The 211,494-nt window shown below is 40.5% G+C and overlaps 3 protein-coding genes and 2 long non-coding RNA genes across 11 annotated transcripts; 2 read left to right on the forward strand and 3 right to left on the reverse strand.

Annotated features, from left to right (window-relative positions):
- Positions 1-2,290: 2,290 nt before the first annotated feature.
- LOC124256326 lies at positions 2,291-9,123 on the reverse strand. The gene is made up of 3 exons (XR_006892875.1): positions 9,107-9,123; positions 2,649-2,650; positions 2,291-2,410 (listed from the first exon to the last, which is right to left on the reverse strand). It is a non-coding gene; the product is annotated as an uncharacterized LOC124256326 (long non-coding RNA).
- An 11,501-nt stretch (positions 9,124-20,624) lies between these two features.
- LOC124256224 (protein MEMO1-like) lies at positions 20,625-123,396 on the forward strand. Of its 2 annotated transcripts, none has more exons than XM_046690204.1 (9): positions 20,625-20,820; positions 47,972-48,053; positions 61,823-61,891; positions 85,985-86,097; positions 92,396-92,507; positions 93,316-93,458; positions 115,532-115,608; positions 116,808-116,912; positions 122,947-123,396. In XM_046690204.1, the coding sequence occupies exons 1-9, from the start codon at positions 20,769-20,771 to the stop codon at positions 123,082-123,084; spliced, it is 891 nt and encodes a 296-aa protein (XP_046546160.1). In that variant the 5' UTR covers positions 20,625-20,768; the 3' UTR covers positions 123,085-123,396. The 2 variants fall into 2 exon arrangements, with proteins under 2 accessions (XP_046546160.1, XP_046546152.1); XM_046690196.1 differs by lacking the exon at positions 20,625-20,820 and adding an exon at positions 20,843-20,950.
- LOC124256240 lies at positions 100,282-102,116 on the forward strand. The gene is made up of 2 exons (XR_006892863.1): positions 100,282-100,317; positions 101,889-102,116. It is a non-coding gene; the product is annotated as an uncharacterized LOC124256240 (long non-coding RNA).
- Positions 123,397-131,099: 7,703 nt separating the features above from the next.
- On the reverse strand, positions 131,100-158,239 carry LOC124256198. Of its 3 annotated transcripts, none has more exons than XM_046690187.1 (7): positions 158,145-158,239; positions 152,890-153,064; positions 142,671-142,953; positions 137,799-138,192; positions 133,835-133,874; positions 133,107-133,306; positions 131,100-131,496 (listed from the first exon to the last, which is right to left on the reverse strand). In XM_046690187.1, exons 1-7 carry the CDS (start codon positions 158,235-158,237, stop codon positions 131,464-131,466), a joined length of 1,218 nt encoding a protein of 405 aa, XP_046546143.1. In that variant the 5' UTR covers positions 158,238-158,239; the 3' UTR covers positions 131,100-131,463. The 3 variants fall into 3 exon arrangements, with proteins under 3 accessions (XP_046546143.1, XP_046546137.1, XP_046546150.1); XM_046690181.1 differs by having other exon boundaries at positions 152,869-153,064; XM_046690194.1 differs by lacking the exon at positions 133,107-133,306 and having other exon boundaries at positions 152,869-153,064.
- Positions 158,240-168,430: 10,191 nt separating this feature from the next.
- LOC124256249 (exonuclease 1-like) lies at positions 168,431-208,607 on the reverse strand. 4 transcript variants are annotated; one of them, XM_046690225.1, is made up of 6 exons: positions 208,358-208,607; positions 207,907-208,081; positions 195,268-195,387; positions 193,432-193,555; positions 177,648-177,785; positions 168,434-169,001 (listed from the first exon to the last, which is right to left on the reverse strand). In XM_046690225.1, the coding sequence occupies exons 2-6, from the start codon at positions 207,981-207,983 to the stop codon at positions 168,573-168,575; spliced, it is 888 nt and encodes a 295-aa protein (XP_046546181.1). In that variant the 5' UTR covers positions 207,984-208,081; positions 208,358-208,607; the 3' UTR covers positions 168,434-168,572. The 4 variants fall into 4 exon arrangements, with proteins under 4 accessions (XP_046546189.1, XP_046546181.1, XP_046546197.1 ...); XM_046690217.1 differs by having other exon boundaries at positions 168,437-169,001; positions 207,911-208,081; XM_046690233.1 differs by lacking the exon at positions 195,268-195,387 and having other exon boundaries at positions 168,431-169,001; positions 207,911-208,081.
- Between the last annotated feature and the right edge of the window lie 2,887 nt (positions 208,608-211,494).

Consider the following 211,494-nt stretch of genomic DNA (forward strand, 5'->3'; position numbering starts at 1 on the left):
AAAGACGTACATATAGCTCTCCATCGATCATTTTCCCACAAGTCGTGGCATATCGAACTTGTTCCAGAAAGCTGAATAGGCTTTTTTTTGTCTGGCATTGCTGACCATTCTTGCCAATGCCTTGCAATTAAAACAACAGCAATTTGCTTACGTTTTATAACAAACAAATCCAAAAGTTCATGCCCATGATTACCAATGAATTCCTTCAATTTCACAATAATTTGGTCGGAGTGTATATGACATTGTGAAATAATTGCTTCTGATCTGGTCTAGAAGAGGCATCCCTTTTTCTTCCGATACCTCATATAAATTAAGCCATTTCACACGAAAAAACTGTCTGTGAAAACATCGATTTATTGACAGCTTAAGCAAATGGCTGCCGAACACCCGTTAGAATATTGTAATATTGTTCCATATCTTTATTATCAGTTAACAGTCAAGCTCTATGTTTGTTCTGCCTGTATAGGCGCCGTTTCAAATGATGTCGCTTTGAAAAATGGGAACATGCTCTTGATGGGTGATTTTAACATTCATTAACCTTTTAAGCTGTTGGAGTCACATGGTCTTACCCAGCTACTCACAGGAATGGTCACACTTGATTGGATAGATATGGTGAGAAGATATGGTGCAAAATATCCTCATTGAAGATAGACAATCATCTGATCACTTTTGGATAATTGTAGAACTCAGTTTTCTCAAACCAGCTGAGGAACCTGTTGAAGTTCAGTGGAGAAATCTTAAGCTTGTTTCCCGTGAAAACTTTGCTGGGGATCTTCGGTCTTAAAGTTACTCACAGTCACAGAGCCTTGAGAGGATGTGAATGAACTGGCTGATCTCTAAAACACTGGTTCAACTCTTGGATTCTCATGCCCCTCGTGTCACAAGATATAGGCGACTCAGGCATGAACCATAGTGGTACAATGATCAGATACTTCTCACTAAAACCAACAGGCGCAGGGCGGGAGCATAAATGGAGGAAAACGAGGCTTCATATTCATCGGCAGATGTACAACATGCCTCGTAATGAATTAAACCAACTGATTAGTGATATGAAGTCAAGGTATTACAATGATAATGTAGTCTCAGCAGAATTCCAAAACACTCTTTATTTATCTGTTTTCCTTACTTGGAAAGACGTCAAGAACTACTCTACCTAATATGGAAGATGAGTAGGCAAGTTTTCCCCTGAGTCAATTGCTGTAACTGGTGCTGTCTTTCAAAGTGAGAGTTTTGATTCCTCGATCAGCTCACAGAGGAAGAGATTCTCTGCATAACTAAATGCGTGTGAACTTGATCCAGCACCTACTAATTTTGTCGCGGAATATCTAGACATTTTACTGCCGGTGTTCACTGAAATTATCAATTTAAGTTTGAAATGTGGCATTTTTCCAGATTGTTTCAAGCACGCAGTTGCGAAACCCTTGCTAAAAACCTGGTTTAGACTCTACCTGTTTCAATAACTATAGGCCTGTTTCCAATCTTCCTTTTCTCTCCAAGGTACTTGAGAGAGCTGTGAAGGTGCAATTTGGACAGCAGTTGAATAAACATCTCTGTCACAAATTCCAGTCCGCCTATAGGTCATTTCACAGCACGGAAACAGCCCTGCTCTGTGTTGTTAATGATTTGGAGTGGAGCGTTGACAGGGGGGAACTCAGCTGCTCTTGTTCTCTTGGACTTATCGGCCGCGTTTGATACGGTGGATCACCAGATACTTCTATCAAGACTTCAGTTACGGTATGGGTTAAACGATACGGCTCTTATGAGGTTTAGGTACTACTTATGAAACAGGACTCAATCTGTTGATGTTCATAATGCTCTGTCTGAGGAATCTTTACTTCTTTGTGGTGTCCACAGGGATTGGAACTCGGTCATGTATTGGTGCACCACTTTGTGAGAAAGCTACTTATCAGCATAGCTTTCTATGCTGACGATGCGCAGTTGTTTCGATGGTATTACCAGGAGCAATGACAACAGTTCCGACTTAACCAGAATTGAAGATGCTGTTGACTATATTGGATGTTCAACAACAAAATGAAACTAAATGAACACAAGACAGAGGTCTTGGACGAATCAGATATTTCCTGACACTTGATGCTGCGTTGCTCTGGTGAGATTCTCTCACGAGTTGACTATTGCAACAGTTTGTTGGTTGCAGCTTCACAAAAGTCCATCCAAAAGCTTCAACGAATCGAGAACGCAGCTCTGTATCTGTATCTTCAAGAACACCACTCGCTTACATGCAAAACAGACCTCTGCGTTCATCATCGTCTAACCTGCTCTGTGTACCACAAATCATTTGGATACAGGTCTTACCAGAACATACGGCACCGGTCAAATGGAATTCCCTCCCTGATGAACCTAAGCTTTATCCAACACTTCAAAACTTTAAGTGTCATCTCAAAAACTTTCTCTGTAAATTTGTTTCATATCAATTGATTTCATTAATACTTTATCCATTGTTAGCTCTATGAACATACCTGGTGTGGAGTTTGGCACTATATATATCAACACATTATTATATTTTACAGATTAAAGATAGTATGCAGCAGACGGAATTCAGGTGATCCTGGCACAGTCAGGCTGGTAAGGCTCATCATCAGCTCTGGGCCCTCGCCCCCTCGACACGCAGCCCAGACAGCGAATGGGACTTCTCCCAGGAAGCACTGCCTAGTCGACCTACCAAGAACTTTCTGGAGAATATGTAGACTCCCCAACACTGCAGCCTTCTGCATTACCCAGTGTGTCAGAAGGGCTGTGCTCCCGGTGGAGAACCCGGGCACTCTCCTGATCTGCACCAAGAGATGAAGAGGTACCAAGGGCACCGAGAACAATGGGGAGCCTGATGACATTGTACTTGGGATGCAAGCGAGACATTTCAAAGGCAAGGTCCGCATACTTAGCATGCTTTTCCTGAATCTTGCCAATCACATTGATGTCAAAAGGGACAGACAATTCAATGATATAAATAAATTCATTGGCTTTATCAAAGAGGACAAGATCAGGTTTGTTGGTAGGAATTCTTCTGAGGCTGCATATGGGCCTATTCCACAGAAGTTTAAAAGCATCATTTTCCATGACGTCCTGGACATGTTCAGGGTCGTACCATGGATGGACCTCTAAGTCAAAGCCACAGGCATGGTTGAGGCGATAGTAAAAGCAATGAGCCATGCCATCATGTCTTTTCAGATATGATATTTGTGCCAAGGAAGGACATCCACTGACAAGGTGTTGGACAGTCTCTGAGAATTCATTGCAAAGTCGTCATTTCATATTGATATTTTCTTTAAGAATCACATTTTGGCGATTGCGTGTGGGAAGTGACTCGTACTGAGCAGCAAAAAGGAAGCCCTCAGTTTCACATTTGAGACCAGCCGACTTCATCCAGGTGAAGGAGTCGGTTGGATTGCTATTCTGTTCCACGCACTGCATGTACAAACAATGCATTGGCTTCTCAGAAAGCTTCTCCACAAAAGACAGACTCTGGGCAGACTTGGTGAAGGACTTTACCTGGTTTACTCCCATCGCTCCCATCGCCATCAACAAAACCAACCTCAAATTTCAGGTTTTGTCCAACAACCTTGGCAGGATTAGGATAGCTGTGGAATTCCTTGCTTTCATCGTGAGTCTTGACATGCATCACCAGAGGATCATCCGATAAATAAATATGTGCAAAAGTACACAATAAAATTCTATCATGAAGAGCATCTGTGTTGAGGTATGGTAACCCTCCTCTTTATTGAGCAGAAAACTCAAAGGATTTAAAGACAAACAAAAAGGCAAAGGACTGAATGAGTCCTCCTGGAAAATTCCCCTTCTGATTGGAATAGATTCCGAACTCTGCACCTGCCCTTGCGAGTACATCTCAAGTTGAGTCGACCAGCAACTCATTAAAGACTTGAGTTAATCAAGTAGTCACTCAGGGAGGTCAATATACTGAAGAGACTTCAGAATCCATTCGTGAGCGACAGGGTCGTATGCTTTTTTGTAGTCAATCCAGCGCTTGGAGAGGTTGCGGTGATATGTTTTAGCCTCTTCCAAAATCATTTTTTGTACAAGAAGTTGATCCTTGCACCCCCAACATACCTTTCTCGCTCCCTTCTGTTCTATATAAATTATATCATTGGAAGAACAGTAAGATGACACGAGGTTTGTCAAACACCCTGTGAATATTTTATATTGAGTATTCAAACATGTAATAGGGTGGTGGTTTCGGGGATCAGTCAAGTCTCCTTTTTTGGGAAGGAGTATTGTGCGACCTTTGCAGAACCATGGAGGAACATCACCTGTGTCCACAAGGGAACTGAAACAGTGGAGTAATGGTGTTTGGACACAGGGGAATAGTTTCCAATACCGGTTTCGAATGCCATCAGGCCCTGGAGCTGTATTAGATTTGGACTGTTTGATAACACTTTTCAGGCAATCTGGTGAGATGTAACAGACAAACGACCTGGTTAGTTTCTCATGCATTGCATGGTCATAATCACGGACCCATGGTGCACCCAGGTTACAGTCGCCGGGTACAGACCACAACTGTTTCCAGAACCTTTCATTGGCATCCATGGGAGGCCGATTATCATGCTCACCATCACCGTTTGTTTTCAGTTGCCTGTAGAAGTGTTTTTCATTATTTCAAAAAGTTTATTTTGTTCGATGAATTTATTTATATTTTCCCATTTTTTCTTTCTTTAAGTCCTAAAATATATTTTTGCCTTTAGGGAATCGACAATTTGGAGAAGTATACTAGGCACATAAAGAAACTGTGCATACAAAAATTTAAAATCTAAATTTATTAAACCTGTGTAGACACATAAGGATTTAAACTCAGAGATTAGTGACATGTATCCAACATGCATGCACGTGCCACGTTCCGTGACGTCAGTGGGTTCGTCCTTGAGCCGTGCAATACGTTGTTGCACGTGCATTCCGGGAAAGAGAAACAGAGCAAATGAATGCCACACAATACTGTCACTTTGGAAAGCTCAACCCCTGCCCATGCGATCGTTCAGAAAATTAAACGGCTATTGAAACGCATAGCATGCCAAGGCTCACGTCTGCACAACGTCATGAGGCCATTGGGATGGTCCGTGGGGGAATGTCTCAACGACAAGTGGCTGCACATTTCCACTGCCACCGGGACACCATTTCTGCACTGGTGAGACGCTACCAGAACACAAATGACGTCATCGATCGGCCACGTTCTGGACGTCCACGTGTAACAACGCCAAGACAGGACATATGGATAAGGGTGACCCATCTACGCCACAGGTTTCAGACTGCAGTGATAACTGCCCGAACCATCCCAGGACTTCGCCGTATCCATCCCAACACAGTTCGACAACGTTTACGTCATCACGGGATCAGACCACGACGTCCCGCCATACGGCCTATCCTGACACGTCATCGACAAGCTCGCTGAATGTGGGTCCGCAGACCCTTGTCTTGGTGGAGAAATGTTGTATTAACAGATGAGTCCAGGTTTAACATTTCCCATAGTGATGGACGTCAAAGTGCCTATAGACGCGTGGGAGAACGTTATGCACAAGCCATTATCTTGGAGAGGAATCGCTTTGGTGGTGGTTCCATGATGATTTGTGGTGTAATAACAGCACGCCAAAGAACTCCTTTGGTGATTGTTAAGGGCAACTTAACTGGTGTTGGCTACAGGGATCAGATTCTTCGACCTGTGGCAATTCCTTTTCTGTAACGTCATGGCCCTGGGTTAACATTCCAACAGGACAATGCCCGCCCTCATACGGCTAGGGATGCTATGGATTTCTTGCAACACCACAACGTTGACTTACTGCCTTGGCCTGCAAATTCACCGGATCTCTCCTCGATGGAGCATGTTTGGGACGAGATGGGTCGACGTCTACGCCCTCTTCCTCATCCGCCAGATAACGTCCAGATAACAGAACTTGAGAGAATCTGGCGTGACATCCCACAAGCCTTCCTTGCACGTTTGATAGGCTCTATGTGTCGTCGATACAATGCTGTTCTCAATGCCGATGGTGGACATACCCGTTATTGAGCTTGTGACATGGTCGTTTGACCTCTGTCCCGCTTGTGTGACGTCATTGTGACTGACTTTTCAATTGAAATTCTCCCGACATGTTATAGTCTCATGATCCCTCCATTAAAGTTTATATGTACCTTTGACATTGTTATCGTACTTATCAACTGGGATAATATTTTGACAATGCACAGTTTCTTTATGTGGCTAGTATATCTTTTCTTTGGTTGTCTTATACTGTAATTTTAATTTTCTCCAAATTGACTTTTGTCGTTTAGACATGGGATTCCCTGATGATCCAGGAAATGTATTTTCGAGTTTCCGTCAGTTTTACTTGAAACCAGTTTTTCTTTGGTGTATTGTTCTTAGTATTAGATGAGTTTTCTTTGGAAACCGTGTGAAGTTCCTCCGAGGTTTGAGCGGCAGCATAGACACAGCAATTAACTTCATGTAATGAACAGTCCGCAGAAAGTTTCATAGAAATAATGTCATTAAATAAATTAATTTCATTTTTGGGAAAAGATTCATTTGTTTGTTTGATTGGCCTCCGTTTTTCTAAAGGTATGTCAGATATTTCATCATAAATAGAATGAAACAAAATGTACACAGGGTTTTCGGAAAGATCTGCAACTGAGGAAGAGGAAGAGTGAGGGTCGGAAATTTCAGGGCCATTTGGCTCTATACCAGTAGAATTTCCATCAGGAAGAGGAAAAAGGTTGACGTGAACATCCATTAGAAGTTTTGGGTCTGCTGCCACTTGAGCATTCTGCTCATGCAAAGGTTCCTTTCGGGCTCCAGTTGTGGGTTGAACTGGTTCACGGGGCATGATATTTTTAAGCCACCGGAATTGATCTCGGAGCTTTTGCTCCGTCAGGAAAGCATACATGGGCATGCCATTGTCCCAATGCAGCTTAAGCGCCTTACTGTTTATTCGTGGATTATCAGTAGTGTGGAATTTAAATGGTTTGACCAAGATATTCTTGGTTGGGTTCTGTGCCTTCCCCTGGGGCAAATCCCATCTCCAGTAAGGTTGGTTAGGCTACGGAGGAAGGCTGACTGGGCTGCGGAAGTGAAAGATTGTACTCTTCTTGGCTGTTAGTAACCCAGTGAAAAAACAGCTTCGGGGGTCAGCCCTAACTGGATGATGTACGTTCAGTTCAGGGAATATAATTCCCCTATCTAGGCCCACCACGGAGAGGCACTAATTATTATTATTATGTTTTACCTGACGACAGTGTACTTGGAATGCAAGCGAGACATTTCAAAGGCGAGACCCGCATATTTAGCATACTTTTCCTGAATCTTGCCAATCACGTTGCTGTGAAAAGGGACAGAAAATTATAAACATAAATAAATGCATTGGCTTTATCAAAAAGGACAAGATCAGGTTTGTTGGCAGGAATTCTTCTGAGGTTGTGGGCCTATTCCAAAGAAATTTAAAAGCATCATTTTCCATGACTCCCTGGACGTGTTCAGGGTCGTACCATGGATGGATCTCAGAGTCAAAGCCACAGGCATGGTTGAGACGATAGAAGAAGCAACGAGCCATACCATCATGTCGTTTACGATATGCCGTTTGTGCCAAGGAAGGGCATCCACTGACAAGGTGCATGACAGTCTCTGTAAATTCATTGCAAAGTCGTCATTTCATATTGATATTTTGTTTAAGAATCATAATGGTTGAAATGAAATATAAACATGTATCTGTGGAGATATTCCGGTCGTATATTTTTTTATCCCGTCAAGATTATAAGTATTTTAATCTTAGATTTTAGGAATTTGCTCTTAGATCACTAACTCATGACACTTTTCGGAATGTTAAGACCCTTGAACCCACGTATTTTACGCTTTCCAAGAGAACACTATTGTTTCAGCACTCTTGCTGTCATGGTAGAATGGAGATGAACTTGCTAAAGCACCACTTTAGATAGAAACATTAAATACCACTTACTTTTATATTTGAAACCTCGCGTTAAAGTTATAATATGCTATATCTCATCCACAGAGGATTTACATCAAATTTCAAAACAAATTACACTCTTCAATTATTTCATGTAATTTCAATGGTAAAAAGGGTAAAAATTCACATGCCTGTAGACAGAGAGTTCGCCATCCTATATTGTTGTGTTTCTGGTTACTTGAGTCCACACGCTGGCGTCAAAGTCAGTACTTCGTATGTCCAATTAGTGCTCGGCACCGTTTCGGCACAGACTGGATAAGTCAATTTAGACGTTTTTCGAAATGTCCGAAGCAATTTCCAAAATTTAGAAGGAGAGTGTATGGAGTCAGTAAGTTTTTGCACCTTTTGTATAGAAATATCAGACTTATATTTTCTGTAATAAGCTTTATACTTGTTTCTCATTTTGCAAAAATGTTTTCTGTTATGGTCTGTTCGTCTACACCGAAAAACCCTTAAGGTTTTACGGGCGTCTCTCCTGGCAGTTTTACATTCCTTACTTAATTGTATTTTACTTGGGTGCTGAGATGACCTGAGTTGTTTCTTCATACAATCTGCTGAGTCTAATAACACACGAACAAGATCATCAATAGCTCCATTAACATCAAAATCAAGTTTTTGAGGAGATGTTCATAGCAAGGAGTTATCAGGTTTTTTAATTTACTCAAAAATGTTGCTGAAAATGAATCGTTCCAAAAAAGTTTTTCTTTGACATTGTTGACTGAATCATTGACATTAGAGTTGACATTACTGAATTGACAAGTCATTTCCAAAGGAAAATGATCAGAATCTACTCGATCTCCAACATTAAACATGTTTATAAATTGGAAAAAATCTGGTGAACAAATAAAATAATCATTCACACTAGACCCTTGTTGGCCACAATATGTAAATTCACCACTAATATCACCGTATACTCTACCATTCACTATATACAACTGGAGTGCATAACACACATCTAATAGCATTTGACCAAAGCTGTTAACAACAGTGTCATGAGATCTTAACGATCATCAATATGGATACGAATATTGGAAAATATTCATCAATAAAATGCATGTTATTGTTTGTGTTATCATCATCATCAACTGTGATAGGTACATTGTTCAACTCATCCGTACGTGCATTCATATCTCCACACAAAACGTTATATGAATAAGATAGTTCTTGTATATTGTCTAAAGAGAATTGTTCAAGCTGTTGGATGTTACATTTGGAAGTTTTGTTCTTATAATACGTTGAACCTGTTGGTGTGATATAAGTGCAAAATAGATTGACATCTTTGTTAGTGGAAAACAAATATTTTGACAGTTTTAACCAAATAAAATTATCTACGTCACATGTCATTTGTTTGTACATCTTTCTAAAACGTTCATGGATACATATACACACACCACCTGAAAGACGTCCATATTTAGACAATTTGATTGCAGGGCTATAAAATATATCATAACCATCTAACCAATTAATATTTAACATATCCTGGACAAATGTCTCCATGAGACAAATAACATGAAACTTGCGAAGATATGAAATAAAATCAGTGTCATCGATTTTATAAGATAGCCCATTGATATTCCAACACAAAAACGTGAAGTTTGAGTCGTTATCATCATCCGAACTATAGCCAGTGTTACCGGTGTTCGCGTTCTGCGAGCCCTGTGATAAATTATCCGGGCCTTGGCCGCTATCCTATTGAGTCCAGTTCATGCTAGTGCCAGTTTCTTTTTGGGGTCGACGTTGTGTCGTTCTAAGTCGGGGACGGACTGAACCCTGGTTATTATCACTTTGAACTGTCACAAGCTTTCCATTCTTAAAATAGCCGAATTGTCCTGTCTCCTTAAGGGCTTGAAGTTGTTGGCGTTGGCGAATTGTAAGGTCGCTTGATATGCCGTACCCAATCTCCCTTAGAATCGGTCTGGCTTTGAGGGCTCGAACCTTGTCCTCGGAAACTTGTAGTTTAACGATAATAGGGCGTGGCCTCGTCGCACCATGACGCTTAATCCCAAGGCGGTGGGCTCTAATGACGTCAGACGTTTGCCATGTTTTAAAGGTCAAGTACTTAGTAAATAAAGACATAATTGTGTCCTTACACGCCATCGACTTTTCACCTTCTGCTTCAGGAACACCGTGTATATTACAATGTTGTCACGACGACTAAAAGATTCGAGTTTATCAATTTCATCATCCATCTTGGATAGACGCTCCTGAAAACTCTCAACTCTTTCCGAGACAGCATCGAGATCATCGTACATAACGTCATAGTCATGTTTGGTTGTTTCAATAGTTGTTTTTAGTTCTTTCACAGAATCTTCCAACCTGTCACATCTCGATCCTATAGTTTTCACTTCACATTTCAAATCGTTCATTTGTGAGGATAGATCTGATTTAACGTCACGGAATTCTGACAAGATAGCATCCCTAACTTGTTCAAGTGAGGTAGGCCCGGGGTTCGACTCCACATCGTTTGCACACATGATAATCTGTGTTATAACACTCGCTGGTCGAGTGTCACCTCCGAGGAGACACATTCCACGTGCAATCCGAGTGTGGTGTATAGACAAAACCGGGTCAAAGGTAGAAGTGGTGACGTCACATGGCGTACACAAAAGGATATTTTCTTTGGGTTAAAAACTGCCAAAGTTCACTTTTTCAAGACAGTCAATTACAGCATATGATGTCAAAAGATGTATAGAAAACAGAAATGCACAAATGAGTATTCTGAAGTGGACATCTGTCCTCCACACGAAAGGCAAGTACTCACTCTCATGTTGTAGCATTACTTGTCGAGTTCCCCTGGGGTGGGAGAAAGATCCAATTCTGGCCCGATAGACATCAATAGACACCATTTTTGCAAAAAAATGTTCACTGTGCACCAAGAGCAACTTTGTCGTCAGTTTCAGACTTCATAAATCATATATTAGAATATATTTTTCGTAAATTGTCCTCAGCTTTGAGATCGTGTTGTCGTTACCAAGGGACATTACTCATCATGTCATGCGTGCTGCATGTGAAGTAGTGTTGTCATGCTGGAACAGCTCCCTCTGTCGGTCCATAATCGGAAGCATGTGACGCACAAGGACTGCGTTGATGTACCGATTTGCTGTCAAATTCCCCTGAACCACCACTAAATTACATCTTTGTGTGCTAGATATCACACCCCACACCATGACACTTTGCTCCACCGAATCTGTCGGCCTGTCGAATGCAATTAGGGGCAAAACATTCATTTCTCCGACGGTAAACACGCTGTCTTCCATCACGCTGGTGAAAAAGATTCGTGATTCATCAGTGAACCAGACTCACCTCCAGTTTCTAAGGTTCCCGTTCCGGACTCTACGACTCCGCCGTAAGCGATTGCGCCTATGGAAGTCTCTCAACAGGGGCGACAACTGACCTTCTTGGTCGAATCCCCCACTTCACGCAATCGATTCCTGACAGTTTGGTCGGAAATTCTTCTCAAACCAGGGATGCGTTGTGCAGTGTCCACGGCTGTGGCAAGACGACGATGCAAGTGAACAACCCGTCTGTTGGGCTTGGGTGGTAACTCTTAGACGGCCGCTTCTCGTGCGATCTTGGGTGGAACTTGTCGGCAGAAACGATCCCAAAGGCAGATATGATGCTCTGATAAACGTTGAAATGTCAGGCAACTGCAGACTGCGACTCCCAAGCTTCAAGTGAATGAGTGAGTTGGGTTTTACGCCGCTTTTAGCAATAGTCCAGCAATATCACGGCGGGGGGACACCAGAAATGGGCTTCACACAATGTGCCCATGTGGGGAATCGAACCCGGGCCTTCGGCGTGACGAGCGAACGCTTTAACCACTGGGCTACCCCACCGCCCCCAGCTTCAAGGCGGCCTATGGCTATGTTTCGATCCGCGGCACTCAGTCGTGGCATAATGATTTCCTCTTTTCCAGGCAAAAACGAATGACAAAATTAAACACAACGTCACACAAAGATGACATTTTGGAAAGAAATAGTATATTTGTATTGTTTTTGCCGCAGCTACATGTGTCCAGTGTTCTCAAAATTCAAAATCACCTTTGAGTTTCCTTTTTTGAAGAGTGTAGATTTATTACCTAATTGATTTATTTCCTAATTATGGCTACATATGGTCGTGAGTCGTGCTGAAATTCCATTGTCGAAATTTTGCAAAAACGTTAAAACGGCCATTTCCAAAATCTCAGCTCAGTATCTCGAAGAATTCAATTCCCCTCAAACTCGAACGTTATTCCCGCCCGAATCTCAAGGCCACCATCTTTGTTCGGATCGCCTTCGAAATCACATGGCGTGACCTTAAGTTCACGTCAAAAAGGTCTGTCGACACACGGTATGGGTCAGATCGATGAAGAAGAAAACGTGACTCTTTAGTGAAGAGGTCCCTTCTCCACTGATAGTGTCGTTTGTGCGGCTGGAAACGTCAACCTCGATATTTTGCCGTCAGGATTATCCATCAAGGCGACTCATCGCTGACGTTGTCGGAGTTGTTTTGCAGAAGTAAAATTAAACGTCTGTAGCTATGAGAATTGGTTTATGCAGTCTGTGTTGAAGAGGGGTCTCTGTTGTCTTTATGAAGGGTTATCAAGGCGTGGCGGCGACAACGGCTATCGTCTCGGACGTGGTTGTTCTGTTGAAACGTCGCTGTAAGTGCGATCGATATGGTATACCTGTGGATGTTGTACCGACGTGCATCGAAGTACCTGATTAAAGAAACTATGGTGTGGCATAGTGAAATGAAAACGACTGAAAGTTTGTTTCCGAGCTGGATACAATGTTATGAGATTGGATATATCTCCTGTCTTATGAAACATTTGAGTATGTAATATTTGTTGAAAAAAGGCAATACCAATGACAATTTGTTTGTTGTAGATTTTCGAGCTTTTTCATGAAAATGTGCTTGAAAACCACAAATGTTTAAGTGTCTTTTGCCTCTGAGTATATTGTACTTTTCCAAGATTGCCATGCATAAAGAAATATATAGGTCGTATTGCGTTTCATCCCACTTTGAAGATTTTGACGGTTACACGGTAATTTGACGTCATACGGTAATACAATACGGTATTGTACTATTCGTTACTGTCGTCGATTTCTTTTAGGTTTATTAAAAATCTCATAAATGAGGTCGGCTACATATAAATATAAACTTTTGATATCTTTCAGTTTTCTGATTTCGTGGCACAAGTCACACAGTTTTCGAAGAGTCCACCATATCAGCATTTACAACATGATGATTCTTACCTTAGAAAGTATCTCTTTCCACAACTGTTCACAACAAACGCTGATCGAATAGAACCCTAGGCGAACAGAGCTGTATCTGTGGTCAACTCTATCTGTGGTTGTCAGCTGTTATCTTTGGGCACGTATAATAAATGCAGTCGACTGATTAATGGATTAATGCACATCGATTGTGCTTGTGTCCATGTTAGACGGGAGATGTTGTTAACCGCAGCTACGACGTCTGCGTGTTAAAGTCAATGCAGGCATGACCCTGTCAATAGGGTCTGTTATGATGTCAGTGTAGCCGTGACATTATCCTCGAGATGTGTTATGATGTCAGTGTAGCCGTGACTTTATCCTCGAGATGTGCTATGATGTCAGTGTAGCCGTGACTTTATCCTCGAGATGTGTTATGATGTCAGTGTAGCCGTGACATTATCCTCGAGATGTGCTATGATGTCAGTGTAGCCGTGACATTATCCACGAGATGTGTTATGATGTCAGTGTAGCCGTGACTTTATCCTCGAGATGTGTTATGATGTCAGTGTAGCCGTGACTTTATCCTCGAGATGTGTTATGATGTCAGTGTAGCCGTGACATTATCCACGAGATCTGTTAGGATGTCAGTGTAGCCGTGACATTATCCTCGAGATGTGTTATGATGTCAGTGTAGCCGTGACATTATCCACGAGATCTGTTAGGATGTCGGTGTAGCCGTGACATTATCCACGAGATGTGTTATGATGTCGGTGTTAGCATATCAACGATGCATCGGGTGGTTATGCTCGGTTGGTCATGTTGGTGGCGTTTTACAGAACCACGATATAGAACGTTGGTTACGTTGGTCACTTACAGTTACAGTTATTACACACTGCTGCAGGGCTGAGGTGTTAAATCAGACGCCTTTCAAACTCTCAAACATTCAGCCTAGATAGGGGCTTATGATGGTGTTTATGAAGGCGTCATTTTGCCACGATTGGGTTGGGTTGGGCTGGGGATGGTTATAAACTATTTCTCAACAAATCTGTCTTTGAAACGGTCCCTATCACGCTTATGGATGATAAGTAGCAGTCACTGATATCGGTCACGTACTTCGATTGTTTAACGACTCCTTCTATTGTGGACATTTAGTCTTATCAACACAGTCATATGATTAAATGATAAATATATAGATTGATTTACCATAAAACTAGAATATTGGTCATAATTGATATTGACTGCTTCTCATTGATTGGATGTGGGGAAAGGCCAATACGCATCCGTGCGGTTTAAACCAATGCAGCTTCAGTATCTTTCAAGAACAAGATTAATATGATCTTACCCTGGTGTATTAGGATCTGAGATGACACTCCACGATCAAATCACAGCACTTCCCCTTTGCAGATGAACACCCTTCCCACGATATAAGCACTCCCCTTACTTCCTGCATAAAGTATTGGGTAGAGATATATATCTATGTAAAACGTTAGTTCTTGCTACAGGATGCCTATTTCCCCAATTTACTCACTTCCAATAGTGAACTACCTACTGTATGTTGACTTGTAACATTGTCTTGTAATTGTATTACATTGTTTTATCTAGGGCTGGGACGGCTCCAAATTTTCTCCCCGGGTACCCCAACCCCTATTACCCTACCTTACCCGGATACCCGTTATGTTAATTCCTGACATAAAATGTGTAAGAAATGGCAATATATTCTACTGCTCGGGGGCTAAAATTTGGAGCTTTTCAATATCTTACCATGTATTATTTTCAAAAGAAGTGACTGTAATTATGTCTAAATCTTCAAAGACAATACAACCTTTTAATCATAAAAGAATAACATATTAAATTGTTTAATCTATTAGTCACATGATGATAACGTGTCCGGGTATTGAGACGGGTACCCGTCCCAGCCTTAGTTTTATCTGTATAGCAGTTCAGCAAAGGAATAGGTATGTTTGTTGCTATATTTCGACTTGGAATCAAGTTAATCCGAAAGCTTGTAGAGCAGCACGGACCTGTCCAGCACAGTAAGGAACTTCTGGGCCTCTGTCACTTCATATTACAAGACAAGCAGTCGGTGAAGACCGTCATTTAGACCCCGAACATTCAGCCAAGACCTATGTTGGAACTGTGACCTCGTATAATTACTGTATTATCACTGTATTATCACTGCACTAGTATTCGGTAATGCCACTGCCATTGTAACTACTTTGCAATAATTTCAACTGATTTTGTAGAAGATAATCTCATAATCCAACTGTTAATTATTTAACATTTCTTTGGTGATTGTAGGGGCAGATTGAATATATCACAAAACAACTTGTTAAAAATGCTAGATATATATTTCTCGTTTAATATTGTGTAAAAACTCACAATATAAGATGCTTAGAGTAGATAGGTTTGTTAGCCAACCTTCTATGGAACAAGATTCTCTGCTCAAAATTCAGGTTAAACTTGAATGTCGAATGAGGTATGTTTAAGACCGATGGGTTTGATTGAAGAAAAATATGGGAGTTTGGGTTTTCAAGAATGTTAGAATTTGAATATATCAAAAGGAAATAAGGCTATGGAAAAATATCCTGATAGGAAAGTCAATTGTTCCTAGGATATATTTAACTCTGGAGTGTATCAGTGATAGGATCGGGTCACCCGAGTGTCAATCTGTAACATAGAATTACTGGAGTGGGGTTTAGTGGGAGTAATTTAGTCCCGTCACATCGGCACTGCACTCTTGTCATGATGCTATCTACGTCTTACCTCGTAAACAGAGTGCCTTACAAGACCCTGGCTGCCACGCCCAGATAGCTTACTGACGACACATGGCACACTATATCTAGAAGAAAATGTTGGCCAACAAAACGTTCAACAATGACTGGGAATTTGGCAACCTGTTGCCATTTTGTGTTGGAAGAAGACTGCAGGAGAGGACATAGCAGCTGGATCTGACTCTTTCCTCAGACAGGCGGGGAATGAGGTCGACAATATGAATAGATACCACGCATTGAGTATATATTGCTCTGAGACATTCTTGTCCACTCCATTTAGGCAAGAAAGAAACTTATCTAGCTTTGAATGTCAAGAGGGGTTTACTTTACAATGGGAAACTTACCAATGTGGATATGACCCATAAAACCCCATATTTTTCAAAGTATCAGTATTTTACCATTATTATCCGCAGCAGAGGAACTTTAAACTTCAAATTAAACTTTAATTTAGAGAACTATCTGATAAACCGACCCCAAAGAACTAAAACCTGTAATTTTTTTAAGAGAAGAATAAAATGGCAATATACTCCATTTCTATTGCTGATATCCACCATCATATGACGTTAACAAGAGCGGTAATTTCAGGATTCTGGCATGCAATCTACATATGTAATAACATCCCCGAGCCTCCTACTCACTGTATCAAACCTTGAATTTGACATTGAGCTAATGCGTCCCATTCTTGATGGAGGGCAATACATCAAGATTTTGAACTGGAGGATCTCTCTGGCGTGTTTTGCGACCCCTAATGTCACAAACATGCTCTATGTGCTCTATGGGATTGAGATCTTGATTCTTGGCGGGCTATGGTAGAGTTACTGCCGCCTCTTGGCGTATGAGCTCACAAATGGCACGTGAGCCATGTGGCCTAGCATTGTCGCCAATGAAGACTTACCTTATGTTCCGAGGATGGTCGCTGAAATGTGGTACAACAACCCTGTCTATGATGTCAGTAATGTTCCATTGTCCATTCAGATTTTGTCACGGGGTCACAGAGATTCACCCCCACAACATCAATGAACTCTCGCCAAACAGTACTTGAATATGCAATATTTCAGTGACGTCAAGCTTGTTACCAAGTTATTCATGCTGGTTTGTGCTCTGTGGATAACAACGGATGTCTGACAGGTCGTCTAGCTCTATACCGAAACCTATTTTAGGCGATTTAGAACCGTTCTGTTGGACAAACGACGATGTAGAACCCACTCTGTGTTTAAAACGGCACTTCACATGGAAGGAAGACAGATTCTGAGAAGAGTTGTATCCTCTCATGGCGTTGTCGCTCGTGGTGCAACTGAATGCTGACGGCTGAAATCGACGGATGACATTTCTTGCAATAACCTTCAATGACATGCCAGCACTCCTCATACCAAAAACATGTAATCTTTGAGTTGTTATCATTAGAGGAGGCCACAAATTTGTCAACATGGAAATCAAACCTCAGATGTAACCATACCAAGGAATATATACTGAGTCAAAAAAGAAACTTCACATTCTTTCTTCAGGGCACTATAAAAGAACAAGAGATTGTAAGATGTTTAAATTGTTATTATTTCATTGCTGAGATCTGTGTGATGTACTCGATACACTGACAGTGCCATAATCAGTTCCATTAGGCTACACAGCCGTTCCAAAACATTGGTATACAGAATGTCAAGTCACAAGAATAAAAATGCGAAATTTCTCAGTTCAATATCGTGTATGGCCGCCCCGCGCATTCACCACTGCCAAACACCGTCTCCTCATCGACTGCCTGATGCTTGTGAACACGTGGTTGGGGATTCTGCGCCATTGCTCTTGCAAGGCAGCGCCAAGTTTCTGCAAATTCTGAGGTTGGTTCCTAAGACCACGAAGCCTTCTCCCAAGTGCATCCCAAACGTGCTCTATTGGATTAAGGTCAGGGGACCTCGATGGCCAGTCCATGACGTTGATTCCAGCGTTTTGAAGGCAATTTCGTGTCAACATCGCGGTATGCGGCCGAGCATTATCATGCTGGAACTGTAGACCTGGGCCATGAGCCGCCATGAAAGGAATGAGTTCAGGGGTGAGCATCTGGTCGCGGTAAGCAGCAGCTGTGAGGTTTCCACGGATGACCAGAAGTCGGGAACGGTTGTTCCCACAGAAAGCACCCCACACCATGCAACTTCCGCCCCCGAATCTGTCGACTTCCTGTACACAACATTGGCCATACCGTTCACGACGTCGTCTCCAGACTCTATGCTCTTGCGACGTCAATAACTGATCTTCCCGCTTGCAACATGCCAACGGCACGTTCACGTTGCACATTTGACAATCGTGGCATTTCAAGTACCGTTAGAACTGTGGTTTAAAAGTGTTTTATCAATTCTTGAGGCCAATGCAAACATGTGCATATGAAGAAAACTTCGATGCGAAGATCACGTGATCGACTGCACGTGCAAAACCTGATTTGGCACTAACGTCATTTGCACGACGAATGGATGGGTTTGAGTGGGTTTTGCTAACGTTTTTCTAGAGTCGAAAGATAGGGATCCCATTTCGGATACATAGATGTATCATCAGAGAAAAATTATTCATTATTTTTCAAATTACATTTTGTGAAGTTTCTTTTTTGACTCAGTATAGTTGTGCGTTCGAGTATCAGACAAGACTTGGCAAGCTCTCTGCACTTTCAGACAGGAGAGCCAGATGTCTTTTTATACTGTTACAAATCCAAACGTATAATAATTCAGATTAATTTGAAGGTACAGGATAGTTTTCAAATGCATTATGTAAGCGGCTGACTTTGTGTGCTGGCGATTAGGTGCCTGACTCTGAGGGGTTATCTCCCATTTGACAGACACCCATTTGACAGACACCCAATTGACAGACACTGAACTAGAAGGTTAATTAGGGTAACACCTACGGGTATATTTGAACAGTCCACTGTCTAGTGAGTAGAGCAGGGTGAGCCTGAAACAGGTTCGTTACTGAGAAGTTTGTGGGTAAATAGAACTTTGTTGTCATTAAATGATAAATGATTTCTCTTCTCAAAATTGATTTTACTATCAATTACTATCGAATGTAAAAACAGGTTTGTCACTGAGAGTTTTGATTGTGTTTATTGATAGAAAAGACCCATCCCAATAATAGCATATGTACAACAGAAGTTAACTGAGAAAACGTTTTGTTGGAGAGATACAGATATGTACATATTTGAAAACATTCTGATTTGCAGTAAATGAGACACCTGCATTGCCATGTAAGATACGATTAATACCAATCAGTGTTCTAATTTCAACAATCCTTTCTAAAGATTGTAACAGTTTATGTCTTTGAGTAGTATACAACGGACATTCAAGGAAGTAATGAAAAACATTCTCACATCCATGGCCACATTGACATGATGCGTCATATTTTAAATATTTATTCTAAATAAATCGTAATTAAGTGCACTCGTCATATATCTTAATATTGTGTGCAAAACATATAACTTCTATATTCCATATGAATAATATTTAGGTTCACATTTGTCTTTATTTGATTTATATGATACAACAGTGTCGCAATTTCTAATAGCTAAGCTAATGTTTTCAATATGATGATGCCGACTCCCGTTAGACTAGAAGGTTAAACCGAAATGTTTATGAAAATAAACTGTTTTTATATTGCCGCAATAAAAATTCAAATTACTGTCTTTTCGTCCATCTTTCAAAATAAATAATATAGCTTCAGTTTGTTCCTGTGTTTTTATTTGGACTATTCTATTATAATGTGTAGGTAACAGGTAGTAGATAATCTGTTCACTGAACCGTAAATGTTGTTGTTTTAAGGTGTCTGCGAACTGGCTGTCTGCGTAATGGGAGGACACCCAAATATACATGTGTAAGCATTTTGGTACACAACCCTGAGTGTTATTTCACATTTTGTTTGTACAGTAGCATCTATTTGAATGATCCAATGTTCAACATTGAAAGTAAAATATATACATATATACTTGATTAAAGATTGGTTTTTCACATGATTTATATATATGTACACCGGTGCCTATCCTATTCTTCGTAATTAATCTTGACAGCTCGGGCCAACTCTGACAGGACACTTGCGATCAAGGTTATATCGGCATTATGGAAAACTGCTTCACTTTGAACAACGTGTTTACTTAAAAAATACCAGGATCTGAGACAGTATAAGGTGGTAACTGTGTCTATATCTCTAATAACTTTCCACCCTATACATGGGGTGTGTGGTTTTTTTACAAATAAAAGTTAAAAAAAAACCACAAAGCAAAAACAAGGTATTTTAAACACAAATATGTGTGTTTAGATAACGACTAAAGATCATGTGGAGAGTGGGGCCAGACGTCTCTCCACATGGACCTCTTCCATTCCATAGATAGAAACACCATGTCCGACTGACGTCAATTAATGTCACTATTGTTGGAGGCATTTGATACGTTTCAAATCCATTTTCGTTTAACGATTCCTTAAGTGTAAACTTTTGCTCAACCAAGTTCAGACTGCTCGCCTTCCTATTTCAAGCGACTTACTCGCAATAACTTAATTGAGCTGACCGTGTGTAGTCTGTGATTATTTAACCCATGTGTCGTTGTTGCACGAATAACAAGCCGACAATGGAGTAATTAGCCAATAATAACTTTGGTGCGTCTTTAACCAGGCCCAGTCCGACTTTTAGGCAATCCCGAAATAAACAGGTATTACTGCGCATGTGTGGCCACCTTACTTCCGTGTTAGTCCGTTGCATTCGAAGTATATATCTAGGTGTTCGTCAAGAAAGGCTCTCAGAAAGGCTCTCAGCATCACTTGCTCCTGTTTCAGTATAAATATTGTGGTGCCGTCAAGATTGGGTCAAACATGTCCAAAGTTCGTCGTGCCGCTCATGCTGGGAGCTGGTATTCTGATAAAGGTACAGTGAATGTGAAGGACTTACCATGAGGGAAGTTTGGTATTCACACAAAAAAACTTTGTTAAGATGGTAACAACACATTTCAACGGGCTCACGCTTCCCAGATTCTCGTGCTTCTTCGATCCTTATGGTAAGGGTAGGTTACCCCCAAATAATATACCCTATCATATTTTCGATCAAACAAACCATTTATTATTGACCAATAAGCATGATAAGGTTGTGAACTAATTAGCAAGTCTAAACTCCCCTTATTTATCCTTTGGGTTGGACACTCCTCTGCCGTACTTAGGGTTTGTTCTGACCAGCCATGGGTAGCTATCTCTTTTATTCTTATATCAAGTTTGTGTTTTGAGGAAATTGTTGGGTAAGAGTTCCGCCCGTACCCCCCCGCTTGAAATGTATTCTATTTATTAGGATTGTTTCGAGAGTTTAGGGTTAGGGTTAGGTATAGGCTGTTCATAAAAAAAACATAGGTGTCTATTCTTAGGCATATAATGATTTAAAAGAATATGTGGGTTACGGGCGGAAATCTTTCCAATTGGTATTGTACAGAACCGTAACCTAAGTTCGCGGATAACCTTGATTCATGGATTGCGGTATTTATCATGCTATCTCATAAATTAAGTTTCGTATGAAGTCACGAAGCGGTACTTTTGATTTACATACAGTGCCACGCCTCGCTGACAAAAATGTTCCCGAATCTCTGCATTACACGTAAATACACTAAAGCTAATTGTTCAGCACTGAGATAAATAGCCCAAGATCACCAATGGCACCAATGCCAAATTTTATTTTTACAAAATGTCAAGTAGATAAGATACCGTTAGCACCAACCTTCTCATATCTCGTCATATGCTTTCCTAGATGTCAGTACTTACTGCAATGGGCCGTTAAACATGTAACAACTCGACGCATGGCTGGCTGGGACACGTGTGTATCTATTTCCGGTCACTTCCATCAACATCAATACATGCCGCTTATGACATGGCTAAGAGCATTACGTTACATCTCCCAAGATTAAAGTCCAACATTGAGGGGAAATGAACATTTGTGAAGATTACTGTCCTTGAGTCGGGACAAGACTTTTGGTCTAGACACTAGGTGTTCTACACAGAAATCAAACCAATTTATATATATAAATAAGTGTAAGACAAAATAAATTTGGCACGTCTGTTACCTTAGCACTTCAAAACTGAAATTAAAAATCAAATATAAGTCTTTTACGCATATGACTACTGTCACTAGCTGCTTAAGCTCTAAGTTGAAAGCTTAATGCTTTAAGAGTCATTCACAGATCAAGTCTATCAGGTGGTGTTACACGTCTGCCTGATCTGGTGGTGACTGCAGGGTTGGCAGTCGTGGTGTTGGTGAGCAGGCTGCTGCTGGTGTTGCTGCCATGTAGTGTGTCATGCTGCATGTAGTGTGATTGAGTGGACCGTGGTAGTGTAGCGTCACTCGTAGATGGCATCTCTCCAGGCGGGCTGCTGGGCTGACTGCTGATGTTTGCTGGAAGTGTAACCTTTCTCAGGAACTTTCGGTTATGCCTGTAAGTACCAGCATCGGTGGCGACATGATACGACCTGGGTTTGGAGTGGTGACCTTGTACAACACCTGATCTCCATGACTTGTCAGTGCCTACTGGAGCAAGTCTCACTTGGTCTCCTGGCTTTAGCTCTGGGAGTGGTTTAGCACACTTCTTTGTATCATAGTAAAACTTCTGTTTCACATGCTCTCTGCTTGCTCTTCACCATTCCAAGATGAGACTCATGGATGACGCTAATCATGTGTTTGCTAAGAGTCGGTGGCACAACTAGGCGCAGACCCTTATAGATGATGCTGTCTGAAACAGAGCTGGTCACGTGAGTCCCTGTATGGACGGGCTTCTATCTGAACATTCCCTCTGTCATCTGGCCATCCATTTAGAGCGACTTCGGTGACACATTTGAGCTCTTGCTGAGTCATCTCCTTTATCTCCTCATATCGATCAGGAGTGATGTCCAACATGTGGACTCTGTCAGAATCCATGACTTCTGGCTGAGTCTAGGTCTTGTCCAGGTACGCTCTTGATAATGCATCGGCTGCTTGCATGTCAGGGCCTTTCCTGTACACGACAGTCTCCTTTCCAAAAATGTAACAGTGGAACTTGTTGACTGCATGAACGATGGACAACATCTCCTTGTCTATGTGCGCATACCGCTTCTCTGTTTTTGTGAGGGATCTTGAGGTAAACGCAACTGGTCTGTTCTCTGGATCAGTACAGCTCCCAAGCCCGACTGGGATGCATCACACTGAATTTCGACAGGCTTGCTGACATCGAACAAGGCGAGGACAGGTGGTGAGCTGCACATTGTCTTCAGTTTGTCGAAGCTACTTTGCTGTTTGTGGTCCCAGTGAAACATACATATATACAAACATTTGTAAAGAGTTAGTATCCAGCGTTAGCTGCTCAAAAGCGCTAGTGTCTGAGATGATTGAAAAGGGTCACTGAAATGCCATATTGAAGAAGAACGTGTTGAGTTTAGATTTGAACATGGACAATGTTTGCTCGGTTCTTATGTCAAGTGGGAGACTTGTTTCAGAGAAGGGGTCCTGCACGTTCAAAGGAGCGGTCACCAAACGTTTTTGTACGGGAGGAGGGTACAACTAGGAGAGACTTGTCACATGAGCGCAGTGTCCTAGGTGGGTGGTATCTGGTCAGCAGACTGTTGAGGTAATCTGGTGCTTTGTTATGCAGGGACAGGAACACCAGTACAAGTATCTTGTACTGTATCCGGTAGTGCACTGGCAGCCAGTGAAGGTCCTGCAGGACTGGTTGTATGTGGTCGAATTTCCTCTTCCTGCGGACAACTCGGCTGCGGTGTCCTGCACTTGTTGCAGTTTCTTGATCAGGTTGTTGGGAAGCCCGAAGAGGAGGGAGTTGCAATAGTCCAGACCGGATGTTACGTGAGATGGCTGAATGCTGGTCGAGGTACCGCCTTATTAGCCCAATATTTCTGTATGGAAATAGGCTCGCCTGCAGATGGTATTAACATGAGATTCAAGACTGAGACTGCTGTCAAATGTCACGCCCAGGTTGTGAGCTTTTTTGCTGATTGGAATTTCACAGTCTCCAATGTGAAAAGATGAAAGATGGTACCGTAGATGTAGATGCTTTGGGCTGATGATCATCAGTTCTGTCTTATCATCATTTAGTTTGAGGAAATGCGATGTCATCCATGCCTTGATGTGTTCAAGACAGTCTTTGAGTTGTTGAAAAGCATTGATTGCTGAAGGCTGTTCCATAGGCTTGAAGGTAAGATAGAGTTGCGTGTCATCCGCATATAGGTGGAAGCTAAGCTTGTACTGTCTCGCTATGTCACCGAGTGGGGAGGTGTGTATTGTGAACAATACAGGGCCCAGGACTGATCCTTGTGGGACGCCATAAACTAGCTCCTTCTTGTCCAACATGTACCCATCAATGCAGACTGATTGGTATCTTTCTGACATGTAAGATGCAATCCATTCCAAAGCCTTGCCAGTTACTCCTTGCCTGTCCTGAAGTGTCTTCAACAGAATGTCGTGGTCTATTGTATCGAAGGCAGCGGAGAGATCCAACAACACAATAATTGCTGCTCCCTCCATGTCCAGCGCTCTCGGTAGATCGTTCTGGACCTTGAGGAGTGCAGTCTGTGACCTGTGCGGTATGCTGATGTAGGGTTTCGTATAACTTGTTAGATTTCATGTGTTGTTTCAAACGTGAAACGCTGGCAGAGAGACATCACAGCTCAGGGTTTCATCAGCATAAACATAATCGCAATGTGCGAGTCCAGATCTTATTTTGGTGATCTTCTCTGAGAAGAACTCTGAGAAGCGATCTCAAAGTTCTTTTGGAGCCTGACAAGTGGGAAGAGATACTTGCTTCTGTTTGTGTAAGAGTCTGTTTCTTCCTGTAGTGCCTGATTGAAGAACTTGGATTTCGTAGCTTCCATCAACGAGTTGACACAGTTCCTCTGAGCATCATGAAGCTCCCGGTGCACGACGAGCTGGGTTGTTCTGAACTGCTTTTCCAGTTTGCGACGTTTCCTCTTTTCTTGCCTGATGACCATATCATACCAGGGAGCATTTGTATGAGTTGTTGCAGTGCATGTTTTCATAGGTGCATGCTTGTCAATGGCTGATCTTGAAGCCGTGTTGTACAACTTCAGACACTGAGATACACACAGATCCTGGTAGCCTGACAGTTTGTAGAAAGATCTTGCTTGAAGTTATCAATGTCAATTTCTTTCCATTTCCTGAAGGATACTTCTTTCCTCTCCCATACAGGTACTTTGATGCTTGTTTTGAATAGGATTTCAGCATGGTCGGACTTTATGGATAAATCAAGTGAAATGTCCTTAACAGCTATGTCATCTTGGCGAGTGATAATCAGGTCTAAAAGGTGTCCCTTGATGTGAGTTGATTCACATACATGCTGGACTAGTACGTGAGTATCAAGTAAGCTCATGAATTTCTGTGCATCCTTATTCTGCCTGTCGTCAATGTGATAGTTAAAATCACCTAGTATCAGCAGACGTCCCGGGGTTGTAGTTAGGGAGTCCAATAGTGCGCCAAACTAGTCAAAGAAATCACTTGATGTCTTTGGAGGTCTGTATATGAGCAATATGTTCATATGCTGTCCTTGTGCAGAGATATTTACAAGAAAGTGTTCCGAATGTCGTTTGTAAAGACATAGTGTTCAGATGAGAGCACTGAAGTCTGTCATTGTATATAACAGCCAAACCCCCGCCTTTTTTCTTTCCCCCTCTTGCGACTTGAATAAGTTTGTAGCCAGGCGGAGTCATTTTAGCCATTAATATGTGGTCGGATTCGCAGATCTAGCATTGATTAGGCCAATCTTGATGTCATGAACCATTGTAAGTTAAAATCTTAGAGGATTTATAAGTCTCAGGTGTACTTTTAGTGTTTGCAGATTCCACCGACATCCCCGTCGAGTCCTTTTCACTCCACATATGCCAAGACGGCGAAGGTCATACCATGTAGATAATGGAATTCTGTTTGACTGCCCATGGTTATTAGCTTTCAGAAAATCTGGAGATAGGGTGAGCAAGTTGATAATCAAATACCACAATAGGAACATGCCCTTCATAGCTAAAGTCACTCAAGCGTACACAAACTGAGTCCAGGGTGCCGTTCCACTAACCGATTTTAGCCCTACGCCAATCGTAAACCCCTAAAATCCCAATCTTAGCGTGACGTTAAGATCGGCATACTGTTCCACTAACCAATCTTACCCAAGTCAATCGTAAAGTTAAGATCCAGAGTCTAAGTTGCTCATGACCAACTAAGGATCGCTAAAATCAATCGTAAAAAAAACAAAATGGTGGCTTTCATGTTCTGTGTGAAGAAGTAGAGCGAGCATTTCACAGTGAGCGTCCTATGAAATGAATTTGTTTATTTCTGTGATGTAAACAAACACTGCACTGAAGCCTTACAAATGTGAGGGCAGTCTGACAACTGTTGTCATGGGTACACAGCCGAGGGAGTTGGTGTAATACATTTGTAAAACAAGATTGCAACGTCATGGTTAAGAATAGGGACGGGTCGAGAAGTGAACAATGTTCTGAAACAAAAAGATACAAATATATTTGTTTCATGTGCGCTTATTTGGTGGGGGATTCTAAAGGCACGCCACATGTTTTTCAAGACCGCTGACAGATTCTAGATGCCTCATCACGCCTTGTTTATTCTGATTGACAAGGTTCATCCACATATTATGTCTGATACCCAGCGTTCACACGCACAGGTGCTCACTACCCTAATATTTTGCTCGAGGTTTTTCTCTCTACGTTTACACTTGTTTCCAAATACCCGTGAAGGTCTGGGTTAGAATATTGAGCTTCAATAACCCATGCTTGTCGTAAGAGGCGACTGACGGGGTGGTCAGGCTCGCTGACTTGGTTGACACATGTCATCGGTTCCCATGCAGCTGCGCAGATCGATGTTCATGCTGTTGATCACTGGGTTGTCTGGTCCAGACTCGATTATTTATAGCTAAGATAAGTGTTCACTAACATAGTGAACGATATGTATCTTAGCTAGATTTTTTACAGACTGCTGCCATATAGCTGGACTATTGCTGAGTGCGGCGTGAAACTAAACTCACTCACTCACTCAATTGGTTCCAAAACTACTTCCATCATCTGCTAGACTATGCAAAAGGAGATAATTCCTGCCTCGCATTTCTCTTTCTCTCGCACAAAAGAGGCTCGATCTAAGCTTGGATCTGATCGTAAGATCGGGACCGGCTACGATCAGCCTAAGATTGGTTAGTGGAACAGGTGTAACTTTTAGCTAAGATGATTGTAAAATTGGCGTAACTTGCTAAGATTGATCTTAGTTAAGATCGGTTAGTGGAACGGCACCTAGGTCTGATTGAAGAACAATAGCCTCCCTGGCCTTGGTAGACTAGCTGATTTGTGAGCTTCTGGTTTGCTGAATGGAGGCAGATTTGACTACGCCTTGAATTTGAAAATGTTAGACAAAAATATGAAATTATCACATAGTTCAGCAGATTCCTTCATTCAGATTTCACAAAACTGTCCTTGAGTATCCAATTATGGTGGTGTCCAAATTTTATGACTGGCAAATGACTTGGTTTAGAGATATAACTCTTTTCAATCAGAGCTCAGGCGAGGTGCAACCTACCAGGCGCGACACTCTCACTCAAGAGAAACATGACATCTGATTTTAAAAGTGAACGTAGTGGAGCATCAGCTTTGCTGAGGTCTGGAAGGAACTTTGCAAGGTACTGGACAAGTCCTAGTAGTCTCCGGACTCCTTCTTTGTCTTTGGGTGCAGGCATTTCGGTGATTGCCTCGATTTTATCTGGATCAGGCTTCAAGCCATCTTCTGACACAATGTGTCCGACATAGTGGACCTCTGACTTCCGGAAAGAACACTTGTCAAAGTTTAGTTTCAAATTGTATCTGGTTGCTCGTTCGACAACTCATTTCAGAATGTCATCATGGTGAGCTGTGTCAACACCTGCGATGAGAATATCATCCATGATGGCGGCTGCGCCACTGATGCCTTCTAGCATCTGGTCCATGATCCTTTGATAGGTCTCCGGAGCGAACTCGATCCCAAAAGGTAATCGAAGCCATCGGTACCTTCCTATGGGGGTATTGAACTTGGTCAGGTATGAAGCTTTATCTGTAAAAACCCTGATTTAGCGTCAAGGGTTGAGAATACCTTAGCTCCCGGAATGTCCGCTACAACTTCTTCTATTGTTTTGAGGGGGTGGTGCTCCCTCAAGATGGCTTTGTTCAGGTCCTGAGGGTCGATACATATTCGGATCTTATCCTTCCGGACTGAGACAACCATTGAGCTGACCCACTCAGTGGGTTCTTCGACTTTAGTGATGTAGCCATTTTGTTCCATTTCACGAAGCTTCTCTACAATCTTTGGTTTCAGAGCTGCTGGTTGTCTACGAGGAGGGTGGATAATCCCCTTTGCTTCTGGGTCAATCTTTATACAATATTCACCTGGGAGGGTACCTGTTGTTTCCACAAGTTCTGGGAAGTCAGCAAATTGTGTAACTGAGTGTGATTTGTCACTGGTGAGGTTTACACGAGCTATGAGTCCTAGGTGTTCAGATGTGTCCCCACTGATGACGTTTTCTTGACTGGCAGCTGAAGTGTCCCTCTGGATAAATCTTGTGGTTTGAATAGGACCTGAGAACTTGGGGTGATTTGGCTAGCTCACACTGCAAGTTGAGATGGTCAAACTCTGACTTCACAATTATGTTGCACTTAGCACCAGTGTCAATACGTACAGCTACAGGTTTGTCACTAATGTATACAGTTTCCATCCATTTATCCTCACTGTGCTTATCTATTGCTTCCTGCTGTAATGTGTGAATGTGCAGAAGATCATCCTCTACTGTATCCTCCAAGTCACTGTCTATGTCAGCTGGAGCTTCTTGTAAAGAATGGACTTGTTTCCGTTTCCTCTTCTTGCACACCTGAATCCAGTGATTTGGCTTTTTGCAGTATTTGCATGTTGTATCTTTGGCAGGGCATTTTCCATCAACGTGACTTTTACTTACTTCTAACCCACATCTGTCACAGGTTTCTTGTTTGTTGGCTGCTCTAAAGTTTCTGGTCTGGCCTTGTTGAAATTTGGATCTATTTTTCTTTTCAGGTTTCCTTTCATTTTGTTTGAACTTGCGTCTTGTGTCTTTAATTGAAGAAACTCTCTGGTATTCCCCTCTGATCATGGTAAGGTGTTGTTGTGAAATTTCAAACTGCCTTCCAATGTCAAGTGCTTTAGCTAAAGTCAAGTCCTGTCCCTGATCTAACAAGTGTTCCTGTACTTTGGAATGGGAAACTCCTGCAATTATAGTGTCAACCAAAATGTCATTTGCATTGTCATAATCACAATCCATCAAGATCAATCTGAGATCCTTAACGAAATTGTCAAAGTTTTCACTTTCTTTCTGTTTTCTTTCTCTCAGTTTGAATCGTGCGATTCTCTTATTCTTTCTGGGTCTGACATAGTTTTCCAATTTGTCCAAAATTGCATCCAGTTTATCTTCTCCTCCTTCTGTCCATGTCAAAGTTTTGTAGACTTCTCTACCTTGCTGACCTATCCACATGCCTAACCATCCTGAACGGTCTTTGTCGTTTGTTTTGGACATTGGACCTTTGAATATGAAGTTTACATGCTGCTTGAATCTTTGAAATTCTTCAAAGAGATCTGGTGCATTCCAATACAACGATGGGTGATCAAAATGCATACTGGGGCGGTGGGGTAGCCTAGTGGTTAAAGCGTTGGCTCGTCACGCCAAAGACCCGCGTTAGATTCCCCACATGGGTACAATGTGTGAAGCCCATTTCTGGTGTTCCCTGTCGTGATGTTGCTGGAATATTGCTAAAAGCGGCGTAAAACCAAACTCAGTCAGTCAGTCAGTCAAAATGCATACTGGACGCCATATTTGTTCTAGTCGTTTGCCGACTGATATGTAGAATGTTCACAACTGACAATCTGTGTTTCACACAACAAAGCTAATTTTCCGATACGCAACGAATACCTGTTTTCTTCGTTTGACAAATTTCAGTTATCCGACAGCTTATCATTGCATATTTTTCTGACTGCTGACACCATGTAACAACTCGACGCATTGCTGGCTGGGACACGTGTGTATTTATTTCCGGTCGCTTCCATCAACATCAATACATGCCGCTTATGACATGTCTAAGAGCATTACGTTACAGGACATAGTGATTTAAAGTAACTAACTACTTAATCCACAAAACAAGGTGACGTCAAATTTTGTGGGCACACGAATGGGTGATGATTGTAAGTCATTAAATGGCTTCGGTAAACAAATGTTTCATTCACGAGTGGAATATTAGGCATTTTCAATTTGCTGAATCAATGGATAAAATAATCAGTGAGTAGACAAAATGAAATCGTGCATTTAAATATGGTTTTCGCCACACTTCCCTTATATCCACGAATCAAGGTTACATAAAACATTTGAGTGCTCATAACTTTGGTCATTGTTGTCCAGATGTGTACCCAAAGTATGTTTCTGTATATAGAAACTGACCCTAGCCAAAGTCAGAATACTGAAACGTACCCTAGGACAATTCCATTCTGCATTGTGTCAGCAGCACTTCTGTGCCTATTTTATAGTATTGCTTAAGGGGTCATTGTTGGCACAGGTACTACAGATATGTACCCCACATTTCGGTATACAGAAATATATCCTAAACAAAGTGAAAAAACAGAAATGTACCCGGTACCCTACACAGCAGACGAGTCCATATTCCATAACCCAAAACCCAAACCGTATGTAGTTGTTCCCATATAACTGATTGCGAGTGGTATTGTGCAGTGAAGTATTTGTTACTGTGTAAGGTCGTTTCTTCTATAACCCAATCAAATGCATCTAATACAACAATATTACAGTTCCTATCAAGAAAACAACACGGTGCAGAATGGAATGCTTGGGGTACATATCTGTGGTACCCATCAGGGGTTGAAAAATACCATTGCCCGATGCCCGGGTCAAGTAAATATCCACATTAAACTTACCATGGTACAGTAGTGCCAAACTACTGAAATGTTTTGATATATGTATTTTGATGATGAAATAAAAATGCAATTACTACCAATTGATAAAGATTCTTTGCAAAAGAAACCAAATTGTTAATTGTGGTCAAGTGAAATTAATATTTAGTGAAGTGAATTTTGAAAGTTTACTGGACCTGTGAACAAATTTCAACCCCTGACCTATGCTGATAACAACCCCTGCAGCTATAGATTTGGCTGATTAGATTAACTCTGTCAACACATGTCAACCAGAGGCATTTACTGCCATGACAACTAAGTTCCCAGAGACTCTGAGGTCATAGATGAAGCCTATGTTTATCAATGAAAATATCAGCTCGTAAATCATTATTACTACTACATATCATACACCATTTGAAAGGTCTAATCCTACTGTTTATAAATATGAAAGTTATTTTATATCATATTATTCAAGTAATACGACTACAACTTAAATAAGTTAATTTTTAATGAAAATGCAAGCTTACACATTTATATGTCCAGATAAACCACAAAGGAAGCAAAAAATGAGGCGATTTTTTCCATTTGTGACATGTCATAACATGCCCGTGCCTTTTTCTTTTATATTTTCATTTTTACGTAATCAGAAAATTATTATAAAACGATTTCTTAAATAATATGTATGGTTGCCTATTTCCCGATATCAGTTGCTTTCCGCTCAGTAACATGACACAACAACGGAAAATACCACCGTTTTCGAAGCTTCGTATGAATAACATGCGAGGCGAATCGTTTGATGTCGGGTATCGTTCGAAAGCTCTGAACATCAACAATATCACTGTACCCTTGCTGAGAATATTTTCACAGTTGTAAGAAGCGATTTTTTTGGATAAAGATTGGTTTCTAATGACGCTTTTTCGCCACAGTCTGCTATAAGGGTTGTAATTGGTCAAAATCAGACACTTGACATAAGGCAGCCAATCAGATAACAGCAATGGATACTGTCGTAAACGAAAACCTGCATGTTCAGACGAAAGTTTTGGGTAAAATCATGCTATTCTGAACGTGTTACACAAAAAAAATCACCACCTATGCGTATATTATGGAACTTAGTGGACGTATTGTGCTAGGTTATGACCTGTGACAAGAAAGTTTAGTGCATATATTTTAGCATTAAACATAGTGTCCGAGTGTAAAGTTCGAAGCGACGAAAGCCGAGATGTCACTTGAATTACATTACACGATCGGACAATAAAGATGGAAATTGTAAGTTGTAACGTACACTTGACTACTTATGAGTACTGTTGTTGATTTTATTCTTCCCTTTATTTAATTTGTGTAATTATTATCTCGAAACATCGTTACTTTGCTCTTTGACAACTCTGATGTGGACCCGTTGCCGAAGCATGTGTCCGAGAATCTTTTTTTTTTTTTCAATAACATCGCGAAAAATAGTTTATGATTCTAATTCTGTCGATTATATATGGCCATTTGAAATGTAATAAGTGTTTTCAGGCACTACGGTGTTGAATGGGTTAATGGCCTGTTATAATCAATAGCTTAGCTTTGTTTTAGCTGGCACTATGTTTGACCCTCCACACTAATATAAATCCGAAAATGTGTGCCTGGTAAAGTATTCCCCAGCCTTATCTTGAGCTTTATGATCTTAACTTCATGTGCCAGCAGGGCGGTGGGGTAGCCTAGTGGTTAAAGTGTTCACTCGTCACACTGAAGACTCGGGTTTGATTCCCAACATGGGCACAATGTGTGAAGCCCATTTCTGGTGTCCCCAGCCCTGATATTGCTGGAATATGGCTAAAAAGCGGCATAAAACTAAACTCAGTCATGACAGCCTTAGTGGTAATAAGGCTGTATGACATCTTCTACTGCAACTGGAGGCCTACCTTACTTATCCTGCAGGACTATAATTTATATATAAAAATATTTTGTAGTAAAACACTCTGAGGAAACAAGGCTGTTTGATGTCAAAAGACCACAACTGTTGCTTGGATTATTGAGTGTGCATAAGCTATTCTCAGTGATGTATTCATAAATGCCGCCATATAGCTGGGATATTGCTGAGTGCGGCGTAAAACTAAACTCACTCACTATTCATAAATGATATAATGCCATTGAATAAACTTGGTGAGATTTCAATGTTTGTACACTATATATACCCTTGTTGTAGCACTTTATATATGAAACATTATGAAAGCATTTATATGTTCAGACATTATGAAATAATTTATATATTCCGTATATTTTTTATTTTAATCTCAATTACACATTAAATAAACTGCTAGCGTCCCATCCAATTCAATATCTATTTTTTCTACAAAATCACTTTAGTAATCATTTCATGTGATTTACACATTATGTTGTCAAATTAGAATTAAGTATTTATCGTTTACTATAAGTGAGAAAGTAGGTGGAGTGCTTTAATATGTAAACACATTTCAAGATACATATGAAGAACTGTTTTACAGTGATGTTGGCCACATAAATCAGTGGCAATGGAGGTGTGTGGTCCTGTGCATAGAGCTCAGGTCACAAATCAGTTGAAGTTAAGCAACGTTAGGCACGGAGAGTCCTTGGATGGGTGACCGTGTTTGGCAGCTTGACTCCCGAGAGTTTCTCCGACTTCAGTCCTGCCCCACAATGAAGCACATGTGATACATGTGGTCTCCCCTAAGGCAAGTGAGTTTGTTCAAAATTGCCTCTGTTCACCCAGCAGAAAATGGGTACCCGGTGAGATAAGTCATGTGACTAAGAACCTAGCACCTCAGTGGCAGGTTGGGTTATCCAGGGTAACAGTGGACCAATTGCTATGAGCTTACACCTAGTGAATGGAGTTCAGCACATTATAAATGCACTTAATATTTATTATTATTGTTAAAAGCTGCTGCCATACATAGATTTCAAGAGAGAAAAAATACTTTCCAAAGAGACATTTCCAAAAATGGCACAGAGACACAAGCCCATGAGGAATGGTTTGATGTTGAGATAACAAGGGACCCGATCAAACCAATACTGGGGAAATTTCCAGGCCAGACCTCTCCCTGGAAACCCCCTGAAGCCACAGGCCCTTGTGTCTTTGCGAGGATTAAAGATTTAAGTATATATATAAAAATTTGAGATGATCCCCGACTCTAAATGCTTCACAGTACAATACATCATGACAAGGCCGGACACTGTGGTGCACACCACCCACCTGCTTTGCCGATCGTTACGCTACCTTAGTAAATGACCTATGTTATCAGTCTTGCCTGAACACTGCCATATAGCTTGAATATTGCTGAGTGTAGCATAAAACTAAACTCATAAAACTGGCCTGAACATGGTAATGTTTACAGACTATGGTGCAAACATTGTATAATTTGATTTTATATTGACTTCATAAGACTGACCTAATTCAAATATTATTACAGTTGTAATCTTGTCAACTGCTCCTGGTCAGCCATGAAATAACAAAACAGCCACCTGAAATGAACTACTATTTCTCTTATCTTACCATGCTAAGCTTCCTTTAAACTTTGACATAATGTGAGTATGTGATTCGTTACACAATCTTTAAGGGAAATACTGCCATATTTAAGTCATCAGTTAGTGACAGTTACTGTAATTTACTGTGTTTTAGACAGATTTCATTTAGTGATGTCTACCTTCCTCTGGTTGTCCTAGAAATCCAACTAATCCACTCAAATGCTTAACAATGCCTGTCCTGTTTTGAACACTTTAAGATTTTATTGCCTCTCCCTAGCCTTAATTTTTTTTTATGTGATCCCCTTTAAATCAAGGGATGTTTGATATGTTTACAAGGAATGTTAAAAGTATATATGGATATGTGCGCTATATAAATATCCTATGATAATAATGTTTTATTTCTTACTTTAGTCACTATTGGGCATTCACACAATATATATACAAGTAGTTGCAACAAGAGCAGTTGCTGCTTGAACTTAACATCCAATATAATAACTGATACGCATAATTGCAATCACTTTCAAACTTGACCTATCAACACATAACTAGGACACATTACATTAACAATCTTACAAATGACAGTGATATCAGTTTACTTTATGTGTGAACTGAATAATTACTTCTGCGAATGACTTCTCTTCCTTAAATCAGTTGCATGCATGTGAGTCTAACATTTGAACCAACTGTTGGATGTTAGTTGTATGGAATAGCGTATGCTCTGTTTGCAAATTTCATTGAGTACCCTGCTGGACGTGTTGAAGGACCTGTCAATCATATGTTCAGTGAAGAGTCTTACTCAAGGGAAGCGGAAGTTTACAGACAAGGCAATGTTAATCACATCTTTTATCAATGATTATTTTTCTTTAAGAAAAAAGCTGTACTCTGAGTCTATTGTTGAAGACATCATCTACTGGTATGATAATGAATTTCAATTTTGATTCACTCAGTGATGTCATCTCCACTGTTAGAAATTTAAGTATGCAATGATATCAAAATCTCATGATATCGACTTACTGCTTTGAAATAGAGGAAGAGAGGGCTGAAAACATGATTTGTTGGTTGTAGGGATGGAGTGTTAAGAAATCATGTGAGTTCCGATGATTTCAGTCACGATGATAGTGCCTCACTGATAAGCATTTGGCAGAGTGAAGGCTTTAATGACCAATCTATCTCATATTTATGAGACTAAGTGATTACTTCCTTAAATAAATTCAGAGGGTTATAGATGTTGTGGGGAAAAGTTTGATGATATTGCAGGACAACATTAAAATCAGCTATGACAGTAAATATATATATCGAAATTTCAGTCATGATGACTATTTTGGTGGTGTTACACATTCTTGGTCAACCTGTGGGGACTAAAGTACTGCCGGAAGTAGAAAAAAACTTTCTTCACATTTATATCTACAATTTATGTAGTTAATATGTGAAAGTGTGAAATATCTGTTAAACTAAGTTCCGCCTAACTACAATCTCAGTGGTAGGAAGATAGGAAACGTAAAAAAAGGATTTTACTGAGGAGAGATTAGTGCAGAAATGAGTCCAAAGTGACTTATTTAGACAGATCATGGCTTTATGCAAATTAAAGTAATGCCGGAAATGCTTGGAAAATGCTTTTTGGCTTCAATATCAATGTGATGAATTTGACACAAGATAAAAGCACATATATGATACATGTACGACTCTACCAAGTTGGATATTAAATCTCAGATGAAAAAAATGCACTTGAGGGGTGACTTCACAGGAGGAAATTTTCGTAAATATTCTGAGTACAAACTGTAGTTTTGAAATACGGACTATAATTAGTCATATAGCCTCAACTAATTAAATTACATAAATAATTGTAAAAAGTTTTGGTTTGTTTATTTAACATCTATATGTGAAAAAGATGGAACTCTTGTAGTAGTTATATTCAAAATAATTACGTAAAAAAGTCTTAATTCAAATCGCATAGATAATCTTGTTCACCCATAGAAGTTTCACTTCGTGTATGAACACTAAACTGCCAGCATGCGACTTGATATTTCTGCAGAACAATTAATTTCAAATTTATACCAGTATTTCATACTGAAGAAACAAAGAGGGAAACCTCTCGTCAGCTATGACAGGGTTTACTATAGAATGTGTAAAGCCCTTAATTTGACATAATAGTCAGGTTTACAAAGTTGTAAACAAATCAGTTACCTCAGGGGTCGTGTCAAAATTAAAACCAGTTGGGAAACACAAACTGGATAGCTTTGATAAGGGTGTCATACGCCGTGCAGTTTATAAACTGTATGAACGCAAAATCCCACCGACGTGTGCTAAATACAAGATGAGATCAAAGATACAATAAACGTCTCGAAAACAACACTATTTTTCCTTATCCTGACTCATGCTCTTTTTGCTTGTCTTCTTCTTCTTGCGAACATAGTGGAACACTTGTATCTCCCTAATTGAAGCTCCCTTCAATGTAAAATCACTAATTAGTACTCACCACGAGTTACCTCCCTTCCACAAGCGCGTGAACGAGGGCGCCACCTCCACCCATGTGCCTCACTCTCTCCTTCTTCGCCCAGTGAGCTGGACGTGAGAGCGTCTGTGTCTCCCGACACACTATATCCTTTGATTATATTTAGTTAGTTACCTCGTATAGACATCTATAGAGGTTTAGCTAGTATCCTTCAACAATTATGTATTGATATTTAGTCGTGTTTCTACTGTTTATTCACGGGACGCCGTGTTTGTTTCAGTGGATTACGTTGATGAAAATTCTGTACTGTTGCAGATTACGTTTTTTATTCTGCTGCTGATCTGCATTTAATATGTCCTAGTTGTACTGCGCCATGTTCATTTTATTCACGTTGCAGTTGCGGTACTAATTTATCCAATTCTGCCTTTTATAAATATTTACTTTGCGTTTGAGACGCGCAGCAGATAGGTCGCGTATGCAGAGTCTAGCATGACTGATACACCTGAACCCCTCGCCAGTCTACTGCTGTTGGTCGACCCCCCTCCCGTGTGGTGTTCCGCTAGAGTGGTGGAGAGGCGTGGGACGTAGTCCGCTGCCTCCAAGAAGCGTCCTGCTTCCCCAGACATCCCATCGTCGCAGCCGAAGACTAGAGGGTTTCTACTGCATCTCAACGCAGACTTCGCACCCCCAGGGCAGCATCGACCTCTGAGGGGAAATCAACAAAGTCTACTAGAACTTTCTCAGCCGAGATTGTTCCCATCGGAGATTTGAGCCTGTATGATGATCAGCCGATCATCATACCTGATGTACATCAAAAGAATGACCGATGTCGGCAACAGTGATGTCAGCGCAGATCAACATGCAGCCTGATGTACCAACGCTGATATTCGATGATCTTCCTGAAGGTCCCGTCGCTACCAACACTCAACGCAGACTTCGCACCCCCAGGGCAGCGTCGACCTCTGAGGGGAAATCAACGAAGTCTACTAGGACTTTCTCAACCGAGATTGTTCCAGCCGCTGAACTGGGCCTCTACGATGATCAGCCGATCATCATCCCCGACGTACGCCACAAGAAGCGACCGGTGACAGCTACAATGACATCAGCAGAGATCGCCATGCAGCCTGATGTCTCTACACTGATGTCAGACGACTTCCCTGAGGGCCCCACCGCTAACATCGCAGAGAGGGCACCGACTACTGGCCGCAGACCATCCCAGATGAACTGTTGCGGCAAATCATGATCATGATGGAGGGCCACTACAGACTGGAGAAGCAGCCATCCCAGGGCCTGAGCCTTCGCGAAGGTTCCAACGCAGACGACACCCCAGAGGCACCCCCCGTCAGCGTAGCAGCCACGACGAAGCCACCTTCGCTGAAGGAAGTCGCAGACCACCTCGACGGAAGGACCCAGATGACAGTACAGCCTTCGCTGGGCGGATAGATCATCACCTTCCTCGCTACATCCTTAGATGCAGACTCAGACCACCAGACCACACGGAAGCCTTCGCGAAGGTCAAGTCGCCGTTCCCCAGGACCGGCCGCAGAGGAAGCTTCGCGAAGGACACCTGACCACAGATCGTCATATTCCAGAAGGACTTCGAGGGACTACACAAGAGCTTCGCGAAGCTATCAACATTCTCCTCACAGGTCTCCGCGAAGGTCAACCCATAGACGCAGATCACCAAGACGATCGCCTCGCCGTTCACCGCACCGATCTCCTCGTACATCACCACGTCGATCGCCTCACAGGTCACCACACAAGTCTGCACACAAGTCTACAGTCAGGTCTCCCCGAGCGTCACCCGACATAGAGATAGAAACACACAGTCCACCATCAGAAGAGCATCAACCTCTCATCAGCGATGCTGGGATAGAAGATGATAGAGGCATCATTTTCTCAGACGCTGAGATACGATATTGGATGGTAAACAACCTAGATCTCTCTTCACCTTCCAAGAGTGGCAACTCGGCGCAGACATACCTGATGAAGGAAGACGATGCAGACACCATCACCTTACCTCCGATCGACCCGATTGCTGCGGTGCCACAGAATGAGGACACAGCCTACCATAAAGCCATGAAAGTTCAAACGCCAGAGGCGTATGTTCTTGGCCTTAATAGATCTAGAACGATCAATAAGATTCTTATCACCAGATTTCGCGGACACGACTTCTGAAGATGATAGGATGATCTACTCGGCTCTACTTATGCAGAACCAGCAAGAACCACACCCTGTATGAAGCTAACGCCATATATTGTTCGGACTATAGACACTTCGCTAAGGAAGTCCCAGGTCAGCCCGCGAAGGAGCTAGAGCCTCACCAGTTACAAGGGACGTCGCGGAGGAGTAGCGCTTCACCGACCCCACATCCTGTTAAACACAGAGGCCGCTCAAAGCAAGCACTCATATATATATATATATACTAATCGGGCTTTGACTCGATACCTTCGCGAAGGTCGCGAAGGCTAAGTGGCTCCAAGTCTACTTCACCCAGAAGATCTAGAAGGGATACTTCGAGAGCTTCGCGAAGTCTCCGGCGTTCACCGAGGAAGTCTCCTCCAAGGTCTCCATATACTAGCCACTCGCCATATATAGCTACTCGCCAGTCCGTTTCAAGACATCGCATAAGTTGTCTATCAACTGTATGCCAGATGCCGCCTATAAGCCTACGCTAAGACAATTGCACAGGCTATTTACAACACAGAACGTCGCTGTATTAATTAGTCAACGACGTTTCATAGATCTTCACAGAAATCAACTGTTCCGTATAGATTGATAGAATATGCAATCCCGGACGACGATACGATTATCTACATGCTTGACCATTACGCATATCTGCAGACAATTCAATATCGAAATTGAACAGCAGCCTTGTTACAGCGAAAGTATAACTCATAATCGCCAACGCTTCTGAGAAGAAATATGTACAACAAGTTCAGCTTTAATTCTACAATAATGACGATACATTCATGTATACAGTCTACAAGCTGACAACTTGCAAGTTTATTGTACCTTTATATAAGGAAGTCGGAATTATATTCAAAACTGAAGTTACTTTCATGACAGCCAGGAAAATAACCTACCCAGCATTAATATTACAGAGCGAGGTATTTTCATACCGGAGGTTTCAGCGTTTACCATTAACCCTCAAACACGTGGTCACTCGGGTAACTTCGAAGCTACGGTGAAGACCGACGATTATGCTAATATCAACGACGGCAAGATTTTATACAAGGTTTTTCCTGCTACACCGGTGACATCACAGCTGGTATTCTACAGAATCAAAATGCCTTGTTCTGATTGGACCGCGATGGACAACGACTCCACGCAGAGGTCGATCTTAGTTCACAGTTCAAGACTTACGTTACAAGTGACAACTATATATCAGTGAACGAGCAAGCCTCCTTACAGTCCAGTTAATCTGAACCTTCATGATTGGGCTGCTTTCTTCAGGTTAGAGACCTCCCCTGTCAAGTTAGGACGAGGGCACGGCAGTCAGGCGATTTTACATAAAGTTCAACGAGGACAGACACACCTGGTTGTGCACCTACATTTAAAGGACTTCGCAGCGAATTACCTAGACGACGGGATACAAGTGGATCTAAATCCACAGCGTCTCAGACTACAGCTGAATTTCATCATCAAGCTACTAACACAACTAGATGGTTAGTAAACCTACTTAAGCTTTCTGATTGGAGAATTAAAACGGAAGTTTCACGCTCCAACTTGGGGATCTGAATATAGTGCTCCAACACCTCACAAGTGAGGTTTATGAACACGCCTGGATGACATACTTAGACTCCATGATACGATGATTCTATCACGATGGCCAGCAAGAGCACTGTAAATTTATCTCCACCGAACCAAACAGGAAGGAAAAATGCAACAGATTATTTCCTCTATCATCAACTTACGCAGAATGAAGTCTCACGTACTATATCTCCGTTTGGATCAGAACTGTCATACTACGTGCATACAAGACGGATGGACCCAATCCGACCCTCCATGAGCTTTAATACTCATGATATTAGAGCGCGCTAACTTCTACAATTGATCTACACAAATGTTTTGAAATAATGGAAGGTTTATTTCTGGAGATCCGATATGGTGGTTGCCAACCATTATCTGAGAGATATCACCACCAATTCGATCCCATGGTCCTCGCACAACAGTTGACAGTTCCTCGGGAGAAGATAAGTCAATCTTACAGATTTCTACTTATCTTATAACAGTACTAAATAGCTACATGCTATATATAATTTGCTTAAGTTCCTTTTATCATCACAGTACTATGATTATTACATCATACAATATATAAGTTAACAACTCTACAGAGTTTGTTATTATATATTTACCTTAAGTTAATCATATCTTAAGAGTAATACTATGGTTACATGATAAATGCATTAGTTAAACAAACTCTACAGAGTTTTTGGCTATTATATACGTAGCTTCAGTTAATTATATCTTAAGCATAGTACTATACTCATATTGTAAAAATATATTAGCTAACAAACTCTACGGAGTTTTGCTATTATATAGGTAGCTTAAGCTTATTCATATCTTAAGCTCAGTACTATGTTTATATCATATAAGTATATTAGCTAACAAACTCTAAAGAGTTTTTTTGCTATTTGGCTTAAGTGTCATCATATCTTAAGCAATATGGTTACATTATAACATGTATTAGCTAACAAACTCTACGGAGTTTTTGCTATTATATATGTAACTTAAGCTTATTCATATCTTAAGCGCAGTACTATGTTTATATCATATAGGTATATTAGCTATCAAAAATCTAAAAGAGGTTTTTGCTATTATATATTTGGCTTAAGTTTCATCATATTTTAAGCTTTATGGTTACATTATAACATGTATTAGCTAACAAACTCTACGGAGGTTTTGCTATTATATATGTAGCTTAAGGTTTCCTTCATAAGCTCAATACTAGGTTTATATCATATAAGTATTTTAGCTAACAAACTCTAAAGGGTTTTTTTGCTATTATACAATTAGCTTAAGTTCATCATATCTTAAGCAGTATGGTTACATTATAAAATGTATTAGCTAACAAAACTCTACGGAGTTTTGCTATTATATATATAGCTTAAGTTTAATCATATCTTAAGCTCAGTACTATGTTTATAACATAAAAGTATATTAGTTAATAAACTCTAAGGAGTTTTTTTGCTATATACATTTAGCTTAAGTCTAATCTTATCTTAAGCTTAGTACTATGGTTACATTATAAATCTATTAGCTAATAAACTCTACAGAGTTTTTGGCTATTGTATATGTAGCTTAAGTTATTTATATCTTAAGCACAGTACTATACTCATATTGTAAAAATATATTAGCTAACAAACTCTACAGAGTTTTGCTATTATATATGTAGCTAAAGCTTATTCATATCTTAAGCTCAGCATTATATCTATATCATATAAGTATATTACCCAACAAACTCTAAAGAGTTTTGCTATTATATAATTAGCTCAAGTTTAATCATATCTTAAGCTTAGTACTATGTTTATATCTTAAAGTATTTTAGCTAACAAACTCTAAGGAGTTTATAATAGCATATTAACAAGCTTAAGTCTATTAGTCTTAAGCATTGTATTAATGTTATATATACTTTATCATAATAAGTACATTGTAATAACCTTTATATGGCAGCTGATAAGTTAGCAGCAGGAATTCATCAGTTCAGTGCCTTTATGAAGTTCCCATAGGGTTATTACAATCATCACAGTTCAAATCACTAATTATTAAAATCCAAAGTATTATATATTCCCACCTCCTTTTCCGTCGGATTCTACAAGCAAAAAGAGCATGAGTCAAGATAAGGAAAAATATGTAATTTTTAGAGTAAACTTGATATTTTATACTTATCCTGAGTCATGAGGTAAGCCCTCCCATCCTCCCCACATAACACTTTGGATTTCCCTGTAAATTCAAATGTTGGGCTCAGTATATGAGGAGAGAGTGAGGCACATGGGTGGAGGTGGCGCCCTCGTTCCCGCGCTTGTGGAAGGGAGGTAACTCGTGGTGAGTACTAATTAGTGATTTTACATTGAAGGGAGCTTCAATTAGGGAGATACAAGTGTTCCACTATGTTCGCAAGAAGAAGAAGACAAGCAAAAAGAGCATGAGTCAGGATGAGTATAAAATATCAATTTTACTCTAAAAATTACATTATTATAGCTCTGGTAGAAATGGGGTTCACGTACACCAAAAGGGGAGGTGACAGAGCTGTGTTTAGAGAAAAGTACTTAATCCTGTCCATGCGATCAGCTTATCTCAGAACAGTTGAAGAATACTGCAATTTGGGGTTTCAAATTATATACATTTATGAAACCTGGTGTAATAAAAATCACTCAACCGATCGGATGTGACTTCCTTTAGATTGTTCTAAGGCACCAGTGTTACCATCAGACAAAGGTAGATGCCTGATCATCTTGCATGCTGGTACCCGTAGCAAGGGACTGATTGGGGGTTGTCACTTTGTTTTTGAGGCCAAGAAATCTGATGTTGATTATCATAGCGAAATGAATGGGCAGGTATTTTTGGATTGGTTCGAACATCAGCTTTTACCGCAGCTGGACGAACCAAGCATTATCATTTTGGATAACACCAGTTACCATAACCTGCGTGTCCCTGGTACCATCACACCCACCATGAGCAATCTCAAGGCTCAGTTGCAGGATTTTCTCACTTCCTGTAACGTGCCTTACAGGCTCTCAGAAACAAAGCCCCAGCTCATGGAAAAAATCAGGCAGCACAAAAAGCCAATCCGGTACATCACCGACAAACTAGCTGCAAAAGAAGGCCACATAGTTCTGCGTACACCGTACGGCACTGTGAGCTCAATCCCATCGAGCTGATCTGGGGTAACTGTAAGAATTTTATTGCTCGCAATAATACCACATTCAAGCTTTCAGACGTTAAAGAGCTTGTGTATGTTTCTTTTGCGAGAATTACCCCAGAAGTGTGGCAAAAGGCTGAAGACGTGTTCACAAACTCGAGGACGAATACCGTCTGCGGGACGCCGTTAACGTCAGGCGAGTTGCACCTGTTATAATTCCGCTAGAGTCCTTGCCCAGCAGTGATACTGACACTTGATATTTTGAGACTGTCCCTTCCATGCACTGCCCATGCGTTACATGAACGCTGTCACCCTGTCTGCCTGCCAGGTGGGTCAGAGTATAGTTTGTTTCTTAGAAGTGTTTCTACCATGGAATTTTTTCTAAGTTTTTCGATATTTTACGAGTAATCATTATGAATAGGGAATGGTACATCGTGATTACTCATATGCCACATTAGGTCGAGGTGGTATGAATAATTATATGAGTTTTGAATCTGTTGGTAAAGCAGCACAAATGACGCTTAATAAAGCCATCTTAAACAGAAGACATATCAGTGATAACAGGAAATGGGTTACATTTCTTGTTTACTAACAATAAATTTCAAGTGATCATCATCATTGCTACAGTCATTTATTCTAAAAACATGTGGGCACACTTGATTTCTGAAAGGCATATTTAAAATATTTGCCTGGTGCCGTAACGCACACTTAGAAAAAAAAGGGCAGAAAAGGGTTTGCCTCAACTATTGATATGAAGACAACATTTGCCAAACATGAAGTTAGTGCTATAATGTAATTGCGGAAGTATGCCAAAAAACATGAATAATGGTAACTTTGTTTTATTACGCATTCAAAAACTTCTTTTTTTGTGAGGGATGTGTTGATATGCAACAAGTCTTTAGACGTTATGAAAAGGGTCAGTGTTTGCCATGACACAGAAAACCTGCATATCTGACTCCCAAAAACATGTCCATGACTCCCTCAAATGACACAAGGAGTCATGATGACTCCTAAATTTTTATGCAGAAAACCTGCATATCTGACTCCCAATAACGTCCATGACTTCCTCCCATGACACAAGGAGTCATGATGACTCCTAAATTTTTATGCAGAAAACCTGCATATCTGACTCCCAAAAACATGTCCATGACTCCTTCTCATGACACCAGGCCCCGGGATCACGAAAAAATCTTAAGTCTTAAATTTACTTAGCTAATCATGAAACTGGATCATGAAACACTCTCAGCAAAATCTTAGCTAAGACTAAGACTAAAGTTACCATGGCAATGTTAGAATGATGTAATCATGCCACTCGTAAGTAATTAAGGAGAATAGTTTAGTAGCAGGCACCTGCTGAAATGTTCCAAACAGGTCAACTGATGCCTTAATCCCTGCCGCAGTGAATTTTAGTGTCTTTACAGTTGGGATGTTTTGGAAAATACACTAACACGAACACCTAAGTGCGCTTTCTGCTGTCTTTTCTCAAATTTTAGACAGCCATTAGTCTATTTGTAGCATGCATAGGCTTAATACTTTTAGAACATACATAGAAATAGTATCGTAGCAAGAAGTAGCAAATTAAAAATAATTACAATACAGTAATGTGATATGTTTATACAAAATTGTCAGTTTCTGTGCAGCGTGATGCCACGACTGGCGGAAAATCTCGCAGAACAACAACGGTAATGATTGGCATATCTGGCGTCTTCTCTTACTTACAATAAAAACGATAAAACATATAACAATACACAGATAGTCAGAAACATTCTGATTACTTACATCACACATTTATGTACAAACGATCCCCTATTTCAAGGGAAAGGTCGTCGCAAAATCCTATGTAGGAAATCGGTCAACGGTAGTAATGTCATATACGTTACATTGTTGTTACATATCTGGCAATTTCTTTGAGGTGAAGGTCGGTTGAATAAGAGTAAACAATCGCCATGTCCCACCGATTACACTTTCAGTGTTACGATGTATATTTTGTGTATCGTTTAGATATTTTTTCATGAAACTAATTGCATTATCTACATTTAGCCTTGTTCTACATAATATCCGTGGATATATGGTATACAGTTTTTATTCTTTGAAGGTTTTTGTTTGTTTGAACAATATTTACATAAGAAATTGACATACTGAGTGTAGTACACCATGTTTTAAACCCTTAAACAAGCATTAGAAGAACAAACGTAGGCATAAATGCAACATGTAGTTTAGTTCTTATCATGTGCAATATTCGCCATTCGACCAATATTACAGTTTTATATGAACAGGTTAATGAACAGCAATTTAAATTAGAGTTTAAAGTATAACTGACAATATTAATGAAAATGATTTTGATATTTTATGAAATGTATATGCACACATTTTTAAAGAAATTGTCTTCTTCATTGAATTTGGTTATTTCGTTTTATTGACGAAACGGTGATGTATAATGATTGGCCTGGTGCGTGTTTGTCACAAACATTTTACAGTTCACTTTCATTGTTTTCGATAATATAATGAATTCATATTCTAAAAAAAATATTGTAATGGCAGGATATCAAACTGTAACTATATTTCTACGAAAATTGTAAACAAAATATAGACCATGTCATATCTTACATTGGACAAACCTTACATCATTATTCTGATAGTTCCATACAAAAAGAGCTATGTTTTTTGCATCTTTCTTTGTATACTTATGAAGAGAAATAGCCACGTAGTCATAAACAAAGAAAAGTCTTATCCTAAATAATATATTCAGGTGTTGCGAAATATTCTTTTATACGTTAAATTGATGCCAAACAGGTGTGCGTGTTGTTCATATTAAGATACACAGTCAAACCGTCTAATTATGGATATATTCAGGACATTATTGAAATGGTAAAATAAGTCATTTTAAGTTCAGTCGAAATAGTGTTAAATTCAGACATAGAAACCGAAACCTTTTATACAATTCATGGAAATTAGGTGAGATATATACTAATCAGCATACCAATGTCGTCTTTTTCCGATGTCGCAAAATACATAAAACAAGCAATGACGTCAACTAATCTTTTCAGTAATTTCATTACATTTGAAGATATGGCTAGTACTCGGTTATTAATGATGCAAAATCAGTCAAAATACATGTACACAAACAGGAGAATATGTGAATCTAAGAACTAATATACATATCGGATAGGGCCATTCAAATCGCTTTTACGTGCTTTCTCATGTAGTGCATTGTCATCTTTTCTTATAAATTGTGAAGCTATCAAAACGTATCTGCTCACATTGGGGAACTTTGTACTGGAATAGTTTGGTTCACGGTGAACAAAACATAACCAAAATATAGCGTCTGTATCCACAACAAATTCTCTCCAAGTGATCTGAGTTACCTAGTGTTAAGCATAGCGGAGTTATGCCCCCTTATCTTTATACGTGCATGACCTCTCTGTCGTCGTTTGACGTCATACAAGAAAATCTATTTTCGACATTTATTGCGAGTCATTTTTAATGTTGAGCTTATAACGTTATGCATAAGAAAATAAACCCATTTCATATATACTTATGTCGTTCAGATATCAGGCTGTACTTTCTTCGCTCACACTTTCCGTAAAGTGAGTGAGTTTAGTTTTACGCCGCACTCAGCAATATTCAAGCTTTATGGTGGCGGTCTTTCTGTAAAGATGCCAAATTTAAAAAATCATGGCACAGTGCTTTTATCGGTGCACAGTCAAAAGCGGAGAAATTTACTGTTTTTTAATGCATAACAAAATTTTGGACATCATTTAGCAGTGTCTGTTTCTCAAACCGCGGAGGTATTTGCATTTATATTTATACCAATGGATAGGAAATTCAATGTTCTACATTTCTGTGTAATTTTATAGCCGTACGCAAATCCAGGACCACACTAGCCCAAATTTTGCACAACGTTCACTTTTCAAACCTTATGAAAATGTGCACCTGGAAAAAAAACTCTGCACAAAAGAGGGGTTAAGGCTGGTAGGTAGCAGTGTCAGGATTTAAGACAAAAAAATGATCTCAGTCTTAACTTAAAGACTAAAAAATGTACGTGATCCCAGATGTAAGACAATTTCTTGTACTTAAGATCAAAATGACAGATTTAAGCAATTTTTAGACTTAAGTCACTTTCATGACCCCGGGACCAGGGTGTCATGATGACTCCTAAATTTTTATGCCCAGGGCAAACACTGAAGGGTGGTGATAGGGTTTCTTTGTAGTTTACATGTGTCAATTTACTGGTTTGTAAATTTTCATCTCATATTATGGCAATAACACATGGGTTACATGATGTTATGTTTCAGAAGACGATTTGAGGAGTCAGCTTGGAGCTTGGCTTGGGAAAGTAAAAGCAAGCCATCTTCCTGCAAGAGCAATAATTGCCCCGTAAGTTTGATCACTGTATCTCACTCCACAAGAACATCAGTAACCAGACTTTTGGTGTGAGAAGTAACACTAATTTACTGCACATCCGAACACTTGATAGGCAATGACATATTGAAATGAAAAGAAGATAACTGTGGACACATGTCCAGTATGCCTACCTTACATAGAAAATGATAAAATGACCAGTTCATGATTGTTCAGAATCCCAGGTACATGGGATGTGCAACATATGTGTTTTTATTGCCTTGTACTTTCTGCTTATGGATAACTCAACTCACTATAGAAAGTTTGTACATACATGTACTTTGCTAAGTGTGCAGCATCTATTTTAAGTTCTTTTGAAAGAGACCCTTGAAGATCCGGGTTAGAATTGACGCTTGTTGTAAGAGGTGACTAACAAGATCGGGTGGTCAGGCTCATTTGTCTTGGTTGACACATGTCATCGTATCCCAATTGTGTAGATCGATGCTCATGCTGTTGATCAGTGCAGTGTCTGGTCCAGACTCGATTATTTACAGACCATCGCCATATAGCTGGAATATTGCTGAGTAGGGCGTAAAACTCAACTCACTACTTACTACTCTTTTAAAAGAGTTTGTTTAAAACTCTTGCTTCAGAGCATGTTTACATTTTAACTTCTTAAAACTAAAGCATGCATGTATATGAAGTGGTGGAACAGTATTTTCGGTCTTTTACTACATAAGTCAATGAACCAATTCTTTTTCAGAAGAGGTGCTCCTTGGGGTACTTGTAAGCATTTAAATGGCCATTAAAATTCATACGACAGTTGTCACTATATTTTCTAATAAAACATTTACCAAACAAAAAACTTGTTTTTGTCTTGTTTGGCCCCAACAGCCAAGAGCGGGTAACTCTAACTGTCAACCTCGTAACTCATCTTTCATGCTGTCGTTCTGTGTGGGTGGTTCATTGGACACTTCAAGTTGAATTCCGCTAAGATGAGCGAAAAGAGACAAATACTGTATGTATGCTTCCTTTCTTTATTGCATGGGCGATAGGTAGGAGCGTTCTCAATTATTTTCATTCATGATATGTTGTAACTTTACTCGCCATTCCCTCATTATCATGCCATGTGGCTTGCAAGATGGCGGACGTGGTGGCCTTCTTTGCCTTATACCATTTCATGGTTAACTTGAAAGCTTACACACTTTGGTGGGATTGTTTCTAGTAATTATATCCAACAAAGGTGTATTTGGACATGCCTTTTTCTAATTTACATTTAAGTACTGGCACGTCGTGTTATGAATGGTTTGTTGTACGTGAGCTTGGGCGCTACAGCCAGCTATTATTCATTCAGCATTTGTACAAGTTTCATTGTTCTTGCCCTCGTGCTCCGCTCCTTTCTGGTGGTAGATGTGGCATGCTTTCAGTTCTTTACATGTTTTACCATGTTTAGTACCATAGTTTTGCTTTTGTTGGTTCGTGTAGCACTTCAATTTCACCCATGTGTCTCTTTTTGTGCATGTTACTTGCATATATATGTTACTGGAGACAAGTGTAATTAGTGGTTATGTATAATCACTGAAAATTTCAGTGATTATGTCTCATGCCTGTTTCACTCAGTGGTTATGTCTAATTACTGAAATTTTCAGTAATTAGACATAATCACTGAAATAAACCAGGGAAAATTATACTTGTTTACTGAAAACATATTCTTGGGTATAACTCCCTATGTTTATATTGTACAATAAACTCTTATACGAAATAATAATGTGACAAAGAAGAACCATGCTCATTAGGTTTAATCTTAATTTACAAGACAACATTAGAACGTAAATAATAGTCAATTACATTTCAGGAATCTTTGATGATCACAGACTGAGTCATTTGCGCAGAGAGACTGTTGAACAATACATAGATCATTTTGGTCACGGAAACATTTTCCATTTAACATGCCACCCTTGGCAGGGGCATCTCTGACGATTCATCGGATGATAGCGTGGACACTGGTGATGAGGCATCAGCACTGGAAGCAGGAGATTCAATGGCAGAAAGTAGATCATCTTCTGACTGCAGCCGCTGAAGGATCTCATGTGGGAGGGTTGAAGATGACAGGCCAATCCAAGCATCAGATCCGAAGAGAGCTGCAAATAGTGACCTTTTGATACCACTGTGGAGTTTCAAACTTTTCTGAAATTGGACGAACTTAAGTCCTACAGTCCAATCACTCGTGTTATTGTCTCCAAGCCAAGCAACTAGGATGTTTTTTATTTCACAGTTCGCCCTCTCTACAGAACCTTGGCTTTGGGGATGATCACTTTACAGTAGAACACGTCCAAAAGTTATAGCTTTAACACGGATATAGCATGATCCATAAAACAGAAGGATATAGCAAATGAAGTGACCTCAACAAATTTCAAAAGTCCCCAAGAATATGCCAACAGTCCTTTATAATATCATTACAAATTATTATGTTTCCTGGAATAACTGTAACATATACGTAGAGTAGCACGGATTAATTAACGGCTATAGCTTTTAACTGATTTACGTGAATAACGAACTTCCCCAAGACTGATTTACTACCCCAAGACCCAATTAATTAGCGTGATTAGCTTAACTCACTCAGTGTCAGCTCAGCCACTTAGCGGTATACATCAATCTTGTTGGCGGTGAATCAACATTGTTTGATGGTCATTAATTAATTAACAAAACAAACATATCGTGTTTAACCCATTCAACATTGCAGGCTGAATAATCGCCACAACGTTATTTCCATTGTCAGAGTATGATTGGCTGCCTTAGGTCACGGTCTAAATTTGACCAATCACGATCCTTATAGCAGACTGTGGCTAAAAAGCGCCATTAGAAACCAATCTTTATCCAATAAAATCGCTCTTTACAACTGTGAAAATACTCTCGCAAGGGTACAGTGATATTGTTGATGTTTCAGAGCTGTCTAACGATACCTCACCTCGCATGTTATTCATAATGAAGCTTCAAAACGGAGGTATTTCCCGTTGTTGTGTCATGTTAACTTAACGGAAAGCCTGAATACATAAAATGAAAATATAAAAGAAAAGGCACGGGCATGTTATGACATGTCACAAATGGAAAAAAAATCGCTACAGTTTTTGCTTCTTTCGTGGTTTATCTGGACATTATAAATGTAAGCGTGCATTTTCATTAAAAAATCAATTTATTTAAGTTGTAGTTGTATTATTTCAATTTCATCATAAAAGTAAACTTCATATTTATCAACATGATATAGGTAATGTCTGTGAATGTCTACATCTCTACAATCCAAGATGGCGGTCAAATGTGAATAACGAACAACGGATATAGCGAACTAAATTTCTTGGTCCCTTGGAGTTCGTTATATCCGTGTTCTACTGTATGTATATGTTGGTTCTGTTCGCTTTTGCAGTTGAAAAACTGCATTACGTACATTGTGGTTCTGCCCCCTCAGGATCTGTATGATGATTGTCTCCGGTGTCTGGCTGAGGAAGCCCACGATGGTCAGCGATACGCCATATGTCTGGCTTTCACGCCAAAAGCTCAGAAGAGCCGGCATGCGGACCTGATGTTTGACACCAACATGCTTCAGGCAGGGGGTGAAATTTGGGATGAACACACACACACACACACACACACGACGAGAGGTAGGGGTTAAAGCAGGCAAAGTTAGCTGATAAGGCTTCTTCCTCCCCTACATACAACCTATTGTTGCTGCACTCGCACCATTAACTATGGCTGATTTATCCACTTTATTGCAGCAATAGATGTCTTCTGTTAAATCGCTTATCTCCGATGCAGTGTCCAGTCTCTGGCTGATGATCGGTGCCCAGGTGATGTCTCCGGTTCATCCCGAGGCAGACCCAGGGCACTAGCCCTGACCCGGGCTCTGGCACCTCGGTCATGTGGCTGCTGAGTGCACAGGTGCCACTGGTCGCCTCAACGTCTACGGGACATCCTGGGCTCATCGGGAACCTTGATTTGTCAGGCTCTTCCTTGGTATCTCGGTGCCATAGTTAGGTCTCGAGCCGCAGCTTGGTCGATCTGGGCACCCTGGCTCTTCTTGACCCTTTTGTCAGCTTCCTTGTTAGCACCCTCGCAGACTAGTCTGGAAACAGAGTTCAGTCCTCAAGGCACGTGAGGCGGAAGCTATCGAGGATGATGAGGTATTGGTGGAGTCGGGGAGGTCTGATTTTCTCACTCTGATTGTCACTGAGGCAGGTGTGCGATCGTATCGCCACCATGACACCTCCAGTGGTTGTCTGGAGGGACCTGACCCATTGGGAGTTGCCAAGACCCACCTTCACATTTTACCTTCTCTGGTAAGCGAGGTAGTAAACCCCACCTCTTAGGTACTCGTTCCTGGTTCGATCTCCACTAGTTGAACCAACGGTACCTGATGGGGGAGGAGGGGTTGTTCGAACCACCTGTGGTAGATAAATGCATTTATGCTTCAGTTACCCTCAGTGAATCTACTGATCACACCCTGGCTTTGGCTACCGTTCATTGCCAATAGCCGAACGTTTAAGTCTGCGTACTGTTCCTTCGAGGAACAATATAGGTCTTCAGAGGCAGATTGCAGACCAGGGACGCAGTGGGGATGATGCGTCCTCACCATCTTTGGCAAGGCAACTCATGGAGGTACACTCTCATTTGACGTGTGATAGCATAAGAAGCTGTGCCAGCCATATGATGAGTTCTGTTATGGGCCTGCGTCAGCTCTGGTTATCAGTGGCTCCGTACTCGCCGGCCACTCAACAAGCGCTGCTGGCACTGCCTTACAGGATGGGTTCGACCCTCTTTCTTGGGGCACTGACAGTATTCCGTGAGGCCGCAGAGGCGGTTAGTACCTTTAAAGACTCAAGGCCTTTATTGGAACTATTGGCTGGCCCCCAGTTCTTGCTTCTGCATATCCTTCTGTGTTAAGGAAGGATTCTGCTAAGTGGACTGCCCCGCTGCAGACATGCAAGGGCAAGGCTGTTCAGTTGCAGCTGCCTTTTCAGAGGAAAGGGAAGTCGGACCCGACTTCCCAGTAAACATTCTGTTGGAGTCCACTGCCTTCGGCCAAACATCCCTGCCGGCAGCCAGCTTTCCATCTTTCTTCGGGAATGGGAAAAAGCCACTTCAAATCCCTGGGTCCTGTCCACGCTTAGGGATGGACATATGCCACAACGGAAGTGCCGCCCTCATGAGAGAAGGCAGAAACACTCCATGCCGAGGTCCAGTCGTTGCTGGACAAGGCAACTCTCAGATTCTGGATCTGAGGTCGATCGCTTCCGACACCTTCCAGCTTGATTGCATGGACAGCGTACTGTGGGCCTTCCCACCAATACCACTGATTCCCAGGGTCCTATGCCTGCTTGCCACTCAGCCAGCTCGACTACTTGTGCTACTTGCACCTTTTTGGTTTGGTTTTTGGTTCTCGGGTTTCTGGCTCCGCCTCCTGTACTGTTACCCTTTTGACCGGACCTTCTATCCCAGAACGGAGGACCCCACCCGAATCCGGAATCGCCTCCAAGTGAGCAGAATTTCTGCACCAGTTGCAGACACAATTCTGGCTTCGTGGAGGGATTCGATGAACGTTTGTTATGAGGATAGATGGGCCTGCTATGCACAGTGGTGTGTCGGCAGGGGGATTCTTGATCCCTTTTCTGCAGATTTAGTCTGTGTTGAGTTCTTCAGTCTTCAGCCGGTCTTGCCGCTTCAACTGTTAAGTTGGAAGGCAGTAATTTTTCTTGTGGCGGTAATGTCTGGCAGATGAGTTCGCTACATTCATGCAATGTCAGCGGATCCTGAGCTAACAGTCTTTCACAAGGACGGGGTCAGCATTCAATTGCCAGACTTATACCGTCCTAAGATACACGGCACCTTCCACATCATGGCACCTATTGAAGTTCCTGCTCTATCTCAGCCTCCATCATCCAGTACCTCTCTTCGACGTGCTCATGTCCGTAAGGCTCTCAAGGCTTATATCAAACAAACAAAGGCAATCTGAAAAGATAAGCAGTTGTTCTGCTGTTATGCAGGTGGAAAGGCTGGTCTTCCGGCGAGCAAGCAGACCATTTCTAGGTGGCCTGTGTCTGCCATATTGAGACCCTATACAGTACTCTTCCAAAACAAAGGCGTGCGGGCGTGTCAAATATTCACCTATAATGCTAATTCAAGTTGTAGTTGGGTTCGTTTGCCAGATTTATTAAGTACCCCAAGGAGGACCTCTTCTGATAATGGAGTTGAACAAACCTGCATAGGTTACTGATTCTGTGAAGGGGGGATTCTTCCTAGGGGAAGGGCCACCCACCTCGCCACATTCTGTCTGATGACGTTCACCATGAAAATTGAGTTACGAGGTTGCCTGCTCTTAGGTGTTGGGGCCCTGAGGAGCCCTGAAGGGGTGGCCGAACAAGACAAAAACGAGTTTTTGGTTTTGCAAATGTTTTATTAGAAAAAATAGTTACAACTGTCACAGAAATTTTAAATGGACATTTAAATGCTTATAAGTACCCTAGGTGGACTCTCTTCAAAGAATCAGTAACCTGTGCAGGTTTGTTCAGGTTTGTAATTACTGGTGTGATACGGTATCATATGAAATCTGTTAAAACAAATCAGAGGCATGATACCAGTTAGCTTTGAAATATAATTAAAGGCACAATGTCACTACACTTCTCTAAAAATACATAATGCATTTCTCTCAGTAATACTATCAGCACTCAGGGAAGCTACCATATATTTTGTTAAAATATTTTTTACGTATTTAGATGACAATATTAAAGGTCACATGCAACGTAAAACACAACTTTGCAGATTCTGATACATTTCGGTATGGACTTACAGTAACAAATGATCAAAAATGAGTTCGGTCTCTGTCACATTATGTATTTACACAGACAGGCAGGTGTGATACTTGTACACATGACATGTTACGGTGTCTGTTGAATGCGACATGTTATACACAAAAAATGAGTAATGGGTATTTACAAAACCCAACATCTCTATACACACATAAAGAGTGTATCGGCAAATGAACCAGCCAATGAAAGTCTTCATTACACTTAAGTGCACGCCCACCCGATCTGACTGGGTTTGGTATCCTGGGTGCTTCGTTTCGAGGGAAGTGATCCCAAGTACAAAATATTGCACTTTTGATTTGCGATTGTACGCTTATAATTTTGTTTATTTGTTTTTTTCATAATCAGCAATGTATATTATATGTCATGAATAAGTGATAATTGTGTTTTAATTATGTTTGTTTTTTTGGTTGCATGTGACCTTTAAATTAAAAAGTTCGAATGAATTAATGCAACGTTGCATTAAACTGACTCTCATGCCCTCTACTGGCCAAACATAATTTCAAGTCAACCCCATAGAGTTATGTCCCTTGGAGCACTCTTCACGAATGTCATATGCACAACTTGTGATTGAAACCAGTTTGGCATACACCGACAACACCGCGTGTGACAGTTTTCGATGTACGGAGCAATTGTTTACATTCCATATATGGCAAGTGTTATCCGTTTGGAAGCTGTTCGCCTCGAAGTCTCAATTATCGATTTCAGACAAGTCGTAAGGGATAATAAGTCCTAAAGTGAGTGCATATGCCCCCAATATATAAAATATAGGCCAAAATAGTGTCGAAAATGTGACATTGTGCCTATAACAAATACAGTTCACTCTACCCCCATACACTTTAATATTGTAAACCAAAAGTCACTGTGTTCTTTAATCTGATTGGTTGAAAAAAGTGATCAAATGGTATTTGATTCCCGGAAATTCTCTGCGTATTAATACATACAAACATCGCTCACACCATTGTATTGTTACATCGTCAGCTGTGATGACGTCATTAAAATCATATTTTGACGTAAAGTCCGAATGACGTCACAAATAAGGAGTTCCAGATGCTACCATGGGAGACAGCCGAAACGGCCGGCTGATGACATTTCACTGCTGTACCCGTACAAGATGTCAATGAGAGCAGACACAAAAAACGTGTGTGGACCTTTTGGTTTACTTTTGTGTTTACAATGTCGATAAACATCATGTGTTGGCGAATTTCGGATGTTATTGAGTATTTGAAGCACGGGAATATTTCATTTGAAACCTCCGGCTGACGCCGTCGGTTCCAAATGAATTACCATGCTTCAAATACTCAATAACACCCGGGAATTCGCCAACACATGATGTTTATCTCCTAATAGTGTATTAAAGTACACTTTTGCCCTGAACAAATATAGTTAAAGTACGAGGACGCTTGTGTCCGAGTGCTTTAACGTTATTACAGTTCAGGATAGAGGAAACTGAATTTCTTTTCTGAGATACCAAATTTTATACACAAGGGAATTAATCTTGGCAGAAAACAAGCAGCAAAGCAATGGTGTTGGTGACCTAAATTAACAATCTTCATTCAGGGCTAACTGATGGGCTCTTCCAATGACATGTCTGCCCCGCTAGATTAAGACGCATGTTCCCCTGAAAACAAATGATAAATATCATCTCTATATTATTTTGGTTACGTCTGTGATTATCATAAACAACATTGGGCAATGTGAACGTCGCACTTCTACCAATGTAAGTTTAGAACAGTAAATGAAGTTAACTAGTCTCGCGACGTTCCAAGAATGCATTCTGGGACTGTGGACTTAGGCTTATTCAGCAAACATTGCCATATTTAATTTAATTTAATTGTGATTCCAGCTGAGACGTTTCTCTGTTGAAGAAACTTAAACGTAATGTTTCCACCAGTGATATAACACATGTTATATTTGGGATTACACTTTCTTAGTAAAGTACAGATTCTAGTACTTTTGGGGTTGAGTCCCAGCGGTGGCTGAGCGGTCTAGGCGTCTGACTTTGTGTGCTGGCGATTAGGTGCCTGACTCTGAGGGTGCGGGTTCGAATCCCGGATGGGACTCAACCCAAAAAGTACTAGAATCTGTACTTTACTGAGAAAGTGTAATCCCAATTGTAAACCCAAAGGCACTGTGTTCTTTAATCTGATTGGTTGAAAAACGTGATCAAATGGTATTCGATTCCCGGAAATTTGCTGCGTATTAATACATACAAAATTGCTCACACCATTGTATTGTTAAGTCGTCAGCTGTGATGAGCGTCATTAAAATCATATTGTGACATAAAGTCCGAATGACGTCACAAATGAGCAGTTCCAGATGCTACCATGAGAGACAGCCGAAACGGCAGGTTGATGACATTTCACTGCTGTACCCGTACACAATGTTAATGAGTGCAGACACAAAAACCTTTGTGGACCTTTTGGTTTACTTTTGTATTTACAATGTCGATAAACATCATGTGTTGGCCAATTTCCGGGTGTTATTGAGTATTTGAAGCACGGGAATTCATTTGGAACCAACAGCGTCTTTCAAAAGAAAAGAATGCCGTAGTACAGTGTGACATACTACAAAATAGTAGTGGTGGGAATCATCGGTTACAATCAGATAGGCCCAACCGATTAATAATCTGTTAAATTAAATTACAAGAATACCCTCTGAATAATAAATATATTACACAAGGTCATGTGTTTGTCTCAGACTTCTAAAGGTAAGCAAGTACAGTTCTGAGACAGATGGTTGAACATGTAGAGGTACACAAAGGGCTTCTTCCATGGTTGTTTATTATTTACCATCAACAGCATCAGTTACCAACCACTCAACAAACAACAGATCTTGTGAGATGTCATAAAACACTACATGACTAAATGCCGGTGACTGACTAGAAAAGTGAATCAAAAACATTCAACCAAGGGGTATGAAACCTCCCCTCCAACTTTTACATCTGGGTACTACTGTTCTACTATTACTATTTATTTAGATACATAAATATGGATACGTAAATAAAGGCATTATTCTCTAAGGGAAAAGCACAAGAAGTGACTGTCTGCTCGCTTGACCACAAAGATCGAGTTTTATACATTTAAACTCATTGAAGTCATTTCAAAGAAAGGTAATACCGTATATTACCATAGATAAGCCGAATTTTGAAGACCCACCCCCCAAAAAAAGCCTGTAAAAGGGAGTCAGCTTATCTACGGGTAACACTTTCGTCGAACTTATTTTTCTGGACATCGTATCATTTCTCAAAAGTATAAAGAGAAAATGACTGTCAGTGAAGATGTCCAATTTGCAATTAAACATCACTAGACAAGATTATTTACCTTTTCAGTTATTAATTTGTTTTTGCTGGGCATTGTCTTATATGCAGAAAATAAGAATACTGTGTGTATTTGTCTCATATATAGAGCCGAAAATAGCTATCAGCTGTATACACATTTCCCGGGGATCTTGTTGAAACATACCCAGTACTATAACAGGATGAATTCCAACGCAGTGATCGGTGAAATATAATATCTCAAACTACTTTTTTACCAAGAGAAATATATCTTACCATTGTGTAATTTTACTTCCAGGTTTTACTATATAAATGTAAAATATGTATAATCAACACTAAGGTTATACCTCACGAACATGGTAAGCAGAAGTTGTACGCGCATGGAATGAGGTGAAATAAGCATGCCATTTCACACACGTTTTCACTGATGTTACTGTAAACTACAGAAGTTGGCCATAAGTGAATCATCATTAGTGAAATTCCCATAGACTTGCATGTTAATTAAGTCTTGCAAGAATAATTTTTTCATAAATTTAGTTTCGGTTGAATTGTATTCAATACTTATCTACCAGCTGGGAAATCATACACATAATTTCCATTCAATTTTCCAATGATTGTTAAGAAAACTGCAACTATTTAAACAACATATATTAGACATAACAATCAGGTTTAACATGGCTGTCTATTGGATAGATTAGAAGTTGTACTTATATATGGTACTTAATCAGGTGTCATTCGTTAACTAATCAACGGAAAGATGAAAGAAAATTTTGTACACTTAGCTGAAGATGATTCCAAGATATTTGCAAATATCAAAATAAAATGACTTCTATCAAATTTATGAAAATTATTTGTGCAACAGTTAATTAACATGTAAGCCTATGGAAATTTCACTAATGGTGACTCACTTATGGCCAACTACTGTAGCGGTCCATGGATGACAAGGTGGTAATCAGTTTGTGATTGTTGAGAATAATGTGGAATTGGTGCTATCGCGATTGGAGCATACCCTCATGAACATGGTAAGCGGCAGTTGTACACGCATGGAATGAGGTGAAATACACATGACAGTTTGTTGTGATCGCCAGCTCCAATAAATATGACATTTAGCAAAACAAAATATATATACGTATCCATTTTCTGTCGCGGCGTGAGTAGACACAATACGATTATGATTTCTGTGAATAATGCGGATAGAAGTTATAATTATCGGTAACTGCCAGTTGTCTTGTGGTCTGAGTTGGGTATTCATTTCTGTTTTCGTAAAAATTATTACAATCGATTATGAAATTTTGCAATGGATTGTCTCGTCGGGATAGGGTAACCAATCAATTTTGGATTATAATCGATCATTGGAACACCACTACAAAATAGTGTACTTTGTCACCTCATAAAGTACTGTCTGTGCCATTGATCTTTTAACGAAGCATCTTAGAATGTATGTTACTGTTTGTATTAATGTTTATTTGACTTGACTGTGATGTAGAGCATTCTGACATGTTCTCAACAAGGCTGAAGTTACTAACAAAGCTGCAACTTGTAAATACGTCAGTGTCAGTTTTTGCATTTTGGTGTTGTGGTAATGTAGAATTCTGAAAGGTTGTTATATCTTTATTGCTTGTGAAGGGATTTGAGGGTCAAAAGCAAACATCACATTGCATTCTAGTCTGATTTTGACCATCTCAGGCACAGAAATTGCCAAGCACTATCCATTCACTCAAAGATGTAGTTGAATTGCTTTATGTTGTGTTTACTACATGCACCACAGATATACTTCCCGGCTTACTAGGCTTCAAGGTTCAAGGGATAGGAATGTTTGAGACAGTGATCATAGGATCAACTATTTGGATGGTTGTGAGGATCAGTACAAAGATCAGTATGAGAATTGTAATGTGAATGTTGAGCAGGATCGGATCAGGATCGTTAAAAATATCGGAAAAAGTATAGTCACGAATATTGGAATCAGAATAAGTATTTGTTTCAAGACCAGGCCCTGATTTCTTGAAACAAACTTAAGTCTGAGATTTGACTTATGTTAGAGTTTTTACTCAAATTTGAGAAAATGCAGAAAAATGCATTTCCCAGAATGAACTGAAATCGATATTAAACTCAAACATAGTAAGGAATTTGAGTTTGGTGGATAGATTACTTAAGTTGCTTGGACTTTATTTTAAAAATGCTGTCGAGTTAAAAATTCAGTCATTTTAACTTGTCAAACTCAGTTTGAAATTTGAGTAAAAGTTCGTTTCGAGAAATTGGGGCCAGAATTGTGATGTTATGAGAATCAGGATGGTAAAAGCTGATGAAAGGATTGTGTTTCCGGATCAATGTCTCTCTGGTCATTTGAATGCTTTTGGACAAGATCTTACATACGATCAGAGATTGTTGAGGATTATATTATACAGACTTTGAGGATAGTAGGGATTTGTCAGTTAGAACTGGTGTATATACCTTCATACAAGCTATCTCTTCAGCATATGTTTCTGTAGAATTCGGCAGTTGGTCATTTACGATGTACTTTTGGGGAGGACTCAGCCTTGAATCCTTTTAATGCAGTGTTGGACCATACCACTTGTCAAGTTGTTGGAAAGGATAATGACATAATGATGTGGATGGATCAACTTAAAGTGTTCAAGAGTTCATCAGGGAGAGATCATAGCATACTGTTGTAATCCCAAATATAATGTATGTTCCATTTGACCACATTCTAAATGTCAGTGTGTATTCATACTGTTGTATTTATAGTACGGTACTTGCTATTTTAACTATCAAATGTGTTTGGGTGATGTGATTTGATACTGGAAACATTCATACAGTTTCAACCACGTTTCCCCTCAGGATCGACAAAGAATGGAGAGATGCGAAGTGTGAGATGTTATAAGTATACAATTTATTATAGAGTTTTCAAACATCTTTCTACACATCCATTCTCCAGACACAGAGGAGGAGGTAGCGAATAAGTATGATGTAATACAGATAGTATTCTTAGAATTCTTAATAATGATATCTATTGTTACTTTCATTCTTAGGAATCCTCTCCCTCTATTTACAACATTGCCAAGATATGGCTGAAGCAAAAGGGGTTCTGTCTCTGGACTACTCCCTGTGTAGCTGACAAATGTGTGGCATTCCTGTGGATTCCATATAAGCATCTGTAAAAATTAATGTACTAAAAACACAAACATGTAGTCTCTTCCATTGTCTATTACTTTCTTTGCCCGTTTGAGAACCTTTGTCAGACTTGAATAAATATTCAAGTAAGGTCATCATGGTCATAATGGTTAATTTGTCCACTTGTCCTCTCAACACACCACACACAGTTGAATCAGTTCTGAGCTGTTCTTCCCTAATTGCTCAGGGGTGGAAATAACCCATTGCCCGACGCCCCAGTCCAGTGTTTTTTTCCGGCAAGCAAATTTGTATATCACACTGTACTGGTGTCCAGTTGACTTTCCAATATTAATTATGTTGTTTATTTAAAAAATCAACAAGAAAACGGCCGGTATAGTGGAAAAATTATCAGGGCAAGTGATTTTACATGTGCCACTGTACCGGAGTACACTAGCAATTTAAAGTTATTTCCACCCCTGTTGCTATAGACTTCATTACAAGGTTTATTAAGGTTGCTGTAAACATGGTAAATGTAGTAAATAACCCCTTTCTTTATTTTCCAGCCATGCAGGGTATTCTTACTGTGGAGCCTGTTCAGCATATGCATATCGACAGATTGACCCAACAAATATGTAAGTGGAAAATAAGTTAGACATTTTTTATGACGATCTTCATATTTAGTACCTATTAAGTCTTTAATGTTGTGATTTCTGCATGTGGATTTTGGTTTTCGGAATGACAACATTCTTGTGAATACACTTGTGTTTTACTGTCCATACCTTGTCTGTCACATTATGAAAGGTTTAGAATGTGGAAATAGAAGCATAAGCCAATCATAAACCTTTTAACATGCTTTCAGTGTCACTTCAGCAAGCAGAAGACACCAATAGTTTGAGAGATAGGAAGGAGAAATTATGCTACATGTTATTTTTCAACTTTTATGAAATTATGACTGTCAGGATGATATGTACTTGTTTTCATTAACAATTCAAATGTTCACAGTAAGAAATGTGTTTCTCGTATCTGACATCTACATGCACATATGAAATATGACTGGATGAAGAATATGATTTGAACAATACACTTATAAAAGCAGACAAAGATTTTAACCAGACAATTAAATTATTATAATTTAATCAGACTGGCCCAAAATACATCATTTTAGGCCTGTATTTGACAAATACTTTCTCTCTAATCCCACTAAATCAGTCCAAGATATAACATGTGGTTCCAAGTGAAGTGGTTGACCATAATTAATTCAATCACTCTGACAAGCCCACTCAGTTGCAACCCCAGTGAGTGTGATTAAAGCATCCGTAAACTTCCCAAGCATGACAGTTATTGTCAGTCATAAGTTATCTGGTTTCTTAATCATGGATTGCACAATTTCATCATTCACTCAAAAAAGATGAATGACGAAGAAAGAACCTTGTAATCTGTAAGCCATAAATTCTATGTTTTAATTCTGTCTATCTTATGATAACTCAATTGGTCTTTGGTAGGGCTGTGTATTGCCTGAAATTTGATACACTCTTCTGTATTGCGATACGTATTGAGATATATTGTGAAAGAACAATTATTGAGATCTGTCCACTTTGTAATATTCTTTTACCTTCAGATTGAATCACAGTATATGCGAGTAACCATTGTGCATTGTATAGATTCTTTCAAAGCAAGAAAAAGGAAAAACCAGAACATTCTTCTGTTTATATTATTATTTTAAAACAGCAGGGAGCGACTGTCACTAAACATTTTGTATGTAACTACAGTGTACTCTGTCAATACCGGCATCAGTCGGGACCAAGTAAAAATGCCGGTTTTGACAGAGTGCCGGTTTAGCTAGGTTCGCTTATGACGCCTGCGCACACGGAAGTTCGCTGTCGTACTGTCACTTTAGCATTAACAAGATGTTTGAATAAGAAACAAGGCAGTGTCTGAATGCACATTCATGTTGTTTAAATCAAATAAAAATGTCTGAAATCTCTTATTAAATTTCAACTGATCATATATTATCGGCAGAATTAAAATTATAAACTATTTTTCGCAATGTTATTGCAAACAACGATTCTTGTTTATGCTTCGGCAGCGGGTCTACAATAGCATTGTCAAAGAGCAAAGTAACGATGTTTCAAACATCAAGGAAATCATTAAATAAATTGAAATCAACAATAACATTCATAAAAGTTGTCAAACGTACATATAAAATTACTATTTCCATTCTTTTGAGCGATCATGCAATGTAAGTCAAGTCACTGACAAGTTACATCTCGGCTTTCACACGATGCTTAATCGTGCTTAGCACGATATGTCCAATACGTTCCATGATTTACGTATAGGTAGCGATGTCTTTCTTAATATGTTCAGAATAGCATTATTTTACCCAAAAACTTTCGTCTTAATCTAAAACTTTTCGTTTACGAGGACGGTATCCATTTCCATAATATGATTGGCTGCTTAGGTCACGTGTCTGATTTTGACCAATCACGACCCTTATAAGCAGAGTGTAGTGAAAAAAGCGTCGTTAGAAACCAATCTTTATCCAATAAAATCGCTTCTTACAAATGTGAAAATACTCTCGGCAAGAGTACAGTGATATTGTTGATGTTCAGAGCTTTCGAACGATACACGCCATCAAACGATTCGCCTCTATGTAAGTGACACGTGCCACTCACTGATTAACAAGATACTGATTAACACTTCCCGTTTCTGAATAATCTCGGGAGTCACAACGAATTGTGTTGTTACATCATTTGGACCTAATTGCATCAAAGGGTTACGCCGTCTTTCATGTGCCGGTTTTTACAGATTCGTTTTCATAACAACTTGTTCGTTGGGACTGAAAAACAATGCCGATATCCTGAATAGACAGATGCCGATGTTTACAGAGGTTTCTAAATGATAATAACGTGCATTTCTGCCGGGACTGAAACTTTCTGCCGATGTAGACAGAGTGCCGGTGTTAAGAGAGGCCGGTATTGACAGAGTCCACTGTAGTCCTTTCCAAATATTACTAGCCCTACACTTTACTATAAAAAACTTTCAACAAGTCTTTCTTTTAAAGGTAACTGCTGTCCAAGGGAAAGTTAACAGATAAATGTATGATTTCTCATTTCATATATATGACAAAATCAACTGAAACTAGCTTACGCCATGTCCTCCATCAACCCACCCATACTAAACTAACGGGCAAAAGAAACGATACTAAGTTAAAATCACTGATATTACAAAACGACAAACCACCATTGTGTGAAAGGAAAGAGAATTTTGACAATAGGTGTATGAGCAACATGCATGTGCATACACATGCCCATACACCTGTTATTAAAATTCACTTTCCTTTTACACAGTGGTGGTTTGTCATTTTTGTAATATCAGTGATTACGACTTGGTATTGTTTCTTTTGCCCGTTAGTTTATTTATATATTTAACTTCTTTAAACAGCAAAGGATGTTGAACTTCAGATAGTTTAAAAAGCCTGAGCTACTGTTCACATCTGTATTACTCAAGAAAAAATTAATTGAAGTCACAATCATGTGACATGATCTTGAAGTGAACATTCTAATCAAAACAATGATTTATGCACCTATGTCTTTGAATAAAAGTATTATTAACATTGCCTAATTCATGAATGACGCTTGGTACACTTTCTCATAAAGAAATGATTTAACAAAGCACTCAAGGTGGGCAAAAGTCTCTCTGTATTAGGTAAAGTAAACTTTCTTTAAACTGAATGGAATAATGAAAAAAATGAAACATCAAAAACATAGTCTTATAGTAAGATAGAAGCCAATGTGTGTGAAGGAAAATATCAGCTTGTGAAACATTATTGCTACTACAATAATTTAGGTCTAATCCAACTGTTGATAAATACCAAAGGCATTTTTAACATATTATTCAAATAATACAACTTCAACTTAAAAAGTTTATTTCTAATAAAAATACAAGTTTACACACTTATAATGTCCAGATAAACCACGAAGGAGACGAAAACTCCCGCTATTTTATCCATTTGTAAGATTTCGTAATATCCTCTGGCCTATTTCTTATATATTTTAATTTTTACGTAATCAGAAAATTATTATAAAAATATTAATTAAATAATATGTATCGTCGCCTATTTCCTGATAGCTGTGGCTTTTCGCCCGGTAACACGACACAACATTGGGAAATGCCTCTGATTTCGAAGCCCCGTATGAATAACACTCGAGAAGATTCATGTGATGGCGGGTATCGTTCGAAAGTGACCTGTGACAAATATTCTTTATGCAATTTGTTTCACATTAAACATCGTGTCTGAGCATGAAGATCGATGCGACGAAAGCCGAGATGTCACTTGACTTGCATAACATGATCGTGCACAAAAATATGGAAATAGTAACTTAAATGTACGTTTGACAACATTTATGACAACTGCAGTAGATTTTATTTATTAGTTTATTCAATTTTAATGATTTCCTCGAAACATCGATACTTTGCTCTTTGACAATCTTTAAGTGGACCAATTGCCAATCATTTGGAAAGACTTCCACCCAATCCCCACCCACCACCACCACCCATATTACCTGAATATACGTATATATCGTTTTCCTCACCATTAACATTTAGGGGCTATACGGGCGGAAGTCTTACCTGAGGTGTTGAATGGATTAAAATTGAACAAATAAATCTTTGTCGGTTTACCGGTACATCATAAACGTATCGCGATACATAATTGTTTCAATGTCGTATTGCGGTTTACCGGTATACGGTAATACCGTGCAGCCCTAGTCTTTGGTCATGCAATGTAGAAAAACATTCCTAGCTATAGCCGAGGGATACCTTGTCTGTTTCATGGTTCTACTCTAGCCTATTTGTCTGGGATTCAGCTGTATAACTACCAAATCATAGCTGTTCACCTCACTAATTTTCACATACATGTATTTGTACCTGTGAAAATATCTTTACATTTCAATGTCAATTGTTATTTGCTAGTTACAGCATGTTACACCTTATAGATATACCCAAAGGTATACGTGCTAATTGAAGCCGAAATGAAGACATTTCTCCTTCTTGTCAATGGTCCATAGTTGACCTCTCCAGGTATTCAAATTCAAAATATAGCTTAGATTCTACAATTTATTACCCACATGGTCAACGTATGGGTAGTTGCATACTAATCTTGTACGTCACACGAGTGTCGTATCGTGTTGACCTGTGTCGTAACGACTTGACCTGAGATTCTAGCAATTTGATTGGATAACCGATGACCCCTCAATTAGGTCACGTTGTGACGGAACTACTTTTTCATTCATAACAAACACGTGAATTCATTCATTCTAAAACTTATAGGCATTGTGGGAATGTAAACATTGCGAACGTTGCCATATCGCCGTTTAATTGTTAGTCGAACTGAGGCATTATATGCGTTGAAAAAACATAAGTGCAAAGTTTCCACCAGTGAGATTAGCCGAGTGAAGCAACTGCAAACTAAGAAACGGGTGGTGCTTAATAGCTTAATTTAGGAGGCTGTACGAGGCGATGACAACTGACATGCATCGTGACTTCGGTTACCAAGGGGAAGACGAGTATGGCATAGTGACGTCATTACAGTGTGACGTCAAAAAGTGTACTACAGAACAAGATTCTTCTGCAACCTCTTTATGAAACCAGTTTCGGTTTGAAACCATAACCATAACAAAAATACGCTATTTTGTCAATTTAATGCATGTAAGACACGGATAATATATAAAATACCACACTCCGTCTCATAACATACGAATTATACAAAAGTCGTGGCCTTCCTATGGTTTCTGACCTCGCTTTTGCTCGGTCAGATACCATAGGAAGGACTCGTTTCGTATAATTCGTATGATTCGGGAATCTATGTCATCAAGTGCTTGGGTTAACCTTATATGCTATATTTTGCATAATACCCTGTATATGTGATTGTGTGATGAGCAATATGCTGCAGTCTTGTTGAGAGGGTGCTTGCAGTCATCATTTTTGGGCAGGATGTGAGTGACTGGTGGTAAGAAGAGTGGGTCAGGGGTCTCAGTAATCTGGAAAACCATGGCTCTGTTGGCCAAATTGGTGCAATCAGAATCCTGCAGGCTTGATCTTCGTCCACTATTTCATAGTCAAATACCTACGTTAGCGAACTTACTTCCGGGATGTTGTCAGCACATGTCAATTGTTAATGCTAGCAAGTTACTTACATTTGCAGCGTCTTTGGATCATCAAGTAGAAGAATAGAATAGAATAGAATAATTCTTTAATGCCTTTTCAGGAATTTCGTCCACTATTTCATAGTCAAATACCTACGTTAGCGAACTTACTTCCGGGATGTTGTCAGCACATGTCAATTGTTAACGCTAGCAAGTTACTTACATTTGCAGCGTCTTTAGATCATCAAGTAGAAGAATAGAATAGAATAGAATAATACTTTAATGCCTTTTCAGGAATTTGTGTTACATCAGCAGAGCTACTGACACATTAGAGAGATACCAAACATATTTACATAAATTCTTTGATTTAGGTATCTTCACATTTGTTTAAGAGAGATATGGTACTTGGAATAAAGGATGTACAGGCTCTCTTAGTTTTCACAATTGGAAATTTGTAGCGGCGGTCTGAAGGGAGGAGGTTGTATTCCGAATTTAAGTAGTGATTACGGTAAGATATGATTTTGACAGCTTGATTCACGATTTGCCACTCATATATTGATGATAAACATTCAAATCTGACTCCAGCGATTTTACTTGCAGTGTTAACAATTTTGTCTATTTTAGATTTGAGATGAACTGAGAGAGACCTGGGTGCCGTTCCACTAACCGATCTTATCTAAGATCAATCTTAGCAAGTTACTCCAATTTTACAATCGTCTTAGCTAAAAGTTACACTCGTTCCACTAACCGATCTTAGCCGGTCCCGACCTTACGATCCGATCTAAGCTTAGATCAAGACTCTTTGGTGAGAGATATAGAAAAATGCGAGGCACAAGTTATCTCATATTGCATAGTCTAGCAGACAAAGGAAGTACAGTTTTGGAACCAAGTGAAAACATGGAGAGAAAAACCTCGAGAAAAAATATTATGGTAGTGAGCACCTTGGTTTCAGGTGCAAGCACATCATCAAATCATCTAGAATATGTCAGTGGTCTTGAAAAGCATGTGGCCTGCCTTAAAATTCAGAATCCCCCACCAAATAAGCACAGTGAAATCAAACATATTTGTATCCTGTTATTTCAGAACATTGTTCACTTCAGGACCGGTCCCTATTATTAACCATGATGTTGCAATATGGTTGTACAAATGTATTACACCGACTCCCTCGGCTGTGTTCCCATGACAACAGTGGTCAGACTGGCCTCACATTTGTAAGGCTTCAGTGCTGTGTTTGTTTACATCACAGGAATAAACAAATTCATTTCATGGGGGGTTTTAGGGGGTGTTCATGGTTAAATGCTCGCTCTTCTTCTTCACATAGAATAACTTCAAAATTATGTTGTTGACACAAAAATTTATATAACCAGTAATGACGTCACACATTCCTTCTAATGTTTGTTCTGCATCATAGAACATGTCCCAATCTGTACACGCAAAACATCCTTGTAGGGTTTCAATAGATTCTCTGTTACATGATTCATGTTCCATGATGTATCCTATCGTCTTACGTTTCCGATCGTTATATGTTTTTGATCGGCCATTACAATTCCCATTTATAGCGTAAAAATGCGAGAAAATCCATGAGAAGCATCCCGAATGACAACAAGGCAATTCCCTCTATCGTTCTGACATCGATATGCTACGAATCAAGTTTCCATGCGTAGGCAACAGTATAAAAAAACCACAAGAGATGAATTTTAACTCAGGGATCCTTAATGCAATATCTACCGCATAATCAAATGGACAAAAATCCTAAATCTTTACTCCAAAGATGCCATTAATGTTTCGTCTGCTTAGTTGACATCCCACCTTACAAGATCACGCTACGAGTCATGTGACTTCGCTGGTAGATTTATTTTCATGGCATGCCATTTTTAAGAAAACCTTTTGTTTATGTTGAAGGGTGAACAAACACATTTCCTTAAGGTTGAAACACAATTTTTTTTCTGGGAAGTATTATAATGTACCACTGTATCGAAAGTTCAAGAGAATTCATGAAACTGAAAATAGCTCTATTTTACCCGCCTTGCGTAAGTCACGTGTTTGTATGCACATGCAGCTCAAGGAATTCCCTCTTTCAACCAATTAGAAAGTAGCTAACCTGTAATACCTGGGTCGTATTGTGACGTTTTGTTGTCTGCTTGGACGAATGAGTTTTGCACAGGTTGCTCATGAATATTAAATAATTTCTATAAACCACTATACAACTCGTAGTATTTCAATGACGAAATAGGACACCCCAATCTAAATATATCTAGTATTGCCATTAGCTGACAGGGGAGGCATGCGCACTTGTGTAGTACACAGCTTCCGTAAACAAGCAATGACAACCAGAGTGTTCAGTATAAGAAAACATGACAAGGTAGAATAAAACGTTTTAATGTATGTGCATCCAAATAATGATTATTTCCGATTATCGATCTGCAGTTTATTTGTAATCGACAATCGTTTATTTTGACTTAGATCAAACGATTAACCGATCCTACGATTAATCGCTCCCGCACTACAAATATCTCTCAAAGAATTGGGATCAGATTTCTTTCCTACCATGTTATTTAAGTATGCAATGGCAGTGGTGTCAATGAGGATTCTCGTGTGATAGTTACGCTTCAGTGAGCAAAACGTATTTAGCATATGTAACATAAGAAAAGCTGTTAAAAGCTCTTGGTAATTGACGTGTATGAGTGATTTTATCACATGACCAGGGCCCACGTGGTAGAGCATCCACTGGTGAGCATCCTTGATAGTCTGACGCCACTTTTTAGCCAGAGCATCTAAGGTGAGTGCCAAGAAAGGAGGGTTGATTTCATTGGGCTAGTTAGCTTCATGAATATTGGTGACCCGACCAAGAAAGATCTGTGGCGTGCTCTGGCCCCGGGGTCATGAAAGTGACTTAAGTCTAAAAATTGGTTAAATCTGTCATTTTGATCTTAAGTCCAAAAAATTGTCTTAAATCGGGGATCACGTACATTAGTCTTAAAAGTTAAGACTGAGATAATTTTTTGTCTTAAATCCTGAGACTGCCACCTACCAGTCTTAACCCTTTTTTGATGCCGATTTTTTTTTTCAGGCGCACATTTTCATAAGGTTTGAAAAGTGAACGTTTCATGATCCAGTCTTATCTAAAATCTTAGCTAAGCAAATTTTGTTGGACTTCAGATTTTTTTGTGCTAAGCAAATTTTAGACCTAAAGGTCACATGCAACCAAAAAATGAAACCTAATTAAGACACAATTATCACTTATTCATGACATATAATATACATTGCTGATTATGAAAAACATATAAACAAAATTATAAGCGTACAATCGCAAATCAAATGTGCAATATTTTGTACTTGGGTGTACTTCCCTTGAAACGATGCACCCAGGATACCGAGCCCAGCCAGAGCAGGTGGGTGTGCACTCAAGTGTAACGTCTGGTTCATTTGCTGATGCCCTCACGGTTCATTGTGTGTGCGTATATAAAGATGTTGGGTTTTGTAAATACATGCTCATTTTTTGTGTATAACATTTTGCAATCAACAGACATCATAACATGTCATGTGTACAAGTATCACACCTGCCTGTCTGTGTAATTACATAATGTGACAGAGACCAAACTGGGGCCATAAATCAATGCGTTTTGTTTATGGTGTATAGCCTGATAGGTGTCAAGTTCAAATTGCATGTGGTCAGTGATCGAAGTTGTGTATTGAATATTGTCATTAGCAGACTGGCAGGCAGACACATAGGTGTCAATAAAACAGACATTGAGTTTTGTCTGACAATGACATATCTAAATCACAGTTAGAAATTCTGTCACAGCTAAATAATGACATTGCTTATAAGTATCGAACTGAGAAAGTGACTCGGTAAGAAGAATGTGTGGTGAAATAGATATATGAAATTATATAAACAGTTGAATCGGTAATCTACTGTCATAACAAATAAAAAGCTCGTGCCTGAGAAATATCAACAAAACATTAGAAAAATAGCTCACATCAAGGCCTCCAAACTCCGAGTACTCACCGCCAGCGAAGGTTTTCCGTCTTGAAATGTCGAACGCCTCACTGGTTGACACATAGCTGAGTAGATCTAGATCCTTACAAGGTTCTTTTATGTAATGAGTAGATTATTTACTATTTATTTGTGTACACAATCAGGATTAGACTACACCTGCTCACGACCTTATAATCCGGGCATGCATCCTGTTTCAAGCTCCACGAACCTATTCAGTGCGCATGCGTTAGGAGCGCAGCACAGCAAAGCTGTTGAAACCACTTTTTCCCCCAAGCGCTTGGGGAAAATTAGTGAATCGTTTGAACTCTCATTTCGCGCGTTTTTTTTCAGCGTGTTATTTTTCAACTTTATAAGTTGAATTTGCGTTTTTGATGATTTGTTTCGGTAAGTCCATACCGAAAGGTATCAGAATCTGCAAAGTTGTGTTTTACGTTGCATGTGACCTTTAAGATTTTTTCATGATCCCATCAAAATTACCAGGGCTCACTTGCACAGAGCAATCTTAGTTACAATCAATCTTAGGTCTCTACAATCAACATTACAATCATCATACAATTGTCCTAATCCACTTGCACAAAGCCGATCTTTGCGTGATTGTAAGACGGCATGGATTTAAGATCGCGATCTTAGCTAAGATCAAACTCTTCAACAGTGGAGTTATGAATTTCTTAAACTTGACACCCGTCCACTGCACACAACACACACCTCCCTCAATCTCACCTTGCAGAATTTTCATGAAAAACATTCCCACAAGTCTTTGAACGAAACGTTTAGAGCGAAGCGGGAGATATAGTATTAGGCTCCGTCCGTCCGTACCAATTGGAATATCTTAAGAACCGTTGACTAGATTCTTTTCATATTTGGTACCTAGGTTCATCATAGTATAAGAAAGGTCCAAGTCAGGTTTGGTGACCTTGACCTTCATTTCAAGGTCACAGGGGACTTTAACGTTTTACCCTTGTCAGCGAGATATCTCGAGAACCGTTCCCTGGATTTTCTTCATATGCAACACCAAGCTTTACCTAGGGACGGCGCAGGGCCCAGTCGATTTTGGTGACCTTCACTAGATTTTCAAGGTCACAGCGACGCTTTGAAGATTTCAGCATGTTAAGCTGCATGTTAAGCTTGTCAGTGCGATATCTCAAGAACCATTAACTGGATTTTCTTCATATTCAACACCAAGCTTTACCTAGGGAAGGCGCAGTCAATTTTGGTCACCTTCACTTAATTTTCAAGGTCATGGCATGGTAAACTGCATGTAAAGATTGTCAGGGAGATATCTCAAGAACAGTTCCCTGAATGTTTTTCAATAATCAATAAGCAATTATTGCTATTTTTGCATATTTCATACACAAAGACATTCATGTCAAGGTCAAAGTCAATCTTGAAAATATTTGTGCGTTTGAACAACTGCAGAACAAGATATCAAGAGAGGTTGACTGGTCATGTTTTTGTTGACATTAAACTTCATCTTAAATTACAACCTTCACTTTCATTACTTTTTAAGTTTAATTTCATAATTTGCGGCGGGGGATTATGTCACCTTAGTGACAATGCTTGTTCTACATTCAAACTGTCATGATTTATGAATGTAATATTGCAACCACAGAAGTACCTACCCATGTTTTATGAAAATATTGAAATACAAAAATATACATTCATAAATTTGGGTCTAGATTTAGTGACTTGTTAATTATGTAAATTAAAGCAATACAACAAACAGTATTTCCTTATGATATAGCACCTAAATGTGTGATTTGCCAGTGGTCAATGAGACATTGATCATACGCATCTGTTCTGGGGATTTTTTGGGGGAGTATACCCCACAAGTATTGAATTTGTTACAAGAAGAAAATGTGATACGGCTACGGGAGGGTTGTGGAAAATGCATGACAGGGAAATACAAATAATAAGTAATATTTCGAGTGTGTAGTATGTGTTGTTAAATACTTATTCACGGGATGTTGATTATTTAACCCTATCTCGTTGATAATAATTTTTCTTATTGTGAAATTCCTTTCTACACAAATTTCAAATGCCTAAGCAAGTGTATTTTCCTGTTTGATCAGTACTTGTTTTATATTTTAAATGCATGGATTAAAAACCCTCGTCTCTCTTCCGACTTAATTTTTAGATTTAAGAATGAGAAAGAAACTTGATTTTGCACGTTATCTAATTGTAGATTATTTTAACCATATGGAAACATGTCATAAAAGGCTTTGTAACTTTATTATGTGAAGATAAATTAATGCTTATGGACCATATTGATCTAAAGATAATTGCAAATGTTCTAACATTTCAAAATCATACTTTGTATTTTTTTTAAAGAATTGACCAGGGTCAAAAAATGCCCCCAAAAGTTCTGTAAAAAAATTGACAAATACAATTGCATTATTTTAAAACTTTTTTCACATGTACTTACAAACAAATGATGTAGGTATAAAATGGCCAAATAAATTTTATCATGGTAGCCAGAATTAAGGTCAAAATTTTGAATTGCAGTTAAATGTTCCCATATGGGAACATTGGCAGGATCATCATTAAAATCAATATATTCACATAAACTACATTAATAGATAAGGAAACGAACGAATTATCTGTTCAATTCTTAATTTCGAATGATATATCTTCCTTCTTGATAAAACCAGTGAATTTATTTGTGTTATTGAATTTTCTGTCCCTTTTGATAGCAATGTGATTGGCAAGATTCACGAAAAGCATGCAAAATATGTGGATCTCGGCTTTGAATGTCTTGCTTGCATCCCAAGTATACTGTCATCAGCCTCCCCATTATTCTCTGTGCCCTTGGTTTGGTACCTCCTGATTTCTTGACGCAGATCAGGAGAATGCCCGGGTTCTCAACCCGGAGCGGGGAGTCTACATATTCTCCAGTAAGTTCTTGGTAGGTTCGACGGGCAGCGTTTCCTGGTAGAAGTCCCATTCGCTGTCTGGGCTGCATGTAGAATGGGCAAGGGCCCTGAGCTGATGATGAGCCTTACCAGCCTGACTGTGCCAGGATCACAAGAACCCTTTTTTTGCTACATACTATTTTTAATCTGAAAAACATAATAATAATATATTCTATAGCGTCTAACTTCCTCCATCCATACACCCATTGATGATTTGATGATTGGTTGGTTGGTATATCCTGACAAGGCTTCTGAGATAGTGACACAATGATTGATCATAGACACAGTTTTGGGCTAGAAGAAAGATCTTGTACTGAATCATAAAATTCACAGGCAGCCATAGGAGGGCCTTTGGGATAGGAGATATATGCTCAGTTTGCGGCGTGCGCATTGCAACCCTTGCTGCTGTATTCTGGATTCGCTGTAACTTTGTGATCAGGGATAAAGGAATGTGGAAGAAAAGGGAGTTACAATAATCCAGTCGTGATGTGATGAGAGTCTGCATAAGACGTTTTGTCATTTCATGGTCAAGACAATGGCGGATTTTACTGATGTTGTGAATGTGGAAGAAGCACGTTTGAAGAAGTTCTTGACTTTTTCAAGGGAAATGCTGGATTGAAATCTGATTCCAAGGTTTCTTGCAGATGGAGTGGTTCCGACATTGCTGTAGCCAATGTTAAGCAACAGACCTGCAGGCACTTTCAAAAACTTCTGTTTTACGTTCAGGTGATTTTCTCATCTTGATTCCTATGGTTGTTGATTTCTACCTCCATCTCTGTTTATGTAACAAATTCCATCACAGCACTTTAGAAGGTTATGGTTCTACAGTTCATTTTGTCCTTCAACATGTTGAGTTACTTTTTGGCAACGGTTCCCCAGATAGCATTCGGACGTTGACCCAACGTTGGCAATGTTGGGAAAACCATTGCCAACGTTGGGCCAACGTCTTAATGCTATCTGGGTCCATACTTAACATGTTGGCTTTAGCGTTCCTTCTTCATAGAGGACTTTAATGTTCCTAGACTATTCCCAAAATGGAACCTGTCCATTGATATTTTGGCTTTCCTGGGAAAATGGCGAGCAAACAGCTTTCCTGGTAACCACAGAAATTGCAGTTAGGGTATCTGAGGGGGGTCTTCTTGGTCACCCAGCAGCTTAGGGGGATTAACAGTTATGCTTGCTTGATTGTGCAAATACTGTTCATCCCTGTGAGATATGTCCGGCAAGCTGGAGGATTAGCTCACCTAATTAGCCATGTGCAGTTCACCATGACACCGACAGACATTAATTTTAATTTTACTCTAGGTGAACTATGTTAACTGAATACATGTGTATAACGTTGCACTGTGGACTAGTGCATTCATTCACCATGGCAAGCTTCATTTAATTCCACATGGTAGAGGAGGTCAGTACTTGATATTTAGGGGCAGCAGATTTAGTATCAAGACAAGGAGAGCAAGTTCTATCCACTGGATATATGCGTTCATTACCATCACTCCAGACGCACAAGTGAAGGGCTGCATGTTCCACTATACACAAACAGTTTGGAAGAAGGTGCAGAAAGTTGGTTGACTTGTGCATGCAAGGACAGTCCAGACGTCAGGCTGTTGGTCCGGAGAGCCATGGCCCTTCCCCTGGTTCCTGTTGATGACATTAGTGACGTCTGGTTCCAGGTGAGGCAGTCGACAGCTTCACCAACTACATCACTTCCTACTGGGTGGAAGGAGACCATGGGAGGACAACATGGAACCATCACAACACTGAAAGGCCACGCACGACAAACCACGTCTAGGGCTGGCATAGGAAACTCAGCGTTTTCACCGAGAGCCATCCAAACATATACAACATAATGTGTGAACTGATGTGTAAATAAGATTATGTATATAGGTTGTATTTAAGATGATGTATATAAAGAGTATTAAAGATGTACTTAATATGATGTATATAAGATGTATATAAGATGTATATAATATGTAAATTTATATGATATGGATATAAGGCAATGTAAATTATTAATATGTGTCATGTAAAAATAAAAGTGTTCGATCAATATTCTGTCACAGCCATTCCTTAAATTAAAATATTTCAAACTTTACAGGATCATACAACACTGATTAAATATCGCAGGTGACCAAATATCACAGGGAACAAAATAAAAAGCGCACCTTTTGTTGTAGGGGATTATCTCGCTCCAGTGAACTAGGACCCTAAAACCAAAGGTGCTGGGTAAGTGAGAATGACCCATCTGAGTTTCCTGCTTTAGATTATTCTCTTCTGGGACCTACAATTAATTATCCAGGCTATTGACTACTTTCAGTTTGTGCCCTGAAATTCTACCTTCATGCTTCAGATTCTCAAATGATGTTGAAGAATTGGCTTTCAGCAGTCAACAGGCTTATTAATCTCACCTCCTTTCTAGGATCCATTTACGCACTTGTAAGCAGCCAGGTCTTGAAGAGTCTGTCAAGTAGATGGTTGCAGGATGCCAGAGAGGGTCACATAACACCTTGCCCAAATTTGTTTTACATGCTTGACTTTAAGCCAAACCTCCAAGGTGTATACTTGCTAGGTCAAATCGTCACTGCCCAAATGATAGTTAGGCCTTGTGTTCCCCCTTTCTCTTGGAAAGAAATGGAGGAGGGAAGAGGAGAGTACGCCCTTTATACCTTTACATCTGAAGCATCTCATGCTGTGAGGACCTACTCATCCTGAACTAATGTCTGTCAGATGAGAAATGAGACTGAAAGTGAAGTCACATCCATATATGATGTCATATGATGAAATTGAACTATAGTGACATCATTGAACCCAAAGTAATGGTATCATTAGTGTCATGATATAGGTTGGATGTGACATAATTACTGATGTCAATCGGTGTGGAAAATTAGCCTGAAATTAAGTAGTTCAAAATAAAGAATTGTATCTATCCAATGATGATCTTAAAGAATAAAAGACAATCATAATCTAGAATACCAGTAATACAGTCATCCCTGGCAATAACGCACTTTCGATACCATCGGAAATCAGCGGCTCCCGTATGCCATGCTCATTTCATCATATTTTTAAACTTATCCTATCTCACGATTTGCACTTCTCTCTCTTGCTTCGACGCTGAGTGGAACGAATGAGAACTTTTCCTGTAGGCCTCTCTTGTCCATACGCCCGTGTTCCCCAGGCTGCTCTCCTTATAGGACAGGTCCCTAGTCCATGCTAAGCGTGCAGCACGTTCCCCTGTCTACCCACGTGACTACCTCAGAGTGATCATTCTTCTTGTCGCACCACAGTGAGGACGTATTGTGAGACTTCTCAGCTTTCCTTACAAGTTAACATGAGAAATATATCATGGGTAGCGTAATTTTGCGCACACTGTAACAATATTTACTTCCTCGGATCCCCACTCGTCATGTGTGGGTTGTAGACATGCTTGCTCCCGTTGGCTGGCAGACAGAGCTCGTTACACTTCAACAGTTGATCACCCGACAAACCCCCGCTTTCAACGACCAGTATTAACTGCTCGGCGTCCGGAGATTCCCATGTCGAACAATGATGATTTTATTGGCGCATCATCAGATGTCTACTCGTCGTTCCGCCTCATCAAACCGCTCTGTGTTGCCAGCTGACTTACACAGCCGATCTACATTGTCAAATCGCAAAAACGATTCACCACACCCAATCGGTTCGCCATACCAAATGGATTCACCAGACCGAACCGTTTCGCCACGGCGTATGTGGATTACGACATCGACTCAGTTTGCCATAATATTAAGACTGTTTCTTATCGCCGAAACGGTTCACATCATCGATTAAATTCACAGCACCGAAACGCCTCGCCTCGCCGTAATGGCTCTCTTCACCGAAACGATTCACCTCGTTGAACCAATTCACCTCGGCCGGAACATTTCACTTCGCCTCACTGGTTCATCTGATCGTTCTAGATCTCTCCATCAGCTGAGATCATTTAAACGTTTCGGATTACCGAACCGATCCAGATCACAGTCACGATCCAGATCACAACGCCGATCCAGATCACAGACTGATTCAGATCACATCAACATTCCGGGCTCACCACCCTGAACCGATTTTCCAGCCCGCCTCGTACCATTTCACCAGGCCGAACTGCTTCCTATCGCCGAACCAGTTCACCTGGCCGTTCAAGATCACTGAATTGTCAGCATTCGTCAATAATCCGTTCCTCGGCCTTGCCAGCAATTGAGCTGATTCACGAATTGGGCGATTCACCACTCATGTTATTTCCAACATGGCGCCATCTTACCAGCCTATCAGAGCCTATGCCAAATGTGTCTGGGATGCCTTCCAAGACACTTAACCCACATCGAACTTGGTCTGTGTTTTCATGGTTCGGGCTATGCCAGTCGCCTATAAGATGCAGGAGTGGTTTTGGTTGATTCGACACACATGATCGCATGGTTCGCCGACCACCTACAGCTACAGCTACATAGAGCAAGATACCAGATGCTCTATTGATTACATTCAACATGAAAGATCGGGACTTGTCAACACTGGTTTTTCCATCCTCAACGAGGTTCGTGAACTTGCATCTAGATAGGGCCAAATTTGTCAAACTCTGCTAGTTTTCAACATGATCCTAGTTTTCAGGGCAACTGTGAGGTGCTGAATTCCTCATTACGAAGTGGCAAGCTCTAAGCTCAACAATTTGCTTTGTTTATCCGGTTTACCTTACGGCTTGTGAGGCGCTTAATGTTTTTAGTCACATAACTTATCCCACCTTGTACCCCTTTTTCGGATGGTTGAACAGAGGTAGTAGCTATGTGCTTCACCACTCCGAATCGATTTACATGTGATGTCAGTAGCGCAGTCATCTAGACATATCACGCTTCGGGACTTGACGTTCTGACGATCCCAGTTCTCAGGAGTCCTCCGTGACCGGGGCTCATCTCATTCCAGATTTAATCTACCATCCGATCTTCACCTTTGATGAATGATTTGGTTCAATGAATCTACCCTTCGGTGTAGATATCAGTTTTACAACCACCCGATAGGGCATTACTATAGTTTGGCATGAAATGCATGTGGACCCGGTTTTTTGTAAATATCTCTTCATCCAATGACCCAATCAATCTCAAACTGTGCAAGTGGATGTTTTGTCAGACAACCTAATCACATTGTAAATCACCGATTTTATGCATTTGTATTAAAGAATCTGTCTATGTAACTGTCAACAAAATCAACAGCAGAACGCAGAATGCTTGCAGGGGGAGGGAGCCAATGACCTGTAACAGCGGCAGTGTTGGGTCATAAAGGTCAATGCACGTGCAGTTCATGATAGTTACCTGTGCACTGCGCAGTGATAGACCGTTTGGATCATTCACATTGACTACTTCTAGCTGTCATCATGAAAGCTTATTCAGATGATGCTAAACGTTTAATTAGAAATGTGTTGAATTTTGTTGAAAAAGAGAGCAAACGTAGCAAACCGATTTATAAGATGTCGGATTACATGAAACGTACAACTTTTGCTCTTAGCATGAAAAAGAACATCGTGCTAAAAATTGTGAAAAATAAACCAACAACCAATAAACAAAACCTTGTACAAAAAGGTAGGCATCCAAAGTTAGATTCTTTTGACATCAGGGTCATCAGAGATGTCATTCGCCGGCTATTTGCTAGAAATGAACACCTCTTCATACCTGTCACGTGCATAGCTGACCTACATTGACGAACGGTGACCTTTATGACCCAACACTGCCACTGTTACAGGTCATTGGCTCCCTCCCCCAGCAAGCATTCTGCGTTCTGCTGTTGATTTTGTTGACAGTTCCATTGACAGATTCTTTAATACAAATGCATAAAATCGGTGATTTACAATGTGATTAGGTTGTCTGACAAAACATCCACTTGCACAGTTTGAGATTGATGTGGGTCATTGGATGAAGAGATATTTACAAAAAACCGGGTCCACATGCATTTCATGCCAAACTATAGATAAGCTTGCTAGCCAGGAATACTTTACGACGCTTCACTGAGTCTTGTTACTACAGACTACTGGTAACAGCGTGTTTGTGTATCGCTGGGTGCAATTATTGCAAATGGTTCGTCATCTTCAGCTCCCTTTGTTTTACATGATAAGCAGGTTTCTGGACAGGTAACAGATGGGTCAAGTTTTTGCGCATGGTACCAGCAGTGATGTTTTGTCAAATAGTCAGCATAGCTCAGCCCGGAATTTATGGGTTGCGACTCGCCCGGTTAACTGAAGACCGTGTTGTTCGTTATTTTGTCACTCATGTGTAATGTTCGCAAATGGCGGACTACTGTTTGTTTACCGGAATTTTGATGATTAGAGTGACTATGAAGTGCCCTTGCAGACTTGTCTTGGTTCCACGAATCGGATATCAAGTCCAGCCTTTAAATGCTAGTAACAATGAACGGTGCCATTCCCGGTAAGAGTGATTGTGTCGGGATTTCGACACAAGGGTGACAGACAGAAACACCCGTGAACGGTTTGACTTTGGCTGGGGTTACTCTGTTTTCTACACTAGCTCAAGCACTGAGTTCAGAGGTCACTACAGTTATGCGTGGACTGTCACCAGGCAGCGATCTACTACCTTTCTCACTCCACCTGGCGAACCATCATTTTTTTTTGTTCGGCCAACCGAAACGTTCCTGAGGTCGCCGATCGTACGAATTTCTTCAATTCGTTTACAATGTGAACATTCCTGTAGATTGACTGACAAGCTCCATGCGCCGAACATACTACATTCAGCGTCAGAGGGCAAGAGTTGTTAGACCTCTCATTTCCCTTGACCTGCGAGACGCCTACCTTCACATCCCCATACATCCAGACTATCGGAAGTATCTTCGATTTACTTTCAAGAGGCGTCATTGATACCAGTGGAGGGTCCTGCAGTTTGGCATATGTATGGCCCCGTGGCTTTTCACTCAGATACCCAATCCGATAACAAGCTACCTGCATTGTCTAGGCGTGACATTCGAGAACTATATCGACGACTGTGTTCAAGCCCAACAGGATCTGGTCGTCCTTCCTTCTCCACAGGCAGTTCATCATCAAGTCGCTCACGCAATTAGGATGGCTGCTGAATTCGGAGAAATCGGAGGTAACACCAACCCGGTGATTTCTTTTTATTGGGACAATGTTTGTGCCCCAGGAGAGATTCAGTGCAACGCACCACTACTGCTGGTCCAACCCACAACTTTTCGCCAGTGGCAGAAGTTACTAGGGTGGTTGACGTCGGCACAAGCGCTGACTTACAGGGGCCAGCTTCAGCTTCGCCATCTTCAGATGTTTTTGTGCCCATACATCCCGCACGACAACCCCAGGGAGTTCATTCGTCTTCCCACACAGCTACATTCAGTCTTTCGTTGGTGACTCAACAAGTGGAATGTTTGTGTTGGAGTCTTTATGGTGCCCTTCATACCGACTCAACACCTGTTCGTCGACACATCTTTCAAGCTGGGGCGCTCACTTTCTCCATCAAGTGGCCTAGCAGTGGTCATCAGGAGAAAGGGACCTTCATATCAACAAATTGGAATTTAGCACTGTCATTCTCGCCGTTCTGCATTGGGCAGTTGAACTATGGTTCACTCATATACTGATTCAATCAGACATTTCGATGGTAATTTTGTACATAAACCATCAGGGGTCGACAGGATCAGCAGCTCTGCTTCAGTTAATGTTTCGAATTTATCATCTGATCGATTCACTCAACACAGTGGCCAGAGCCCGACACATTCCCAGGATGAGGAATGTCATTGCCGATGCCCTGTCACTCACGGATTGGAAACAACTGCCTCTGATATTCCAATTGAAGATCTACCTGTTATCACAACCAGATGTAGACCTGTTCGCCACTCGGGACAACCATCAGCTTCAGCGCAGATGATCACCAGTTGCGATCGTTTCTGCTTTGTGTACAATATGAATAAAATTCTGAATTTTATTTCTGATTTGTGTCTTCGATTCTTCTGGGACTTCGATTTCTCCTCTCAATTTCATTTGAGACTCTGGAGAGTCGCCACCTCACTTACTGTCCTCTGCTGTATGGATTGATTACGTCAGTGAAGTGAGACATTCCCGAAGTGTTACACTTCGTAGCGTTCATGCTCCTACGTACCTATACACATCTATGTGATCTTACTGTGGTAAGTGGTGGAAGGCATAAGATGATGTTGTGGTACTGAACGTTAAAATTGTCAGTTTTCCGATTCAATTACCCTTTCACCATCCTCGGGGCGGTGTCTGTGGGGGGTTGTTTCGAAGCAGGGGCTGGCCCGATACTAGTCATTAGACTTTTATCACGGGGGTACCTTGGAAGTCTTGGCCTACCTTGTCGTTGCTCCCTACGGATGTAGAAGTGTTCAACAATCTCGCTTGCAGACCTCTACTCCACAGAGCAATCATGTCAGTGTAGTGAGTACTTCCCGATTTCCTTATGGATTTCGTAGCGTTCTAGCTCCTAAGTACCTTAGCACACCGTTGTAACCTAACTGTGGTAAGTAGTGGAAGTCATGTGGTGTTGTTTTGGTACTGAACGTTAAACTTGTGGCGAAGCAAGGTGACTTCATTGAGTGGCATTTTAGAAGTTGGGAAGTACAATATAGAACAAACTTTATGGATAACAACTTCTTCTTTTTTCGTGAATGCGACGTTTTGATACAGATTCTTGTACCGTTGTCAAGCATAGTGCAAGGTGACTTGCCTAGTTGCGTTTTTCTTGCGTATGTGAGGGTTGCTGTCGAACACAACATTGCTCAGGAGCACCCACTCCATGGGAGCGATGGTGCCTAGTAAGACAAGGGGTTCAGGAGAACCCATCACTAGTATAGGTACCAACTACTACTAAGCTAGTCGGATCCTGCAGCCGAAAACCACATTGCTCGGGAGCACCCACTAATGGGAGCGATGATGCCTAGTACACCAAGGGGTTCACGAGAACCCATCACTAGTAGAGGTACTATGCTAGTCAGATCCGGCCTCCCTTGTTCATTGCTATCTACAGTTGTCATTAGCCTATACAGTGTATACTGTCAGTGCCTTTTGACTTAGGGTAATCTGTGACCCGCTGTCGAACCGTGGGATAAGTGCAAATCGTAAGATAGGATAAGTTTAAAAATTTGAAAATTTGAATATAAATTGTATATTTATATACTTATCCTATCTCATGAGATGGATGCCCACCCAGCCTCCCCTCTACTCAGATTACAACAGTTACGATAACTGTCATTGGCTCCAAGAAGAGAATGATCACTCTGAGGTAGTCACGTGGGTAGACAGGGGAACGTGCTGCAAGCTTAGCTGGGGACTAGGGACCTGTCCTATAAGGAGAGCAGCCTGGGGAACACGGGCGTATGGACAAGAGAGGCCTACAGGAAAAGTTCTCATTCGTTCCACTCAGCGTCGAAGCAAGAGAGAGAAGTGCAAATCGTGAGATAGGATAAGTATATAAATATGCAATTTATATTAAAATTTTCAAATTCTTTGCATACAACTTGGTCATAAGTAGGGCTGCGCAATATAACCGGTTTACCAGTATTTACTGGTTCAGACATGAAAACGATACTTATTGCGATACGCTGATCGAAAAACTATATTTTGACTTGCATTCGGAAAACTTCGTAACACTCGGAAATCTTTGGATATTTCCTTATTTCATTTGTGCCAAATATTATTTACATTTTTATTTTGTCATGATTAAAAGTTGTTATTAAAGCTTAATCAAGTATAGTGATTTTGTTACATAAAAAATACTCCCTCCCACCTCCAAGCACATCGGTCTTTACATGATGGAAACTTTTTATAGAAGTGAGTATTCCCACCTTTGTCCACAGAAGAGCTGTAGTCTGATAGTTCTGTGGTGGAATCAATCAGAATTGCGGAAATAGGACAGCACATACACTTTGTAATAATTGTAATTATAATAATAAATCATATAAGACAAGTATATGGATGACAACTTCTTCTTTATTGTATAACACGACATTTCTGGTCTACTTCTTGCCCCTTCGTCAGGTGATATAAAGACAGGAGTACAAAACATACTATATATACCAGAATTTACAGGAAGACAGAGAAGTACATGTATATACAATGAATCAGAGAGGACCGATGAAAAGCAGTTATAAAAACAATGATAATAGGGATAAAGTAAAGCCAGTTGACACAAACAATGAGGATAAGGAGATGTGAATACAGCTAATGAAGTGATAATTAGATTTACAGGAAGCCAGAGAAGTACATCTATATACAACGAATGAATGACGACAGATCAATTAGAAGTTATAAAAACAATGATGATAAGGAGATGTGTACACAACAGAGTGATATACAGCTAATTAAATGACAATAGAGGCGGCTTTTGTGATGTTCCAGGCACTAAGGAGGTATACAACTTGATCTCTATTAATCTCAGGGGTTAATCTCCTGATGTTGATGGCTTCTTGTATTTTCCGTTTGCGCCAATCGTGAACATTGGTAGCCAAGATGCTCAACAAGGTTTTTGGGATAGCCGTTAAAGAAGAAGTTGTCATCCATATACTCGTCTTATATATTCATCAACTTCTTAATGCCTCTCAAGAATCTCATAATAAATCATACCTCTCTGTATTATGTATTTTCATTTCAACCGACCAGTTTAGTGTTAAATGAAGTATCACTTTGTTCCCCATGCTATTTCTTTAGTAGTTTGTTAGCAATAACAAACTGAAAGGAAAATATGTAAAAAGACAAACCAATTTTTTTTTATGATTGATCGGTTGTCATCACTTATGAAATTTCAACAAATTCCCAAATCTGGTGATGTTTTATTTACATTTTATGAACTGTTCTTTCTCATGTGCTAGTTATTTGAACACAGTGAATTTGAGCATATTTGTTTTCTCACCATGCTTGTCAAAAGAGATTACCAACAAGACAGGGTGTTCAGAATTGCTGATTTTGTTGATGCGTGGTCATCATATCCAAGTTCTATCTATACATAGATTGACGCTGTATAGTACTGGTTGAACTGCACTGGGCATGTGTTTACTTAGAGCAGTGATGATGTTGTTAAAACCAGAATTGCTGATAACATTGTTTTTTCGGTAACTCTTGTTTTTCTGGTTTTAAGGTGTTAGTGTATATTGACATGTGTTTTCCAAAGTGGAAAAGAAGTCATTTAGCTGAAAGTATAGGTGGAAAGAATGGGACTTTTGTTTGCAATACTTGTGACTCATATTTTCTGCAATTGGAAGAAATATCATTCAACCAAAAGTGTGTACAACTTGTTTTATTAACTTTGCTGGAGGCAGTGTTCTTCCTGTTTCGAGGGTTGTCTTGCACATGTGTTTTTCCAAACCAAAAGTAGTCATTAAAATGCAATTACTTTCTTATAATTTGCCTTTCTGTGAATTTAGGATGTCTCCGCTATGGAAATGCCTTCAGGTTTTTCATGTTAGCTGGAGGCAAGGTACTTTTAATCTGTTTGGAGGTTGTAGTAGACATGCATTTGAACAGGGTTTGGGTTTACATTTGTAATGACTTGGGTGCTTCTGTAAATGGCAGTCTGTTTTCAAGCTGATAATATGTTTGAATTGTCTAGAGAAACCCAGTTTCTTCTGTTTTGGGGACACTCTTCTAATTTGTAAAGGTAAGTGATGTGACAGCTGTCCATAACCAACAATATATGTCATTTGTTTCAGCAAAAGGATATTTATTTTGGGACCTTCTCACCATGTGCGTTTATCTGGATGTGCCCTGTCAGCTGCTGAACGTTATCAAACACCACTGTATGATCTCCCAATAGACACAAAAGGTTTGTCTTTCAAGTTTCTTCGAGTGTGTGCATTCATGTGTGTGTGTGTGTGCATGCAGACAGACTGTTAACGATCAATATATTGGAATTAATAGACCTCCAGGGGTGGAAATAACTTTAAAATTGCTAGTGTACTTCGGTACAGTGGCACACGTCAAATCACTTGCCCTGATAATTCTTCCACTATACCGGCCGATTTTCAGGTTGATTTTTTAAATAGACAATATAATTAACATTGGAAAGTCAACTTGACACCGGTACAGCGTGACATACAAATTTGCTAGCCCGACAGAAAAAACACTGGACTGGGGCGTCGGGCAATGGGCTATTTCCACCCCTGACCTATTATTACACAATGTTATCCCTTTATTACCTGTTAGAAAGTTGAATGAGGTCATATCATGGCCTGATTGCCAATTTTTCTATACTACAATACCAATGAAACCTTTGGTAGCTTGTTTCAACTAATGATGCTGTGATTAGGAAGTAAGTTTTCTTCATGAATATTTCTCCAGTATTTTTTTTTTATCCCCCCGCAACGCGGTATTAAAATGCACTCCGTCTGTCCGGCCATGCACATTTGTCTTTTCCGGAGCAGAACTTTAAAACCGTTCAGTATTTCTTCACCAAACTGGTCTGGTGGTGAACTGGTGCCTTTTGGTAGTTTTGCATTTCTGTGTAAGAAATGTTTTGCATTTCCATGGCAATAAATTTGACTTCAATTGAAATTGGAGTCGCTGCCATTTTCCGAGCAGAACTATAAAACCTTTGGTAGCTTGTTTCAACTAATGATGCTGTGATTAGGAAGGAAGTTTTCTTCATGAATATTTCTCCAGTTGTTAACGCGTTTTGCGTGGGGTATTAAAATGCACACCGTCCGTGCACATTTGTCTTTTCCGGAGCAGAACTTTACAACCGTTCAGTATTTCTTCACATAGATAGGTATGGTGGTGAACTGGTGCCTTTTGGTAGTTTTGCATTTCTGAATAAGATGGGTTTTTTTCGTTTCCATAGCAATAAGTTTGACTTCGACTGAAATTGGTGGTAGTGCTGTTTTCCGGAACAGAACTTTAAAACCTTTCAATACTCTCCTACTTTGCAATATAGTCACTGACTTGGTTGACACTTATCATTGTATCCCAATTGTGTAGATTGATGCGTATGCTGTTGATCACTGGATTATCCAGTCCAGATTCTATTATTTACAGACCACTGCCATGTAGCTGAAATATTGCTGAGTGTGGCATAAAACTAAACTCACTCACTGCTATATACACGCCAAAGCATTTGATATAGCCGTAACTAACTGACATATTCATGAAGAGTATTTTGCCATTGCAGGGGATATTGATGACTTTGTCTTCTTGTATACAAATTTTGTGGGCAATTGTTGGCAAGTGTTGGTCGTAAATGTTAGTCTGTGGGTCATAAAAAGTTGTAGCCATGTCACGTGGGGTATACTGTCTGATGTACCCTCTGTGTTGCAGTGTACCCTGAGAGATAAGGCTAGAACGAAATTATCTACCGTCATGGCTGCCTCCTGTGTTTTTTACATGGGCAATAGACTGTATGTAAACACAATGCTGTACAAGAACTACAGTTAGGCAGTTCAAATGGAACATATTGTTTTAATTCTGTCACAACAATAACTCGGTGAAATGTCACCATAACTGTGAGGCATTAACAATAACGGTTTACAATATTGAACTGCAAGAGAATCACAGAAAAGAACATCTCACTAAAGTTTGTACCTTGTGACCTCTAAAACAGCTGATCGAACAGCTGATGAAGCGAAGGAATGTGCCTAACTCATGTCACATGTAACGTTTACATTCTGAATGTTGCAATTTTGAAAAAGTGATGTTTGGTTTGTCATCTTAAGGGTGGTTTGATTGTTCAGGATCGAAAAATTGCAAAATATGTCATCAAGGTCAAGCTCGCTCAGTTCTGCAAGTTTGTTGCCTTCCAGCTGGCATGGTTTGACAGCAGTCCGTCCATGCATCCGCCCGTGCACATTTGTCTTTTCCGGAGCAGAACTCTAAAACCATTCAATATTTCTTCACCAAACTTGGCACATAGATAGATCTGGTGGTGTACTGGTGCCTTTTGATGGTTTTGGAATTCTGAATAAAACATTGTTGACATTTCAATGGCAACAAGTTTGACTAAAACAGAAATTAGTGGTAGTGCACTTTTGAGGAGCAGAACTCTAAAACCGTTCAATGTTTCTTCACCAAACTTGGCACATAGATAGATCTGGTGGCGTACTGGTGCCTTTTGGTAGTTTTGGAATTCTGAATAAAATATTGTTGGCATTTCCATGGCAACAAGTTTGACTTAGCCTGAAATTGGTGGTTGTGCTCTTTTCCGGAGCTGAACTCTAAAACCCTTCACTATTTCTTCACCAAACTTGGCACATAGATTGGTCTGGTGGTGTACTGGTGCCTTTTGGTAGTTTTGGAATTCTGAATAAAATATTTTTGGCATTTCCATGGCAACAAGTTTGACATAGACTGAAATTGGTGATAGTGCTCCTTTCTGGAGCAAAACTTTAAAAACCTTTCAATACTCTCCTTCCACTTTTCTATAAGCACCTAAATATTTGACATAATCATAACTCGTAGACATAATCATGAAGAGTATTTTGCCATTGCGGGGGATATTGATGACTTTGTCTTCTTGTTTCCCTTGGAACCGCCTCTGTGGTGTAGTGGTTAGAGCGTCCGCCCGGGAGCGGAAGGTCGCAGGTTCAATCCCCGACCGCGTCATACCAAAAGACATTAAAATATGGTACTTGTTGGTCCCTGCCTGGCGTTCGGCATTAATGGGTACAACAAGGACTGGTCGCCTCGGAGTCAGTATAATGTGTCTCAGTGGGGTATTCATGCTTCACTGCAGCATGGTATCTCAGTCGGCTTGCACTATAAAACCAGCTTCAGTCTGGGCTAGTACAAGCAGCCGCACATACACATACACACACATGCACGACGCCCTATGAGCGAAATATTCTCAGGTACGACGTTAAACCCAATTTCACCTCACCTCACCTTGTTTCCCTTGGCATGGCTTATATGTATCTTTTCCATGAATGATATCTGCTGATAGACAGCAAGGGAACTGACGCCCTTGTGACCGATGACACTCATGATTTGGGCACTCACAAAGTTACCGCGAGTGAGGATCGTGGTGCCAGTGGCAACGGTTACAGTGTTTGTGTAAACCAAGGACAAACCACACCGCTTACTGAGAGTAGACATGAAGGTAGCTTGTGTGTTCCTCCCGACATGCTTGTTGTTATACCAGGTACAATGATTGTCGCAGAAACAATCTATCAGATACTGCCATAGTCGATAGCAATCGGGATGTAGCTTATCAAGGTAGGCAACGTACGATGTCACTTGGCAGAAAGGTGAATTAGGCTGCTCCATCATCAATCCCCCAAATGACTCCTTATCATCCCTGTGGTTTTGGGTCAGTTCTTCAGCATTTCTCTGTACATAGCGGAGCCAGTATCAGAATCAGTCTTCACTACGAATGTAGTTTTTGTCATTTTTTCCATGTTTTCAAAACCTTGCCCAAAAAAGTAGAGTCTGATGTCAAACTGGACCTTGCTAGCCAATTGGATTATCCATATGGTGTCTGAGCAGCCTTCAGCTCGAGCATTGCCGTTTTAAAAGATTTGTTGGCATTGTTGAATCGATCATCCTTTATTATGTCAAAGTCTCTATTATATGGCGGAGATTTCAAGTATCTGTTGAGACTGTGCCTAATATTCTCCAAAGATGATGTCTTGTATTGGTCACCTGTTTGAGTTCTGATATCCATGTAGACATGACTTAGCATCTTGGCTAAAGCCACAGCATCCTATGTTACAAAATTCATGTCTTGTTCCTTTTCTGCGAGATATTCTGTAAAAAGTTTTGGTGACGCATTATTCGCTTTCTTGGTGTTTTCTGGGATCAATTTAGAACGTTTGGCTGATATATCTTCTTCTGAATGAGAAGCGAAGTGTTTGGTGGCCATTGTTTCTACAGGTAACTACAGCAAACACTTATTTGTTTACTTCTTAACTCCTAATTGTGTAAATCTATGTTGCCATTAACTCATGTGAACCCTATAACCCTGTGAGAAGTAATTTATACCAGAGTTAGGCAAATACGCTGTTGTCAGGGCAGCAGGGTATATTTTTTCCAGTTATACTGCCCAATAGCGGGGTACACAGATTTTTGTAAAAACTGCATTGTCCAATCAGATTACAGTGTTTCACATATAAGGTAAGATAATTATAATTACCGTATGTTCATTATAACTAAGAAATTTTGCAACTGAATAAAATTTATCTTCTGTATAAATCTTGATGTTCAAACAATAACATTAACAAATATTCCTATGCCAACTTACAGTTGTCTCGTCATCAGTGCAAAATTGTCTTAAACCAAGGGCTTATCAGTGCCTCCCAGATATTGTCTTAAACCAAGGGCTTATCGTTGCCCCCCAGAAACTGTCTTAAACCAAGGGCTTATCAGTGCCCCCCATAAATTGTCTTAAACCAAGGGCTTATCAGTGCCTCCCAGAAATTGTCTTAAACCAAGGGCTTATCAGTGCCTCCCAGAAATTGTCTTAAAGGAAGGGCTTATCAGTGCCCCCCAGAAATTGTCTTAAACCAAGGGCTTATCAGTGCCCCCCATAAATTGTCTTAAAGGAAGGGCTTATCAGTGCCTCCCAGAAATTGTCTTAAACCAAGGTCTTATCAGTGCCTCCCAGATATTGTCTTAAAGGAAGGGCTTATCAGTGCCTCCCAGAAATTGTCTTAAACCAAGGGCTTATCAGTGCCTCCCAGAAATTTCATTTCCATGGTATCAGAAGTAGAGTATCATGAAATCTGCATTCCACTTCTCAATGCCCTTCAAAGATTTGATCAAATCTGTACCAAATGAAGAAAGTCAATCCTGTTGTTACAATTTCTGATACAAAAATGTGTTCATTGCACATGCATATCTGAACTAGTGTTTGTAGTGTATTTAATTCCTTCAATGACATTACCTCCGTTACTTTATACCCATTATTTCTGTCCTTACTCAATAAAATACTAAGAATTTCCTCTTCACCAATCCAGGTGCATCTCACCAAAACATACTCTGTGTATGTGCAAGGTATTAAATGTCATTCTTTGTTGTGTGTGCTAAAGTTGACAAGGCAAGTTTCCCTGTAATTTAGATTCACAAAAGTCAGTTGATAGTCCCACTAATAGTTTCTATGTAAGTTATTCCCCAAGTTATTATTTTTTATCAGTCTCATATATATTCTTCTTTGTGAAGGATTTATGTATATGTTTGAGTGTTTACAATTGTTGTTATTGCCTTGTTGTCTATTCTTTGTATGGTGGTTATACAGGTGATGCTGTTGAAGGAATTATCAAACACTAGTTATGCTTGTGAATAATTGTAAGAAACTACTTATGTTACATCCTTCCTCCCACCTCCCCAGTATATTAGGCATCTGGTGTGTACCTCCATTATGAATGCTTAAAGTAACATTACTCTCCCAAACACTTTCTCTCTCTTGATCTCTCAAGCTCAGCTGAGTTGAGCTCACGGGATATGATTTTTCATTCCAAAATACTACCTGTACTGTCTCTGAGCTGACAGGATATGTTTTTGACTGAGCATAATAGTAATGAAATTTTTGGAAATTTTTTCATTCGAATATACTACCTGTACATCCTTGATATGGTTGTTCATTATCCTTGACACTTCTGTTACAAAATATGGCATGTAGTTCTAATCCATGATTTCATCAGGGACCAGCCCCATATTGAAGAGGCATGTTTTGTAATTCCATGCTCAAGGAGCAGAAGGAAATTGTATGTTGTACAAGCATATGTTGGATGTTGTTATATTAGTAGTTTTAATTTCTTGAATTAGGACATTTTTAATGTAACATTCTGAAAGTAATGTTATTAGGCATTGTGCTATTTTTGCAAAATTGTGGATGAAAATATGTGGCATATGCAGGGATTGGGACAGAGAACTTTGACAATGAGCCATTTTCAGGATTATTAGCCATTTTCTGAATTTAGAATGGGCCATTGCCCTTGTATCAATAGTAAACTTCAACATTTTAATGGGCCATTATTTATTCTAATGTGAAAAAAGGCCCATGTCCCCTGCCTTTCCCAATACCTGCATATGTGAACATTTTTTGAAGGAAGATACCTCACGTGTATAACCCTGTCTTCCCTCAGTCAAGTGTCAGTTCATTTGTGGACAATGTCACTGTGTCATTATTATCTTTTCAGTGTACGAGGAGCTGTATTCATGTGCAACTTTTGAAACCATGTCACTTGACACTGATCAGGATGAACACAGTTTAGAGATGCAGTTACCATATATTGCAATGGTGATGGAAAGGTATTGTATGGCTTGCTATTGTAAAACTTGAAACAGTCAGTAGTGAGTGGTTTTATGTCATATCACAGTGCCAGCTTGATTTGAGAAGAGAACCTGGTGGATGCAGGTGTTGAATGTTTACCACTTTGCTAATACCAATTAGCACAGCCTTGGTACTGACTAGAAACATCATTTTGGTAAAGCAAGGTTTTAAACAACTCAATAGGTTTTTATATAGAATACAAAACAGCATCACAATAGTGTCTACCTACCCAGAATCCTTGTGCATGTACAAGGTAGGAAGCCTCACTTCTTTAGTTTTCTGTGCACAAGAGAAAACATCTAAAACATGTTTTCAAGCATCTTTTTAGTTTGTTATCCTTCTGCAAGCTTGGTAATATCTTCACTTAACATTGCATATAATCTAGTACATCTCTGTGAAAGTTGTCAGTGATATGGACATATATAGTAGAGATAAACTTGTGAGAACTAGATGGCTTCCCTGTATTATGTGTGTTCAAAAATGTGGCCAGAATGTGACACACATTGAAACTTTTGGAGATGCAGGGAACTATAATCAGTTGTAATCAATTTACTTTTCTTGACACAAATCTTGAAGATGGTTTGTGTCCAATAATAATTAAAATGAGCCTTCTGAGATGTATTGCTCTTTAAGCATGAGAATTGGGCATTAATTACCGATAATATGCCTGTTGCTAGTTTTAGAACTCAATATGTAAACCTGACACATGAATTCAATCCAACTCTACATGAAACTGCCCAGATTTTGTACTTTAATAAAATAAATCTAATTTGTTTTACTTTTCAGTCGCCGTGGAGATTTTAGTGTTGTACCTGTCCTTGTTGGTTCTCTCAGTCCAGAAAAAGAGCAATATTACGGAAATGTATTTAGCCGATACCTTACAGATCCAGACAATCTCTTCATCATATCATCTGATTTCTGCCATTGGGGTATGTAAACCGCATCATTCCTTGACTTTACAAAACTTATATCAAGCAGTGTTTTTAGCTTAGAGATAAGCTACTCTTGGAGAAACAAAATCTCAGTAAGTCATGCATGTGAAAAAGTTCTATTTGTAGTCTTGCCCCATCTCATATTATGCACTTTCCCTTATTTTTTCAACTGTATAGTGGAAACGACCTAAAACAAAGTCAAACCTCACCCAAACACATCCCTGCTCCATCCGTTGTTGTAGGCAGTCACTGGAAGCTCATGCAAAGTGTGTATCTTGCCCTGGCCGACTATGTGACCCCAACTGAAGTCATTCTCTTTCTTGTCAGCTATGGGTGCCTGTTATAGACATTTGTCTTATGATTCTCACTCATCTTGTAATGACTGCATGGGGATATGTAGCTGGGCTAAGTGCTGACACTCCTGTAGTCTACTGGATGTTGACCAATGTGTGGTTTACAGGAAGGCTTCTCTCCTTGGGCCAAAGACAGAGATTACAAGGCACAACTGGACAAATTCGTCCCGTCTTCTAGCAAGAAATCCAAGCGCACCATGAGGGGAGCACCAGACCAACACATCATCCAGTTCTCAGACATAAGTTCATTTAGAGTGGATGTTTTTTTCGGTCACCCTCCATCGGACTGACTCCATCCCACCACTAGTTTCGTTGATCCTCCCTCAAGATTCATCCATCTCTCCAAACATCTCTTGACATCAATTGATCCATAGTTGCCTCCATAAGCTTGTCTATCCCTTTTCCTTTGGCAATGCCTTCATGGGTACTTTAACCACCACTGATCCCAATGTATCTACCTTTTACTCATAATAATATTGTCTGTCCCTCCTGCGATGATAATGTCTTCATACCTTCCTCTAATGATTTATGGCGGTGGGGTAGCCAAGTGGCTAAAGCGTTCGCTCGTCATGCCGGAGACTTGGGTTCGATTCCCCACATGGGCACAATGTGTGAAGCCCATTTCTGGTGTCCCCCGCCATGATATTGCTGGAATATTGCAAAAAGTGGTGCAAAACCCATCTCACTCACTCACTTGAATGATTTCTCTCGTGACCTCATCAAGCGCTCTGTTGTCTCAGCTTCGTTGATTCCTACGTTTTAGCTTTAACGATCCAGAGGGATCATGGAACCTCCTCCACTTGTAGCACAGGCAAACTGTAGCGCAAATAGGGTTGCACAACGAAGAGAAATGATCAGTCTTCCTATATGTGAGCGAAGCGAGCAAAGTTTGGCAACATACTTCCCTTGCTTCGGTTCGAAAAATATTTTTAATATCAAAACAAAATATCACCATCATCAAAGGTAGACACCCATTTCCTCACATGGTTGTGCTCTCAGATTTCCAACCTCATATTTAATAATTACTCGCATACAATATAGTGATGTCACGATACATAAGTTTCATGAATCGATACGTATCACGATACCCATGTCACGATTCGATACGAATCAACATGCCTATTTTCGTGGCATTATTGAGTAAATTTAGTTACATTTTGAGCATTAATATTTCATATTTATAATTGTCCATGAAAAGATCAACATTTTTTATTCTCAGGGATTATAAAGTTCTAATTTCCCATCTTTGTGCATGAAAAATAATCATTTTTTGCTCTCATAACATCAAAAATATGATACAATTGCAAAATGTAAACGATACATAAACATATTTATACCGAAACTTTCAAAACTAAACTTATCATCTTAGAAAAAGTATCAATGCATTGATGTATCGGAGTGAAGGAATAAGGGGAGTTAAATCTAAATATACTTGTTGAATCACATGTCCGCCATATGGAATATGGAGTTACCTCACTTGCTTTCATGCACCTGCTTCGCCAGAAGTGTTTTTTGAACATGTTATGAAACCTATAACAATAACGTCGGCAGATAAGAGAAATAATCTCTAACAGTTTAATGGAACATTAGGCAATATGATATTTCTTTTTAATTTCTGCTTATTCTTATTCCTTCACTCTGTTGAACCGGAAGCCGGCAGGGGTAATGGAGGTGAAGAACGATTTGACATGCCATGAGTGGCGCTTAAAATGTTGAATTAAATATATTGTACGTGAGTAATTATTAAATATGAGGATGGAAATCTGAGGAACTCTGTGAGGAAATGCGTGTTGACCTTTGATGGTGGCGATATTTTATTTTGATATTAAGAATATTTTTCGAACCAAAGCAAGGGAAGTACGTTACAAATCTTTGCTCGCTACGCTCACATATAGAAAGACTGGTCATTTTTCTCTCTGTTGCGCAACCCTATTAGCGCTACAGTTTGCCTGTGCTTGAAGCTCCCCTCTGCTTACCAGCCATCGCATGGTTCATCCCTGCCTTATATGATCCTAGGCAGGACCCTGCTACCACAGAACTTCAATCTACACAACTCTTCGTCCACTCCTCCTCAACTGACCGTACCAGTTTCTAGAAATCATCGATACCAGGATCTAGAAGTTGTGAGGCCATTGTACAGACTTTGTCGATCACACTAAAGAATGCTCAACAGCCTGATCTTCAGACTATTCGTCAAAAGATTATGCATTCCTTTGTATTAACACATCACCCTGTCCTCCTCCTCAGGACTCTTTCAATATAGTAGTTGGGTCGATTACTTAAAGCTTGATGTATTTTGTCCACCCTGGTCAGGCAACTCCCTGTAGTCGCAGATGGCCTGCACAGAACACTCCATCAAACCCAGACCTTAAATGGGCTTTTCATGGCAAAGATGGCAACAGGGACATGGTAAACATGAAACCTAAGCACCTCCATCAGTGTGTCGGACCTTCAACAAGTAATAGGAGGGAAAGCCTCTGCAAGGAGTGCAAATTTCTCCAAACAGTAACAATCTGACATTGTCACAGAACTTCCACCCCCCAGTCGCGCCTCTCCACAACACTCAAGTAGTCGAGTAGTGAATAGTATAGGTGGAATACTTGGGACGTTAACTCCAAACTTGACAACCGTATATTACCGTAGATAAGCCAAAGTTTTGAGGACCAAAAAAGCAGTCTGTAGCAGGGGGTCTGATTATCTACAGGTTACACTGTCGTCACACTTTTTTTTCTGGTGGTAAGGAAACCACATCATATCGCTTCATGTGAACAATGTGGTTTTGCACAATCTAACTATTTCCACAGCGAAAACAGTTTGTCTGACATGTAATCGTCCAGATACAACAAATAGCAAATAGTTTTAGCAAAACAAAGTATATATCCATATCCATTTTCTGTCAATTACACTTCATTTCAAGGCATGAGGAGACGCAATATGATAGAATAGAATAGAATGGAAGAATAGAATAATACTTTAATGCCTTTTCAGGAATTTGTGTACGCTCTTACCATGGTACAGTACGTATTGCGGTACAAAGCCCTTGGTTTGGTCCGGTATATATGAGAACTTACTTCAAAGATAATAGCGTCCGTCTAACAAAGAAATGCATAGATTTTGACTAACTGATTCGATTTCTAGACATTTTAGAAAAGGTTTAAAAAGGTTAATAAAATGATGGTACGAAAACTGAAAATACAGAATTTTTTAATTGCATTACGTTATACCGAACATGTATATAATATATATATATAATATATATATGATAAAACCGTGATATACCGTTGCACCCCTACAATATGATGTGCTTTGCTGTGATTTTCATGATTTCACCGGAGTTAATATAGACATTCTTAAATGACATTTTGAGTAAAAGTATAAACTAGATTGCAAATGTAAGTTCTGATATGCAAAGAACATGTTTTATTATGAGATAAGATTTTAATTCCGTGTAACAGGATTTACTGATACTCTATTTCCGATGACTGACCACAACTAGAAGATGAACAATGGTTGGTACACTACTGCCTAAAAGTTCATTCCCCCTTGAACGCATTGAGAACGCGTGTAACACGCATGTGACACGGGTGTGCAACGCGTTTGAGTCCTGTGTCACATGGATGTGCAATGAGACACATACGCGTCTAACACGGGACCAAGTTTCAGTTGAATTTGACGAAAAGCGTTAGGGTTGCATACAGAGAATTGTATGATTTTTTAATTCGGACATTTGCCAGAAGAGGTCGGGGATGAACTACGGGATGGTTTAGTTGGTGTTTGTTTTGTTACGCCCCCGCCATATATGGCTGGGGGCATATAGGGTTACCCTCCGTGTCCGTCCGTATGTCTGTCCGTACAAAACAGGGAATGTACTCTATCCACTTCTCCACGAAAAACGCTCTGTGGAATTCAATGAACATTTATACATGGGCTTTCTTGGGACTCTAATGGTGTGCATCTCATATTTTGTTTTTGTATTTTATTGGGTTTTTCTGTAAGTTTAGAGACATTTGAACTCAGGTACATTTTGCTGAATTTCTCTCTGAATATAGTGTTATAGGGGAATAAGTCTATCCACTTCTCCACAAAAACTGCTCAACAGAATTGATTGAACTTGGGTCTCTAAAGGTGTGCATCTCATACCTTGTTCATCCAATTTCTTAATCATGTCACTTCTACATATGTTTGAACTTAGTTGAATTTGGTTCTATTCATCCTGTTCGTCCCACACAACAGGGGGTGTACTTCATCCACTTCTCAAAAACCACTGCACAAAACTCATTTAGCTTACATATGTCTTTTATAGAGACTCTAAAGGTGTGCATCTCATATTTTGTTTTTGTATTTTATAGTTTTTTGTATGTTTAGAGACATTTGAACTTAGATAAATTTTGTTGAATTTCTCTCTGATGATAGTGAAATAGGGGATTAAGTCTATCCACTTCTCCACAAAAACTGCTCAACAGAATTGATTAAGCTTATACATGTGTTTCATTGGGACTCGAAAGGTGTGCATCTCATAGTTGCATAGATGTTTATTGAACATGTTCATGAATTTTGTTCAATTATTAATCTTTATATGATAATAGGTAGGTTGTGTGATCTCTTCCTACAGCAGCGGGGGCATCCGTGCCCCTGGAGGACACAATTTTTTCTGGTTTATTTTTTGTGTTTTGATTTTATATTTTCTAAGTTAGCACTATCTGGTTATATGGAATTATATGCGAACTAGAAGGTCAGTGTTGATAAGAATTATACCAAAGGGTTTGAAGTTTGGGGGTTATTTAGTGGGCTAAGAAGTGTTTGTAGTGTTAGGTGTGTGCTAGTGTCAAGTGAACTCATTCCGTATTGTTGGTAGTATATGCAGTGTAATAGGACACACGCGAGTGTACCGTGCATATAACACGGGATCAAGTTTCAGTTGAATTTGACTAAAAGCGTTAAGGTTGCATACTTAAATTTGTATGAATTTTGAATTTGGAAATTTAAAAGAAGTGGTCGGGAATGAACCATGGGAAGGTTTAGTTGGTACTTGTTTTGTTTATTTTTATGTTTTCTTGTTGTATTTTTTAAATTAGTAGTCTTGTTTTATTTTTATGTTTTGTTTTTGTATTTTCTGAGTTAGCACTATCTGGTTACATGGGATTATATTCGAAGTAGAAGGCCAGTTTTGATAAGAATTATACCTATGGCATTGAAAGTTTGAGTGTTATTTAGTGAGCTTAGACGTGTTTCCAGTGTTAGGTGTGTGTTTGTGTCCAGTGAACTCTGGAGCACCATTCTGTGTTGTTTGTAGTGTATGCAGGGTAGTTGGACGTGTGCGGACGTTTCTATTTCGAGGCACCTGGGAGACCGAACCCAGTCAGAGCGGTGGGTGTGCACTCAAGTGTAACGAAGCCTTTCATTGGCTGGTTCATTTGCCGAAACGCTGAGGGCTCATCGTGTGTGTATATAGAGATATTGGGTTTTGTAAATTCATGCTCATTTTTTCTGCATTTGCGTTCGATCCAATCAACAAATACTGAGATTGTGAACTACTGCGTGGCTGGAAACTGTCGTTCGTTCAAGTACAAAGCAGGACTTGAAACTGACAATCTGAGTTTGCACCGGTTTCCGTCCGATCCAGTCATCCGAGAAAAATTGATGCTGTTTGTTTGCAGCCCACAGACATTATAACATGTCATGTGTACAAGTATCACACCTGTGTGTCTGTGTAATTACATAATGTGACAGAAATAGAACTCAGGTGCACGAGCCATAAATTAAATATATTAAATGTATTTTGTTAATGGTGTATAGCCTGATACGTTTCAAGTTCAAATTGCATGTGGTCAATGCCTGAAGTTGTGTATTGCATATTGTCATTAGCAGACAGGCAGGCAGACACATAGGTGTCAATAAAACAGACATTGAGTTTTGTCTGTGATAGAGACTGCTTATCACAATCCACATACTTTCTATGTTTCTATAGACATGTATTAAAACATTTCAGTTTTCAAGCTGAGCAATTTTTAACAAAGGAATTGGTATTTCTAATGCTACACTTTCTTGAAAACTTGGTTTGCAAATCTGCCAACCCCCAAAAGCAAGATGTGAAAACATATAAGAAAAAGTATGGGACCAGTGTATTTTTATTACTGCAGACCAAAGATGCTTGTAAACACAAGAAATATCTTTTGTTCTCCAACTTTGACCCAGCGATAATCCTTGCACGCATCACTTGCTGTGTTTTTACGAGTCGCCTTCCCGGTTCAAGCCGCACGAACCTAATCACTGCGCATGCGCTGTGGGCGCAGTGCAGCACAGCACAGCACAGCTGTTGAAACCACTTTTCGCTGGGGTGAAATTAGTGAATCGTTTGAACTCTGATTTCGCGGGGGTTTCATCACGTTATTTTTCAACTTTATAAGTTGAATTTGCATTTTCGATAATTTGTTACTGTAAGTCCATACCGAAAGGTATTAAAATCTGCAAAGTTGTGTTTTGCGTTGCATTTGACCGTTAATGTTTTAAAAGTAGACAAATCTCATTACTTAATCAACAGAGTGACCCCTGTCCACTGATCAGTGGCCTACTATTGTTTCATGTGCCAATTACCTCATTACTTATGTTATGTGGGCAAACCTTAATTAGGCTAAGTAGGTTTTATCAGGTGTGAATTTTAGGCGGGGTATGCTGAAACCACATAAGGTTAAAGAACAAACAAACTTTTGTTTTTTGCACTCTTTTAACCATTACATATGAAAAACATGTGGTTAGCCTTAAGCGGAACACCAAGTTCGTTCTTTAAAAACTTGTGGTTACTTAATACCGAGCGATTAAAAGTTGCCAAAAACCAAAAAATCGCCTGCTTCACTCTCACCCACCAACGAAACCACAGAGAGGTTACGTAACTCTGTTGCCAGAGCACTGCAGCGAACCGGAAGTGACGTTATGTGAGGAAGGATTTTCAGTTAGTTGTATATAAAGTGTGTAACAAGCTCGTCATTTTGCTGATTTCTTGACATCAATGAAGACATGCCGAATCATTGCGTTGCCGTCAATTGCTCCTAGGGGTCGGTTGATGGTGTCACCATGCACTGATTTCCACCGGACCCCGTAATTTCGTGCTAAATGGGTTATGTTTGTGAGTGCGAATCGAGCGTTGTGGAAGCCTGGAACAAAATCTTACTTGTGTTCAGATTGCTTCACCGATGTTAAAGAATCAAAACTACATGGTAATTTCATATTTTAGTTTGTGCAAAGACAACATCACTTACTCATGCATTCTTTATTGTCAATTCCAGTTCAGTCACCCAGTGTTCACGAATGGTGTTTCAAAGTAACAGGACATTGGGTCATGCAAGTTTCAGATGTCTGTCTGACCCATTGAAAATTCACAGGACCCATAGAATGTAATTAAACACACATTTCAGATTGAACATTTCTTATACTTGGCCTTTAAATTTATTAACAAACACAAGATTTATAAACGGCAAACAAGTGTCACAGGTCTCATATAGCAACTTCAGTCAAAGTCATTGTGAAATATACAGTCAGACACTGGGGCCGGTGGGTTTTAGACTTGTATCAGACCGTTGGCGAATCTGCCGGATTTGTCAGAGGGTCAGACGCTATTCGTGAGCACTGGTCACCCTGGTATCATGTTTAATCAACACGATCCCCAATCCACTAGAGTACAAACTCATGCTTCTTTCGGTCTGGATCATGTTACAACAACTCTTCCCACAATTCCACTTCCTAACGGTCTGTGCATGTCCTGCGCATGTGCAGTACGACGGACATGACGTCACATTGTTTACCTTTTAACCCATCAGTCGTGCGCAGGTTCATTTTCTCCATTGTTTCAAGCCACTGAACTGTATCATCTACCCACCAGCCACCCCTTGGCTCCGCCTGCATTGGCATGTCATGTATTCAATTATGTTAGATAGTACTGCTGGTTGGCGATCGGGTCATATATCATGTATTCGTGTATATATACACATTTTACCACTGCTGGGGCTGCTTCGGCGTCACAAGCTACTCCATACTCAGAGCATGGAAGGCTTGTGGCCCCCAAAGAGCATTACTTAAGCAGGGATCGTCCGGGTCATCGGACCCCAGGACAGGTATATCCCTCTCACGTACACAAGTCCGGGTCCCTAAGACCCCAGGACATTTCAATCTTCCGGCCCGGGTCAACACGACCCCAGGGCCTCTCTCTACCCGGGTCACCACGACCCCAGGGTACACAGTAGGCAACCGAGGCAGCCCCCATATTGTGCCAAACATTTGTATGTAAATAAAAGTTCCTTGACATGTACTACCTTGTCATGTTGTGTTTTGCACAAATTACTAGTTGTAGTAAAATATGTATATGATTGATGACCAAAAGATTTTCCATGACACAACTTGTAACATAACGAAAAGTGATATATCGTTTCAGGCTTTTCACATTGGTGTATAGTCTCATTGGTCACCAAAGATAGCACACCTGGCAACTAATTGCATAATATCCGCCATTCTTTAAAAAAAAAGTAATTTAGTTAGCCAGTAATGAGCAATCAATCAATGTATTGGCGGTTAATCCTTTGAAAGAAGGACGTTGTTTTTACACAGGCACAGACACGACAGAGAGTATTCAATATAGATGAGTCACTCTAAATGTTTTTGTAACTCGGCTGATAATTCTTCTCGCTGCATTCCATGTGCATATTACATAACATGTAATACATTTTCCACATCAGACCTTTATTTATAATGTTTAGTATGTACTCCAGACACAAGAAATGTCAAATGGGAACCTTTGTCGGGTAATCTAAGTGGTGTTACCACTAATTATACCTGTTGTAAATTCATTAACTGACCAAGTCAATGATGACAAATAACATGTGTAGGTTTATACCACCTAACACGGGTTACAAGGGAGTATTAATTGCTGTAAAATTGCATGTGAAAACTTATGGCCCGACACTGTTTTGAGAATACGAATAGAACTTCATTGTTGCATAAGAACTACATATAAGCATTTGCTGTGTGCTAAAACTGTATGTACCTATTTACCTAAGTAAATTTTCAGATTCTTCTTGCAATAGTTTATGGATTCAAATAAATCAAATGTCAATTTTTAATATCATACGTAATAGACGTCATATTTTTACATGACATGTTTAAATGGTGTCGTGGCAGGAAGGCTAAAATTTCGGATTTCCTGGGAGAGTTAATTTCCAAGGGAGTAGGGGAGTACCGCCAAAGCTAAAGATATGGTGCCGGGGAAGCATAATCCATGTCGGGAGTAGATTTGGGGGGTTTAATGTTGGCTTCTGGCTAAGTCAATATCGCGATTTATTTCTGAAATGTTAGAACTTTATATAGAGCGGTGTCGGGTATTACCGAACAAGCGGCTATTACCAAACAAAATTCCATTTTCGCATTGTTTTCTCAAGTTGCCGATTGCGACAGCAACTTTTAGACGCATGCTATGAAATGGAAATTTCCTCTTCCGGAAGAACGACCGTCTGCTCCTTAAATATACTTCAAAAGACGCAGAGAGGAAAATTGACGAAAAGATAAGCAATGGACATTACATCCTTAAACGTGGTGCATATATCGGCGATGAGATGGCTAAGCCAACAAGTCTTGGTCAAAACTGGGATACCCCATTCTAATTATAGCACCATGTCTATTTCAGTATATTACGCAATTCCAAACCATAATGTAAGGCTTTGTTAGGCATATACGGACTGTACCGTCCGATCAACACTTACCCTTCACTGTGTAACCCTGTCGTCCTTTACCGAACAAACGTCATTGGCCTCAGCAATTTTCGCTATGCCTATAGCGTCGCGTATTTGTTGATAATAAAACAAATGGTAATAATTCATCCATGTGGTTTATGAACCGTCAAAACAAACACAAAACACGATAATTATGCATGTCTTCATTCACTATTCGTAGGTGTTAGAATTTAACTTGTCCTGTGTATAAAAATAAACATTAACTTTGGAAACGTGCCCTGCTGAAAAACACGATGATTGTTACATCAAGGAATGAGTTTTATTGTCTAAGCTATCGCGTTCTCCCAAGCCAAATATTAAAAAAATGAGACAACTCCAAACATTAGTCCGGGGAACAACTTACTTTTACATCAGGAACATGTTTGTTGAGACATGTCGATAAACATTTGAAATATTCGACCGTGACCTTATAGGAATGTTAAGGGCAGCTAATTCCACGACTTAGTTGAGAGTGGTTTCCCTTAGACCGTGTTCCATTATTGACTGACGGGCACCTTGCACGTCGTCTGCTTTCATTTCTGTCAGTTCCAGTCATTATGATCGACCCATATTTCAAGTAACATCTAACATCAAACTGTGTTTAAGACTTTCAAGTGGCTTAAACGTCAGCATTGTTTAATTTTTTTTACCCTTGTCCCTGTTGAAATATGTAATTCCATTACTTTTCGTGGCCAGTTAATTCTTCCTTGGCCCTGCGCATGGGCTCCATAAACTACGTCACATATCATCAAAATAACATGCACATTAATCATGTATTTAGAGTAAGGCTTCCAGTATTTTTTTCTGCATTCTCATCTTTCGTATGCCCAATATTTTGTATTCAGACATGAAATAATAGTAAGTGTCACGGACGCTGTGGGAATTAATGCCCTGATGTGATCAAGTCTCTATGCACACAAACAGTTCAGTTGTCTCCATAATATACATGTACTGAAATACTGTTTCAATAAAAAAGCGACCAGACATATATCTAATCAATAAAAATAAAGATTATTAAATAAAGATAAGTGATCTATGTTTGAAAAACCTGATATAAAGAAACACACCGGAACACATTTGTAATGCGAATGTACAGACACTGTTCAGGAATACCTGTTTGATTCCTGGCAGTTATATGATTTACAAGTTAATATAAGACAAACAAGATAAAACATGAAGTGTTTTTTACGCATCCTGCTAGCCTAAATTGCGTAAATATTATTTCATATGATGCATGATCATGGCACTATTTGAATGGTACATATGTGACTTGTTTTACCTGCATGGTTACCAGAGAATGTTATCATGATTATCTGGATGTTGAGATAATATATCACACAATAACATATCTGACCTTGGTTGAAACGACATGTATGCTCTAATATATGTGTTATGGTTACACTATTACACAATACCGTTATAGGGCGGGGAACTGGTATAACAGTATATTGAGTGAAGACACTTTTGATTATTAAGATAAGAACACACCACTATAAACAGTACGCCGTCTTGTTGTTTTTCATTCTTTGTAAAATTTCAGTATAGTGACGTTTATTCCTTATTCGGAACAAACACTTCCTGAAATTGTAATTAATCTTCTACATGAATTCCTTTTATCCATAACGTCGAGTGAAAAAACTTGTGCACGACCTATCTGCACGTTTCAAATATTGGTTAGGTGGTTTGATTTTCAACGCCGCACTCAACAATATTCCAGCTCTTTATTGGAACGGGCTAAATTATACAACTTTCATTAAAGGGCTGGAGATCAGAGTATATAATATGTACGAACTGACCGCACTTCAGCAGAAACACGTCTTAGAGGTCGTCAACCAGCACCGTTAATCGGAATAGCCCGACACGAGTGTTCGGAAAAGCCCGACATCACTGTTCGGAATAGCCAAAATCTGAAAATTAGATCTTGGAGATCAGAGTATATAATATGTACGAACTGACCGCACTTCAGCAGAAACACGTCTTAGAGGTCGTCAACCAGCACCGTTAATCGGAATAGCCCGACACGAGTGTTCGGAAAAGCCCGACATCACTGTTCGGAATAGCCAAAATCTGAAAATTAGATCTTGTCAAATATTTGCTGAAACAGGTTTACTTGACGGGATTAACTCATCTTCAAACGTGAATATGATACACAAGGAGAGGTTCGTTGTGTATATTAATTATTGTTACGTGTGATGAAACACAGTATGAATTAGGCGGGATGTGGTGTTAGCTATTCGGTGTATAGCTATTTCAGATATATTTAATTATAAAAAGCATTAGGGGTACTCTACTTTAGATAATATTTTTGTGTTTAATGGATTAATTGATATACTAAGCTTAAATCTAAGAATATAAAGTTATATAGTGTTTTTATAGACTTTCAAAAAGCCTTTGATAATGTCGGACGGGTGAGACTTTGGCAAAACATTGTTAAACACGGAATTACTAGGTAAGTTTAAAAGGTTAATTATAATATGTATGATAATACCAAGTGTTTCAACAGGTGAAAGTAACTCTACCTATTTTGACTGTTGTAAAGGCATACACCAGGGAGAAAATTTATCACCTCTCCTTTTTTCACTGTTTATTAATGGCGTTGAATCATAGCTAGCGACTAATGCCTGTGATGATGTAGAAATTGATGATATATTTGGATTTGTTAAGATTTTTGTACTGATGTATGCTGATGACATGGTCTCATTTGAGTCCGGATGAGTTACAGCATAGTATTAATGTTGTGTAAAGTGGAAGTTAAAATTAAATATCGAAAAGACTAAAGTAGTCGTATTTGGCTCTGGAACTGCAGGAGTTAATTTTCAAAAAAATTATCTAGGTGATGTACCTTTCACCTTTTCAAAAGAATTTCTTTTCAAAACATTGCTATAATATTATGGTATATTTAAGTTGCAGTTAAGTAGATTGACAGAAATGTGTTTTTCCATGGAAAATGATAATTTAATTTCGAATTAAAGACAATGGATAATGAACAATAGACATGAAAATGGGTAAATAACTGTATTTATATTTGAATGTGTGCCCAAATGAAAGAGCGTCCACGGTAATCCTGTTTTCTTTGTAATTTGTCAGAGCCTCCGAGTGAGGGGCAACGTGTTCATTCAGCCATAACATTGCATTGCAAGTACCGCGAACCGAGACGATTTTTGCCTTCCCGGCCATGACCCGTTTAAATATCGAGGTAAAAAACCCACAGAAATGGGATCAATTTGGATCAGTCATTATACCATCCAGGCATTAAACCTGAAAAAGCCCACACTGCTTTAATACCTTATTACAATCAGACAAGAACTACCAGTGATATATTCAAATAATGGCATCTGATGGGCAAATGTCGCACTGTTTACGTTGAAGAAATTAACCGTAACCGTGATGAGTGAGGCTGATCATCGTTTTCACTATCACTAGCATCTGGCTTGAAACAAATAAGGCCTAGCGACACCAAGCGATTTTGACAGAATCGTCTATGGAAACAAGTAAGGCAAAGCAGGTGACAAAATTAAATGACAGTAGATTGTGAGAACATATAGCTTTAATTTTTTATACAAACCTGTAAACAAGATAATTTACCCCCTGAAATGTACATGAGTTCCACATCAGCCCTCATATCTATTCCTCACATTACGTCATGGAGACGCGCCCCTCTGATTGGTTGAAATTTCTTTCGCAGGTGAGAATTGTGCACTCTTGTCAAAAAGGTCGATTTTAGTTAAAGCTCGAAATGAGTAGTTTCAATGACGGGGTTTCATTTATAACGATGCCAAATATAGTTGCAGGCAACAATGAGGGCTCCTTGGCTTTAGTTCCATCTACCCTATTGTGTCTGTCACTTATTTGATGAAAGTTGTAATAGTTTTAGTTAATATGAATCATTTCACTGCTCGTCTTTGGAGATACATTACTGCAATGAGCAGTTATAATCGACATTAATAGCTCACTTGTACAGGTACATTTTGGTTGAAATCGGACAGTTGGTTTGAGAGTTACGGGTGTTTGAATTGTATTTGAGGGCTAGAAATTGTCCGAAATGGAGCCAGAACACGTTTTTGACAGGCGGGTGGATCTTCCAAATACAGCCGGGGTCGCGGGGGTCATGTACCCTTTAAGAAGTTCTGGAGAAGAAATAGTTCCCTCTTTAAAAGGCTGTATCTCACTTGTTCTTGGGTCTCTGGCAAAACAATTAGTGTTCTGGAATCACCAAGACTTTTTAGTGCAGAATTTGCACAATGGTTGCTGGACATCAGTTATGGAAAGTTTGGAATGTCTAGAGCTGATGGTTCGAGCTCAGCATATTTTGGAAGCAAACTACTCAAAAAACTGCTGAAAAACATGGCCAAAAAATGAAAACAAAAATAACTGCCAAACGGTACATCTTCACCTCGGTGGGCATCTGTGTGATTTTTTTTTTGTAAGCGATTCGGAGCATTGGTGCAGGAGGTATGTTTGGTACACAAAACGTCGGAATAATAAATAATAATAATAATAATAATCCAAACAATAACAAAAGGTCTCCTGCCTAGAGGCAAGGAGCCCTTATTAGTGATTTAGGTATTTGTACCCACCCCACCCACCCCCACCCCACCCCACACCCCCTTAGAGTATATGTGATCTTTAACATAACATGATGCTGACACACACCTCCCCCACCCCCACCCTTTGTTTTGCCGTGGAATGGAAATTGCCAATGAGCAACATCCCACCAGCAATGTCAACTGTACTACTATTCAGTATATTGCTACGGAAAACTGATTGCCAGCTTATTGGACTATGTACTATAGCTACTTTATTTGACGTGTACATTTCCTAATATTGTAGGTGAGTGGCTGTTTCGGTAATTCATGATATTTTGGATATTTTATAGATGGACAATGCTTTTAAAGAAGTTACAAACAGTATTTGGGTGGAACTAATGCCGTGATTTGGAACCATACTCTCATTTGATCGCCAGCATTCAAGTATTCCAAGTCAGACAACTGGTAGTCTTCATTTTCAGTTTGAGTAACTCAAAAATGTTTATAATTAAAAATTGCCATCTAACCTTTTATGTTCTTTTTTGTTTTCTTATATATTTCATATCAAACAAGCTAAGAAACAGACATTCACGTCATTTGGGTATATGAAATATTCACTGTGTTGTTGGAACCTGTTGATGTCACAGCGTGAATGTGAGTCTGTTTGGCATTGCACTTTGAGTGAGGGGAGGGGCTTGGAGGAGGAAGAGTGAAGGGTGTGAGTGTTTTTCTGTGTGTAGATGTTGTGTAAGCTAGGAAGTGTAAAGGGATGTTTGTTTTGGTTGAGTTTTATGAATGAGGGTTGGTAAATGTTGTTGTAATCTTAATAATAAATAATAAATTATATTATTATTGTTTCCGTCTGCTACATGCATGGTTGGTGGCAACATCAGTGCCGTCCATCACATTGTTGACCAACAGACAAGGTGTTTTTCTTTGAGTCAACATCAGACCCAGCAAGTCTCAGTCAAGTAATCGCTGCGCATATAACCGATAAGTTTTGCCAAGAGATTCTTTAGGATATCAAAAGATCTTTTTAAGAGTCATGAAAAATTCGTGTGGAGAATTGATGTATATCGGGTTATTTTATTAGTAGTCCTTTTGTTGGTCAACAGAAAGTGGGCATTAAAGGCAATAAGTCGGCTAGCTTGAAGATTCACTGGCTGCTACATTCCTAACAAAGACAAACAGTCCTGTTTCAGGCATGATGTACTAGACATAACATTGAAATACTAATAAAATCGACTTAAGACAATAAAGACATTGGGGCCAAAGTAGCATGTTCCAGAACACTCATGCTGTGTATATAGATCAAGGCTTCGTCACTCCAGTGAGAAGAGAACAAAGGTTCTTTCTTCAACATGCACGAGGCAACTTTACTATGCACAAGGACAATTGAGTCGTTGAAGAGTTGAAAAGTAATGTGAAACCAACGAATGGACCTGTTGAATGGGTCTAGGACAAATGCCACCCGGACAAAAGCCACCTAGGACAAATGCCACCCAAATAAAACTATAAACCACCAACACAATATTGCGGGGGGGTATTAAAATGGACTCTGTCCGTCCGTGCACATTTGTCTTTTCTGGAGCAGAACTCTAAAACCGTTCACTATTTCTTCACGTTACTTGGCACATAGATTGGTCTGGTGGTGTACTGGTGCCTTTTGGTAGTTTTGGAATTCTGAATAAAATATTGTTGGCGTTTCCATGGCAACAAGTTTGACTTAGCCTGAAATTGGTGGTAGTGCTCTTTTCCGGAGCTGAACACTAAAACCGTTCACTAATTTCTTCACCAAACTTGGTACATAGATTGGTCTGGTGGTGTACTGGTGCCTTTTGGTAGTTTTGGAATTTGGGGGGGGTTTGTCCTGGATTCCAACCTCCCGTAGCCGGTGAGACTATGATTGTGAGCCGTTAAGCCTCACAGCATCTCTTAAACAAATAGGGAACAGTTGTACGGTAATAAACGGGGAAACGATATTCTAGATCTATGATAATATTATAGACACAGTTCATAGATCACGTGTCATATCTAAATCAGCACAATAGTCCAGGATACATGCAAACACTTATAATGAGAAAGATATCAACCTTGATAGAGACAGATGAATACACGTACTTAGTATTAATAGGTTGGATAAGTTTGTCTTGAAAATTTCCTAAACAGATGAAAGAAACCTTGGTGCGAATACAGCCCAGCAATCAACAACATAACCATGACGCAATCATGTTACTATTAACAACCCAAAAGAACAAATATATAGACACTGTTTTACTATCTATTCCTTTATTTACCTACCGTGTAAGTCATCTTTTTTTAACATAGACACGAACTATGTATGGACATTTGATCTTAGGATATCATGAAATGTTAACTGATAAACAAAACTGATCTTTAGATATCACGAGGCATAAGACAAGGTCTGGTTAATTGCATAGAGCGAAATTTCGATTAAACTACAACCGATGAGAGGTATGTTGTAACAAGCAGTACTGCACTACATGTAACAACAAGAAGTAATAGATAACGGGTAATGCACACACATAGATAAAGTAGTGAAGCCAATACACAGAACGGGTTAAATTGTTAACATGCTGATTGGATGCTAATTGATTAGTTGATTGATAGAGTATATAGCTTGAACTCTTCCCCGGCCGATGTTACGCAATCAGCTCGATATCTTTTCCTGGCCATAAGGCAATTAAGGTCTGTGCAATAAATAATAAGTTGTCTCACAGAAAGTTGTATGCTTTGTTATTTATTTACCAGTAATAGCGATCCAACAACATCAATTAATCAATATCTTGTCCTGTAAAATCGATTTTTGCGACATTGTACATATCATCAGATTTAATGTTTCTAAATGTATATCACAAAGTTTGTCTGGTCTCGAAGCTTGTATGATGTTGATACGTGTGGAGCTCTGTAGGATGGTTACCGAAGTGTCCGAATTTTCGATGTTATGGTATATGTCCTCTCTCTCTTGGGACCGCCTCCGTGGTGTAGTGGTTAGAGCGTCCGCCCGGAGAGCGGAAGGTTGCGGGTTCGATCCCCGACCGCGTCATACCAAAAGACGTTAAAATATGGTACTTGTTGGTCCCTGCCAGGGGCTCGGCATTAATGGGTACATCAAGGACTGGTCGGCTCAGAGTCAGTATAATGTGTCTGAGTGGGGTATTCATGCTTCACTGTGGCATGGTATCTCAGTGGGCTAGCACTATAAAAACAGCTAAGTCTGGGCTAGTACAAGCAGCCGCACATACACATACCGGTACACACACATGCACGTCGTCATATGAGCGAAATACTCTCAAGCACGACGTAAAACCCAATTTCACCTCACCTCACCTCACCTCACCTCACCCTCTCTCTCTTGACGGAAATCATGACAGTCAAAACGACAATAAAATGAATTCAATTCTTCTGCAAAGATTTTGTTGTCTGTTGTAACAATGTCCTCACGATGCTTTGTATTGCCAATCATTGTCTTGATCCTCTGCCATGTTTGTTTCAGATTGCACTGTTCCACCTTTTCTTTTTTTGGTATATTGAAAGATCTTTACATTTCTAAATATCCTAACGAAGGGTTACAGACTGCCACTCCAAGGGGTCACCGCACCGTGTTTCAAATCACATTGTTAGACAAGTTAGTGATAGAGTTTTAAGTCCCTCACCCGAGACGCCAGCATTTTACTGAGACCTTCTCTGCATGATCTTCATCTAGTATGTCTACAACACTTACTACTCAGGAAGTGTATCAAACCAGGGAATATTTTATCATGATCTTCAAGACGCTTACCTACTGTTCTATCCAAGTTATCAAAAATGTCTTTGCTTCATTTTCCATGGAAGATGCTCAGGCTCTTACTCTCAGTGGACAATTGCAGCTGTGACCACTGCAAATGTTCTTACATCTGTTTCTGCAGATTGACGATCCACTCTCCAAGATTTGTCTGCCATCATCTCTTTATCGGTACGTTTAGTGGTCAAACTTTTGTGACAGTGTCTTCTTAACTCTGTTCATAGCTACACCCAATCTCTTTGATGCATCTCTGAAGGTTTGGATTGCTCAGCTTCACAATCAGTGAGAGGCAGTGCTGTGCACGTGGTCAATCGCCAATCAATCCACCACATCAGTGACTTGGAATTCAGAGAGGCGATCCTAGCAGTATCCCATTGGTTCGACATTCAACCAATCCATTGATTCAATTGGACAAAAGTAGTCGGGTAGACAATCCAATATTCTTTCAACTGATTGTCACTCTTCTATGAACGTCAGAACCAGACACATTTCAGGAGTACAGAATGTCATCACCGATGCTCTGGCGATATCCTAGGTGGGCAAGTTCTACACAAGCTGAAGTCGAAAAAGAAGATTCATCTGATGCTGGTTGGACCATTTTGGTCTTTGAGAAGTTGGTTCATACCACCAAAAGATAACTTGCTGATCCACCTACACTCCGACCAACTATATTGGTCAACAGAGACATTACTTAACGCCTATCGCATCTTCATGGATCTCTTATGGACAAAGATTTCACTTAGAGAGTTGCTAAAGTAATTGCACCTGCTTATTGTACATCCACTTGTTCCCTGTACGATAACAAGTGGAAAATATTTGGAGAATATTGCAAATTGCATGGTGTTTGTTCCTGTACTACTGCTTTAGCACAGACAGCTGGTGAGAATCTACAGCATCAAGGAAAATGAAAGGCTTCCACTACCTTTACTTATCTCGCAGCTATCAACTTTGTTGTTGCCATTGCTACAGATAACAAGATTTCAGTTTCCAAAACCTAAATCCCTCCTTTGATCCTATAAATTGTCTGATGATCAGTCACAGAAGTTTTACCGCCAGCCTGGAATCTGTTGTGGTTCTTAGGCAATGATGGTGGTTAGCTAAACCAAGTTCTTCATGGATCACCATTGGCACCTCATCGCCATGAACCAACTGCCTTGTCAACCGGACAAATGGTCCGCTATTCCATCCTTGAGCCTGACAATGTTGGGAATCTTTCACTCTGCTCTGTTAGGTCTCTAAAGACCTATATCAACACCTTGCAAGAAAGTTGAAGATTTCGGAAGCGGCTTTCTATTTTGAAGTCTCCAGATGCACTCAGTTATCCTCAGAGCCTCGAGTCCCCACAAAGCAGTAGCAGTGGCATTGACTTTGGATGCATGTGTTTGGTGATCAGAGACAAGTCTTCAATTCACTCTATCTACATGTCCTGTTTCAGCAGCTACCTACTGCCTGTCAACGCAGATAGGATGTCTATACCCAAGAAACTACCACAAGGGATTCGATTTTGTAATTAAAGAGTAAACTCTTTTAATCTTCGATTGACTTCTCACTTATTCTTTATTGTGGGCTTACTAGTGGTCAACCTCCCAAGGTGACTGGCTGATTTGTGTAAGTACAGCCATCACAAAGGCAAAATCACAAGGCTATGTTGTGGCATTAACCCACTGTATCCATATACTCACTAACCTGTGCTGACATAAGCAATGACATGAGTAGAGTTAAATTTAATGAATCCCTTGTATTGGAATTTCTAAATGTTACATTCCTTGACTATTGATGGCCATGAAGGAAAATATATAGGAGGGAAAAATTGGCCACTGATGGGAAAGGTTCAGAGCATTAAGGAGAGATTATAAAACTATTCAGCCTTTCAGCTGTTTCTGAGTTTGTGGGGGGCATATTGAAGAACTTGCTGTCCAGGACTGGGGACCGAAAGGGCTTTAGATTTTGGGGCCAGTTTGAATGGCCGAGCAGGTTCCCTGTTAGCTTTTCATTGTCTTTTGACAAGGATATGGCAAGAAATCTTGTTACTCAGGATAACCCCTTGGAGTTCATGGAAAGTATTGCTTATGGATTGCAGGATACCAGGGACCCGTGAAGATATAGCTGACATATTGCTGAGTGCGGCGTAAAACTAAACTCACTCACTCACTCAGGATACCAGGTCAGACTCCTTGTGAGCAAGTCATCTCTTTGGGGAAATCTGCAACCCACCATGCAGTCATGGGATAAGTGCATCACATGAGATAGGATAAAAACAAAAATTTGAAGGTTGCAGGCCTTGGAGGTTGCCATGATTAGAGGACAACTAGGGAAAACCTTTCCTGTTGTAACTCACTTTGAGAAAGTCATTGTGAGCATTTCATAGGTCTTTGTCAATGTGTAACAGTCCATTAACAATAAAGGAAAACCTCTCCTTCAAAAACCCTTATTTAACATATCTCCGGGAGACGGGAACAACAAAATAAACTCATTTTGAAAGCTCAAGAAGGCCACTGCAGCAATTGTGTGTTGCATCATGCAAACACTGTAAATACTCCACTGATCGTATGTCTTTATGATAAAGTTGTCTTTATAAGTTAAATTAGTACGATGTTCCAGTGTTCATGTGATTAATCAAGAAAACACTGTGATCGCAGGGAGCCACTGATTGCCCAGAGACCATGGTATTGCAAAGCGCACTATTGCAAGGGATGTTTGTATTATCCATAACCTTCCAAAGTCCTGATTCGGCTGTATTTGGAGATTTGTGTTTCCCTCATGGGATAGTGACAAGTGTCTACAATTGAACTGTTGAGTCAGATTTGTTTTTGGCTTTGTCTAACAGAAAAGAAAAGAAATAACAGAAACAGTGAACAGAAAAACTTAGCATGTAATAATCTAAATAATTTTTATATTACTAAGGTAAACAGACATTCTGTTGTGCCACTTTACCTGATGCCTGACCAAGTTGATCATGATGGCACAGATGGCACTTGTAAGGATTGACATACTGTGGCCAAAACGTTATCACGTTAAACAAATGCCACCTCTGTAACATAAGGAATACACCAAACAATCTTCTCAACTAATCTGCATCTGGATGGAATGGATGTTAGACTAAGTGAAGTTTTCCGCTCATGCATGTACAAGAGGTCTGGTTATATTGTGGATATCATGCTTGATCAAGGAAGTAATTTCAGTGTCCTAATTTGATCCTAACTTTTAACAAGTAAACCCCATCGTCTATAATTAATAAGCCAGTGTTTCTCTGATATCATTTATGCACCTATCATCCTATCAAGGTTAGCCCAGGATCCATATTCACACTTGTAATTACCACCCCAAAATCAACCGATGTTACTCTAATGGGACTTTTGTGTATCATCTGTCAGGTTTGAATTTTCAGGTATTGGGTTGTGGTAGGAATGTATTCCACGGACTAAAGTCAACCTAAGGACATTGCAAAGGAATGATAATGATTTCTGAAAGTGACAGCTAAGGATCTGTGTTATTGCAAATGCTAGCAAAGTAATAGTATAGAGAAATAAATTATAATAGATTAAGCGAATATACAAATTTCAGTTAAGTTCAACCCACATGTGTTTATTTTGTATAAACCTCTTATTCACATATGTTAAATTACTTGCAGGAAGAAGATTTCATTATACCTACTTTGACAAAAGCTGTGGAGAAATTTGTCAATCAATAGCTGCTCTTGACAGAAAGGTAAGTTCAATAATGGGCTAGTGATTCTCTGCCAGTATGTTTCTTTTCTTGTAAGTTTATAAAAACACCAAATTTGAGCATATTGACATTTTTGCTGGTTGTATGGTAAGTGGCATTATCAGAGATTACATGCTTTCACCTTCGCATCAAGCCATTGCCCAGACATTTTGTGCTCAGCTGACTGAAAGCCAAGAAAGTCGTGCCATCGTTGTTCGCCAGAAGCTGCTGGATCAGTGAAGTTAGACTTGGAATGCTTTTTCTCATTTTTAAGTTGCACTTTATGAATATATGACAAGATCTGTAAAGGCAGGTAGTCTGAGTGCTACTGTTGCCCCTGTGTGTTTATGTGATTTGACAACATCAACCCAAGATATAGTTGGATTTTCACTTCATGATTTGACATTCGTGGTAGCAGTTGGTCAGTTTCATAATGAACACATAAGGACATGTGAGAGTGTAACTTTGACAATATATCATGACCTTGTGCTCTGCCAGTTTTCTGAACAGAAGCCTCTCTCAACAGCTTGCCCAAACAGACTCCAATTGCTTATCAATTAGCAACACTCTTCTACAATATGTATTCTTTAATTGTGCTGGAGTCATATTGCATTCCAGTTTGCTTTTTAACTGATTTGTAGCTTCTAAAGCATCGGGTATTTTTAAATTGGCTTTCATTTAGTTACAGGTAAAAGTCGCTATTCAGGTAATCAAAAATAGATATACCAGTAGTAAGGTATCTGTTTCTTAATCACCCTCTTGAGCTGAGGGATTGCTGAGTGGTTAAGTTTCTCTCAGTTACTGTCATTGATGTTATGCCAAGAAATCAATGAATGCTACAGGGCCCAAAGTGCGTTGTTTGTGTTTTTAAAATTTGAAAACAAGGGTTTAGTTTTTGAGTATCATATTTTATTTTTTATGTCTCACTTAATAATTTCGGACCCGTGAAGAAGGTTAGAATTGATCTTCAGTAACCCATGCTTGTCGTAAGAGGCGACTAACAGGATCAGGTGGTCAGGCTCACTGTCTTGGTTGCCAAATGTCATCGAATCCCAGGTGCATTGATCGATGTTCATGCTGATGATCACTGGATTGTCTGGTCCAGACTCGATTAATTACAGACCACTGCCATATAGCTGGAATATTGCTGAGTGCGGCGTAAAACTCAACTCACTCACTAATAATTTCTCTTCCTTCAACAGGGAATGAACATCATTGAAAGTATGCAACCAGCTAAATTTACCCAGTACCTTGCAGAATATCAGAATACAATTTGTGGTCGTCACCCGATTGGAGTTCTTCTCAATGTAAGTATTTTTAGCAATCTTTTTTTTTAGGAAAGGATGTGTAGTACCATTATCAAAATTTGTTTTTCTTGTTGGGTAAGCTGTGTAGCTTTGTGCTCGATGGTACGTCCATTGGTTGTCTTCTCCTAACTACTCAATATTCAGTATCTCAAAAGTAGGTTTTTGAGCTCCCCTGAGAAACCGTTTGGCCAATTAATCAGAAACTTGATGCTGACCCTTGAACTTTGATATATAGCATGTATGTGTTGTGTTGTCAGCCATGCCTACTAGCGGTAGGCAAACTACAGGGACTAGGCAGCAAGGTATATACTGTCCTTGATGGGCTTCTTTGCACTATGTAAAAGAAAGGCATGAAACGTGGTCAACAAACTAAGTTCGTTTCGTTATGAATTACACAATGCTCCCAGTATATACTGCTAACAAACTGTGCATGCATTTCACGCCAATAGATTTACCTACAAAATGAGACATAGATTACAAAATTCAAATCTGTTCTTTGGGAGCTGTCATGATTTTTTCAATTATGAGCCAAATCACTGCCCAGATTATGTATCGCTAACCTACTGAATTTCTTGTTTAATGCACACCAAAACATGCTGAATGTATGGCATCTGTCAGCATTGTACTCACCGTTCTTTCCGAGACACTTATACAACACTGCCATAATGAATCGGCATACATTTATTAGTTGCAACATGCCTGTGTCATGCCCATTGTGCAGGAACTGTGATTGGGGCCTAAGTGGTGACTATGTTTTGAAAACCCCTCCGTCACTGCCACCTACTTTCAATACTGTGCTGTTTCCCTCCTGCTCAAACAATGTCATCTGTTGTGCTTAAAACAATGTATGCAATGATCCTCTCTTCTCCCAAATCCCATCGATCAATGACTTGAGTGTTGTTGTGGTAAATTTTAAAGAACTGGAGATGAATATATATATACGCTGAGTATAGGTGCCGATTTTAATAGGTCAGCCACTGGGATTCATCACATGCCGTCTAGAGGATGTGAAAGTCAAATTTTTAACTAATCCTGCAGGACTTACTTCCTGTACTTATTGCTTATGACTCGAAACGTGGCTGTGCCAGACGATTGATGTTGAAAAGCGTAGACTGATCACTTCCTGGTCTCGGATAAACATCAGTCTGTGCACGCATCACCGGAAGGTGACATCAGCCACATCAGATTATTGCTTTTCGCTCGCCTGGCAAGACATGTTTTTGTCAGTATTTTGTGAGACGTTTGTTCTCAATTGTGTTGTTATACCCCGTTACTATTATATTGTTTCACCGTGTGTTCCCCATTACTATTGTAATGTTTTTTCACTGTGTGTTTGCTTGGGGTTCTGCTGTATTGCAGTTTCTATACGGCACATGATTTATAGTTTGTAAAGCTGGGGGTGCCCTCATTCGCACTGTTTGCATTGCACTTTTCCGTATTTTTCCCCTGTCTATGAATGAATGTGCTAGTTGCGCTTACTTAATCATCTTCACACCTTTTTTTTCTGTCCAACTCTGACGTCTCCTGTAACAAGCATCCAGATGTCGACACCACTGATGTCCACTAGCTCTAGGGCATCTGGCACTCTGTCTCCATTCTCCAGGTTGCCATTTCCAGCATTTCCCTGGCAGACGTCTTACTCCTCACACCTCAGATGCATGCGCCACACGTTCAGCAGTCACTGGATGTTTCGACACCCATTACTCACTTGACCTAGTTAGCAGGGCAGTCTGGTACAACAGCGCCTCTGCTGCTCATCACTGCAGCGCCTATAGCTTCGGCGCATCTACCACATCGACTACGACTTCAGAGTTCAGTAGTTGGTGTCAGCGCCTCTGTCGCCAACACCTACCTGTTCCAGCGTCGTTCCTGACTACAGCGAATATATAGTGCATCTACCAGATCCAGCACCTATACAGCGCTTCCACCAGATCTCGGGCCTATACAGCACCACTACCAGATCTCGGGCCTATACAGCACCACTACCCGATCCCGGGCCTATACGGCACCTCAACCAGACAAAGACCCTATACCGCTCCTTTAACAGATCCAATGCCTGTACGGCACCTGTAAAACCATACTTATTCAAAGCGCCTGCACAGCGTTTCTACCAGATCCAGCGCCTATATCGCGCCTATAAAACTATACTCAACTCACTCACTCGAGCGCCTTTACCAGATCCAACGCCTATAACACCATACTCACTCACTCCAGCGCCTGTACGGCATTTCTACCAGGTCCAGCACCTGTATGACGACTCCACTATATCTAGTGCCTCCAGTGTTTAACATACTGCATCAGCGCCTCCTACATCTTCCGGGTTTCGGCAGCTGTTGGTTGCGCCACTATCTCTGATAGGCAAACGGAACAACATTGGCAAACGGACACATCTTGCCCTCGAAGACTTCGACTATTACAGCACCTCAGACCAGGCGTGGCGTTTACCCAATCCCTTGTCTTGAATTCATCAATAGGGCAGCCAAGGTGGATGAGGAAATTATGTGCGTGACAGTTTTCTTCATCCTTTGCGTCTTGCAAGGCGCGAGAATCACAAGGATGCTTCATCCTATCTCAAACTTGGCTTCGGCTGTTAACACTGTCACTCAAGACCTCACTGAGGTGAATCCATACAGAACCGATCACCTCTCTTCTGTGATGGCTTGGTAGTCGGGGATGAGAATTTCCGGGAATTTCATAAGGCCAAGGGTCATTTTTGTGAATCGTCTAAATCCGTTGACAATTGTATGAATGTGCTTCAGCAGATTTAAAGTTTTTTAATGGTTGCTGTGTTCATGCTTCGGCTAGTTTTCAGAGTTTTTCTCAAAACTTCATTCTCATCCCTGGGTAGTGGATGGTCCACACTGACCTTGGCGAACACTTACGGGCAGATCTCGTCAACGCATGTGTTATTTGAGGTCAAGAATTTCTCTCCCCTTTTCCGGTTGGGATTCAAACTTTCAGAGGAATCTATTTTGCCAACCCTAGTTCTTCACTACGATCTTTAATAACAAGTTCAAGGATGTCTATGGAACAGTGTGCGACTTAACTAAGAGGGAGATAGTGTTGATGCGCTTGTAGGCCTGGTTCCAAGGTTTACCTTCGGCAGAGAGTACCTGCGCTTTTACTTCAATTGCCCCATGGTTATTGACTCATATCATAGCACAGCAACAGTGATAATTTGGTGATTTAACGTGTGCTCTCTGCCATATTGCGTAATTTGCAATTTTTACAATTCGTCTTTATACTAGCTGGGTTGACTTGTCAACCAGGACATGTCGGACCATGTACCGTAACACTCTGACGTACATTGGAAGCCTCTTTCAAGCAGACGAGATCTTCATTCAGATTCCTCTCCACAGCTGGTAAAGGTTTTAGACCCTTATCCCACGTGCGCTGTCCGAACCGATGTTCATCTGGGATTGACAGGCAGACGTTTGTCAACGTGTCGGTGTCCCGTCTCACTTACGTCAGTGTTTTCCGTTTAGTGGACTCGCCCATAGAAATCATAGGTGGAGTCACCTTGACTGAGCGAATTCCGAACTACCTATATTTTCATCGGTGCCTCAATGCATAATAGAGGCGCCCACTTACTAGATCTGATAATCTCAGGGTTTCGGTCAAGAGATCAATAAGCAGTTTGGAGCTCAAAGCAGTGTTCCTCACCATCCGTCACTGGGTGCAATAGTTCCCGGGGCAACACGATTGTTATGTGATTTAACAAGAGTTTGACCGGGTTACTGTTTTCAGACGTTCTGTCTGTTTCCAGTAATAGCCAACACCCACATCCATCTGAGAACTCTACATCTTCGCCGATGCTATATCGGGATCTGACAGTGTCGCTTTCACAGAATGTATGCTACACAAAGAGATACTGGTTATATGTCTCCGTCTCCAGATTGTCAGCTGGGGCAGTGGTTGGCTGAAGCTTTTCCAGGGGGAGCTACACGCAAAATATGTTTCCTCCGGTCTTGCTTCCATATGTCTTAGGCACAATCAAGAAATAACAACTTGACTTCGACTAAATTTAGATGGGCCCAGATGATCAATTTTTAAGCAGTCTAGTGTCAAGAGCTCACCTACAACTAGCCAGATAGGGAAACATCCTAGTGCATCCTTATTTCACCCCAGAACGGTTCAATTAACACACTGCATCTGCTGGCAGCATTATGCGCGCCAACTGATTTTCAGCCATTGCTCCTGCACATTGGAGTCCCATTAGGCACATAAAAGGAGCAGTCGTTCGAGCAGTTGGGTTGCCAAGAAGCAGGATCCGCTGAATGTATCTTTCCCCCCAGTTCTAGCAGGAAGTGATCACAGTCTCCGTTTTCAACATCAATCGTCTGGCACAGCCATGTTTCCAGTCCTAAGCAATAAGTGTAGGAAGTAAGTAGTGCAGGATAAGTATACAAATATACTAAGCAGCAAAAGAAGCGTCAGTTTGGAATTTTCCTTCACAGAAATGGGTAACTGTAAACTCATTTAATGTTTTGATTGCTCAAGTAAAGTTGGAGATGTCAAAAATATACAAAGACATTCCTTCCCAAACTAAGAATGGAACCCAAGAAATGGTCCCAAAAACGCAACCTGATCTCCATGTTTTTCATGCTACTCTTGCTGCACATGCTGTTCGCAAGGACCAGCCCTATAAAATGCACCCTCAAACCTGGTTGAAACATTCACATTACAACGTGAGCAGGATGCCGCGAGTCAAGAGGAACCAGGCGCAAGGAAGACTTGAAGCTGGCCACACTGCACAAGCCGTTGCCAATCACTTCCAGGTCAATGTTCGGATCATCTACAGGCTGCAGCAACATTTCCGGGCCAACACCACAAATGATTGCCCCCGTACTGGCAGACCAAGGGTGACCACAAGACGACAAGACCGCCATGTTGTGCGACAGCATGTACAGAATCAGCATCCAAAACAGCACGCCAGACAGTGGGAACACACGGAAGACCAATCAGTACTGATACAGTACGCCGACGTCTTAACAGGGGGAACCTCCATTGCCGTAGACCTTACCTTGGACCTATCCTCACCCCTCGTCATCGGCGTGAATGTCTACAGTTTGCCCTACATCACCAATACTGGCGATACAGGCAATGGAGAACTGTTCTGTTCACAGATGAGAGTCGGTAATGCATATCAACTGCAGATGACAGAACAAGAATATGGCGACGACATGGCCAGCGTTACTCAGACCAATGTGTTATTGAAAGAGACTTATGGGGAGGTGCAAGCGTCATGGTATGGGGTGGAATAGGCCTGAACCAGAGAGTGGGTCCTGTGGTGCTCCAGAACCTTGGTCCAGGGAGAGGAGGTGGCATCACAGCGGTGCTCTACATCGACCAAGCTCTCAGACCCCACGTCATACCACATTTTGCATGTCACCGGAACAACATTTTCCAGCATGATAACGCTTGGGCCCATACTGCCAGAGCTACACGGGACTTCCTACAGCAGAACGGTGTCAACATTATGCCAGCCCTTAGTCCTGATTTAAACCCAATTGAACATCTTTGGGATGAAATTCAGAGGAGACTGAATAATGTCATACCAAGGCCGAACACAGCCGATTTATTGCGCCAGGCCTTTCTCAGAGTGTGGTTCCAGGTGCCAATGGCCTTCATCAATCGATTGGTGCACTCCATGCAGTTACTGCCGCTCGTGGTGGTCACACTAGATACATAAGTCAAGGGTCTGAATGGACGGCAAACATTCACGTAATGTCTTGAAATTGTGCTTAGTTATTCATTGATGTGTCAAGATAATATTATTATGTCCATTTCTGTAATGATTTCATTACAGTGCCTATCTAATTTTGAATTCGTACTGAAGGTTTTTTTTGCTGCTGAGTATATAAAAAATATTCAGATTTTACTAATAAAGTTCATACCACTGCAGCGGTGTGCCAGTTACTGTATTTCAATTCTTTTGGAGTCCTGTAATCTTGTGTGACTTAGTCTTAACTCACTCACACCATACATTTTAATCCTGCTCAGTTTATGATGACATTTGTTTTCTTCTTTTCAGGCAATAGAGACTGTGCGAAGAAATGGAAATGGATACAACTTGAACATGAAGTTTTTGAAGTATGCTCAGTCAAGTGAATGCACAAGTGCCAGTGACTCATCTGTTAGTTATGCAGCTGGAGTATTGTTTATTGAGTGATAATTGATGTGGAGTTCCACTGACACAATAGTGGAACCTGTTTGTGCTGTACTTGTGTTATAATCCACCCATGCTGCTTTATATTGACTTTAAACTTGGTCATTATGGATCTATCTTTCCTTCTGTGATTATCACTCAGACATTTCAGGCATAATCTGAGATTCAGGTTTCCTGCCGGTACCATCTATACCTGCCAGTCAGTAATTCAATTCACCGTCCATGGGTTAGCTCACTATAGCTGTTAACATTTGCTTTTCCTACACAAATGTTTAAATACTGTGAATCATGAAATAAATTCCAGCAGGAAATGCATTTAAGAATTGTATGGATTTTATACATCATACTAGTTTCATCATCTTCGCCTAGCTAGTTTATTTTGATATTCCAGAACCTTAGAGAAGACCTGAAAAAAATTATCCAACATATGCCTTGATGCCTTGTGATATGGTTTCCCTCTATCTGGTTTTGATTTGGCTTTGTTGCAGTAAGATGTAGTTCGAGTCGGGTTTATCTGGAATCGAGTCCATTTTCTAGGACTTGCTCAATATTAATCAAGCAATCATCGTATGCAATGTCATGCCAGTTATGCTATGGTTTGCTTGAAAGGTATGACTCTCGAGTACAGGGGTCAGAGTTGAGTCTGACCCCTCGAGTCCAAGAAAATTGACTCACTAAAGCCTGGGGTCTGTTCTTCACCTTGAGGACCTTGCCACCATGTATACCATGTTCAGTAGCCTACTGTTCACAATAGTTCCTTCACTGACCAAAATTATTCCAGTGGTGTGGATTGTTGTGCTTCTGGGCGTTCCTCACACTGACATGCTGAGATTAACTGGAATACTGTAAATTCTCACTCACCAGTCCAGACTCGGTTGGGGAATTATTAACTGTAAGCATCAATCACTAACTCCCACATTATGATACACATCTTGGTGTTCACGTTTCAGGGAATCAAAACATTCAAGTGTTTGCAGCTCTACTTTTGTTGTCACAGACCAAAGGATTATATGTCACATCATTTAACAGTGATGGGTCTGATTTACTTTCGCATTCATATACAAAATATTCAGTGTGGCTGTTTGTGTTTCCATTTGATGCACAAAACAAATTGCCTTCAAGCAGCTCCACATATGAATCAAGTAAACTATTCACTCATAGCTGAGACCTGGTGAGTAAAGGGGCATTGCACTATTTTTGAGCTGACCATATAATGTATGTGCATGGTGCATTGTACATTGACATGTAATCACACTTTGGATTTAATTTAAATCCACTTAAGTAAATATGTATGTACAATTTTTATCCCCCCGGCATATAATGCAGGGGGGATATAGTCGACGCCTTGTCCATCTGTCTGTGCGTAATAAGTAACTCAAAAACCGTTAAATATCTTTCTACAAGACTTGGTAGACATATCAAACAGAAGCTAAAGTGGTGCCTTTTGCTATTTGCAGGTTTTTGTAATTTTATTTTTTTTCTTGTTTTCCATGGAAAGATTTTGGACTCATTATCCTCATATTGACAACCCTTCAGTTTTTGAGGCAGCTAAAGTATGCTGAAAAACTTCACTATGAATAGAAATGTGTAGAATTTCAGAAAAAACTTCATATACTTTCATTACGCAATATACCGGTTCTTAGAAAAAAAACATTGCAATAATTCGAAAGGTATTCCGCTAATACTTTGACAAGAGCTCCCTATTTAGCATTTTTCATATCAGGTCTGATGTGGGAAAGGTATTTCATGGTTTGTAATATGCACATGGAAGCATTTTCATGAAGAGTGTAAATTTGAAAAGATGAAAACAGAAAAAATAATTGTTCGATTATGATGATTTATCCATTGATCAACTGAAGTTAATGAAATCACAAAAATAACCTTTATTAGATTTTTTAAAAATGTCCTTACTGTAACCACCATTAAAAGCAAATACAAATTCATTTTCAAATCTATATTTTTGCACAAAGATAACAAATTGAAAAAAATAAATGATTGGTTAAAAATATTTAAAATTACCTTTGAGAGTCACAATTCATATCTGGTTAAATAAATGAAAGTAAGTTTTAAAAATATTTCACATTCGTTTTTAAAATGTAAGAAACATTTTGAACAATAGTCATGGATATTGACAGTAACAGTAAGTACATTAAAGTAAATATTTTCAAATGGATCAGAAGGACAAAATATTATAAATAAATGTTTGTTGGTTACAATTTTCCAAAGTAACAGTATGGACATAAGTGATGCTCGTATTGACATCTATGACATTTAATAGGATATGTGATACTGGAAATATATTTTTACTTCTATCCCTTCACAACTTATAAAATGAATGAAAATTTGGATTAAAGTTGAAATATTTTTGCAATGAAAAAACATGAATACAGAATGACAAATATCAGTAATTTGAATATAAATATCTATGGATTTTGAATAATTTTGTCCATATTGTTACTTTTTTGTGTCCATACTGTTACCAAACATTAAGTTGGATTGAAGTTGATATTTTTTTACTAAACAAAAAGCATGAATAAAGAATATAACAAATCTGCATTTTAAATGTGAGTGAGTTTAGTTTTATGCCCCACTCAGCAATATTCCAGCTTTATGGTGGCGGTCTGTAAATAATCAAGTCTGGACCAGACAATCCAGTGATCAACAGCATGAGCATGGATCTGCGTAATTGGGACCCGATGACATGTGTCAACCAAGTCAGCGAGCCTGACCACCCGATCCCATTAGTTGCCTCTTACAACAAGCCAACCTTCTAACCCGGACCTTCACGGGTATATAATTGATTTTGAATAAATTTGTCCATACTGTTAACGACACCATATGTAATTTAATGACATATAAAAGTTTATATAAAGGATCATACACAGCTTGAAAAATAAACGATAGCAAATATTGTCAGTTTCAATCTTTTTTGGGGGGTAGAAATTTGTCCATACTGTTACCAATAAAAAATATTTCAAGTGTTTATTCTGAGTAACATAACTGAAGGATTCAGTTAAGATCCTTTTTAGAAAAAACAAATGTCCATACTGTTACTGAAGTTGTCCTTACTGTTACTTGTTTATATGGTAACAGTAAGGACAATTCTTAAAGGTCACATGCAACGTAAAACACAGTTTTGCAGATTCTGATTTGTTTCGGTATCAAATCATCAAAAATGCCAATTCAACTTATAAAGTTGAAAAATAACGCGATGAAAAAAACCGTGCGCTAAATCGTAGTTCAAACGATTCACTAATTTTCCCCCAGAGCTTGGGGGAATTGAAGTGGTTTCAACAGCTGGGCTGCGCTCATAGCACATGCGCAGTGAAATAGGTTCGCGCAACTTGGAAGCGGGTTGTCCAGTGAATACTCGGTGGTGGCTTTGGTGTGAGCTATTTTTCTAATGTTTTGTTGATATTTCACAGGCGTGAGCTTTTTATATGTTATGACAGTAGATTACCTATTTAACTGTTTATATGATTTCATTTGTCTATTTCACCACACGGTCTTCTTACCAAGTCACTTTCTCAGTTCGATACTTGAAAGCAATATTTGTACTCTTTTAATCATTACATATGAAAGATTTGTGGTTAGTCTTATGCGAAACACCAATTTCATTCATAAAAAACTTGTGGTTAATTAATACCGAGCGATTAAAAGTTGCCAAAAAGTCACCTGCTTCACTCTCGACCGCCAATGAAACCACAGACAGGTTACGTAACTCTGTCGCCAGAGCACTGCAGTCATGCCATGTGAGGAAGGATTTTCAGTTAGTTGAATATATGAAAGTCTGTAGCAAGCTCGTCATTTTGATGATCAACGAAGACATGCTGAATCGTTGCGTTGCCGTCAATTCCTCCTAGGGGTCGGGCGATGGTGTCACCATGCACAGATTTCCACAGGACCCCGCAGTTCGTGCTAAATGGGTTATGTTTGTGAGTGCGAGGCGAGCGTTGTGGAAGCCTGAAACGATATCTTGTGTTCAGATCGCTTCACGGAAGTTAAAGAATCAAAACTACTTACTAGTTGTAGTAAAATATGTATATGATTGATGACCATAAAGATTTTCCATGACACAACTTGTAACATAACGATTTCTTCCTCGGAAACGAGGTTGTGGTCGAAGTAACAATAATATTGTAAGTAGTATTATATGACGACGTGCATGCGTGTGTATGTGTATGTGCGGCTGCTTGTACTAGCCCAGACTGAAGCTGGTTTTATAGTGCTAGCCCACTGTGATACCATGCCGCAGTGAAGCATGAATACCCCACTCAGACACATTATACTGACTTCGAGCCGACCAGTCCTTGTTGTACCCATTAATGCCGAGTGCCAGGCAGGGACCAACAAGTACCATATTTTAATGTCTTTTGGTATGACACGGTCGGGGATCGAACCTGCGACCTTCCACTCTCCGGGCGGACGCTCTAACCACTACACCACGGAGGCGGTCTTCGTTTCCACTAGAGAAATTGTTATGTTATAAGCTATGTCATGCAAAATCCTATTGGCCATCAATCAAATACATAATTTACTACCAGTAGAAAGTAGTTTTGATTTTGTAACTCGGTGAAAACAAACTTAAATAGCATTTATCCTCAGACTGGCGGATGTTCGCGACAGGGCGCCGCCATTTTTGAAAATCATAAAGTCGCGGTCTGTTAGAATTAATGAGATTATGGTTTGTTTTCATCAAGTTAGAAATTCAACAGTACTTTCTACTCGTAGTTACGTATGTATTTGAATCATGACCAAAAGGATGTTGCATGACACAACTTATAACATAACGATTTCTTCCACGGAAGCGAGGTGGGGGTCGAAGTGAGAATACTGCGCGATAAATTTCTTGCTACATTCACCAGATACTAGTCAATGTATGTCTTTATATTTGGTCTTATAATCCTAATTAGTTTATTATCATACTTGTATGCATTTTGAAACTAAATAAAAAGCAGCTGATCTGCTTATACTTACAGTTAATTTATAACAGGACTGTAATATCTAGACATTTTATAGTTTGCCAATGTGAATCATAATTCGCACACACGCCCTAGTGTATGTTGTCTGTCTCATTACACTTCACAGCGAAAACAAAGATTCTGTTGAATGCTACGACAAATGAATAAAAACAAAATGCAAATTTTAAAATTAAAACAGATTAAAGTTATAGGAAAAATGTGAGGCTTGTTCGAGGATTGTATCCATCAATATCCACAAAAACGAGTGATATGTCATTCATCTGCAGCTGTTCCAAGTGATGTGTCTTTTAACAGTCTAATATACAAAAAAGTTTCAGGTATTTCACATTGGTGTATCTTGGTCACCCAAGATAGTACACCTGGCAACTAATTGCATAATGTCCGCCAACATTGAGCAATCAATGTATTGGCGGTTAATCCTTTGAAAGAAGGACATTGTTTTTACACAGACACAGACAGACACGACAGAATGTATTCAGTATAGATTAATCGGTTAATCCTTTGATCGATGTTTATAATGTACTTACTCCAGACACAAGAAATGCCAAATGGGAACCTTTGTCGGGTTACAACAAGGGAGTATTAATTGCTGTATTGCATGCAATTTTAACTGCATGTGAAAAGTTATGGGCCGACACTGTTTTGAGAATACGAACAGAACTTCATTGTTAATTGTTTGATGGGCATTCTAGAAGTTGGTGACTCAGAAATGAAACATACAACTTTATGGATGACAACTTCTTATTTATTGTTGCATAGGAAATACATATAAGCATTTGCTGTGTGCTAAAACTGTATGTACCTATTTACCTAAGTAAATTTTCAGATTCTTCTAGCAATGACAAATGGGTTGTTTAGTTTACGGATTTTTAATATCATACGTAATAGACGTCACACATGACACATGACACGATTAAATATCGAGGTAAAAAAAACACAGAAATGGATCAATTTGGATCAGTCATTATACCATGAAAATGCCCACACTGCTTTGATACTTCATTACAATCAGACATGAATTACCGGGGATATTTTCAAATAACTGCATCTGATGGGCATCCACCCTTCTTAATGTCGCAATGTTTAGGTTGAAGAAATTAACCGTAACCGTGATAAGCGAGGCTGATCATCGTTTTCACTATCACTAGCATCTGGCTCGAAACAAATAAGGCCTAGCGACACCAAGCGATTTTGACAGAATGGTCTATAAAAACAAGTTGTAACTGGGAAAAGCAGGAGACAAAATTAAATGACAGTAGATTGTGAGAACATATAGCTTTCATTTTTCACAACAGTTGTCACAATTTCAGGTTTATACAAACCTGTATTCAAGATAATTAACCCCTGAAATGTACATGAACTCTGCATCGGGCCTCATATGACATCACAGAGACGCGCCGCTCTGATTGGTTGAAATTTTGTTCGTGGGTGAGAATTGTGCACTGTTGTCAAAAAGCTCAAAGTGATTTATGTATTTGTACCCCCCTAGAGTATATGTGATCTTTAATGAATGCTTCATTCAAATCCCTAAAAGCACATGTTGATCGGGACATGGTAACAGTATGGACATATAAAATTAGAACAATCAACTTTTCACTTACTTGACATCAAAATGTGACTAAATGTTCAGAGGACCCAAAACATGCTGCATGCCATTTTAAAGGAGAGGAAATGGCTTTATTATGTGACCAAAGGAGGTATCATTTTTACATTGTTTCCTTTTGGTAACAGTTGGGACAAGCATAAATGGGGAAATATCTAAAAAATAAATTTCCAAGTTTGTTATATCAGTATATTTTTCACTTTATGGTTATTTAATCATTCAAGAAAACCTGCTTTTTGAAACAAGCAGTTTTCAGCAAAATGGCACCATAATACATCTCCAAAAAATTTTAAATATCAAACAAAATTGTTATTCTGCAATTTTAATATGTACTTTCAATGGTATTTTTAATTATCAAAACTTAATATAGTTAGAGAAATAGCAACACATGTAATTTTGTTATGATGGACAGAAAATTACACTGTTCGTGAAAATGACTGATGAATTTGTTGTGTACTAAAGTTGGGTAAATGTGTCACCACATTTACCTAAGAAGATTCTTAAATAATAGCACTGGCAAAATGTGGTTCATTTAGTGACCAGCTTAAATTGAGTCACATGTGTTTTCAATATCACAGGTCAGTGGACATGACATGATTAAATATGCACGTATAAAACAAAGAAATGGGATCCAAATCAATCTCACTCGTCACATAAACCCATGCACTGCTGAAAATCAGACTAGAACCATCAAGGATGTTTCAAAATAATGGCACCTGATGGGCATCAACATTCACCATTCTTTTTAAAAATCGGGGAAACTTTTCTTTGTTATATATGTACATATAATATATTAACATAAACACCGATGTCAAGCAAGTGATGTAAAATATTGAAGGAAAGTCTGTGTGTGTGTGTGTGTGTGTGTGTGTACATACACACACACACACACATACATACATACATTAATAATGTTTGTACAATTTGCTTCTTGTAGTTTCCTGATCTTGTTCTTTGGAACAGCATCAACGTACTCATCAGCAATCACACTCACAAGAAGATTAGGAAGCTACTAGAAGCCATTCATCAAGATACTATCACATCCCTACAACCTACCATCAACTCATCACTGAGCTACCTTCTTCCTGTTATCACACCACTGGCATTCCCCCTTAACCCCTTCCTTGTTAATTCTGCTTGTGTAACAATTATCTTTATTGTCTAAACATTTTGTACATCATCTACTGTGAAGTGCTTGAAAGGCATTTAGAAGTTAGACGAATATGAGTACTTGACACATTTTTATGGATAACTTTTTTGTTGTTCTTTTTAAAAATTGAGAGAGCAATACTCAGCTCTGAAATGTCATACAAAGTATAACAAGTTCATATCTACTGTGTAAACATCAATCAACTTTCAGGCATTATTGTACATCACTTGCTTGATAATGGGGTTAACACCTACATGGAAACATTGTGAAAATGATATGGATATACAACAACAACAAGTTTAATGGACATACAGTATACACACAGTTTGTTTCAACAAACCTTTCTTCAGATTTACATTTAGGTGAATGCATGACACAACTCGTCGCCACTTACATGAATGCATATCATACACGACTATAGTTATGTATTAAAATTCAATACAAAATCCTCCTCTATTCTTACATATGATTAGCGCAGGTAAAGTGTTTGTGAGTCACAAGTTGATAATATCTGAATACTGTTAAACTGCATGAATGTTCACCTTTGCATCACCTTGAATCCACATGTATTCTTCATATCTACTTCTTGAAAGCAAACATGCGAAACATTTCTTTGAGATTTGTCTGTTTGACATTCTTGGAGTTCTTCAACAAGCCTGATACTCGACAGTCCTTTTGAACTGCAAATATAAAATCCAGTTTTAGCTTAATAATTTGTAATAAACCTTGTAATCCAAACTCAACTACCACTATGACAGTTCAATGAAGTGAGTACGAAAACCTATATTTGAAAATAACTTTGTTAAATACAAGTTTTAAATTGTGGCAGATACATCAAACCTGTGTTCAGCAAAACCATTTCCACCTAGATGCAGGCTTATTTTTGTGATATTGAAAACCATCAGTGACAGTCTAGTATCAACAACAAATTTAAACAATTCAAATTCAGGTAATCAGTAATCACCCACTGATGTGCAGCCTGATATGTCAGCCTTGTTGCACCCCTTAATTAGTGTATGATGAGTCAGATGCTGGCTAAAACATCTGCAGAACAACAAATATTTCTTGATTCAAAAAGAGGGAGAAAAATGCTACTTATGAGAAACTAGGAGCATGTTCAAAGTGCAACATTCTTATCACCACAACTTCAAATATTGCGACAAAACAACATGCCCCACTTCTGCAAATAGGTTTTTGAACATTAATATAAAAAAAGATCAATATCATCAGTGAAAACAACTTCGTCAGTGCCAACAGATGTTTCAAAACCTAGAAGCTAAAGGGAAGTAAAAAGTGGAGCACAAATCAATATCCCATAACATAACTTTGACAATAGATTGACAATATGTAAGGACACTAAACAAACTTTGCGAAGTGAGAAACCTCCTGTTGATTCAGCAGAGGACATTTTACAGAAAGTGAATGATTTGGTCTTTAAGCACTGCAATTCTTTTACATCAGCTATAGTTGAAAATAGTGTTGTATATTCACTTTCAGTGGATTACTCCAAATAGTGTATCTAGAGTTTTTTTTATTTATGTGTAAGTGCATTTGTTCTCCTGACTGAGTTTGGTTTTACGCCGCTTTTAGCAATATTCCAGCAACATCAAGGCGGGGGACACCAGAAATGGGCTTCACACATTGTACCCATGTGGGGATTTGAACCCGGGCCTTCGGCGTAACGAACCAACGCTTTAACCATTAGGCTACCCCACCGCCCTTGTTCTCCTGAAGGGACAAGAAAGAGTCCTGAAATATTGCAACAAACTATTAAACAGTTGTTATCCCTAAATGTAAACCTTTTTAGAATACTGTAAATCACGAAATTAATGCGAGCATTTTATTAATGCGAAAAATGCATCTGTACTCTACTCGCACTATTATAAAGACGCATTTCAGTCTGACCACGTCTACTTTTGAGAACTTAATAAAAGACAGAAAACGTAAATCTCTTGTCATCTTTATTGTCTTCAGGTTAGCAATCATCATAACAATACAGAATATAACAATTCAGACATCTCTCATAAAATTAATTGACAAATGAGCACTAATGCCCGTGACACTAATTGATATCCATTGAACTTCATTCATCGGCAAATTTTGTAACAATAGCGGAGGTGTTGACACTACACATATACCACACACCAATACAGGTCACTTCCTCATTACAGGTATCTCAAGTCCAGTATCACTGGTTACAATCACTAGTCATTGTTCAAAGTCACTCAAGCACATCAGCCAGGCCGGACATTCTCCAACCACGCAGGATCATTTCGCGATCTTTGCTCACCTTTGAAATCGCGGCTTCCATCCACCTGGCATGAAGAGGCTTCATTACGCTAATGCGTAAATCAACACCTGTGTCTTTCTTTGACTCAATCAAATTCTCCGACACTTTGTCGGCGTACCAGTTGATAAATTGGTCCTTCATGGCCAACTTGAAATCACCATTGACTGACAAGTCCATAGGTTGGAGCTCTCCTGTACATCCTCCGGGCACAAATCGCACTTCGAAATGTTTTTTCTTCAAGTGATCAAGGAAAGATGCACATCTATGGGCCGCAAATACATAAAAAATCAGTGATTTTTGTCTCGCACCAAATCCAAGTTGTTTTTTTAACTTTCTTCGTGTATGGAATCAACACATTATCCACAGAGGTAAGCTTGGTATCCTCAGTACTCCAGTGATTGGCCGAGTGAGTCACGTGCCACTCGTCTGGAAAGTTGTGATTGGTCTGGCACTTGTTTGTTGTACCTTGGTAGACGACCATGATCACATTCTGTTTGTATGATTTCATACCATCTTAAGCAATCCCTATTCACAAGAGAAAGAATGATTTTTATGGGGCACTTACTTTGTACATAAATCTTGGGTGTGTGGTGTCATTCACATTGTACATGCTCCTTCATAAAAATCATTATCATCATCTCCTTTCCTACCCCTTCCCCTAAATTATGAACCGTACTGGAAATCTTTAGTTTGTGATGTTAATATCCTTATCATATTGTAATACTTACGTTTATCACTTGATGGAGTGACCTTATTTGCTGACAACCTCTGAAAACAAAACAGACATGAACTCAGAGGTGCTGTGTTTTCTGTTTCAATTTGCATAACTCAAAACTCCATGAAGTCATGTGCATGGAACACTTAAAGCTAAATGGAAACATGAAATAAATGCCTTGATACACATGATTGTAGCAGGATATGGTTTAACTAAAAACATGTTTGCACTATATGCAAACCTTAAAGAGACACATCCTCATTATTTCCCACCAGGAATCAAACAATAGTTATCATTGTCAAGTATTCTAATAAATAATTAATTATTGTCTTCACACTTTCATCAACAATTCAGATTATATAACAGTAGTCCTTCACTTTCAACTATCCATAAACAGTTTTGAAAGTATAATAGACCCTTGCTCCCTAAGTATTTTGTGCATAAGTAAGGTGGGACTAGTTGTCTCAAAATATATAGGTGGCATGACCACCCGTAGATCGACAGGACTGGATTTTATTTGTAAATTGTTATGACATGCCATTTGCTTTCCAGTTTAATTCCCCTAAATGATTATCTTATCTCATCCCAACCCCAACCACAGTCTGCGACACCCGTCCTGGATTTGCTTTTGAGACGACCCCTCCTACCGGTTTCTATTTATAGTGATAGTGAGACTCCATAGTTTCCTTCATAGTTTCAGTATTATAGTTTTTATTTTTTTACGTCAGCTATCGTTTATAATGAAGCTAAGTTTAACTTCAAAATGGACATTTAAAACTTGTCCTTTGTAATATAACATCATCATAGACTAATTTGCATAAAGCCATGGCCTGTTCCAAATAAGTCGCTTTGGACTTAGAAAAAAACGCATTTCTCATTTCTACACTAATCCCTCCTCAGTAAAGTCCTTTTTCTACGTTTCCTATCTCCCTACCACTGAGACTGTACTTAGGCCGAACTTAGTTTAACAGATATTTCACACTTTCACATATTAACTACATAAATTGTAGATATCAATGTGAAAACACAGGGTTTTTTTCTATTTCCAACAGTACTTTAACTAGTCTCAGTAGCAGGAAGATAGGAAACGTAAAATAAGGACTTTACTGAGGAGAGATTAGTGCAGAAAGGAGTCCAAAGCGTCTTATTTGGAACAGACCAGGGCTTCATGCAAATTAGTGTGCGATGATATTGTATTACAAAGGATACTTTTTAAATGCCCATTTTGAAATTAGACTTAGCTTCATTATAAACAATAACTGACGTAAAAAATAGTATTTTTAATTCTGAAACTATTAAGGATGTAGCTACCATGGAGTCTCACTATCACTATAAAAACAAACAGGTAGCAGGGGTTGTCTCAAAAGCAAAACCATGACGGGTGTCACAGACGGTGGTTTGGGGTCGGGCTGGGGGATGGAGATATCAGCTAAGATAAGATAATCCTTTAGGGGAATTAAACTGGGCAAGTAACAATTTACAAATAATATCCAGTTCTGTCAATCTTCGGGTGGTCATGCCACCTATATATTTTGAGACATTTAATACGATGGCTGATTTAAGCTTTCCTATGGGTATCATACTATTTTACATATGTCAACGTAAAGTTTATGAAACAGACCGATGAATTGCAAATTTTATCATTGTACAAAATTGCCACATAAATATAAATAGTACACGTTTATCATTTACTAATACCCAACAGCTTTCTTATATGTGAACATTTTCTGGACTACACCAAAAAGGTGTTTAAGAAACTATCATCATTGAAAACGCAAAAGTTGTTATCTGTCGCAGCGGGGTGAAACCGCACAAACGGAACAGCCACTATCTAGTCGTGCACGGGATACACATGCCTGATGAAAAATGAAGTTGAATGCTGACGTGAAACAGTTGATGATTAAAGTGTACGATTTTTTCCGTGCTGAAGCCGAAAGGGGCAAACCATTTTATGCCATTAATAAATTCCGTAAGTGGGCAGCAAAAGCTTTAGGAGTATCAACAAGGGTACTGACAAATGTTCTGGAACACAAACATTGTGAGGGTGATGCGAAGCAGGTAGGGGTCGTGTCAAAATCACACAAATTAAAACATTTGGACAACTTTCAACAGATCCTTGTAAGGCAGTCTATCAACAAGCTCTATTCTGAAAACAAATACATGTCGCTAAAAATTTTAAAAAAGCATTTGAAGCAAGAACACAACCTCAGAGTACCAAAGTACACACTCTGGCGACTCTTACACTCTTTCGGGTATCGTTATAAGAAGATTTCAGGGGAGAATAGGTCAGTACTCTGTGAACGCCCTGATATCGTTCGCTTGAGAAATAATTTTCTCAGGGTTATAAAGAAGAAGCGCGAGGAAGGGTTCGAGGCAAAGTACTTGGACGAGTCCTGGGTCAATGCCTCGCACACTGCCAGCAGTCAGTGGGTACCCGATGGGCGTGATAAGGGGTCACGTAGAAAGCTGCCTCTAGGGAAAGGAGAGAGACTAATCATTCTCCATGCTGGTTGCTCCAGCAAAGGCTTTCTCCCAGGCTGCAACTTGGTATTCAGGGCAAAAGTCCACAGATAACAGAGACTACCATTCCAAGATGAATGGTGCGGTTTTCCTCGATTGGGTGAAAAACAAGTTGGTACCAGCTCTACCAGAGAAGTCTTTTATCGTAATGGACAATGCCCCATACCACAGCGTGCAGGACCCCAACAGTAAAGCCCCGACATCGAACAGTCGAAAAGGTGATATGATATCATGGCTCGACAAATTTCAGATCGCACGGCCTTCAAAGGCAACAAATCCTCAGCTATATGAGATCATAAAAACCCACAAAGGTGAACCTTCCTACAAAGTTGACAGTTACACAAAAAGTAAGGGTCACGATATTCTGCGACTTCCACCCTATCACTGTGACCTTAACCCCATTGAAACGATATGGGGTATTGTCAAAGGAGATGTTGCCAGATCAAACACAACTCTTAGATTACGTGACGTAGAGGTTTTGGTTAAGGAATCCCTTAACAAAATCACAACAAACTTGGCAAAACTGTGTCAACAAGGTAGCTACCGTCATTGAACAAGGTTACTGGTGTCGGGATGGCTTACAACAGGCAACTGTGGCACCACTTGTCAACCCTTTAAGTCGTGACTATGACACTAGAACGGACGAGGAACCAACAGGTCTCCCGGAATAGATTTTGAGATGTTCCCCGCCATGACTGTCTGTTCCGTTTCTCTGGTTTCACCCCTCCGCGACAGATAACATTTTGCGTTTTCAATGATGATAGTTTCTTAAACAACTTTTTTGGTGGAGTCCAGAAAATTTTCAAATATAAGAAAGCTGTTGGGTATTAGTAAATGATAAACATGTGTACTATTTATATTTATGTGGCAATTTTGTACAATGATAAAATTTGCAATTCATCGGTCTGTTTCTGACTCAAACGGACTGTAGATGTTAATCAATATATGAGACATATTCAACACACAAGAAAATGCATAGAATGTCTTTGAGATGACCCCTTGTGCCTGTAGGCAGCACATGCATTTCATGCCAAACTATAGGTCGCATTTGGTTCTAAAATCAAAGTATGCCAAAAAATGAATTTATTATTCCCCAAACTACATATTCACATGATTTACTTACTGTACATATAATTTCAAAACATGTGCAGAAATGGTTGAGGAGATGGTAAAAATTACTGGATTTTGGCATCATGGAAAGTATAGATTGCAAGGGTTTCAGAAGAGATCTCGAGTAGGCAAAGTAAATGACCTAAAGTTACAAGAGGAAGGATGATGTTAGCTCAGTTCATCTGAAGGGGACATGCTGGAATATTGCTATAAGCAGCTTACCACCAAACTCACTCACTTAAAGGGACATGGAATCAAGGGGCACTTAAATTTCGTCCCATTTATGTCATGATTTACAGAATATGCCAAGTACATACTTTCCTCCATGTATACAAATTATGTATTACCTGTGCATTTCTGGGTGTAGGTGTACATGGTTCCGGTCTGTTTAGCAATGATGTCGAGGTCAGTGTTTTGGCATTCTCACAGAGATCCTCATTCGCTTTCACAATATGAAAGTCTTCTTTTTGCCATGCTCCTGATAGCAAACACTCTTCTCGTTTACCACACAGATTGGTGCCACTAATCTTTGACCAGTTAAATACAGAGACAGAAATGTTTGTAGATGAAACATGAGATTCTGCTGTGTAATGTGCGACTACATTATCCGTCTGTCCGCTGCCCGCTGGTAGACATGACTCAAAGTGTTCACCATTCAATGTCTGTGAATCAGAACATCTCTCGGGTCGATGATTTTTAATACTTCCTTGCTCTTGAATCTTTCCATTGCAAGGAAAATACCTGAAATAAATATATAAAACCTTTACATTACATTCTGCATATCACAAACAACAAATATGACTGGACCAGAAGAGAGCTAGATGTGTTTCCAAACTCATGTCAAAATAGAAATCGCCCTTTCATTACCATGTACATCCAGTTGAAAACATAAATTGGCACAAACATTAAATATATCATAGATGCACATAAAAATATGCAAGTCTGAATACAGACCTTGACATTTCACTAATTTTTACCCAAACCTGTTTAATCCCCTTGATGCCAGAGGGGCAAATATGTCCCTCCTATTCAACCCTCACTTAGAAATAAAATTAAATTAAAAATATGTCACATAAATACACAGTGTTGAATTCTACAGGAAATTGATTGGTTCTTGATACCATCTGCTATCATTTTATGCAAAGCAAAATTACTGAAACTAACCTTTCAAAATTGGGTACATTGGAAATGTGGCCATTTTTGACATTTTATGAAAGTAGGATACTTATTAGGTTGATTGAATTTCAAAAGTAGCACTTTAGTGTTCACTGATATACATTTTTCAATAAAGACCCAATGATAAATCTGAAACATAACCTCAAACAGAATTTTGGGGTAAACACAATAATCTGATCCTGCCGCTTACAGTTTCAATATTATGTGTTTTGCATACCTTTTAAGTACTTTTGTCCTCAAATTTGGAGATAACCATTCATTTATTTGTTGCATATATTGGCTCAATATATATACTCAGCAGCAAAAAAACCCATCAGTATGAATTCAAAATTGCAGTCCATTCAGACTCGACTTCAGTATTTAGTGTGACCACCACGAGCGGCAATAACTGCAGCACAGGGTCTATGCATGGAGTGCACTAATCGATTGATGAAGGCCATTGGCACCTGGAACCACACTCTGAGAAAGGCCTGGTGCAATAAATCGTCTGTGTTCGGCCTTGGTATGACATTATTCAGTCTCCTTTGAATTTCATCCCAAAGATGTTTGGGTTTAAATCAGGACTAAGGGCTGGCTACTGCATAATGTTGACACCGTTCTGCTGTAGGAAGTCCCGTGTAGCTCTGGCAGTATGGGCCCAGGCGTTGTCATGCTGGAAAATGTTGTTCAGTCTCCTTTAAATTTCATCCCAAAGATGTTTGGGTTTAAATCAGGACTAAGGGCTGGCTACTGCATAATGTTGACACCGTTCTGCTGTAGGAAGTCCTGTGTAGCTCTGGCAGTATGGGCCCAGGCCTTGTCATGCTGGAAAATGTTGTTCTGGTGACGTGCGAAATGTGGTATGACGTGGTGTCTGAGAGCTTGGACGATGTAGCGCACCGCTGTGATGCCGCCTCCTCTCCCTGAACCAAGGTTCTGGACCACCACAGGACTCACTCTCTGGTTCAGGCCTATTCCACCTCATATCAGGATGCTTGCACCTCCCCATGAGTCTCTTTCCATAACACATTGGTCTAACACAACGCTGGCCACGTCGTCGCAGTATTCTTGTTCTGCCATCTGCAGTTGATATGCAGTATCAACTCTCATCTGCGAACAGAACTGTTCTCCATTGCCTGTATCATCAGTTTTGGTGTTGTAGGGCAAACTGTAGACGTTCACGCTGATGACGAGGGGTGAGGATAGGTCCACAGTAATGTCTACGGCAATGGAGGTTCCCGCTGTTAAGACGTCGGCTTACTGTATCAGTACTGATTGGTCTTCCGTGTGTTCCCACTGTCTGGTGTGCTGTTACGGATGCCTGCATGAAGGGATTCTGAACATGCTGTCGCACAGCATGGCGGTCTTGTCTTGTGGTCACCCTTGGTCTGCCAGTACGGGGGCAATCATTTGTGGTGTTGGTGGCCCGGAAACGTTGCTGCAGCCTGTAGATGGTCAGAACGTTGTCCTGGAAGTGATTAGCAAAGACTTGTGCAGTGTGGCCAGCTTCAAGGCTTCCTAGTGCCTGGTTCCTCTGAGCTGTCGTGAGTTGCGGCATCCTGCTGACGTTGTAATGTGAATGTTTCAGCCAGGTTTGGGGGTGCATTTTATAGGGCTGGTCATTGTGAGCAGCACGTGCAGCATGAGTTGCATGAAAAGCATGGAGAACCCTGTACCATCTCCGAGATCAGGTTGCATTTTTGAGACCATTTCCTGGGTTCCATTCTGAGTTTGGGAAGGAATGTCTTTGCTCAGATAAAGTTGGAGATGTTGTCAGAAATATACTATCAAAACATTAAAAGAGTTTACAGTTATCCGTTTCTGCGAAGGAAAATTCCAAACTGACGTTTCTTTTGCTGCTTAGTATATTTAGAATATGCATTGGAAGAGTTTTGTAGCAAGAATTTGGAAATTAAAATAGATACATTACACTGATTTGGTGAAGTAACAGAATTTGTTAAAGATCCCGTTCTGCATGACACCACTAACACAAAATCATGCACAACAACAACGGTTTTATCAGCATTTCTTCCCTACTTCTTTTGGCTACAGTGCAATTGAGACTGTGGTATCGCAAAGAGCGTTACTGCAAGGGATGACTGTAACAAAACACAAATAGTCCCTGAACCAAGAGGTCCCTCGTGAAATCCTGCACTCCAATTTCCGCAAACACGCCATTTTGTTAAAAATAAGTCAGCGTTAGTGGTGTAATACATCAACATTGTTGTACATTTTTGGCAATTACTTTGAGGAGGGGGATGTTTGAAGAAGAGTATAAGATTCAGTATTGTGATTTGACAGGCTAATGAACAGCGAATTAAATTAATCTTCTACAGACAAGTATTCATCCTTCACATCCTTCATTGTGTACTTATGAAGAGAAATAGCCACATAAACAGGACCTTATTTAATGGAAAAATCAAGTATTTTTTCCGAAAAAAAATTGATATTTTATACTTATCCTGACTCATGGTGTTAATGCCCTCCCAACTGTCCCCACTATTTGGCTTATTACCTTTTGGCTTCGAAAAAGGTGAGAGTGACAAGCTACCTGCAGTGGGACGCTGGTGCACAGGCGCGGGAGAGGCCCATTTGGGGTGAGCTATTTTTAAACTGTTCTTGGGAACATAAGACAGAGGTTTCCACTGTATCTCAGGAGAAAGGGGAATAGCAATAAGTATGAGTCAGGATAAGGAAAAATAGTCATTTTTTTTTATGAAGACACATTGCATTAGTTCTTCACCTGTCCAAATCATGTCACCATAAGATGTAAACATTCAATCGCACATTTGATGGGTAAATAAGATGTAATATACACAGGTTGCTTGCTCTCTTATCATGCTGTTTATTATCTAATATTTGTTGTATTTATGTATAAATGTAATGGAACATTATTCACATAAGCTTGTTTACTAATCCATAATCGCTTTTGGTGAATGAAATATGATTCAGATATCCATGGGCCAAGAATACCCTTTATCAAACCTTCTTGTCTTTTGAATATAGAATAGTGAGTGAGTTTTACGCTGCACTCAGCAATATTCCAGCTATGTGACAGCAGTCTGTAAATAATTGAGTCTGGACCAGACAATCCAGTGATCAACAACATAAGCATCGATCTGCACAATTGGGAACAGATGAAATGTGCCAACCAAGTCAACGAGCCTTACCACCCAATCCTGTTAGTCGCCTCTTATGACAAGCACGGGTTACTGAAGATCAATATTCTAACCAGGACCTTTACGGGAATAGAATAAGGCAATATAGTGGAATGATAGATGATACAGCATTTGATATAGATATGGTGTTGGGTTGTTGTTGTCGTTGTGTTGATGTTTACGTCTGCTTCCAACTGTTAGTTGATGTCGCCGACGTGGATGCCATATTTAAAGCCATCAGTGAGGGAATGAGATAAGCCAATTTGGAGTAAGTGGGGATAAGTAAATTATTGAAATATAAAAATAAGTAAATGATAATATGAAACAACAGTAATGATGTAATATATTTACTTTTATGCTTGCTTTTCTTTTTAATCTCACCTTATATAAATATGAACCACGCATATGTTATATATGAAGATGAGATGACCTGTAAATTGTTAATGGAACTTATCAATGTGTTAACGTGAATAGCTATGTCTTGTTTCTGACTTCTTCAAGACGAACATAAACATGAAAACAAGGTTTGGGAAGAAATAGCCTAGCTTGGCCAGAATCTCTCTCTTTTGATATAAGAACAAAAGAACGGTGAAAGAAGTAGCCTTTAAAGTTGATTCAAGGGTGGGGCAAGTTTGGCCTAGGACAAACGTTCCCCGTGGAAGGTTTGGCCAGGGGGAAGGTTTGGCCTGTTACACCGGTTTGGAGAATGTATGAACCACCAACCATTTATTTCTTGTACTTGTATGCATCCTTTTGAAGAAGTCCATGGGTAAATTATCTCTAATGTCAATAATCTTTGTGTTGTAATCAATAGACAAAGTGGTGGTCAAATCCTTAATGCTGTTATATTCATATCATGAAGCACAGTTAACAGTTATACATCATGTAGTTACTATCTTATTATACCTGCTACAAACTTTATTTCTTGGTTTATTCATATCCAGTTTGGATCTGGAGGGTAATGTCTGCACAGCAAATGTGTTCCTCTTGAAAGAGGCTGACTTGTTTTCTCTGCCTCTATCCTTCAAGGGAGATTTAGGTGCAGTAATGACAATAGAAGTACTACTGTCATCTGCTTTTTGGTCCATTGGTCTCACTTCTTCAACTCGAAATTTCTTCTCATTCGGTGCATTGTCATCATACATGCACGCCAACTCCTTGTCAGACTTGAAGTCCATGTTTTCAATCACTGAAAATATAAGTAACAAGACTGATGGGACTCCAACAAATAATTGTCAATACTGTATACATCCAAGTGAATTAATGCTCTGTTCCAACAAACACTACAAAGTCCTATGCACCAAACCCTCAGATGCCAGTGGATGTGTCCCAAAAGGTTGCAATATTGAGCAATAAAAGTAGCGGAAATCTTTTTTGATGAATATGTTATAAAAAGAAGTGCCACCAATGTGAAACGTTGCCGGAGTTTACATATAAAAATGAATAAAACCACTGTAATACATAGTGGAAGATCCCAGTAGCCCATAATTCATTGATATTATCTTATATTATCTTTTTTCATTTTAATTAGAAAAGTGTTTGCAAGAACTTACAAAAACAGACCAAAATTTCAAAACATCTTCAAAAGTCTGCAGATACCACCAATCATTACTAGAGTGAAATTACTATTCCCTTCAGTTACACACTATACTTAATATAATGATTTATCAAAATACATTTTCACTGCACTCAAATTCTATTTAGTTGGGGATACAATTATAATCCAGAATTGGAAATTTTAACTATAAATTGTTTATATACTTATCCTATCTCACGCCTTATACTCTCTTGCTGTAATTTGACCAGCTGATTGGAAACGAACTGCAAACAAAATCCTAGGCCTCTCTTGTCCATATGCTCGTGCACTCCATGCTGTCTCCACTAACTGCTCACGTGACCACCCCTCTCTCATCATCCTCGTTCTTGGAGCAAAGTCGTTATCTGAGTAGTGGGGAGGCCGGGCGGGCATCCATCACGTGTGATAGGATAAGTATATGAATATACAATTTATAGTTTATAACCTTATCCTATTTCACGTTTTGTACTTATCCCACGGTTGGACAGTAACCCTGGGTCTAGACAGTGCAGACAGCCGGTGCAAAGTAACTGTACACAACCGTAGATAGCAATGCACAAGTGAGGCCTGTTACGAATCCCAAGATTACATAACTCTTATGCTTGTGATGGGTTCTCCGGCATCCCTTGGCATGCTAAGCACAAATGCTCATGCTGTTGATCACTGGACTGTCTGGTCCAGACTCGATTATTTTACAGACCGCCGCCATATAGCTGGAATATTGCCGACAGCGGCATAAAACTATATTCACTCACTCACTAAGCACAAACTCCCAGGGAGATGGGCGCTGCCGAGTAATATGGTTTTTGCAACCTTCATGCAAAGACGAAAGGATGTAACTCGACAAGTAAACCTCGCCTCGCCATGATTTACAGAAAGCCTCAGTGAATTAAGATCTTAATCTGGCCAGCCCCTGCTTCGGGACCGCCCCCCACAGACCTCATCAATTAGGGGATGAAAGGGGAAACGACTCGGAAAGCTCATTATTTTAACGTTCAGTTCTGAACGTCATTGAATGACCCTCGCTCCACAGCCTAAACTTAGTCAAGGAAAGGATGTGTCCAGCAACCTTAGGAGCAGAACACCATCAAAATCCACTTGAATTCAGTTAATTCACACTTCCCTGACGTAATCCGAGGAGTAGAGAACAGTAAGCATGAGTGGCTTTCCAGTGGTAATGAATTCCTTCAAACGGTACTTGCGATGCCCCGGATACATAGGAACATGCAGATATGTGTCCTGAAGATTGATGCTGATGAGATAATCCCTCATCTTCAGTATGGTTCGAAGCAGGCTGACTGAGACCATCTTGAAGTGGGGAGGTGGTTGTAGATACTGGGCGTTGAACAGCTTCATACTGAAGATGAGGAGGAACTTGTCCGAATCCTTCTTTGGAACAAGAAAGATTGGGGAGTAAAAGGCAGGAGTGTCGGGTGATGGGCCGAGAGATTCTACTGCATGTTTCTCTAGCCATGTACCTGTGGTAGTTCGGAGAGTTGGTAGTTGGTTTGCCGGATAAGTTCGTCGCACTGGGTCGTAGGTCAGGGGCGGCAATCAGACAAGTGGCATCATGTATCCCTGAGAGAGTCGTGAATTAAACACAAATGGGTCACAGTTGGGAGCAAAGAGTCCCAGTCTTCAGCCTTCTGCAATGTCCAGGATCGGGACGACTGGGGGCGGAAGGTCCCAGTCGTGCGAATAAATCTGACAGTCACTGTCTCCCCCGAACTGGCTTCTGGAGGACGCTTAGAAGAAGCACCACATCCCGACTTCCTTCCTCTGCCATGGCCAGTGTTGGAGCGAAAAATATCCTGCAACTCTGGGTTGGACAGCAGAAACTGAGAAACGGTAACGGTCATCCCATTGTAGCAGTATGTTTGTAAATAGTATATTGTTAGATTTTAATCATCATCATAGTAAACTTATATGAAGTAAATTAATAACCTAAACCTAGCTATTTAAAATTCACTTTTCTTAAATGCTTGTGTTAACTTCAGCACTTGCACAAATCTACTAACTCATAGGTAAGCTTGGATAGTTCAGCCTTTTCATTGTCTATAGGTTCATGGGTATTGTCACTCGGGCAGTCACAGGCTTGGCCTGTGATTAGGGTTTTATTGTTCTCTGGGGCCACATGATTGTTTTAGTCATGTGGAGTGACTGCTTCAAACTATTGCTGGTCAGTCAGCCTATTTCTCCTTTCTGCCAGTGAGCACATTCTCTGCACAAGATCACATAGGGGCTTATCACTGTACATCGATCACTCATTCCAGCCTGCGTCCCTGAGACGAGATCTGGACTTCCATTTATCCAAATAAAGCCCTCGAACCACTACAAGTGCTCCCTTGTTTCTTGAGATGACATGGGTACCGCTGTTACACCATGAAGCATGGTTGCGTGGGCCACTGCGTCTAATATGTAACCAAAGAAGTGAGACAACTGGTCCAGAATAGTATGAAACTGTTCTAAATTCAGGCATATGGATCCCTGAATATAAGCCTCATCGTCAGAAACAGTGTGGTAGACAGCTGCAGCCACTGCAGACAAGATACAGTTGATGCGCCAGTTCCCCAAAACGGGGTGCTGTTCTGCTAGGGGCAGAGGGGGAAAATGTCTTCCTCCAAAGTTGGCGTAACTATGAGTTTAGAGAACCAATGCAAGTGAGCAGTAGTAACAGAAAATATAGGAGCAGAAAAACTCTCCCTGACGCGCTTCAGGTTCTGAAATGCATCATCCGAGAAAGACGCCATCTGCGAGGAAGGAAGGCAATGGTAGACAGGTCCCGAGTCCAAATGGCGTTAAGAGGACGGGAGATCATCCGCACACCTATTCCTGGGTAGTCGCAACTTGTAAACAATCCATGCTAGGATATGGAAAGCTGCCCTCTGAGGTAGAGAGTTCAACAGAATACGCCTGTGAGGGGGTGTGAATGCGCCTAACTGGAGCTGAAGTTGCAGAATGGATGAAGCAGATGCAGGGGGTCGGGCATCCAATGAATCCGTAGGCTGAGACGTAGAATGAAAGGGTGGCTGCTGCATCTGTGTCCAAGTTGTAGAGATGGCCCCGAACCATCATGTCCAATCACAAACAGGTCTTGACGAAGTGATGGGTCCCAAAAGAATAACCGGCCTAACCATAGGCGCTTGAGGGTCTGCAAGATCCAACGAAGTATGAGGAAGCGTCAAATCAGAAGGTTTAGAAGTAGATCTAATGACAGTCGACGAAGACAGAACTGAAACAGGGCGACTGACTGTAGCACTTGGATGATTCGACGAAGCTGTTAAATTCACCGAAAGAGATCGATTCGACGAACAGGGATGGTTCATATTATGCTGCCGATCCGGCGAATGAAAAAGATTCCAGGATTGAGGTCGGTGCAGCGCACTGGAAGTAGCATGAAAGGGAGAGGGACGTTTCGCCGAACTGAGTTGTTAAGCTGGGTTTGAGGCACCAATCTATGGGGCGAACATTGAGAAGGCAAGTCGGAAACACATCACCCCGATTCGATGGATGCTCCAGAGGGGAAGAGCCGTTGGATGCATCTCAATAGCCGCCGAAAGGGCATCCTTCGAAGGTTGATCCAATGAATCCAGTGGCGACAAAGGGGGACGAGACATTGTCAAACTAGTGTGAAGATCTTGATGATTTCTTCTGATTGACCGAATGCTCCACAACCACGACTCGTGAAGCAATGAACTGGACGAAACAGGCGGCGTAGTTTCTCCGAAAGGTACAAATCTGAGTAAACGTTGAGGAACTCCTGGTCTGAAGTAGGCAAGACCAAATGGCGAGCAATCTTTGTAGGTCGCTGTTTCTTAACGGGCAAAGGTCCGTGTTCCTCAGACTGGCTTGCATTGCACACATCTCTTCTCCCAAGATCACAAGCCTTCACAATCTATTCATGATGAATGAGTGTCGGAAGTCGAAAAGATCTTCTTGCATTGACTGCAATACTTGCTTTTTTCTAGAAGAGTTGATCTTCCCCATAATGGGAAAAGAAGTGTGAAGATTATTCCTCAGCTCACAGTATGTCTGCACAGCTGTGCGACAAGAAAGAGAATGATCTGGAAGGGTTAGTCACGTGAGCAGGTATTGGAACGTGCTGCATGCTTCTCAGGAGATACAGTGGCTGTCCAGTAAGGGGAGCAGCATGAAGAGTGCACGGGCATATGGCCTAGGATTTATTTTTATTTTTTTGGCAGTTCGTTTCTAATCAGCTGGTTGAATTACAGCAAGAATGTACAAGACTTGTGATAGGATAAGTTTAAAATTGACTAATGATAAAAATGACTGCTGCTCTAAGCAGGTAAAAACAGTACTTCAGGTTAGAGCAGCAGAAATAAATAAATTCTCATCACTTCACCAGAGCGAACCACTGAGCTTTTGAGTCACCCATGATCTTGTCATGGTGACGTTCCACTGCAGGAGCAGCTGTTTCGGTCCTGTCTTTTTCTTATTTTGGACAGCACTTGTTTAATGACACTTTAAGAAAATATTCAAACAAACCTGTAGAGGTTGCTGATTCTTTGATGAGAATTCTCCTTGGGGTACGTATAAGCATTAAAATGTCCATTTTAAAACCCTACGACAGTTGTTACTATATTCGGAACAAAAGATATACAAAACAAAAAACTACGTTTTTGTCTTGTTTCACCACCCCTACTGAGCCCAGAATGGACCCGTCCACCAAGAACAGGTAACTCTAAGCGCTAACCTTATACCTCACTTTCCACGCTGAACCATGACAGACAGAATGTGGGGAGGTGGCCGTACCCCAAGGAGGACTCTCATCAAAGAATCAGCAACCTCTACAGGTTTGTTCAATCCTTTTTCATGAGAGCTCCTCCTTGGGGTACATATAAGCATAAGACAGACTCCTAAAGACGAGAGTCCTGGGAGTGGCATTCTTAAGACACCTTAAGGCAAAAGATTGGAGCTAATTAGTTAGCTCGAGTCTCAGCTCCTGTGATATTTTTGTGAGAGAGAGAGAGATTAGTCCATCATATTTTGTTGACATATAGTAGACCTATCAAAATGATATATATTTAGAGACTAAGTGTTAGTCTATATATGATCAGTGCCTGAGGGTCATGTAACTAGAAGTGCACATACCTTTCTCAGTAAGGAAGCAAGAGAAATGAGATTCTTTTTCATGAGAGATCCTTTTTGGGGTACATATAAGCATAAGACAGACTCCTAAAGATGAGAGTCCTGAGAGTGGCATTCTGTCGGTAAATATAAGCCCTATACTAGTGGAATTCCACAAACTATAAATAGAATAAGAAGCTCTAACTTACCTGGCCACATGATCTCTTCAGCCAATCGAGCGAGGGTGTGGCCCAGGCTCAAAGGTTACATATCTAGGTGATATGCAAACATTGCACACCTCGAAATACACCCATCCCCATCCCTGCCTTTGTAAACTGACTATGGAAGGAACGACAAAAAAATTCCCATGAAATTCCGACAAAGCGTAGATTAGCAATGGAGAAAATGAGTGCATACGAGCAATATTGCAGGCTGGGAGAACAAGCAAATACCAAAAACCCGACACCAAACAAGGGCAGGGAAGGAGAGTTGTATAACTATCCACCACCAGTAAAAACGCAGATAACAGTAAATCTAAAGCTCAATCGGCTAGAGAATTACAACTCTGCCAACTGGAGAGAACTGACTGACCGAACCGAGCACTCTCAGAGATCGCTGGAGTGTCTGTCAAGTTGATAATGACAAATGAACTTACTCAGCTGGCTCCAAATAGCCGCAGAGCTGATCTCCTCAATAGGCAGAGACGCAGCATAAGCCTTTGATGTGGCTACTGATCTAACCGAATGGGCTTCTAAACCAACAGGAGGTGTTAAACCTTTGCGTGCATAGCTGTATATCCAGAATACAAGAGCAGAACACTGGTATCTGGTTCGTCGCCCCAGAGGCAAACAGATTCACCTGGAACGACCCGTACAACTGGGAGATAATCCCGAATATCCCCCGGTTGAGCATACACTCATGTCGAGCTAGTATACGACGGGAGAGCATGTCTGCCCAAACGTTCTCTACTCCTGGCAGATAGACTGGCATCACCCGTATTTTGTACTGATCGCACCATAGCAGAAACTGCCACGCCTCCTGTAGCAGGGACGCCGATACCGTGGCACCTTGCTTCAGGATATGCCGTTTGGTTGTTCATCGCTAGACGAACCACTTGGCCTTGAACCTGTTCCACAAAGGTCTCAAACACCCGTCAGACTGCTCTTAATTCTAGCACGTGAACTTCCTCGGAATGGTACCACAGCTGAGCCAGTGCCTGCTGTATAGGTCTCATCCTCAGACGCACACTCCCTCTGACCTGGCTAACTTTGCTGGGATCAATATTAGTTTGGTGAACACCCTTGGCACTGTGGAGATGCCGAAGGGGAGCACATGAAACTGGTAGCACTTCCCGTCAAAGTAGAACCGAAGGTACTTCTTGAATTCAGGTTGCATTGGAACATGTAGGTAAGTGTCTTTGAGATCGATTGACGTGAGCCAATCCCGTTTCAACCGAGGAGATCATTGAGCACAATGTCTCCATCCTGAACGACGGCACTTCTGTCATTTTGTTCAGCCCTTTGAGGTTTAGAATGGGTCTGAACCCTCAGTCTTTCTTGGTCACAATGAAATATGTGGAGTACAATCCCGCGCTCTCATGACTTTCCGGAATCACCACCTGCCTTGTCCAGCAACGACTGAATGCACGGAGAATGTCATCCTTCTCCCGGGAGGCTGGCACTGGTGTGTGTCACACTCCGGTGAAGGGCGGTGGACCTCACCTTCGCTGTGGCATATGGCTATCCCTGAGTGTGGACAGGACCCAGGGATTTAAAGTGGCTTTCACCCATTCCGAGAGGAAGAGCGTGAGCCGGGCCTCCGATAGGGACATTTGGCATCAGACAGGGCACTCCCACAGCCGGCAAGTCTCCACTTGCTTGTGCGGGAGGCGGTAATGGCGCCCGGGGGACAGTTAGAGGGTAGCCGGGGCAGGCTTCCCCTTCCCCCAAAAAGGCTGCTGTGAAGGAGCTACCTTACCCTTGCCTCGTGCCCTTCTTAACCTGCAGTAGAGCAGTCCACTTTGCATTTACGTGGAATAAAGAGACTACCAATATCTATATATTCCGTATAAAACACCTACAAGGAAACCTACAAGCTAGCCTGACAGCACGCACATACACGCCTCCCATCCGCCTTCTTGACAAGCACATGGCAAGCCTACAGGGACAGAGACGAAAGTTATAACTAAAAGATGAATGAAAAACTACAAGAAGCTTTATCAATTATCGCCCATGAGGAAAAGAGATAACCATGTACATACAGTAGACACCTCCATAGTACTCATTTCTCAGGGAAAATCAACTGGATAGCTGATGGACAACACACGTCAGTTCATGAGAATGACAGCATGGAAAGTGAGGTACGAGGTTAGCGCTTAGAGTTACCTGTTCTTGGCGGACGGGTCCATTCTGGGCTCAGTAAGGGGTGGTCGAACAAGACAAAAACGTAGTATTTTTGTTTGGTAAATATTTTTTTTCAAAATATATACTAGGCACATAAAGAAACTGTGCATACAAAAATTTAAAATCTTAATTTATCAAACCTGTGTAGACACATAAGAATTTAAACTCAGAGATAAGTGACATGTATCCAACATGCATGCACTTGCCACGTTCTGTGATGTCAGTGGGTTCATCCTTGAGACGTGCAATACGTTGTTGCACGTGCATTCCGGGAGAGAGAAACAGAGCAAATGAATGACACACAATACTGTCACTTTGGAAAGCTTAACCCCTGCCTTTGCGATCGTTAAATAAATTAAACGGCTATTGAAATGCATAGCATGCCAAGGCTCACATCTGCACAACGTCATGATGCCATTGGGATGGCCCGTGGGGGGAACGTCTCAACGACAAGTGGCTGCACATTTCCACTGCCACCGGAACACCATTTCTGCACTGGTGAGACACTACCAGAACACAAATGACGTCATCGATCGGCCACGTTCTGGACATCCACATGTAACAACGCCAAGACAGGACAGTTGGATAAGGGTGACCCATCTTCGCCACAGGTTTCAGACTGCAGTGATAACTGCCCGAACCATCCCAGGACTTCGCCGTATCCACCCCAACACAGTTCGACAACGTTTACGTCATCACGGGATCAGACCACAACGTCCCGCCATACGGCCTATCCTGACACAACGTCATCGACAAGCTCGCCGAATGTGGTGCCGAAATCATGTCCGCAGACTCTCGTTTTGGTGGAGAAATGTTGTTTTTACAGATGAGTCCAGGTTTAACATTTCCCAAAGTGATGGACGTCAACGTGCCTACAGATGCGTGGGAGAACGTTATGCACAGGCCTGTGTCTTGGAGAGGAATCGCTTTAGTGGTGGTTCCGTGATGATTTGGGTCCATTGGTGATTGTTCAGGGCAACTTAACTGGTGTGGGCTACAGGGATCAGATTCTTCGACCTGTGGCAATTCCTTTTCTGCAACGTCATGGCCCTGGGTTAACATTCCAACACGACAATACCCGCCCTCTTATACGGCAAGGGTTGCTATGGATTTCTTGCAACACCACAACGTTGACTTACTGCATTGGCCTGCAAATTCACCGGATCTCTCCCCGATAGAGCATGTTTGGGACGAAATGGATCAACGTCTACACCGTCTTCCTCATCCGCCAGATAACGTCCTTGACCTTGCAACAGAACTTGAGAGAATCTGGCGTGACATCCCACAAGCCTTCCTTGCACGTTTGATATGCTCTATGCGTCGTTGATGCACTGCTGTTCTCAATGCCGATGGTGGACATACCCGTTATTGAGCTTGTGACATGGTTGTTTGACCCCTGTCCCGCTTGTTGACTCATGACGTCATTGTGATTGACTTTTCAATTGAAATTCTCCCAACTTGTTATGGTCTCATGATCCCTCCATTAAAGTTTATATGTACCTTTGACATTGTTATCGTACTTATCAACTGGGATAATATTTTGACAATGCACAGTTTCTTTATGTGGCTAGTTTAGTTACAACTGCCGTAGGGTTTTAAAAGGGACATTTAAATGCTTATATGTACCCCAAGGAGGTTCTCTCATGAAAAAGAATCTCATTTCTGCAGGTATGTTTACTTCTAGTTAAATGACCCTCAGGCACTGATCATATATAGACTAACAATAGTCTCTAAATATATATCATTTTGATAGGTCTACTATATGTCAACAAAATATGATGGACTAATCTCTCTCTCTCTCTCTCAAAAATATCACAGGAGCTGAGACTCGAGCTAACTAATTAGCTCCGATCTTTTGCCTTAAGGTGTCTGTGAAAGTTGAGAGATAATAACAAATAGTCTGTGGATGGAAGAAAAATAGGCCTGGCAAGCTAAATATTTTGCTTTGTGCAACCATAAAACCCCAGATAGATTGCTTTATAATAATTTAATGAATACTAGAATCATGGCAAGGTCGGCACAAACACCCATACAGTACCCTTTCTTTCCATGCTGGTACCTTCTCTCTTCCTCTTGCAGTTTGCTTTCTTTATGACCAATTCATCTTTCCATGCATGGCCCTTTTTCTGATCAGTGGTTGCCTGGTTAACACCAGATGCAGTAGTATCTAATTGAACATCGTAACTCTTGTTCCAGATGTGGGTTGTTTGGATTTTAATCTGGCACTTGCTTTGCTACAACAAAAATACAGACCAACCTTCAATGTGATGTAGCATGAGAAATATATGCAAATAGTAATACACAAGTTAGCTCATTTAAAGTGCTTGAAATCTGAAATTGTCACAATATTGCTCAACTTACCTCTATATTTTCACACATTCACCTGGGTTGGTTGAGTGGACAAAGAAAAGTTCTGTTTGCTCAAGGTGTTCACTATACATACACACAAGTTTTGTCTTACTTGGGTATCTTGTGTCTTAGACACATACAGTGAGTGAGTGAGTTTGGTATATCAGAGTTTGGTTCGTTTCTAATTTTTCAGTCACATCTTTATTTGCACAATCTGTGAAAAGTACTGGAAGATGTTTTGAGGTTGTACTTACCACAGATCATTGTCTTTACTGCAAAAACATGTCTGTAGTTTTGGACTTCTTATTTATTGCACAGAGCGATGTAAGAATCTACATCAAAACGTCGCTCTATGCAATAAATAAGAAGTTGTCATCCATAAAGTTGTATGTTTCATTTTTGAGTCACCAACTTCTAGAATGCCCATCAAACAATTCGTCCATCATTGTCTCTTTGCGCCGGTTTTACTGTCTGAATAAACAGGCACACCGTACAAACTGGTGGCATGACTGAACATAACTCGGATACAATGTACCACTAATATTGTTGTACAGATAAACAGGCACACCGTACAAACTGGTGGCATGACTGAACATAACTCGGATACAATGTACCACTAATATTGTTGTACAGATAAACAGGCACACCGTACAAACTGGTGGCATGACTGAACATAACTCGGATACAATGTACCACTAATATTGTTGTACAGATAAACAGGCACACCGTACAAACTGGTGACATGACTGAACATAACTCGGATACAATGTACCACTAATATTGTTGTACAGATAAACAAGCCGTTAACATGAAAGCATTGTTTTAGTACTGAAATTAACGCAACTTTGTGTGGTGGTCTATTATGGTAGAGGGAGTATCACCTCGGCAATCAGGTATTAGCAAGGTAACATGTCTGAGCTACGTTCCTCGGTCTCACTTCATCAATCATAACCTTTATCAACATTGGAGTCTTTCTTTATCCTTAAAAACAAGAACTGATCTGTGTCTGACTTGATAAACAGCAATATAGATACTTCTGTTGACATTTTCATACTGCCTCTAAATTGATGCAGAATTCTAGGACTACAGGAGATACTTCAGATTGTAAATTGTATGATTCAGAATGTCTCCATAGTAAGCTGGAGGTGAGCACTGGTAGAGAAACTGTGAAAGTCCAGCTTCTTTGATAACACTAAAGCAGTTTCGTAATGGATACAAGTCAATCACTAGATATAACAAGTGTTTACCACTAATATGGCAATATCCCCCGCCGCTAAAGAAGATTGAAAGATTTATAACATATTTACTACTTTTTAATTTTTGGTCACATACAAGATGCCTGAAATGACTGGTGTCACCCACTGTAGGCTGCTGATCGAGAAGGTGAGCTCCCCACCCGTGTTGAGAGGCATCTACGAACAGATGATGAGCTGGAACAAACGGCCTTAAAGAGACTCCGCCACAAACATTCAACTCATCCAACCACCAATGGAGATGGGGATGGAGCGCTGGAGAAAGAGAGATCAATGCACGAGGGTCGCCAATCTTGATGTGCAGACACAAAAAATATTGGAGGGGCCGTAGTTAAAGCTATCCAATGAGAGTCAAAGCTTGAGCTGACGTCAACAGACCCAGAAGTTCTTGCCACTGACGAAGAGACCTGAGTTGCGAGAGCGCTAGGGGTACCATAGAAACTCCAGCGCAGACATTCAGTTCGTCGAGCCACCACTGAAGGACTGGACTAAGCGGTTCTGGAAGGCGACTCAATTCCTTCGGGTTCAGTTGACGGCCTCGAGATACAGGCATAGAAATCACTGTACCGGCCGAAGCTGGAAATGGCCCCGGTACGTTGGAGCTGACGTCAGAATTCCTAGCAACTATTGCCACTGAAGAAGGGATCTCTCCTGAGATAGGATACATTCGATTAGCCAAGCTACCATGACAGTACTGAAGAAGTGCTGAATGTAGGAGGTTCGTGGCATGGAGACGGTCAGTCAATCTACAGGAACGTTCACATTGTAAACATAGTGATGCAGGCCGTATAATCAGTGATCGCAGGAACGTATGGTTCACCAAATGAAGTGTTGGTCTGCCAGATGGAGTGAAAGTTAGTAGATGCGATGGAATGGTGGAGGTAAAAAGACCAGTGACCCCAGGAACATTTGTAAGGATTGTTTGTAGTAAAATCGATGCCTGCGGACAGTCCGGACATGGCTGCAGTGACCTCTGAACTGAGGGCTTAAGCTAGGAACCGAGTAACCCTATCCAAAGTGAAGGCATTCTCGGGGCGATTCTGTCTGACACCCTTGGTAAACTGTTTCTCTCGGCTGGCTAACAAATCTCGACATAATCACTCTTACCGAGAATGGCACCGTTCATCATCACTAGCAATTAAAGGCTGGGATAGATATCCACTTCGTGGGACCAAGACAAGTCTGTCAGGGAACTTCATAGTCACTCTAGTCATCAAAAGTCTCCGGTAAACAAACAATAGTCCGCCATTGCAAATGCAATAGTGACAAAATCCGGACAACACGGTCTTTGGTTAACCAGACGAGTCCCAACCCATAAAATCCGGGCAAAGGGACGCTAGCTACTTGACAAAACATCACTGTTGGTACCACACGCAGAAACTTGACATATCTGTCCAGAAACTTGCTGATGATGTAATAGGAAGGGTGATGAGGATGACGAAACAGGCCACGATTACACCAGGTGATACATCATAACACTGCTATGAGTAGTCTGTAGTAACAGAACTCAGTGAAGCGTCGTAAAATATTCCTGAATATCAAGCTGGTCTAGTAATGCAGAACCGGGTGGTTGTAGAGCTGATATCTTTGTCGAAGGGTAGATTCGTTGAATCAAATCATTCATCAAAGGTGAAGATCGGAAGGTAGATGACGGAGGAATCTTGAAGATCCGGGATCGTCAATCACCGCCGTAATATAGAGGCCTGCGCTACTGACATAACTACTACCTCTGTACAACCAGCAGAAACGAAGCACTTACTGGATGTGCTGCACTGGGTGGAAGCGTGAATATTATTGGAGTAAAGCGGTGCTCTGGATACGAGCAGCGTACTAATAGATAACATGGGATAGAAGCGGCGCATTGGTGTGGAGAGACGAGCCAATCAAAACCCAAGGTGCGCTCTGAAGCGCCGACTGAATGAAAGTGCCACAAAGGAGTGAACGCTCTGTCCTTACATAGACACCACAGAAGCAGGAAGCGTAACCCCAAAGCGAAGCTGAGCACCGGTAGAAACTGTAGAAATGAGGTATCAACGCCGAAGTTGGAAGAATTGTTGTTTGCGAACTAGCAAACAAAGTCATGTTGACAATAGGCGCATAGAGGTAATCAGATGATTCGGCGAACACTGTCTGATCGGCGAATACTGTTGGAGGGGCGATCTGGTATGGTTCGGTGACCAGGATCGGTTCTGAGATCTATGTTTGTTCGACGATCTGGATCGGAAAGGTGATCTGTTTCAGTACTGTGATCAAGTGATCTCCTTCGGCTGATTTTAAGCGCTGAGTCAATCGGGACCGGTGCACTGTAAAACACTGTACCATACAGTAATGGTGTACTGGACTGAAAAGTTGTTCCAATCGAAAAAACAGTCACTAGGTTGAATCGTTGTTCCAATAGGAAACAGAGCACTGGTCTGAAGCGTTGATCCAATCGAAAAGGCACACTGGGCTGAAGTGTTGATCCAATCGAAAGCTGCTAACTGGGCTAATGAGTTGGACCGAACGAGAGCGGTGAACTGAAGTGAAACGGTGCACTGTCCTCTTCTTCCCTATGTGAGAGCGATGCACTGTTACAAAATGCCGGACCAAACTGAAATGGCGCTTTGGCCTGCAGTGACGAACCAAACAGAAGCGTACTGCAGTAGAACCACTCTTGAGCGTCGAATTCTGCGAGAGAGACGCACTGGAGTGAACACTCCACCAATATACATAATCGGTGCATTAGAGCGTAAACACCGAATGGAAGCGGTGCACCAGACGGAAAACGCAGAACTAACAGGCATTGTTGAACTTGATATTATCACTGGAGTTGGAGGGATCGCTGTAGATATGCTCGCACTACAATAAATAATTGTAGGTAAGTTAATTGCCGATCCAGAGAAATACAAACACATTGCCAGAAGACGCTGACAATGCCGTATCAGGTGTTTGAGAAAAAGTCACTAGAAGTATGAAGTTCACTACCCTAGTGGAGAAGTCATCCTGTCCCGATCCTGGACTTGAAGTCTGGGGTCGGAATAACCAACGTAATTCTCGCTGAGGTAGGAATCCGATGCTGCATCGAAAAATCCGCGTCCGGTGATGGTGATAAATGGCGAGCTGTTTGGTACGGACGATCTCGCTTCGAATGTTGAGATGAGGATTGACCCTCGGAAAGACGATCCCTGTCTGCCACTCGTCTTGTGCCCATTCCACGATAACGGAGAACACTTCATCGTCCAAATTGGCACAATAAGAGAAACAGTGAAAGAGAATGACAGTAATGGGATGTCACATGATCATCTGAGCGATCTGCATGCTTATAGAGATGATTGACGGGTCATGCTATCGGAGTGGGGGCAGAGGTCAGGTAGGACAGAGGCCGAAAGATTTGATTCAACTTAGCCTACAGCACGTTTCCACATATTAGTCGAAGAAGAGAGAGGTGCATACCGTGAGATAGGATACGTTTAAAAATATGTAAGACTAAATATTTCAATAGGCCTTTGCAGAAATGTAATGAAATAAAATAAATGTGAATATGTTGTTAAAATGTTCCTGTACTGTACACTCACGTCTTTTGGCTTGTGGCCTACCATACAATAAACATTTGATGTGTATTGTTTGTTCTCCCACCAAATACATATCAAGATTTTTAAACCTGACAAATGACTGATAAACTTTCAATAGCTTTTGAAAGGATATTTCCTTTCCTGTATACTGTTTTTCTCACCTGGATTGTTCGTGGATCAAATTCTCCAATTCTCTGTCCAGTGGTTGTGTCTATGTTACCCAGGGCAATCTGGAAAGCTTGATCATCACCCATAATCCTTCAGTATTAAGGTAAACTTTGAATAAGTGAATGAGTGTGTTGGAAATATCAGGGCAGTTCAAAGAAGAATAGTCATATTATCTGACCTCAGCACTACTGTCTTGTCGGGTTTATTTAGACTGCTATTAAAAGAATATCTGATGCAAATTCATTCAAATTCCTGTTTTAAATAACCTGCTTTGTTAGCTTTGAATATACAGAATCTATCCTTTTATGAAAGAGCTTGGATCTGAATTGATGACTTTGTTAATAGTGTTTTGTATCATTACTTATGATTTCATTTAGTGGATGTAATTTTCTGATATAAAATTGATATTTTATACTTATCCTGACTCATGCTTATTGCTTGTCTCCCTTTCCTTCCGAATGCTAGTGGAACACTTGAATCCCCCTTTGAAGCTCCCTTCAAAAAGCGGACGAATGCAAAAATCACTTACCAGGAGTCACCTCCCCCTTCCGAATGCTAGGTTTTGAAGTGGGGAAAGCAGCCACCTGTCTCCCATGCTCTTCACTCTCTCCGTATTTTATAGCCCGACACACTGATTTACTGGGAAATCCAGAGTGCCTTGAGGGGAGGTTGGGAGGGCTTACCTCATGAGTCAGGATAAGTATAAAATATCAATTTTATTCAGAAAATTACATATTTTTCCTTATCCTGACTCATGCTTATTGCTTGTAGAATCCGACGGTATAGGTGGTGGGTCAAGCCACCTCTGGATTCCTTAGTGATGAATTTACATCCTATATACCCCCATGGGAACTTTAAATGGCACTGCTGCTGTTGATCCATATGTCGAAATAATTTGGTAATTTGGGGGACCACAATATATCAAACTCTTCTGTAACCGTACATGTGGATTTAAATAACTCCAACTCTTAATGTTCGTATCAAGTGGAGTAGTGACCCTATCCGTGTACAAGTAATTCCTTACAAGTACAGGGTCCAATATTCATGCTAGTCTGTTCTAGACGTGTACATGGACTATAAGCTCTATTCCTTGGAGTACGAGCTTTGCATGACATGTGTAAAAGGGCGAGATACACCTCAGCGCCTTTGAGGGACCGTCAGTTGTTGAGCTACAACCAGAGGTCCAAACTGGTGGATACCGGAGACGTCCTCGGTAGCAATGTCTCTGAGGTAGTGGTTAGCAAATACTGTCTCCGATTTCCAAAAACACCCTTCCATGATCGTGGATATTGAGCAGTTTCCATGTAGAGCAAGTGTAGATGCCAGTGCTCTAACTTTGTGCGGATTGGAGGCTCGAGGAGGCTCAAGTCCTGCTGCCTTGTAGGCTCGTAGTATGATTGCTCTCATCCAAACTGATATCGTAGTGCGTGAGATCTCTGTGGGTGTCTCCGACGATATGGGGATGAAAAGGCGTTTGAATTTTCGTCTCCTGGTTTTAGACTTTTGTAGATATATTTTCAGCTCTGACTGGACATAAGGATAAATCTTGTATATCCTGTGGACCAAGGATTGTAGATAATGCTGGGATGTGGAATTGTCTGTCCGGTTGACCTGGCAGTTGATTCTTAGCTATGAAATCCCACCTCAATCCTAGATGAACCATGTTGTGACGTGTGTCAAAACGTATCCGTTCAAAGTCCAGCGCATGTATTTCTGACATCCGCGCCGCTGTTGCCAAGGCGATCAGAAATAGCGTTTTCTGTGTAAGAAATTCATAAGAAGTTCTTTCTAGTGGTTCGTACACATCACTGGTGAGATGTCGTAACACCACATTGAGATCCCAAGCCGGCGCTTTAAATTTCCTTTGTTGGTCTTCCAGTTTTAAAGAGCGTAGCAAGGCCAGTAACTCTGGCACTTTCGTCAGTTTCACGCCTGTCTTCATAGTGATAACTGAGCTGAGAGCCGCTAGGTATGTAGATAATGTCGAACCTTTTAATTTCCTCATTTGTCAGAGATGACAAAGATATTCCACCACTTGAGGATGTGTTGCTTTCACTGCAGTGAAACCTTTCCTCGATGCATATTTCTCAAAGCTTTGCCACTTGTCGTCATACAAGTTACGAGTAGATCTGCGTAAAGCTAGTGTAACTGCTTTCGCTGCTCTGGCGGAGTATCCTCTTTTCGACAAGCAATTCGTGATACGTTCCATACGTGTAGGTGGAATAATCTGGGATACTTGTGAACTTGCTTGGTGTGAGGATGAATTAGTAGGTTCGACCAAACTGGAAGTTGTATTGTTGGTTTTCCGATTTCTTGTAAGAGAACGGGAAGCCACATTCTTGCTGGCCAGTAAAGCGCGACCAAAATCAGTTGTAGATTGTTTGTCTGCCTGATTTTCTGTAATACCTGTGGTATTAACGCTGGCGGAGGGAACGCATACGCGTTTAGTCCTTCCCATGGGATGCTTAGAGCGTCTGTCGCCCATGCTTGAGGATCGGGAATTGGAGAGACGAATGTTGCCAGTTGATTGTTGAATCTTGTGGCGAATAGGTCTACGAGTGGAGATCCTATCGTCTGTATGATGCATCTGAACGCTTGTGGATGTAACATCCATTCTGTTGGGGATGGTTGATGTGGTCGAGATAGCGCATCTGCTATTACATTCCTGGCTCCCGGAATGTGACATGCTTTCACATAAATGTTGAGATTGTCTATTATGTTGAATAGTTGAAAGCTGAGGTCTAGAAGATTCCAAGATCTTGTTGATCCTTGTTTGTTTATGTAGAACGCCACTGTTGAGTTGTCCGTATGGATCATCAATTTTGCGTTTCTTAGTATGTTGGACCAATGTAGTAGGGCATTTACTACTGCTTTCATCTCGAGCATGTTGATATGCAGATTCATTTCTTGTTTCGACCATTTCCGGCAGCCACTTCGTTGTCGAGGTGTGCTCCCCATCCTTGCAGTGATGCATCTACGTAGAGGTGGACGTTGCACTCCGGCTCTATTAAGTAATTTCCGCCGCAAACATTCGACTTCTGAGTCCACCATAGTAGATATGGTTTTAGCCTGTCTGGTATTTCAAAGGGATCCAGACTGTGTAAGTGGGCGTTCACAAATCTCTGTAGTGGACGCAGTTGTAGTCTCCCTCTGTGCGTCATGTCTTGAGCTGACGTGAGGAGACCTAATAGGCTCTGCCATTCTCGTAGTGGTAACGGAGAGAGTAGAACTTGAGATACCATGACTTGTATCTAGACCCAACGATCCTCTGAGACGACCTTGTCATTCTGTGGTGAGATGAAACATCTTCCCAGAATCTGCTCATGTTCTATGTTGTAAGTAAGTAGACAGTGGAACCCTTGCCATGTCCGTAAAGGAAGCGAAGCAACGTCCGGATCTGGGACTGCCATCGTTGTGAAGTCTATATATAGTAGACTGGCTGCCGCGAGCAAAATTCGTCAAACGTATGTTGTTGCAATTCGCCGGATAAACAGTCTTCAATCTGCTGACAGGGAAGGTCTCTAAATCCCGTAAGACAGTCAAATCACGCTGTATCCTGCTAACTGGACTGTAAATGAAGTCCTCCTCCCACGTTGAAATGTTGTTTACAATCTGTAGACAACTTCCTGACATGTGAGCGATGTCCGACTTCTGCGCAGGGCGTTGTCTCTCATGGACCAATCAAAATGCAGTATTTTGATTCCTTTCAGATTCCCGCGATGTGACATCACCGGTGTTGCCGGAAAAAGATCCTTGTAGAATCTTGTGCAGTCGTTGATTTCTTCATCAACACTCGGCCTTGTCCGTAACCTCCCGAAGTTACACAAGTGACCACGTGTATAGAGGGCTGAATGGTAAACGCGCGAAAGATTTCGCCGCGTAATACCGATGTAGGTAGACTGACTCCCTGGCTGCTGTGACTGTTCCTTCATTCCTGAAGATAATGCAGTCGTCATCTTATACAGATGATCAGCAGAAATTCCATACTTGCTTAACGCTGTTACTTGTAGACTGTATTCATCGGTCTCAATGAAGCGTCTTAAAATACCCCCTTTGTGTTGAATACACAAAGGTGTTTGTAGAGTTGATACTTGCAACTTCAGTGTAAGATCTACAACGGGAGTCGTTGATGATCTTGCAGTTCACATCAATCTCTGGAGCCTTCATGAAGGGTTCTGTGTGAAGTAGTGGGAAATCCCTGGCTTGGACGTCGGGGATATGTTGACTGTGGAACTTCATAGCCTTACCAAGGCTGCGCTGAAATTCTCCGGTAGTATCTATCAAGTCGATAGCTCTGAACCGCGACGACTTGACTGCCTGAAGATCTGCCTGTAGGTGAATGATCTGTATATGGACATGAGTCCCTCCTGGATTCTTAAGAAACATCTTTAACCTTCATGAATGTGTAGGTTCTAAGCGTTGAGGAGAGTTTTTGTGCAGTTAATCCCGCTACCCTCTTCTGATGTAGATATATCTTTTTTGACGACCCTGAATCCTTTCTGGAGATCAGTCTGAAGATCTGCCTGAAGACCTGCCTGAAGATCTGCATGATCGAGATGAGGGTCTCGTTGATAGCTCTTGACCTGGCTAGGCCGAAGAAGGTTCGTCTGGTTACTGTGTCTAACTGTGAGACAGGGTCGATAGGTGGAATCGTGAGTGTGTCTATATCATCATTCAACATCAAGTACGAGAGTGCTTCATTGGCCTCCTTAGAGGGTGATGCGAGTTCCAAACCGTTGGCCATCCATGACTTGATTTCAGAGTCGGAAAAAAATAAAAATAAAAATAATTCTGCCGTCATCTTCCGATTTAGCAGTATCATGCTCTGAGAATTGATGTCTCCTAGTGTCTGGAGATCTGTAAGGCGATCTGTATGAAGATCTATGTGATGATCTGCGTGGTGATCTGTATGGAGACCTGCGTGGTGAGCTTCGTGGCAAACCATACGTTCGCGTGAACCTGCGTTGTAGGTGAACAGCTCTGTCGAGGGTTGGAGTCTTGTGACAAATCTCTGTGGGTGTAGATTCTCTTCTCCTTGGTAACAAACCCTTGCGTGCTGGTTCGTGACGAATGTCCGCATCTGAGGTAGATGACAATCTGCGTGGGTTCGGCTAACGTCTTGTCCTTGAGTGTTCGCCGAACGTAACTGGTGTATGCTCTACGTTGGTAGGACTGCCAGACGTTGTTTCGTGCGGACGTTGTAGTAATGCTTGCGTGCAGGTTCGTGACGAACGTCCGTATCTGATGTCGATGGTGATCCACGTGGGTTCGGCGAACGTCTAGTCCTTCCGCCAAACATAGTCGGTGCAGGTTCCACGTTGGTATGGCTGCCAGATATTCGTGCGGACGCTGTAGTCGAGCTGGAATCTTCCTGTACGCTCTGCAGGACGTTGGTTCCCAACGGACGTGGTGTGCAGCTCAGTTGATCTTTACTCGGGTTCGTCGCAGACGTCGTCTTCGTCGCAGCTCTCTCGCGTGCGAACCGTTGTTCCATCAGATCCAACATCTGCTGGGTAAATTGCTGCATAAAGGCGCCGGGTTGAAGGTCTGCATTGTCTGTTGTACTGACGACGCATCTGAGACGGATGAGGCTTCTTCCGAAAGGCGTTGATCCTTCGTGCCGAACGTCTGCATTGAAAGGTTGTCCTGCATGGTCACTGTAGAAGACGTCTTCTTCTTAGATGTGATCTCAGGGATGAGGATGGGCGGCTCATCGTAGACATCTACTTCTTCCAGAGGGACGATCTCAGCTGAAAAGGACCTCGTTTTCTGCGTTGCCCCATGTGCAGACTTCGACGAAGTCCAGTTGTAGCTGACTTCTTCCTCTGGGAAGATGATGCCCTAGTCTTCTTAGACTGCGAAGAGGAAGTATCAGATGTAGATGACCTCTTCCTCAAGCCAGCGTTGTCTATGGCGGCAACCTCCTCCGTAGACGACCCCCGGTAGACCACTGGAATGGTGCATCTGCTCAGACACCAACTGCCGGTCCTCTGCAAGCTTAGCCGGTTTAGACATGTCGTGTAATTCTCATCTGGACCTGTCCTTTGCACGTCTAGACAGATAATATGAATATTTGTAAAATGCAATATCAGACAGGTGAAAACACAACTGACAACGAGTGTCAGATAAACATATAGGCTTGCAATTAGGACATAGGTTATGCGGATCAACAGCAGACAAACGATACCTACAACCAGAACAAGATTTCATCAATTGTAAACAATGTGAATAATCACGTAAAAACGTGACAAAAACGGAGAAATTTGAGAATTAATTCCGTAGAATATTGTAGGTAAATGTTAACTAAAGCCTTATACAGCTAATTTAGAAGAAATGCCTAAGGATAATAATAAAAGGATATAAAGAAGATAGGGGACCAGGTGCTCTCACAACCGCCCACTCGGGAAAGGAGGTGAGAGAGTGAAGAGCATGGGAGAAAGGGATTCAAGTGTTCTACCAAAACCTGGGAAGGGAGGTGACTCCTGGTAAGTGATAAGGAAAAATCCGCTTTTGAAGAAGTTTCAAAGGGGATTCAAGTGTTCCAATTAGTTATCTATGAAGGAAAGGGAGACAAGCAATGGCATAGCATGAGTCAGGATAAGGAAAAATGGTGAAATATTCGGATTTCTGAATGACTGGATGATAAGATGACTCCGAGTCATTTGGGCCAAATGTCTGTGTTTAATGGCTTGACATAGTTGTCATGTGATAATGTCATATCAACAGATCTATAACATCAAACATACATATTTGAGGACATTAGGAAAACATCATTTCAACACTGCATGGAGATTGTACATACTGTTGACTATCAGATGTAAACGTCTTAATATGTTCATAAGTATATCAATTTATATCTCTTTACATCAAAAATGGTTTTTAAGTACAATTAGGAGATAAACGTACCTTGTTTGAAAATTAGATGAATGTTAGACCGAATTGATAGTCTCTAGATTTATCATTTGAAACCTCACGCTATGCTACAGTACATTTATGTCCATTCTACCATAAACGATCTAAAATCGAACTGCTTCGTTCTGCGGAAGACACTGCGTAATCCAGCATGGCACGAAAGGTGAATTAAACTTGTCTGTAAAGGGAGTGATACGTGCCATTCATAAATTATTTTAATATCGTAACATAAAAAATATTCTGTCAAAAGAAAACAAACAACTATTTAATCAATGCAATAATTTAACATGTAACAGCTTGTTTTTTATAAGCACACCCACACACAACCGAAACCAGCCTATTCTTTTGTGTGCCATGGGATTCCTTGGAAATATTTTCCATCATTTGGGACAGGATTGTGGCCATGCAGTTTAAAGTGTACGAACATGGATTCTGGTGGTTGAGTTTTTTAAATGTACTTTTTGTACTTTCGTAAATGAGGGAGTATGCGTGGCATAAATTGGGGGTTCACCTGATCCTTATCTTGCAAAATTCTGCATAAACGTGTTGAAGGTGTGACGCCTGTTCTTTAGGAAATGCTTCAAACTTCATACTTACTTGATATCTCATGTTGTGTAAACCATTCTAAATGGAAACAAAAAGGTAGGCAAATCTTACCAATGTTTTCTGTAAATGTTGTATAAACAGGGATGTATTTTACAAGGCTTCTGATAAGTTTAATATTGTTCGTTTATGGTTGGGCCTATACATTGTAACTCAGTTTGAATATTCTTATAATAGAAGGTAATATGATAGTGAGGTTCCCTAATAAATATGGAGGAAAAAATCATTTAATTGGATTTTTCGCGTTTTGATAAATGTTTTATTATTAACATTTCCATCTCATCTGTTATTATGTTGATATGAGCCATGTTGGTGGTCAAGCAGAAGTAGGGCGGCAGTGTTGTGTACATCCACAGTGAAGTGGTCATAAAATCAGATGCATTTTATCTAATTTATTGATTGTCCCATCAAATTCGAGTATTTCACGTAGTCATGGTAGAATTGGTATTATGATACATGACTCAACCACAAAAACAAGTTTTAAAAAAACCCTCAATAGTAAAACCCACCAGTTCAGCACTTGCCTTGTATAAAGAAATGAGAAACACTTTGTGAGTTATTCTCTGAAAAGTATCCCTACTCTTGTTTGAAGTCAAACTTGTTGCCATGGAAGCAATTACATTTTGAAGTTACCATTAGCATAAGGTACCAGTCCAGTGAAAGCCTAATGTATCCAAAGTTATTGTACACTGTTGAATGGTGTATGAGTTATGCTCCAAAATCAATTCCTAGATTCACCTGTGCCAAACTCTTCCAGTCTAAAATCACTGTTAACAGGCTAAAGTCACTTTATAAGACAAAATATTATGGATGTGAACTTCTTCTTCATTGTATACACGTTGTAGGGCTTTCCCTTTTTCATTTCACCTGATGAAAGGGCAAGGAAAAACCCAGAAATGTTGTGTGTACAATAAAGATGTTCACATCCATAATATTTTGTCTTATATCTGAATACCAACTTCTATATGCCTCTCAAGAACCTAAAGTCACTGGTCAGCCGAATATATCCAAATATAGTGTACTACATCAGACTGGTAGGAGACAGAAGACTCTAAATCCAACCATTCCAATCAGGACTTTGTACTGTTTGATCATGTCAGGACTGACCACCCCTTCACAGAGAATACAACACCTAACATTCCTTCTTCCTTTCTATCAAGCTTTGAATGTTGTTCTCCAAAGAAAATGAATCAATATTTTGGTCAATGCTTCTTCCAAGTACATCTTTAACTCTATTTCATATCTTAACCTAAATCTTTGTGGAATTTCTATTAAGTTTACATGAAAGAATTTTTTCCAAATACCTTGGTTATAGATGCACTACATTTCTACAGATCAAACACAAAGCAAGCCAGTGGATATCATAAGCCAATTTTGAATCTGTTAACAAAGTAAAATTCAAATTTCAATGCCTTCCCTGGGTTTTACCTCAACTCACAAAAATGGGGGTTTCGGGGACCTGTAATTATTAGAGTCCATGAATGCAATATGAGGGTCCTGGGAAGTTAAGAAACTGTACGTTTTGATAATTTCTTTAGAGCTTGGAATGAATCATTGATCATGAGGACTGATGGATGAACTAATCAACGTTACTGCTCCGAAAGTAACAATCAACATTTGGCAAAGTCATAGATGTGATGTGGGCACAGTGAATAATATTGTGCGTCCGTCTGTATGCAGTGAAATTTTCTTCTGCACCCATTCTCTTCAGAGAGAGGGAGGGAAAGAGAAAGGTAGAGAGGAGGTGGGGGAGGGAGGAGGGAAAGAGAGAGGGAGGGAGGGAAAGAGAGAGGAGAAAAGGAGGGAAAAGAGGGGGAATGAGAGAGGGGATGAGGAGGAAAGAGGGGAAAGGGGAAGAGAGGGAGGGAGGGAGAGGGAGAGAAAAAAAGGTGATATGGACGCAGTGAAATTTGTTTCTGCACCCATTCTCTAGAGAGAGAGGGAGGACGGAGGGAGGGAAAGAGAGGGGAGGGGAGAGAGGGGAGAGAGAGGGGGAGAGAGAGAGAGGAGGGAAAGAGAGAGAGGAGGGAAGAAGAGAAAGATGGAGAAGGGAGGGAAAGAGGGAGGGAGAGAGGGAGGGAAAGAGAGGGAGGGAGAGAGAGAGAAAGGGGGAGAGAAAGGGGAGAGAGAAAGGGGAGAGAGAGAAAAAAAAGGTGATACGCCACAGGACTGCTTGCTGTGTCTCACACAACATAAGACCACACTTTGTCAAAAGATCCTACCTTGATTTTGGAATGAGTGAGTGATTGAGGTGAGTTTTATGCCGCACTCAGCAATGTTCCAGCCAAATGGCCGTGGTATGTAAATAATCAAGTCCTGACAATCCTGTGATCAACAGCATGAGCATTGATCAACACAACAGTGTCATCAATATCCCCTACCATATTGTCAAATTGCATTTTTGTTAAAATAGTAGAGAAAAAACAAAGAGAAAGTGAGCCTTACTACAGAAGAAAAGCTATTATGGCATATGTGTTTTAACTTCGTGTTGAGATGAACCTAGTATTAGTAACTTAAGCAGTCTCCGAGAAAACATATCTGCATTACAACTAAAATGCACTAAGTAAACCTTAGAAAGACAAAATTGACTTGAATTTGTTTTCAGAAATTCTAAAATGTCCAAAGGAACCTGTTCAGAATATACTGAACACACATGCAAAGTTTCTTAACATAATATTAAAATGGTTTACGCTCCAGAAACTTAATTATAACACATGTCTGAGTCCAGTTAGTTGCCAAGGAATAATAAAAATATTTTGTCAGACTGAATGACTGAGTTTTGGTTTTACGCCGCTTTTAGCAATATTCCAGCAACATCACAGCGGGGCACATCAGAATATTTTGTCAGAAATACCATAAGATCAAAATGTACCAGGTCAGTTTGTGTTCGATATATATGCAAAGTTTCATACTATATTATTAAAAAGTTTGAGATATTCTCTGGAAATGGGCAGATGGACAGACAATGTACAGACACCAACCATTTCAATATCCCCTTCCCACTTCATGATACTTGACAGCAACCAGAACATAGATGCTATTTCAAGGATTTTGTTTTCACAAGCTTTGTGAACCTGTTGATGACAATTTTGCACTTTCGTTGTTATCAAAATACTTACTACTTTAAGATCTGCTTGTCGGGCCATTCTGAACACCTTGTTAGCTTTTGCCAAACCAATTCCTGGTAATGAAGCAAGGTAATCACAACCGGACAAAATGCACATGTACCGGAACTTATCAAAAGTGTAAAAATCACTTCTTATCTTCAGTACTTCATTTAGTCGAGATTGCTCCACCAAAATTCCATTACCAAAGACATCCATCTTGAATATTACCTGCAAAATAGAAAGCAAATATAACAAATTGTTACCTTTACGATAACTTTGTCGAATTCTGATTGGTCAAAGCATACGAAACCATATAGGCAGATTTGGCCATCACATCTGTCACATGACACACTACACTTGTTGTACAAATGACCTTGACCTTAGATGGAATGTGGCTGCCAAAAAGCTGATCACTTCGAAATTTTAGAGTTGGCGTAAACAATTATTTTAGTATAAACAGAGTAATATAATTGTTGTCTTATTTGTTAGTGTCAATAAAAATATCAAATATCAATATATTCTGTATTTCACTTGTCGTTTAACAAAACTTCAAATTCGATCATTTTTATCATGAACTAAAATAATGTAATTTTTATGATAAAACTGATATTTTATACTTATCCTGACTCATGCTATATGCTTATCTCCTTTTTCCTTCGAACGGTAAGTGGAAACTTGAATCCCTTTGCTCCCTGAAGCAAACATAAAATCACTCACCCAGCTGGGTTACCTCCCTTTCCTCTCCCTGTGACTGAATAGTCAATATAGCATTTGCCGGTGTACTCCCTGTGAGCGATTTTTACAGCTTCATCATGTTGAATTTTGAAGAAATTGGGGGAACCACCTATTTCTAAATAAATATACCGCAGTAATTTATTCGAATTCGTGGATTTAATAACTAGTATCTATGATGTCTACTAATCTGCAACGACCGTCATGTTTAGGTAAGAAAGTTACTATATCACTTATATACTGACTTATCACATAAGACAGTGACGCATAAACTTTTCTGCCTAACTGGCGTCAACAAGTCAACGTGATACGGGTGAGTTACTCATCATCTGGCTGGAATCATGAGGTCCGAACTTGTGTATCCCGGATATGTCTTCTGTAGCAATATCCCTCAGATAATGATTCGCAAATGCTGTGTCCAATCTCCAGAAGCAGCCCTCCATTATGGATGAGCAATTCCCATCTAATGCTAGTGTTGAGGCTAACGCCCTAATCTCATGTGGGTTCGATGCCGTTGGTGGGTCCTACCCTGCTGCTCTGTAAGCTGGTAGAATAACTGCTCTGATCCAAAACTAGATATTAGTTCAGGACACTTCAATAGTCGTGGCAGGTGGTAGCAGGATGAAAAGATGCTTGGACTTTCTCCTTGTAGTTTTCTCCAGGTATATTTTCAACGCTCTGACTAGACATAAGGACAGGTCTTGTGTATTGTCTGGTCCCAGTATCGTAGATGAAACTGTCAATCTGGCTGGCCTGGTAGTTGATTTTTCACTATAAACTCCCATCCCAAATGGACTGCAGCGTGTTGTCCTTTGTCAGCCTAGTTCGTCAGAAATCCTGTGTATGTATTTCCGACATTCTTGCCGCTGTTGCCAGGGCTAGGAGAAATAACGTCTTTTGTGTCATACATTGTTGGTTCTCCTATGAGCTGTATTAGGTCTGGAAACCAGGGCGCAACCAAAAGAAGACATAGTATCTTGGTCTGTGCTATTTTGTGTAGTTTTTTGTGGTAACAGGACCGACAGTGGAAACGCGTATACGCGTTTAGTCCCTCCCATGGGATTGATAATGCATCGAGAGCCCAGGCTTGAGGATCCGATACTGGTGAGACATACGTTGTCACCTGGCAATTGCAGTGTGTCGCAAATAAATCTATGAGAAGACGACCTTGGTCGTTAGTAGTTGGAATGCCTCCGGGTGACGACGTCGGCTAAGACATTCTTTGCTCCTGGGATGTGGCACGCCTTTAGCTACAGGTTGAGGTCGTCTGCTATGCTGAACAACTGGAATGTCAGTTCTAATCGAAGTGCCGATTTTGTTGAGCCTTGTAGATTTATGTAGAAGGCTACAGTCGGTCGTCTGTGTAGATCATGAGAAACTGATTCCTTAGGAGCTGTGCCCAATGCTGAACTGTGTTTATGACCGTTTTGAATTCCAACCGATTAATGTGTAACAGTCTCCCTCCAGCTCCCTGCTGTCATCCCTGAGTTGATCTCCTGATTGGTGATGCACTTGAGGGCTGATGGTAAGCGGAGGCGTTGCCTTGAGCTGAATGTTGTATCCCTCTCGTAAATCTGTCACATAATTGTCTCCCAACATTCTCCAATTTTCCCAGTAGCTGTTCAGACATCCACCCACAGTCGACAGTTATATGGGAATGATTGGGGGTGGAACGCACCAATCGCTCTGAACCTGATCTTCATCGTTGTGATGCCCTGGAGTATCCATAGGAACGACCTCTGCCGGGACTTCCCCTGAAGTTATCAGATGACGGTCGAAAAGATGACAACTTGCCACCTCTAATTATAAGATGTTTCTTTTCCTTGGCCTTCTGGATGCCTGGAAATCTTTAGCAAACACTTCCTTGAGATTTTCTGGTACCTGAGATATCGGTTTCATAGGTGGGATGGTGATAGAGTTGAAATCATCATCTTAAATACGATTAGTTGGAGTCTCGGGTAGGTGAGGATATAGGCAAACCATCATCAATCCATGATAATACCTCCACATTGTTGTAGATAAGGGGTCCGATTCATCCTGAGGTTCATCATCCATAATTGGAACAACTTCTGGTGTAGGGTTCGCGAACCCTGTAGATGGGTGTGGCTCCGGTAGTTGAGGTTAGTTGACATTCCATAGCCTGGATAACTTTACTCGTAATGTTGTCCACAAAATCGTCTGGATTAAACACCTGTGTAGATGCTTGATGATAAGGTATAATCTCAAGAGGTTTGCGAACCTGGCTCAATGACATCAGCGTTCGCGAACGCTAACGGATTGTCTACAATCTGCTGAAGATATCAATCAGTTGATGGCCTTGGAGGGTTCGCGAACCCTGTGGTGGTCTGTGTTGATGTAGGCTGCCCGTTGGTCTGAGGGTTCGCGGACGACATCGTAGATGAACTGCGAGGAGTAGACTGCCTAGACTTCGCCGTAGAAAATGTGTGACTGGACTGCGTCATGGGCTTGCAAAACCCCGTCGTAACTTTGAGACATTGTTGTGGTGGTAAGAAGATTTCTGGCTCCAAAGTTGCAGGCTGCAACATGAATAAGTTGAGAACTTCGCCAGGTCGTTGTCAATTGTCCTAACTTCGGCAGCCGGCACAGCGGATCCTAGTAGATTTAGATCTAGACTTCGATGGCCTTGACTTCTTCGTCCGCGACGACGTAGATTACGTCTTCGTAGAAGACTGTGATTCCGAATCCTCTCTCAGAGGGGACTTCCTTTTAGACTGAGATGCAATTTGATTAGAAATAGGCAAGTCCACATCTAGTGACACATTAGTGGATGTATTGGCAGATGACATATTAGATAGATGGCGACAGACATCAACAGAGCTCCCATTGTTTTTATATTTACACAAGTCAGTAAGTTTTGAGGAACCATATCTTTGTGCTTACAACCCTGCAAGTATGGGTGGATTCCACCAGTGTGTGATTTTAGCGATGACGTTAAGTATATTTGTCCGCTGCGTGTCATCGTCTTGGAGGCCATTAGTGGACTCCTTAACAGCGAACCAAGATGGACGTCATTGGCACCAGTATGGACGGGAAGAGCTGCTGGCGCTGCAGGAAACCACATTGGAATTGAAAGGACTTAGAGACTTGCCCCCGGAAAGTGCATCAGACAAGGGGAATAATTTAAATTCAAATTCAAATTCAGGATCAAAAGTTACTAGGAAACAAGGTAAGCGGGGAGGAGTCCGCCGACGACATCGGGCACAGAAATCATGACCACCTCTTCCAACTTTTCTATTATCAAACGTGAGGTCTCTTAAGAATAAACTGGACGAACTTTCAGCAAGCACTAAATATTTGTACAAATTCAGAGACAGTTGCATTCTGTGTTTTACGGAGACATGGCTATCACCCTCCGTGGATAGTAACACCCTCTATTTGGAAGGATTTGGTACTCCAGTTCGATTAGACAGAGATTCAGATGCTACAAGGAAATCCATTGGAGGAGGTGTATGTATGTATGTTTATAAATGAAAAGTGGTGTCGTAACTATCTTGTGAGAGAAAGAATATGTTCACCAAGCATCGAACTTCTATCAGTGTCTATGCGGCCTACTTATCTACCACATGAATTCAGTCAGATCTTTGCTGTGAGTGTCTACATACAACCCAGTGCAGGGGTGGAAATAACTTTAAAATTGCTAGTGTACTCCAGTACAGTGGCACATGTAAAATCACTTGCCCTGATAATTTTTCCACTATACCGGGCTGATTTTCCTGTTCATTTTTTAAAAATAAGCAACATAATTAACACTGGAAAGTCAACTGGACGCCTGTACAGCGTGATATACAACTCTGCTAGCCCGACAAAAAAAAGCACTGGACTCGGACGTCGAGCATTGGGTTATTTCCACCCCTGCAATAGCAATAACAAACAAGCAGCTGATGTAGTTCATAATCATGTTCAATCCCTAGAGCTGATTTGTCCTGATGCGCCGACATTCATACTTGGAGATTTTAATGGATGTATCCTGAAGTCTGTGCTTCCCACCTACAATCAGTATGTAACATGTTGTACACAGAAAGACAAGATCCTTGACTTGTGTTATGGTAACATCAAGAACGCCTACAATTCATATAGTAAACCACCCCTAGGAGCTTCGGACCATAATTCTGTGTATTTGCTGCTCACATATCGTCAAAAGTTAAAAACAGAGAAGGCTATTGTTAAGACTGTCAAATCATGGAACAAAGAATCTATTGATACCCTACAAGGATGTTTTGCGTGTACAGATTGGGACATGTTCTATGATGCGGAACAAACATTAGAAGGAATGTGTGATGTCATTACTGATTATATAAATTTTTGTGTCAACAACATAGTACCAGGAAAAGAAATCAGAATTTCCCAAACAACAAACCCTGGATCACAAAAGAAATGAATCTTTATTAAACGAAAAGAAACGAGCATACATGAAGAAAGAAAGAATAAAACTCAAATGCATACAAAAGGACATCAATCTTAAAGCTTGTGAGTGTAAACTAGCGTACAAAGAGAAAGTTGAGAGACAGTTTCAGCAAAGCAATCTGCAACAAGCATGGCAAGGCATGAACACGATGATTGGCAAGAGCAGGCGACGACGGACAACCAACGCCAGGGATAATAAGACCTTTGCTGAGGACCTCAACACTTTCTACAGCCGCTTTGATTGTCACGATTTTACCGATGAGAGAGCTCAAGTTAGTGAAGCCGTACAGGATAGTGAAAGTCGTATCCATATATCAGAAGCTGACGTCATTCAAAGCTTCTCCAGAATTAACATCAGAAAAGCAAAAGGACCTGACAACCTTGACGGCATTGTGTTGAAGGAGTGCAGACTTCAACTGTGTACAATTTTCACTAGATTGTTTCAATTCTCTGTGAATACACACGTTATTCCTTCAGTCTGGAAAACATCAGAAATTGTACCAGTTCCTAAAAAGACAACCTAAAGAACTCAACCACTACAGGCCAGTTGTTCTCACATCTACAGCAATGAAGACACTGGAACGCATCTTGTTGAGACATCTCCGTCAGGAAGTTGCCGACATACTGGACCCGCTTCTGTTCACCTACAGGTCAAGGAGAGGAGTTGTTGATGTCACACTGTCACTCCTTAATAATGTCTGTAAACATCTAGAGACACCTAAGCAGGGCTACAGATAAGGGGCGTACAGGCGTAATGTACACCTCAAAATCAATTAAGTACGACATAATATAAGATTTCAAGCGTATCGTGTACTCACATAAATACCTTCGTACGTCTAACATTTAATTTCCGTTCTTATCATGCAAATGGAAATCTATTTCGGATAAATATTTGTTGTGAGGTTTCTTTTGCGAAACACGATTTGACACATAAGGAAACCCCGACAGTAGGAATCCCTTGCGTTGCCATGCAACGATATGCGTCACTATTTTTCGATTGGCTAAAAACTACACTGTTCCTATTTATATCCAGTCGGACCTGACATTTCGCGCATCACACAGTCGCTCATTTATTTCTCACGCGTCTTCAAATACAAACACATGGTTGGAAATAGTGATTGATGAATCGTCCAGACAAACCACATCAACTCGCTCACACAAAAACATGTCAGTACTCCTTCAAAATTCTCAGTACACCTCCACTTGCAATATGATGTGTAAGTACACTCACACCCCCAAAAGTCATACATCAGGATCCTCTTCGTTTACTTTTCATCTGCGTTCAACACCATCCAGCCACATATCATTATACAGAATCTGATAGACATGGGCGTTAACTCATACCTCATCAAGTGGATCGAAAACTTTCTTGTGGACAGACAGCAGTACGTGAAAGTTAACGGGGCTGTATCGAGTAAACGGACCACAAGGCTGTGTAATATCTCCTGTTCTTTTCACCCTCTACACTAATGATTGTGCAAGCTCGAATTCAACCTGTTCAACTGTAAAGTTCGCAGAGGATGCAGCAATTGTCGGCAAACTGAACGACACTGATTCTGAAGAACTGTATAAAGAGGACATTAATCATTTCACGACTTACTCTTAAATGTCACATTATTATTCTATTCTATTGTGACTTGTATTATTATATAATAGAGCAAAACCAACACTCACAGCGTAGGTCTTGTTATCACACTGATACCCTGTCTAATTATTTTGCGTAAACAACACAATAAATATTTATTAAACTCAATTGTAGATAAATGTGTGCAATATATACAACGTGAAACCAATGAACACAAAGAAAGCCAACAAAAATTGCAGACAGGGTGAGGGATCAGCCGCTGACATATGCACTCTACATTGCTGACATGCAGGCAAACAAATTCAGTCACCTCAAATCGGAGTAAAACATAAGTTTTAGACAATAATTTACGTGAATAAATGCAACATATACTTAGTAAAATGCCTAAATGTACAATTCACAGCATAATTTTTATCAAAAGCCTAAAGATAACAAAGGATATAAGCCGCGAAAGGGCCCAAGGTATCCGCCCAACCGTCCGCTAGGGCGATGAAGGAGAGAGTGACAAGAGCATGCCTCTGTGCTGGTCACGTGGGACACAGTGGCAGGGAAAGTGAAAGGGAGGTAACCCAAGTGGGTGAGTCATTTTACGTTTGCTTCAGGGAGCAAAGGGATTCAAGTTTTGCGTCTCATTCTGCCGAAGTTTAAAAGTTGTTTTTAAAGATAAGCTAAAAATAAAGAAATCTTACGGGGAATAAATTCGTCACAGGAAATACGGAATTTACAAGGGTCCCATACACCATTTCAAAACACTGTGTAACTAATAACATCACTGTCTGTCACTGCCTACACAACTCATCCTGGGAGACATCTGCCAAATATTCATGCCATCTTCTGCCACTAGTGTCACTGACAATGAAAGTAATGATTCCTATGTTCCAAGTATCAAATTTAACAGTATTGCAACAATGACTACGGCAGTATACATTTTGAGCTTTTTTCTGATGATTGTTATAATAGTGGCAGCAAATCAAAAAAGAATTGCTCAGGAAATTATTTTGATGCTATTTCATCATCTGCTCGACTCATAAATCAGAGTGACCTTCATTTGTTGTGTTTGTAAGCTCCATCTCATGTGGAACACGTTCATCATTGTTCAGGTATATAGACAGCTCCAAGGACATGCTATCACTGTGAGGAGTTTGTTTTCATTAGTTGAATCAGTAGGGGTAAGTTAGTTATTTGAAAAGTTTAAGGAATTTCTAGAAGGCTGTCAGAACTTACAAGATCAAACAAGAGCTATTCAAGACCAGCTATGGCCTGACTTGCATTCTTCATGAGCAGTGTGGATACAAGACACAAATTCTTCTCCCATCTTGCATCACCTTTCCGGGATTCAAGAATGTAGCTCATCCTTCATTCAACTTAAGACAAAATCTACATTGCCATATTAATCCACTGTATTGCCTTTTGTATCCTAAATAATTCAAATACTACTTGTATTGCATCAGAATTACTCTTTTTCGACACAGGTCAATGGGAACTCATAGTACTCAAGATTTACATCGCATCTATATGTTTTGTCTCACTGTCAAATTCAAATGAAACCCGGCCCTGCATTTACATGCATGGCAAAAATATAGGTCACTTCTTGTACAAGCTTGTTCAACATTGCATATGAATGTTCTGAATGCATGTAAAGAGAATGAACTTCCAGGCAGCAGTGCAAGTCCCTCTATATTCTGTGCAGTGGTTTCTGAGGACGAGATGTTAATGACAATATTTTGGCATTTTCCAATTTGTCCACTTGTGGTCACTTTTAATTCCTCATCAAAGTGCATTGATCACACTTTAGGCTGACCATTCCACCAAGAAAGTTTCAGGCCTCTTGCCCTTTTAATTTTGGAGTAGATGATATTTTTATTTAAATCGAACTGGATTCATGAACCATTTTGAGGTAGTAAAATAATATGGATGACACCGAAGCTGGCAAACTTGGGATAGTAAGGAGAACTTAAATTCATTGAATACAACCCAAAATACAATCAATACCGAATGTGAAAGATAATAAGTGAGTGAATAATATATGAGCTATTATCATTTCAAGCAACATAAAGGTCTGGGATAGACACTTTAAAAGGATATCTTTATTGCAGTTGCAGTTATTGGATCTAATGATGTACAGAACATACCTTATCACAGCCGAAAAGCAATAAATCTGAGTCTTCTGTAACAACTATTTGAGCCACACCAATCTTATTGAGATATGCCAACTGTGCATCTGCTTCATATGGAGCCACAATACAATCCACGCCTTGTTCTCTGCAGGCCTGAAAATATATGACGATACATTTTCATCTTCAGAACATAGTCTAAACTATATTATTTGCAAGTGTTTCAATGTTTTAATGAAAATGTTTCATGTCTTATCAATCACTGATAAATGAATGATATTACAAACTTAATTATTTAATGTTAAAGGCACTATGTCACACCACATTTCTCTAAAAATAATTCTGAAATGCTTCCGCTAACATCACTGGTGGAAAACATTACGTTTACTTTTTTCGACGGACATAATGGCAACATTCGAAATGTTTACATTCCCACAATGCATCCGTGGAATGTCGCATGACTAGTCAGCTTCATCTGGATATACTGATCTAAACTTACGCTGGTAGTAGAAATGCAACGTTCATATTGACCCATATGGTTTACGTTAATCACAGATGTAACAAGAAAGTGTGTTTACTCGAGAAAACAGATGTCTCCGCCTTTGCCCAATTCAACGTAGAGACCTCAAACAATTCATACGATTCCTTCAATTTCAAAATCTCTAAGTACGAAAATACATATTATTGATAGTATGTTAGTATGTTTGTAAAGTCTTCATTTTGGTAAGTATTTTAGATATTTACATACTTACCTCTTATTATCTTATATGCATACTTGCCTTACTCTCCGAAAACAGACTGCAGAAGTCGAGATCGAAAGCTTGCTAACCTATAACTCGCGAAGGTGGTTCGATTGAAGACATCCGGGTGACCGGTAAGGTCACAGCAGTCTATCACGTGGACACGTGAACAAGTCATTCCTTTCGCATCGAGCAACAAGGCAGAACGATGAAAGTGAGGAGGCAGCGAAGACTCGGGTGGGCTTCAGACTTGATGATAAGAGGTAAGTATGTAAATATCTAAAATACTTAGATTTTACCAAATTCTTTACTTACCTCTTATCATCTTATATGCATCTTATCCGACAGTCCTGGAAGGTGGGACGTTCGAACCGTTGTTCACTCAAAGAGACCAACGAATCAGACGTATGGAACAGTGAATGCTTGGGGGTCTGCAAGCAAAACAAAGACCATGAAAGTGCCGCACGTAAAGGGAACAAAAGGTGAGGTACTCTCACGATTGTTCCTGTACAAATGTCACAAAGCCTCCAAAGGAAGAAAACAACGCCTCGTACCTTAGTGAGTAGAAGGACGTGTCATCTGTTGAGCCACCACAAGAGGACTAAAACTCTGAAGGCCTTCCACATCTTCAACTGCCACGTCTCGAAGATAATGGCTGGCAAAAACAGTGTTAGACTTCCAAAAACAGCCCTCCATAATCGTGGGAATTGAACAATTCCTATGAAGAGCCATTGTGGAAGCCAAAGCCCAAATTTCATGTGGGTTATTCGCCTTAGGAGGAGGTAACCCGGCTGCCTCGTAGGCATTGATGATTGTCATCCGCAACCAGAGGGCCACTGTGTTCTTGTTGACCTCCCCTTTGGAGCCAGTCGATAAAGGGAGGAACAACCGTTTTCTCATCCTTCGCCTAGGAGCTGATCTAGAGATGTATTCTCTTAAAGCTCTCACGGGACAAAGGGAAAGCTCGTCTGTGTCCTCTGCCCCTACCACAGAGGAGAGAGGTGGAATGGTGAATCTCCGATCTGGTTGTCCCGGCAACTGATTCTTAGCCACAAAGTCCCATAAGAGACCCAAGTGGACAGCACCATGACGAGATTGCTCAAAGTGGATTCTCGTGACGTCTAGGGCGTGAATCTCGCTAACCCTCGCGGCTGTGGCCAAAGCCAGAAGAAAGACCATCTTCCTGGACAACAGAGCAAAAGACGCCTGGCATAAAGGGTCATACGGGGGACCTCGCAAGTGTTGGAGAACAATGTTGAGGTCCCAAGCCGGTGGACGAAACTTCACTTTCTGGTCCTCCAGTTTGAAAGCTTTCAACATAGCCTGCAACTCGGGGATCTTGGATACTCGCACCTCCGTTTTTACTGCCAGAACAGAGTTGATGGCCGAGAGGTAAGTCGCGATGGTGCCTCCTTTGAGATGACGAGAATTCCGGAGATGAAGGAGGAAACCCGCCAAAAATTGAGGGGAGGCCGTCAACAGTCGCACAGAACGAGAGGAACAGAACCGTTCAAAGGTAACCCATTTGTCATCATACAGACCCCTCGTTGAAACTCGATGAGCCCTCGAGATGATTCTGGACGCACCCTCCGAATAACCTTTTGCTCTCAAGGTCCTCTGTAAATGACCCAAATGCAGAGATTGAACCTCTCTGGGTCTGGGTGAAGTTGTCTGCTGTGAGGGTGAAGCAAAAGATTTCTCTACCCGGGGCAGACGAACTGGGTTTGCGTTGGCTAGACGCCTTAGCTCGGGGAACCAACCCCTCGCCGGCCACCAAGGCGCGACCAAAAGCAGTTTCAGACGAGTAGTTTGCCTTATTTGCGCAACGATTTCCGGCAGAAGCACTGGAGGCGGGAAGGCGTAGGCGTCGAGACTTTCCGAAGACAGCGACAGAGCGTCGACTGCCCACGCGGCTGGATCCGGGATCGGAGACACATAAACCGGAAGTTGATTGTTCAGGTTTGTGGCGAACAAGTCTACCATGGGCCTGTACTGGGACTGGCAAACGAGATCGAACGCCTCAGGATGAAGCATCCATTCGGTGGGTGATGATTTGCCGGGCCTGGATAGAGCGTCTGCCAGGATATTTTTGCAACCGGGAATGTGTCGTGCTCGAACTGTGATGAGAGCCTGATCCAGAATCTCGAATAGCTGGAACGACTGATGGAGAAGACGTTCGGGAACCCGTCGTCCCCTGATTGCGTATCACCCAAACCACTGTCCGATACAATGAGTAAGTTGGCTCCAGTGAGGCGATCTCGCCAATGAGATACTGCCAGAATCACAGCTAGAAATTCCAAGCTGTTGATGTGCCAGGACTGATGTTCTGTTGACCACAGTCCCGAGACTGTGTGGCCGTCCAGGTGTGCTCCCCACCCCTGTAGTAAGGCGTCCACAAAGAGTTCCTGGTTTGGGGAGAATTCGCTCAAACAGACTCCGTCGCAGACATTCGATGGGTGAGTCCACCAACGAAGGTACCGGTGCAGATGCCACGGCAGGGGAATGCTGGACCTGAGATCGTCGGCTTCTATGAACGGTTTCAAAAACCTCTGAAGAGGCCGAAGCATGAGCCTCCCCCTGCTCGTGAGGTCCTGTGCCAATGTCAATAGACATAGAATAGCCTGCCAATCCCTCAACTTGAGAGCCTGGGTCAACCCCTTGTGGACGCAGGCGAAGATCTTCACCCACCTGTCGGTAGGGATTCTGAGCTTGTCTTGATCGGTGAAGAAAAGTCCTCCTATGAAGGTGAGTCTCTGAGACGGCTCCAGATACGACTTCTCCCAATTGATCAACCAACCCAGTTGAAGGAATAATCGGAGAGCGTATTCCTTCTGTCTGACAAGCCTTTGACGATCCCAGTTGTTCATTAGACAATCGTCGATGTAAGGGCTGAACTCTATCCCTCGTAGATGAAGGAATCGTGTAATCGGCACCGTGATGCGTGTGAACAGCCACGGGGCCGAAGAAATTCCAAATGGGAGTACGCGCCATTGGAAATGCTGGCCCTGGAAGTAAAACCTGAGTTACTTCCTGTGGGGCCTGAAAATAGGAATGTGCAGGTACGCATCCTGTATATCCAGGCTGATAAGCCAGTCCCCTGGAGACATCTTGGTCCAAAGCTGGTCCAACGAAACCAGTCGAAAATGAGGAGGATCCAACAGGTAACGGTCGTTGAACACCGCCATATTGTGAATCATTCGCATTTTGTTGGTGTTTTTCTTGGGGACCAGAAAGATCGGCGAGTAAAACCCGAGGTTGTTGTTTGGGTCCTGTACCAGTTCGATGGCCCTTTTGTCGAGCAAAATCTGAATGTTTTCCGCTATTTGCTGATGTTGAGCCGCAGAATAAACGCTTGACCGAGGCAGGTTGGTCAGAGGCGGCGAACTGCATAAGGGAAGCTGGTACCCCCTTTTCAGAATGTTGACCACGAAGGGATCCTCCAGGAATGTCCAGTTGGGCCAAAAGATCCCCAATCTTCCGCGCACAGGTGTGGGATGGATCTGACGACCATCAGCGGAAGGTCCCAGTCGTGGAAGTCCGATGCCTCAGCGGCGTTGATATTGAGGTTTGGTGACGGCAAGGGGCTTACCTCTCTTGCCTGGGGCACCACCGGTGGGTCGTCCCTTGGTTTGCCTGAACTTGCCAGCCCAGCAGACACAGGTGCGCTTGCCAACATAGGAGTTGGCCTTGGGCGCTGGATTTGTCTTACAAATGGCTCGAAAAGACTTGAGGGCTATCTCCGTGGTTGTAAAGGACGAATGTTCCTTATAAATCCCCCTTATGGCATCATTAAACAGGCACCGAGCAGAAAAAGGCTGACGAAGCAACTTCCTTGTGAACTCCGGTTCCCAAGCACATGCCGAGAGAAAACCAGATCGACGCACTGCCGTGGTATTGGCCAACGCAACTCGAACATGACCAACAATGTCCCCCAAAGTGCGAGATTGTCAATGCATCATTGTTGTGAGATGGTCAATCCTTGAACCATTCTCTTCCTCCAAATCCTGAGAAATGGCCTCCGTAGGCGAGGCCAAGGCCGACAAGGGACGGAGCATTCTTTTCAATTCCGTATTAATAGCAGCCAACTTGGAGTCAGGAACCCTATACGAGGAGACAGGAGTAGACGAAAGGCGATCCAATTCCTCATCGTGAACTGCGGCCTGGTCAGAGAAATCCAAGGAGTGAATAGGATAATCACCCCTATGCGCTTTAGCCGCCCGGAAGTTATGATTCAGAGACAACTTAGCAAATTCCTCATCCAGAGAGTCAACCAAGTCCCGGACAATAGGGTGAGGCGGAAGACGAAGATCGGGTGAGTCCCATATAGTGAGCTTCTTATCCACCCCTGCAGCTGGAGAAGGTCAAGTAGTCTGCAGTCTATCCGCCATCCAATCAAACACTGCCTCAATGCCTAAATGAGTGTCGGAATGAGGTTGGTCCAACATCTCTGGACCCTCCAAAGATTCGTCATAATCTGGACGGAAATCCTTCTCAGAGCAAGGTGAACAAAGAGGCGACCTACTTCTGTCACTTGAACGCATAGAGCCCTTATTGTCCCTCTTGGACGACCTTGAAGACCGATCCAAAGTAGTGGAAGGAGGTGGAGGAAGTGGAGTAGACTGCCCTACTACATCCGGTGTTGCAGGGCGAGACTCTTGAGGGGATGATGAAGGTAAAACAGCAGGCCCGGGGGTGCTGGTGTTCCCATCTGGGAGTGTTGCTGCGACTGTTGAAACATCGAGTTCATAAAATTATAGATGACACTCGGGTCAAACCCCTGAATAGGAGGTGCACCATAATTCTGCGGTATACCAAAATTCTGGAACATAGGTGGATAATTCCCCACCTGTTGAGTCACACCTGCCTGATAAAAACCTCTCTGGTTCGGCAAACCACTGCCCTGTGGAGTAGAGAACTGTTGCGGTACGCCAGACATAGGCTGTAAACTACGTTGTTGTTGTGGTGCGCCAGTCTGAAGAGGTGCGCCAATGCCAGTTGATACGCCACCGGTGAGAGGTACACTCTGTCCAACAGGTATAGCTTGTCCCATAAGTGCGCCCTGTCCAACAGGTGCGCCGTTGATAGACGGGTCCAACCCCAAAGGGAACACTGACAAACGCTCGGTTGACACACGAAGCGCCGTATTCACAGGTGACGAACTCAAAGGCGTACCAGTAGGTGCGCCAGACAAAATCGGGGTAGATGCGGGAACAGGCGGCTCCCCCAAGTCTTCCACAGGAGTAGACAACATTCTCTTGCGTAGTCTCTGTTGCGTAAGCCTCTTCTTAGCTACACGCAAATAAGCCTTGAAGAAATCAAGGGACAGCCGATCGCAGTCCGAACACCTGGAGTCCCACGTGCACTGAGAAGTGCAATTCAAACAGCAAGAGTGCGGGTCCCTGTACGACTTGAGACCGTTACACTTTATGCAATGAGGCCGTGGCATGCAGAGCTCTAAAACACAAGCAAAACAACAATTTCTTGACAAGCGACAAGTGAAAACATGTACGAACAGCCTGGGGCTGCAGAAACAAACACGTCGCAAACACTACCCCGCTCAATCCAGACAGGGAGACTAAACCGGCAAGTCACGTGGGACCGCCATTTTGGCAGTAACACAAGGCACGCAGGTGAAGTGAAAAAGCAAAATAACACCCACCCACCCTAGGAGGGATGAATGGGAGCCCGAAAAGAGATATCCAAGGACACAAGTCCCGGATACCCCACCACGAACCACGAACTCCACTCATAGTGAGAGTGAAGAGAAAAACTAGCGAGCGAGAAAAAACAACACACAAGAACGAGGAACTCAACTCCGGTGAGTACGGCCTAAACAAAGTTAGCAAACTTAAAACATACCAGAAGTATAGCAAATAAGAAACACAGGGGACACAATACCCCCTGCAGTAAAACTACAAGTCTTAGGATCTCGATCCACGTCTGATTCGGTACACGAATAAGAAAGGAATGACTTGTTCACGTGTTCATGTGATAGACTGCTGTGACCTTACCGGTCACCCGGATGTCTTCAATCGAACCACCTTCGCGAGTTATAGGTTAGCAAGCTTTCGATCTCGACTTCTGCAGTCTGTTTTCGGAGAGTAAGGCAAGTATGCATATCAGATCAAAGAGGTAAGTAAAGAATTAATATTTTTATATTCAACTGAACTTGATTGCTTATCAACAAATCAACAACTCCACAGTTATATTTTACAAAACATTCAGAATTCTAAATGATTATATTTTGAAATGCATGTTTTTCAGTCACAGAGTTGTCTCTAGTCAATAGTGTTCATAGTCAATAGTCTAGTTCATGGTGTTTTATAGTAGTACATGTATATGGTTGATACTTCCAAGCTTACTACCGTATATTACCGTAGATAAGCCGACCCCATAGATAAGCCGACCCCCCAAACTTGACCATTAAAATCAGTGTCAAAATGGTATGTTTCGTACATAAGCCGACCCCCCCACGATGGTGTCCTAATCGCGGCCAACACAGACCACAGACAACTGGCGGTTACCAATAATTTTAACTTTGGTCCACATTATTCAAAGAATTCACAATCATATTACATCTACTCTTGCATCGAAATGATGTGTAGTTGACAGATTTTGTTTCGCTAAATATCATACTTATTGTAGCTGGACCATCACATGTCAACAAACTGGCTTGCTTATTTTACCCCATTCAAAAATCACGAACTGATTACCGCCTCGTTTTCCATGGACTGCTAGTTTACAGTAACATCGGTAAAAATGTGTGAATTTAAATGGCTTGCTTATTTTACCCCATTCCATGTGCGTACAACTTCCGCTTACCATGTTCATGAGGGTCCGTATAACCTAAGTGTTGATTATATATATTTTACATTTATAGAGCAAAAACTGTAATTAAAATTACACAATGCTTGGATATATTTCTTTGGGTTAAATATGTAATTTTCTGAATAAAATTGATATTTTATACTTATCCTGACTCATGCTCTTTTGCTTGTCTTCTTCTTCTTGCGAACACAGTGGAACACTTGTATCTCCCAATTGAAGCTCCCTTCAATGTAAAATCACTAATTAGTACTCACCAAGAGTTATCTCCATCCCACTCCTTTGCGCAGGAACGAGGGCGCCACTTCCCGCCACATGCCTCACTCTCTCCTTATATAGCGAGCCCAACACTTGAATTTTCAGGGAAATCCAAAGTGTTATGTGGGGAGGATGGGAAGGCTTACTTCATGAGTCAGGATAAGTACAAAATATCAATTTTATTCAGAAAATTACATATTTTTCCTTATCCTGACTCATGCTCTTTTGCTTGTAGAATCCTACGGATACGGAGGTGGGAATACAGAATACTTTGGATTTAGATGGGAACTTCATAAAGGCACTGAATTGATAAATTCCTGCTGTTAAACTTATCAGCTGCCATATATGGGTTACTACAATATATATATATTATGATAAACATAAATAAAGTATTTACAACATGAATACTATGCTTAAGACTAAGATAGACTTCAGCTTGATAACATAATAGCATAAACTTCATAGAGTTATTAGCTATATAGTACTGTTGTGAAATAAGCAGTAAAAATCTCGTAAGATTGACTTATCTTCTCCGAGGGACTGCCAACTGTTGAGCGAGGACCACAGGACTGAAATGGTGAATGCCTGAGACGTCCTCGGTGGTGATATCTCTCAGATAGTGGTTGGCAAACACCATATCAGATCTCCAGAAACAGCCCTCCATGATGGTATTCAAAGAGCAATTGCCATGTAGAGCAAGTGTGGAAGCTAGCGCTCTAATTTCATGTGGATTAGATGCTCTTGGAGGGTCGAGTCCTGCAGCCTTGTAGGCACGTAGTATGACAGTCCTGATCCATATCGAGATAGTTGTACGTGAGACTTCCGTCTGTGTAGCTGTCGATAGAGGGATGAATAATCGTTTGAGTTTATGTCGCCTCGGATTGGAACGTCGTAGATATATTTTCAGTGCTCTGACTGGGCATAATGATAGATCCAGTGTATCATGAGGTCCGAGAATTGATGAGAGAGCTGGGACGTGGAATAATCTGTCTGGTTGACCTGGCAACTGGTTCTTGGCGATGAAATCCCAGCGTAGTCCCATATGCACGATGTTATGATTGTCATCAAAGCGTGTTCTCTCGTAATCTAGTGCGTGAATCTCTGACATCATGGCTGCTGTTGCTAGGGATAACAGGAACAAAGTTTTCTGTGTCAGAAATTCGAATGATGTTGATTCCAGTGGTTCATATGCCTCACTTGTGAGGTGTTGGAGCACTATATTTAGATCCCATGCTGGAGCGCGAAACCTCTGTTTCTGATCCTCCAATCGGAATGCACGTAGTAAAAGGCTTTAGTAACTCTGGGGTTTTCGCCAGCTTGACACCCGCTCTCATAGTTATGACAGAGCTTAAAGCCTGTAGATATGTTGATAATGTTGAGCCTTTTAGATGTTTAGTCTGACGAGGTAACATATAAGTAGTCAGCCACTTGTGGATGTGTAGCATTTCTAGCTGTAAATCCTTTCTTTGCAGCATAATTTTCAAAACTGTGCCACTTGTCATCGTACAAGTTGCGAGTGGAGTTACGTAAGGCAAGCGTGACTGCTTTCGCCGCTCTGGCTGAATAACCTCTCTTGTTTAGACACGCCTTAATACAGTCCATACGTGAAGTTTGAATGCTTCTGGGTTTCCTTGCGCTTGTTTGGTGTGAGGATGTATTAGTTGATTCGAGCGCTTTGGAAGTTGTAGTATTGGTTGTCCGATTTCTTGAATAAGAGTTGGAAACCACGCTCGCTGGCCAGTAGGGCGCGACCAAAATCATTTGGAGGCTCCGAAGTTTGTTTGATTTTCTGTAACACCTGTGGGATTAAAGCTGGCATGGAACGCGTGACGCGCTGAGTCCTTCCCACGATATGCTTAGTGCGTCTGTTGCCCATGCTAGTGGGTCTGGGACTGGTGATACGAATGTTGTTAGCTGATTGTTGAAGCGAGTGGCAAATAGGTCTATTAGTGGAGCTCCTATTTTCTTGATAATTTGTGCGAATATCTCTGTATGGAGCATCCATTCTGTCGGCGATGGTAGGTGTGGCCGAGAGAGACCGTCTGCTATTACATTCTTTGCTCCTGGAATGTGACATGCTCTGACATGTATGTTGAGATTGTCTATTAGATCGAACAATTGAAAACATAGAGTCAATAGGTTCGGGGACCTGGTTGAGCCGCAGTTTGTTCACATAAAACGCCACTGTTAAAATTGTCTGTGTGAATCATCAATTTGGCATTCTTTAGTAAGTTGCTCCAATGATGTATGGCGTTTACTACTGCTTGCATTTCTAGCAAGTTTATGTGTAGTTTGCTCTCTTGTTGGCTCCATAACCCTGATGCCGTCCTGTTGGCGAGGTGTGCTCCCCAACCTTGGAGCGACGCGTCTACATAGAGATGTGTTTTCAATTCCGGCTCTATTAAACAGATTCCATCGCAAACATTCGATCTCTTGGTCCACCATAGTAGGTGAGGTTTGACGTGATTCGGTAGACTGAATGGTTGAGGGTCGTCGAGATGAGAGTTGATGAGGACCTGTAACAGACGTAACTGTAGTCTGCCTCTGACTGTCATGTCTTGAGCTGACGTGAGTAGACCCAACAGGCTCTGCCATTGTCGTAGTGGTAGCGGAGAGAGTAAGGCTTGAGGGATTATCTGTTGGATCTTGATCCATCGGTCCTCCGGTACGACGATACGGTTGAGAGTAAATTTACTAACCATCCTAGCTGTGTTAGTAGCTTGATGATGTAGTTTTACTGTAGTTTGAGACGCTGTGGATCTTGATCTACTTGTATCCCGTCGTCGAGGTAGAACGCACTGCGTAGCCCTAGACGATGTAGATAGGTGACGATAGGTTTCGTTATTCTTGTGAATAACCAGGGGGCCATTGATATTCCGAATGGGAGTACTTTCCATTGGTAATGCAGCCCGTCTAGTGTAAATCTTAGGTATTTCCTGGATTCGGGATGTATCGGGATGTGTAGATACGCGTCTTGCAGATCTATACTGGCCATGTAATCCATGGGACGAATTAACTGCCGTAATTGAGGTAGATGTATCATGCGAAACGTTGGCGGTTTGCGTAGATAATCTCTGTTGAATGTGCTCATGTTGTAAATGAGTCTGTATTTCTCCTTGGAGTTTTTCTTGGGTACTAGGAAAACTGGGGAGTAGAAGCCTGGTTCGACCTTTACTTGATCTAGTACTTCTATGGCCTGCTTGGTTAGGAGAGATGTAACAGCCTCTCTTAACTTTGGTAGTTGTTGTGCCTGGAAGTCGAACTTGTGAGGGTTGACTGTCAGCGGAGGCGTGGCCTGTAGTGGGATACGATATCCTTGTTGAAGAATGTTGGAGACATAAGGGTCTTGTAACATTCCCCAGTTCTCCCAGTGCAGTTGAAGGCGTCCACCCACTTGTGACGGTTGTACTGGAACGGCTGGGGGTGGAAGTCTTTCATCGTTTATAGTTGCGGGAACCTCTGGGTGCCCTGCCTCTTCCTGATCCTCCTCTGTAGTTGCCATATGGGCGACGAAAAGAATCTTTTCCCCTGGAGCTGGCCATCTTCCTATCCCGTGCTCTCTGTAATCCAGTGAATTTAGATTTCCCTGAATATCTTTGTGAAGTCTGCCTGATGACGCTGGCTAGTGTGTCCATCGACTTTATCATAAGGACTTCTCTAGGATCCTTAGTGACTTCCTTGGAGACTTTCTCTATTCCTCCGTCAAAGATGGATGGTGAGGACCACGGGCTGTAAAGAGTGGAGCTGTAAACTGCTCACCCCAGCTGCAGGAAGCGAGGAGGCCTTGACGACGAAGCTAAGGTTAGCTGCTGAGACTGATGTGAGATGATCCGTTAGGAACTGCTGGTCCTTCTTTGCATAAGTAGGGCCGAGTAGATCATTCTATCATCTTCAGAAGTCGTGGTCACAAATCTGGTGATAAGAGTCTCATTGATCGTTCTAGATCTATTAAGGCCAAAGAACATACTGGCCATGGTTTCTATCTGAACCAGCTTGCGATCGCCAATCTTATAGTTCTATTCTTGACATCGCTGATCATTTTGTAATTATCATCGATGTCTTGTGCCTTGAGGAAGGGGTCCATATTATGAGTTGAAAACTTCTTAGCTGAAAGTGCGTAAGTGTGGCGCTTTGAACTTTCGCGGGCTTTATGGAAGGCTGTGTCCAAATTCTGTGGCACCGCAGCAATCGGGTCGATCGGAGGTAAGGTGATGGCGCCTGCATCGCCCTCCTTCATCAGGTAAGTATGCCGAAGTTACCACTCTTGGAAGGTGAAGAAAGGTCTAGGTTGTTAACCATCCAATAACGATCTCAGCGTCTGAGAAAATGATGCCTCCATCATCTTCTACCACGGGATCGCTGATAAGAGGTTGATGCTCTTCTGATGGTGGACTATGTGCTTCTACCACTGTACAGGGTGACATTAAAGGAGACCTGACTGTGGACTTCTGTGAAGACTTGTGTGGTGACCTGCGAGGAGATCGACGTGGTGATGTACGAGGAGATCGGCGCGGTGAACGGCGAGGTGATCGGCATGGAGAATGGCGAGGGGATCGTCTTGTTGAACGGCCTGACGAGCTGCGTCTAAAGGTTGACCTTCGCGGAGATCTGTGTGGTGAATGTTGATAGCTTCGCAAAGCTCTTGTGGAATCCCTCGATGTCCTACTGGACGAAGATGATTTAGAGCCTGTTAATGGTGCCCTTCGCGAAGGCCTTCGCGAAGCTTCCTCTGCGTCCGGTCCTGGGGAACGACGACTTGACCTTCTCGAAGGCTTTCGTGAAGTCTGGTGGTTCGAGTCCGAATGTACGGATGAAGCCGAGGTAGGTGATGATCTATCATCTGGGTCCTTCATCGAGGTGGTCTGTGACTTCCTTCGCGAAGGTGGCTTCGTCGTGGCCGCTACGTTGACGGGGGGTCCCTCTGGGGTGTCGTCTACGTTGGAGCCTTCGCGAAGGCTCAGGTCCTGGGCTGGTTGTCTCTCCAGTCTGTAGTGGTCCTCCATCATCTTCATGATTTGCCGCATCAGGTCGTCTGGGACGATCTGCGACGATGATGTAGTCGGTGCCCTCTCTGCGATGTTAGCGACGGGGCCCTCAGGAAGATCGTCCGACATCGGTGTAGACACATCAGGCTGCATGGCGATCTGTGGTGACGTCACTGTTGCCGACACCGGTCGTCTCTTGTGGCGAAGATCGGGGATGATGATCGGCTGATCATCGTAGAGGCCCAGTTCAGCGGCTGGAACAATCTCGGCTAAGAAGGTTCTTGACGACTTCGTAGACTTTCCCTTGGAGGTAGACGCTGCCCTGGGGGTACGGAGTCTGCGTTGAGTAGATGTCGAGGCCCTCTTAGACTTTGGCTGCAATGACGGGATGTCTTGGGAAGCAGGACGCTTCTTGGAGGCGGCGGACTGCATCCCACGCCCCTCGTCCGAGGGAAACTCTAGCGGAACACCAGACGGGGGGGGGTCGTCAGACAGCAGCTGACTGGCTAGGGGTTCCAATGAATCGGCCATGTCTAACCCTTGTTTGCGTGACCTATCTGTTGCACGTCTCAAGACGCAAAGATGATATTTATTAAAAGCAGAATTAGATAGATTAATACAGTAACTGCAACGTGAATCAAACGCACAAGGCGTAGTACAGCTAGGGCATATTACATGCAGGTCAGCAGCAGAAAAACGTAATCTACAAATAGTACAGATTTTCATCATCGTAAACTAGCTGAACAATCACGAATTCCCGTGAATAAACAGTAGAAATACGAATAATTATCAATACATATTAATGAAGGATACTAGCTACACCTCTATAGTAACCTATAGGAGGTAACTAACTAAGAATAACCAAAGGATATAGTGTGTCAGGAGACACAGGTGCTCTCACATCCTGCTCACTGGGCGAAGAAGGAGAGAGTGAAGCATGAAGCCAGAAGGTGGCGCCGCCTTTCCCGCGCAGGGGCAAAGGGAGGCAACTCTTGGTGAGTACTAATTAGTGATTTTACATTGAAGGGAGCTTCAATTAAGGAGATACAAGTGTTCCACTATGTTCGCAAGAAGAAGAAGACAAGCAAAAGAGCATGAGTCAGGATAAGGAAAAATAATAGTATTCTATATTATATGTTACTGATGACTGCGTCAGAATTCATCCCGTTATATTTTTGTGCATGTTTGAACTTGATCGCCGGGAAACGTGTGCACAGCTGATTGCTATTTCCGGCTCAAATTCACAGTGTAATCTTAATCCCTGCAAGTAATACAATGCCCAGCAAAAACAACTTAGAACTTAAAAGGTAAATAATCTTATCTAGTGATGTTTAATTGCAAATTTGATGTCTTTACTGACAAAGTCGTCTTCTGTTGTTTGTTCGCATGAAGTGATACGATGTTGTTTTCTTGACCCTGGAAAAAAGTTTGACGAAACCATAACCCATAGATAAGCCGACCCCCTTCTAAAGACTGCTTTTTTGGCCCTCAAAATACAGCTTATCTATGGTAATATAGAGTTGTCTCCAGTCAATAGTGTTCATAGTCAATAGTCTAGTTCATGGTGTTTTATAGTAGTACATGGTTGATACTTCCAAGCTTACTAATAAGTGGTATCAAGTATACAAAATTTGGTGAAGATGGGTGAAGTGGTTTTAGAGTTATGCTCCGAACACAAACCCTACTCTTCAAAAAGACCAAGTCCAAATTTGTTGCCATTGAAACAGATAAAAATAAAATTAAAAGAAAAGTTCAAACCCCCAAGAGGCACATCTACATGATATGGAGAGGCAGTATAACAAATTTTGTGAAGATTCTCCCGACCCTTCGGGGTTAGACACAATTAAAATAAGATATTTAACCCAAACGTAAACAGTCATCAAAGTGTTTATCATTGGTTTTGCTGGTAACGTGCACCTTAACGTAGGGAGCAGACACATCAATAGAACAGCACGCCAATTAGCCCTGAGCAAGGATTGTTCATTTTGGTCACTGACACCGCTCTTCTGTTTACTTTCTGCCTTAGATTTATCGTTGATAAGTATTAAATTTGGCATCTTAGAAAAGAAATACAGTTCGCTCTGTCCCCATGTATAGTGTAATAAAGCACACTTCCTCGTGCTTTAACTATAATAGTTCAGGGCGAAAGTGTGCTTTATTACACTATACATGGGGGTAGAGCGAATTGTAGTTCTTAAAAAATGCATTTCTCTCAATCATACTATCAGCCCTCAAGGAAGCTACCATGTAATTTACTTAATTTGTTTTTACGTATTTAGGTTACAATATTAAATTAAAAAGTTCGAATGAATTAATGCAACGTTGCATTAAATTGACTCTTGTGCCCTCTACAGGCTGTACATTATTTCAAGTGAACCCCATAGAGTTATGAACCTTTACAAATATCCTACGCACACCATGTGATTGAAACCAGTTCGGCAAAAACTGACAAAACCATGTGACAGTTTTTGATGTACGAAGTAATTGTTTACATTCCATATATGGCAAGTGTTCTCTGTTTGGAAGCTGTCCGCCTTGATTGCGTAGATCAAAGCTCATGCTGTTGATCACTGGATTGTCTGGTCCAGACTCGATTATTTACAAACCGCCGCTAAATAGCTGGAATATTGCGGAGTGCTGCATAAAACTAAACTCACTCACTCACTGTTCGCCTCGAAGTTTCAATTATCGATTTCAGGCAAGTCGTAAAGGATAATAAGTCTTTATTGCATCAATAAGAAGCTAAAGTGACTGCATTAGGCCAGAATATTGTCGAAAATGTGAAACATTGTGTTTAAAATATTTATATTTTGTTCCAGTTGGACAAAATGCTGGTCATACTCTTCTTAATATGTCATACACTGACAGAATATCCATTGATATTGATGAAGTTTACTGCCCATCAAAATGTGATAGCTGGATGAACACTGCCCAACAAATTGTGATGAATGGATGAACAAGCTCCATGGATATAACGGTTTCTTAAAGTCTTACATTCATGAGCTGAAGAGCCATCTGTGGTGTTACATCAACACTCCTCTGAAGACATTCTTTGGCTTCACTTCGTTTACCTTCCCTCAAAAATGCTGCTGCTTTTTTCCTGTTCATTTCTCTACGTCTGAAAACAGAAATGAAACATCAAATGACAAAAGTTGGATAAGAATTACTTGCATTTTACTTTGAGTAAAAGAATCCAAACTCAACACAACAAGAAGACAAAATCATCAATATCCCCCGCAATGGCAAAATACTCTTCATGATTATGTCTACGAGTTATGATCATGTCAAATATTTAGGTGTGTATATAGAAAGGTGGAAGGAGTATTGAAAGGTTTTATAGTTCTGCTCCAGAAAGGAGCACTATCACCAATTTCAGTTTTAGTCCAACTTGTTGCCATGGAAATGCCAAAAAATATTTTATTCACAAATCCAAAACTACCAAAAGGCACCAGTACACCACCAGACCTATGTATGTGCCAAGTTTGGTGAAGAAACATTGAACAGTTTTAGAGTTCTGCTCCGGAAAAGAGCACTACCACCAATTTCAGTTTTAGTCCAACTTGTTGCCATGGAAATGCCAAAAAAAATGTTTTTTCAGAATTCCAAAACTTACAAAAGGCACCAGTACACCACCAGATCTATGTATGTGCCAAGTTTGGTGAAGAAACATTGAACGGTTTTAGACTTCTGCTCCGGAAAAGAGCACTACCACCAATTTCAGTTTTAGTCCAAGTTGTTGCCATGGAAATGCCAAAAATATTTTATTCAGAATTCCAAAACTTCCAAAAGGCACCAGTACACCACCAGACCTATGTATGTGCCAAGTTTGGTGAAGAAACATTGAACGGTTTTAGAGTTCTGCTCCGGAAAAGACAAATGTACACGGACGGGCGGACAGACGGACACACGGATGGAGTCCATTTTAATACCGCCCGCAAAACGAGTGGCGGGGGATAAAAATCCTGTTGAAAACTGAGTAAAATAAATTCTGGGCAAGTAAAAGAACATGTTTCTGGTAAAATATATATACTCTGCACACAAAAAATGTAAAAGTAGAAATATTGGAAATATCTCAAAGTCTTGCTGATATTCATAAAAAGTGAACACAAAATATATATTTTTCATATGCATACATCAGGAGTGATTTGAGTGGGTTGAATAAGAATGCCAAAAAAAGTAGGGGAAACACAAAAACGGAACCAAACACACCAACATGAAATGTACAAACACATGAGAACGATGGGTTTTCATGTGTCTGTCATCACATGTGAAAAGTGAAAACATGACACGTCTGAAGACAAGCGACTTGGCTTCTGCCATAGCCGGGTTTTTCCATGGGGCAACGATGCCAGGCAGTTCAAAAAGGTACTGCGAACAGATGACCTTCGTCTTGACATTCGATTCTTTCTTGTATGTCATGATGAACCTCAATCAGTGACAGTGACAATGACTTGTGCCAACTTTAAACAATTTGTGTTTCATTTTTGCAGAGTATATCTATTGTGTCAATACAGACACAAATCCCTGAGTTCTTGAGATTTTTAAATAGACATTTCTATCAAAGGATCACTTAATCGCAAGCACTCTAAGTTAGCCACCCGACCAACTCAGCCACCGAGGCTTTCACTTTGTGTGCTGGTGATTAGGTGCATGTCTCTGAGGGTGTGGGTTAGAATCTTGGGTGAGACTCAACCCAACAAAAGTACTAGAATCTGTACTTTACTGAGAAAGTGTAATCCAAAATACAACATGTGTTACATCTGACCACTTTCTAAATGGCATTGTGCATTCATGATACACAATAGCATGGTAAAACAATTTATGACTTACTCTCTTCTAGTGTTCTCAACATCTTTCTTAGAAGGTAAACGACACCCATCAAATACCAGAATGGGTCGGATTTTCTTCTTCAGCATGTTATTCACATATTTCATGCAGTAACGGACATACCTGGAAATTCATGAAATATATGTCAATATGCATTAACCTAGACAAAACAGTGCCATTGTGTTATAACTTACATTGACAAGTAATCAACAGTTTCAAATAGTGTCTGCACAAATAAAGCCAGGCCTGAAACACTGAATGTTATACATCTGAACAGAACATGATGTTTTCAAGAGAAAAACGACATATGCCGAGGTTCAGCTTCTGGCAGTTGCATGGCCACCATGGAGGTATTAAAGCCAATTTAAGTTCACACAAACTAAACACATTTTCTTTCACTCAGTGATAACATGCTGCTGCTTTTTTCCTGTTCATTTCTCTACATCTGAAAACAGAAATGAAACATCAAATGACAAAGGTCTTTGACATGAGCAAGTCATCCAACAAAAGTTGGATAAGATTTACTTAGAACTACAGATAGGTATCTGTAAAATGAACAAAAATATGAATTCATAAAATATTCTGTATTTACTGACTGATTTTTAACATTTCAACTGTACAAATTACAAGTACACACTGGTGCAATACATCTAATGTTTCCAGCCCACAATCTCACAAGTAAAACAAGTGAGCACAGCTTCCCACTTTGGGACATGGAAATGACTGATATTGATATATATAATGTGACAAGGATCAGCAGCTCACAAGACTTTCTCCTTGACTCTACTAAACTTTATATACATGTTAGATAATAGTTTTGCCATGTACTGATTACAGTAATAATTTATGGAAACATTATTTTTTTGTGTTTTCCGTGGAAACCTGACATACAACTGAACTTGTTGCACTCAATGAAGTGGACGTAGATGAAGATTGTTATTTTTTAGCACATGGAATATCTGTGGGTCATGATTAACTTGTGTATTAAGTTTGGTGAACCTAGCATGTATAGTTTCGATGATATGCTGTGGCCAGGTAACCATCAAACACATTTTGCACCAAGTCATGTTTCCATGGAAACAACAACAAAACAAATTCTGAAAAAAAAATTAAAATAGCAAAAGGCACATCAGTGGGTAATGATTAACATGTATGTGAAGTTTGGTGAACCTAGCATGTAAACTTTAAGAGATATGCTCCAGACAAAACCACCAAACACATTTGGCACTAAGTCGTGTTTCCATGAAAACAGCAAAAAAACAAAATTCTGAAAAAACTTTAAAATAGCAAAAGGCACATCAATGGGTAATGATTAACATGTGTGTGAAATTTGGTGAACCTAGCATGTAAACTTTAAGAGATATGCCATGGACAAAACCATCAAACACATTTGGCACCAAGTCATGTTTCCATGGAAACAGCAAAAAATACAAAATTCTGAAAAAACTTTAAAATAGCAAAAGGCACATCAATGGGTAATGATTAACATGTGTGTGAAGTTTGGTGAACCTAGCATGTAAACTTTAAGAGTTATGCTCCGGACAAAGTTTCGGGGCGGACGGACGGAATGAACGCTATATACCCCCGTAACTTCGTAGCGGGGGTATAATAAGTGAAAGCAAAGAAAACTAACCATGAGTTGTTTAAAATTGTAATTGGTTTGTATTTAGAAATAAAAACAACCACATGAAATAATATGACACACACATAATAGGCAAAATGTACTACTGTAAACACAAGCACTAGATTATAGTTACAGCACAAGAAAATTTCTTCTTGATAATAATGGAAGGTGACTGAAATATATGGAAGGTAATAAGCAAATACAAAGCTAAATCTTGATATCAAGTGGCTATAACAGTGATAGGTGTCATCAGGATGTTTCCAATTAATGTGAATTTCATTATTAAATGCATGTACAAAGGTGACTGAATGAGCAATGGTGATGGAAATGAGATTTTTGAAAGTGGAAATGTCTTCCGTTTAGGACAAGTTGATGGAAAGAAAGGAGAACATCTTGAGAAATATGTTCATTATAGTATAAAAATGTAATTTACAAAAAAATCACAGTTTAAAATTAGCAGGTAAATTACAGAAGCAATAAACTGCCTCCTGAAGCAGAATGTAAAATTGAATGTTAAAGTGCAAACTTATGTTTGATAATGAGTTCAATTATCCAAATGCATAAAGAGGTTCAGCATTATGGACAACCTCTTCTGCCATGCCACAAATAAAGCCAAATATCAATGTTGACTCTTCCAATGTTATCAACCAAACAAAGAATTGACGCAGTGATTAGTACTAAAATGGAAAGTAGTTCACTGATTGACTTGCACTAGATTATGAAAGAATTTACCATATGTGACATGATTGATTCTTCATCACAGATCATTGGAAATACATAAAAGCAGATCAAACAAAATGCAAAGCATGTTTGCAAAAATAACATAATGTGATTTTATCATTTCGTGTCTATTTCTGGCATTCGCAATCTAAGTCATCTGCTCGACTCCAAAAATATACGGTGCTTGTGGAAGGCTTGCTGACTGAAAAACATACAACACAAAAGTAGTCCGCAACTGAATGATTTGGGCGATACAACTGGATAAATATATAAAGATAATCTTATCCTTGACATAAAATAAAATAGAATAAGTCATCAAGTACATTTCAATGTCTTGGAATATAAGACAATAGAAAATATCCACCATCATCAGTGTCAGTGATAGTGATTGGCTGAACTGAGCCAATCAGACGGGTCGGGTTTTTTTTCACAAACACTAAACTGTCTTGCTTATCAGTCAAAGCAATTGGCTTGAACTGAACCAATTATAAGCCTTGTTGCATTATTTAGCTAATGTTATGCTGCTTACCGACTGAACCGAAATCAGCACAATCTGAAGCATAAATCGATCCGAGAGTAAATACCGCAGTATACCGTTGCAGCACTAATTTTCAGAGAAATGGAAGTGCTGACACAGCGGACAAGCTGTATTCTGAAAAATATTCCTACAAATCTGTTTTGATACACACAGATTCTTTGAATGGTACTCAAAATGAGCAAACCTGGGTATTCTAATAGGCATTTCAAATCTTTCATGACTGCTGGCATCAAAAATGTCAAATCAAAGGCTGATAATTCACGCACCGTCCTGAATTCTGATTAACGTTTTGTCTTAGCATTATTCACTTTTATGTTTACCAAGTTACACATTAACAATGGTGCATAAACAAAATAAATAATCATTTACACTTGCCCTTCAACACATTTAAGTACATGGCTATACCAAGGTTTATAATTAAAACAGAGAATAAGCAAAAAACCTTGAACAGGGCTCACTAATACCCCTGACCATGACTCTCAACTTCAGCTGAACAACAATCCTAAACACAGTTTCACAACAATTTAAATACATTTTATGAAAAAAAACTTAATATACAGATGTATAAACAAATTTCTGCCTTAGCAAGTCATGATGTGGTCACTGGCTAATAAGCAGCCAGCTGGGAAGCGTTATGGCCTTAGGTATATGAGCAGGTTAAGAGGTAAATAAGTAGAGCTGCAATAAAATAAAGAGTCCCACATATTAAAAAAGAATAAATGGTCTGCGATATTTTTTAATGATATTGAAAATATGTTATTATCAATTGAATATTTATAATACTTATCTTATATCACATTATGTAATTTTCAAGCATTATTTAAATGTTTTCAGAGGTACCCTTACCCGGAAATTATGTTGTAGTCCAACAATGATAATAACTGATAGAATACTACCTCTAACACTTGAGATAGAGGCCCGGAATCCCAGAGTTCCTTACTAAAGGAAACTCCAACTTGAAGCATTTGAGAAGGCAACTATGAAGAAGATAACAATGGGTTTTAAAGATTGTATTCATGTTAAATCTGTGGATCAGAAACAAGTTTCAGGAAAACAAGCAATCAATTATTGGAGGCAGTACTCAAAGAACTATTATCATTATTGGACTACGACGTAATTTCCGGTTAAAGGTACCTCTGATGACATCACAAAGAGTGAGTGAGTGAGTTTGGTTTTACGCCGCTTTTTAGCAATATTCCAGCAATATCACGGCAGGGGACACCTGAAAAGGGTTTCACACATTGTACCCATGTTGGGAATCGAACACTGGTCTTCAGCGTGACGAGCAAACACTTTAACCACTAGGCTACCCCGTCGCCCCTACATCACAAATACAACCTGATGATGTCACTTCTGGTTAAGTGTACTTTGATGATGTCATGATGACGTTACTTCCGGTTAACTCAAATGAAGACCAAGTTATATCCCTGATTGGATATAACCTGCTGCCAATTTTAGTGGTAGTCTACCATTTGTAGACACAACTACATGCGGCAAGAGAGCCTTCTTGGATCACAACTATCAACCTCAGATCTGAGTTTAATTTTAACTCTCATGGTATCCCGTCTCAGTATATGTTGGCCTCTGTGTTGCGAAAGCATATCTTGAATTGGGACAAAATAAGCCTTGGGGTATCCTTTAGTTCAAATGATTGTAACATACTGGTAAGAACTGGATCTTTCCCAATATGTATTCCTTGTTCAGTAAGAAGGGATGCTAATGCCGAGCGATAACATCTCTGTTTCCATGCAGAAGATGTTGATCTTTTCTGAGATGTAGCAAAATTAAGCAACCATCAGCACCGTTATAGAGACATTGTTTCTGATCTGATTCCCTACAGCTGAAACAGGTCCCAGTTGTATTTACATAAAGCCGATGTTGAAGCTCTGACTGACTGCATAACAGCTGAAGAAATGCATTCTGAAATCCTTGCTGACTCCAAGTGTCAGGTAGGTGGAGCTGATCACTTGCGATGGAACCCTGACTTTGGTTGTCTGAGAAGCATTGGCCAGTGAGGAAACATAATGGTTAGTCTGCAAGTAGAAATAGTAGGTCTTGGAACAATGATCATGTCAGCCATGCTTGTTCCACCAGAAACATCATGATGTGATTTCTTGATCTTAGCTAGGACCTGTGGAATGAGCGATGTCAGTAGAAATGCATAAGCAGTACTTCACTCTCAAGATATTGTCATGACATCCACTGCATAAGCTTAAAGATCTCGGACTGGGGTGATATTGCAAAGATCTATGAGGTTGTTCCCATTTCATCGCTATCTGCCTGATGGCTTCCGGGTGAAGCATACACTCTGTCGATTATTATTGCATATATGTATAACATGATGCAACTTGCCACTTTAAAGTGATGACTAATATATCATGAACATAAACTTCCTGGAATCTTCAAGAAATATTCAGTCATGGCTTTTCAGTAAGTGAAGTGAGTTTTCTAAGAATTAAACATGTTTTCAGGCCCTGACAACTTCTAAGATATGTTCCATCGTCAAATGTTTCAAACACTAAAAACAGTAGTTCCAAAATCGTTTGTGTTCAATTATGAGAAAATTTGATCGATTGCTTGGTCGTTTGGTCACTGCGACCGATCTTCGATTATTTCAATTAATCGGACCACAACTTACTGTCGATAGGATCTTGTTCTGGCTTGATAGAGCATCTGCAAGGGTGTTGATGTTCCCTGGGATGTGTCTGGTCAAAATATTGCAGTCCAGACTGTCCACTAGATCATAAAGTTCCTTTGTAAGTTCCATACGATCTTGAGAAGGGGTACCTCAAAGCAGGTTAAATTTCAACGTTTAGTAAAACCTCTGGACGTGGTAAAACCTCTAGACCTGTAGCAACTCTTGGACAGTAAAGACAAGTAACAAGGGTAAATACGGCTTTGTGTCTCTAATTACATTGAAAAGTTGAACACAAGAAACCTTCAAGGTTGAAGTCATTGTGGCATTTGTAATAGAGGCCGTTATTGTCATGGAAGGTTCTTTTGCTGGGTTAGTAAACACAAGTTCGTTTACCGTGAATGTTCCCGAGGGACGGGTGGTCGTTGAGGTGTGTTTTGCTGTCGGCAATGAAGTTACTGTCGCTGCGGAGGTGGTTACCGTCGCTGAGGGAGTTGCTGGATTCACTTCAGTGCTACTTTTGTGTTTGTCGACTGTCAACATATTGGAGGCTAGTTCCTTTTTGGGCATCACTGGTTCTTTAGTAGATCCAGGGATTTACAGGACGCGAATTCCTGCGTCCTTTGCTCATAAAAATTGACAATGGATGCAACAAAATTTATTAGCGCATCCACAGGGACGAAGAAAAAGTCCAAATACTTTGTAAAAATTCCAATCAAGTAACAATAAATTATCACTGAGTTTGCTACTAGCTGAGTTATGGTATCATTTGCAATTTCATTACTGTAACAATTAATGTGATGATAATGATACACAATACAATAACAGTATTAGTAATAATATTTAAGTAGTCCAGGACCCCTGAAAATTAAGAGTATGAGTCCCAGGGACCCTCAGATACAGGACTCAAGGTAATACCTGACATAAGAGCCGGCATTACTTGTCAGGATTGAGATCCATTTTCTACCAAAGCCAAATTTTTCTATTACTATCATAATGAAATCTTTATAGACAATATCAAAAGCTTTTTTCGAAATCAATTAACAGTAACATGCCACTTTTCTTTCTTTCCTTCATTTCAAACATAATATCATAGAGTATCCTAGTGTTGTCGCTAATATATCTGCCAGGGATGAACACTGTTTGCTTTTCATGAATGAGTGTTGATAGAATTTTCTTAACCCTTGCAGATACCCCAAAAGATAGATTTCAGCGATTTCCACTCATTGTCAAATTAGTATTTGAACATTGTATCACTACATGTAGGTGATGATTGACATAATTCTTCCGTGACTGTTTACTTTACAGGTAATTGAACATTCTTCCTCAGTTATATACCTGCTAAATATTTGTGTTGTGTTTTCTTTGAGTGGCATTTTTAGAAGATACTGTATACAGATTCAGGGTTTAACATGACGCGTGATTGTAGGCATCTACCTTTGCCTGATGGTAATACTGGTGCCTTAGAACAATCCGAAGGAAGCAACATCCGATCAGTTGAGTGAATTTTATTACACCAGGTTTCATCAAGGTATATAAGTTGAAACCCCAAATTGCAGTATTCTTCAACATGTTCAACTGTTCTGAGATAAGCTGATCGCATGGACAGGATTGAGTACTTTTCTCTAAACACAGCTCTGTCATCTCCCCTTTTGGTGTACCTGAACCCCATTTCTACCAGAGCTACAATAAGTGTTGTTTTCGAGACATTTATTGTATCTTTGATCTCATCTTATATTTTAGCACACGTCGGTGGGATTTTGCGTTCATACAGTTTATAAACTGCACGGCGCATGACACCCTTATCAAAGCTATCCAGTTTGTGTTTCCTACCTGGTTTTGATTTTGACAAGACCCCTGAGGTAACTGATTTGTTTACAACTTTGTAAACCTGACTATATGTCAAATTAAGAGCTTTACACATTCTATAGTAAACCCTGTCATAGCTGACTAGAGGTTTCCCCCTTTGTTTCTCCAGTATGAAATACTGGTATAAATTTGAAATTAATTGTTCTGCAGAGATATCAAGTCGCAAGTTGCCAGTTCAGTGCTCATACACGAAGTGAAACTTCTATGGGTGAACACGATAATTTGAATTAAGACTTTTTTTACGTAATTATTTTGAATATAACTACTACTAGAGTTCCATCTTTTTTACATATAGATGTTCAAAAAAACAACAAAACTTTTTACAATCATTTATATAATTTCATTAGTTGAGGCTATATGAATAATTATAGTCTGTATTTAAAAACTACAGTTTGTACTTAGAATATTTACGAATGTTGTTAAACGTCAAAATTTCCTCCTGTGAAGTCACCCCTCAAGTGCATTTTTTCACCTGAGCTTTAATATCCATAGGTAGAGTCGTACATGTATCTGTATCATATATGTGCTTTTATCTTGTGTCACATTCATCAACTTGATATTGAAGCCAAAAAGCATTTTCCAAGCATTTCCAGCATTACTTTAGCGTGAAAGTCACCGGCGAAGGTGAAGGCTGTACTGGTTAACTATCTCCAAGTGTAGTGGTAACCATGGTAACACGTAAAGCTCGCATCGCGCAAACGAAATGCACTGTCAGTTTAATGGTCACATGCAACCAAAAAAACAAACAATTAAAACAATTATCACTTCAGGGGTGAAAAGAACACATTGCCCGACTTCCAAGTTCAGAGTTTTTTCCAGTTGGACAAGCAAATGTGTACATCACGCTGTACCAATGTCCAGTTGACTTCCCAATGTTAATTATGTTGTTTATCTAAAAAATCAGCAAGAAAATCGTCTGGTACAGGGGAAAAGTTATCAGGGCAAGTGATTTTACATGTGCCACTGTACCGGTGTACACTAGCAATTTTAAAGTTATTTCCACCCCTGCACTTATTCATGACATATAATATACATTGCTGGTTATGAAAAAACATATAAACAAAATTATAAGCGTACAATCACAAATCAAAAGTGCAATATTTGGTACTTGGGTTTACTTCCCTCGAAACGAATCACCCGGGATACCGAACCCAGTCAGAGCGGGTGGGTGTGCACTCAAGTGTAATGAAGCCTTTCATTGGCTGGTTCATTGGCAGATGCCCTCACGACTCATTGTGTGTGTGTATATAGAGATGTTGGGTTTTGTAAATACATGCTCATGTTTGGTGTATAACAGTTTGCAATCAACAGACATCATAACATGTCATGTGTACAAGTATCACACCTACCTGTCTGTGTAATTACATAATGTGACAGAGACCGAACTCGGGGGCATGACAGGGCTTGAAAATTTTTAAAATCTGCACTCACCCTGTAGGGCAAGTAATATGAACTTTCCACTCGTCCTTCTAAAATTGTACTTTCCCTACAGATCATATATATATTGGTATTTGTATAGCGTTATAGTCCATCCAGCATGCATGCTCAAAGCGCTTGTGGAAGTGTCACACTCCTGTGCTGATATACTGTACAAACAGTAAAAGAGTCTCAACAGAACTGGAAGAGATCACTCAGAGAAATATTTAGCAAAGAGGTGGGTTTTTAACTTGGACTAAAAAGACACAATAGTTGATGAATTCTTTATGGCAGGAGGGCGAGTGTTCCAAAGTATTGGGGCTGATGCACTGAAAGCCTTTTCACCAAAGAGTTTCAGTTTAGTTCTTGGAACAGACAAGAGATGTTGGTGGTCTGACCGGAGGTTTCTTGGGGCCTTGTGATCTAAGATTAGTTCACGGAGATATGCTGAAGCTAGGTCATGCTGACATCTATAAGCAAGACATAATGTTTTGAAATGGATCCTTGCCTCTACGGGCATCGATGTGTGACCGTTTGGACGCCCTGGTGGAAATTCTTGCTGCAGTATTATGGATTTTTTGAAGGCGTGTAAGGAGGTCATGGTTGATGCCATAGAGGAGACTGTTACAATAATCTAGTCTAGACATGATTAAGCTAATTGTTTTGATTAGACTACTCCTGCTCATGACCTTATAATCCGGACATCCCGCTTCCAAGTTGCGCGAACCTATTCACTGTGCATGCGCTATGAGTGCAGCACAGGTGTTGAAACCACTTTTCACCCCAAGCTGGGGTGAATTTAGTGAATCGTTTGAACTCCGATTTCGCAGGGGTATTTTCATCACGTTATTTTCAAATTAATAAGTTGAATTTGCATTTTTGATGATTTGTATCTGTAAGTCCATACCGAAAGGTATCAGAATCTGCAAAGTTGTGTTTTATGTTGCATGTGACCTTTAAGGTTGGACCGTCCCGATCAGAGCACCTAGCGGATTAGTGAAGGGAAGATAATTTGAAAAAGATAGCCCATTAAAATGGCGCTGGCTGGATGACTAAAGGTTGGGGTTTCAGGGCTCCAGATAAGGGCCGTATCGGCGTATGTATAGATAAAAAATATTCACCATACGGTAGGAAATAATTTAGAAAACGTAGCACATACCCACCACAGCAATGGTGTACAGTCTGAGAATCATTTACAGACATATTTATCTAAAACATATCAATCTGATTTCAAGAGGTGTCCATCTTTGGATGTACGTGATAGCAACACATTGGTGTTTCCCTTGTGTTTGGGGAATCCCTGTTGCTACAGTTAAATTTGATTGGTCAAACAAGACCAAACAAGACAAGAAACAAGACTCGGGCTAAAGTCCTCGCAGAGTTTATTTAAATAACTACCTTGTAAGGGTGATTAACCTATACATACATCAGTAAATGTACTCTTCAGTGCTTTCCAGCACTCCTATATTGAAAAAAATAAGGAGTACATACCCCTGATGTTGAAAAATTATCCGGAGCCTGGAGTTTCCCTTTAATGCACAAACTTGAGCACACTCAAAAGTAACAAATATCCACAAGTGATAAAATTAAAAACTTTCATGGGTGTTTCACAGCACCAGTGCCTTCAGACCACTTGACATGGCAAAAAGCAGACAATCACATGGATTTTTAAGCCCTGTGAAATAAAAACCACGAAAAAAGGATAACAGACATCAATTCCAGCAATCCTATGCACAGAAATGTCTTTTCACAGGCTACACAAAATACTGTAGACAGCATCCTTGTAAAATTCCACATACATTGATACATAAATACTTGAATAGTGAATACTGCTTCATAATCCTTCAACACGGCACACCCGTGAACATTTGGGTTAGAATTGGTCTTCAGCAACCCATGCTTGACGTAAAAGGCAGATTACAGAGTTAAACAAAAAACATCAAATCAATCAACATGACATTTTAACAGGCCTTTATCATAGGTTGGTTTGTTGTTAAACTCCGCACTCAGCAACATTCCAGCTATAAGGTGGCGATCCATAAATAATAGAGTCTGGACCAAACAATCCAGTTAACAGCATGAGCATCAATCTGCGCAATTTGGGATACGATGACGTGTCAACCAAGTAAGCGAGCCTGACCAACCAATCCTGTTAGTCGGATTTTACGACAAGCACGTGTTACTGAAGACCAATTCTAACCCAGATCTTCACAGGGCTTTATCCTGAGAACAGTATGTATGAGAAGAAATTTTTTAAAAGTTACCCAATAGGGAAGACCACAGTGACCACAGTGACGTCAGTGTTTTGATCACATGACGCGCCCGAGTACTTCTGGTAGGCAGAAGGTAAACATAAACATGAGAGAACCACACAAGCTGCACTCATTTGATCGTCGACTTTACATACGTAACAACTCTGTTTTTTTGGCTTGACACTCAGTGCATCTTCAATCACCAGAATTGTCCTTGTGACGATAGACACATAACAATATTATTTTATTGTTATGACATACTGACATTTTATAATATCTCCCCGTGTTAGAACATTATTCGAAAATCATCGCCCACGAGATCCATTACGACTTCGAATTTGTAAAAATAAAGATCTACGCACCGGCAGCAATATTGAGGGGACAAAATGTACAACGCAAGCAAAAAATGCCAACTTCTGTTGAAAACAGCAAACAATAACGAATTGAAGGTGATTGAAAACTTAATTCTATTATATATTTGGATTTTACGGGAATTTGAATCAACTTAGAAAATGTATCAATGGTCGTTTTCCAACTCGTGCCTATTTTACCTCCATGAGTGCCATGCCCTACGTGCTTTCCTGCGAGTTTGGGCATGCCCTTATACGTCACCCACAGCTGTCAACAATGTCAGTGTGGGAAGGTTTATCCAACAAAATCATTATAAACTCGATAAATATGATAATTTTGTTACAAAGACAATACCATTTACCTAAATGAGACAATGTAATTCATTCCAACGAAAGCAGTTGGATCTATCAAAAGGATGGCACATTTTTTTCGGTATCACGATGCATGTGGAGTTGTTTGTTTACCACCATTGCCATGATCGTTCCTATCCATCCAATCAGTGATGTAACATTGAGATTGTTTTTGTTTATAAATAATTAAACCGAAAGTTACTAATTTTTAGGAAATGGGAAACTTCAGTGTTTTCTCTTGACCAAAGAACAAAAATACTGATCAAATTATTAAAAAAAATTATTTCATTATGAAGAAAATATTAGACGTGATGTGCCTGAAGTAAAAAAATGGCCGTTATTTCCGGGTGTGTAACGAGTATTTTGGCGAACAAATCTTTATTTCGCAGACGTTTCGTTTTAAGGTACATAAACTAATTGAAGATTATATATTTAGAAACCTGAGAATAAGTTCATTCCATACATAATTCAAATGACATGTAAATCCGACTTGTTGAATAATTATTGCAAGTTTTATTTGGGAATATCATTATGCTGCTCTCCTGTCGAATGGGTTCGACAGCAGCATTGAGAGGATTAAGTACATAATCTGATCATTGTTTGCTTTTTACGCTACACCGGTTCTCATTGTTATCGTCAGACATTGCTGCTTTCTGCCTACCGGAACACGAGTGAGCGTAGTTCATGAGGTCACTTCCGTAAACATATGGGGGCATTTAGTCAACAAAAGGTGAGCTGAAGTAATTGCTTTGCCTGTTGCTTTACACCACACAGAAATACTCCCACATAGCTGAAAATTAAAACAATTTGCAGCAGATTTGCAGTCATTTTTTCAACTTGAACATGTTGAATGGATCAAATATATATGATTATGCTTGAAAACTCACGTACTGGTCAGAGGTTTCACCAAGTGCCAATTTGTCAGCACATGAAAATGCACCTTTATGAAGCCAACAGTATGCATCTACTGCAACTGTCCAACCTTCAAACTGTGAAACATTGACTGGAGTGTGGATATTTTTCAAGTATGGCAGGAGTCCAGTTATACCCATTCTTTGAAATCTAAAAAAGAAAGATTGTGGGACATATTAACATCATTAATGATATTGAGGTAGCATCATGTAGTTAGCATGTGGGAAGAGTTCCTCCCGTTCCCCCATATTCTTTCTTCCGCCGATTAACAGATTAACAGAGGTTAACAACGCTACGTGGTTCGACCCTATATATATTGTAATTAATTTTTAGGCTTTGAGTTATTTTTGTGAGTTCTCTAGTAATTGTTGTGTTAGTTTTTGTTAATAATTTTAGCTTACGTTGATATAATGTCAAGTAACATACCAGCAAAACGTCATGCACTCAGATCTCCCGCCACATTGAAGGAAATTGTTTCAAATTCTGGAACGATATGAACAAACGAATAGGAATTCCGGCAAAGGAATGAATTTCTACAAGAAATTACAACAGAAGGGCCCCTACAGATTTTCCTTCGTACATTAATAAATAAATATTTCTTCTGTGTCATTTCACTTTCACTTGTAAATAAATTATTCCCTACGTTACAGGCAAAAATGGCGCAACACTCGCTGAGCCTTTTATTCGTCCACAATCCACATAAACAAACTTTTCGAACACTGAAACTAGTTCAACTCTTGGTACGCGCCGCAGGCTTAGCGCTTTTAGCCACCTTCTAGACAGGATCCCAGCTGTGTGGCTCGGGGTCGTTCAGAGACCGTGGTGTTTAGTGGAATGTGACCAACTTGCATTTTTCTCGTGCCCCTCATGAAGTATTTCATATTGGCTAGTGTTTTTAACAACAAATGACGACAACTCTATTTCACTTTATTTGTATTCTACATCGCAGGAGCAATCGACCATCAATGATGCATTGATGGAAATAATAACGATGATGTTGATTTAGTACACGACATGAAGGTGATTTACCTTGTCCATGCTTCTCCTTATAAATCATCACACACACACCTAGCCATAAATCATGAATGGTCCTTTAATTATTGCTGAAAACACATTCTGAAGTAATTATTTTCACCTGTTCATCTTTCCAAATGTAATTTTCTAATCTGAGAGTTTAGAAGTTTCAGTTTCAAAAAGAGGTAACAGTAAAATAAGCCTGTTTAGTGTAAGATTACCTTCTTCGCGTTTCCCTGATATTTATTCGGGGCGATTGGGTAGCCAAGTGATTAAAACTACACTGATCCACTGGGCACCTGTCCACCTTGACATAATTTCAACCGAAACAATGAGACAATAAGAACCACAATTGACAAGACAATTGATGCCCATCAGTTTCCGTTGTGTGAAAATATCTCCTGTATAGTTCTTGTCTGATTGTAATGAAGTATCCCAGCAGTGGATAAGCTTTTTCGGATTTACTTATGTCTTATACGTGGATGGTATGATGAATGATCCAATTTGATCCTATTTCTGGGGTTTTTTTTACCTCGCTATTTAATCATGTCATGTATCAATGTGATATCTATTGACATATGATATAAAAAACACACATTTTATATACACACATTACATATATCTACCCCACTTTGGTATTGCTTAGAAAATTTATAACATTACTTAGGTATACATGTATATATACTCATGCCAATAATGGTTGTCACCCCCTTTAATTTTTTTAATTGGAGGGGGGTTGGGGTAGGGAGGGGGGTGACAACCATTATTGGCATGAGTATAGTTTTTAACTTTAGTACACAGCAAATGCTTATATGATTTTCCAATGCAACAATGAAGTTCCGTTCATATCCTGAAAACAGTGTCGATCCCCTCGAAGTCTTAATTGCTACTCTCTTGCTGTAACCCATGTTTGATGACATATACAGGTCTACACCATGTTTATTTTTCATCATTCATTTAAGGCCAGTTAATAACTTTATGAATTTACAGCTATCCCAGAAATTATTGAGAAAATCTTTGTTTCCTGATACAGATAAAAGAATTTTGAAATTGGTGTAATTACATTATGTAGCAAGTACTCAGTACGGGAGGCAACTCCAGTAGGCTTAAGAATGAACCTTACTACATCAAGAGTTATCTCCCCTGGTGTAGCAGACGGCTTCCTTTGTTGACATGGCAGACTAGACAGCAGAAGAGAAAAGAAAGCTGGTTCTATATGATTTTGAAAGGGGTATGACAAATGCAAAAGAGTTATCTGGTTATAGATTTCAAGAGCACAAGACAGGGGCAGGGAGGCCAAGGAAGTTCAGTACTACGGATCGCCGGGGACTTGGTCTGATTGTGAGTAGGGGAAAATTGAAAGGCCTTGAGAACATCAGAAATCAGATGATTGATAGAGGAAGTCCTCAGTTATGTAATGAAACCTTTAGACTAGAATTACAAAGACTTAACTGGATGAAAAAGCGCGGAATTCCCAAACCATTGATGAACAATGCACAAACAGAATGACGTTTAAACTGGTGTAGGGCTCACGAAAATCAAGATTGAGATAATGTTTTCTTTTCTGATGAAAGTTATGTCTGTCTTTTACCGAACTGTGTGAAAATGTGGACAAAAGATACCATGAAACCTATTAACCAACGCCCAAAACATAGCCCGAAATTTCACATGTTGGGTGGGATATCATCACATGGAGTGGCGTCTTTGTGTATTTTCACTGGAAATTTAATGAAGGAACGATATGTTGACATCTTAAATGATCCCCTGCTTCCAACGGCCCGAATACTGTATGAAGATAATTGGATTTTCCAGCACTTCTGTTCCGGAAAGGTCGACTTCAACGCCGCCCTTAAGTACTCCTGTGGAACCAGAAGACCCCACAATCTCTGCTGTCTTCAGCGTTCAACCTGCATCACCTGTCAAGATGGAAGCTCTGCAGTCGGAGAGGCCTACCTGACTCAGAACCAGCCTGGATGCAGAGTGATCAATGGGGCCATCGGGGCCATCATTCGTCAAGAATCGGAAGAGGAAGAAGTTTTTGTTTGAAGTTCTTGTACATAGCTAGTTCATTTGTTTGACAAAGAGAGATGTCGCCGACAGCCTTCTATTCCCCTTATTATTTCACCAGAAGGCTGCTTCTCCAGCGTCTATATGTAGAGAGTTGTACGTGCCACCCGTTTGCGTCTACCCGCCAAATCACGTGCGTTTCATGCCTGTGACACTTTCATGTCACCATCCGACCATGTCGGACGTGTAACATTTTTCTCATGTTGTGATCGTATTATTTCACAGGTAAGCACCCTCTCTACATATATTCTTTCTACATCTATATCATATCAAGTATATATATTATTATCATAAACATAGTAATATCATATATCTAATTAAGGTAGTAATTAATCGCGACCGCGTAATGTAAACTTTCTCTCGCTTGGATCACTTTCTAACTTAAGCACTAGCATTGCATGTAAGACTGTGAATGATTAATTATTATGATTTTATATCTAAAGTATACCAAATTATCTTTATTTATAATTATAATTGATCGC

This window comes from Haliotis rubra, unplaced genomic scaffold (genome assembly GCF_003918875.1).
Source record: "Haliotis rubra isolate DU_JTF1 unplaced genomic scaffold, ASM391887v1 Scf116, whole genome shotgun sequence".
Taxonomy (NCBI): Eukaryota; Metazoa; Mollusca; class Gastropoda; order Lepetellida; family Haliotidae; genus Haliotis; species Haliotis rubra.

Excerpts from the sequence above, each read along its gene's own strand:
- LOC124256224 (XM_046690196.1), top strand. The coding sequence starts at position 20,887 with ATGGTAACAACACATTTCAACGGGCTCACGCTTCCCAGATTCTCGTGC. Across the intron at positions 61,892-85,984 it reads CAGATTGACCCAACAAATAT|CAAAAGGATATTTATTTTGG; the intron begins GTAAGTGGAAAA and ends CATTTGTTTCAG. Across the intron at positions 92,508-93,315 it reads ATTGCAATGGTGATGGAAAG|TCGCCGTGGAGATTTTAGTG; the intron begins GTATTGTATGGC and ends TTTACTTTTCAG.
- LOC124256198 (XM_046690181.1), bottom strand. The coding sequence starts at position 158,237 with ATGGGTGATGATCAAGCTTTCCAGATTGCCCTGGGTAACATAGACACA. Across the intron at positions 153,065-158,144 it reads TTGATCCACGAACAATCCAG|CAAAGCAAGTGCCAGATTAA; the intron begins GTGAGAAAAACA and ends TTTTTGTTGTAG. Across the intron at positions 131,497-133,106 it reads TGGAAGCCGCGATTTCAAAG|TTCAAAAGGACTGTCGAGTA; the intron begins GTGAGCAAAGAT and ends TTATATTTGCAG.
- LOC124256249 (XM_046690217.1), bottom strand. The coding sequence starts at position 208,071 with ATGGGTATAACTGGACTCCTGCCATACTTGAAAAATATCCACACTCCA. Across the intron at positions 195,388-207,910 it reads CTTGGTGAAACCTCTGACCA|GTATGTCCGTTACTGCATGA; the intron begins GTACGTGAGTTT and ends ATGAATTTCCAG. Across the intron at positions 193,556-195,267 it reads GTTGAGAACACTAGAAGAGA|ACGTAGAGAAATGAACAGGA; the intron begins GTAAGTCATAAA and ends TTCTGTTTTCAG.